The following is a 277,932-nucleotide window of genomic DNA, read 5'->3' as shown; positions in this document are numbered from 1 at the left end:
GGAATAAATATCTAAAAAGGGTTTGTTATTCTGTATTTTGGAATGAACACCAGGTTTTGCAAATCGATCAGTTGTTTAAAATGTATTTTGAAATGCCATCTTCATATGCAACCTTGAATGAAATAAATTGTTTCTTTTGATTAATTACAGTATTTGATTAGATAATTCAGTTCTGCATTGAACAAACAACCTTGAGATTTTTCTATAGTTCTTATTTAAAATGTTTATCAGAAGTTATAATAAGAAATAGCAAATAAAACGTGTAATAAAGCAATAATAACTTCAAGCAGTACATACAACACAATTAAAGAAGCACTTTTTACCTACTGCAAGGTTGAATCATGAAATCCTATGTTATACTGTTTCTATCTTTTAAAAATCCAATACATGGACACAGACTTCTGTGAACTTCTCTGTGTTTGCTTATGTATTAGCAAAAGATTATGGTAAGAGAAAAATAACCTATAGCGCCTCCTAGCATGACAACAGAATATCACTAAATGGAATCAAATGTTAGGAGTTTATGGAAAGGAAAAACACATAAATGTTTAAGCATTTAGTGCATCCAGTATCTAAGGTACTATCAAGTCTACTTGTCAATGCTTATTTGAATCATATGAAATAATCTGAATGTTTGTCTTACAACACCAGAGTGTCTTTTGGCCTGCCAGGGAACTTTTAAACTACCAGTGTTATCAGTGAAAGCACCATCGATCCTCCATTCTCTGCTGGCTTGAGGGTTGTAATGGTGAAGATGAATTGATTATTATTATTCAGCAGTTCCAAAATTTGAGTCCTGAAAAAATATATAACCACTAAGTCTAAATTTGAAGGAAAACAAAAATGCATTGTGCCACTATCAGAAAAGTATAGTGCTTATATTTTCTCCTAAAATTGGTTAATACTTCTTCAATTGCCTTCAGCCCTTTCAGTTTTTTTCTAACCTATATGTTCTTGTTTAAATTACTGTGTTCATTCACACACCTTGAGCAGTGGCAATACCATTGCAAAATTTTCTGTTTTAGTTAGTCTTTGCCCTGATGTAATGTCTTGATATAAAATCTGTTCCCCTCAGACTTGTGAATAGTTGAGTAAACATCACCTTTGTTTCAGTTAGAGGAAATTGCCACACACCATTGGATTAATAGCTCTCCTTATCCCCAGCATATCCCCACCATAACTACCCATTTAACACTAGGCAGACACAGAATTGGAAATAATAACTATTTAAACCACAATGTAGCAGAGTCCTCTATAAAATAAAATGTAAATCACAGGTTCCAAATGATGTAGAAAACAATGTGTTTTACTGGAGAGGCAAAACCTCTCATGTATGTTATTTTTTTCAACAACAAATTTCAAAACATTTAGTCAACCAGTAGTTACTTCATGTAAACATTATTTTGACAATATAGCATATAGAAAATAAAAACGGATCAAACATATTGTCATACTGTAAATGGAAACATTTTAATTACCCAACTGAAGAGTGATGCAGGATTACACAAAGTAGCTGTTGTTACAGTAAGTAAATTCAGTTAAAAATGTTCTTAAATGTTACAGCAATCATTTATTTATGTCTCCAGCTGCATTCATAAACACATGCATTGGAAAAGAAAAACATGGACACATGCAGGGACAACATGCAGGTATTTTAAGCCATATTACTCTTAATATGACAAAAAACATTTTATGTTGCTCCAAATAGTTACCAGCTAGCAGTCATATTCTTTTTTTATCATCACTCTTCCAGAACTTCCCACTTCCTTTTAAAAACTCCTTTAATGTTTGTTACATCATAATTTCTTCAGCAGGCACATGATCACATTTTATGAAGTGTTTGGCCCTAAAACTAAAGACTGAAAAGGAAACCAGATTTTACCCTGGTTTATCTCTTGCAAAGGTTAATGGAAATATTTTAAGTGTACAGTTACTCCACTTTAATCTTATTTGTGAAGCCAGTTGAAACATGAATTTAATTTAAAACATACAGATGCTGCATAATGGTCAAGATCACCTTTTCTTGCCCACATTTTTGTGCACAGAATTGAAGAACTAATTGAAGTTCAGCAGGAGGATAGGACTAGAGAGCACCATTCAGATGCATTAAGCTGGTTTGAGGCTACCGGGGCTCAATTTCCTGTGACAAGCAATTTAAAGCTAAACCTTTAGATCTTTGACATAACAGAATAAGTTTAGCTTATCATTGCTTTTCGCATATTTTTAACTTAAAATAACATTCAAATCATATCCATTTTGCAATCCTTTGTGTGTAGTCTATCAATTTTCTGCTGTCTGCCATAAACACAAATTATACGTTTTAAAAAAATGGGTTCAGAAAAATAAATTTCACTATGTTAAGGAAGTAAAGCAGGCCTCAGCATGCAGTACTTCACCATTGACCTTCAGAGACTGATTCATTACATCCCTGCCTTTCTTCCTCACCTAATCCCTTTGCAAAATCTTCTCTTGGAAACTATGTTGGAACTGTTATCTTGCATGGTAAATAACATCAACCGAAACAGCCAAAGAGCAAAAAGAAAAGAAAGGAAGCACAAAGAAAACAGAACTTGCAACAAGGGAGAAATTACAGAAGAGGAAAATAGAAGGGACTGAGAAACTTGTGAGAAGACATACCTTACGTCTGCAGAAAAAGCGTGAGGAAATTTTATCTCTGCTGGCTCTACATAAACATATTGACAGGCAGAGCCTCTCGTAAATGATGAGATCCTGACAGATTCCATTCAGTACCTCCACATGAGCTCAAGAGTGATTTATCTGTTAAAGAATTCCAAGGGGAGGGGTTAAATTTCTGTTCTCAGCCACCAGCTGGCGCTAAAACGTTATCAGACTCTTTCCCTTCAAACCCTTTTGACATATTCAGTTTAAAGCATTATCCTAAGAGTTTCATATATATATATATGTGCAAGGTTGTGGGTTATATTAAGGAGATTAAAACTTGTTTTATGTATTTCTGTTGTATTTTTACATTACATGTAATGCACATCTATGGAAATATATGACAATCTATTGAAATATATGACAAAATATGAATGCCTGAAATTGTTTATTTCCACACTTTTATGAAACATGTTTTAATATTCAATTGGATAATTGTTAATGTTAACTAATTGTATTTTATCAATTGTGTACATTATCGCTTTATTTTTGTCTGCGTCTGTGTGTAATCATGAATTGCATTTATGTATCACTTTTCATCCCAAATGTTTTCAAAGCTCTTTCCATATAGGAAGGGACCTGCTTCATCTACCAGTGAAGTGCAGCCTCTCCTCATAGCAGATCGTGTAGAGAAGGGGGACTTCAATTTAATGATGCTTGATTGTGGAAACCCTGAGGGGAATTTAGCCAGTCCTGGCTCTTATGAACAGAGACATGGGATCTTTCATGGACCAGTAATCAGGACCTCAGTTTAATGTCTTACGGAGGCATTGGATTGAAAATGATCATTCAGAGGGAAGAGTGACACCCACTGGTCCATCAACACAACTTACAATTGGGTTTTCATGGAGTTTACCATCCTAATCAAACTCCAGTCTTGGTTAGGTCAGAGATGTGAGAAAATCAGGATAGAAGATGGTCATGTTGCTGTTATTCCAATGTGATTCATGACAGGACAGTAATGGCCAAAGTCCCTTTAACACTCTTAATAGCATGTTTTATTATTTATGCTTATTATTTTGTTATATACTTTATATATATAAAATGCTTTGCACACTTTGTTTGCATGTTCTATATTTTATCAGGAATTTTACTTCTTTAAGCAGAAAAACAATTCCCAATAGAAATGAGAACGAGGAACCTGATAGGAGTATCTTTAAAGGCATTGACAAAGTTGAGTCAGTAAGCAACCAGCTACCAAATGGCCCAAATGGGCTGAATGTCTTCATCGCCTTGCAGCCATTTTAACAGTAACATTTCTGATGTTCTATTGTTCTACAGTGATCTTCTACTGACACTATAACCATTTATTTTTAAAGTTACCCTTAATGATGATAGATCTTTATTTGTAGTACAATATACAGTATATATATATATGTAGTACATAAAGCTTTTAGCTTTATGAACCCAACAATGAATCAGTCTACAATTCCAGCACTTCTCATCTTGTTATCTTATATCTTTTACCTTGATTTGTGAGCACTTGATCACAAAGACTGCAATCCATTTGAATTCAGTATAATCAAGAGAGAACATTGGTTTCTTCTCACCCAAACTAAAATGTTGTTAATAGAATTTAGTTTAACAGAACTGAAGTCTAGTATAGGCTTTATATAAAGTCTTGATGCTCAACATGTTTAGGATTGAAAGAAATTAAATAACAGCAAAAGCTGTTATTTGTTTAAATTTTTCAGTTTAATGTTAAAACATGAAAGTATTTGTTTCTCAACAAAAAAAGAAATAATTAAATCATGATTTCATTAAAGCTCAATATTTTTTCTGCTGCACTTAGTGCAAATGTTTTATAAAAAAGTAGAATGTTTAAATATAGGAGAATTTAAGTATTTTTAAGATTTAAAGTGTCAATATTCAAGAAAATATTAAATGACTAACATATAAAAACAAAATGTATTAAAGTTATTAAAGAAATATCATTATGGTGGTTGATTATGCCATTTATAAACGTTATAAATAATGTGTACAGTTTTAATAAAGTGTTAACAGTAGGACATATACATAGAAAACTTCTACTGTAGATTAATTGTATGCGAGTAATAAAACCCTAAATACAACTGTAGCCTGATCCATACCTCTAACCCTATCCTTACGGTGATGAATATGTAATATATTTTTCTAATTGTTTATAACATCATTAGCAACATGTTAAATTAAACTGACCCAAATAGCTATACTGTTGAGTCACTCAAAAGGCTAATGTGAAAATGATTATCGGTTAGAATTGCGATGTTAAAAGTAACCAGCAGATGGTGCACATCTCCATAAGAACTGGTTAAAAGAAACACCTAGCAGAGTTAATATTGTTCCTTACAGCCACCCACTGGAGTGTACAGTACAATGTAAGGTTAGCACAGGAAAATGTTTGGTTGGCAGTCTTAAATCGCAGATATGATTTTTTTTTTCCAGAAAGAAATGAACATACTGTAAGAAACTCTCCAAATGATAAAGTGAGGTCAATTTTTTAATTTACTCAGAATTAAACATTTCAGCAGGTACACCCATGTTAAGCTGGTTATATAAAAATTGCTTGTAGACCTCTGTATGATAACATTTACTTGTAATGAAAAGTAGTTTCATGATTACAGTTTAAACAGTTACTTCACTTTGTGGTACACTTTAACATTCTTTGTGGTACACTTTAAAAGTGCAGCTTGTTTCTAGAAAAAAATGATAGAAAGCTATAGGGAGTATATTTTTTTAAACATATTTTAGAAAAAAAAGATTTAAAAACTCTGGAATGTTTAATTATCAAGCAGCACTTCAGAAAGGCAGCACTGATAATTATGCCATGATAATAGAGTAAGCTGTTACTGTGTGAGAATAATATGATGAGATTTTATCCCAGGATAAGGTTACTGATTTGTGTTCTAACCAATAAGTGAAAAAGTGTCATCTTTATTTATGTGTAGAATGTTTCTTTTTTATTTCCAATTGGGTTTGGTTTGGTTTGGTTACCTGCAATTTTTAATTTGGATTTTATTTTGAATTGGCACATTTTTCAGTAATAATACCTCTTATGTATACTTCAGGGCAGCTTACACTTAAGCTTAGTTTAACTGGGTTCTGGGACAAGCGGCCCTGTTGTGAGTATGTGAATGTTTGTGTGAGTACACTGCGACACGTCCAGGGTGTTCCCCGCCTTATGCCTGTTGCTTGCCCATCACAATCACAAATGAGTCTTACAAGTCATAGACTCAAGTCAGCACCCTGCAACTCACAAGTGGCAACCCACCGAAACTAAGCAGGTGTGAGCCTGGTCAGTACCTGGATGGGAGACCTCCTGGGGAAGAAAAACTGGTTGCTGCTGGAAAATGTGTTAGTAAAGCCAGCAGGGGACACTCACCCTGTGGTCTATGTGGGTTCTAATGTCCCAGTAAAGTGACGGGGACGCTATACTGTAAAAAAGGTGCCATGCTTTGGATGAGATATAAAACCAAGGTCCTGATTCTCTGTGGTCATTAAAAAGTCCAGGGTGTTTCTTGAAAAGAATAGGGGTGAAACTCTGGCATCGTGGCCAAATTTCCTATTGGCCTTTACCAGTCATGGCCTCCTAATAATCCCCATCTATGAATTGGCTTCATTACTATATTCTTCTTCCCACTAATAGCTGATGTGTGGTGAGTGTACTGGCACATTATGGCTACCGTCACATCATCCAGGTGGGGTTACACGTTGGTGGTGGTGGAGGAGACTCCCCATTACCTGTAAAGCGCTTTGAGTGGAGTGTCCAGAAAAGCACGATATAAGTGTAAGGAATTATTAATTATAATAATTAATCATATGATGGAAAGACTCATTTCGGGCATCAAAACCGTGAGCCACTCTGTGGTAGAGCACAGCCACCTTTCTTGCTAGCAGCTCACACCACAGATGAATAAGATGGAAATGTTAACCAGCCCCTCAGTTAACCAATGCAGTTGGGAAATCTAAGAGGGCAAATTAAAAAACAATTTAGGATGCACTGAGGTTAGGTATCCTAACTATTGTGAATATTATGATAGGACTAATGTCTTATCCACAATCCATCGCTTTTAATTCAACAGTGTTCCATCATATGTGAGTTTTGATTTGGAATTTTAAAATAAAACAAAAATAAATATTAGAAAAGTTTAAAAAATGCAAATAAGTAAGGACCTAGCTCATTTGTTGCTAGTTCCTTACTGATCTGGAAATCCCATCTGACCATTTCTTGGAAGGATGATAGAAAGTCTGCCTCAATAGCATATTTGAGTACTGTAGTTTGTTGATTTGTTGCTGGTGCCTATGACACTGTGGAAAAAAGCTTCTTACCTTTACTCTTTAGTGAATATATCCTAATTTTACTTGTTTTCTGAAATCATTGCTATACAGTTGAGCCTTAAGTACTCCAATGGCTTGGGTTTGTCAATACCACAATACCATTGTTTTAAATTTTCTCATAATCTATGGTTATAAGTCTAAAATGGTTAAGCTCCATTTTCCTGTGTGTGACAGGCCTTTGATATGAGAAATTATTCTATCTCTCCACTTCGACCTCTTTTTTTCAAATGCAGTTACCAAAACTGTACACACCAATGAGGTCTTGCTTGCACATTGTGTAATTCTATTATTATTTCCCATGATTTAATGTGACACTTTTTTTTCTTCCTGTCCAACTTTATCTAGAGGAAGAACAAACAAACTAAAACACACACATTGAACCTTTTCATAGATGTTGCTTCTTGATGTCACACACACACACACAACTTAGTGTAGTCTACATACCCGATGCCTGCAAGGAGACTGTGAGTATTGTAGTCTTTTTTTTCTATTTTTCATTTTCCAAAATAAAAAAAGGGTTTTCTTAGTTCAAAGTTACAGATACTGTACTTTGGAAGGGTCTGCTTTTTTGTTAAAAGCTCTCTAAATAACAAAATACATAGATGCTGTTTATTAATGTACAATTACTCTCATTCACCATGACCACATACAGTTCTACAGTGACTCTGAGTGGGGCCCTCATCAGTTTATCCTTGCAAGCAGAGAGCATTTTAAAAACTACAGTGCATATGCCAAATAAGTAATACAGGGAGTAGAAATTGAAGGGAACAGACCATTTAAATTGCACAAGAAGACTGGAGCACCACACAGGCAGCAGCTTTGGAACACAGCTGTTTTAAATCATTTGGGGATTTTTGGAAACAAAAGGAGCAAGTATTGTATTAGCCAAAAGAGTATCGATCCATCTTCAAACCTCTTTATACAATACAGGGTCATGGGGGAGCTGGAGCCTATCCTGGCAAACAAGGCGCAAGGCTGGGATGAACCCTGGGAAGGGACGGCAGTCCATCGCAGGACACACACAGATAAATAGGTGCACACACACACCAAGACCGATTTCTCCAGAAACCAGTGAACCTGGACTGCAGGAGGAAACCAGCACAGATAGAGGAAACCCACATTAACAAGGGAAGAACAAACTTCACGCAGATAGCACCTCAGGACTGGAATTGAGCCCAGGGCCTCCGTGCCACCCCATAAGAGTATCAGGAAAGAGAAAAATTCACGTTACATTAATGAGGCAATATGTTGGTTTTCATCACATTTAATGGGTTTCCAACAAAATATACATCTTCTGAATAATTATACAGCTAAAATGTATGATTTTCCTTCTTGCTTTTTATTTTACAGAATAAAAATAATTGTTCATAGTACAATCTACATTCTTCACTACTTAAAATAATTAGAAGACTTCACTTAAACAGCTTGCTTACTCAGCTGAGTTTTAACTAGGTAATGCAAAGCTTTCTGAGGGACTTATTTATATATTTGTAGATACATAAACATGATGACATTTGCTTTAATCAAGAATAAGAAATTAATATAATAGTTAAAGTAACCTAAAATAATAAATTTGAAAGAAAGTAGGAATTTTTCTCCAAGAAAATCAGTGTTCCTTCCTTTAGATTTTATTTAGTTAACATCTGCCGGTATGAAAAGCATTTGTTTCTACCCCTGTAACACTGGAGTGTATGCTGCTTCTTACTTCACTGAAAGTCTGTAAGATCAACTTAATATTTAAGGCTCTGAACCCCCCTCTAAAATACTCACAAAGCCTAACTATCTTATCAAACTGTCTATAAATGTTTGCATAGATAATTTTTTTTCCAAGAAAAATATAAAAAATAGTTAAGAAATAGTTGTGTCTGAAACATTTCTATTCTTTTTTTGTATCAATTCATCCATTTTCTAACTGTTTCTTCCAATTCAGGGTTGCTGGGGTGCCAGAGCCTATTCGGGACACCAGTCTATTGCAGGGCCAAAATATATTTTTTTTCTAAGAGAACTTATTTTTGGATGGCCTTGGTGATTCATGCCAGCATCTACAGTATATCAGTATATCACACTGGAACTCTCAACTGGCAACGCACTGAACCTGAGCAGGTGTGAGCCTAGCCATTATCTGGATGGAAGAGCTCCTGGAAAAACTAAGGAAGTAGTGTTAGTGGGGCCAGTAGGAGGCACTCACCCTGTGTTTCTGTATGAGTTTCTGTATGCACCCGTATAGTGACGGGAACCTTTTAGATGAGATGTAAAACTGAAACCCTGACTCTCCGTGGTCATTAAAAATCTCAGGGTGTTTCTTGAAAAGAGTAGGGGTATGGCTGTCATCACATCATCCAGGTGGAGGGGAGTCCCCATTACCTGTAAAGTGCTTTGGGTGGAGTCTCCAGCAAAGTGCTACAGTATATAAGTGTCAGGAACTATTCTAACTATCCATTTTCAGGCTTTTGTGAGTGTGGAGTCTACGGGTTTTTTCCACATTGTTATGGGCTTTCTTAGGTCTCGTCCCAGCTCCCCAAGACATGCGGGTTAGGTTTAATTAGCTATTTACGTTGTCACTTTCTACGTGACACTGAGATTAATTTGTATCCCAACCAGAGGGAGAGTTCAATAAACTTAGACTCTCACCTGGATCAGCTTTCTGAAAATGTCACACACATTTTTAATTTGTATGATATTTACAGTAGGTCTCTAGTACTGGTGACAAGTGTAATGAATCTCTCAAAACTTTATTGTTCATTTATTTTCAAGATTGTGAAAAAATGATTTGAAGAATCATATAGAGAAAATGAACCAAAGATTGTGACGAGGAGTCCTTTGTTGATTCTGTCGAGGGTCTATTACCTGTATTTCAGGTAATAAGCCAGAGTAATGGGAGCTTTGAACTGCTTGTGAACAACTCCCTAGTATAAGTACCATTTAATATTTTAAGAGGCTAAAATTAATTTTACAATTCTATAAGACAAAATTGAAACTGATGGATTGGGAACTTAACTGGAACAAACACATGAGATCCGTCAGGACAAAGATGGAGAACCACTGTTGTAAAATCTTTTGATTTGCATTTTTCTTGATAATATTCAGAACAATTGAGAAATCTTAATAAATAAATCCCTATTTAACTTTGATCACTAGCAAAAATTAAGTAGAATTAAACGTAAAACTGCACATGCGTCATTACCAAAAAGCAGAGCTCTTGCAAAAGGAATTTTACATCTTATACCATATTGTCCTATTCTAGTTCTGCATGTGCACTACAATCAATAATAAAATCTTGAAATGTCATTCTCACAGGGAAGTTTTCAAAGGATCCCATTAATGTACATACTGCCTCAGCAAATTCTATAAAACATTGTTGTTTAGCCATGTGTATATTTCATCTCTGTTCTCTTTAATCCATTCAATGTTGTTCCTTACAGTTTCAAGAGCCTGTTTTCTCGGTGTTGCTCCTGCACCAGCATTGGGATACTTTTCAAAGAAGTGCTGCATCTGAATTAGAATTAAAGAGAAGATAAAGGGACAAATGCACTTCAAGGCAAGTATTGTTATCAATCAGTAGGAAAATAAACAGCTGTTCTTGGTTCAACAAGGAAACTTTTTTTATCTAATAACGAATCACAAATGTTGCTGCAATAAAGTCCTTTTATCCATCCATTCATTTTCTAACCATTCAGTGTCATGAGCTGAAGTTCATCCTGGCAAGCAATGGGCACAAGGCAGGGTACACCCGGTACAGGATGGCAGTCCATCACAGGGCAGACATATAGACACAAACACACACATGCTCACACTCACACCTAAAGCTAATTAACCTGCCAGGTTGTTTTGGGACAATTGGGGGAAACATACAAGTATTAGGTAACAACTGTACCCTACATCAGTTCCTCTTCCTATATCACTTTACATTTTATGAATGACTAAAGATATTGATAACATTAAAGTGAAAAACTTTACTTTCCCATGATTTGAATTTTGTGTTATCAGTTTAAGCGCAACTGTGCTTTTGTCCATTGGGATTATGCTGTAATCTGTCGATCACATTTATTTCTTTAACGCCTAGTTTTCATGGGAAACCACAGAAGGAAACATCCCAGTAAATGTGTTGGTATGATAGCACGTTGTAGATTTATCCAATATAAGCAAACATACGTCATCAGTTTCCATTATCTGTTGCTGTCTATCATATTTTTAAAATTTGTACATGAAAATGTGACTGGCACTTATAACATGTTCTTAATTAGGTAAATAAACAGTAATGGAATAAACAGGCTTGATACTTAATGTTTTCAGTACATTACCTGCCACAGCTGAAGCTCAGTGTTAAAGGTATTTGAAATTCTGGTTATTAACCGTCCCAAATTCCTGTCATTAATGGTGAATCTGCAACATTGAGAGAAGTCACATAGTGAGGGTGGAAAAGAACCAAAATAACCCACAACCTGGAGACTTTACTGGATATTGTAAAAAATTATGCTCTCTCAGAAACAGTAAATAGATTGAAATTCTATTTTTGGGGGGAACAATATTGGTCCTATGTGTTGTCATAATAGACACATACAGAAAGAATTGATTAGCTCACATCATCAGTGTTTTGCATCATCTTGTGGATTATCTCCACCAAGGTAACTCAGGGTAGTTTTCCAGTTTTCAGTTCACTAGAGCTCAAAATCACATAACAGAACTACTTATTGGTCGAATGTATCATCTTTATCATGTCCTGAAGTAGGTAGTGCTCTAAACAGGCCTATGCAACCTATTTACAATCTACAGGTATCAAGTTGCTTTCTTACGCCAAAGCTAATGAGGCCTTGAAGAGATTCTCTTGTTGTCCTTCACTCAGGTAAAAAAGTGAGTGAGATTTCCCTATATAGTGAAATACAGTTGTCAGAGCAAGACTATGGCAGGGCTAGGATTAACTAAGTCTGTCTTGGCTACCAGTGAAACTGTTGGTTCCTGAGCACCCTCTGGCTTTTCAGTGATGTCTGTGAGGATTGTACTGCTTCACTGCAGAACATGCAGCTTTCCAAAAGGACGAATAACCTACAGGGTGGGAGGCACACCTGCCCTTTCTCAATTTCCCCATGCAGTACAAGTGAGTATAATGTGAAATACAAAAAATTGCAGTGAGTTAGTTCCTTAGAATAGATTCTGTTAATGCAATTCATGGATCAATGATAGTGAAATCTGCTCTACTGAGAGATGAGGGAACTGATGGATGATATGGAAAGATAAGTTCATTCAATGGAGAATTTTTGTGGTTTTTTTTTCTGAAGGACAGCTAAGTCCTGGCTAAGTATATAAAGAGAAGCACAGACCTTTCTTGATGAGATGTACAATGCAGGTGCAGCTCTGCCATTGTAAAATAAGTTTAATAATTTCCAGTTGAAATTTTCATCTGTGTCAAGTTCTGTCTGATGTGTGCAACCAAATTAAGAAATAAGGGTCAGTATTTGTATTTGCTTCATTTGTACTCTGGGTTTTTATGCATGCATTAGGTCTACAGTAAGCAAGTGTGTGTGTGTGTGTGTGTGTGTGTGTGTGTGTGTGTGTGTGTGAACAAAAGAAAATGAAGACTGGGCTGAATATTGTTCTAACACTCTCATTTGTGAAAGGGCAATATATGTGGCCTCCAGAAAAATAATATTCCCAGATTTGGTCAAGCTCCAAAGCAAAAGTGATGGGTGATAACATTTTCTCTATCGGTTAAATACAGATCTCTTTGATTGTCCTATTGAAATTGAACAATTTGGTGTAAATGCAGTTCCTATTAGGAACATTAAATGAACAATGTCTCAGCAGAAAATACAAAACATTGTAAACCTAGTGTCACATATATGGATAACTACAATGCTGTTAAAACTAGAGGAAATTATATTCAGAAATACTAACAGCTTCACCCACAATGCCATCCCTAAAAACCTTTATTTCTTAAAATATACTTGTTTCACATAATGTAATTCTCATTCATTCTAGCAACATATAATAAAAACTTTGTGTGAATTAAGTAATGAAAGACATTGTGTGTGACCAATTATTTGTGCAACTCTACTTCATTTTGAATTTTTATAGTATTTTAGTATTTTCAAAACACTTTAGACTTTTTTACTTTTGTTTAGCTTGAGATTTGTTTTTCAGAAATGACACCAAATTTAAAGACATTTAGAAACCCAAGAATGCATAATGTGAAACTCTGACATTTTAGGAAACAAAACAAAAGAACATTTAATGTTTGCATCCATGTGTCAACATAATCAAATCTTTGGTCCATCAAATCTTTTGTGGACATACCTGTTCACCAGATATTCCCAGTTCAGTGTTGTCCAGTCCCAGGCCATTGTTTTTCCATATTTGTTATATGAGATGTATCTAATGATGGTAAACACATCTTGGCTCCTGACGACACTTTCATTTCTGATGGCTTTCAAGAATCTAGAAAACACAGCAGAAGTAAAGGGACAATCTGCTTTAGTCTGTAGTGCCTTCAAAAATAGTTATACCTCTTTGAAAGAAATACTGTGTAATAGATTGTAACAAAAATATATAATTACTTTTCCAGCAGACTGATGTTCTCCACTGATGCTAGTCCATATAGCAGCTTGTCCTTCTCCTGAGCAAGTGGTGTTTCTATGTATTTTTGAAACATATAATTCCAGGAGGTCTCATTCCCAGAATTTTTCATTCCATATCGGTACACCAAAAGTCGCAGGTTAACTGGAATACTGAAATCATAAGAAGAGTGTTGCTATTTAATCTATGTATTAGCATACAAAAATACAAGATTGTGATAGTAAAATCTTACACTTATATAAAAGAAAATTGGAACAGTCAAACAATGTGGACTCTTTGTATGCTGATTAAACACTGGGGATTTGAAAGTTGAGCCTTGTGCCAAATATTTTGTTCAAACTAGTTTGAGTTGTTGCTTTGTATATTGTAGTCAAAACTTTTGATTAATAACTCGCTTTGAAGTGAAACCACATCCAAATTTAGGTTTCATTAAATATAAACATATATATATTATATATATGTAATTCATTCTGAGGCTCTATTAGGCTAAGTGATTTTGAAAATAAATGGATATAAAATATGTATGTGTATTTATTAACAAAGGAACAAGTAATAGGTTTATTCCATGCTGTAAAAAAGCCAAAACAAAAACACAACGTTTCGGCTGTGGAGCCTTCTTCAGGTGTGAGACAATGTTGTGTTTTCTTTTTTGTTTTTTTCAGCATGGAATAAACCTATTACTTGTTCCTTTGCAGCCTACGCATGCTGACGCATGCTGACGCAGTTACCCACCTGAACTACTTTAGTAACAAAGTACAGTGTTGTTTTGATAATAATCAAGGTTTTGTGTTATATAATGTTAAGAACTGATGTCACTGTGCTTTTTTGAATGCAACATACTGTTAATGTAAATGATGTACAGATAATAAAACAAATACTTATGCCTCCTAGCAATTATGAACCATTTCCGTGACTAGGAAATGTTCTCATTTTCTTCTGGTGCTTTAAAAAATACTCCTTCAAAACCAACAATGTTTAGTCTATTGTTGTACAAAATTGTGATCTCTTCTCCGTTCTTTCAGCAAACACAACAGAACAAGAAATCCACCTTTTTAGAAAGAATACTATATAAAATGTGATTACCTTAAACAATAATATAAACTTTCAGCACCTGTTAACCATTGATTTCAAAGTGACAAGATGCCCACTGCTTTTTGAGCCAAACTGATTGAAACAGAGTCCAGTGATAGCTAAGAGACCACACTACACATGTAATTCCCAAGGTCCTTTTGCCTTCAAACACATTTATAACACATAATACCAGTAATTACCTTTGACCTTCTAGCCACTTATTAAATAACACAGTGGCCTGATCCAAAGCACCTTCGTCTCCCATCTGACAAGCGATTCCCAAAACAGTTTCACGTCGTAACCTTTAATAGAAAGCAAAATAAAGAAAAATGTACTTAAATAACTTCAGTCAAAAACATTATACTTTTCCCCTATGTATTTTGCAGCCATAACACTAACCTTTTCAATTGGGTTCCTGTGTCTTCCCATCCATCCTGAGAGGAAATGTTCCTAACTTGTTGACGGAAATAAGCCTGGTAATAAAAAAAACACAAATCAATAAAAAGGAAATAGAGGTATTGTAATTGTTTTTCTTAACTGGTACCTATGTTGCTATTATAACAATATAGCTATCCAAGCTGGTCAAAGAATAATTATGTATGCAACCCTGACATTACTCTTGGTCAAACTCTGAATGTCAGAAGAAATGCTTCCAGTCTTTTGTACTTATCACAGGTTTCTTTTGCTGGTTGAATTATGAACTTGTACTTTGAGCCCCGTTTACTTACAAACACAAAATGAAGGTGTGATCATTTAAAATTTCTTCTCTGTGGTTATAACATCCAATACCTGTCCATAATTTTTGGTCTTCCTAGAGAGACTTCCAGTTTGTCACATGCCTTGTAAAATGTATCATTGGATAGGAGGCCTAACCTGTCAAAGTCTGCTCCTTATGCAACACTTGTAGGAAACTGTCAAACTGTACTGTATGTTGTAAGGATAACATATAGTGTGTCACTAAGGTCATATACATTCCAATTGCCACACATTGTTCACAAAAATGTGCAAAAATTCTAAAAAAGGCCCTTACAAGTGACACAACCAATAAACATGCTCGATTAAATATAAATTGAGTTCTATGATTGGTTTGACCCTCTGTCATGTCACTAGTTACAGTAGGTCACTTGTGTCACCAAGGTCACTAGGCCAGTATTATTTTGTCTCCAGCAGCACAGTGACCCATGTGGCCTTTTGGGTGCTTTCAGGCGTGCTATGATGTTGGCGTGGGACATGCCAACTCTCCGGTCAGCTCTTAATCTCTTGTGTGTGTCTATGGTGGCTATGATGTGTTAAACAATGAGTGAATAAAGGTGGGAGTCTTCTTACACTTCTTCATACTCCCCTTGATGCATTCATGAGGTTCATAACAAAGAGGCAACAAGGTTGTTCCAAACCTCGTGGATACAATAAAGATAACTGATGATATGTAGTCAGTTAACAATAGAAACAGCAACCAATCCATCCCAGACAGTGCCACCAAGAAGTCTCAAAGCATTTGGTGGCTGATATACAGTAAGGGCAGATGTGCCATTCTTTTGTTCTAACCAGGCTGTTAAAAAATAAAAATCTTCAAATAAATTAGCCTTTTTCTTAGTTCTTATTTACAACAAATAATTGGAGGGATAAATCACATTGAAATCCAAGACTTGTGAGGTACAGCGAGAAATGGATGAGAAGCTGCTTCCCAGAATGAATATAATAAGGTGGGTTAGAGATCTGAAATTTACTTAATATTTATTTTTCGGTATACATCCAACTGAACAGGTTTCACACTTGTGGACCAATTAATTTAGGATTAAGAAAGGATTGTACCTATGTTAGACAGGAATTTATGGATTAAACATCTAAAGCCAGCAAAACATGTCATGACATATGTCTTAATAAGCATTTCTTTTCTCAAGGAATTGGGCATGTTTGTAGACACTTTAAAATTGTGTGATTTGCACATGCAAATAGTGATAATCCTATTGATTTGAATCACCACTCATTTCTGTGTATGCTACTGAAATCTGGCTGTTTTAGCAAAATTCAGTTTTTGCATCAGAAAACAATTAAATTGAATAAGTATCTCCATATCTAAAGAAAAGAGGGATAATTATTTTCCAGACAAGAAACATTATTTGCATGAAACCCAAAAAATCACACATTCTGATACTTTCTCTGATAATTTAATGCCATAGTTATGCTTGTGTTAATCTTCTTTCTGATATTATCATAGAGAAGGTCTGGAATGGAGGTTTTCTGTTAAATACTAGCTCTGTTATCAGGAAAGAAAACTACATTCCATACATTATCCCAGAAAATCTTATACAGCAATCCTTTTTCTTCTTGTCATTTTGACACTAAAATAGTTAAATAAACAATAATACTGAGTAAAAACAATTTCCCCAAATGTCCTGTCCAGCTATACAGTAATTAGAATACTATAAGGATTCTTTTGCACCAGAGCAGAATTTGTTTTTAATTTGCTAAAAGTTTTTGAAAAAGCAACAAGTCAATCTGCATGGAAACAAATGTGGTCTGCAAAACTAACACAATTAATGTTTTTCACTTAAACATGGTTAGAGGATTTTAAAAAATATATATTTTTAAAGAAATATTTTAAAAATAAAAATTTGTACTGTAGTTTGAAAGACAGTTTGAAAGAGGTCCTAAGCATGCCTTAATTAAATCATTAGTTGACGTGTTACCTGGAATTTATCATAAATGGTCTTGTCATCCTTCAGCATGTCCCGCACATATGATATAGAAGTAGCCACTCTATCCCATACTAGGTAATCCATTTCAGCTGTGAGGTATTTAGTCAAATTAAATGCAATACCATAGTCAAGAAGATCTGCCCTGTTTGAGATGTAAGAAATAATACAGCATTTGGTCAGGTACTCGCAGTGTAGTTCAGCATTATTATCGGTACTTTTAAGAGTGTGTCTAAGATAATGTTTGTGGGTTGCCTTAAGCAGTACTTTATATAAAAATTTCTCATGAGCATTATATTATGTGTTCCTTGAGATAAAGATTATGGAATAAATCAGTTTAACACATTTAAAGAGATGTACTCAGAAACATAAGTAATCATTCACAGTGAAATATAAGCACGTGAAAAGCATGAAACAAAAAGATTATAATTAAGAGGGGGCATTCAGCTATTTGGTTGCTAGCATGTAATTGATTAGCAAGGTAATTGCAAGGAAAACAGTAGTACATTTTAAATAAATACTCAATTTAACATGATATTCATTTGTATTTTAATACAAGGTACGTATAAAAATACACATAATGAATTCAAAATGTAATGTTAATTCTTTCAAAATGTAAATGCTAATATAACATGTAAATACAGGACTGTTATCTGATGTGTTCTTATCAGGCAGCTCGAACAGAAAGTTTGTTTTCTAGGAGATATAATAATACCAACAATTCTGGGTATATTTTCTGGAATGTAACAGACAGAAATGCTGCACTTCAATACAATCAATAATAACAATATTTGAACCCAATTGATCTTGACTCTGGGGTTGTTCTTAGCATTTTTAAGATATACTAAGGTGCATTTGAGTTTATTTTAATGTTGCATCCATGCAATATTTATATCTCATCATTTTATATCCCTATAATTAAATCTCATTATATATGTGAGATTAACTATAACTATATCGAAATACCTCCACCAACAAAATCTCAAGTAAACATCTGAGTTTAATTTGCATGAATAAGGTTGGTAACTTTTTTCAGTCAATTTCTGCTCAAAAGATTTAAGACATGACCAAAGAGGAAGAATCAAAGTACTATGTGTCTTTTTCAGTGCAGTTTACATGGACAAGTCACTGCTTGTTTGCTCTCAAACCGTTTCCCATCTGGGAACACATGTTTTGAACGCAGTTGTCTTACTGCATAGTAAACACCATTCACTGTAGCAATTTAATCCAATAAATGTTGGATTTATAAAATGCAATAGTTAAATACCACTGCCTGACAAAAACAATAACTATTGTAATTGTGAAGAGCACTTCACGTGAGGCTTTGATGAAAATATGTTACGTATGTATCTGCTTATTTTCCCAAATAACAAGAATTTGTTTCTCTTACACAAGGCTCTCCTTGTATTACACACATGCACAGTTATTTAGCAAAGTCAAACAACAACCTCCTTGTTTTTTGTGTTCAAAATTATTAGTCCACTTTTTAGTGTGTTGAGGGACATTTCTCCTTTATGTGCAGTATTTTTCATGTGTCTACACATTTGCATAACAGAATTGCGCTGAGACCCCTGAATAGAATCTAGCTGCACAAGGGCCTTGGGCAGACCTGAACCTGTTAAGCAGGGACTACTAGCAGAATAGTACCTGACAGAAGAATGGTTACAAACGAGAGGAGACCATTTGACCCATCTAGCCTGTTTGGTAGATATGTGGCATTTGCTACAAGGAATTGGTCTATAACTTCCCATAATTCCCACTCCTTGATTATGATGGTATCTATTAAACAAATTGTGATCAGAAAGTTGGTAAATTCAAGTCATTGTGCAGTGGCATTTGTGCAATATGAATAAGTCTATCAGCTTATGGTTCATCATCATTCAGCTGATATATGAATAAGTGATGTTTGCAGGGACAGGAAGCCTGGGGAGAGGTGTTTAATGTACTGTTCCAGATACAATGCAGCTGAGTGTCCAGAAGATGAATGATGCTTTTGTGATGAACTCAGTCCTCTGGTACAGAGTATGGCACGACAAGAACTGGTGTCTCGAATGTTGTGGCCACAACTCACCACGATGATCTATACAGGATATTTGTGGATTTGACCCTTAGAAAACATTAGTTAGAGTTTTGGAAAAATGTGTGATTCAACATGTGCTAAAGTAGTCTTTATTCAGGGTCTGGTCTAGAGTGGAACATGGTTGTTGTTTGGTACTTTTGTCTACAACTTGAACAGGGTTCTTATGTTCTTATCCACTGCTAAAATTGGACTGTGTCAATGTTGTCTTATTTCATTTTTAAGATCTTTTCCAGTGGTGCCATAGCTACACAAAGCAGAATGAATGGGAACTTGATTTAGGGTGAAGGCACAGGCTGATTTGGGGCACAGGCTGGTTTTGGGCAGCTCCAAGGCAAATAAGGCTCTGACACTTCTAGCAATTTCATAAAAAATGAAATTGAGCTCTACTTTTGATTCCTTACATTTGACATGATTAAGAATAGGGAGCCTGAATGAAAAGGACTACTACACAGTCAACAGATGAAACATCCTCTTGTAAGAGAACTTCACTCTCTGCATTAAGACATAGAATGTAGGTGGGCCAATAGTTAGGAGGAATTGCTTTGCAAGTGATATTATTAATAATAGCACAAAAAGGGTTGTATGTATTTTTCATAGATATATTTTGAATGGGCATTGTTACAATTATGTATTCCAGGCTCTCACTGCACTTTAGTCAACAGATGTCATTGCATTTGATTACTGTAATGCTGAGGCCAATATGAATGAGTGATAGCTTATTTTAAAATTTATGATGACCTATGAAATTGTCTAGGACTAAGCAAAGGCTTAACATTGTAGAACTGACCCAGAAAATAGGTCAGAAAAGAGGAAAGTAACTCTGGCCCCATCTGGCTGAGTGAAATGTTCCTTGTTGCCTGGGGACATGTTTCAGGGAGACATCATTTCTGGGGGTGTAGTCTAAAAGTAGTTCACCATCATTATCTGGCCTGTTTATTTGCAGTCAGTGCAGTGGCTTTTGAATACTTCCATTTAAATGGCTGGATATTGCAGAACTGGAAGACTTGCTGCTAATAGCATTGACTTGAAGACATGTAAACATTTTCTATAGTGAAAAAGCCAGCCCATATAATGTCACAGAACATGGCTGATGATACAGGACCTGCATCAGTGATTTTGGACTAGGCATAGGTGGCATGGCCATGATTGTTATAGGGAGTGAAGCAGAATAGGTACTTTGATGTCATAGTGACCTATTTATTTAGTTTCAGAGTGACTCTCTTGCAGGCAAATGGTGTAAATAGAGTGTTGGATGACAAGACCTCTGATGAGCTAACACTTGGCAGCCAACAGTGTTGAGTTGTAAAATATGTTAACAGGCTTACACACTTTTATCAACCACTATATCCAAGAAGCATGGAGCATTGGATGGGACTGACTAATTTTGTAACGAGACATCAGTCCATTGTAGGGCACATGCACATTTACACACAGGTAGGTGTACAGGAGGCATGTAAGAGACATCATGTCTGTGGACTGTGGAAGGGAACTAAAAAAAAAAAACATGGATACAGAGAGAGCATCCAAACTCCACTGAAACACAGACGGAGAGTGACATTCAAACTGTGGACTTTGGAGTTGTGATGCAACGACACTGCTGCCCTTCCTCTTGTGACTCTCTCTTAACAGACTTACAGTATGTGAATAAGATTCATTATCATTTTCTTGTTTGTGGTTTTCACCACATAACTAAATTGCACCATTTTACAACAATTATGCTGTTTTCAGGACATTTTAGTGAGTTGTTTTGCTATTTTGTTTTGACTTGCACACTGGTCACGTTTGTTTTGTTTCCTGTAAACATGTTTGTCATGACAGGACTAAGCACCTCATTGAGCAAGGAATGAATAGGTAGATCCACCAAAGTTCATAGCTGTGGAGGCAACTGTCAGGCATGTGAAAACGCGAGGTGTGATTATCAGATGGATTCTTCTTGCACTTACTGTACTTCACTTGGATGATGTAAGTACCTTTTCCAGACATGTTGGATGTGGGAGTAACAATTATAAAATACATTTTACATTGTCATAAACAACATTTTTTAAAAACATTACACAAAGCATTGCACACGCAAGTGATCCCCAATATCCTCTAAATCCAACCATTAGTGAAACTATTTCCAAAAGAACAAATCTATAACGCACTGTTTAATACAGTAATGAAATAAATAAAATAATAAATAGATTGTATAAGCTATATATCATAAGAAACAAGACAACCTTTCCTTCAAAATGATGCATTTCAAACACAAATCCAGAATCCCAATTTTTATAAAATTGTTTTCCTTTTGATGCAGATTAAAAGATGTGCTCTTTTCAAAGACCACAAACTGCTTATTTGCCATTTTTATAAAAAAATGTATATTACAAATGGAAACCCATGCTAATTAGCAAAACATCAATAACCCAATCTCCTTACTGTCTAATAGCAAAGCTCTTGTCGCTTTTCTTACCAGTATCCCATGTAATAACCACAGAAAAAATAACTGCATTTGTCCTTATAATAGACTTGAAAGGTACACCTCTTTCTTTAGTTGCTCTGACTGGTGAAAACAGCAGTCATTCTGTGAAATCTGACCATTTACAGATTTAGGAGAGGTTTACAGGTGTTTTATTTGTTTCCCTTGCATGTCAATCAAGTACAGATCAAACAAATCCTTTTTTAATTTACTCCTATAAACTTGAAAGGTTATTTGCACAGTATAAACAGTCTATTTATCATGGTCTCTTTAAACATTTGTTTCCTAATTTTATGTTTTATTTTGGAAGGCTAAGAAAACAACTTCGGGACCCAGCTTTATAAAACTCATGTAGAATTTTGGTCTTTGTTCTATCAGTCTCACATTTTTATCCAAAATAGCAGACATTTTAGACAAGCCCTGGAATCATCTTGTTAAAATAATTTTATTTTTAGATGTTTATTTTTTCTGTTTTTGTATTGGATTATTTTTTTATTCTAGTATGTGTCCTAAGTAAAACATATAAAAAATGTAATGGTTTAATCTTGATTCAAGCCCTCAACCAGGCCTGTATTATCTATACTTTGCAAGATAATGCAAGATCTTGGGACACAACCTTATATTTGCAAATAGCTTTTGGAGGGCTGGTAGGTTTTAGGGAAAAGGTTAAAAAGAAAACAAAAAGAAACTAAAGCCTGATTCAAACAATCAAACCAGAAAACATTCAGAATATTAAAGACATAAAAGTTATCACAGGTAGTCTTTAAAGTAACTTTAAAGTAAACAGAGCATAGAAAAAGTTCTGATCACCTGACTAGCAATTCAGGAAAAGCGAGATTTATAGACATCTACATGCAAAATAGTCTAAATCGCCAGACATATCATGCTATAATTGACTTTACATAGTTTATAACACATGAACAAAAATTATGTCTGGTATGTATACAATCTATAATATGCCAAATTTAAAGAGGAAATACAGCTGAACATGTCAGCTTTAACTATTTTTGTTCTTTAACAATATCTTTGTTATTTGTTCATTATTAAATAGAAATGAACAAGTAATAGGTTTATTCCATGCTGAAAAAAAGAAGAAAGAGAACACAACGTTTCGGCCGTGGAGCCTTCTTCAGGTGTGAGAGAGACAGGGCAGTAGGCAAAGGTAAAGTAGCGGGAGAACAAAGGTTGGGAGGGAGGAGGAGTGAGAGGCGGGAGCAGGGGACAGAAAGAGAGGCCAATCAACACCTCTTGATTGGCCTCTCTTTCTGTCCCCTGCTCCCGCCTCTCACTCCTCCTCCCTCCCAACCTTTGTTCTCCCGCTACTTTACCTTTGCCTACTGCCCTGTCTCTCTCACACCTGAAGAAGGCTCCACGGCCGAAACGTTGTGTTCTCTTTCTTCTTTTTTTCAGCATGGAATAAACCTATTACTTGTTCCTTTGCAGCCTACGCATGCTGACGCAGCTACCCACCTGAACATTAAATAGAAATGTTTGAGGTGTAAATAATTTGCATATCTGCATTCCAGAAGTGAAGTCTGTTTTGACTTGTGCCACTGTGCATATGTAAGGCAACATAAAACAACATGGTAAGTCTTTTACCAGTAACTTACTGAGTAAGCACCTGCTTGCTTCACGGGACAAAATCATAAAAGCTCAGAAACCAGAACTGAGTTTTTCCACCGAGTAGTTCCAAACCTGGAATATCTTGTGTCCACATGCCTTTGTTTTTTAAAATATTTTTTAATAAAATACGGAAAACAGAACATCAATATGTCTTTTGAATGACACCATAATCATTGCAAACATATATGTATGTTGCACCTACCGTCCAAGTGAAAACACATCATCAATGTATCCTACTCGGTCAGCTGCCGAAAAAACCTGTTGTAAGAGACAAAAAAATAAAAATATAAAATATTATGACAGATAGAAGCAATCATAACAAAATCATCAAAAAATTGAGTTTTGGAGGGTTAACAGCAGCTAAGGTTAGTTCTCCCCAGCTGTCTTAAATCATAATCATTCCTGATGTAATTTCCTCAAGTTAAAAAACTATAAATATAATACATAAGCAACTTCTATCCTTCCCAACTGTCTTTTGCAGTCCCTCCACACCATCTCCACCTTTGAACAAAAACAATAACAATAATATTCCACCCATCCATTTTCTAACTACTTCATCCTATTCAGGTTCGTGGAAGGAGCTGGAGCCTATCCTGGCAATTAACAGGCATGAGTCAGGATAGACCCTAGATGGGAAGCCAGTCCATTGCATGGCAGACACAACCACAGACACGCACAATTTGGACAATTTTCTAAGGAGACAGCAATGCTAACCTCTACGCCACTGTGCCTCCCATACATGTATTTATATAATTATAATTTATTAGGGACTACAATATCCAAGGATTGAATGCTTTGTGAATGTTTGGAATACTTGGTGAGAAAACGTTTGCTTTAAATAATTATCCTCCTGGCCTTTGGACGAGGAGGCTCGAACCCCACTCAGACTGAGTGAACCAAGGGGTGGCTGCAAGCTGGAGAGGAGGGATGCTTGAGACAAATGTGAAGTGAGATGTCTGAGTTTAATTTATTTGCTAGTTTCGTGATAATGGTGATTAGGTGCAGCTGTATGGGATGGTCTTGTCATTGTTAATGTTCCCAAACTAAAAAAAATAAAAATGATGAAATACCAAATGATCAGTTTGAAGCTGTTGAGTTATATTAATCCACTGCTGAATTTCATAGTTCACTCTATAAAATCCCAAGTGATCTCTGTTTATTTTCAGTAGTCCGTCCGCAGCATGGTCATAGTCTTCCAATACAAATTCTTCAAAAAGAAAGAGAACAAAGTGAGCAAACATGACAAAAGAAATGACATAAATGGAAAGCATCAACGGCACAAGAAATTGCATTTGGCAGTTTCCAATTCTTTTTTTTTTTGTTAAACTTTAAGCTTTATTCCAGGATCAGAGTCTTACATAAAACTTTAACATGCCGTAATGGACATTTCGAAACACATCAATGGATCCTTTCTCTCCATATGTGCATCTTCACCAATAAAATATGATATGGTCCACTGAGAGAAAAAGAATGACCGAGGGCATAATGAGAAGTATATGGAATATGTCTGAGCTGGATTTTGACAAATACAGATGAGCTTTGGCTATACAGCACAAAATCAAATGTGTATTTCTACCTGTTCTTATATTGATGTTACAGAATTCATATTAACTAAGTATGCATTCTGATGAACAGCATCCAATACTTTAAAATAGAATATATATTTTTAAATTGTTCATTATATAATAAATGTTGTATCTTAATCAGAACTTTTATTTCATCACATTTTTAACAAGGTGCCATGTCTTCTGCCTTCAGTCTTGTTCCCTGCTTCTGCAGTCATAATACATAGATGTATGTACTACATTTACTACATTTACTCTGTTATTTACTACTTTACTGAACTGCAGCAGTTTGCTCTGGCTCACTCCTGGCATTAACACTACCAAATGGCTCTTTTCTGTGTCTTTCTTCTATAAATCTTTTATCACAAAAGGAAGGCATATGAAATGTGTGGACATTGTCATACGATTAATTCCTGGAACAATTCGACATATTAAGCCACATTTCCAGATGAAACCCTTATTAAATAATATAGTAAATCATACAGTATGTTAATATTATTTTTTTGTTGAATGTGGGACTTTTTAGTTTTCAAGGAATGAATCCAATGTTATGAATAAAATACTTAAAATACTGTATTAATCTGAATTAGATCTTTTTGAACATAATTTAAAAATTTACAACACATTTTTTCTTTTTCATAAAACAGGAAAATATTGTAATATAGAAGTAGAGACAAGAGTTTTAAATATTATATCTGATGTTGAAATTGTTCTGTTAGCGGTGATCATGTAAGAAATTTCATCCTACCAGTTGTCAGAGTCCTGTTGTACAGTCCAGTTCCATTCTTTTGACCACCCAATGCATACCACTGAATAGGAATTGTCCATGTGTAACTACAATTAAACAGATTGTATGGATTTAATATTTAATAAGATTTAGATTTCACAAGCACAAGCACACAGATGTCTTAGAAAATGTTTGTCATTTACTATTTTTAGTGTTATAAATACTCAATATTTGCCATTGTTTGAACTTGATACACAAAGAAAATATCAAATTTGTAAATGATTATATCTTTACCTAATTATGTAAAATTAGAATATTTCAAAGTTGAAGAAATCCAGCTTTTCTTGGAAGTATGTTGCATTTTTTGTCTTTCTGAAAAATTAAGTTTTATGTAACCTATACTGATATGTTCCAATTCCTTATTACATTGCATGCTTGTTTTATTATAACACCACTATTCTTATTCCATTCTTGATAACTGTAATAAAATGTGCCAAAGACAATGTAGTAGCTGTCAGAACTTCCATTTAACCACTGCTTGTGATGTAATACGTTGGTACCAGTGTTAGTACAATAATGTTGTTAAAACTAAGAATTCGAGGGAGGGAAACTAGAAAGTGAACAAGGTAAGTCATCATAAAACATAAAACTAGCACACCACTGTTTGAAGCTTAAAAGTGAAAAAATTGTGCCTCACTCTAACAGAATCTCACAAGACATGACCAGACACATTTTCATCAGTGGTGGTTTTACAAATATGAACAAAGCTTTCTGTGAAGATAAAGCTGAAGTTGGAAAAAAGTGAAGCTTGCTCACTTTAGGGCTGAAGGTGGTTTTGTGGGGTCTGCTTGAGGATCCAGCAGAAAACGTTTTTGACTCAGACGTGAACTCTGTGCCACATGTAATACAGGATATCCCATTTGCTTAGTCCAGGTGTCCATTACTTCTTCTATTGGTTTCCCACTCACCTAAATAATAACATTATTGACAAGTTAGCCTTTGGGGACGTAGTTCTAACTTATCTCTTGAAACTTTAGCTTCTTGCCAAAAGAGATACTAATTATATACTGGTTTCTGAACAGCTGCGGAAACCTCTAGATTTAATTTTATCTGGCTTTTACTCTACCTAAATAGACAAAATTGTTGTTTTATACTGGTAATATACGACTGATATTCCAAAAGAGGAATACGTTTCTTTAGGAAGCAGACTGACCATATTTACCATAAAGTAGTAATGTTTTACATACAGTATGGGGAAAAATGTCAATGGTTAACTGTTATGTTTGTTTCTCTGAGTCTCTCTGAGAACCTCTTAGTCTGCTGTTATGACTAAGAGATAAAAGGGTTCAGGTAGGAAAAAAGAAATACTTGAATATTTTTATTCTCCCTGTGCAAGTGTATTCTTTTTGCCCCAAAACAAATTCCCTTTTTAAAAATTCATATAAGAGCTATGACTTTAAAAGTTTACAGGTATAAAGAATATATGAAATGTGACAGGTATTCTCTTTTGCAAAATCCTAATTCCTTCAATCAGTTTATGAGAATTCTATCATTAACCATTTCAGCATTGTTCAAAGGACATTATGTTTGTTTCTCAGGACTTGTATCTAAGGATCTAGTGAAAAAAATATTTTCATACAAAGAATGTCTCAGTCTTGTGTCGTATTTGATTTTGCTTTCCTTGTTTAGTTTTGGCATTATATGAAGCAGAATACATGTTTATATGTTATAAGGAAGTTGCAAGGAAAATACAGTGCATGCATTTCGAATTAATGCACATAGACACAAATGAAGAAAAAGATGTAGTATTGTGCACTATACACCTGAAGTTTTGTCAGACAGGAAGGATAAAATGCATGGTATGGGGAGCAGAAAACAAAAATGCTTTTTAGAGAAATATATACATAGACACACCTCAGCTAGGGATCTCCAGAAGTCTGTTGTTTTTGCATTCTGAAAATGGTACGTCTGCAAATATTTCTGAAAATAAAAGGAATATCAAACATTACTAACCTTTAACCAGTTGTATTCAAGTACTGTATTACTCTGATTTTTGTAATATGTCTTCTAAACTGAGAGGCATTTAAAACAGAACACATTATTATGGTTTTAATATTTCTGGAAAGGTATATATTCATTAAAAAAATCATTCATTTAATTTCCAAAGAATCATTATATGAAAGGGTACATTTAATCTTAGTCTCTTTGGCCTTTGTTACACATCATATGCAGTATAGTGTAATGTTCTCCAGATTAGGAAATGTGTGCATGATTATGGTGATGATCACATATTACAGCACCTGTGAGCATGGATACAAAAAACCCCCAGCAAAATATGCAGTAATAATGGCTGTACCAAAATGACAGAACTGTCTCAAAGTAGAAGGTAAAAGTCAACTGTCTATTTAACTATTGTATTTAATTATCGTGGCTCTCCGGGACCAGAGGTAGAAACTGGTGTTTTAGAAAGTACTCCCAGAATTTCCCTCTATATCCGTAGATACTGTATGGCTGATTATAACTCCACATTATTAAAGAGCACACTATCAAGCATCAAGTTGTATAAGCTGAAGACAAGTTGAAAGTTTAAAGATATAGGTGTTGGAGTAATATTTCTCTTGAAACTGCTTCATTTCTGAGCATTTCTGAACCCCAAACCGATTATGCTGCACCCACCTGGCATCCCTCCTGAAACTTATCTGGACCCATCCAGTCCTCCAACATTCTCAGGATTGATGCTCCCTGTGGATGACACGATTGACAATTGTATTAATAATCCTCAAAAACGTAAATGCTCCTTTTTTAATTAAAAACCTGAAAAGCCATCTTTACCTCACCATGTATATACCCGTATTTAATATGTTAATGTATGTGTACGTACAGAGACACATAAAATCCAAAAAACAACATAAAAAACATGTAAGAATAAATGTTAGGATTGAAAAGATTTATCCACTGAAAATTGTCATTGTCTAAAAGGTAAACTAACCTTATTGTCCAGATAAAATATATGCTAAATAGTTCTTTATGTGTTTTCATTTTAATAATAGAAGTAATAATGTTATTAGAAGTAGCACTTGTATTAGTGGTATTGACCTTGGTAGTAGCCAGCACAACATTCAAAGATATAAATGTGTACTGATACACTTAATCCAACAGAGGGCACCATTTTAGCAAAACAGACCAAATTTTGAGACGATCCATTTTTGACAGAGGTCCTCTGGCATTTCTTTGGTTAAGTAACACTTATAAGACAATTAATTCTACAAACAATTACTAGTGAAGGACACTGGTAACAAATATGAAGCATTAAAAGTAACAATAATCTCAAGGATTTTCAATGAACAAAATATGCCTCTATAATGCAAGTGAAAGAGGTAAGTTAAATGAAAAAATCCAGAACATTTTCTGAGGGAAAGTCTGTAAGAACTGTAATTGTCAGTTTACAGGAATAAATAAGATTGTCAAAGCTTTTTTCAGTTCACATTCACATATTTAATACTACTATCGACAGCAACAATGCTAATATACTGTAGTTAGTGGTTGAAACAGTAGACAGAGCACCTTGCTGTAAGATATTCCATCAAAGACAGATGTAATTTCAGCTGGACTTGACACATCCACAATAATTGGGTGAGAGGAAAGCAGGGCATCATCCACCATGACTGGTAAAACATCGTCGATGAGCATTATATCACGCTGGAAAATAAAAACAGGAGATGTACTACAGCACTTCGTGTACATTATATAGTTCTTATTACAAGTACAACACATTACAGATAAAAATCACAGGCATCGTAAGGATTCTCTGATTAACCTCCATTGCATCAAAACAGGACCTTGCATTTTTTTTTAGACCCTGGCACAGTTCTTACATATTGTTGCTTTAAAACTTGCCATCATTACATTTTGAAGTATCAATTAATATTTGATTATGTACACAACCTACTCTACACATTCAAAGCAAAAACAACAAAAAATAAGTAAATAGATAATTAACTGGAAAGAGAAATGGAAAAGTCATTATTGCTATTATTGCCTTTACTATGACAACCCTATAATAATTTAGATGTGTAAAAAGCCTTTAGAAAGTTACATACTTAATTTAGTGACCTGTTTACAGTATGTATATGCAATATTAGTGGTTTACATTACTTCGGAATAAATACATCTGTCTCTGTAAAGCTTTTCAGTAAGGTACTGAATGTCAAGCAAAGATTTAACCATGAGTCTAAGGGGCTTTCAGAACAACTCATGGATAAAGCTGTAGAACTGCACAGACCAAGATAATGATATAAACAAATTCAGACATTGAATAAACTTTGAGCTCAGTGAAGTCGATGATAAAGAAATGGAAGGTATATAGTACTAAACAGACAAAACCTAGTGCAAACTGTCTCTCCAAACTGAGGAGCCTACCAAGGCTTTGAAAAAGCTGCAGACTTCAATGACTGAGATGGGAGAATATGTCTATGAGTCTATGAGTCAAAGCTGGCATATGGCAGAGTGATAAGAAGGAAGCCTTTACTGAACAAGAAAATATCTCAAATGAAAAAAGAAGTGATACAGCAAATGTGGCAAAATGTGAATAACTTGAAAACGTTATATTTAGTACAAAACACTGGATCCCTTTGTCTACACCATCTCTACTGTCAAGTATGGAGGCGGCAAATAAATGTTATGGGACTGCTTCTCTTCAGTAGTGACTGGGAAGCTTGTCAAGACTGAGGGGAAAATGAATGGAGCAAAGTACAGGAAAATCATAGAGGAAAACCTGCTTAATCAGCTGAAGACTTAAAACTGGCATAAAAATTTCACTTTCTCCAGTAAAAGACCTGTTTTGAATCTTGCTGAGAATCAGGGAAAGCCATGAAAATTGCTGCTCATTTACAAACTCCAAGCAACCTGAGAGAGCTTGAGCAAATCTGCCAAGAAGAATGGGCAAAAACAGCACTAAGCCAGTGTGTAAAGCTGGGTAGAGAAAACTCTGTGGCTGTATTTGCTGCCAAAGGTGCTCTGACTAAATAGTGAGTGCACATATCTGAATAATAATGCAATCTGCATATTTCAGTTTTTCCCTTTGGTTTCTGTGGACATTTACTGTAACATTTACTAAAATCGTACAATGTAATATTATGTTATAATATTATGCCCGATGAAGGTTCCACAGCCGAAACGTTGTGTTTTCTTTCTTCTCTTTTCAGCATGGAATAAACCTATTACTTGTTCCTTTGCAGCCTACGCATGCTGACGCAGCTACCCACCTGAACTAATGTAATATTATACTATAACAAGTGGCAAGGATAACTCATCTGTTATTTCAAAGGGTGATGTACATGTATCTTCATGTCCATAGCTTTGTCCCATGGTGAAAATCTCTGTACCTTTTCCCAAATACAGTAAATATATAGTACACTACTCTTCTAGTCAACGTTCCAATAAAGCTATGTCAACTTTTCTGTTGGAGAAATGAGGCATTCAGAGGATGTTTACTCTAAATCAGGAATACAAATAATTAACAAATAATGAGTTGTTAGCATAACAACCAAACTAATTACTTACTATATACATATCAGATAACTGGGATAATAAAAACTGCTAGCCTGTTCAAAAGAACATTAAAGTACTGGTTCTATAATATACAGCATTTGTTTCATGTAAATTTAGGAATTACTAGAATATGCATTTATTCTCATGGAACATGTGTTCAGTCTTTTGAAATCGATTCTTTTTTACGGGTGTGACTCACATGTCTTGGTATAAAGATACTGATATTGGATGAATCATACAGTGTATTACACAAACAAATATACAGAATATTTTTAATGTATGCTTCAAATAAAACTTAAAAACTTACCATTTGCCAATCAGGTTCAGCTTTGTTGACACCAATGTATTCAAAAAAACTGGCAAATCCTTCATTAAGCCACAGATCATCCCACCAATTCATTGTCACTATGTTCCCGAACCACTGCGGTAAAACAGTTGTGAAAAAATTACTGGACCATATAAAGTAATTTCTTTTATCTTCTTTCTAATGTCCATTGTTTTTTAAAACAAATTAAAATATAATCTTTATTCAAGACACATTGAAATTCATTGTATAGACACTAAAATTATTAGTCTTAAATATAAATGTAACATTTTACAATTCAAATGCATTCTTATCTACTTAGGAACAATACTAAATTAGGAGAAATGCATGAGTGATCAATTCAGAATAGCACTGTGGTTTTATGAGTAGATGACAACTACTCATCACACTGGTAGATAACAATTATTGGGTACTAAGGACTGATTGGTTTATTGATGTTTGTATAAAGGGCTAATGCAACAATATGATATCAAGAAAATGGAGGCAAAATATATATTTCATGAGGCTGTGGGTAGCACTGCAAAGATACAGTATGTACAGTAAATGTCAGATTTGGAGATCAAACAAGTGCACAGTGTCCTGTTACTGTTCTAGTAATGAGGATAAGTCTTCTATAGATCAGTGGGTGTCAGTCTTGATCCTGCAGTACCCATATCCAAATCCTGTTGGATTTTGATCCATTAGGGCCCTTCATCACCACTGCTAATTGTTACCTGTAACTGATCTACTTGCTAGTTCATACTTTTTCTTTCTGCTCTCAGCTCTTGGTTTAAAAAACACCCACGTTAAAGTGTGTTATTCCTAATAACTTCAGCACAGAGAATTGTATGCAGTCTCTCCTGAACATGCTAATTAAGAATATGCTCCCTTATGTCAGACTAAACAGCTCTTAATAATCGATCAAGCAATTAATGATGAACAAATACTGATGGGAATGACACTAACAGACTGCTCTCACAATGATGCAGAATTTTTCCTTCTGCTGAATTCTAATTGCTCATATTTTTTGCTAGCACCAGGGCAGTTCTAAAACTCACTAATTGGTAAAGGATTCATACCATTTAAAAATCTAATTTAAAAATAAGACCCCCAATAGAAAACTGAAAGAAATCACTATGTGAGTAATAACAGAGGTAGAGCAGAACTACAACCTCACTGGGGTTACCAAGTACCAGAACTGACAACTGATGTTCTGGGGTATTTTTGAAAACATGGCCTGTGTGCAGAAAAAAGCCTAAACAAGCTAACAGATCAGTTAGTAGAGGCAAATAGCACTGGTACTTAAGCACCCAGTTGAAATATAAACCAGGAGACACATAGGGTACTAAAAGACCAAGACAGAGAACCACTGCTCTGTATCATAAGAGATCTGCAAAGCTTTTAAAGAAAGAATGGGCAAAAAACATATTTTTTGACTTTTCAAAAATATTTTTGTAAAACACTAAGAATTATTTTAATTCTAATACTCATCATTGTTTGCTAACTACAGCAAGTTGAAAATAGCTCACAGGTGAATACCCCGTATGTACAACATGTCACATAACCCTGTGACAGAACTGCTGTCTGGAAAGTCTAAATATTCACATGTGCTCCCATGAATTCATGCCATTTGCTGGGTACATGCTCTCTTCTGTCCTTCAGGTTCCAAACAAATGAAGAACTGGGGGCTCACCACAGTTCCAACAAATTGGCAAACAATCGGTCTGTGTACTCCAACTGCCATTAGGTCTCATCAACTGCAGCTACTAACATCACTTGCCCAAAACTTTCAAATTAAAAGAAATAAAAAAACAGAGGTACTGTAACTAGGGTGTGTTACAGTTTTAAGTCCTATCATATTCAGAGTTATCGGTTTGGGGTAAATCATTAGTTATTCTGTTGATGTTGAATCACTAGTGTGTCTGTAAGTAGGCAGGTTTGTTGTTTATGCATTTCTTGGGTAGGCAGAAATTTGGTCCAGCTCTACTCTATGGTCTATGAATATGTGTGAAACTGCTGTTTTCAATAACAAAAATTTGAGTAACACTTTCAATGAGAGTCTTTTACAAAATGTTACCTATTTATGGAAATGGAATGTGATTTGCTACAGCTTTAAATGTATTTGTTTTACCTGATGAACAAGCTCGTGGGAAATAACACTGGCTACTCTTTGCTTGTTGTATGATGATGACTCATTTTGGTCATACAACAAATTGGTTTCCCTGTAGGTGATCAGTCCCCAATTTTCCATGGCTCCCGTGCCAAAATCAGGGATCGCAATCTTGTCTGAAAAACAATAGCCATAACATGTCAAATAAAATAGAAAAACAACAGAAAAAATGTACCACCCTTCTTTCCATTTTTCTTTACTACAGTGAGCTCCAAATTACTTCTCTTACCCTTAAAGCTTCAGCTATTCTTATTTAATAAGCAAAATAGCTCCATATCTCTAGCAATAAGCAGAGCTCTATGGTAAAGCTAATCAAATATTGAACTTGACAATTAATCTGATTTTTGATAGAACCCATTATTACAAGGACAATTCAATGAACTTCTAAGTTCTAATTTTTCAGTGTCCTGGGTATATGAGGATGTGCAGAGATCAGATGGTGGCAAGTCTACAAAAATAATATGAAGCAAGTTCATAGAGAGGTTATCATAGGAGTTTCAACAGTTGATTTGTTTTTAAAATAATCATAAGCTTTTCACAATGCAGTCAACACAATGTGTTCTAGTGGCATTTATGAGAAATAAAACATTTTAAACATTTTAAATTACTTATTAACCTTTCACAGTTATGACTTAGAAAATATAATTTAGCAAACTTATCATGATATACAATAACAATGAAATGTATGAATTAGAATTTAAAACTTCCCCAGAAACTATTTGACCGTTACAATATCCCCTACATTTTGAAATTGACGCTGGTTTGGTTGTACTGGATAGCACAAGATCATCAATCAGGTATGTTTTATAAAACTGGTAAGAAATAATCAGTTTAATTAAAGTGTTTAGTTCATTGGCAAGAAGCACAGAAACATAATATTCCAACATCATTTTCTAAAATTGCGCAACTCATAGATTAAATATGGCACAATTATAAAAGTGATTTGTATTGATTGACTATAGTTTTGATGGATAAATAGCATACATTGTATTGTTTAAATAGAAAAATACATAGACCAGACCAGATTACTAAAAACATTGTGCAGTGCTGTAGGAATTTAAATTCTCAGGATTTAATGTACTGTTGGCCAGAAGTGGGCTGCATCCATCTTTCAGGCCAGTAGACCAGGTTCAAGGATATTTTGTAGTCTGTGACCTACCCTTTTGTTTGAAACAAACCCATTTACGCAATTTTTCAACACTTTGAAAACACTAAAATACATTGATGCTAATGTTTAGAACTTTGATCCTATCACAAATATTTGAAAACAAATGGACAAGATAACACATTCTGGTTTGTTTGAAACACACTATGGACATATTCCAAAATGGCTGGGCAACACTCCCACTGGGCTATGCACACTAACCAACAAAATCATCACCATGGAGCTATTGAAGGTCATCACATTCCTGCCGTCCCAAAAATTAGTTTTGACATCTAAATTCAAAGACTGAAGTTTAAGTTGTATAATAAAAATAAGTTGCGTGGCTTTCAGCTTTTGTCTTTTATGTATCTATTGTTATTCAGCTTTAGTATAATGTTCAATATGTGTGTTCCATCACATCATCATACACCACAACACCAGCATGTGACTTGTGTTTGGCCTCTGCTCTTTGGAAGAAGAACTCCTGCTTACTCCTGCTTCTGTTACCCAGAAGTATAAACTTAACATTTGGAAAAATAATGTACTGGATTGTACTGGTAAAGGATGTACCAGAAATATTTCTGACTGCTAATGTTAAGTCACCTTAGGAAACACAACATTCCTATATTCAATATTAAGCAGTCTATACTTAAAATTAATGATTGATTGCTGGTAGAATCAATAGCACAAACCACTTGTGGTTCCAGTAATAAACACTGAGAAACCCTGGATTAAGCAGTTTATATTTCATTTGCTTAAGAGATGCTTAGAGGTGAGGTGAAAGCCATTTTCTGTCTTTATTTTGAAGTGATGAAAAACAAAAATGAAATCTCCCGGAAAGGACTTTTGGTATGGGATATTAACTTACATCATCATCAGCATATAATATTTTAAATGGAAAAAAGATGGAGAGATGACAAATTAGAACTACAAAAAATTACCTAGCTTAGGAAGGGAGTAGTTCATGTTGAAATAATTTTCAAAATAGTCGAAGATTTCCTTGGTTACATTGGCAGCATATTCTGCTGTGTGTCTCTGCTCAGGCTGGACATAAATTCGCAGCTGAAAGAAAAGCAGAAAGTTTCAGTGTCTGAAATGAAATGCACAGATTGTAACTACCAACATTAAAGCAACAAGAAACACTTTATGTACTGTAATTCATTCCAACAAGGAACATACAGTATACATTGACAAATCTGTCTGTTTCATAACATAAACGTTCATTAATTGTTTACTGAGGTAATTGTTTTGTACAGCTCCTAAAAAGACAATTGCCAGCCCAGATGCAAGAAAACAGTATCATATTAGGTCATTAATACATTGTATAACACTGAATAAAAGCTTCACTTATGAAACTAGACCTTTAAAGTCGTTGTGTTGTAGAAACAACAGATCAAAATATCTGTGGTAAAGGTTCTAAAACCTCATGAATTAACATGATACATGGAAATAAAACATCATGTTACATTATACCATGTACCATGTACCAAACCAGGTACTCCTTACAGAAATCAGGAATTCTAAAATGGCTTCAATAAATAAAGCAATTTTTCAATTGACGTAGAAACTAATAGTTGTTATATTGGTGGATGGGACCTGGGGTGCTAACTGTGAAGAGTTTGTATGTTCTCCCTATGTTTGCATGAATTTCCTCTGAGTGCTCCAGTTTCCTCCCACAGTCAAACAGCATACTGGTAGGTTAATTGGCTTCTGGTAAGACAGGCCCTGGTGTGAGTGTGTCTGTTTGTGTGTGCCCAGGGATGGACTGGCATTCCATCCAGGGTGTGCCTTGCCTTTCACATATTGCTTGTTGAGATAGGCTCCACCTCCCTGTAAGGAGTTTTTTCTCAGTTCAGCTGGACTGCCTAGATGAATAAATTAAACTATACTTCAGAATGAATATTGTATATGCGTGGTGGAGTGAATATAATTCCATAGAAGTTAAGAAACAATACATTTTGATGATCCAGGAGGTTGAAGTGGTTCAGAATGAAGCACTTCTTTTTCCTTATGTTACCAGTAAATTTTGACATACACCTGTGTTGTGAAAGATGTACAGTAATAAATGACTAAAATCCTTTAAAACCACCTAACACTACGTACTGTCAGAATTGTGTCCCAGATTGACCTGGGCTAGCAGCAAGATGAAAAGATTAGAACCGTGCTTGTCTTGTCTCTGCTGGGGTACAGAGCCTGACACAACCAGGTTCAAACAAGGTTAAGATTTTGTAGAAAGATCTGTAATGTGGCCACCATGAAGCCAAGCATTGTTCTAAAGTGTGAGCTTGAAGCAATCAAGCACAGGCAATCATGCATGACATTCATCTGCTGGGTGGGGAGCATGACCAAAGAGTCAAGGCAAATATCTAGAAACACCATGCATTGAGAGAGCAAGAGGGCACTCTTCACCCAATGGACCATGAGACACAGCAAATAGTGTGTGTAATTCTCTATGATAGTGTTAAAGTCTATGAGTGTAAATTAGTCCTTACTTTTGACTAATTTTTGCACTTTTGACTGGAGTAGCTGGTGTATGTTCAACATACAACTGTAAGAATATATTAAAGAGAGCTGGTGTTTGGACACATGCCTTTTTCACTACATTGCAGGTATGAAAGGCCTCAAATATTGTCCTATTGTAGGGGTAGTGTTGCTCATATTCTCAATTAATGAGAATATCATGTTCAATAGTCTTTGGAGGTATCAAATTAATGGCAGCAATTTAAAGAGTTAACCTCTGAACACAAGATCGAAGGCCTTGACAAGGTAAATTAATGCACTATAAAGTGGTCACATCTGCTCAAAATATTTCTCCTGCAACACATTCAGCAAAAAGGCCATATCAGTTTTAGATCTTCCATCTCTAAAGCCCAAATAAAGGAGGCTCCAAACTTTTTCAGTGTACATTTGACCTCTACTTTTTACTATGCCTCTTGCACACTGACACCAAAGTCATATAGTCTTGCTTTGAAAGAAAAAAAGAAGGAAATATTTCAACTCAATTCCTGTTAGGCTGCACTCAGACGGCTGCCAATCAAAAAGAGGAAAAAATCTGCAACATTTATTGCAGTATTGGTATTACCAAGACTAATAGAAGAACAGTGAAGTAAATAAACGGAAGGAATCTAACAATCCAGGAAAAGGACTTTGGGAGATATGGCTTAGTTTGACTGGATAATTTTGTTATACCTGCTCAGTGGATAGGCAGGGGATGGAGGGGAAAACTATTGTCAAAAACAATCATTGTATTATGTATGGAAATCTTTTATAAGTTCTAATGCATATGCAAAACTCACTCTCCTCAACACAATATGTATGGTAACTGAGAAAAATGTTCTAAAGTATAAAACTGCTTGTAAATAAAGGGCGCAGAGCATTAGAAGAAAATTAGGCATTTTTCCATATTTCTGCTTATTCTCTTGAAATGGCGTTTTTCTTAACAAATTAAAACTTAATTCTAACCTTTCCTAAACTGCAGCGTGAATTCTTGCAGGCCTACAAAGTGATGATATAGACTGCCAAGGTCAGCATGACAAGAGAATGCTACTGCTTTAGCCAAATTACTGCCTGGTGTGGCATAACCCGTTATACAGGAAATGAGTTAAATTTGATTTATTTATCAATACAGGATGTAATGCTATTGATTTAGCCAAACTATTGACGTTCAGCACTCATTCAGATAACGTTTCTCAGTTTAATTCATAAATCTTGAACATTCTTGATGTACATTTTTCTTTGGTACATCTTTTAGTTTAAGTTTAGCAAGGTCAAGCTTTTTAAACTTTTATATTTTTCAATTTTGTTCATTAATTAATTTTTTTGAAAAACATTAATAATTATGAACTTTACTATTGAAAATAGGAATAACCTTGCTTCCCGGGAGTGCCTGTGGCCTGTGTATCCAAACCAGCTGTGGTGTTACATTATCTCAGCTTAACACACACATCATCAACAAATGTGTTACTCTTCTGTTGAATCAATTTGGACAGCAAGTACTGTAAAAATGATTAAATTAATGGCTAAAATGCAAGAAAAAAATCTGAATTTATAGTTTTTTATATTTTTAGTTATGAAAATCTTATGCCAACAAAGAATACACATTTACGGGGGGGGGGGGTGAGAAATACAGTACTATTTGTTGAATATACCCTCAGTGAAAGAGGGTTCCTTATTTCCAATCCATTTATGTTGAATTCTAATTTAGAGCCAAGGAGGAAATAAAGATCAGCAAGTTTAATTCAGCATGGCTGTATGGGGATTTGGGTGAATAATTCTTTGGCTTTCACTAAAGTTATTTCAGTATTCTAGAATCCAATTTATTCACAATTGACTTAAAGAAAAACAGTAGACTTGTGTACAGTGCTTTTCACTAGAAATGACCTTCATATATCTTCAACTATCCTTCATATACATACTGTATATGTTATCCATGCTATTTTAATTTTAAGTTTAGTAGTCATACATGTGCCTTACAGAACTTGTTTGGCTTTTGTTATTCAGTGTCTTAGATTGTAGATGTATTTGAAAAAAAATTTCTACTTTCATTTCAAATTTTTCAAAGTGTTTTTTATTATAACTATCAAAGAACGATCAGACCCAAAGCAATATTAGACTGGTGGTATATTGAAAATACTAACATTATAATTATATTAATATGAGTCACAGTGGACTAGGATGGAAAAGTAAAATGAAATCAGACAGATGGATTGAGAAATATTAAAGAGAGAAATATTATGGTAAAAATGTGTACCTATCAGTATTATCAGTATTTAACAATCCATTATCTTGCATATTTTTAGAGCTTTTTGCTTCCAGGTGAGATCTGCTCCCAGTTTTCTGAAAATAACTGTAATGTCCTATGGATGTAAATCTAGCAACAAATTATGTTATATGTGGGAAAGAGTGTAGAACACAGGACATAAGTTTTATTTTCAGTAAGATATGACTGTATTGCATATGCTATGGTTAAAAATAAGAACAACTTATCCATAAACATAAAACATATTAAACATGCTAAAATGTTATTTTTTCTATAAGTCTTATTGCACACTTACTTGTTGTTTTCCATCTGTCATATCCCTTTGGATAGCAAGTGCCAGAGCACTCTGACAGAGCAGCTGTGAACAGCTGCAGGAAGCTCTTGGGAGATGAAGCTCTGGGGGGTTTTATTGTAGATTGGAGCTGGACAATATTAATTGTAAAAGCCTGGTTGCTAGGTTGCAGAGCAAGACTATACAAAAATATAAGGGCCACAGACTTTAAGTAGTAGTGTTTACACATGTGACATTCAAATTTAAAAAGAACATAAATTCCTAATAATGTTTTAGCTTTCAGTAGTAATTACAACCTACAAGCCCAAAAATGGAAGAGATTTTTATATTGCAAACTAGCTGTTATACAGAGAAAACAAGTCAAAAGAGTGAGAGCTATAGTATGAAATAAGCCTCTCAGAATGAAAGGAAGTGCGTTTTTGGATGTCCACAAGAAATAAGAGCACACAAGCCTTATCAATGTTGGACTATCTTAAGACTTAATCCTAATGTTTGTTAACTCAAATGCATGAGTTGTAATTTCTGATCCTAGATCTCCCAGTTGCTTGGAGGTCATCAGTTAGAATAGTACAGTCTCCATTCTAATAAAAAAGTAAGCTCAACTCTATGAAGCACAATGAAGAATCTCTCTATCTCCCTTTATTTTTCAAAGAGCTCACAGTAGTATCATTTTATACTCTAGCACTTACACCTACAGTATGTGAGGTGTAACTTACCTTGGGCTTACTAAAGAATCGCCACCATGTCTCTCCTTCTCTGGCTAATGTCTGAGAGGCAAAACAAATTTTGCTCAGGTGGAAATGGACTCTAAATCTTGTTATTTTTTTATTTGTGTGCTTGCTTCTGATTAGAAACTTGTCCCTTTGTAGTTAATGTTCTGAATATATAGGATGGGTATGGCATTGTAGACACAGTGCATAAAATGGTCAATGTGTTTGTGAGTGAGATCTGTAAGCTGAATAAAAGGTTAATTTTATGTCTCGAGCACAGGAGCTAACATATGGTTGCCAATGTTCTTTACCTTCTTTTTTGTTTTTGATTTAAAAAAACTGCCCTTTACTTTTAACCTGCTTCTTTCTACCTTTGTACTTCAACCATTTTCATTGAAAATTGGAGATATTTCTAGACGTAGAGGTCATGAGGTTGGCTATGAATCTGATCCATCATTTCCATTACCTATTTCATTTCTTTGATCAGCTGTTTTTTTCTCTCCATTGTTTACATTGCCTATAAAACCACTAGATTTGATTAGTTAGATTGCCATGCCCAAAGATGAATTTCGCCAGGTCATCAAGGTTACACCCCATGCTCTTACAGATAGTTCCACATGCTCTTTATTAACCAATGGTCAGAAATTCCATTTAAAATGTCATCTGTTATGTTCTCGTCCTACAGCAAAATGTCTTATAAAAAACATATGATCAGTTACAAACAAGAGTTGACTCAACCTGTTTGGTGGTTAGTAGTTTAACTTATTCAAGAATTTCATCCATTCATTTCTTGTTTTACCAAACTTCAACAACATGTCTGGGTAACTTGCTCTACACCCCCACAATAAAAAGCTGATCGGGGAGATGAGAGATCTTATTCAGAAACCACTGACACAACTCTTTCCTCTCTCTTATACAGGGGAAATACCAAGGAACTGGTGAATCACTAAAGTATTACCCACCCTTTAATGAGTGAGGAAACTGAAACAAGTAATGATATAACACTGGCTCCTCAAAGGGTGGTGCCTTCACCAAAAAGGAGTGAACATTTTAGACATTTTTGCCATTACCAAGATGGCCAACCGGAGTTGTTAATCACAAAATGGAGACTGCAAGCAGACTGCCGAACAGGCAAAGGAGAGGCAGTCAGTCAGGCAAATATGAGGACACGATACTCTGTGTGAAACTGTGACTAGTAGGGGAAGATTCTGTGTGATTATGACCTGGATAGCGTTAAAGATAACAGAGCCTGTGTGGGACACACAATGGTCTGTTTTCATTTATACTTGTAAGCAGCTTAGCTGTGCAGGTAATAGATAGGGAGTGTACATCAGTTTAGGCAGCAAAAAAGCCAGGTGTTTGTTTAGTTGTTGTTTTGCCTTATTATGATTGGTGTATTTTTTCACTTTGTAAACAAAAGAGCACTATTTGGAGCCTGATGTTCTGCATTCTGGGTGTATCTATTGGTTTGGACCTGCCTATTTTGAAAGCCCTGTTGGTACCTGCCCTTTGCAGCATCACAAGTCAGATAAGGTTTAAGGTTCTCATATAAGTTAATGGAAACGATTAAATTGAAACTAAACTAGAGGCCCATATATTGTAAATAATACACTGGGAAATTCTCACGACCACCAGCCAGCGGAGATCATCTTGCAAAAGAACTAACCAGTACCAGCAGCAGGTTAATAATAACAAGCACCGCCGCACGTGTTAATCCATCAGCACACTCTCTACCGTGTGGCGACCAGCACTTTTTAAACCATCCTAACCCGCTTCCCACTGCTCGGAATTGAGTGTACTCCCTGAGAGCTCTACCTGGTGATTACTAAACCTTGTGTTAGACCAACCATGTACAGACCAGTAGCTTCTAAGAACTGACAAGATCAAGCTAGATGGTGCTTGTTTGTGAGATGAAAGTAGTGCTCTTACTGTCTATAAATAGTGATTGCTCTTTTCTGTTCTGTGCTGCTCACAATATTTGATATTTCTACAACCATGCAAAATATATTAAATTAGCAGAAGAAAATTAATAGGGGGATAAGTACTACCAGTACCTATTTTTTCAGTAAATGAATTATCAACACTGCATTTGAACCACATTTCAGCAAGATAGTGACACAAAGTGCAGGTTTAAAGATACTCTGGAGTGTCTTCTATGAAAGTGTATTTCCTTGGGTGGTCAGTTTCCAAATGTGAATACCATTGAGAATTTGACTTAAACATTTCTGTCTAGAAGTGTTACCCAAGCAACTTGGGAGTGCTTGAGCAAACCTGCCAAGAAGAATACACAAAAATGTGTCAAGCTAGTGTGCATAGCTGGCAAAGACTTATTATTATTATGATTATTTTACAAGGCACTGCATATAATCTGTTAAACACTAGATATAATTGGAGAATTTTCTTCATTAACCATTCACTAATTTATTTATTTTTGTACAGTATATAAGGGCCTGGGGGTGGCACAGTGGTTAGCATGGCTGCTTTGTGTGGTTCGATTCCCGGTGTGCTATCTGTGTGAAGTTTGTATGTTCTCCCTGTGTTCATGTAGGTTCTCTCCCACAGTCCAAAGCCATACTTGTAGATCAGTTGGCTTCTGATAAAATTGCTTGAGTGTTTTTGTTTGTGTGTTTGTCTTTGTGTTCCCTGTGATGGACTAGCATCCCATTGCAAATGTTGCTTGCCAGGATAGGCTCCGTCTCTCCCTTGAACCTGTATGTGACTCTCATAGAAAATGGATGGATATAAGGCCATAGGTTTGCTGTTGAATAATGATAACCAACAATACAAATAACTTTCTTTTTTCATTTATACACTGAGAAAACCTTATTTTGAAAACAGTAAAAAGAATACTCACAGGAACTCCTTGTGCGGATATCTTTTCCACATAATCAAACTGATGGACAGCGAAACATACCAAGTAAGTACTCATTGGAACAGACTCCTGAAAAGTTGTTTTTGTCAAGCCATTCTGAAGGGGTGTGGTACTCTGAAAATTAAAATAACATTCCAAGTTATTGAGGACCTCATTTTCTTATTTTAGGATTTAAGTTAAATAACAACAGGGCAAGATACATTGTGTTTCAAGGCTAGTGGAAAAAGTAATGTCATTAGGCCTTAAAATCAAAACTTTGTTTCTTTAATTAGAAAACGTTTACTTCTTTATAAGACTCACTCCTTTGTGGTATCTTTATATATAACTCCGTGGACAGGGTACTATTAAATCTTCCAATTCTGGCACATAATATGCCTATAATACATTATAATATAAATATATAGAATCTGCCTATAATATGTTGATGAATTATATTTTTCTTCTCTTCTGAAATTTATGACTGGAGTTTTTTTAAATTATTCATTAGTAAAGATGTGCAAAACCTTAATGAAATAAATAGCCATTGTAATATATATTTTGTCCTTTTCTTTATAATGTTAAATTTCAACTGAAGGAATATTAATTTTAAGAACCTGCTGATTCTCATCACATGTTGATTCTCTCACATATTACAGGTATTACCTCTTCTGGCATATTGGACAGAGCTTTGTAGGAGCTATCATGTGTTATGGAAATTTTGTAAGTTGCTTTTTTGTTGGGCTCATCAAAACAAGGAAATGATTTCCGAGCATCTGTGGGTTCATGGTCCGTTGCAGCTATCTTCCTAAAAATGAAAATAAAAATCAAATGAAAAAACGAAAACAAAATTATGTATAAATAAAGAGAATTCCCACACAAAACTAAGCACATTTGATGTAGTTTTTTATGTTATGCAATATATATCATGCAACAGAAAGCAGACATAAACAAAATAGAATATAGGGGCCTGAGTATGCTTATGGTGCAGCATAACAGTGGTGCAGTGGTTAGCATTACAGCCTTGCACTTAGGCCCTGGGTTCAATTCCAGACCTGGAATCTGTGTGGAATTTGAATATCATCCCTGTGTTTGTGTGGGTTTTGTCTAGGAGCTCTAGTTTCCTCCCACAGTCTATAGATCAGTCCATAGAGTTAACTTGCCTTGTATCCATTGCTTTCTAGGTTAGGCTCTGGCTCTCCCACAACTGTGTTTAATAAAGCAGTGACTGTGTTTGACAAAGCAGTTAGAAAATGGATGGATTTTGTTCGTACTATTTGGTTTGAAGCTAACATTCACGGACAAACATAATATTTATGTGGTGGACACAGTTGGGATGTGAATATTGGACAATATCAGTGCAATTTGAGTTCCTAATTTTATTCTGGCAAGACCCTGTTCCAGTAATTTCTTTCAGTAATGACTATATTTTGACATGGAAATAAAGCAGAAAGGCAAAATATTTAATGAGTCTAAAAGGATCTCCTAAAATCATCTTAATAGTACATGTTTGTGAGAATTACATTACCTTTTGAAATTCTTTTCCACAAGGCTTGGTCCAACATACCTCTTCAGAGATATTTAAAAGTGATAGATGGGTTCTTTATTTATATTTTGTATCACAGATAAAGTAACACAAATTTAACATTTGTATTTTTATTAACAAGTCTGTAACTGTGATGATAGTAATTAACCTTTAATTTCATTTTGGATATTTGTGTTGACATAGATCAACCTACATGCTGACAAAAAGGTCAGGCATAACTAGACTTCACAGTGAGGGAAAGTGACTAAACAAAATACATATTTTACTAATAAATATTACATTAGATAGGAAATTGTGATTAGCTAACAGACAGGTTAAAGGAAAACAAATCATGTAAATTGCCTGAAACCATGTGGGGCTACGAAATTGTATTTCTTTAAAAATAATTTTATTGTAATATTAATATCATACTTCCTTGACATGCTTCCAACTTTAAAATAGTTTGATAAATTAAAGAAATATTCAAGCTATTCAGACTGTTGATTTGGCATTATATCACATTTCATTCATGGGTATATTGATTGAGGAATGATGATAAGGGACAGAATCCATCAAACAGCATCTGTTAATGACACATCTTAATCAACATAATTCATTTACCTAGTTAGATCTGACTGCTAGAATACTTGAGTAAGTCTCGAAAAGTTTTTGTAAGCATGCTGATGACATAAATATTAAATATCTAACAAAAATACTTTGTACCAACATACATACTTGTTAATGGACAGCCCTGCTGACTTGCTGTTATAGCCATTTGCTATGGTTCAACAATTGGTTAACTAAGACACTTTTGGGTTAATGAACAGACATATTAGTTTGCCCAAAAACAAGTTTGGTACTTTCGGATGATGTGGAAGATGTGGAAAGGAAAATCGTTAATCTATTAACTTAATATTTTACACATTTATCAAGGAGAAACTGGTGAAGAGCCTCAAGTTGATGAAATAAAACTTTGCTATATTAAATCACGGTGCAAAAGAGAATAAAGTGTTACAGGTACTTATTCTGGCAATTGTATTTAAGTAAACGAGACATGTTAATTATAGACCTTTTTTAACAGCCACACATGTGAATACATAGTTCCCTGAAATTGCAAATGTATCTTGTATCCACAAAAATACTAAACAAACCCAGTCATGTAAATAACTCTTACGTCTATTTCATGTATAGTTAGGCAATTCTAATTAACTGTACTTAGAGGATTATGTGTATAATTATAAGATCCTAGGGATTTAGAAAAGGAAGGTCTTTCCTAACTAATCTATTACAATTCTTTGTGCTCTCAGGAACTATTTTAAGAGAGTATTTTTTTTTTCTGTATAAAACACATTTCATGCTGTATTGAGGTCTTTTTATGGATTGTGATTTTCTATGTAGTCTATAGACAAATAAAGCATTAACATTCATTGTAACAGAGATGTTGGGTTGGATAGTATCTGCCAAGGTTTTTAGTGGCACTGAAGGAGTTCAGTCAGGGGTGAAGATAAACTCATCAGAAGTAAATGACAGCATGAGTCCTTGGCATTAAACAGAGAGACCAACTCTCTGCCCATGGTAGGAAAAGGAAACTTCCCTTGGAAGCAGACAACAGTGGCAGCTGCTGCTCTTAGCCTTATAGCCCCAAGTGTACACTGGGGTCACATAGACCTCCCACCTGCATTTGTAGATAAGGTTGCATGCAGGGAGAACAAGAGTTACTGAAATCAGACAATGGTGAGCACCATAATCTCTGGAAGAGCAGACAGACAGAGAGGCAACACCATAGGCCAGGGCATGTCCCCAGTGGCAATGCAGGTGAATTAAAATCTGTGATTAATCCCAGAGAGTGTTTTTGTGTGGAGGACAGTAACTCCCCTAAAGCAGATGACGTAACATATCATATGGAATTTGTAACCATCTCCTAAGAGACTGTGATGATGTGTGGAGATGGGCTGGGGACATGCTGGATGCCCTAAGATGGTAGATGGCTCTCATTTGGAGAGATTTGCTGGCTCCCCATCTTAGAGTTGGACTTGAAGTCTGACTTCGGTACAGAGAATGCTCAGGCTGAGGACGGGTCAGAGTATTTAGTAAGAAATGCAGAATGTTCTCACCAGCAAGGGATGGTCACTACAAAAATGTCTAAGGAAGTCTGGACTGAGAGCTTCCCGATTTGGGCAAAGTGCCACAAGGTGGAGCTGCTGAGTCTAATCTTTTGTAAAAAAAAGAGCTTGGAGCAATGAGAAGAGACCTGCCTTCCTCAGTCACCTGACCAACTGATGAAAGACAGTTGGTCAGGTAACAGTTAAAACCATGGGGAAGAAGAGTTCAGAAGCACTGCTTTGTACGGCACAGTAGGAAAAGGCTGCTGAAGGAAGTGACTGACAGATGATTCCGGATATTTAGAAGCATGAGTTTTGGAACAGAAAAACACACTATTGTCTGGAAGCCAGAAAGCATCTCTGCTGCCCGGTTTTATCGAGAAGTGATTAAAAACATAGTAGCTCAAAAAAAAGATTAGGGTGTTTTTTTGCAGGGTTTGTGTTTTCTTCAAACAGTAAATAAAGAACACTGTTTTGTACTTCACGGTAGTATTTGTGTCTCTGCTTTCCTGAGACCTTCCTTTTTTTAAACAATTCTGTTATGACACCCCATTCCCACATATGCTACATACTGTATGGTGAACGATGCAGCATTTGCTTTCTTGGGGAACAGCTCACTCATGTGGATGGTCTGTAACAGTGCAAGAAAAATTAGAAAAAACAAAACATAATCGAGGATCTGATTAAACAATTATTCAAGTCAACTCTGAACTAACATACACTAAACAATGACAGAGAAACTGATGTAAAGCAATATCCTGTTGGTAAAGAAATTAAAATAATTTCAGAAGGCAAAAGTCTCAAAAGGAAGATAGAGAGAAGAAATTGGAACAGGAAAATTGCAGTACACGAATGCAGACCTGATAATGGCTATACCAGATGCCTAAGAGTTCAGTTCAAAATGAAAGAAAAGGCAGACCATATTTGAGTCTACTGAGGGAAAGAATATGCCTCCTATTTTAGAGGAAGAGAATGACTTCCATTTTCCAAAAGTGTGGAACAAGCACATATTCAGACCATATGGAGTGGGAAAGGTGAATGAAGGGAAATGAGCTGCTATGCTCTAAGCAAGAACTGAGACAGATTCCCTGGTCACCTAACAGTTGAAAACAGGCAAATGTTGAGATGGAGATGCTTTCATTAAGCAAGCATCAAACTTACCACACAGCTGGGTGGGAAGAATGAGAGTTTGCAGGCTACTGAGCAGCATAGGAAGAGACTGTTCCTACTATACTTCTTACAAAGTACTTCTTACTTTGAGAAACAGATTAGCCAACTGCAGCCTAGCCAGCTTGGACAGCAAACACATCCTGCAGAAGCATCTGGACGATGTGCGTGAAGAGCTGAGGCACTCCCAGTGCAACAGCAACTACAGTACCTTCAGACATAGCTGGCAAAGGCCAAGCAAGAGATGATTTTCTTCACTGAGCTCCAATACAGAGTGTCCAAAGATTTGAAGCCAGATTGTTACAAAATCACTAAACCTGATGGTGAAAGAGACAGGGGAGTCTCATAGTTAGATAAAGGCAGAGAGTGAACAGTACAGAAGTCTTCTGTCTGAGAAAAAGAAGACAGGGTAAGGAACTTAGGAGAAATGTAAAGTATATATGGAATGACAAAATAGCTGAGCCTGGCACAGCTAAAGGGGTGTTTAGATTTTCAGAGTAAATTAGTAATGACCAAGCTAAATGTGCAGAAACAGAGTGAGGAACTAGCTTTGCTCAGTCAGCATCTGAGAAAGAAAGAGTCCTCTCAACAGGGCTGTGTAACAAAAGTTCCCACAGGGGAAAGAGAAGTAGCTTCTATAACCAGAGGTTGGATGATATGCCTTGGCCTGAACATTGAGAAGAGGAAGGAGATGATGAGTTGCCTTTGACACCTTGGACAAAGGGTAAGAATACATCAGGACAGAGAAGGGACCATCAGAGTGCCTGTTGATAGAGTTACCACAAGGATGCCTGATGAGGAACATGATGTCCAGCTGCTGCAGCCTTGGCAAGAACCAGTAGTCAGGCTGACAATGAAGAAAGAAGAAGTGAACCTGCCAGAGATTCCACACTCTGGAAAAGAGGAAGAGACAGAGTTGCTATTGGCCCATGTAGTGTTGAAGGAAGAGAAGGAGCGCCACTTTAGCCAAAGAGAGAAAGATGGCTAATGCTATGAGTATAGGCAGTTAACCAGAAAAAGACATTTTACTGTTGTCAGGGTTCCTAGATGGGACATACCAGGTGGAACGTGTCCTTTTGTCACATCTATCCTTCCCTGTATCTTCTATGAGTTGGGAGGAAAGGTGGCCATGGAGTGGCAGATTTTCAGTCAACTAAAGGCCTTCCTGCTGAGGGAGTTAGTATGTAATGGAACAGTAGTTGAAACAAGATGGAGAGTGTTTGAAACCACTTTCCCAAGAAGGCTATGGGCAGTAACCTGCTTAATTTAAATAAAGAGAACTGTTTTATACCTTACTGAATTTATGTGACTGTTATCCTGAAACCCACCTATTTAAATATCCGTTACAGTACCTCAGCCTGGGCATGCCTCAACACATAAAAAGAATTGTGGGTATGTAAATGGAAGTGAAAAACATCACCGCTAGGTCATTTTGTATTCATTGCTGTGTGCTACCTACAAAATGAGTAGCAAAAAGGTTTGGAATACTTCCAGTGGATACAAGATGTGCATAGGGTAGGCACTAAGTGACAGGCATTGTTTCTTTGTTTCGCATTGCACCTTCCTATTTTGGGCAACTCCAAGCTTTTTTTCTCACTTAATGTACTGTGAGCTAACAAAGCATATTTTGCACCACATGGGATTGTGAACTACTTAAGTTTTGCAAAAGATGTTCAGGTGCAAATCCTACTTAGACTGTACTATTGCAATCTCCTAACATGACTGTATAGTGTGAGTTAATTGCATCATTCCTGATGACACTATATCCCTTGAAAAACCTGATCTATATGTTTTGCAGACATTCTATTTTAATGGTGAACTACTGTGAGTTGTTTGCTTCTGAAAGATAATTGCATTCTCATTTGCAACAACAATTTTCTTGGTGGCATTATATGCCACTCTTCACACTGGTTCTCCTGTGAAGAAGTTTCCTTGAAAGCATCATCAGCCACTTCCCACAGAATGACTCTGCCCATATTCAAGCATGTAATTTTACATGTCATAGTTGTCATTACCAGGTACATGCTTATGTCAGCTGTTTTTAGTGTTGTATCATGTAGTTTGATTCAGCTCCTCCTCAGGATGGAGTAATGAACAATTAAGATAATGTATCACCACCTAACTTCATTCCTTCCAATTGTCATTCACATTCCAATGATTTTATTTGTGTAAAAAACTGAGAAAATAATTTTACACAGAATGTTATTTGAATAGTTAAAAATAACAAAAAACAGTTAATCTTGGTACATTTCAAAAAGAATGGATTCAGCTTTACAACAAAAATCCTACAACATATTTAAACCTATGAAAAAAGACACTGAAAACCACGTTTATTCTTTGACAAACATATTCTGGTATCTTTACACTACTGTTTTGTGTGCCTACTACTTGTTTGTTTTAAATCTTATAACTTTGTTTTATTTTGAAAACAGTTCCTGGAATGATTCTGGAGACTTTTTGGCCCCTTTTCAATACATATAGCCTTCAATTACTGTATTATATCAATTTTGTATCCTCCTTGCAATAGTCATGTTTGATTCTTTCATTTATTTTTCTCTCTCCAAAATGTACTGTTGCTTCATGTCAAAAATATGCTGAAGTCATATTGTTTGGTTAAATTCATTAAGCTTTGGAACAGATCAATTTTTATATATTTTATTTAATAAAGATTTGAACATTTAATTTATCAAGGTGCCATAGAATATTTTGCTTGTGAATTTGCTGTCATTCTATCAAATCATTCTAAGGACATCACATCATACATAAGGGGACTGATACTTTACAGTGGTAACCCCTCATCTTTGCAATACTCTTCCTGACCACATTAAACAGGTAGCTTCTGCCTTTAAACCTTGCATTAAAACGATGGACTTCAAATTTTCACCTTATTCTTTCTTTCAATAGATATAAATATTCCTTCTTTAAATATGACATTCTTTCAATGTCATATTTATGTATCTTTTTAATATTTTATTGCTCTCTTTTTTGCTTAAGGTACATTTTGTTTATGTATAATTTATGTACTGATTTTCTTAATTGAAACGCATATTATAAGAATAGGCGTTGAAATTGAAGAGCTGAAAGGCATTATATAAGAATAAAATTAAATATAAATATTTCAGTAATCAATGGCTGTTGCTGGACTGCTCAAACAGTCTTCATCTTTCATTTGTAGCAGAAATCATACTTGGCTTTCCATATCTAGAGCTAGATGCAGTAGTTATTGTTCTTTTGTGCTTGACACTGACAGCCCACACAGTACTTTTTGGTAAAATAAGTTATTCTGTACTTTTATGGTAATTTTTCCATCTTTTATGTTGTATCACAGCCAGTTTGAAATTGTGCCCATGCTTTTCAGTTTGATATATTTTAACTATAAATTAATTCTGTTACCCTTAATTATTTTGCATATATTTATTTTGCAGTAAACATCAAGTGATGGTGGATTATTTCAGTAACTAGAATTGTTAATAACAGTTCACTTTAATTCTGTTTTTTGTTAGTTTTTAACATAAACTAGCCAAATAGATTTTGTCTGTGGCACTAGATTTGCTACCAAGACTTGAATTGTCTAAATAAAACAAGAGAAATTCCTGAAGTCTTCTTTGACAGCTGTGTAGTAATTTGATTGTTAGGTAGCAACAATGTTTTGTATCTGTGTAATTATTCTGTCTGTGAAACTTGGAAAATTATTATTTTCAATTAGAAATACCATAACAAATTTCCTGTGCTCAGCAGTCTTGTTGCTTCAAATTATGCCACTTACTTCTGTAAGTGTAGAATTACATTTTGACAATCATCTTATGATATGAAAACATAGAGGGACTTTTTCCCTTCATCGGCCAACAAAGTTTTCTAACGCAAAAAGCAAAATTGGTAAACTTTCCAGCACCACAAATGAATATTTCCGATTGTATCATTAAATTTAGTAATGATAATCATTTAACTGTAACCACTTTCAAAGTTTCATATTGACTCTGCAAGTGTATTTTCTTCTTTTATGAGAGGTTCATGTGTGTCTACAATTCTAGATGCACCATCACTTGTATGTCATAACTTATTCCCTTCAATATGCCCTTTTGGGTTCCAAAAAAATGGATATTATATGAACTAGATTGCCTATTTGCAGCTAACCATTTACTGGTTATTTATTTTTCACTGCAAATACTGTTTCTTTACTCCTGTGATAAAATGTTTTGAAATTTCAAAATAAATTAATTGAATATTTTAAATATATTTTCAATGTATAATACTATGGATATAATAAATAGTATTTTAAACATATTTTCATTTGTTCTTTGTTTTTTCTTGTTAAACTCACTTAAATACAATTTTAATAAAATTATTATCTTTATAATATGAAATTAAAATGAAATGCATGCATTTTAGAAGAAAATTATAATATTTGTAGTAAAATACAATTAACAAACAGAGAACCATAGACCAATAATTCTATGGAGTCATAGAACTTAAACTTTTAAACTTAAACCTCTCTTGAGGACTCAACAGCAGACTGTGAGAAGGCATTAACTCAGATGAACATTATTCACTGTGGAAACTTACATCATTGGGAATTGAAAAGGGTCCAATATGTTTTTTTAATTTAATGAATTACCACATATTGTTTTCCATATTTTAAAACGGGAGTCGACTGATAAAAAGCAATAATTGATTACTAACAAATGTGAAGGCCTTGAATCTGAAGAACTGATATTGAGCATAACTACTTTGGACTGTTTTGGTAAAATCAAAAATAGGAATTTCACATTCTTGTTGACAAAATAATAACTAAACTGCACGTACGGTAGTTTTAGTGCTTACACCTCACAGCTCTTGACTCCTGCATTTGTTTTTGAATTGGAAAGCACTTTCCAATGTAGTTTGTTCTCCACATTTCCAAGTGAGTTTTCTCCTGCTGTTCTGGTTTCTTCCAACATTCAAAATACATGCTGGTTATGTTGATTGGCATCATGTGTGTGTCCATCCCTAGCAATAGACTGTCTGGGTATTATGGGTATGTCCAGGATTTAGTTCCTCCTTGTGCTTTATACATCCAAGAATAAGCTCTGAGCTGCTGTGACTTTTACAAAGACTAAGCAGCTTTGTAATCTATACTCTGTCTGATAATCAGCACTCAATATCTCCATCACACCAAAGAGTTAAAATGTTTAATTATAATACCATGGATTCTTCGGTTGATTTCACAGGCTTCCCTTCTTACTTTTGTAATCTAAAGCATGTGTCTGCATGTCAACATTAGCCACATTCAGTCTACTGCAGTTTTTGCATCCCCAAACCTCCTCCAATTGTCTTGGTCTGGTACTTCTCTTTTTCAGGATAATGCTGTGGAGCTTCTGATCCCATCTGACATCTTTTATCTGGTCTTGTTCTAACTTTCTCATTTTTTTCTGGGGTTATATTCCAGTCATTTAGTCTTTCATTGATTTGCATTTTGCAATGATGTCACAAACATTTCTTTGTTCTTAAATGTGTTTACTTCTATTTGTCTATGCTATCATGCAGTTTTCCATGCTTCTTTCCATTTTTTGGTATATAATTTCATTACATTTTATGACATTTAATTTAACCATTTTGGACTGTTTGGTAAAAAAATGTGGTGGGATAATCAAACAATTTTGTCCTAGAACTAGAAGGCAGATTCATTTTTAGTTTTGTACTTCTCCCTCTATATTCACTCTGTCCCACTGTCAATCTTTTTTATTTCTGACATTATCATTTCCATCTGCCCTGATTCACTGGCCAAAACAGACATAAAGGCTGACTTCTTCAAGAGTTTTCTTTCTCAGTATTTTCAGCCTTTGCAAAGCTGTTAATCCTGTTTATATTCTTTAGGAATGCAATCTTTTTACTTGTAACTGAGATGAATCTATTCTAGTTTGATGCGCATACAGATGTGAGAGTCATTAATTATTATGCTTTTAATCCTGTTTCTATTTTTGGTTACACAAAAGCAAAAAAGAACATACATTTTTTTGTTCAGAAACAGAAACAGAAACAACACAAGAATATGTACTGTATTCTTGGCTGATAAAATAAATCTATTCAGAAATGACCAGAACATGGATCATAATTTGTATACATGATTGGGCTAGTATGTATATTATGCTATTTTTAGCATATTCAATATAATAACATTACTTTCTAACATATTTTAATATATTTTTAATTCAGCCTGTTCATAACAGTTCATCAAAAATATAATTGTATAACTTTTTTGTAACTTGTAAAGTTCAGATTTAGTATCATGTGGAACACACCTAAAAATAATATAGTAATTCTAGCTGTTGTTTTTTTAAATGCATCTTTATCATTTATACACTTTACTTATAGTACCCTATCCCCAATGAAATATAATTAATCAGTTTCTAAGCATAACAAATTAAAGAATTGGTGTTTGTCAAGATCTTTCAGACACTGCTGGCACAATGCTTAGTGAGACATAAGCCTTTCATTAGACGAGCTCAGACTTTCATTAAGTCAAGCATCCATCAAGGTTGGAGCAAATCAAAAATGAATGACAGACCTAACAACCTTCCAATAGTCTTCAGCAACTGCTACCGCTCAAGATATTTTGCTGCCCAATTTCATCTTTATTGGTGAGAGAAGCTTGCTATGACCTAGAACAACATGTTACAATGACAATTATGATGTCCTAAAGAAAACGTACTTGCCAAACTGGGAGTAACAGCAAAGATCCGAGCTCATAGATTTCATAGGCCCCTGAAACCTTCTTTTGGGTGTATCCAGGCCTGGAAGTGGTTACAACCAGAAGGTAGGTAGGTCCCTTTTCAGGTCATAAAGGCCCATGCAGAATGGGAGGCAAGGGCCACCATTTTTCTTTAACCATCCAACACTGTAGGTGGTCAGCATCACACTCTGGCCAGCCTATTACACCCGGAAGGACTAACCCCTGGTACTCATTTGGAAAGCAGGCCGAGTGGACCTGGCAGCCATCTGGAAGGAATTAGAGCAAGCTACATCACTTGCCCCTACCTGGGATTGAACCTGGGACGTTCCAATCGGAAGCTAGATGCCCATGCCATCTGAGCTACCACGGCTCCTACAACCAAAAGAACTACCCTCTAATATAGTCATTCAGTGGGTGGTGTTTCTTTTAAAGCCTACCTGTGGATATACAGTTGTTTGTGTGTCAAGAAAATCCAGAAAACATTGACCAGATTGTTGGTCTGGTGGAATGTCACAGAACAAATGCCCTGCTACTCCAAGAAGACAGTGATAAAGAACCATTCAAGAAGCTAAATGGATCTCAGGAGTAAAGCTAACCAGAACTACTGTTAAAGAAACCACCCAGAGGGTGTGAAATGCTGAAGGACATTCTAAACTATGTGGGCGTATAACTGGCTCAAAGAAACAAACTTATTGAAGATTCAGAAGCTCCAAGATGCTATGACATATATAGAACTATTATTATAAAATTGGAATATTGTACCGTCAAAGCATTATTGGATTCCAGAAATAAGGAGACTTCAGTGACCACTTAGGAAAATTCTAAGCCAAATTCCAAAAGGGAGCCACTATTGTTGTTACTTGTGCACATGGTGGCACAAAATCATATCCAACAGTCTTTATTTTAGGACCTCACAGGAAATTATGAATAGTGGTAGGTGTCATACCTTATTTGCCTTATTCTGTCTTGTTGGGGTGAGATTGCCCACATTTCCAAGCTTAATGGGGTTACATTGAGAAATCTAAGACAAATAGCATAACATATTTGGGTCAAGATGAGCATGAACCAGCATGAAGCCCAGAGGGCTCCCACTAAGACTGACACCCCACATTTAGGGATTTAAGGTCTACTATATCTGGGTCCCCTGATGCTTTATATGCCTTTAGAAGAGCAATACTCTCTTCATCTAGGCATGTGTTGTAGATGGGTTGGTAGTCACATGGGATTGCAGAGCAGCCAGCGTTGTAGATAGTACTACAGATCCTGCTGTATATTATATCCACAGTGATATTTTGTTGCAGAAATGTTGGAATACTGCACTAGAGGGTTTAACTGTACTAGCTCAAGCCTGCTCTTCTTAGGTCCCACCTAATCTTTTTTGGGATGTTGACTATTAGGATGTGTAGTCCTGCATGGATAGGTAGAGGGGAGTGTTGGGTGTGTGGGCTGTCTACGACAAGACTCTGTGTAGGCAAGAGCGTTTCATTGAAAGAGCTCACTCAACACAGGTCAGGAGAGTAGTTCGTGTTCCATCTGGCAGAATGGAATGTCTCTCCTTTCTTTAGGGTCCGCAATAAGTGCTAGGCCATTTCTTGAGGCCTACAAGTACCTCATATCACTGCCTGATGCTGCGTATCCCCAATCTTGAAAATGATTGTTAAAGTCTGCCACACAGATGGTGGGTGGGGGAGAAAAGGCAGCACTTGCTGTTCCCAGTAGGTACTGGGAGGTTTATAAACATTAGCTATGTTTATACCGACCACTATGATTTCAGAATATGTGATTGTTGCTAGATGGTTTGCTTGGACAATGTTGGTTCGGACATAAGTGGCACAGCCATGTTTTGCATGTGGGTGATAGCATTTGAAGTTGTGATGGTGCAAGCCAAGACTTTGGCCAGGACCTCTTCTGGGAGTGTTATTGGGGGTTTACAACATAAAGAAGGTTAAAGGAAGACTTGCAAGAATTTGGTTTTTTTTGTATTAGTTTTTAACTTATTTGCAAGCAGTAGATTTTTTTTAAATTCATTTAGAAGCTCCTGGATTTCTACAAGCAAGTTGATGAGGATAGTTGTGTTGGAACCTGGACATACAAAGGGCTAAGCCAGGTAATGCCCACCAGAAGGTCTCCGAGTTTTTGGAGCCTTAATGGGGAATACTCCCATTCCATCCCTCCTGGCATTTTTCCTCAGATTGATGATTGGGATTATAGGCGATGAAGAGGAACTGAAGTGACTATTTAAATGGAATCTCTGAGGAATGAACTTGCCTTGCAACTGTGCAGGCTTTTCTGCAAGGAGACCACTGATGCATCACAGGAGCCTGGAGGGATTCCACAAGGCAATAACAGTACCAGACTACCAAAATGCATACTTCTAAACTGATGATGTGTTGTCTCTGGGTTACATATTGTTGCCAAAGGAACAGAATTACCACAGAAGTCAAAACCTTTGATATAGTATTGGCCTGCATCATCTGTTACAATGTGGGTTTCCTGAAGCCAATTAATATCAATGGTGTGTTGGGCAGGAAGGGCTTTGATGGGGTTGCATTGGTTGTTTACAGGCCCTATTTTAAGTATTTGGAGAGCTGGTCCGGCAGGGATGTGCTTTACCTTTATCTTCTTGGCTTTGGGACATGGACTGGGATTCTTTTATTTTTACTGAAACGGCTAACAGACAGTATTATGGACTCAGCAATACACCTAGATGGATTTTCTGCCTTCCGCGTGGGCAGAACTACAGAGTCCGGTAAAACCAGGGGTGGGGGAGTATGCATTTTTATTAACAACGCGTGGTGCAACAATGTATCTACCATCACGGAACACTGCTCACCTGCTCTGGAATTTTTAATGATCAAGTGCCGCCCCTTCTATCTGCCGAGGGAATTTACAACTGTTATTATCACCGCCATCTACATCCCCCCTGACGCTAATGGCAAAGAAGCGCTAGAGGTACTGCACACTGCAATAAACAAACAGGAATCTGCACATCCCGACGCAACCTTTATCGTCGTTCTCCCAAAATACCATCAGCATGTCTCCTTCCCAACGAGAGGAGAAAACACTCTGAACCATGTTTACACCAAGATTCAGAACGCTTACAAGGCAGTACCCCTCCCCCTCTGCGGAAACTCAGACCACATCACTCTGTTTCTCCTCCCGGCATACAGACAGCTGCACAGGCGAGTGAAACCAGTGGTCAGGACGGTGAAAGTGTGGCCTGAAGGAGCTGAATCAATCCTGCAGGACTGTTTTGAATGCACTGACTGGAATGTGTTTAAAGAGGCAGCCACACAGGGATCATACACCGACATACAGGAATATGCATCATCAGTCACTAGCTACATCAGGAAATGTGCTGACGATGTCACACTCACAAAAGAAATAAGAACTTTTCCTAACCAGAAACCATGGATGAACAGTGAGGTTCACACCCTAATCAAAGCAAGGGATGCAGCATTCAAATCGGGCAATAAATCAGAACTAAGGTTAGCAAGGATCAATGTTAACAATGGTATTAAACATGCAAAAAACACGCTCAAACAGGAATTAGAGGAACACTTCACCACTAATGACCCAAAGCGTATGTGGCAAGGTATACAGGCCCTCACAGACTACAAGAGGAGGAACATCTGTGCACCTGCCCATGATGCCTCCCTGCCTAATGAGCTCAACACCTTCTATGCTCGGTTTGAAGCCAACAACAGAACCAGTCATCAGAACTGCACCCTCCGCAGCTGACCAGCTGCTCTCACTGTCTGCAGATGAGGTGAGGAGATCTCTGCTAAAAGTGAACACACGCAAGGCTGCAGGACCCGATGGCATACCCAGTCGCGTCCTCAGAGCCTGCGCCAATCAACTGGCGGGTGTATTCACAGACATTTTCAACATGTCTCTGGCCCAAGCCGTAGTCCCCACCTGCTTCAAGACAACCACCATCATCCCAATACCAAAGAAAACCACAGTGACATGTCTTAATGACTACCGACCAGTGGTACTAACACCTGTCATCATGAAGTGCTTCGAGAGGCACCATTTTTGGACACCATTCCAAACACAGTGGATCCGTACCAGTTTGCCTACCGGTCCAACAGATCCACAGATGACACAATCTCCATTCCCATACACACTGCCCTATCCCATCTGGACAAAAAGAACACATACACAAGACTACTATTCATCGACTTCAGCTCAGCTTTTAACACTATCATCCCAGAGAAACTAGTCAAGAAACTCAGTGCACTGGGTCTCAACACCACCCTCTGCAACTGGCTTCGGGACTTTCTGACAGGCAGACCTCAGGCTGTCAGGCTTGGAAACCACACCTCCAGCACACTAACTCTGAACACTGGGGTCCCCCAGGGGTGTGTGCTTAGTCCATTGCTCTACTCCCTCTATACCCACGACTGTAAGGCCAAACACAACACCAACTCCATCATCAAGTTTGCCGATGACACCACAGTTGTAGGTCTGATCACTGACAATGGTGAGAGGGCCTATAGGGAGGAGGTCAATCTCCTTACAACGTGGTGTGATGACAAAAACCTCACCCTCAACATCAGCAAAACCAAGGAGCTGATTGTTGATTTCAGGAAATGCCCCTATCCACATCAATGGGACTGAAGTGGAAAGGGTCAGTAACTTTAAATTCCTTGGCGTCCATATCACCAAGGACCTCACATGGTCTCTCAATACCACCTGTCTGATCAAGAAAGCACAACAGCACCTGTACTTCCTAAGATGGTTGAAGAAGGCTAAGATATGTCCCCAGATCCTCACTAACTTTTACAGATGCACTACAGAAAGCACACTGACAGGCTGCATCACAGTGTGGTATGCCAACTGTAGTACTGCTGACCGCAAAGCCCTACAGCGGGTGGTGAAAACTGCCCAGTCCATCACTGGGGTTGCCCTCCCATCTATACAGGACATTTATGACAGACGGTGCTTGAGGAAAGGTCTAAGCATCATCAAAGACCCCACACACCACAGCCACAGACTTTATGATCTGCTACCATCTGGAAAACGGTACCGGAGCATTCGGGCCCGGACTACCTGACTCAGAGACAGTTTTTACCCCCGCCCTATCAAACTATTAAACTCCCAGCCTCTCTCACTCTCACCTCACCTCTCACCTATGATCTGAACCTCACAGTGCCTTCTTTCTTACCAAAAACCCAAACACACATTGAAAATCTACCTCTACCATACATGTCAAAAGCTCACTCCCCATAATTTCTATCTCTTTATTTCATTCTGTTGATGCATGTTTTTGCACATAACCTGTTTCCTTTTTGTTGTTTTGCACATCACCTGTTGTTGTTTTTTTGCACACTGCCTGTTGTCTCTGTCTTTCTTTTGTTATAAAATTATATTGTTGTTGTTTTTTTTTTCTTTGTACTACTTATGTCCGAGAGCTAGCTAAATAGCATTTCGTCATACAATATACCTGTATATGAGTATAATGACAATAAACTTGAACTTGAACTTGAACACCTTAGTGTTCATGAAAACTCATACCCTGAAGGCGCATTCATTACAGTGGGGGACTTCAATGGTGTGAACCTGAAGAAAATCACGCCAAACCTGCATTAGCACATATATTGCCCTATACCCAGAGCAAACATGTTGGACAATGTTTACATTCACTTCTGGGATGGCTACAAAGCCCTCCCCCGACCTCCTTTTGGCAAATCCGATCACACCTCCATCCTGCTACTTCCTGCCTATAGGCAGAAACTCAAGCAGGAGAAGCCTGTGACAAGAACCACCCAGCACTGGTCAGAGAAATTGGACGCTATTCTAAGTCACTGCTTTTCCACCACTCACTGGTGGATTTTTTGTGAAGGTGCCGGGAATGACATTAATCTGTATGCGGCTTTGCTACTACCTATATCAGCAAATGCATAGAAGATGTTGTCTCCAGGATTACTGTTCGCACATACCCAAATCAAAAACCGTGGGTAAATGGAGAAGTATGAGCTAAACTCAGAGCTAGAACATCCTCCTTCAACTCTGGAGACAAGGACACGTAGAGAAAATCCAGATCCGATCTTTGAAAAGCCATCAAAAAAGTCAAATATAACTATAGGGTAAAACTGGAATCACAATATCATGACGACCGGGACACTCGGAATATGTGGAACGGAATCCGCACCATCACAGATTACAAAGTGAAATACAGCAATACGACACATTGCTTTTCCCCCCAATGAATTAAATTCATTTCATGCACAGTTTGAAGTTCATAATACGGAACCAGCTAAGGAAATCCCAGTAACCTAGGGGGATCATCCACTGTTTGTCTCCAGAGCTGACGTGTACAAAGTTTTTAAAAAGACTAATCCACTCAAGGCTCCTGGCCCCAAAGCTATACCTGGTCGTGTTCTGAAGGCCTGCGCAGATCAACTAGCGGACATCTTCACGGACATATTTAATCAGTCCCTCACTCAATGCAGTCCCCTCTTGCTTCAAGAAAACCACCATGGTCCTGATCCCAAAGAAAACTGGAGTCAATTGCCTTAATGACTACCACCCCATTGCACTCACATCCATCATCATGAAATGCTTCAAGCGGCTGATCAAATCACAGATCGCCTCCTTACTGCCTGACACCTTGGACCCACAGCAATTTGCATACCGACAAAACAGATTAACTGAGGACGCCATCGCCACTGCTCTACACACTACCCTCTCACACCTAGACAAGAAAGAAATGTATGTGAGAATGTTGTTTGTTGATTACAGTTTAGCGTTCAAAACCATCGTACCCTCAAGGCTTATCACCAAGCTCCAAGACCTAGGACTAAGCTCTCCTGACTGCAGTTGGATCCTGGACTTTCTAATGGGCCAATTGCAGGTAGCGAGAGTAGGCACAAATACATCCTCCACCCTAACTCTGAACATTGGCGCCAACCAGGGCTGCATACTCAGCCCTCTCCTCTACTACCTATTCACCCACGACCGTGTCGCCAGGTACACAACAAACTCGATCATCAAGTTTGAGGATGAAACAGCAATCATCAGGTTGATCACGAACGGTGATGAGTCCGCGTACAGGGAGGAGGTAGAAACGCTGACAGCATGATGACAGCACCTCTCTCTGAAGACCAGCAAAACTAAGGAGTTGATAGTGGACTACAAGAAGCATCGAGGAGCAGACCACGCACCCATTCACATCAGCGGCTCCGCAGTGGAGAGAGTCAACAGTTTCAAATTCCTAGGTGTCAGCATCACAGACGATCTAACCTGGACTCACCACACCAACCTCGTAGCCAAGACAGCACGGCAGCGCCTATTCTTTCTCCGCCGACTAAAAACATTCGGCATGCCGTCACACATCCTAACAAATTTTTACAGGTGCACCACTGAAAGCATCCTAACAGGCTGCATCACTGCCTGGTATGGTAACTGGTGAGAGCGCAAGGTACTCCAGAGGGTGGTGAAACTGGCACAAAACACTACCGGCTGCACGCTACCAAACATCGAGGATAACTACTCTGTTAGATGCATCAAGAAGGCCAGGTCAATCCTCAGGGACCCCAGTCACCCTAAACACAACTTGTTCTCTCTACTACCAGCCAGAAAACAATACCGAAGTATACAGACCGAGACCACCAGGTTTTGTAACAGCTTCTTCCCCCAGGCAGTAAGACTGCTAAACAGCCAACCACAGCAGATGCCTGCAATTGCCCAGACGGCTGCTTTTGCACTCTCAGAACACATTCAAAGAGCACTAAATACCTCCTATCCTTGTGTTACTTTCGCACAATCTGTAAATTGTATTGTAAATTGCAATTGTTTAATTTATTGTATCCTGATGTTGATATAATCCATATAAATTCCTGTCCTTTTACTTTTCTATCCCTCTTAATGAGCTAGTGGACAAAGCATTTCATTGCTGACAACACCTCTGTATTCTGTACTGTTTGTGCATTGATAAATAAACCTTGATTGATTGATTGATTGATTATGAAGAATGACAAAAGCGACAGTCATATGTCTGGGGAGTCTGAGCCTGCAGTCATACAAATTGTTGGTGGCCCACGACGCAGGTAAACACCAGGCCAATGCTGATGATCTGTCACACATTTTCAGTGCACACTAATACAGTTTCAGGAGATAAGTTCCACCTGAGGGAGGGGAATGTGATGCCATGAGAGGCATTGTCCATGAAGGACAGTAATTCCCCTGAAGCTTCATCTAGTTTACTGACACTTTTGTCAGTGCTAAGATGCCTGCACTCGAGATGGTGTCAGATGGAAATTGCTGAAACTGCCCTTTTCCAATCTATAAAAAGTGACTAGATCCAGTAGTAAAACCATCTGATAATGTGGAAGAAGTGGAGGTGGAGAGGCGACTGCCTCATCAAAGAGGCTGTGCACTATTATAGCATTTCTACCAACCTGAGAATGGAGGAAGAAAATTAATTACAGCAGACTTGAAACTGGAAAAAGAAACTAAACTACAGGAAGATCTGATACAGGAAAAAGAAACTTAAACAAGCAAAGACCTGAAACCGAAGAGAGAAAACAAATTACAAAAAGACAAGAACTATACTGAAGTGTACTACATACTATAACTGTGTTTCAATATACTCAGCTGTGAAATCCAAAATTACACATTTTTTTAAATAAGAATTTTTAAAACATAGCATAATTGAATCAGATGAGTTTGAACACTAAAATTATTAATGGTCTTTTTTTTCCTGTAATTTGAAACTGTGAATGTGACTGAGTTTAATATAAAATGAAACAACCTTTTGAATTGGTCAGACCTTTGAAAAACAGGTAACTGATTTTTCCAGCACTTGACATTTTTTGTCAGCACTTGACATCAATCTTTTATGTCAATTACATACCTACACAAAAGCAATTCACTTTCTGTGGTTAGCAGTAGAATTGCTTTATTCACTCATTCTCTTGTCAATATTTTTTTAACTTAGTACACAAGGTCAAGTTACTTATATCCCAAGTATACATTAAATAATTTGGAAGCAGACTGGTGTGCCCACAAAATTATAGTTTGTACAATTATAGGTTAAAAATATTCCTCTTACCTACAGAAAATAAATGCTGATCACATAATGAGGGATGTTTGTCCAAAATAATAAAAATTTGTTGACAAAATGACAATAAGGGACACGGGACACATAAGGAGTTGATGTAACTGTTCTATCAAGCAATATGTTCTGTATTAGACTCCACCTAAATATTTTTGGGACATGCTAGGAAAAACAAATGTAACACACAGTATTAACAAGAGTTGCAGGATGTGCTGTGTCTGGCTAATGCAAATATGTTGAAATTTAATTATTGTTCCTGACAAATTGATTGGTACTGGTCTTTTATTAATACAGACTAAGAGATAAGTGAAAATATTATTAACAAATTGTTATTATATCTAAGCAAAGACTTCAAAGCTCTGAATGTGTTTTTTGTATAATTTCTACTAAAACAAGCAACATTAACACTATCAGTGATTCAGTTTAAATAGTACACTACGAAATGCATCTTGGTTTAAAATTACTTATCCCACGCAGAATTTGAGCAGTATTAATTAAAATGTTTTCTATTATATTTTAATTTCTTTGTTCTTTTAATCATATGCTGGGTCTTTTTATGGTGGCATGTTCAATTTTCTGTTCACTGCAGTTTCCTAAATATTAACCTGTTTAATTGCCTCATATTTTTGGAAAAATCAGATAATGAATTTATTTTTAGCACAGTATATGGTTATTCACCTAGTTATGCACATATAAGGAAAAACATTAATCTTTATACATAAAGTGACCCTCAATGGGATAGCTAGAAAGGTGAAATAATTTTAAATATACCCTTAAACTTAGTGTTATTGACATGGGAACTCACTTTACAACCTGGATAAATTTTATATAGAGGTCATTGTTCAATTACCATGCACATCATGACTATCATTTTTAGAAATTAGAAATAAAGAAAACTATTTTATTCATTTTATTTTTAGTTATATACATGCACTTATATTTGACCATTTTTTATTTGCATTCTGATAATAAATCAGCAGTACTTTCTTAAAACTCTACATCAAGGAAGCAGAATTCAGATTCCAGTGTGGACAGTCATGGTTTTGAATCTTGAGAGGGTTGCTGCTGTAGTACCGTTCAGAAAGGTTCTTTACTCAGATTTCTTCAGTAAAATGTCCTGCTGTATAAAGTGGTACCCTTCAGGTCATCATTATAGGTGAAGATTTGTTCTTAATTTATAGTCAACTAAAGATTAAAAAAATCATCCCAATTTGCAATGGCCTTTCCATCAGAACAGTTAGGCTGTTCAGTAAGACTGCTAAGTTGCAGTTATTGATTGTACACTGAAAGTAAAAAATATAAATTTAGGGGTGTAATGCTTAATTTTTGTACCATTTTAATGTATATAAACAGAAACATTTAAACATTAAGCAGGCATACATACACACATACACATGCACTCAAAGAAAAAGAAGTAAATATTTACTTTAAATTTCCTTTCTCCATGTAAGTGGTCTTATAAAATCCAACCAGTGACCCATTTAGCCATCCTTGGAAATCCAGTGTCAGCAGGTATTCCTCATTTTTAGCAGTGTGGGAGAGCATCTCCTTTGCTTCAATCACCACATATTCCTGGGGTTTATATTCAAAACACTGGACCAATGCAACATCGTGCACACTGTCTCCTGATTTCTTCTGAAGCTTGGGAGGAGCACTCACAAACGTCTCACGTATGTGAAGCCATAGATATTTAGTATCTGTTTTAAGTTGAAGAGAGATGATGACTCTTCCTGTGTAAATGTCAGTGTCCAGGTTTGGTTCCAGGTGCAGGTCATAATGGCGTGGAGTAATATAGTCAGGCAGTCTGAAATTTTTCCATTCTCCGTTGCTATTGTTAGAGGGCTGGCAAGGTCCTCGCTCCACTGGTGGAGGTTCAGGAGGACTTGTTGTTGTTGGTTTTGGTGTGCTTGGAATTTCCTCTGGAGCTTTGCAGGTTTCAGGTCTGGAGAGTCCTAGACCAAGACCTAGTGCAAGAGCTGCTACCGCTACAACTCCACATATGATGGCCACATGCTTACCCCTCATGCAGTATCTCTTCTTACGCTCACCATCACACTCCATGTTCTGCATGACTGCTTTCCGTCTTGAGAAGTTGTTCACTGCTCTGAAAGCGCTTTGATTTAAAACAAAATCTGCCCAGAACAGAATACCTCAAACGTCCATGAAAAGGTCTCTGTTCTCCAACAAAATCTGGTCCGTGGCAAGTTTATGAAATGTTTCCTTAAAATGATAACTACCAAAAACAAACAATAAAACCTTTCTCTGGTTTTCTTTTCCTAAGGGTATGAGAAGGAGGGGAGGGGGTTGCAGGCAGAGAGGAAAAGGGAACACACTGGCTGAAGTCTAGCTTCTGACAGGAGGCAGAAACAGTGCTGTTTCTCTAGTCATGCTCTCCTTGGGTTAAATATAAAACACTGGTATGTTAATCAGCAATTGTAAGCTATCACATGCCAAGTAACTGTCAGCAGTTCAGAAAAAGGATAAAATACCGTAGTGTGCCCTGTAGTGGGAGTGAAGAGGATGCCTCATTTAAGAAAACCTTAGAGTAAGTGCTGATTACGTGGTAAAGGTTTGTATTTAAAAGCAACATGACCCAATTATACCTTTGCCCACAGTTGCATAAGATATGGACAGATCTGCTACGAGCGTTGAAAATACACTTCTTTTCAATGGACTGGTTCAAGGACATTTATGGATTGTAAAGAACATGACTTTATTTCACTTGATTTGGATGCACTGCTTGTGCTATTGAATACTATACAAAAACTTTCAAAAAATAAATACATACCAGTCTGTGTTGATTTTTTTTTCTAAAAGTTAATCATCCTGCTGTCCAAAGACTAAAATCACTGTTATTATACAGTATATTCATATGCTGCTGACTTAAACCCTAAAGGCTGTGGCTAGACAATACACTTTAGAGTTTTAAATGTTTGCTTAATATGTTTACCTCTGAAATATGAGACATTCTACAGTCTGCATTTTAAATATAATGCTAACATTCTGTGAAATTATACTGTTTCAGAAAAATAAGGGAAAGGTAACCAATCAAAATAAACTAAACTTTTGCTGTTCATTTTCATCCACTGTTTTTATGATTGTGGGCACTTAAAGCCACAGATGATGTGTTTTAACCATCATAGCTGAGTAGCTTACTGACTTTGTGTTGTTACCTCAAAGTATTTCCAGATTTCTTCTAACTTGCTTTTCTAAGAAAACTGTGAATTTCATAGCTCAGTGCAGTTTATACTAAAATTTTCAGTTTGAGGCATAAAAATGAATGAAAAAATTGCTAAGCTTAGTGAATATAAAGCAAAGATCTTTTATCAAATACTGTATATAACTGCAGTTACACATTATTTTCATATATGTATGTAAAAGTCACAGAAAAGAGTGTATTGGCATCATTTGTGTAAACAATTATTTTCACCAGTTTGTTAAATAATCTTAAAATAAATTGATTAAGTTCATGCAGTGAGTTCCAATATTTAACTTTATAACTCATACAATAGAGAACCTATTATTTACACAGAAAACACTTTCATATTGTAGTTAAAAACCTGAAATGTTTCACAAGTGGCCTGAAAAACACACATGTACGTTAAAAAAATGTACCTGAGTTACCTGAATACCTTGTCTAACGCAATAACATTTCTCCGTAAATTATATAATATACATTATTTCAAATTTAATAATGTTATTCAATAAAATAGGTATTCTCAACAATCATGCTGTTATAAACACATGTACTGTCCCAGCCAAACAATGCAGATGTCATAAGTAACAAAGTGTTTTTGTATCCAAAAATAAAAATGTGTTAACTTAATTGGAACAAATTCTGTGTAATGTAATAATTTACTAAAGGATGTAAATGTTATTAGAAATTAGTTGTTGTAATTTGTTGATTTACTCATCTTCACATAATAACTGCATAAAAAAATAATATTTTCATTTATACAGCTAATAAACCAAACATTTACATTATTACAAAACTTTTATCTCAGACCAAACCTTTCCTCACCCAGACAATTCAATTCTGGGTTCAATTCTGTCTAAAAGGCCTATAAACTAACTTTAAAAAACCTGAAGATACTTTTAACAGGCTTATTCCTCCTAAGCAAATTGAAGTAAATGATGATAAACTAGATAAAGTGTTTGGGTTATCAAATATCAGCAGTTCACAAAACAGGTTTTGAAAATACAAGTATGCAAAAATGGGCAGTCAATCTTTACAAAAATAAATTTCATTCCAAGAGAGAAGAAGGTATTTCTGTGTTTGTTATCTGTAGTGACATAGGAAGCTTTATGGAAATCTCAGATGAGGCATGGAATGATGTAGGCTAAAAATAGTTTTTTTCTAAAAAGGAAAAAAAAATCAGAGTAAGAGCACAACAAGTGTCACTTTTTTAATATTAAGAGTGGAGAAGCTAAAATGGCAATGACCGGCATGCAGATCTCTACAAATAATTGACATATAGATGCCAAAACCAAGAAAAAGAGCATGGAAAAGTTACTGTAAATGCACAGTGGCACCTAAAAATAGAAGTTCATGGAAGAAATCTGGGGATCCCAGGTAGAGGACTGATCGAGGATAAATTCTAACAGTCTGGAAAGAATCTCCTCAATTATGCGTTTCAAATTTAATACAAAAGTGGCTCAATGCCAGGGCTGGGCCCAGGGCTGGGCCAGTAATGGCCCAGATCAGGATTCTTGAGGTTGAGCCATCAGGACAGAAGGCAGGATTCTTCAAGGTGGACCGATTTATTATATAGTAGGTCTCAGTATAGTAAAAGCAAGGTCCTTTTTCTTATTGTAAGAACTTGGATCTGTCATTGAAAAGGAACTTGTTATACTGACTTAAAATGTAACATTCCTAGGACCAAATGGAACAAAAGATATGGCAACACACCAAAAGTAGGGTATGTGTTCATAAAAAAGTCCGAACAAAATTTTAAATGTAAAGTAAAAATGTTCTTTTAATATTCTATGATGCTTTTCTTCAGCTGTCTTTTTTGTTTCCTTTCCAAGAAGATTGATTTTGTGGGGAGGTAAAACCAAATAACTTATTGACCTTGAATACTTTACAACCTTATATCTCTGTGGTTTGTAAAAAAGTGACAAAGGTAGGCTCATTCTGCCATTATCAGTATGCTAACAATATAAATGGATAACATTCACACACACTGTCAAACATTCCATTTGACACTGGGGGAGGGGTGTTATATATAACCTATGGGCTACCCCTTTTGACTCTGTAGACAGCAACGTTACCAATTTTTAGCCTGATCCGGTCAGACTTCAGAAGCTGACAAAAGTTGGTACTGGTCAGTAGTAGGATGGGAGACAAAAAAAGGAGAACTGAATTGTTGCTTTCGGTGATATTGATAGATCAGTAGGTGACCCTCTTTCTTCTTTACCAGAATTGGCAACCCAATGCCCCAGTATGGTGAATAGGAACACTGTGCTGGAGGGGGTGCTGTACTTCATAATAGACATTAAACCAAGGTCCTAATTACTTAGCTAATATATATATAGTGTGGCACTGTTCATAAGAAATGGGGTCCTAATGCTGTTTAGGCTAAATTCCACTCTGGGCTTAAAAATAAAATAAAGCCTCATTACAGTTTCCCTTACGACCCCAAGTGTCTAGGGGTAAAGGGGTGTAACATTTAGGATAATTCTTTTGGAAGAAGGTGGGTTTTGGTGAGGGACTAGGAAGCGTGATAAGGGTAAGGAACTAGAGTGGTGCCAAAGAAAAGAAAATAACAAACAAAATAGAGCTGGCTAGGACAGTGAGGGAAAGCTAACCTAACTACAAAAGAAAACCCGAAACACACGGTCTTCGGCGTCTTCAACACCCTAACTAACCTCCACTGAGTACTCAAAACCATACAAGACAAATGGCACTCACCTGTACTAAACTAGTGTACTAATACAAAGTCAACTAAGTGTGTAAAGTGTACCCAACAACCTAAAGTAACCTTATATACAAAAGTTCACAAAAACACAAGTGAACCAGGAATACAAATAAGGGAATCAACAGGAACAGGGTACAAAAGAACACAAAGGTTGAACATGTAGCACGTTAGGGCAAGGTAATGGCAAAACAAGGATAAATACACAAACGAAAGTACAAAGAAACTAACAGAAAACCAACGAAACAACAAAGCCGAAGCTATACGAAAATACACACACAAACCAAACCAAACCAAACCAAACCAACAAAGCCGAAGCAATAACCAGAAGCAAAGCGAAGCAATAACCAGAAACAAACGGGACCGAAGTCAAACAAAAGGCCTCCATGTTATATGCTGAATAAGATGCCCTCTGATTGGCTGAAAGCTAATTGATGATGACGTCATACTGAAAGTGTGGTGTAATGGTGGGCCAATGGGGAAGGGAGAACAATCAAGGGTCAGCAGTGTGGACATAACAGAAAAAAACACACACAGAACACACACTGGGACATAACAGTGAAGCAATGAACCAGGGAGGCAGCTAAAATGCTGAAGCTGAGGTAGAGAGAGTGGTGCCAGAAAAGATGTGCACAGAACTGTGGGCAGACAGTGAGTATCAATATGTACAGTAGGAAAGCAGAAGTGTGAGACTAGAATTTTATCTCCCCCCGAACGTCTGTTAAATAACACCATTTATTTTTTCTACCAAACTTGGTTAAGTTTGGTGAACTACATATTGTTAACAGAGAAACCAGTTCTGAAGTAGTAGTAACTATTAAAACCAGCAGTGTATTTTATAGTTAATTGAAGACTTTAGCACAGCCTGTGACATTTAAAAAATGATATGTATACAGATGATTAATGATCAAAGTAGGACAGAAAACAATGAGACATATTTCAAGAAATAATATGTATTTTAACATTTTGTCTAATGAATCAAACCTCTCTTGCTGTTCTTTTTGTTCCAGGATATTTCTTGATTCAAACCCATAATTTCTTCTCCAGTGATAATACAGGCATGACCATCAGTTGAACCAGGTCACAGAGATTTTGGTACATTCCTCATAGACTTATCAATAAATCACCTTTAATCCCATCTGCATAAGACAATTTGAAAGAGACAGATATAAAGTGTGTGAAAAGCAGAAAGTACTGTAGCTGCAATTTAGGGCACAAAGGACTGTCTTTGGATCGTTTGTTCTAATGCAAGAGCAAGCTATTATGCAACCATTTTTATGGGAGAAATATGATGGCAAATCAATATCTGAAAACAGGATGACTTTTGATCTTTAATCTATCTTTGCCTGTCACTGCTTCTGCCACATGCCAGGTTCTTTAGGGCATTCACCCACAATTAGTCAACGTCTGATGTCATGAAAGTGGTGCACATGAGACGATCTTCCCACTGTGCTCAGTTTTTCACGTCTTCAGTAAAACTCCACATGTGTCCGGTAGTAAAGTTTCACTTTGACATCAAAACAATTGCTTGCAATTAAGTTCACATAAAATATCAATGACACAAGAAATGCTTGTCAATAGTACCCACATAGAAAACAAATATAAAGACATTCTCTTCAACCAGGATCAATGTCACACATCAAATATAGTGGTTTGGTGATTAATTATCACTAATATTCAGTGACTAGTACGTGAATTATTTGAGTAGAGCTTGATACTGTATATTGGAATGATACAGGCACAGACACGAGTTTAGATATGCTATTTACTGTACATTTTAATGACAACAAAATGAAAAAGCCAAAACAATAAACAATGTGAATATATGGTATTGAATATAGTTGGTCTAAGTAAGTAATATGTGATGTTTCTGCTATGGACAGACATAGTCAATTCTGCTCTGACTCAAGAGTAAACAACATTCTCTCTATTCAGTGGTTTGGTTTCTCGGCTCACCAAGTTCAATAAATGTATTCCACAGATAACCTCAAGAGATAGCTCGATAGTTCTGCTAAATGTTATGGGTACTTTTGTACAAAACCCTATTACTGATACAACATTTTACCTATTACATGAATCACAGCATAGCTAGAAGAAATTACATCAGAATAGCCCTTGAGTGCATTAAATGACAATGCTGATTATCCAATAGTGAATCCTCCGAGATTGCCTGGTCACTGAGTCAGGACCTGTTAAATGAATGTTTGTCAAATAGGCTTCCAATCCTTCTGTTTGTTCTTGGGATTTTTCCTCAGATGATAAGGGGGCAATTGTACAAACATCCACAGCAGGCCCATCTGCTAAGGTTTTTTACTAAAACAAGGCTGCAGACTGTTATGTGATCTTTACCCTTCATAACTGACTTTATGTGACTGCAATAAATAAATATTGTGGTAATATTGATCCTAACAGGCGGCCAGTGTAGTGTAGCACCACTGATCACATGAGTGTTGCAGCTGGAGAAGCACATTTAGGAAATTTATTACGGCAATATTCCAAATTTCACATATGCAATATCTCAGTGTATTGTGGGATTTTTAGAAAAGGGTGCCACACAGCTGATTGGGACTTTGGGGCTGGAAGACATACAAATGCCTACAATTGTTTTCACCGGAGCAGGCTCATTTGGATTAATTAATCAGTTCAGGATTGTGGTGCCTATGATTTTTTTGTTGGGTCTGCTCAATGTTCCTGTTCCACAAGACAGTTTTATTTACTGTACCTTATACAGTACACTATTGTTATTACAGGCTGGCACCCAGATGGCTGGCCTAAGTGTGAAACAGCCCATAGTTGTTGGTGCCACTATAGCTTGCTAGTGCACTAAAGGTCTGTGGAGATACTTATATACATCTATGGATGCTCACCTTAGTCAGTGGTTACAGTACATTGATTATTACTGTTGGCCAGGAATTGATATTGTCAGATGGAACCCAGCTTTCATCAGGCCTTTCAACCCTTATCCATAACTTCCTCCTGCATGTCAGCAGTGATGGCCAGTCACTGCCCATCTCCTCTCGGCTTCCAGCTTGTTTCTCTCTCCCGCATACAACTTAATAACTTTAGAGGTATGTTCTAAATCACATGAATAAGGTTTTACTACAGTTTGATTGACTGTAACTCTGTCTATCAGAGATAACACAGATATCCCAATTAAGCCTAATTAATCTGGGACTTAATACAGAACCTATTGCTTGTCTGTTAGATCCCACTCCTGCTTTCTAGGTTCACTCTAGTTTCTCTACCCTCTGCCTTTTGGTGACAAAATCTTCATTAATTCTGGAGGGGTATATCCTACAGGAATAACTGGGGAAATCCAAGTCAAACGCAAATAACAAAAAAGAACCAAAGAGAAAATGAAAAATTTAAGAACCTAAGAAATACTTCAAGCATGTTTACAAACTACAAATACAACAAATACTTCATATAAATAAACCATCCTTTGAACCATCCTACTGAAGTCTTCTCATCAGATGCAAAACATTGAGAAAAACAAAACCAGTATCTTGAAATAGAACAAATTACTTGCCCTTTGACAAAAGCAGCTCCATTGAAACAGACAACAGCAGCTGACACTTGTCACTTGCTACAGGCAGGTCTCACAAATGAAAGTGGGAGATATATTGTAGGGAGATAACATTCCCAGAGTTTCAGCTTCAACATTATAGAGGGCCTAAACTTGTTCCTTACTTTCACAACCATTTGTGTAAAGAAGTGCCACCTGTTCTCACTTTAATGCACTTCCACATGGTGTTTGCACTTGTAACCTCTTGTTTGTGGTTCACTGCAGATACTGACGTAGTTCCTGGGTTGACTTTGATCATTTAATTTCGATCAGGTCCTCTTGTTGTCATGACTTAAAAAAGGTCATATCTTTTAGCGGTCAGTGTAGGACATTCCTTTAAAACCAGAATATAATTGGTTGCATATGGACTGATTCCAGCAATATTTTTTGTAACTTGGTAGACATCAAAGAGGGTGTCATATTTTAGTATTTCAGTATTTTACTCATTTGTGAAAATCAATTAATTAATGTGACCTTTATCCTTTATCCTCCAGTTTTCATTTATGGATTCCTCATATGCATTTTGTGATTTGTTTTGCAGTTTTTGGAGGATTTCTATCCTCATGTTACTGGGCATGTAGGAGTTTAGTGAATTTACTGGGACAGTTTATTAACTGTAACAGTAAATTACGAGGTGGTTCTTTATGGCTATTAGGGAATCAATCAGATCAGCAATACACAGATCAGATCAGCAATACACACATGTGGGTTCAAATACACGAAACATACATTTATTAATACAGAAACTTGTGCATATAAAAACATATATCAGTCTGCCTGGAAACAGATGGCAGATCTTATTGTGAGGGTTACCAAGATACAAAATATATAGTTAGATAGATAGATAAGACTTTATTGATCCCGAAGGGAAATTGATATGTTACAGCAGTCCAGCCCAAGACAAGCAAAAACAGACATCAGAATAGACGAAAAATTATACAAAATAAATAAATAAAATAAATACATAAATACATAGGTGTATGCAAAATACGATGATCATAGTCAATGTAAGAAACAATAAAATATGTGCAAAATGTGCATAGGTTTATACAGTTTAATTGTCCAAAAAGTACAATGGAGCAACATGCTGTCCATAGACGAGCAAATGAAGGGCTAACAGTCCTAGCCTAGGGCAGCGTTATACACCCTGGAGCAGTCTGTTGCTAAAAGTGCTCCGCTGCCCAATAACAGTCCCATGAAGTAGATGAGAAGCGTTGTTCATGATGGCTGTGAGCTTGGTCAGCATTCTCCTCTCAGCCACCACCTCCAGGGGGTCAAGGCTCAACCCCAACACAGAGCCAGCCTTCTTGATGAGTCACTGTATATGAGATACAGTGGTGTGAAAAAGTGTTTGCCCCCTTCCTGATTTCTTATTTTTTTGCATGTTTGTCACACTGAAATGTTTCAGATCATCAAACAAATTGAAATATTAGACAAAGATAACATAAGTAAACACAAAATGCAGTTTTTAAATGGAGGTTTTTATTATTAAGGGAAAAAAAAATCCAAACCTATATGGCCCTGTGTGAAAAAGTGATTGCCCCCCCTGTTAAAACATAAATCAACAGTGGTTTATCACATCTTTGGAAAGCTGAGTTCAATTTCTCTAGCCACACCCAGGCCTGATTACTGCCACACCTGTTCTCAATCAAGAAATCACTTAAATAGGACCTGCCTGACAAAGTGAAGTAGACCAAAAGATCCTCAAAAGCTAGACATCATGCTGCGATCCAAAGAAATTCAGGAACAAATGAGAAACAGAGTAATTGAGATTTATCAGTCTGGAAAAGGTTATAAAGCCATTTCTAAAGCTTTGGGACTCCAGCGAACCACAGTGAGAGCCATTATCCACAAATGGCGAAAACATGGAACAGTGGTGAACCTTCCCAGGAGTGGCCGGCCGACCAAAATTACCCCAAGAGCGCAGCGATGACTCATCCAAGAGGTCACAAAAAACCCCACAACAACATCCAAAGAACTGCAGGCTTCACTTGCCTCAGTTAAGGTCAGTGTTCATGATTCCACCATAAGAAAGAGACTGGGCAAAAATGGCCTGCATGGCAGAGTTCCAAGACGAAAACCACTGCTGAGTAAAGGCTCGTCTCAGTTTTGCCAGAAAACATCTTGATGATCCCCAAGACTTTTGGGAAAATACTCTGTGGACTGATGAGACAAAAGTTGAACTTTTTGGAAGGTGTGTGTTCCATTACATCTGGCGTAAAAGTAACACAGCATTTAAAAAAGGAACATCATACCAACAGTAAAATATGGTGATGGTAGTGTGATGGTCTGGGGCTGTTTTGCTGCTTCAGGACCTGGAAGACTTGCTGTGGTAAATGGAACCATGAATTCTGCTGTCTACCAAAAAATCCTGAAGGAGAATGTCCGGCCATCTGTTCGTGACCTCAAGCTGAAGCGCACTTGGGTTCTGCAGCAGGACAATGATCCAAAACACACCAGCAAGTCCACCTCTGAATGGCTTAAGAAAATTAAAATGAAGACTTTGGAGTGGCCTAGTCAAAGTCCTGACCTGAATCCGATTGAGATGTTGTGGCATGACCTTAAAAAAGCGGTTAAGGCTCGAAAACCCTCCAATGTGGCTGAATTACAACAATTCTGCAAAGATGAGTGGGCCAAAATTCCTCCACAGCGCTGTAAAAGACTCATTGCCAGTTATCACAAACGCTTGATTGCAGTTGTTGCTGCTAAGGGTGGCCCAACCAGTTATTAGGTTTAGGGGGCAATCACTTTTTCACACAGGGCCATGTAGGTTTGGATTTTTTTTTTCCTTAAAAATAAAAACCTTCATTTAAAAACTGCATTTTGTGTTTACTTGTGTTATCTTTGTCTAATATTTCAATTTGTTTGATGATCTGAAACATTTCAGTGTGACAAACATGCAAAAAAATAAGAAATCAGGAAGGGGGCAAACACTTTTTCACACCACTGTATATAATCACGAAGAGATACAAATCAAGGAATATGCATTTAGTATACCATTCAGTATACTATCTCGTTAATCAGTCTCATTAACACCAAATCTACATTAGATACTCATAAGTAAATGCATTACTTATACAACTTAAATTGATATCAACCTGTGTTGATATACAACTGAATTCTCTATTGGCAATGTAAAACATTGGATTTACTTATCCAGTACCGATTTATATCTCCCGACACGAACAATGAAGAACAGCTGGTTGGCTCTGTCAATCCAATTGGTGCTCCGCTGGCTCGGGGCCAACCAGTCCTGGTGCTCGGAGGCATGGGGAGACGGAAGGAGAGAGAGATGTGTGCTGGTAAGGCGCGCCAGACAGTGTTGCTCTCCAAGGACCTCTCTAGTTAGTGCCTGGGCTGAACTAGGGAATCTTTCTGTGCACAAAGGGGTGCACAAACAGATGCACAAACAGTGCATGGTCCAGGGCAAGTCACTTCTTAGGGGGAAGAAACTTGGTTAGCTTCTGGCATAGTGGCTACTTCTGGATAAAAGTATCCAGTTGTCGACAAAGTCCCAACCGTATGCTCTGTTGATCAGGCGGGCATCCACGGGGGTTTGATAGCGTTCATGAGGTCTGTGCTGCAGGCTTGACCCCGTGTTTATGTACGGGCTTCCTCTGGCTCAGAGCTTGGAACAAAGTTGCAATCACACTCTGTCAACACCGCTGGCAGTCACATGATTAAGTCGGAGAGAGAACCAGAGGAGGAGGACAGAGGAGCAAAGCTAAAGTCTGTGCTTTACCTTTTAACCGGAGAACAATAAGGCTAGTGATTGATCAAAAGTTTGCCGGGCAGGTGGAGTTCCAGGCGCTAGGAGTAGGCAATCCAGACATCCAGGCTGTCCTTATCAAACATTCCTAAGCCAGTGAGCACATCGTGTGAATAGTTTCTCTATGACTGCGCCACAGAGATGAGAGAGAGGGGCCTCCCTGTGAAAAATACAGCAACATTTAATTCTATCTTATTAATAAGAATTGCCGCTACAGGTATAATTCATTTCTTAAACAATTTCATCAAACACACACAAACAATATTCTGCAGAACATCATGTCTGCAAGACCCATCTTAGAATTTCTATTTATTTTTTCTATTTATTTTTTTATTTACATATATGTGTCATTTTCTAATCCTGTTTAAGGATCTCACTTCCGCTTCTTTTGGGGGTAATGACAATATCATCTTCATAGTCAGGTTCTCGTGCTCTTCAACTAGGCTTGTTACATCAATAAAGCATTCTAGCATATACAAGTAGCATTCATTTAAATCATGCATCTCTTCCAGCTTCCATTTAGGTCTGTTCAAAACTACTGAGTATGTGGTGAATATTAAAACTGGAGGGGGGAAGGAAGGAGGGGAGCTGAGGACCAACACTGGACCATCTTGGATGCTAGATATGACAGAAGAGGGAGGAGAGGCGAGGTCCCGACATGGTGGGCTGCTCAGAATAACAGGGCCACAGTGTGGGCACAAGAAGCAGTGAGGATTGTGAAAAGAGAAGCACAGACTAAAAGTACACTGTGCTGTGAATTCAGCCTCGCATGGAGGGCTGAGCAAGCATCAGCAGATGGATGGACTCCTGCAGAACACTACCAAAGTTGATAGAGGAAGGAAAGTAGAAACATGAAAGACTGTTTCGTGGTTGTAGGAGTGTGGGTAGGATGCCCAACGCTGTAAGAGAAGAAAAAAATAAAGAAAAACTGAAGAGTAAGGATTAGAGGACAGGATAGAAGCTGACATTGGGGCGTACTTGTGCAGCATCATTTGGTAGGATCAAGGAGGAAAAGAGGTCAGCATGACTGTTCCTCGGATTACATTGATTCTAAGGCAAAAGAATATTGGAATGAAGAAGTTCAGAAGCTGAAATGTTGCGTCTCTTTTCCTTTCAGCGTGGAATAAACCTTTACCTATTCCTTTTGCAGATATTGAAATGGTAAGGCTTGCCTGTAAAAAATACATGCTTGGAGAAGAAATAGAAAATGGATTTGACTGCTGGAAGAGTTGTAAGAAAACTGATGAGGTTAAAAAGGGTGAAGAAGAAGTGGGTGAGAATAGGGATTGACCTTCTTCCAATCTTTCATATAAAATGTCATTGCAGTAATGTAATGAAGGGTTTGTTAGTTAGAAATATATAAAATCATTTTCAAGAATGTATTACATACATAGTTAATTTAAATAAGTTTATTGAAACTCACCACAAAAACAATTTTGCCTCCAAGCTATTTCATAGGGACAAATTGTTTTCTGTTTTTGTCAAAAGACATCAGCACTGTACTACCTTTAAGACATCCCGGGTTTAAATCACACTGTTATTAACAATGACTTTCTGAAAAACAAAGTATAAACAAATGTTAATTATCTGAAGAAAAAGAACAAAAGAAAACAAAAACAACAAACACAGGTCTAACTAGGAGGAACATACTGGCTAATCAGATGTTTTTTCCCTGTCTTTTCTTTCTTCCAGAATTAATTTGTGTTTTGCATCTGTTTGTGGAACCTTGATATACCTGTATTTTGGCATCCACTTAAATAAATCTGGTCTTCCAAAGCATCCAAAGTCTCTGTCACCTCAACTATTCTAACTCATAACTCTCCATGACATCACATGACATCACTTCCTTCACACTATTATTATTATTATTATTATTATTATTATTATTATTATTATTATTATTATTATGCACCCCTCCTCCACAACATCTCTACCGTTGTAGTTATCCCTTGGTTAACTTATCTCTCTTTATGGGGATATTAACTTCCTTGTCCTACGGCAAGATGGCTGCTCTTCAGCCAAGTGATTTTCAGCCAACATTTCTTGAATTTAACTTTTCAATAACCATCTCTAAATGCATTTTCCATTTTCTTAATGTAAGTGTTTTATTTCTAATGAAAAAAAGTTGAAATAATAACAACATCATATCATTATTTTAAAATATCCTTAACTTCTTGATAACATAGACATTTCTTGAGAGCAAGTGAGTAGTGTCAATCTGCACAAAATGGATTCTAAAGGACCAAAAAAGAAAACGTCTTCATTGCCTGCAGTCTCATTAAACTGGACTTTCAAAATATGCACACTATGCAGTAGAAATTTCACTGCACATTTCACAATAAGCCTTGATTGAAACCAGATAGGAATATGAGCAAAATGGATACAAGGTCTTTATATGTGAAATTCCTAAAAGGAAAGGGTGTGATAATCTTATTACTTTTTTAAGACTAGTGAAATTTCTTAGGGTTCTTTCTATGGAGACTAAAACAATTTTTGGATCAAGATGCTTTTGTTTTTGTTTTTCCACCAGATCTAAAGAAATCATTTGTGTTTAGTGACTGTGTTACTGTGCGTTGTGGGGGCCTGTAAAAACCAATGCCGGCAAAGCAGGTGTCTTTCCTTATAATGCCCTTAGATCCATGAAAAAGCTGCGTGTGGTGGATAGGAGGACATTTCCCTTTAAAGCTGATATAGTCATTTCCTACAAATTTACAACAGCTGTGTGATGGTTTATCAGCAGCTGGGTAACCGAGTTTCTTAACTCCATTTCAGATGGACCATGAGTAGTTTCACATGAGCAACTGAAAAACAGAAGCCTATTACTCACCCCATTGTTTCTGATGGCCTTCTTTTAACTATTGCAGTTTATTGCAAAACTGTTGCATTTTTTATTATTTTGCTTTTTAGAATTACTAATGTGATTGATTTTCGTACTCTTTATCTCATATATTTTAAATGTAGGACTACCACATTTTAATTCAGTTTTGCTTATTTCATAATTAACTTTTAAATTTAACTTTTACTTTTTTGAGACCAATCTGTTACAAATTTGTATTCTTTGCAAAATACAGTGTCATTTTGATTATAGCATAAACTGTGCTACTTAGAATTAGAACAAAATTACTATTTTGTTCTAATAAATACAGATTTGTGTTTGATTATTTTTTAATTTGCATTCATATATTAAAGTTAGAATAAGTAAATATGTCTTAAATAAGTATTTATTTAAAGTATATATCTATTTAAAAGTATAAATAAACATACATGAATATTTAGATACTGTATACTTTTATATATACTTTTTATATTTATATAAAAATTATATATATATACTTATATATACAGTGTACTATATAAGTATATATTTATTTACAATATAAAAATATGATATCAATTTATGATGCCTGTTATAGATAAAACCTTAATTTGCAAGATTATTAAAATATTAAAGTTACTGTAAAAAGGTGCCATCCTTCAGATGAGATGTTAGAGTGAGGTCCTGACTCTCTGTGGTCATTAAAAATCTCAGGGTGTTTCTCAAAAAGAGTAGGGGTGTAACCCTGGCGTCCTGGCCAAATTTCCTATTGGCCTTTACCAATCATGGCCTGCTAATAATCCCCCTCTATGAACTGGCTTCATTACTCTGTTTTCCTCTCCACTGATAGCTGATGTGTGGTGAGCGTTCTGGTGCACTATGGCTGCCGTCGCATCATCCAGGTGGATGCTGCATATTGGTGGTGGTGGAGGGGAGTCCCCATTACCTGTAAAGCGCTTTGAGTGAAGTGTCCAGAAAAGTGCTATAGAAGTGTAAGGAATTATTATTATTATTACTTTAAAAAAAACATAGGTAAATATGATTGAACTAGGATTTTAACTGTTTAATTCATATAAGTAACTGGGTAAATAAAAATACACTGTAAACCTAACTTAAATGTAATATTTCCCATCTTAAATGTAAACGTTTTACTGGTAAATGCACAACATATTTACAGTAATCTACAAAAGTAATGCGAGAACTCTCGCATCACTATGAACTCTCATAATAATCATTTCTCATGAAACAAATTGAGTGATAAGTACAACTCTTAAGTATTTTATCTTTGATAAAGTCAATTATTTTCTATCTTAATTTAAAAACACTGATAGAGTTGTACTTCTTTATTTTGAATGAATAAAATTATTGGTAAACTGCCTAAGCAATTAGCTGTTAACATCCTATCAACAGCTTTGATTTTTGTTTCAGTATTTGGAGTGTGTAGTCGGAAGTGAAAATGAAAACCAAAGAATTTTAAGTTAGTGAAAAGCAGGCAATTCTGAATGCCGAAAGAAAAACTCACTCAGAACCAGAGCACAGAAAATGGGAAACTATCAGCAATTTGGATGATATGGAACAAGAAAAAAACTAGAGTTATAAATGCAAACAGCCTGCCAAGATAAAAAACATCAGTAGTTGATGACAGAAAACCCTAAAACAGCCGTCAGTAAAATTCCCAAATACCTCCAGAATGTAGGGATAAGTGTATGAAAATCCATAGTTCAAAGAGGACAAACAGAAGAATTACAAAGGCTACACTCCAACATATAAACCTATCATCAATACCAAGAACAGAAAAGCCAGAACATAATTTGTTTAGACGTACAAAGATGAACCAGAAGATTTTTTGTGTTTAACAAAGTTTTATGATCAGATAAAATCTATTTTAGGAAAGGTTAAATTATTCTGAAAGAAAGGAATTGCAAAGAATTGCTGCACAGATCACCAGCTTTTCTGTGAAGCACAGTGGAGGCAATGCCATGACCAGGGCATGCATGGCCACCACTGGAACTGGTTCACTCATCTTTATTCGTGATGTGACTGATGGACTCTGCAGCAGAATGACATTTCCAGAAACATATGTAGACAAAATGCTTCCAATACTTGAGAGGCATTTCACTATTTTGCATGACAATGATCCAAATGATACAGCCAATGCAACTGAGGAGTTCATCGAGAAAAAAAAAAGTGGAAAATCTTAGATTGGACATCTTAATCTTTAAATTTAAATACAATTGAGCATGGATTTTACAAAGAGCATGACGAGCTTAATAGGTCATAGATGTTAAAAGGTTATTCGATATGTAGCCAAATGCTGACTTTAATGTCAGTTAATGTGTTTCAATCCATTCACTCAGAAGCATTGCATTTAAAAAACAAATGTTTTTGTTCTGATATGATTTGATGTATTCACACAATTACACTAATTAATTCAGAATTCATACTAATCTTATCATCATTAATATAAATTACCTGACTGAAAAGCAAAATAACTGCTGTCCCATACTTTTTGAGGGCAATGCATACAACTCCACATAAAATAAACTTAAAAAAACTGACACAATGTACAAAATGTCTGCACCTAAAGTATAATTAAAAATTAGACCTATGTACAAAGACTTCTCCCTGTTTAAAAATGTTATCACATATGTTAAACAATGGCTTCCCACTGTGCTTGCAAGGTCATGGCCAGGACAAATTAATTGTTCAAGAAACATTTGAATAATCTTTCTCTTTCTTAAATCCAGGAACTGATCTACTCCTCTGTCGACCTGACCACTCCTCTGAACTATCTCTTTTGGAATGTTTCTGGCATAGAACTCTGTTAACCAATTAACAAACTCTGTTAACAAGCCAAGCCATGTAAAATCGGATCCATCCAGACACCCTTCAGGGATATAATGTTCTAAAAAATGTTATACTGACAAGTGGTCCTAAAGGAAAGCACATCTGAACTCACACTCCATTTGGATGTCACCAGACATAAATCCATGGACAGAATTGGAATGAGCAACTAATTATGAGTCAATGAAGAAAGTGCCACAGGGCTTGCTGCTACACTTTCTGACCTATCACCATAAGTAATGATCTGGTTTAAAAATTGTTGCACTGCATTCTGCTCTTCTGCCCTAGCTCCTGCCAACTTTGAAAAAAAAAGATCGTCTCTTGTTTGTGAATACTGTTGTCCGCACCAAAGACAAAAGAACTGAAGAAAAAAATTCCCTTCATCAAGAGAGGCCTATGTTAAACAGACTTATGCCTAAAAATCTCCTCAGAAAAAAAGGAAGTACTGTTTTGTGTTTCTCCCAACCGTGATCTTGTCGGATCACTGAAATGATACAGTGCAAGTTGGACATTTTACAACCTAACTAAATATCAAGGCACATTTAAAATAGTAGCTACAAAGTCTTTGCAAGTGGACTTTCCAAGTTTCTCCACAACCAAGAGACAGCTTGTGGCTAGGTTCCAAAATTTGAGGTTTTATGCATGCATCCTCTGAAGGAATCAAGCCACAACGGTGCAATTCCCTTTCCTTGTGCCTCTTGGCACAGCATCCAGCAGAAAACTACAGAGTCAAATCCAGCTGTTCCCTTTCTGTGGAACTTTCGAATCTTGGTAGGAAACAATAGCCCAACATTCAATGTGCACATTCATACTTCAGAATTATTGGAATTATTCCAAACAGGTACTGTATATGTCCAATAATGTGTGATCGTGACCTTGATAAAAGATTTACTTGTCCTCTTTGAATTCATGAGTGCTTATGTTTGCATTTTGAGACTGCTTTTACGAGATTCACCAGAGTATTATACTCAGCATATTAGAGCTGGAGGGACATATTTAGACTATATTTAGAGGAAAGTACAATTTACACTCATGAGCAGATGATTTTACATTTAGGGCTTATTTTACATGTGGGAGTCATACAGCTTCTGGAACATGACTTTTCATTACTTTCCCTCTTTTTTAGTAGAGGCAGGGTGAAGATTTGGCAGTCAAATTCTTTTTCACTTATTAATGGCTGTCACTACATCCAGACTAATTGAAAATAATCTGAAAATAATAATTTTCCTCCTTATTCTGGAGACAACTACAGTATCAATGTTATGATCAGCAGTCTGTGTCAACACCATTGAATCTTCTACAACATGACTTCCCCTTAACATGCTTGAACTTTTTGTGAAAGTCTTCAGTTGTAACATAGCATGAATATTAAAATTTTATGGAACACTGAGCAAAAACACTTACAGAGCACGTGAGGTTTGTACTGTACTTTAATATAGAAAATATTACACTTGTAAAAACCAGACGCTCCTTCAGCTGTTCAAGTAGATTAATAGCTAAATAATAGGTACTGTATACTGTATATAGGTACTGTATTGTTTCTGACAATACGGTCTTATAGCCTTTTTAAAATGTAAATAAATAAATACATATACTGTATGTTAAATATAAGTTTTTTACTGTTAATTTGCATGTTAAAATAAACAAATGGAACATATATCAATTGATTTATCATTTCAAAAACATCAAAAATAACTTACATAAATGTACAATTTTAATGAAAAAACTAGTTTAACATAAGTAAAGAATATTAATTTTGATAGTGAAGATAATATATCATTTATTCTGGCACATTCTGCTGTTATTAAATAGCAGAAAATTTGAAGGTTCAGTTATTAACACTGTTAGATACAGTATGGCTTTTCAAAAGTGACAGCTTTTGAAAATAGAAGGTAAATTTTAATAAAAGAAGAAGTACAAAACCACTTTACTTTGGTGAATTTTTCGCTTTTTGCATATTGTATAAAATGCCCACACCAATGAATACACATACTAGAATTGTCAAGTTGGATTTTGCTACTTCATCCAGAACCTTCTTCTGTCTATGCTAAACGAGAGTTGTGTCACCACCTTTTTTTTAACTTTTTGAGAAATAAATTCTGAAATGTTTTCAGCTGTGTTCCATTAGACAACATGACGTTGGTCTGTGGAATAACAGTCTTCTGTGGACCATCGATCTGGACTTTTCAGACTCTTGCAGCATCTCCCTCTAAACAACAGATGGCCAGCTGGATTTTGGAGAGCATCCAGTTGTTGGATGAAAGCTCTCATCTAAACCCCCCTGGTAATTTGCATTTTACACAATTCAACCACTTTTTTATCCCTTTATGACCATGCTCACCTGGAGCAGATCAGTCTTGGTGCCAAAAAGGATCCAATGTCATGGATCCAGTGTAGCCCTCCATGGGGTTTAAGGCCTTATGGTCTGCCTCTATGATCCTGCATCACCCTGACTGTTGATAGCTTGCTCTCCTGTGCATGATGTTGTAGGCTTTACTGTTAACCATTAGGTAACAAAGTGAGTATGCTTTTCAAGTCACTCGTAGTTAGCATCTCTGGAACATTAATTGGCCAAAAAAGAGCAATGCCATTAACCATTTGTTCAGTATGTGTGATCTATTTGTACTAGTCTTAAGTGCAGAATTGTTTTTTTTAAGTCAAATTGAAGTATATATGGATAACAATGAAAGCAGGCCTGCAAATACTCTTAATAAATGAGTATACCAGTGTTTCGAAAAATACCTCAATAACAACAGATTGTCTCTTTACTGGCATTATTTTGGCACTAACTTCCTTACGTATTGTGTGATATCACAGCCCTATGTGGAGCCACGTTACCCAGAAACCTCTGGGGGAATGAGCCACTGTTCATTAGCAACAGCTCAATTGCAAGAAGACAAGGCAGAGGACAGAACCTATCTGCCTCTCTCACACCTCTCTGAGTGTGATTCACTGGAAGGAGAGAAGGACTTACTTCCTGAAAGATCAGTGAAATGAATATCTAAGTTTTGAACAGTTTTTGAAAAGAATTGTTGGAGAATTGTTTTTTTTTGGGGTCAGTAAACAGTTTAAGAGCTTGGCTGTGATAGGGTGGGACTACAAGAAGAAGTTAGTCAGTACTTCGAAAAGGAACTTGGTTTTTTGTTTTGGTGTTTGTTTGTTTTTTGTTGTGTTTTTTATATTTCCTGCACTGTAAATAAAGTGTACTTGTGTTTTTATTTCCTTACAGCTATGTTTGGTGTGTTTGTTGGCCTCTCCCCACTTATTTTTATTATGCTGTTGGGTTGTCACAATTGATATTTGATATTGATATTTTTTCTTTTCTGTCCACAACTGTAAAACCTCTATGGTTATCATTTCAACCTGTCTTGCAACACTGACTTAATAGGTCACTTAATCATAAAAACCCTTGCAGGGTTAATCAGTCATCTTCATTTTAGTTGTCCTTGGCTCTGTGTTGTATGTGTAAATCATCAGTCAAAAAATGAAATTTCTATATAAATAGTCCTCAGTATTCAGTGTAAGATTTTTTGGTGCAATGGGCTTCTCACATTCCAGTACTGTTATTCACGTGAAATTTAATTTTTTAGTTATAATCTAGTGTCAGACTTTCCATTATTCACAAAACCGGCATTAAGGTACAAGGTAACATCTATTACAATAAGTGATAGGGAGTGTTTTCCTTTAGCTTCACTGAACTGTAAAGCAGATTCTCCATAGAATGGAATTCATTAGAAAATCTGTGTTTAATGTGTAATCATTTTCAATACTTAACAACCTCTGCTCCATGTACTGCATGTGTTTCTGTTTTCTTTTAAATAGTAATGCTTGTACAGTCAATGAGCCCAAATGTGTTTTTTCAGGGTAAAATTAGCTAAATTAAAATATTTTAACTAGGATAGGGGTGTATGTAGAGTGAAAAATTAATGTTTTTGAGAAGATGATTACAGCAAATGTTTTCATATTCTTAAATATGGAATTCTTTTAACAGCTTTCAACTTCTCATTTTATTTCTTTGCTGAAGAAATCCTGTTATTTTCCAGTCTCCAGACAAATATGCTGATATTCAAAAAATAATTTTATAGGGAAATAAATAAAATGTATATTATTCTCTTCAACCCACATTTAAATTGCACCTTTAAACTTTTATTGCTGAAATTAAGTAAATTTTGTTTTGAATCAAATTGCTTTTCAAAGGATGAAAATTCTCTTCATTAAACCAAATCTCCCTTAAGAACTATCTTTTAATTATAATTATGATTATAATTAAGAATATTTATGTTGTTTCTTTGCTGGTTTCTTTCTTTATCTCTATGGTAAAAAACCATAGCTGAATTTCTTAGGTCAATGCCCCTTTCTACCATTACAACTAAGTATTTCATTCTGAGAAACAGATAAGATAATTAGGTTTTTGTGATGATTTAGAGAAAACCCTGTGATCTAGAGCATTGTTGAGGTGTGTGACATCAAAGGGAATAACAGGACTTTAGTTTTTCAGCTGACTTAAAAGCAACTTTAATGTAATGTCAGTGGTACTGTAAATGTCAACTACTGTATGATATATCACACACAGACACTTAATGTTATATATATCGGACTCATGCCATATGAAAAATAGAAGAATTAAATGTAACAAACATAATGATAAAATGAAGTTGATGCAATGCCTCCTATAGTCTGAGCATGTTCACTTGATTTCCTAGTTTCTGGCACAGTTGTCTTGGCTGTATAATAAACAAAAGCTAAACATTTATTTACATAAAACCAATAACCTTTTATTTACAAATTATTTACAGGCGCTGAGTCCCTGCATTTAGGCCTCCAACAGGCCAAATTCTCACTCATACCCTTGTAGATTGTCCAACTACTGTAATGCTGTCAAGGCATGGGAATGCTGAGGGGCAGAACTGCTGTCTGTGAAGAGTGTGTTTGTAAGCAACCCCAGCTGTAGAAGCTATGTGATCCAATGAGACACAGCTGTGGGCAGTCCTATAAGTGCAAGCTGGATACTTTATAAGGAGACCAAGCCATGCTGTCAGTTCTGAGGAGCCTCAGGACAGAGAGGCAGTAAGATCATGTCTCCCATTAACACGCACAGTAGTGAATAGTAGGCTGTGCACAGATGGGGTGTGGCAGAAGACCTAGCGAAGCCAGAGTTTACAAGGTGCCAGTGTATGTATGTACAGTGCGTGTCCACCTGACATATGCTGCCCAGTAGTGAGAGTGGCCAGGCTGAGTCTAAGAGAGAGAGAAACAGGGTTTAATGGAAACAGGTTGGCTTTCATTTGTGTGTCAGCAGTGAACTTGAGATGCTGCTGACCGTGTGTGAGAGCAAATGGCTCTATATTGTGAGCAAGCTGATCTGCCATTAGTGAGAGTATGCAGGAGCATGCGCAGCTGCTGCAGTTTAGCAGAAGGTTGATGATGGCTGTGTTTGTGAGTTAAAGTTGAAACTAGCAAGTGAAGCGGGTAGCAGTAACCCCAGAATTCAGAACAATAATCCCAGAGAGCATGGGATCCTGCTTATAGGAACGTAAAAGGTATACTCCAGAAGGGGAGTGAATAACAAAAGTCCTGGAGGGGATTTTGTATTTGAAAATAAGTGTATCTTCTGAAGGACTGAGAGAACATGGCTGCTTGTATTGAAGTGTTCATTGTGTGAGAGTTTATTATATGTGAGTAAGTGAAGTCCAGAGAGAAGGGTTTGGCCAGAGATATCCTCACACTAGATGAATAATACAAAGTGATGGATGGGGTCTGACTAGCTGCTGGTCTTTGGCAGTGAGAGAACCAGAGAGTAGGGATGTGGTAGAGAGGCCCTGTCCTACAACTGGAGTACCAGGTAGCTATGGAGATCCGTTTACTTTTTGGCCTCTGCTGACTCCAAGGTGCAGAGTCTGGAGGACGTGAGAAGGGTAAAATTTCCCTTTGGGTGTCATGTTTTATAAGGATGCGGTGGCGATGGAAGTGTGTGAATGTGAAGACAACGAGGTTTTGGCATGATGGGGATGTGCCAGACAACTGACAACTGATTGAGTTAGAGTTGAAACTGAAGGCAAAATGGTAGCTGGACAAGAGTAAGAGGTGCACTGGCAGCTGCATGAGAAAAGCCTAAGGCCTGAAGTTGACAAATCAGAGGTTGAGTTGTGAGTCTAGGGCGTGAGGTTGAGGCAACAGAGACTGCACTGTGTGTGAGAGACAGCTTGGTGCTGCAGGATGGAGGTGTCAACAGCTGTAAGTAGACACTAAGTTCAAATGTTGACTGGCAGAGTGTGAGGGAGTTAGTAGCCATTGACTGAGACAGTGGTAGATGGAGACACACCGAGGAATGAAGGAGGCACCATGAGTGAGAGTGACATTGAGGATCAGAACTGGACTTTGTGTTTGATGTCTAGGAGCAGCTTAAGTATTGTAGCAGCCTCAGTCATTGCCCAGTTGGGTGAGGTAAAGAAGGCGGTAAAGTAGTTCTGGCCAAATGGGAATGTCTGTATCAAAGATCTTCCACTGCTATTCCCCAAAAGGGACTTATGAGTGAGAGAACCTGAAGTATTGGGTTTGCTAGGCCTCTGAGCTGATTGAGAAGAGGGCTCAGTGATGTGTGACAGAACCATGAGTTGACGTTGGAGGTGGTCATGGAAGGTGTGAGAGTATTATAAGAGTTTTGATAGCACCTAGGGCAGTGTGTTTGGAGAGTGAACACCACTCTGTTGGGAGTAAGTGGCCCTATTAGGGTTGTCAGATCCAGCCCAGATCTGGATGCTGCGCTCACAGTGTAGGCCAGAAAAAACCCAGGCTAACTTTACCTAACAAAACCAAAACCTAGCTCCCTCTTTGGAACACAAACTATACATACAAACATTTTATGTTCTTAGTACTTTTCTCACGATTCCAAACATTAAAAGTATAGAAAAATAAGACCAGCAGCCTTGCAGGTCCATCCTAAAAAAAGCCATCAGACTTTTCTGCAATGCCCTTATGTATCCAGAGAGGGACCAGATAACATCTGATAGCTGGAGCTAATTTAACAGGAAATGAGCCATCAATGACCTCTTTGCTGTCATGCCCTCTACAGCTAGAGGGCGCTCCTACTCTGTCCTGTCCCTAGTTTCCTGTCCTTTGCTGTCCTTCCGGTGTCTCTCTGTCCGGGGCTATATGTTTCCGGGTCACGCTTTCCTCATCACTCAGCATTGAGGTTTGGATGTCCTGAGACCTGCCTAGGTCACATCCGTGGTCTGAGGGCATAGTTTTCTATACAGCATTTCCTGAACGGCTGAGCCCAGGCTAACCCCCGTCCCGCCGCTACTCATAGGGTCTTTTTTCGCTCTCCTGCCATTCCACGGTTAATCCCTTCTGACATCCGTGACATTTGCCTCTCTTGAAATGTAGTACTTTTGTCCTTGAGTGATGGGTACCCCAATTGGTGTTACACTACATAACAAGAGTCTCCACAGAACCGTCTGTTCTCTAAAACTAACACTGACCAGGAAGAGTTGTTTCTTTAAACACTATAGTACATGCTAGACAGACAGGTATTGCCTTGTGATTATTGGAAGAAAACAACCATTCCCCCAAACATAAAAATTAAGCCTTCACACTCTAAATTTACTGCTGGTCACTTCAGAGCTTGAATTCAGAGTTGAATTTCAATTTTCTGAAAATTAACAGATATTAGGAGCTAAAAAATATCTCCAAATTGCTAATGATTTACTCTGTAAGTTTGTGCAGCTCATTCACATGGCAGTATTGCTTCTTAAGTTGTAATGCTCGCATCAAGTAGAGCGAGCAGTGAGAATGAAGTTGTTGAATACAGAACACAAATTAAGTTTCTTAACATTGCATTAAGATTGTTTCTTGTGGTCTTGGGGCATAACTGCTGACAGAATGGCAGTGACAGGTGGCATGAATTAGATCATGCAACCCCTTCCATTTAGGGTACTGGGACAGGATTGATATAAACTGCTTGATGTTCTTGTATTCGTGTTCCTCTCCCTTAGGTTCACCTTAGCTCTCACCCCCACATTGATATTTGTAATGCCATCGTAACTGAATGTGCCAGCCCTCCTAGATCACACTTTAGTAGTTTAGTGGTTTATGAGCATTTCTAGTGGTGAGAAACTATGTGAGGACACAGGGGACTGTGGACACTGGACAATGTGGAAACTTTTGCAATATTGTAGCTCTTATTCAAATAAATAGGGTTGTACTCCTTCTTATGGTCATTTTGAATCATAGCCTTTATTACAAGCAACTTTTCTGTTCTTGCTATGATCCCACAGCACTTATTGTTAAGCTGGTCCACAGCTCAGGAAACAAGAAAAGGACCCTATGCGGGTTTCTAGATCACATAAATCCTAAGCAGTAAATTAGGGAAAGCCACAGCCAGGATCAAAAGGCAAGCAAAAGTTCAAAACCAGAAGACAAATTCAGTATTAAGCGCCAGAGACATGATCCAATAACCAAGGTCAGGAAAGAGGCCAAAATCCAGGAGTCAGGCAAGGAGTCCAGCGAGAAAATAGCAAAGTCTAGATCAAGAGCTCAAGGTGTTGAGAACAATACTGAGCACAGCTTTAACAAAGAGCAGGGTTTAAATAGGTTTGGGGAGGGGAGGCATGGTGAGGTAGAGACACTGGGCAAGCAGGGATTGGCTAATGCCGTCTGCTTGATCTACTCCTTTGCTGCACAGATGAAGTAGTTACTAGAGGTGGAGGTGCCCTCTGGTTTCAGGATGCTGGAACTGTAACACTTATGGGGGCACAGTGGTGTCAGAAACCAAAGGATAAGAAGGGAGATAACAACTAGAGAATTACACTTAGAGCAAGGAGAAGACCCCAAGCCAGAGCCAGTATCCATAATGATATGATGCAGTCCAGCACTATACGTACTGGAGGAAGAAAGGTGCACCACTGCAGAGCTGGTGACAGACCCCAACAGAGGTGGTGTGGAAGATACACTTATATGATTGAAGACAGGCAGCTGGAACTGTCTATGCTCAGGGAGTCCAGCCAAATTATCTACCTTCATTAACTATATAGGAAACAACCTCTGACCCTCTGAATTGGAACAGCCTCTATTCTCACTTATGATTTTGAAATTGGGCTCTATTCTTGAATTCTTTCAGCCTTTCTAGACATTGTGTCAACTATCCCCTTGCTGCACCTTGGAGTCATACTAGTTGAAAGCCTGAACTGGCACCCCATCAAGTGTAGGATGGCTGTGGGACAGAACATTCTACTGCTCAGGTTGTGGAAGCTCCCAGTCCTCTTGCGTCCACCATCAATTCTGGCAGGAATACATTGTGCACAAATGTGTTGTTGGCTTTAACATGCACTGACAGGCTTGTGCTGTACCTATTCATTACCTATGTTCTATTGGAGAAAGAGCCAGTCCCTTAACAACAAGGTGGAAACCTGCACCCTACAAGCACCTTGTATCATGGTAATAGCACTACTGGGGAATCCCAAACCTCTCTGAAGGTGATGCGAGGCAAGAGACATATCTTTCTTTAGGTAGTACTGTGACAGGAGATATGGACCCTTTTTTTTTCTTGGCCTCAAGACAACTGCTGGATCAACCACTCGTTCACTTAGTATCTGCTTAGCTTTTGAAGCATGTGGATAAATAATGTGCAAATAATACATAATGTGGGGCCACATTTGCCATTTTCTCAAAGACATGCAATGCCATGCCAAAGAATTCAGCATTTTTTTTATCACTGTCTATCAACAGTACCCAAACACGTTGCCAGAGCTTGAAAGAGTTTGCAAAGAAGAATAGGTGACAATTGTCCCATCCTGGGTGCAGACTTGGTGGAAATTTATCCAAAAAGACTTGCAAGTTAATAAGTAGTGCCAAAAGTCCTTCCTAATTTTGAAGTAAGGGTTGAATACTCGTGCAATCAACATAATGTAGATTAGTTTTCAATTTTTCATTGCCATTTATGGTGACAAATGAGAATACATTTAGCTTCTTTTGCCTATAAAGTTGATAATTATGATTATTTTTTATTTTTAAAGCTATTTACAACATTTTTATGTAAAACTGTAAATCATTGTGAAAACGTTTGCAAGTCACTGTACCATTGGTGTTTTATAATACAAAGAGATTATGAGAGGAATTCAAATATGCTGCAAGCAGTTTTGTCATTTTAAAACCTTTTTGTCATTTACTTTCATCTGGTGTTTGCTGTTTGCAGTCCATTTTGTAAACTGCTGGCTTGCATTTTCCAGCATATATGGAATAAACATTTACTGAGTAAATTGCTGATTTATTCGTTTCATTTCAAATTATACAGTGTCAACCTACTTAAAAATCTACTAACTATATAACGACACAGTTATAAATACATTTGGTACAAAATGGTACAGATGGATTATGATATAAAATGTCAAAATATTAATAAACTTTAAAATTTAAAATATTATGAGAGCCAAAATTAAAAGCTACACGTGTCTGTTTATCATGCATAAACATGAAACAATATTTCTGAAAAATATGCAGTAGACTAAACAAGTGGAAAGGCGGAAAGATGTAATTTTATTGAAATCTCGGGGTGTAATGCATACACATCCGTTCTTCATATATAATGCATGTAAATGTTCATGTGCATATGCATTTAAATGTAGACCATGCAATAAATGGGAAAATATTTTGTATATTGTATGTTTATATTTGGAATATTCCTCTTAATTTGTAAATTATGTGATCGTGTTAGTCTTTTCAGGCAGGATGGCACAAAAGAGATTTGTCTAGACAGAGTCAGCTGTAATTTCAGCAAGGAGAAAAATAATCTGAGATAAAAGAGAACATAGAAGAGAAAGTTTTTTCTACTAGGATCGCCCTGTTCCAGCTTAATGAGCAATAAATAACAAACCAATATAGGCTCAATAGCCACACTATTTAACTTGCTGATAGAGCAAACAAAAATATGTTGCACCAATATAGATAACATTCTTTTCTGGTGATTGTGAAGCTCAGTTGTACATTTTCTAATGTCAGGTTCTTTTCTAGCAGCAGTGACATAAAACAATCAGCATTTTGCTGTACTCTAGGTGCTTAATGCCTCACTATGGCAGAATCATAAATCACACACATTCCTCTAGTTCCTCCATTGCACAATGAACATATGTGTATAAATAGAAAACACACATATTCCATTAATATGCACATTGTCTGTGATACTAAGCAGAAACTATTATAATAAATGTTGTGGCAAATCTGGATCTGTTCACAACAGTTACATTTTTGGAAACAGCTGCGTCTACTGGAAATTATGCAATGAAAGGCTCTCTACTACATCAAGTACAGTTTTACTTAATATTCACGTTACTCATGTATACTTTAGCTATACGATAAAAGCAAAACTAAAGCTAAAACTATACTTTCATCTACATAACGACAGCAATAATAGCACTTGTGTTTAAAAGGCGGCAAAGGTTAACCCCTCTAACCACAGAACCTGACATCCATAATAAACTCAACTTCACCTATTTAGCAACATTATGCCTAGGAATATGTCAGTACCATACTGGAAACCTCTTTCCATTAATTGGACCGCACTGGCGGCAATCTCCAATACAACTGAAGAAGAGACTAAAAGGTCATTGCAGTGCTCTGTATTCTACACAACACAGCAATCAGTAGTGCAAAGCAGAGAGAACACCTGGAGAGGGCAACTGGGATGAAGAAGAGGGAGGAAAATTTAACCCAACACAATGGCCATAGTGAGCCGAAGACAAGAATGTTGATTCTCAAGGGGACTTTAATCTGTTTTAGTTTTGTATTCAATTTTAACTTGTGTTTTACACATTTTCATTCATTGTGCATTAGAATTTACACACAAATTAAACATGACATTTACCACCACAATGCTGACTCAAACAATTAAAGATTTTACAGCTACAAGGAGTATCCTCCTCCTGTGAAGGAATAGCCCACACCCGTGGAGTTTAGTCCTTGAAAGCAATTTATTTTCCATAAAGAAAGCTGTAGAAGCAAAAATTCCCTGTCATTAACAAAGAAAAGTTGAAATATCAGTGATACATTTTTGTACAAGCTTTCAGTTCTCTTCCTTTCCCACCCCCACTGGATTATTGATCAACACCCTTCTTCTTATCATCCATTGCAGTGCTGTCTCGTCTCACTCTCCAATGGCAGTCCACCTCAACATTAGAACAAAATCTTCAGCCTAGTCCACGCAGACAGGAGTGCCAGAGTGTGGAGGAGGAGGTGTTGCGTTTCTTTTTTCCATCAGTATATATGTTATGTTTTCTGTTATATGTTTAGTTGGGTTATGGGCCAATGCAGTGTAAATTATTTTTCACTTATACCAATGTACCTAGTTTTTAACTCATTGATCCCCAATATACAAATTTGAAAATTATTTCTCAATACAATTAAATCCCACTTTGTTTTGCTCTGCTCAGAAAAGGGGACTGACAAACTATTGTTAGTCATTTGTTAGGTGAATTTAACCACGATATAGTCGAGGACAAAATATAGTCATATGGTAATGCATATCAAAAACCAAATACAGTGTCAAAGAGGGATGGATATCTTGAATACATACATAACACAGAGCAGCTGCTAAATGAAAGTGGAGAGACTGAATAACAGATTAAGTCTTCATACTTATTTTCAAGAACCACTATCATTGCAGCAAACTGGGAACTCTGTTATCTCAGTGTTGACATGAGGCACTTGCTTTTCCATTTACTCCTTTAGCAGAGCAGCCAGCTCAGCCAGTTCATGAGAATTAGACTCAGTTTTCTTAGTTAGAGCAGTCCAATTTTCTTCACACCTCTGCCATCTCTGACAGATTAGTTGCTCAAATCAAATCAACATCTGATTACATAAAACAAAAACCAAGAGCAGGAGACAGGATCCATCTCCAAAGAAAAAAATGAATTTGAATTTTAACCCAGTGCTGAACACCTCCAGCACATCTCATCTCACCTTTTGAATTTGAATTATGGAATAAATGTAGTAAGGCAAGGATATTTGGGGATAGTATGGCTACTCTGTTGTTAAATGTTAACTACACTAGACAGAAATACATTTTGATATCACTGCTAATACCTCTGACTTACTGTGGAAAAGATCATGGAACAACTCATTTTCAGAAGAACTATTAATAATAATTAGTCACTTTTTAGATGGTTTTATCTGAAGACGTTTATTGCAACTATAGGGAAATTCATGCTTTGAAAATTGCTGTTGCAGAGTAATTTACAGTAAGACCTTGGTTTTATATCTAATTCAAAGAACACAGGGAAGTTCAGTAACTTGCTCAGACAAGCAATAAATCAATGGCAGATGCAGAGCTTAAACTGGGAAGTTCCATGATGTTGTACAGTACAGTATAACTAGATATCAAAAGTATTTAAAGATGTATTTAAAAAGTACCAGATAACAGTAAAGCACTAAGATAAATTGTAATCAACTTTGGATTTTATACTTCAAGGTCTGCATGAGTTAACATGCACAATACATCCCATAAGACTTAAATTTAAAGCTATGTTGTCACGATTATAGTCCCTCCTATAGTTCCCGTCCCCCTTAAAAGCCAGACACTCAGTCACTTCTGGGCTCTGCATCTGATTTCCATATCGTGCGAGCCCGGGTCCTGATGCGTCTGGCTCCATCATGGTTTTAAGTTTCTGTTCCTGTTCCCCCTGCCGGTTCCGACCCGGTTCCTGGTTTTTATCTCCTGGATTGATCGCCTGGCCATGGACTTATGCTTGTGTTTTTGGATTCCCCTTCTGGATTACTTTTGGATTGTTTGCCTTGGCCACACCTCCCCTGTGCACCAGCGCACTTTGGACATGCCCCCTGTTTTTATCCCCATTTCCTCACTACTTTTACCCGGATTGTGTCGTCCGCATAGGGTCCGGAAAGAACTGTCCGTTACATATGTGTTGTGAACAAGAAAATTAGATTCAGTTTTGACAAGAAACATTTTTTCCTATTTAATATTTAATTTAATATTTCCTATTAAATATTTCATATTTAATCTAATCAGCCTTCTGTCTATGAGTTTTTTTTTGTTTGTTTGCTTGGTCAATCTATCCCGACTATGAAAGATCTTATGAAAAAGTGTTTAAGGTTTTGTACATCTTGCATAATGCAAAATGATATTCCAGACCACAAAAACGTTCTTTGTCTCATCAGAGCAGAGGTGTCATTTGCTGGAGCTTAATGGCAAGAAGGGTGCAAATAATGAACACCATCAAAATTTTTACAAGTGCAAGTCCAGATGTTGCATAATGCCCTAAGGAATTTGGTGGAAAAAAAATGCAAGACAGGAAAATAAATTAAGTCTTAAAAATAAAATAAAAAAGTGACGATTTGTACTTGCATTTGCAGGAACAGAACCTTTCCTTTTGCAGGGTGGAAAAAATGCTCACTAACCTCTTCAAGAACGTGAATGGATGTACCAAAGCATGTTTGGTTCCTATAATATAATCTTTTTGCAGACTTGAAAGTTACATTCTTCAGATCAGTTAATCTTCTGAAGGTGTCTTCTGTTCTTTTTTTTATTTTATTCTATTTTTTATTTAATATGAGTTTTCCATCGGGAAGAATCTTGTTATAAAACATTAAAAACATGCTTTTTTTAATCCATCCATCTCTCCATTTTCTAACCACTTTTTCCAATTCTGGAAAAACTGAGTAACCCTATCCCGGCATGCAATGGGAGCAAGGCAGGGTACACCCTGGATGGGATGCCAGTCCATAGCATTTTATTTATTAATTAAATATTCAGTAAATTTAAAATCCAGAATTATGTTTTAATTATACAGAATATCTATCCAATTTGGAATTGCCGTATATATCTACATCTTTGTTTAAAACAATGACATAGGTGGAACAGCCTAACCTTTTAGAACCACCTGCCCGTGGGTCCATTCGTATTCAGTTTTGATTGGACGAGTAATGTATCACACCATAATAAGCCTGTAGGCACCTGGAAGCCAAATAGGGCATTGTAAGTCATTTATTCACTAGGAGACAAGAGAACCCTGATCAACAAATTCCAACTCTAAACCTCAGGTCAAAATCATCTTGTGAAAAACTGATGTTTTTGAAAACACCTGTGAGTTTGGTTTTGCATCTGTAAGGTATTGGAAGCTTCGGACTCAGTGAGGCAGTTAAGGAAAAATCCTGCTTAGCTCTTATTTTAATATACTATGCATCAAAAGAAATGTAGCATTTATAATCTCAACAAGCTCAGTTATTTTCAGGAAAATGCCATTTGTAGCTGGTGCACTCATATTTTTGAAATGACAGAAACAGAACAGAAATGACAATGGCAAATTCATTATGCTGGTTAACACTGGTCATCAATAGGAGGTCTACTGTGAAAGTTAAAGGCTTGTTTCGTGTTTCACCATGGGTGATAGAAATACAAACTGTACATGTGTGATACAGGCCTTGCCCCATTTTGCAGATTTTTTTTCTTATAAAATATACTTTATTCCGAAAATAAACATCTCAGAAAGAAACATCTCACACATATTGATACTCCACGTAATAAAAACAACAGCGGAACGGCAGTGATTGTCCGTTATCAATCATTGCAAGTGTGGGCGGATTTGCGCTATTATGAGAGTCCCTCCAAACCCTACCACTTGCTGTTGTCCATTAATCCCTGTACAGGGTCCATATTCCTTTCCAGCGCTCCCTCGCCGTGGGGAAACCCCATTTGGCTACATCGCGCTTCATCCTCCTCCTGAGGTCCGCCAGGATCCTCTCTTCCAGCTCCCTCTCTCCCCACTTGATGTTGTGCCGGATGAGATTGTTCCTTGCGTCCCACAGGCCTTTTTTTGTGAGGGACAGCAGCAGCCACATCAAGAACTGCGTCCCCTTGTCTAATCCGGTAGGTGCCAGCCCCAGCAGAATGTACTGGTAACTGAGCACCGCACCCATTCCCAGGAGTTGCATAGTGTTGTCCATTCTGCCCCACACCGCCTTGGCGAAGGGGCAGCTCCAGAACACGTGCTCCTGAGTCTCCTCGACGAAACACGTGTCCCGGGGGCAATGCGGATTCCTGGAGATCGAGTGTCTGTAGAGGACCTCTCTGGTAGCCAGTCTCTTGTGTACGGCCATCCAGTTGAGGTCCTTCAGTTCGTTGTCCAGTTCTTTCGGCTGCGTTCTTTCCCAGACTTGTCTGGGAACTCACAGCCTTTTGTTGGCGACCAGATGCCTCCTCACCTCTTTGTACAGAGCTCTGTGGTTGGTGCAGGGCTCTGGCTGTCTCGTGGCCTCATACCTCCTGCTCCACTTGACAGCATGGGTGTAGAACTCCGGTCGCCTCTCTGCCTTGGGCCCGGTGTTTGACCACTGGACCAAGTGCCTCATCGGGATGGAGAGCCACAGCCTGACAAAGTACTGGTACTTGTGGCCGATGGGCTCCCGCAGCGCCCGACAGAGGTTGCAGAAGAAGATGCAGTCGAGTTTCAGGGGGAAATGTGGGACATCTCGACCCCCTTCCTCGACCGGCTGACACAGCCGGTTCCTCGTGATGCCCTCGTACCTGCTGCCCTAGACGAAGCCAAAGATCATCCCTTGCAGCGCTCATCTGAGTCTGGCCGGCAGCGGGTACACCACCGCCAGGTAAACCAAAGCTGGCAGGATGTCTGCTTTCAACACCATCACTTTCCCTGTGTAGGACAGCGACCGCGTTTTCCACAGACCCAGCTTCGCGTTCACCTTGGCGATCCTCTCGGTCCAGTTGTTGGTCTCGTTGTCCTGGCTCTGGAAGGAAACCCCCAGTTTTTTGAGGGGCTCCGTGCAGAGCTCGAGACCCTCCGGCACCGTCGTCCTGTGCTTCCAGGGCTCGAAGAACTTCAGTTTGCTCTTTCAGTGGTTGAGCTTCGACCCCGAGGCTCTGGAGTATTGCTCCATGACCTGCAGGGCCCTCCTCAACCCCCTGTCCGACCTCAGGAACCGCGTCGTGTCGTCGGCGTACTGGGAGATCTTCAGGGTTTCCCCCGCACCTCCCGGTATCTCCAGGCCGTCGATGACAGGGTCCCGTCTCACCGCCTCTGCTAAGGGCTCTGTGAAGAGAACATAGAGAATAGGTGAAAGGGGGCAGCCCTGTCGTACTCCGGATTCCTAAGGGGAATGAAATCCCCCAAGTTTCCGTTCACGTTCACTCTGCTGCCCACGTCAGAGTACAGAATCTTAATCCAGCGGCTGAAACTCTCTCCGAATCCGAAGCGTTCCAGCACCCTGAACAGATAGCTGTGGTTCACTCTGTCGAAGGCTTTCTCCTGGTCCAGGCTGACCACCATCATGGGCACGTTCCGGTCCTCGGCCCAGGCGATGGCGTCTCTGGTCAGCTGGAGGTTCCAGCTGATGGATCGCCCTTCCACCCCACACGTCTGGTCGCTGTGGATGATGTGGGGGAGGGCGGTTCTCAGTCTGCCGGTCAGGAGCTTGGCCAGGATCTTTACGACCACGCAGAGCATCGTGATCGGCCTCCAGTTTTTGAGGTCGGCGGCGTCTCCTCCCTTGAAGAGCAGGGAGATGACGCCCTCCCTCATGGTGTCTCCGAGTTTCCCCCAGCAGAAGATCTCCTGCGCCACTTCCACCAGATCTGCCGCCAGGGTGTCCCAGAAGCAGGTGTAGAATTCCTTGGGGAGTCCGTCCGGCCCCGGCACCTTGCCATTCTCCATGGACAAGAGAGCCGCATTCAGCTCCTCGGCCATGTTCGGACCCTCCAAGTCCTCCCTCACCTCCTCCGGTACTCGTGCCTTCAGCTCCTCCAGAAAAGCATCGCCTGCCTCCACCTCCGTCTGCTTTTCTGAAAAGAGCTCCGTGTAGAAAGCGGTGGCCGCTTCTACCTTGTCGCTCTCGTCCAGCACTTCCTCTCCATCTCCCTGTCTCAGGCTGTGGATCACCCTCTTTTTCTGGGCTCCTCAGACCTGATTGAAGAAATAAGAGGAACAGGTTTCATTATTTTCATAATGCTCCCTTTGTGCCTTTACCAGGAAAGCCTTGGCTTTCTCGGTGTGCAGTTTGCGGAGCCTCTCCTTCAGGTCCCGGGCCCCGGCTGAATTGAAGGCTCCTCCCCCGTTAGCCGAGCTGTACTCCTCCTCTAGTTGTCTCTGGAGTTGTGCAGCTTCCTTCCTCTCCCTGGCCGCCTTCCGTCTGCAGTACGTCTGCGCCAGGGTTCGGGTCCTGTCCTTCACCGACTCCCACCATTCCACCACGGAGCTGTAGCCGTCTCTCAGATCGACCCAGCTCGCGTAGTCTTTACGGAACAGTGCCCTGAAGTCGTCTTCCTCCAGTATCTCCCGGTTCAGCTTCCAGTACCCACGACCGAATGCCGGCAGGTTGGTGTTAGCCACCACCGTCAAGCGCTCGTGGTGGGAATACCATGCCGGGGACACCGTCGCCGACTCCAGGGAGCAGGTCGTGTGCAGAAAGATGTAGTCCAGGCGGCTGCACACTCCCCGGGAGTTTTTCCACGTCGTTCCGGCGTCGTTAGGGCGGCACCGTCTGAAGCCGTCTACCAGGGAGACCTGCTTGAGTAGCGACTCCAGCTCTGCCGAGCTAGCGTTGCTCCCCTTCTCCCGGTCGACATTGAAGTCCCCGCTGAGTACCACCTGTCTGTTGGTGGTGCAGCAGCTGGCCAGGTCAGCAAACACTTCCTTCCGGATAGAGGGTTCCGTCGGAGCAAAGACGTTAATTGCTCTCAACTTCTGCCCCCTCCAGTCGATGTCTGCGACCAGGATCCGGCCCTGCACCACCGAGAAGGAGGAAACCAGCGTCATCTCTGTGTTTCCGAGGAGGATTCCCACTCCGGAAGAGTGGACCCCTCCTACGCTCCAGCATGATTCTCCCTTCGTCCATTCCCTGGTGAATGTCAGCTTGTCGCTTTCATCCTTCAGGTGGACCTCCTGTAAGAAACAAACTGAGAAAGACTTTGAGGCCAGATCATGAAAGACTCCCCGTCTTTTCACCGGGTCTCTCAGCCCTCTCACATTTGAGAGCCCCATTTTGCAGATGCTGCAAGCAAAAGCAGAAAATCTGTTTACAGCTGAGACACAGCTGAGAGAGAGTTTTAAGAGAAGGCAGAGTACTTCCCTCAGTGGACACTAACCCAGGGCGTCTGTCCTGAACTAACAGCAGGTGAGAGCAGCCGTGTGATCAGCTCTCCTGTAGTGAGGGGGCTATGCACATTTAACAATGGGTGTGAGATGCAGAGATGTGTGAGTTTAAGGCGAGCGTCTGTCTTATGAAAGAGAGAAGACAGACTTTCAGCTGCAGATAAACCCCAATAAGGAGGGAATATGTGAAATTGGAGAATTATAAAGTCAGTTTGTTGAAAGATGGCAGTCTATTTAGTGGATTAAAGAACAGCGCTGCCCATGAGTCTGCTGTGTGAGAAATATAGTGAGTTTTGTGTTAATGTGTGTGCTTGAGTGTGAGGTGCAGCAGAAAGACCATTCCCCAGGCAATCAGGGAAGAGAGTAGGGTCAGTCTGGCTTTTACCTCTGATGGTGAGTATGTGGTGGTGACAAATTGAAGGCACCACTGATGCTGTACGATTTGTTAGAGAAGCGCAGTGGTGGTCCGGAATGGGAGAAATTCTGCCTGCAGCTGCATGTGTGAGGAAGTAGTGGTAACAAGGCACAAGGGAAAGGTGTGCCAACAGCTGTGAGCATAAAACCTAGGGCATGGGAGTGAGGTGTCAGAGGGGCTGTGTGAGTGTTTTTAATAGGAAATTGATGTTGAGTCTTGGCACAGAGTGAGGTGCTACAAGAGGCTCAGTGTTGTGAGTTCACGTCTCAAGAGTGAGGCACTGGAGACTGTTGAGAGGTTGAGACCCAGCCTGGTGGTGTCAGGTGAATGTCAGTGGTTGGAGGCGGATATGGAAGTCCCATTCTTGACTGGTGGGAAGTGTACCAGTAACCATCATTGAATGGGAGCAGTTGGTTCCATCACTGAGAGTGAGACATCTGGGAGCAATAGACTCCAGACTTGTTACACATTCTGCATGCACTCACACTGTCACGCATTCCACACACCCTCACAAATGTCTTCCAATTCCCACACGCACCCACTTAAACAAACGCTCACGCCACAACTAACCTTTCACTCCCGTCACTACTTATACCCTCCTCTTTTTTCTTACTTTCGCTCACTATTATGGATTCTCTTCTGGAGCTCTTCTGGAGCTCCATCTCTTCAAAATTGATCTATTCTTGTTTCCTGACTTTCACTACTTCCTGATTACGTTTCTGTCTTTGTGTTTTGGATTGGTTGATCGGTTGTGTTGTCTCTACCTGGTTTTGAAAATCGCCTGCCCACTGGATTTTGGATTCTAGGACATGTGTTTTTTCATATCCTTTACTCTAAAGACTTCCTGCTACTATTCTGGGTATTTACCTACTTGAGCCCTGCACAGGGTCTATATCTTCAGCATTAACAATTGGTAACAGACTAGAGTGAGGGAGCAGAGGCAGTGTGGGAGCAGGAGGCTCCCTTAGTGGTAACTATGAGCAGAGAAGCTCCTAGCAGGAGAGTCGGCCCACAGGTAAGGTAAAGAAGGCGGTTGACCGAGGTGAAGGGAATTCCACTGCTACTACTTGAAACGGATTAGCCAGAGGGCAAGAGTTAAAGGTGTCAAGGTGAGGAATCAGCAAACAAAGGGCTTGGCGATGCGAGGGATCTGACCGATGATCCCAGAGGGGATCATATAGGACCAAGGCATGGGTGAGTTGAAGACTCTGGGCCCGTGAGGGTTTAGAGTGCTCATTATATTGATGCCACTCAGAGGAGAGTGTGTGGAAAAAGTAAAGAGGATAGCAAAAAAGTTCCCCAGTGGGCTGTGAGGGGTGTGTCTGGATTGTCCAGCGAATGGACATCCCTGCTTGTACCCAAGATGGCAGCCTCAAACCCTGTGGCACCACACCCTCTTTTCTAAACTCTCTACAAAACTAAACAGGAGGTAACTCATACTGAACTATCAGCTTTGGAATTGATTAACTCATGGAGATACCATTAAGGCCTCTATCAGTATCTCAGATAACCTTTTGATAAAGATAATAATTGGCATGAAAACCTTTCCAACAATTCATGGAAAATCTCCTACAGATATATGGCAATATATATGGTGGTCATATATTTAGACAACTTCCTCATTACAGGGCAGACAGAAAAGGAACATCTAGGCAATATGGAGAAGTGTTAAAGACATTTTCAGAGGCTTCAGAGACTGCAAGCTGTTGTGCATTTGAGGAGCGGATCACTCCTATTACTCCTATAGTAATGCAACTACCTGGTAAACTGAGTAGACATTCATCCTGTTGAAGAAACCTAATGGAAAATAAAGAGGCACCATGTTTTTGCAAAATAAAACAATAAAAAATACACAAGATATGCACAATGAGAATACAGAATGAGAGGAGACAGTAGATGAGGTACTGAAGGAGTAAGGTGAATATGGCAGGAGCAAAAGAGTATATATCAGAACCAGTTAAGTAAAGGCCCTTCTAAAGAAGAAGGTTTTAAGTCTAGATTTGAAAGTGTTTAGAGAAGCTGAATCTCTGATATCCTTAGGGATAGAGTTCCAGAGCTTTGGGGTATAACAGGAGAAGGCCCTTCCACCTGTGTAGACAGGCTTGGGGGACAGATAAGAGACCAGAACTAGAAGAGCAAGGTGGGAAGTAGAATGATAGTAGCTCATACAGGCACTGAGGTGCCAAGCCATGCAGAACCTGACAGGAAGCCAGTGCAAGGACTCCAGGATAGGAGTAATGTGATCATTTGCACTAGACCTGGTCAAGATTCTGGCTGCCGAATTTTGAACATTCTGGAGCTTGTCCAATGTGGATTTAGAAAACCCAGCGAGTAGAGCATTACAGTAGTTGATTCAGGAGAAGACAAAACTGTTGATCGGCTTTTCAACCACGGTTAGTGATAACATAGGATGTAATCTAATTATATTTCTGATGTGAAAGAAAGATGTTTTGACAATATGCTGCATGTGTGGGTTGAATGTTGAGCCTGAATCAAATGTCACACCCAAGTGTTTAAATGTAGACTGAAGCTAAATTTAGCAGTAACGTCCACAGATTGTCACGGATGTCGGAAGGGACAAACCTTGGAATGGCAGGAGAGCGGAAAAGGACCCTATGCATAGCGGCTGGGCGGGGGTTAGCCCAGGCTCCGCAGTTTCAAGGAGTCATATAGAAACCAATGCCCTCAGGCAGCGGACATGGGGCGACCTGGTGCTAGGCAGGTCTCGGGACATCTGAACATCAATGCTGAGCCCAGGGGAAAGAGAGACCTGGAAATATATAGCCCCAGAGAGAGAGACACTGGAAGGACAGCAAAACAGAGGAAGCTAGGGACAGGACAAAGTGGGAGCACCTTCTGGCTGCAGAGGGCATGACACAGATAAGCATTACTTCAGTCTTGTCACAGTTTAGATTAAGGAAATTTTGATTGTCCATGTTTTTATGTCAGAGATGCAATTAAATAGAGTAGAGACAGCCACATCAGTGTCAGGTTTGGTATGGATGTAGATTTGAGTATCGTCAGCATAGATAGTTGAGGCCACGTGATCTTAAAAGCTGACCAAGTGGAAACATGTAAATGCTAAAAAGTAAGCGGCCCAGTATCAAGCCCTGAGGAACACCAGACTTAATGTGTCCAATTTCAGACCTAAATCTGGCAAGAGAGTTAAAGTGACAGTGATTAATGGGTAAGTCTTTTTGAGAGTAGTGTCAGAAACTCCAAACAGAGTCTCAAGAAGAGACAGTAAAATATCACGGTTTACAGTGTTGAAAGCAGCAGTGAGATTAAAAAGAATGAGGATAGAAAGAGAACCAGAATCAGAAGCTATTAGAAGATTGTTAGTAACTTTGACCAGCGCAGTTTCTGTGCTTTGAAGTTGGCGGAAGCCAGATTGGAGGGGTTCAAAAAGGTTATTTGCAATGAGGTGGTTATATAACTGAATTGTAACAGCATGTTCTAGAATTTTTGCAATATCATGTGGCTTAGGTCATTTTTGGGAATGTTTAACTTTTACAATTGTTTAATATCTGAAACAAGTCCCTTGTACAGTACCTGTTGTTGTGAAAAACAAAATCAGCATTCGAATCGGGGGTTCCCATAAAGTTGCTCCATTCTTCACATTTTGTGATAACCGGCAGAAAGAACTTACATTCATATGAGATGCATTCCTATATGGTATTGGATCCGTATAATCATTCCAAGTATATAATGACTTGGATAAACCAATTGGTAATATCCCTAGGGCTCTCTGTTCCTCAGAGAAGAATTATTCACAGCGGAATTCATGGTCTTTCTTAAAAGCATCACAAAATATCATTCACAATCTTTTATTTTTTTACGGTATGTCTTTATAGTGTAGGAATGTATTCTACCTTGACCCTGGCAATAAAATGTTTAATTGCCTTTCTCCAAATAACCATAAAACAATAACTTGTCACACCTGTTCATGTGTAACAATATATCAGATAAAACTCAGCAAGTTTAGGATCATCACATGTACCGTGCTAGATCACTTTTAGGTATAAATTCAACACAGTGACATTTTGTTTTGCTTTGTTGGCTAAAGTACAAATCTCTTACAGACTTCCATTACTTATTTGCTGAATAGATTTAATAACATTCTAATCTTTTCTTCACAGGATGCTTCCCTATCCAATAGTGGACCTTTGTTGAATGGTTCAGATCCTGGTTCAATTCCTCTTTAAATTTACTAAGAGAACTGTAAAGCTTGTGTTTCTTTTCTTCTTTTGTCGGATATGGTCATTCAGTTTAAGCGCAGAATATTGATTATTTCAACCTTAACTAGTAGAGTCCAGTTAGTTCTAAAAATATTTTAAACTTGTTCTATTACTGCATTACTTTTTATAAATACATAATATTACATAAGGTCTATGTCTGCTATGCTTACCATAGGTGCCATTTCATGTTGCTCTTGCATTTCTGATTCTGAAGAAAGAAAATTGTTATTTTGTCATAATAAATTGTAAGTTGGTCAGTCCCTTTTTCAGACAATAAAGGCCCATGGGGAATGGGGGGCAAGGGCCACCATTTTTCCTGATTATCCGACACTTGGAAGTGGGGGTGATGTGGTCAGCATCACACTCCGGCTGGCCTATTACCCCCAAAAGGATTAACCCCCGGTACACACTTGGAAAGCAGGCTGAGTATAATAAATTGTACAGTTTTAAAATGTTAAATTAAAATGAAGTTGGAGGGTTAAACCTGATTTAATAAGTATAAAAAGCTATATTTTAACTACAGAAAAGATTTTCTTTCCAACAGTATTTCTTTCCAACAGTCTTTCCAATAGTATTGTTCACAGCTCTTTATCATGTTAATGGTATTATTTATAAATGATCCTGTATTCCAAAATAAATACTGAGAGATCCAGTATTTGGGAAAACAGAAAAACCAAGACTTCATGCACTTACTAAAAGTCACTGAAAACTCACAATGAAAATTGGCAAAACTAGTTCATGTTCAGAGCTTTAAACATGTGCAGTAAACATACCATGTCCATATGATCATATCAATTCAAATCATTCCTTTTAATTCTGTTTAATATACTGTATTTAATACAGCATAAATTATTTTTTTCTGCTTGCAAATCTGTAAATATCTACTGGCAATTCACGCATCATCTATGCTGTTAAATCAGAAGGAATATAACTTAAAACTTTGCATTGAAACCAGTACCAGCATTGAAAAAGGCTTCTCACAAGGCATTCTAAATGTCTTAGAGCACATTCTGATCCCTACATTCCATTTTCTGTCTGTTCATAAGTAAAGTGTCACTGGGATTCTTAAAACATTTAGCTATGATCCACCCAAAATAGTGTCAGTCATAGACACATCGCTCCACCAGTCATCGATAACTCTCCTGAATGGCACAGTGGAGCTCTCAAATAGCATATATACAATACTCTCTCTCTCCCACATTGTGGTAAGGTTCCCACCATTTTCCCGCCAAACGTCTTTTTAAAAGACAGCTTTATTGCCACCTTAATACCACAGGACTGTCTTGAGATTTTTAACACAAACCATTTCTGTAAATTTATTTGTGTTTCTATAAGTAAATGACTCAAAAAATATTATCAAAACCTTAAGAGAGTGATTTAAATTATTTGTTATCTTGATGGTTTTTTTTAATTGATTCAGTTGCTACAAATCAATTGGAATGTACACTCAATATGAATTTGTTTGAATGGTAGTATATAATATGTGGTTCCAGTCTCATTGTTGTGATTAAGTGGAAAATTTTGAAGGACTATGACGTCAGTTAATCTTGTGTGTTTCGTGCTATACTAAACTTATCCTGTAAGTCAAGTCTAGCATGATAGTTTTTATAGAGAACAAACAGCCCACCGCATTTATTTCTTGTTATAAAATTTATTATTTAAGTATTTTATAGTTTTCATTTATTAATTTTAATGAATAGTCCAGAGTATTACAGTACATCATTCAAATTAGTAATGAACATTTATCATCCCTTGCAATCAAGCAGTTTACAACTTTGTTGCTTTTTTGACTTTGACTCTGGAGACAATCTAAGATAAGAACTCTGTACTAGTTAATACTAAAAGCAAACAGGTTACTTAACTGTGATCTTTTGTTAGATAGGCTACCTGTGATTACTGCAGATGTTAATTTTTGAGTGGATTTGATCATGGCAGATATGTCTTGCTGTGCTTGTCAGTAGTATTGCTCCCAATTCAAAGCTATATACACCAGCATTGTTGTGGTAATGTAGTGGTGAGAATAATAAATTTTACCATGCTTTTTAAAAACAGATGCCTGCACAGGTAGAGAGTCCTATTAAGCTGCCTTGACTACACTGAGTTTATAATAAGAGACAGGGACGTCTCTGCTGGCAAGTACAGAAAATACTAGATGAAATACACATGGAAAATGCCAAGTTTACTTCACAGTTTCAAGTATAGCAATTGGTGTCAAAAGTCAGTTTAAGAGGCACCTGATCCATGATCATCAGTAAAGGAGCAGTAGCATACACCTCCAGGGATCTCCAGAGCCCTCTAGTGGAACAATAATCCACATAAAACCACAGTAATTTAACTTGGAAAACAGGTATTTTTATTTTCTTAACAGTTCTAGTTTACATAAAAAACAATCTAGCATTCAGAACAGTTCAGAACAAATAATGAGAAAGTTCCCACTTGCCTATTGTTTAAATCATTAATGTTATACGGTTATGGCAGTGCTGATTCACAGAACTGGCTTTGCAGCAGGGCACCCGTAGTAAAATCACAGACATGTTGGTACATAACATAATAAAAACTAATTGAAGGAATCGTGATTTAAAATGCAATTGGCACTTTGTAAGAAAACTCTAAAAAGTACATATGAATGTAGACCTTAACTAATACTGTACCTGAGTCTTGAATGTTGGTATAAAATATAATAAAAAAAGAAATAGAGGGAATTGTGACTTAAAATGCAGTCGGTACTTTGTAAAAATAATTCTTAAAAGTATATACCCACCTGAACCTATACACAGACCTTAACTAACACTTGAGTCATGTATTTATGGTTTAACAGATGAGATCACTAACAGCCAAAGGATTACAACCAATTACAACATATCTATTGATCATCAATGCTTAGCACATTGCTCCCTCCCAGTCATGACTTTGTAATATACAGGTTTCCTTAGTAATGTAGTACAATGCCTTTAGAAAGCCTACACACCCATTGCTAATTGAAGAAATGTGCAAACATTGCCAAATCTAGGTGTGCTACTGTACATTGTTACAGACTTAAGCAAACAGAATTATGACTGTAGTTCAAGCAAAGGTGTTTCCACCAAGTAGCTTTTCAGAAGGTTGTTTTGTTCTACACATGGAGGTTGTGTGTTACATTCTACAAATAAAGGTAAAATAAATTTGTGAATGGATGGACACTTTTGAAAGCTCAGTTGTAATAAGGCATTTAAATTAGACTGTCTTTGTACTTATGCTGTAAACTTATAGTAAAGTAGTTATGGTAAAACAGTCATTTTACATTAATGATCAACAGGAACAAAGTACAAGATGCAAACATCTTTTGTGGGAATATGGCACATACAGTATGTTAGAATATTAGTTAAAATAGACCAAGTTTATAATATTAATAACAAGTGTACTACTCTTCCTTTATTGAAGTAAATACTAGTAGAGAAAATATCTTTATTCAAGTAAATAATAAGAATAATTGTTTAGCACCCACCTGGAAGATGTGACAAAATGTATATATGCTCTTAATTACTGATTCCATTAATAATACATCATAGAAAATTGCACACAATATTATAAAAGAGTTATAAAAGACACACCTAAGTGCCCAATCTGCACACCCTAAATGCCCTAAAGCCTTAAAACTGGATTTCCAAATAGACTGTTTCCCCTAATACACTAAGGTGAAAGAGTGGCATTACAATAGAAGTCTCATTTTATACTATGAGACCTTGTCTACTCCCTTTCTAACATCTCTGAAACAAATGTTAAAACGTTGACAAATGTTAAAAACAAAGATTGTGCAATGGGAAAACCACCAAAAAAAAATTCATTGATGTAAAATGATATATTTAATGGTGTTATCCAAATACCTAACATTCACTTACATCCAGCCATCCATTTTCTAACTGCTTAATGCAATAAAGTGTACGCCCTTGACAATAAAGACACAAACACACTCACCCCAGGCGATTTTTCCCAGAAGTCAGGTAACCTACCAGTAAGTTTTTTGGACTGTGGGAGGAAACCGAAACACCTAAAGGAAACCCACACAAACACAGGGAGAACATACAAACTCCACACAGATAGTACCTGAAGGAACCTACTGTATGCCTGTTAAGAGTTAATAATTCAGTCCTCAAGAACTGTTTCACTATTTTGTACACTCCAGCTGGCTGAGGTTTCTTCACGGTCTCTTGGGTAGAGGTGTAACTCATGTATCCTACATGTGATTTAGCAACATGAAAGGAATAGGGCTTTAGCTGATTAGGGTCTTAGTTAATTGCTCAAGAGGGACCTAACCGGCAACTGTCTGACCTTGTTTACATTTTATATGGTAAGTAACTACTACTGACCAATCCTAAATGTATGTTTGCGATTGAAAATTTTGCTCATCTTCAACCATAAAAGCCTGTTGCTTTTCTTAGGAAAGCGAGATAAAGAAATCTCTTTACAATAAAGAAATGTCCAGCTTGATTTACCAGGGTCTAGCACACCCGAGGAGCTGAACCCATGGCCCCAGGACTGTAAGGCAGAAATGATAATCATCACCATGCTGCTCCCTATTTGCATACATTTGCAGTGCCAAATCAGCTGCAAAAAATAATTACGAAGTTACTTGGAGACAACACCTGCTGATACAACGAGGTATAAAAACTGTTCTCATCTATCCACCCTTGCAGGTTTATTTGCTTACCCTGGTGAGGGTCATGGGAACCAGAGTCCATCCAGTCAGCAAAGTGCACAAGGTAGGACCCAGAGCATAAGATCAATTCATTGCAGGGCCAATTGATATATAGTTTTCAATCCTTGACAAATCCGATTATTCAGGAACAATAACTTAATTAGATGCCATTCGTTTATTCTGGTCTTTCTTCCTATTCCTTCTGCCTCTGCCTTTAAAGCCGAGTCATCTTTTTTAAAATTAAGTTAAGTATCTACTGCCCTGGAAAAGAAACACACTGCACACAGCATATGCTAAACACATTTTTCACATGGAAACTAGTGACAAGGAAAATCACTTAAGCATGTCACACTGTAGGCCCAATGTATTATTAGTTTCTTCCTGGGGCAACATAATGCTAATCATAAAGTAAATGAGATATTCACTAATTCAAATTGTAGCTTTCAATTATCAATGGCAGCAACAAGGAGACATTTTTCACGCAATTATCTTCTCTTTGTTACGTTCATGACACACATATTTTATTACAGCTGGCTAAGGTCAGACACCCATACTGCATTTGTTGTCAGTTTTTGCAACAGACATCACTTCTTTTGTGGCCATCTTAATTTGCAGCATTTGCATCCAATTGAACAAGTGTGGGATGAGATTAATCTCTATCTTCCCTGCCTACAGATCTACCACAGTCATTTCCAGACCACCCATGAAAGCTAGCCACCATTTGGAATACCAGTCCATGGGTAATCCACACCTTTTGTAGGCTGAATTCAAAATACATCAAAATCTGACTTTGTGATTCTGTGTGATGTTGTGGAGAAAAAGACATATCAATTTAAGACATTGGTTACTGAAATGTGTACATTGTTTTAGGAATGTTTTATCCATTATTTTTTTCTTGTACTTCACAAATACACTAAATAATACCTCCTTTTTGAGGAAATATATGATGATTATATAATTTCATTACCTAATGAAAACTTAGTAATCTTTAAGCCAAAACAGTATGTGACTGTCCATTATTCCACATGCAAATGTTTATTTGATGAATGCATAGCACCAAATGAAATGCACATGTATATGTGCATTTTTGTGTTGTCGGAGCAAAAAAAAGTTCCACATACACATGAACATGGAAATTGAGAAATATATTACCTTGCCTTTGTGATTTGGAAGGCTGCATGGTACCAACTCTTGGGTCCTGGGTCTGATTTAGGCCTGGGTCACCATCTGTGTGCAGTTTGCATGGTCTTCCTGTTGATGAGTTTTCGTTGTTTCCCCCAACAGTCCAAAGACATGTCCCATTTGACAGAAGTCTTTAAAGTACTGTAGTGACTATATTATTTATTACAAATGGATGTTTTTAGCCTGTAAAGACAGTTATTTATTATTATGGCACATGGTGGAAAAGCATCCATGTAAACTAATTTTATTACAAGAATGATTTCTATTTCTATTCAGCTTTTATGAATTTTTCAATGTCAAGTGAATTGAATCACAGATGTACAAATTGTATATATTCTTTCTGAATTTTATTACAGTATATGGTTATATGTATAGAGGGTATAGGTTCCTTGGTCTATTTCATCTTAATCTCCAAGTCTGTTGCATAGTGTACAATGATACAGGTAAGGCACTCATTGATTTACAACAATATTGAAGTACTGTTCTTGTCAGTAACTGTACATGTCATAATATTACTTTGGTTGTGACTTGTGTCACATTACATATGTCACATTTATCAGATCTGTTTTAAACTGTAATGTGGAGTACAAAACCTGCTCTAACTTTGCTTTATTTCAGGGATTCCCATCCTAGTAATGGGGACCCACATACCTACTGTGTGGTTTTTGTTCTATTGAGAGTCATACTCATTGACCCTGGGGAGCTGGAGAACTTGCTAGAATCTCCACGGCAACTGGTGAAGCCTCAGCTAGACCTGTTCATCAGCCAGTTTCTGTGACAGTTTCTGGTAGGAGATCTGTTGCGCATATGCACAGTTAACGATTAATCTCTCTCACTGGGACCTGGCTGTATGATTTCAGATTTGCACAACTCTGATGCTCAGTCTTAGAGCTTTGTCCCTTATGTCTTGGCATTCTTGGTTCACTTTTGAATTTCTGACCTCACTTTCCTTTAACCTCACTTTTTGGATTTCCCTTATGCGTTGTCACACGACTCTCTTGGCTACGGACCTGCTTGTTTGTTTTCGACTATGTTTCTGGATTATGCTCTTCTGCTTGTTTGTTCACCATGTCTACATTTGTGTTCTTTTAACATTTGTTTTCCATTACAGTATGAATAAGCCATTATGAATCCAGTTGGCAAGACCTAAAAGACCTCGGCAGTCATAACTCAGCAATTACTGTAGATTGCAACAGACAAGTATGGACGAGTTAAAACGTGCAGTTAAAATCAACCACACTCAGTGCAGATGCTTCTGCTGAAGTTCCAGCTTCCTCAGTTGTTCCGCTTCTACCGGGAGCTCTTACCGGGAGTATTCCAGAGCCTCATATTCACCTTTCTCAGCTTTTTACTAGTGAATCTTTATGTTGCTGTGGCCTCCTCACCCAGAGTTATATGGTCTTTTCAATGAAAACATAATCTTTTTCTACTGACCAGGCAAAAGTGGCTTACATAATCTCTCTTCTTACTTTGGAAGCCCTAGCCTGGACAACAGCCTTGTGGGAATAAAATGATCCAGTTTGTAAAAAATGTCCATCTGATCAGAGACAAGTTTTGTCCATTCTTCAACTTCCCTGGAAACACAGGTGAATCTTCTCATCTCCTGTTCTGTTTAAAGTAAGGTAACCAGGCTCTCTCTCAGTTAGCTAGTCAGTTTCAGACACTGGCTGCTGAGCCTTTTGGAGGAATTATAAGACAAGGTGGTTTGCAGAGACTTACAGACAAGACCTGGAACCCTGATCGGTCTCACCACTAGACTGGACATTAGAAAAATTGTGAGAAATTGTTTTACAAATTGAATTAAGGGGAAACTTTACAGAGGGCAGATTGTGCAAAGACGGTTTAACACCCCTCTATCCATGAACATTGTTATGGGTAATCAGGATCTTAATTTAGTGTCTCGTTAAAAAGATGGCATCTCATATAGCACATTGGTTTGAAAATTACAATCCAGAGAAAAGAGTCCACAGATTCTAGCAGCATTGGTGATATTAATCCAATGTGTAAGGTCAGCCAGGGGCAGAGCTTCTTAAGAGCCTGCAAATTTAGATAATCATGAATGTGATTTGGTAAGCAATGTGAGCAGCCTTACAGCAGCATTACTTATAAGAGCCACCTCCCTCCCTTCGGACAGGGAGAGCTGGCAGGTCATAGAAAGAAAGTGGGAGAGCATTTCTCCAATGTGTGTTCTTGTTTTTATTTTGTTGTGTTGCGTGTTCACCTAATATATGTGGAGGCCCGACAGCAGGAGCAGCTCAGTGCTAGGGTAGTGCCAGCATGTGTTTGTCTACATTAGCTATTAGCTAATTAGCTATACATTAGCTATTAGTTATGAACTAGAAGACTCTGTATTGTGTGCGAACAGGTGTGCAGAACACCACTAAATTCAGTGCTATTAGCTATGAGTATAAGGAGGCTGAAAATCAGAATCTCACAACAATAGGTTCTAGAAGCAGGCGGGGAATTGCACTACTCGAGTAGCTCAATGTCAGAGCACTGAATTTGAGGATTTGAGGATCTCCTCCATTTTTTTCCTTCCAGACTTGCTCGAGCTCTGTCAAGTTGGATGAGGATGTTGATAAATCACAATCTTCAAGTCCTTCCACAGATTCTCAATGAACTCAAATCTGGGATTTGACTGGGCAACTCAAGGGCATTCGCCTTTGTGTTTTGAATCCACTCTAGTGTCACATTGGCTATATGTTTGGATTGTTGAACTGTTGGAATTTGAATATTCTAAGTCTAAATTTTTGTTTCATCATTGTAGAGCATCTTTTGCCACATGATCTCGGGGTCTTCCTTGTGCCTTCTTGTAAACTCCAGGTGTGTTACTATGTGGCTTTTCTCAGGAGTGGCTTCTGTCTAGACACACTTACAATCTCTGCAACACTAAATCTGTACAGTGTTACAAAGACTGTTGTCATCTGGACAGCTTCTCCTTTATCCTATCTGAGCCATGGGACTTTATTGTTCAATTGAGGTGGTCATTGGATCCTTGCTCACTTCTCTCACCAAGGTCCTTCCTTCTCAGTTCCTCTGTTTGAGGTAAGGGCCTGCTATAGGAAGATTCTATGTGGTTCCCTATTCTTTCCACTTCATACTGATGAATCTAACTGTGTTTCTGGGAACTTTAAACACCCTTTGTATGTTTTATACCACTCACCTCCCAAAATCTATGCCTCTTCTAAAGCCTTTGTCACACTACATGACTCGACATGTCTTCTAGTCAAAGAGCATGTCAAATTTAACGACTGCAGTTGCTGAATCTCGTTGCCTTTTCTGTCCTAGAGGACATCAAACGACTAGGAATCACAGGGGGTGACTAATTATACGATTCCCTCATGACTTTTCATCACGGTTCCAAATCTTGATTTGCGCCGCGAAAGTACCACGAGGTTGCCTCAGTTTGGCAGCCAATCAACGTGGAGCACACTGGAACAGGAAGAGGAGTACCGCATGAAAGTAAACAAACAACAAACATGAAACGACAAACACGAAACATCAAACAGACATCTGTGCTGGCTCCAAAGTTCGACGAGCCTCTCCTCCATTTGCACAGTCCAAAACACTAGCTTTCCTTATTTCCTTGCAGCTGCATTGCATGCATTGTACTTCCGGTTGAGCACTCATTGGCTGTGACTGTCGCAGACACAAAAGCTCACCCCTACAACTTGCGACTTGCTATGAGAAAATCAAACATGTAGCGAGAGGCTATTATGAACGCTATGACTGATTTGCAGGGGGTGTCACACTACACAACTGATGGTAACTGGCGCGCGCTGAGACTCTCTACAACTCACTGTGATTTTCTTACAATTATGTAAATGAAGGCTACACTTCAAAATCCAAGTAAAAGTCATGTAGTGTGGTGTCAGCTTAAGAGGTGGAGTAGTAAAGACTACTCCTAATTTACATGGTAGCGTTTCTGCTCTGACATGCACTGTCATCTGAGGGACCTTATATAGACAAGTGTATTTCTTCTGAAATCATGTCTACCAATTTAGGAGAACAGATGAAATTCAGTAAACTTGGCATAATCCTACAATAAAACTGGATGCATGTGGACTCAATTTACTTATCAAATTAAGACATTTCAGTGATTTCTTTTACATTGCGTGTAAAAATAGTGTAGATTTGAGACATAAAATAAATGTTTCTATTTGAGCTTGTATTTCATGTAAGTTCAACAAGATATATTTAATTTCTAAATTAGACTAACAAAGCTGGAAGTGCAATACATGTGCTGCATTACACAAAAAGAAATAAAAAGCATGAAAACAGTACAGCAACAATAAAGGGTACCAAGCAATTATGAAGGCAGCCTGCAAATAGAAAACAGCAAATAAGAGGAACAAGCCAATCTCATTTCCAGACTGAGAGTTAAGACTATTAGTGCAATAATGGTGCAAGAGGAATTGAAGAATATAATTGAGCGCTGAGTGTGCACAGGCACTGTCTAAAAAGATGAGTCCTAAGATGGCACTAGAAGGTGGTGAGCATTTCAGATTTCTGTGGGTAGTTTTCATTTCAACACTGAGAGAGGGTGAATAATAAATTGCTACTTTAAGTTGAAAAATGGAAAGAACAGAAATTTTGTCAGAAAAGGAGGAGCAGAGCAAATGGGAGGGGGTGTAAGGAGAGATAAGGGACTGACAATAGGCAGAAGCAGAGTGATTAAGATGAGGACCAGGGTTTTGAAGTGGACAGAGTGCAGTGATGAGCCAGCAGAAGCACTGGAGTAATGGATTAGCATAATAAAAGCAAAGAAGAAAGAAGCATTTTCGCATTGATGACACCAGCATTTTGAAGGGCCTTTTTTTTCATTTAAACTGAAAGGTTTTTATCAATAATATCATAATATATGAAGAGATTTCAATGGTTAGCTTAGTGTAGTCAGTCGTCCTTTATGATCTTATCTGTAGTGATCTTATGTTAATTTTGTAAAACATGTTTGAAAAGAAAAAGTGCTTACACAGAAGCCTAGAATCTGAAAACTTTCAATCATATTTCATACTAACTAATCAACCAGTGTATGTCATGTGTCACAGAATGGAAACCCATTGAAGGAGAAACAGGCTGTCATTAATTAAGTTGTACTTATGCAGACAGTGGGGCAGGAAACAGTTAGCAACAATTTAAGAACACACTGATTGTCCAGACATGAAGCAATTACCACACCCTAGGTACTGACGCATGGAGGTGTGAGGGGTTGCTCAACCAGTTTGGACCTGACTTTGGGCAGAAGGAGGGAGCAGGAAAGCAAACAAAGAAGTGATAGGGCCCATGACACCTACGCTCTGCATAATCACAGTTCTCAATTGACCTATGCTCCCTCCTGCTCCCTCCATGAGACAGTAGAAAACCCCCTGAGGGGGATTGGCTAATGGAACGGATCAAAAAAATCTGAACAGAGGGCTATCTTTTGTCTTCTCACAAGCCCCTCAACACAACACAGACAAGGCAAGCTGCAGCCTGTGAGATCACAGAGGAGAGGAACTATTGGTCCAGAACCTGCAAACCAGAGGAGACACTGGCAGTGGAATGAAGGTACAGAGGCCTAATACCTGGAGGCAAGGAGCAAAGAAACAGGCCTGGTGAGCCAATACTGAACTGAGGGGAATGTGCCACCGCCTGAGGGAGGACTTCCAATATAGTTCAAACAGAGACTGGAAAAGAAATTGGATTGAATAGCATCCTTCTCTGTGTGGCTGTTCTTCTCCGTACCATTGATGACTTTTACAGACAAAATAGACATTCTAACTCTCCCTTCTTATTACCTAAAAGGACCGCTGACCCTCTGGAATTCACCTTACCCCTTGAACTTACCTTTTCTTACTGAGGATGCTGTTTTTTCTTTCGTAATAGTAAATCTTGATGTATTTGATGAGCCTGTGGTAAAGTAGAGGAGGCCTAGCACCCTGTTTGTATTTGCTAGGTGGCGTACTTGTACACGAGGCAGACGGGGTCACCTTGCCATGACACATGCTTCATCTGTCTTTGAGATAGAATGTGAAGGAACCTTACTTCTACCATAGCCATTAAGAGTGAATTGCTTTTCTGTCCTGGTCTGTATCAATACGTTTCTGCAGATAATGAAATTTCTGTGCAGTAGGTGTTATGCATCCAGTTTCCGTCAAATGGTCCAGGTAACTACACAGTTAAAAAATAAAAATATATAACATGTGCCAGCATAACTCACAATGCAACAGTATGAGCTCTTAATTATATGAGTCTTTATATTAAAAGCATGCATGTAGGTTAATTTTATTACTTTAAAGCATAGGCCTGGGGAACACCAGTCTGTCACAGGGCACACACAGACATAAACACACGTACACTCACATCAGGGCCAATTTTAGAATCCAGTTAACCTACCAGTATGTCTTTGGACTGTGGGAGGAAACCAGGGCACTAGGAGGAAACCCATATAAACACACCGTAGAAACTCCACAGAGATAGCACCCCAGGAATTGTTCCCTGGGCCCCAGTGCTGCAAGGCATTAAAGCTTACCATTGCGCCACCATGGTGCACTTGAACTTAATTATACTGTACGTGTTTATTGGTAAGATACAAAATGCTTTTAGTTTGCTGATGTTTAAGAAGGAAATAATAATAAGGCCTGTGGTGTATTTGTACTTTTCCTTCTTCTTCACAGCTGCATGACTGTCACGACCACCATCAGAGATCTACCTGCAAACGAGTTAAATGGGTTCAGCAGCTGACTAACTACAGCAAGTGCCACAGCACGTGTTAACTATCGCCTCCTGCTCCACTCATCTTAGTCGCAGCAGACTTAAACCCTCACTCCTCTCTGCTCGACGCTCGGTATAAGTTCCTCATCTCGAAAGCTCCTGCCTCGCCCCTTTTCTGAAAACCTCTTGTTAACGACTTCTTTGGATATGGACCTTGTTTTTCCATTCTTTGACCGCAATCTCGCCTGACAATTCGGATTAGACTCCAGTGTTCTTACTGTTACCTCGACCCTCCCTCTCATCTGCTTAGGGTCCTTCTTCTTTCTGACTTGGATTTGTAACAGTGACCCTTTTTATTGTGTGAGTGTTCTGTCTCAGCCTATCACACCTTTTCTCCCAGTGCCTAGAATATTGCTTAATCCATCTCTTCCTTTGCTTCTTGAAAAGTTTCTCAGAGGTTAAAAATGCAATGCAGTCCTCTGTGGGTTTTCCTTAATTGCTGTACTATATTTGTCACGGCATTTTATATAAGTTTCATGTCCACCTCAGGCCTGTGAGACAGAACCATTGCAAGTGAAACCTGTGAAACCTGTGGGGGTAATGAACAGAAATAGTGTGTTTCATTATATCACACCTGTGTCTGTAAGTATATAGTTTGTATTGTATTTAACGATTTTCTACCACATATCTTATAATGTATTTTAGGCAAAGTTCATTCATCTAAAATAAAAGAGATTTTGCTTTTCCTTTGCTGTGCAACTGTTTCTGTTGCCAACTTGTCTGTATCACTATTTTTTAGGCTAATTAATGGAACAAAGGTCGGATAAGATGACTGGATTTCTCTCTTCTGATTAATACTAGTCAATCAAAGCTCATACTGTCAGTGTAAACCCTGATTTAAGTAATTGTTACATAATCTCCACGTCTATTGATTGTATTAGTCAATCTGAAGCAGTGTTTCCTGATCCTGAAGCTTGATTCCTGTGTGTTTTTCTGGTTTTCATTCCAACAAATTTTGTTAGTTTGCACTTAAATTGAGTACTAAGTAGTTTTATAACTTACCATTTTAGTTATTTAATAATAGAAACTAACATGAAACATCTCTCTGATTCATGTTTAAATGACATGTTTGAATTTAGTAAACATGCAGCACAGTGGATACTATCATTAAGAGCAATACAGGGGAAAAGGTTAAATCAAGATAAAACAGAATGTAACTTTTGGAATTGACATACTGTACACAAAGGAGATTATTTGTAACACTAGATTCCAAGTGTAGAAAACAGCTAAAAATCAACATAGTGATTCAATTTAAGGGTTGAAAAGGTTAATTGATTAAGTGCTCAGTTGGGATGAAAACCAGAAGTGACAGAAGACTGTGCAAGAATGGTGTTACTGTATATCAATCAAAGTTTATTTATCAAATGCACAACAATACAGCGTGCAGCAGCAGCAGTAGTTGCTGGCAATGAAATATATTTTCTGCTAGCTCACTGGGGTGTGGGGGGGGGGGTAAAAACCACAAAATTAAAGTTACAAAATAAGGTTACATAATAATACATAATAGTGCAATAGAAGTTGAATAAAATAAACAGACAGAGCTAAATATAAATAGAGCTGTGATGGGTCCAGGGTGTATGTAATATATTATGTCCAAGTAGTGCAGTATGCCGAATACAATGAAAACTGTATGTCCATGTAGCCATTACGGGTGATTTGCTGAAGAAACTGCAAATATGAAGGAAGTGGAACCTAACATGACCGTTTTGCCCACTGTGTTGTTTTTTAAAGAACCTCAGTGGCCAAATAACCCTTTTATTCATCAGAGTTCATCAGGAATTCTTGTGATTTTGTAAGCAACCAGTTACTGTAAATTAGTTGTGATGCAATAAGTTCTTGAAAACTAACAACAATAATAATAGTAAATGAGACATGAAATGTAGTTGAAAAGTAAATACATTCCCTTTAGATTTTATGGTTTAGCATATTATTTGACTTTTATCAAGTCCTCACAAAGTTCTAATAATAGATAAAACTAACCCCATTTGACAAATTACATATATAAAATCTACTTTAACATTTTTTTTAATCATCCAGCGTTAAATATTTTTGCATGAAAAAGTTTACCCTTCGATTTAGTAACTTGTGGCACCTCATTTAGCAGCAATAAAATTAATTAAATGAACAGAACAAAAAACAAGAATGAAAGATCTCTCACAGTTTGTGGGAGGAATTCTGGTCCACTCTTCCTTACAGAACTGCAACAACTTTGTGATGTTTGAGGACTGTCTTGCAAGCATGGTTCTCTTTAGGTTCTGCCACAGCATTTCCATTGGATTTACTGTAATTTTGAACTTTGATTTGGCCATTAGAAAATCCTGAATTTCTTGTTTTTGAGCTCCTGTTGTAGTTTGCATGTGTTTCGGATAGTTTTTTTGTGTTTTGGATCGTTGTCCTGTAACATCATCCACTTTTCATTCATCTTTAGCTGTCAGACAGATGGTTTAAAATTTTCTTCTAGAATATTCTGTTATATAAGCACTGTGCTTGAGGATTGGTATTGTTCTTCTGGTCAAAGACAGTGTATGGTTTTCACCTAACATGACATTTTACATTATGAAAAAAACACCACTTTTGACTCATCTATCCAGAGCACAGTTTCAGAAGTCTTGTTTTTATTTAAGTGCTGTTTTGCAAGCTTCAGTAGTGTAGCAATCTTCTTCTTGGAAAGCAGGTTAGTAGATCCCTGGATGTAACCTTAGGGTTCTTTGGGATTTCTAGGGGTATCATACAGTCAGATCTTGCGGAGAATTTGGTAGGATAGTCACTCCTGGGTAGATTGGAAAAGTCCTAAATTTTCTCCATTTCTATGATAACTTTCTTGCTATGGAATAATGGGCTTCATATTGTTTGTAAATAGCTTTGAACCCTTCCCAGACTGATATGCAGCAAACGTATGTGTGTTAAATTGTCACAGATTGGTTTTGATCTGGGAATGATGTGTTGGCACAAAGTGCTTACAACTAAACTGAAAAAAAGTTTCTGATTTTAAATGCAGGTGGAATCACTTCCTGGTCATGAACTAATCACTTGCACATGTTTTGGTGAACTTTATTCTACATCCCATCTTAATTGAGATGATAGTACAAAGGGTGCACTTTCTTTTTTACACAAAAATATTGAATGTTTGTTGATTTTATTTTTCATTAAAAAAATGCCAAAGCCTGCATTTTGCATGTTATTTGTCAAATGAGGTTTAGAGTATCTAATATTTGTACAATGAGGACTAAGTGAAGGTCAAAGATGTCTAAATATGTTAAACTCCTTGGGATGGACTGGCGTCCCATCCAGGATGTACTCTGCTTCACACCCGCTGCCTGTCAGGATAGGCTCTGGCCCCCAGCGACCCTGAATTTGAAGAAGCATTTAGAAAATTAATGTACGGTTACTTTTTCAAACTGTAATTCTTCTAAATCTTGAATCAAGCGGTTCCTTTGACTCAGATGTTTTTTTCCTTTTGATTGATTTGACCTTTCGTGAAAGTAGTGAAAATGAATTAAATAATTGGAAATAAAGTAAAGATAAAGCTTTGACAATTGTTATGGATGTTGAATATTGCTTAATGATTTATTCCTTAAACTGATCTTTTAAAATAATAATAATAAAAATATTTTTTTTCTTTACTTTGGCATCTATATCTTTTCTCAGTACTGATTTCATCAGCTTCAACATATGATCCTCCAAGGCCAATGAAGAACCAGGAAAATACATGTTGTTTATTAAAACATAATTTGAAAAATGAGGGCACCGAGCTACTTAAGGGACAAAATGACACAGACAAGGGCACAGATCTGCCCTCAGGACTGAAGGGCACAAGCTTGCTTTCAAGACAAGGTCACAGAGAAGTGGGACACAGACCTCCTCCTTGAGAGCAGATAAAGAGCCAAGCCTCTGACTACTTGTACTGTATGCTATTTTATTCTGCATTTGGAATTAATAAGGACTGACTAAAACCATCCATATCCAACAGAGAGAACCTTTTTATTTTAAAGTCTACATAATATTCTTATTACTGGGTATTGTTATTATCTTGATTTACCTTTAGGTATATATTAAGTCATATTATATCCTATATTTCCTTACTGAACTGTGGATAACCACTAATGTAGGAAAAAAAGTGAAAATATCTACCTCTAAAAATAGTTAGTAGAAATGAATATATCATAAGAAATCTTAACAGGATTAAAACTGTAGGTTTCATACCTCTATGGACATTTCTGATTTATAAAATAAATTTTAAGTACACTGTTTGTGTAATTTTGTTAAAAAGGCTCTAAAATGTAAAAAATCTCAGTGTAACTTTTTAATTTATACACAAACAAAACCTTTGCTTAAACTATGTTTCCTTGAAGTATATATTTTTAGAAAGATTTTTAGAGAATGTACTGTACATTTTATATGACAGCTGCATTATTGGTTTTGCTTCTTTGCATCACTTTCAAATACTGTGAATGTGTGAATTTTGATAACATTAACCCACGAGACCAATCAGCTTGTCTGGAATAATAAATCATGACTGGCCCACACACAGCAGTTTTGTTTTTCTAACTGAACACCTTTCAGTTGAGCAACCTTTAAGCAATGCTACAGTACAGTCATGTACAGTATGTCAATTTTGAAATTGATGAGTTCTGTATTTTCAGAGAACCTATTTTAACAGTAAGGGGGTCTTCAAATATGGCCACCATTTCTCTCTTAGATGTATCACGGTGTTAGAGTAGCTGTTTTTTGGCAGCAGCAGAACATTAATTTGAACAGGCACTCACATTTAGTCATTCACACATGCATACAGGGGTAGTTTAGAGATAACAATTAACCCGGAAAGCATGTATTTGAACTGTGGGAGGAAACCAGAGAACACACGAAATCAAGGAGCACATACTGTACCAGTTATCTGCTATGCCATCCATAGAATAAGCAAATTAGCAAATTAGTTTTATTATTTTCCTGCTCCTGATACAGTACATTGTCATGTTTATTGTTGGTGACAATGTTGTTGCTGATGGTGCTGAAATCAAACCTTTTTTGAGCACCTCTGACCATGTATTGTAATTTGAAGTTTCTTTCTTACTTTACCATAACATTTCTTGAGAGACATCTTTATTTATTCAAGATTAAACTACTGCAAGACACTGGTGTATCTTCTAAGACTTTAAAAAGGCTACAGTTAAATAAATTAAAAAAACTCTCCATGAGCAAATACTGTATGTCTCATTGTCTGTAAAATGCACTGCCTCCCCATGAAATCTAGATTGTAGTTTAAGATTCTCTTTCTCACATATTAAGCACTGAATGGTCTTTGAGATTAATGTAAGGACATATTGCATGAATACAGTTTAGCTTTTAACTTAAGATCTGCTAATCTGCTTACTCTCCAAAAGAAAAAGCTGTACACAATGGATAAATTGAATCTGTGGAACACATTGCACGAATCTGTTGGAAAGTCTTTGACTATTCATACTAACTTAAATGCCAATCGTTTTCATTAGAATTGTATGGTATTATTTAGTTTTACTTTTGGTTTCAAAAAGCCAATCTGCTGTGTATGCTGTGTTCTTTTTCTTATGCTGTGTATTATATGTTATATATATATATTATATGTGTACTGTGCTTTGTGTGTCTTGAAAATAATAAATAAAATGATTATAGTTATTAGTGGTATCATTGACAATTGTTGCTACAATGACATAATATATATATACAGTATACACACCATATGTGTGTGTAGGTAGTCCAACAGTACAAAAGAATATCCAATAAATCATCTCCTTACGGCTTTAAATAAATCCAAGGCATTTGTTCAGCATTGTTACTTCTTACCTTCTCTCAAGCTTGCCCCAAGACTAAGTTTAAACCCATCTTTAACCTCAAGCCTTCTAAATTAATTTATGCCCTAGAGAAGGATTCTAGTGGAAATTCCTTTATACTGCTAAATAGCAGATGCCATCTTAGTTTTGTTAGCTTATCTCCTTAAGAACCCTAATAATCATAGACTGCCAGCTCTTTTAGAGTTTAGTCCTTTAAAAATCTGATTCACCCAGGAATTCTGATCACTGTTACCGTTGTTACTGTTACTATTTCTTTGTATAGTGCTTTTGAAAAAAGACCATCAATACAGGATATTCTGTTGTTGAAATAATTACGGAAATGAAGCAGAAATTAGTTATCTTTATTACACATTAGAAATTAATTGTTTTATATTAAAATGTTTAGTCATTGAATATGATATAAGTATGATACAAATGTCATACTTAAGAGTGATAACAAGCATGAATTGTAGACAAAGTATTTGTACAGGCCAAACAGACACTCAAGCATTAGAAAGGTTGCAAGTTAGTGTCCCAGCAGAAGCTGAAGACATGATAATAGTAGGCAGATGGTAGCACCTACAACCTGATTATGATTACATTGAACTCATCTTTTCAAACAATCCCCAATCGCAACCATTATGGAACCGTGAACATAATATGGTATGCTTTGAAATATATTTAACTGTACATGTTGAGTTCAAATCAAAAGTTAAAATTTCTGGAAAGCAGACTTTGAATGAATGGGAAACAATGAGTTTATGAGAACTATGAGTTTATGAGAAACAACATATGAAAAAGATAAAATGATGACATGGAACAATTCAAAGAGATTCTGCATGAAGCACAGAACTATTTTAACAGTGATCAAATCTACAGCTAAAAAACAGTATCTCAAAATGTTCAGCAATGCCCAACCATCAGTTAAGATAAAATACAGTGTAAGGAAAAAAGAAAGTGATCTATAAAATGAATAGTTCTACATAATAAAAAAGAAATGGCTGATGTACATAATGAGTTGTTCACCAGGGAAGAAATCATCAAGAAGTCTTGGGCAATGGGAAGTTAAAGACCTTCATAAATGAGTATGAGCATAGAAGAGCCACAAGTGTTTTGAGTACTGCTGTATATACATTCAAGATTATTAAATCACAGGTCAAGAGGGTACCCAACCAATTGTATGTAATACTGTGTAAAAGGAACAAAAGATTTTATAAATAAACCACTAACACATCTCTTCCAAAAGCAGCTCAAGACAGGTGTACTCATGGACTATAAGTATTATTAGTATTATTACTAGTACTCAAAATCCTCAAAAAATCAACCAAAACCAATGCTCAAGGAATTGATAGAATCAGTCTAAAGAATTCCTTTAGAATGAACAGTGAGTGACATTAAACTAGAGGAGACACATGGAAGAGTATTTAAAACTCAGAACAGAAAGCACTTTTTTACCCAAAGGGATACGAGAACATTGAACAATGTACTCAGCTGTTGTGGAAGTTGATACCTCTGGCTACCATGAAGAAATGGATGAGATCAATTAGGGAGGTACTAATTCTTGTACTGTACCTAAATTCTGTTCTTACTGTATGTCTATTGGTTATCAGGTAACGCAACAGAATGTTTCACATGCCTCAAGGCTATAATGGTGATACAATTATGGAGTTTTAAATATGTGGTGAACACTATGGCTCCTGGGAAGGAAACCCATGTGACAATGTATTAGAAATTAAAATTACAGCTATTGAAGGCTACGTCTGTCATCAGATTACAGCCCTGCTTCACATTTCAAACAGCACTGTATTTGCTGAGTGAGATACTGTACTTAAAAACTTTTTTCTGTTAGCACTGGAAAAGTTCACGAATAAAGGCTGGACTCTTGAACATTGTAAGGCTCCCTCCTCAGCACACAGTATATTTTCTACGTGATAGAGGATGATCTAGTAGAGATCCTGAAGCTCACTTTGCTTCAGGTACAGGAGTTAATGTTTGTTTCTTTGCGGAAAATGCTCATCTTCAGGGCGGAGTGTATGTGTTGTCCTGTGTCTACATGGGTTTTCTTTCAGTGCTCAGGTTTCTTGTCACCTTCAATAGACATGCTAACCAGGTTAACGGGTGTCTCTAAATAGTCCCCATGTGCTTGTTTGAGGGTTCGGGATGTAGTCCAGCCTTAGTCCCTGTTGTTCCATGATAGGCATTATGTTGCCATGAGGTCAATCTGATATAAGCAGCCTTCTGATAAAACGTGGATGGTTTCAATGGGCTTTTAGATGCGTGGAAACCTTTTCTTCATTAATTTTGTTTTGTTACATCTCCTTAGCAAAGTTTTGTTGAGCCCTTTCATGCAATCACTTTCTCTCCTCGCTGGTTGGATTGTGCATAATCATCAGGACATCTGTAAATATTTTTAGGATATAGGGAATTGTATATGTAGTATCACCTGAAATATACAGCTTAAATATATATTATAAAATGCATTTTGTATTTGACACAAAAATCAACAATGTAATATTGTTAATAGCTACAGAGATATTTATATACCTGTGTCTATTATTGTGTACAGTATAGTGCTTCATTGTTTATCACAGATAATCAACTCCTTTGTTAACCTAGACAAAGCAGAAGTGGCCAAATATTCTGAAAACAGCTGCTGAGAACTTCACAACATAGCATAATCTGAATTTGGATAAAGGGACACTTTAATGATGAAATTCGGTTTGGTTTTATAATCCACAGAGATATTTGTGTTAAGCAATGAAATTACAAAATTACTGAGCAGTACCATACAACTGTGCGGGCTAAAATCAATGATGTCATCCATTGGAATCAGCTGAAGGCCTGACCTAAACCAAATGCTATACATAGAAACAGATTGTTGAAATATGAGGGCAAACTGAGCACACCATATGGTTGGCATCTTGGTAATTGTTTTAGTGGGTGTTAATTCTCTTTTTTAATATTTGTTCTTTGGGCATGTAACATGTTCATTTTATGTAAAAGAAATGGTTCATTTTATCCATTATATGATGTAATTACTGCAAAAGTACAGATTTTTGTAGGTTTTCTTTTTTTCTTGGCAAATATTTCTAAATATTTTCTATTGTGGATTCATGTAAAAACATAATGACAAAAGTAACTCTGAAAAAAAATTCAAGGAAGTAGAAGGTGCTTTATTTTTCATATCTGCAGACTATTTCAAATGTGACTACACATTTTGGATGATTTTGCTTGAGCTTTCTTTGTATGAAACACATTTAGCACAAAAATAAACTAAATTATTTCTACAGTTTCAAGATGGTTTGGGCCCACTTAGGTGACCACCTGTAGATAAACAATAAATATCATTCATGTTAGTCCAAACTGACCACACCCATATTGGGGACACAATGTTCATTATTATTTTGACAATCAGACAAATCCTTAATTATTAATTCTATCAGTATTAAACTGTATCAGCCTCCTTTCAAACCAGAGATGTTAAATAGCATATTGGTTGTGAGTCTGAATATATTTCAGGTAAGAGCTGAAAAATAATTATGTTTCTTTCAAGTTATCTGATGATATTCTCTCTTTATCTTATAAGGTAATCAATTGTGATTATATGATTATGCACATTTTTACGAGGGTATATTCTTAATTGCCTCTGAGTTATTATGGGTACCTACTTTATGGATTAGAGTATTAGATTAGATTAGAGTCACTGAGAATTCTAATTACCCCTCAAGACAAAGACAAATCAAGACAAAGCAGAAATGAAGGTGATGGTATAAGCCTTTTCTTCTGAGTAGGAGATACAACAGACACAGGGCTTTGTGCACATTTTATAGGCAAGACTTCCAGTACTTTGTGCATTCTTGAAGAAATTCTCTAGAAATCTCTAGAAAGAAAAAAATCTCTAGATGCAAATTTAGTAGGTAACTGAGATGTGAAGAGACTGAATTTAATTTTTGAAAAGGGTTCTTAATAGTGGAAATATTTATGTCCTTTTTGTAGTATTTACCAGGCAAGAGTGATCGTATCTGTTGTATTTTCATGCATTTTTTGGTATAGAGAGAAAGGTTTGTTCTGCTTTAACATAAAAAATCTGTCAAGAACTGCTCTGAAACCATTCTGGGCTACAGTACATTGATGAAGTTATGCAATCACACCCAGTATTTCCTGACAAAAAGGGAAAAGCTTTATTATCTAATGTAAACAGATAACCAATATATTGTTGTATACATGTCTATTTTTTCTCTCAGAAACATTGAAAGGTTTAATTTGGACATAACATTCATATTAATGTGTTTATGTATATGCAGTGTTTTCAAACAGTACATTTATACATTGCACATAATAGGCAACGCTAGATTTAAAACAAGAAGGGCAGTTTCATCCTGAAATATTCCAAAAGGCTGAACTAACGACAGACTCTGCTTTAGTAGCAGAGCTGTGTCTATGACTAGTTATATGTTTGTTTAGTATATGACACCAACATAATAATTACAATCAAGATTTTTGTTCCTTTAAATTTGAACAAAGCAAAATGTATTTGCTATAAACAAAGACATTGATTAAGTAGTCTTTAAATATTATGAACTACATATTTTACATTTATTGAACAGCATAGACAAATATTAAAAACTGTATTAGTTCATATATAGACAATAAATTATCCATCCATTTTCTAACCGCTTCTTCCATTCAGGGTCATGGGGGAGCTGGAATCCTACTCTGACAAGCAACGGTGCAAGGCAGGTTACACCCTGGATGGGACACCAGTCCACCGCAGGGTAGACAGACACAAACACAGACACACACATATGGCAGGGTAAATTTTCCCAGAAGCCAATGAACTAATGTCTTTGGACTGTAGAAGGAAACCCCACCACCCACAATGAATTGTATAGTACATATATATTAAAATAATTAAACAACACATTTAAAATAAATGGACAATAGCATTTATATTTGTTATCAGGAATTTTCTTTAGATGATATTTAGTACATGTTTAATGTAACATTTTGTAAATTCAAATTTCATATTATAAATACGGGCCAATTTTGTTGTATTTTGCCTGCATTTTTTATATTGCTGTACTGGAGCTGACAGTCCAGTTGAGCTACATATAGTGAACTTCTTCCCTTTGTGTAGGAAGTATAAAGAAGCAGAAATGAGTTAAATAGACCCAAATATAAAAATGCAAAAAAATAATAATGCAAGCTCAGACGTGAATGACCAGTCTCTGTCATTCACGTCAGCTCAGTTTATCACAGGTTTAACCATGTTAATGCTCTCTTTTTATATCTGGATCTGAAGAAGCAAGTAGTATGTCTTAAGTGAACACCTTCCTATAGGTCTAATCACTCACTTTGCGGGCCTACTCTTTGAGAACTAAAAACTAATAGGAGTTTTTGTGCACTGAACAGATTGACAGAAAGTTTAGGAGAAAGAAGGCTATATTTTTATATAAAAGATAATATTCATTTTATTTTAGTATCAGTACAGATCTTGTATCTGTAGAGTGAACTGTCTGATTTTGTGGCTTGGCTCTCTACTTTAGCGTCAGTTTTAGAGAGCACACAGTCCTTTGGAGAGTGTTTGTTGTACTGAAACAAGCATAATCTCCCTAAGCAACTGTGTCTTGGTTAGTTTGCATTAAGGATTAGTCTGTCTTTGAAGGAAACTCGGAATCATCCTTAAAGCAAGTTTCATAGTATAAAAGGCCTGGACTCAGTGAACTTATGCATCATTTGTAGATAATATTTTGTGCCTTGTATTTTATTCTTAGTTTGCATTAATTGTAGATAAATCCTTATCTTTCAAGTTTTTATCCTGCTTTTTACTCTGCCATTAAACCGCGCCAGAAACCAAGAAACCATGTGATCACACTTAGATTCATTCTAACTTCTAGGTATATTTTATTAAATTTATTTAGTTGTTATTTGTACATTTGTTTTTTGTTACACATTTGTTTCAGGATTTCTACATTTCATGTTAGTGTTGTATAATATAACATTCCTAGCACAAAAAGAAGAATGTCCTTCCCTATACAGTATAGTTCCGGTGAGCATGTTTGTGTGTGAGTAGCACAATCACCCTGCCAGATTATGGCTGTAACATAGCATTTTGGAATGTTTTTAGAACACCTAAATCTAAGACTAGCAGCTACAGTGTACTTTCATTCATACCAGATTAAATCCAGCCTTTTTAATTATTTACTAGAATGTGACACAATAGGCTAAAGGAATAAAAATAACAATACTGTAAAGTCACAGCCCAGTGGTTACATTAGTGATTCATATAATTAGGAATCACCTCATTTTAATGCAGGTGAGGAATTTCAGAGCTATTTCTAATCCATTCATCTTTCCAAGTCTTATTAACTGCCAACATACTGTATACATTCCAGTTAATTGAAAAAAAGTTCTGGACTGTACTCAACACGTGTAGCTGTAAATATTTCAACTGTGTTGACAGAAACATTATTTGAAGAATTGTCTCACACTAATTCCAAACAACTTTGTAATCAGACAGTATTTTAAAACGTTTTGCAACTCAACTGTTTTTATAGAAAGGCCTCACAAACAGAACATATGAGATGGATACTTGTCTCTGACTTGCAATGTCCTTGTAGTGATTTATAGTGATACATTTACTTTAGACATGAAATCATATCACCAGTCAGAGAAAGCTTAATGCAATCATAAGAAAAAAGGATAAGACCAAGATAGATTGCCCTTTGGCATACACATCAAGTACACATCTTTCCTGACAAAATATTACTTTTTTCTAACAGAGTTGTGTTAATGTGTTAATTGGAAAATATCCTCAACTGCACAATAATAAATATATTCAAGTAAATGTTTTCAAGGAATTGGTTAAGACCAATCTAATGGAAAAAGAAAAGCATTTCTCAAAATACATTTTGTTTATGGTGTTTAATTACCCCCAATTTATTTAACCAGTGTTTAATGCAATCCATTAATGCCTGTGTTTTATACCAACATGCCTTTCAATCAAATTAATTATTCATGTCTCTTGGACATAAACGTGGAACAATATTGTGTGGTACCATAATAACATTAAATGTTATTTACTAAAACCTTTTACTAAATTATTAAAATAATTACTGACTTGATAATAATGGACAATATTTTTAACAGTGATTTCCCAGATTGTCAGAAGGCATGGTATAACATTGGGTTCCATAATATTGTTTTATTTTTGCCTGTCAACATGTTGCTCATAATTAAGCTAATTTGATGAATATTACTCATTGTCTTAGTGACTGATGCAAATGTTAGATAATGTCTACTGGTGTAAGCCTATGAATGGTGTAAACCTTGAACTTGCACAATTGTCTGAGCAGCACCAGGGATGGGTGGGTTTGAGTCAGCCATCTTCTATGACCTGAGTATAGAAGGTTGCAGTGCTGTCAATAAGAGATGCATCTCTCCTCCAGTCTCTAGTATCCAGTCTCCTCCACTCTCCTATAGTATATAGTACTTTTGAGCCTGAATGTGTCAGACAGTAAATGATTCTGACAAGTGGGTATGCTAGAGGAGTATTTGCACAGGTCCTTATTCTTCCCCACAGGATTGGGTTTATGATAGCTAGCTGAGCTGAATACCAATGGATGATTTCAAATTGGAGGACAATTCTAAATATCTCAACTTAAAAAGACTCAATTCTCCTGTTGTTTGCATATGCCAGACCCAATACATGTTGATGTATTTCCACTCAACCGAAACTACTCTGGGTTTATTTAAAGAAAATATATTGCTGTATTGAATGCTGCTGGTATTATGACAGTTAGGTTTTAAAATAGAAAAAAGTCTGAAGAAGTTGACAAAATGAGTTTTTTTTTAAACTGAAGATTATTCAAAAGCTGAATAGATAGATAGATACATACTTTATTGATCCCGTGAGGGAAATTGCAGTGCAACAGTAGCTTAACACACACAACACAGCCACAGTGTAACGAATTATATAATAATAGTACAATACATACAATACAAGAGTTACTCACAGTCCGGACGCACAAGAACAAACTAGAACAGAACAGTACACAGAAAATCGTATCACACTCATTTCACACATATGAATATAAATATAGATGTAACTATAGATATAAATATAAATGTATTGCACAGGTCCCTGGCATATATTGCACAAAAAGTGGTTGTAAACGGGAAAAAGAAAAGAAAAAGAAAGAGAACAGATGTAGCAGTAGATGTGTAGATGCGTTTAGTCCAGAAACAGGTCGCTGTCGATGTTGCCTCTGCCAAGACGCAAGGTGGATGCGTTGTACAGTCTTATGGCAGACGGCAAGAATGACCTCCTGTAGCGCTCCCTGTCGCACCGTGGATGAATCAGTCTATTGCTGAACGTGCTCTTCATTCCTGCAAGCCTGTCATAGAGGGGATGGGAGAAGTTGTCCATGATGGCCTCTAGTTTGGACATCATTCTCCTCTCAGCCACTACCTCCAAGGAGTCCAGGTCAAACCCAATGACAGAGCTTGGTCTCCTGATGAGCTTGTTCAGCCTTTTGGAATCTACTGCTCTAATCCCAGAGCCCCAGCACACCACTGCGTAGAAAATGGCACTCGCTACCACCAACTGATAGAACATGTGTAGCATCTTACTACACACATTGAAGGACCTGAGCCTCCTCAAGAAGTAGAGTCGGCTCTGTCCCTTCTTATAGATGGCCTCGATGTTCTTAGACCATTCCAGTCTATCGTCGATGTGCACTCCCAGGTACTTGTACGAGTCCACCATCTCCACGCCACTCCCATGGATGTAGACAGGAGTAGGTTTGACCTTTTTCCTCCTGAAATCTACCACCAGTTCCTTTGTCTTTGTAACATTCAGTTCCAAGTGGTTCACCCCACACCACTCCACAAAGCTGCTGACCAATCCTCTGTACTCCTCCTCCTGCTCACCCTTGATACATCCCACAATTGCAGAGTCATCTGAGAACTTCTGCAGGTGGCATGACTTTGAGTTGTACTTAAAGTCCGAAGTATAGAGGGTGAAGAGGAATGGAGAAAGAACTGTCCCTTGAGGTGCCCCTGTGTTACTCACTACCTGTTCAGACACACAGTTCTGAAGTCTCACAGACTGTGGTCTGCCTGTCAGGTAGTCAGTGATCCACGAGGTCGGATATTCAATCCACGAGGTATGAATATTCAAACTGTGGAGTTCTAAGGGTAAGACGTGATAGTAAATGCTGTTAAAAAAATAAAGAGAAACAAATTAAAGATTGATTGCAAAATTATTCAGACTTGTGAACTCATTATTTTGTTGCATATTGGAATATATGCTGCGAAGTAACAAGTAAAGGTTTATTCCATGCTGAAAAGAAAAGTAGAGGTGCGATACCTGAAGAAGGCTCTACAGCCTAAGTGTTTTGTCTCTTTTCATTATAGAATGAATACTTGTTCCTTTGCAGCCTATGCATTCTGACGCAGCTACCTACAGTACTTATATACTGATATACCTAAAGCCAGCAGCCATATCACTCTGCAACTCACAACTGACAACCCACTGAAGCTAAGCAGGTGTGAGCCGGGAGACCTCCTGGGAAAAACTAAGGTTGCTGCTGGAAGAGGTGTTAGTGGGGCCAGCTCACCTTGTGGTCCATGTGGGTCCTAATGCCCCAGTATAGTGACGGGGACACTATACTGTAAACAGGCACCGTCCTTCGGATGAGACATAAAACCAAGGTCCTGACTCTCTGTGGTCATTAAAAATTCCAGGGTGTTTCTCGAAAAGAGTAGGGGTGTACCCCGGCACCCTGGCCAAATTTCCCATTGGCCCTTACCAATCCTAATAATCCCCATCTATGAATTGGCTTCATTACTCTGCTCTCCTCCCCACTGATAGCTGATGTGGGGTGAGAGTTCTGGCACACTATGGCTGCTGTCGCATTATTGTACATGCCATTAATAACTTCAGCTTTAAAGCAACAACATTTGAAAACTGTGAAAGGATCTAAATACTTTTGCATGGCACTTCTATTCTATCACCCCCAAAAAATCTAAAAAATGTCTCTTGACTGGTGGTCTGGTGTGGTGCTAGTCGGCACAAAGAAATTTCCTGACTATTTTGTCTTTAAAAATCCTATGGGTCTCTTCAAAAGTGCACGAGTACACGTGTTTTATTCCTGGTATCCTTCCTGATTTCCCATTCTGATCTTTTACTATCCTAAATTATTTTGCCTCTAATTAATTCAATTTCTCACTTTCCTGCCTGAAATGCACTGTAGTGGGGCTTTTGACACATAATGGCAGCCGAAAGTCTTGACATCATGGTGGGTGCTGCGCATCAGTGAAGGATAATGCGAGTCCCCTTTTTCAGTTTACTGGATGTAAAGTGCTTTAGAAAGCAACATTCTGGCATGAAAATATAAATACAATAATAAGATCACTTTAGATAGATAGAAACCTTATTAATCCCGTGAGGGAAATTGCAGAATTATTGGCCAGATACAATTTCTTGTATTAGGAATTGGTCTTTTTGCATACCCCAACTTGCTCTCCATGAGACACACAGACAGGGAGAGAAGCTTGGGGTCAGCCATTTATACAGCACCCCTGGAGCAGGTGGGGTTAAGGGCCTTGCTCAGGGGCCCAACAGAGGAGGATTACAAACCAGCAACCTTCCAACCACAGGCGCAGACCCTTAGCCACAAAGCCACCAAATTACATAAGTACAAGGAGTTAATGGCGTGTGATAGAATACCTGAAAGAGGAACAGTTGTGATAGCTAGAATGGGGAAGCATTTTAGTGAGAACTTTTTAATAATAAAAACAAAACATCGTCTACTGCCTTTTCCAAATCAAATGTTATCACATTATTAGTTTAGAGCAATTTTCCATCTGTTTTGAACAGCTCTGTTTTAGTGTGCTGCCCCGTTATTTTTTAAAATGGTTTCCTATACGAATACATGAACTTTATGAGTTTCTGGTTTTTAAACGCTTGAGAAATAACTGGATGTGCAGCTTTAAGAAGCCGAAACGGCTTTGAAAGGCTTTAGGACCTAGAATCCCCCTTCTTGCCAGAGAGGGCGGATGCTCCCTGGAGGTGGATAGCACACAGTCTGACATTCGAGAGGAGTAGGAAGAGTTGCTGGCAGCAGCAAGAGCAATGCGAGATCAAGGGTATAGCTGAGGCAGACAGATAAGTGAACACAGGTTAAATAAAAATACAACACAAACATATTCTATTACGTGCGCTTTAAATCTGTCTGCTGGAAGACGTTGCATGAACATGTCAGTCCTGGCTTTGCAAGAATATGAATTTGAAAGACAGTTCAACGAAAACGAAGCCATCCAGTGGATGCAGGAAAACTGGTAGGCTACGTGATTAAATGATGATTAGCGCAGAAGTGTTTTGGGGTGTTGAATCGAAAGGGGTGTGTTCCTTATTAGAAAGGAAAGACTGGATGTATAACACAGAGTACGGTTTCTGAGAAAGGGCCTTTATGTGCGCACACACAATTATTGTTACCATAAAGTGTGTATATGTGTGTAAATCCTTGCACGATTAATTGCTTTATTTTAAGTTATACTACCGGCAGTGAGATGCGAATTTCAGTGCTTGAATCAGGGGGGGATGTGTATTTTAAGCATTGCCGTTGTAATCAGATTCCAGGTATTCAAGGTGATGCTGTACTAATATCTGTCTCCTTCAATGACATGGAAGAATTTCAACCTCTTAGGTGCACTGCCCGGTCTGTGTGATAAATGATCCTGAAATAAGCAAGCATCAATTTGGTAGGCCGGATAGTTGAAAGGTGTTGTAATGAGGGAATATTTAATCATCACAAAATCTACAGAAATGGAAGAATAATATAAAGGAAATGGAGATCCCTGGTAAAATAAACACGTGTACTGTAATGGGGCACATTAGATGTACGGTAGTTCGTTGTCGAAATGAATTGATATAGACTGCATGCTTTTCACCTGAGCCGATTGATTTGCTTTCCTTTTAGCTAATTTAATAATAACATAACCCCTTTTCAATTTTACAGGATATACTATGGTAGTGCAATGCCACGCGGTTCGATTAGAAAGTACCGGCTACTGCATCCATACCAAGTCATACAAACGTACGACAGGTGAATTTCGTGAATATATCCGCCAATCGATTACGAAAACTGGGAATCTGAAAATGTAGAAGTAATAATTCCGTATCCAGTGATGTAGACATTTGTTTGTGCGCAAACAAAACATATTCTCATTCGTTCTATTCTCCTATTGTGTATGTGTATCAAGCGTTGCTATTTCCTGTTACCTTGGTGCTTGTCTAGCTGGACGCTCGTTATTTTGTTGCTGTATTACCTTAAGTCTGATTATTTTAGATGTTGTATTTAGATGTATGTAGAGACTGAAAGTTAGTGAAAGTTTTCTCCAGATGGGGTTTTCAAATCAGTTAATTTGTAAGTAAAGCGAATAAAAAGAACACTTAATGGGCACATGGCTGTGTGAAAAAAAAACGTTTGGACCTGTACATGACCACGTTTAATAGGCAGTTATAAATAAGTTTGAAAAGGTCCATTCGAAGATAACGTAATAGCACCATACATTTACAGCAAAATGCGTTTTTAATAAAGTTAGAAGAAATGTAATTCGTTAATTATGCCTTTAGGTAATAAAGAAATGTAAATATATTTTCAAGCTTGTTTTAAATCACAGAAATACATTTCTTAATTGCACAGCAGTGTCTTAATTATAAAAAGAAAAATGGAAACCTTTTATTTTTAGTGAAAAGGGTACCTTTATTGTGAGTACAACAATTTAAAGTATATTAATTTTTATTTGTTATAAACTAAATGAGTGATTACACAAAATTCATACAATTTATTGCAGTTCCTAGAATATGTAGTCTAGGGCGCATACCCACGTGAACTCGAGAACGCAAGAGTATGATGTAAAAAACGGAATATCAGTTTGAGTCTTTTTTGAGTTTAGTTTCAGTTTTTATCAATTTCTGAACACCATGCAGCACACAAAAACCATCTACACATCATTATTTTCCTACCATGTAACCGGTTGAAGGCAGGCGCATGAAACAGGACCAAACCTCTTCAGAAGTGGAATGTTGTAGCCAATAGTACCCATCTTGTGATGTCGGCTGACAGCATAATGGCCAATCAGAGGGCAGCTGTTCGATGCGGAGTGCTCGAAGCTACTCTTGCATCACAGAGCCTTTCTGACTCAAGTGTTTTCTGCTGTCAGTGTAATAAATTCAGTATGCGATCTGCAGGGTGGGAGTAATTATTAAAGTTGGCATGTAATTTACTGAATGAACTTATTGTGCGTTGAAATGTTCATGTGTTGACTAAATATGAATAACGTCGTGGGTTTTAAGCTCATGCAATGTCAGATGTGGGATTTTCACAATCGCTCATACTATGTGCAGTAGTACGCTTCTGCATTTACATGTAAAGTACCATCTTCATATGTGATGTTCTACTTTTGTTTAATGCTAAAACAAATTTACATCTGATCTGCAGTCTGACGTTTTTGGGGATCTAAGAAGTGAACGACTCCCATTGGATTCAAGAAATTAAATACATTTTGTACAAACCACTATTAAAATGGGAAGCTTCAGAATTTGTACGCTACGTAAACTCAAACACAATTTTGAACAGATACAAATGCAGTTAAATCTAGTGCACGTGTTCATGTAAATGGATGATATTTCGTGTGCTGTGTCATATTGATATGTCGGAGACTGATCATTTTAATATCATAGGGATTTGTGAATGAAGCAATATCTCAGTAAATGTGCATATTGATGTAATGTCACAGACATAAATATCTGCACCTACCATGTCAGTGTTATTCACTAATTTCCCAGGTATAAGAAACTGAACTATTACTGAACTATTTTTTGGAGATGAGCCTGTCATCCAGTGTGTAGTCCTGCATAGTGTCCTATAATTGTGGGGCAGGTTATGAGTTTCTGATAATGGGCGGATGTATTTGCTTCAAAGTGTTTTCTCTTTTTAACTGTATATACAGTACGTATGTATTACATATATATCCCAATAAGTGGTAGTTAGGATTTCTAATGAAGTAATTCAAGACAAGGGTCCCAAATAGCTACTTAGACTTATAAAGTTGTAGAAGTATCCCTCACTATTCACACCTTGTTTCTTGAATTAGGTAATTCACTAGAAATCTGATTGATTCTGTAGGATGATTGTTCATGAAATAAAAGGTGGAGCATGTTTTTACCTACAAAATAACAAAATCAGTAAGATAAGATCACTTTATTAGCCACATACAATTTCTTGTATTCGAAATTTGTCTTTTCGTATACCCCAACTTGCTCTCCATGAGACGCACAGACTGGGAGAGATTAGCTTGGGGTCGATCGTTTATACAGCACCCCTGGAGCAGCTGGGGTTAAGGGCCTTGCTCATCCCAACGGAGTAGGATTCCTCTGCTAGCCACGGGATACGAACTGGCAACCTTCCAGCTACAGACACAGATCCTTAGCCACCGTGCCACCGCTCTGCCCGTACTAGTGATACCTAGTATCACTAGGTATGTCACAGGACTGGTTCTGACTCCCGTGAAGTGTGTTGTAAAAGACCCTATGCGTGACGGTATAATCCGGAAGTGTCTGGAGAAGCACATCAGGGAAGGCCCGGTCGACAGACAGGGGGCAGTGACAGTGGTGGTCCGGTGCATGGGGTAAGGGAGCAGGCAACTAATCCAAGAGAGGTCCAATGGGGTAATTCAGTCTAAGTCCAATGTCCAATGCTGGGAAGTCCATCCTAGACAAAGACGGTTAAAAACCGGAATGGGGAACTGGGATCTGGAACACAAAAGATAAAAACATAAAGAGACCTGGCGCTCCGAGCCCTGGGCTCAGAGGTCAAGGACATCTGGGGATAAGGCCTATGCCCTCAGGCTGCTCCTGAGCCCAGTGGATAGGCAGGCCTTCAGACGTCCGTCTTCCAAAGCTGAACCCGGAACCGCAGAGACGCCGGCCATAAATAACAAATAGGGGAACAAGACGCAGGTGTAGGTACTTAACCTAAACATAATACAAAAAAGGTAGGAGCGCCCTCTAGAGGAGGGATGACCACCGTGACAGGTAGTATTTGTGTTCACTACAGCTCATAGTAACAATTTTTCTTGTTACTTTTCATGTTCTTATGGTGACTGTGGAAAGTATTTGTAATCATTATAGGTTTGAAAATAATGTATTGTGTCATTGCATCGAGAGAAAATGGATGAGATGGGAATATTTTTTTCATTTGTTATCATACAACTGGGGGGATGGGATGAAATACTAATTACAGTGGCTGGTAAAGGTGGCAGGGTGCAAGCTCTTCCAAGCGGAAAACAAAATTGTTATTCACCACTGCCTCACAAAGGCCTTGTTAAGAAAGTGTGTTAGCTTCAAGGATCCCTGTTTAAGGGCAAACCAAAAATCTCATAGACAGCTTTGCTTTACAAAATGCTCCTGGCAATTGGCCAGTTGAGTGCTGCCTCAGATGAGCCTTGGTTGAAGCCCGTGACACAAATTTGACACAAATTGATGATCTCCATGTTTGTGTACCTCATATTGAGATCTAAGGACAAGCTCTTCAAATGTTTCTAAATGTATCCAGACGTTCCACAGAATGTTATAATAAGTGTTAGTCATATTCGCCTGCAGGAATTACGCAGCCCTTTAGCACTATTTGTTTCATTCAATTATTTTTCTCATTTCTCCTATGTGATCAAGAGTGTCCCTATGTTTTCAAACAAGGATGTGCCCCTGCACTTTCTGAGAGTGATTGACCAGATACTGTTTTTCTTTATTTTGATTATCATTGTTTTTTTTTACATAGCATGTTTACATTTTACCATTAAATTGGACTCATTCCATTATTAAAACATCACACGTGGCATAGAACAATACAGCCAGCACAATACAACCCAACCTCAAATATTTGCCATTCTCACACAAATCTGAAAATTGTATCCGGAAATATATCAAAAGGCTATTACAATATGTCAACATTTCAACATTATGCAAACAAATTGAGCAAATAATTATTTCTGTGCTAAGTCCTCCAGTATTAACACCAAAAACACATTAATTAGGAACATTTCAGGACATTTGTGTTATAAAACTTTTATAATCTATGTGGATTATTTGTAGTTTTTGTTAGTTTACAATATTTGAGATGCATATTCAATTGGAAAATTACAGATTTTATAATGGTGGTTTGTTGATGCCAGGTTGTCTATAAATTGGATTATATATTGTAATTGATAGTTATTAGAATCCTCTCTGCTGTACTATCTGATATTTTGTGTCAGTCCACACCCCTTAGTTAAACAGTTTTCATGGAAAGGCTTCTTCTTTGTGTGTTATTTGAAGATTTGTATTTGGATGCATTTGACAAGTCAACCGTAAGAATAATGAAGGCAGTGCTAAAAGCATTGCAGTGAATGTACAATTCAAATTCAGTGGTGTGTGGTTTTCTAAATAAAATAAGATACAGTATGCAGATCTTTTCCATAAGGAACAAAGTATGTTTAATCATAATTTTTCTCCAAATATTACACATGTTCACTGATTATTTAGAAATTATTACAAATGATTGAACAGGTTATATGTAAGACATATGTTCATGAACAGTGTGATATTAATAATATGACATTTATAAGTTTCCTGATTATTCACTCCACAGTCACAACATTAGATGTTCAGTCTGGCCAGCCGTAGTTTGCCCACCTGGAAATAGAATAAAATGTCTCATGAAATAGTTTTCATTATAAAAAATTGATGTCATGCTGCAGTTATGCGCTCAGCACAGTTACAGGAGTGCTTGGTTAGAGTCCAAGTGCAAGAGACCGGGGAGTTACGGAGATACCCAAAGAGACCCAACTGCCAGGGGATCAAGCACTCAGGAACAGCAGAGGGAAAGTGATGAAGGAATTGGTAGTTAAGTGAATAATTAAATGCTGACTGGCGGTGCTTAAGTAGCCCCAGCTGGACAGTATGGAAAATAGGGAGCTTGGCATTGGATATGATGGACCGGGTGCTCAACATCGAAATGAATGATAAGCCCACAGGCAGTTGGGTCCAATGTGGGACTTTTGGGCATAGGGATGGGAAAAGGGGAGAGCCATTCAGATGCATAGCTCCAGGGTGCGGTGCAAGGTGGAGAGGTCCAGTGAGAAGGCTGGTCAGGACACTTGTGCTGAGGAAGTCTACAGGAAGGTGCCCCAGTGCCAGACTGTAAGGAACGGTGTGCTCTGTGGAGGGTCTCATCCAGCACCTGCTTTGGCTCTGGAGGCACATCAAAAAGACAGAGCTGGGGCTGTCATCTGTTGAGAAGAGGTCTGAAGCGGGGTTCCTAGAGGGAGCCCGGGAAAAGGAAGGGCCCTGCTGAGAAGTTTGCCCTGGAAAGAGAGAAAAGAAAAAAGAGAGGATGCAGTGGTGAAAAGGAAAGCCGGTTAGGTGTTTGGCTGAGGCAGTCCAGATGTCAGGTGGAGTCAGCAGCTGGAGCAGAGGCAGTCCAAGATAAGCTCTGGGGTCCCAGATGAGTGACGCCGCTCGGGAAAAGAGCCCGTCTGAGGTGACGGATGACTTATCAGCTGTTCAGAGGCAGTCCACGTTGAGTGCTGGCATTTCTGGTGAGATGGATTTTCAAGCAGATCAGGACTATTTGGGGAAAAGAGTGACTCAACAGCTGCATGAAGGTAGACCTAGAGGAGCGCTGGATTCCCGATGGAGTGAGACTTCACAAAGTGAAGGCTGCTTCAGCAGTGGAGCGGGGGCAGTCCTAAGTGAGCCCTGGGAATCCGGAAGAATGATGCTGCTCAGGAAAAAGCCAGGTAGCAGTGAGGATCAGACAGCCAGAGAGAGGTCTGGAGCTGTAGGAGTGAATGGACTGCATGGGGTGAAGCCTGATTCAGAAGCTGTTTGGAGGCAGTCAGGACAATTGAAGCTGCTCTGGAATAGATATAATATATATATAAGATCACTTTATTGGCCATTTCTTGTATTAGGATTTTGTCTTTTCGCATACCCAGCACAGGGTCAGCCATTTATACAGCGCCCCTGGAGCAGTTGGGGTTAAGGGCCTTGCTCACGGGCCCAACGGAGTAGGATTCCTCTGCCAGCCACGGGATACAAACCAGCAACCTTCCAGCCACAGGCGCAGATCCTTAGCCACAGTGCCACCGCTCTGCCCGTACTAGTGATACCTAGTATCACTAGGTATGTCACGGGACTGGTTCTGACTACCGTGAAGTGTGTTGTATAAGACCCTATGCGTGACGGTATAATCCGGAAGTGTCTGGAGAAGCACATCAGGGAAGGCCGGGTCGACAGACAGGGGGCGGTGACAGTGGTGGTCCGGGGAAAGGGAGCAGGCGACAAATCCAATACAGCTGAGAAGACGGCAAGGATGAGGCAGCTGGTGAGAAGTCTGGGGTTAACAGGCTGGTTAGACTGCATGGATTGAAGACTGCTTTAGTGGAGTGGAGTCTGTTCGAGATGAGCCCTGGGATCCCGCACAAGTGACACTAAGGAATGAAGTCGGGTTTATAGCGAGAGTGAGACAGCAAGAGTGAGGTCTGGGGTTTCAGATGGGAAGACTGTCCTGTAGTAAGATACTGGATTATATAGGGGGAGGGCTGATTTAATAATTGAAGGCCTGATTAATGATGGAGGTGATGGCCAAAAGGAGAACTGGCCTTGGTAGAGAGCCACAGAAAACCTGGAGCCCTTGTGAGAATACTCATACAGTAGTTTCCAGGGGCAACTGCAGGCAGTGTAACTCCACAGGACGGAGGTTGTAACAATTAATTCTCAAATTATAGGCAGTAGGTATTAAGGGGAATGTGTGTATTTGGATTAATAACTGTTTAATGCATAGAAAATAGAGCACGGGTAATGGTGAACACTATGATTGGGGTGATGTACTGTAATTAGTGGAGTACTGCAGGAATCTGTATTGGAGCCACTGGTCTTTCAATCAATGCTAGATATTATGGTATAGTTACAGTAGTAAACTAGTCAACATTTTTAAATTATACCATGATAGGAGGATTAGCAAACTATTGTAACAGACGTGAAAATCAAAAGATTTAGAGACTAGTAAAACATCTGGAAGATGATATTTAATTTACACAAGGGCTCAGTATTATATGCAGGTAGCAAAAGTCTGAACTAGAAATATTGAAACAGGGTCCCCAATTGTCACCAGGTACTGTATGATGTCGTCTGACTACCCATACTTTATATGACCTCTTCTGTGGATGGATTGTCATAGACCTGTTCAGAAAGGAGACTGTGGGATTTGAACATATTCTCAGATTTTGAACTTTTCACCCTCTATTCAAACATTGTTTGGAAGATTAGTAGAGTACGTCTGTTTTGTTTCCTGTTTCAATGGCACATCTGTTCAAGATAATGATAGAAGGGTCTTTAAAAACTCATACCCAAATCTGTTTTACTATTTAATCCTTTTTTGGAATTATTTCCACTAATGCAATCAATCTACCGTAGCGTTTACTAATTCCCTGCTAATGCTAAAATATTACTGATAAATGTAATTACTGCTACAGCAAATAGTATTTATGAAAATGATATTTATTAACAGTTTTGATTTTTCTGTCTTTTCTGAGCATGCATTTTGGCGTGAAGTCTTTAAAAATAGTCTCTGACTCACAACTAAAGCTAATTCATACTGTAGTTCAGTCAAGGTAAAAGATCCAGCCTTGAAATTAAATAACGTTCGTGTGGATATAATTGTTTAATGTCTTATGATTCTCTTTATAAATTGTACATCATTATTGATTCAAAGCTCTTTTAAACTGCTGTTGTTCTGCTTTAGTTTTGCAGATTTAGTCAATGGTAATTTTAACTTAATGCTGATCTTTACACATTGGTTTAATTACAAAAAAGCAAGATAAAAATATGAATCGCTTGTGTTTATCCATCCATCCATTTTCTAAAAGCTTCTCCCACTACAGTGTCGCAGGGGAGCCAAAGCCTATTCTGGCAAGTAACAGTTACAAGGTGGAATACACTCTGGACAGGACTCCAGTCCATCACAGGGCACTCACAGACAGACACACACTTACACGAGGGCCAATTTTCCCAGAGGCAATTAAGCTCCTAGTATGCCTTTGGACTGACCACCTGACTAAAACTTACATGAACACAATGAGAACATACAAACTCCACGCACCCCAGGTCTCGTGTTAAACTCCAGCACTGCAAGAAAGCAATGCTAATTACTGTACCACTGTGCCATCCTCTTTTATATATTTTAAGCAAAAAATGTGCATGGATGAATGGTGTAATATGATCTAAAAATAAAGTGGAAATAACATATTGCATTTAATCAAGTATTGCTTATCATAAATTTTCTGACCTGAATATGTCTTATAGCTAGCAATCAAGTGCTTATTTTTGCATATGTTTTTCATATGGCTTAAATAAATTCTGTAGATGTGGGCACTCGCATATAATGAATCTCTCTGAATATGTGTATCAGAGCTCGTTAGTTTGCAACATTCATCATATGGTCGAGGGATCAGGGATCACTGATGCTGTCTCTACTGTTTGTAATGAGTGATTGTCGCTATCATCATTTTTATTAAGCATGCAATAAGTACGCATTCTTCAGATTGAACCTCAACTGACTGTGACATTGTCATGTTGTAGAATACCTGACCTATATCATATGAATGACAGGAACCAAGGTTACAACAGAACAGGGACCCACATTTCTCGTCAATGAAATATATTTGACAGTTGTGCCACATAACTGTGAATTATTTTTGACATTTACTGTACTTAGATGGTTCGTGTTCACATCACATCACTTTGTAATTTTAATTTAGTGAGGAAAAATAGTAAATAATAAAATGAAAGAGCTGGGGAAAAATTAAATTGTTTTTCCTATTGTGAGTGTAACTGATCTTAAAAAAATATATGTAATGGTAGTATGTAAAGGCTTGAAGCCTTTATAAACATATAAACTGCATTTCTTCATTAACTTAATCTTTTTTAGTAATTGAAGTAGTACTATATATACAATTTAGAGAGAAACATGCATTAAGCTCAGGCTGTAGAATCAGTTTTCAAATTTGTAAATATAAACCCAAAGAGCACAGGTATGAGCACTGTGAAGTCTTATTTTTGATCTTATCCTACAGAAGATTAACATTCAACAGTATGCAGAAGCTAAACACCACATTTCTAAGTCTATATTGGATGATTCACAGGTAATTATAGCATGTTGTAATAATCGTTGGTGATTAACCAGTTGGTTGCATTATTCCCTGTTAACAAGGAGTTTCAAAGCAGTGCCCAGTCTGGTATCGTGACACTTTTTTTGATCTGTGCTTCAGCTACTACTATAAAGTGAGCATTTTTTCTTCACTATAATGAGAGGATTGTGAAAAAAAATAACCCAAGACTTGAGACAAAATGCATGGAACTAGGTTTTCTGTGAAGGCTACTTTAAACTGGTCCATGATATCACTATTATGTCTCATAGCACATTTTCAATTCCACTTTTTTCTACTTTGTAAGCTTTTCTTATTTACGTTAAGAGGGGAAGCTATTGATGTACACAGTGGCCAGGGGGGCACTGCTCCAGTTGTCATTCAGTTGCAATCCCTGCTATTGTCTTGCTCATTATATTGGTTGTAGACAGAAATCTTCCTGCTCCTCATTTTGGTCTTGTGGATTACAGTACATAATGACACAAGTCTTCCCATATTTGCATGAGTTACTGTATAAAGAGGGAAAATGTTGTATTTGTTTTACTCACATGTTCAGAAGTTGAATACTTACTAAATAGCAGTTACTTTAAAGATGGGTTAGACGAAAATTTCACTGTGCTGTTTTCAACATACAGTGAATAGGCCGTATACTGTACATGTATTATGTTCCCAATAAGAAATTGTGTAGACCTTCCAAGCAGGCTTTGTGATTCCAGTATTTTTCCACAATGAAATACATTTCTGTGACACAAAAGAGGGAGTTAAGTATATGCCATAATTTCCCTGAATTGTGCACACAAAGCTTACAGTCAGTTTACTAATTAGTACATGTATGGTAACTAGTATTTATTCAGTAGGATAAATTGATAGTACTGTATCTCAAAAATAAAAAAAATAGTTACAGTTAGGTTGCAATGTATTCTTCTTTGGTTGGACTTATTTGAGTGCTCAAGTGCTGTCACAATTTGAAGATTTGAAGAAAGACAGCCGATGTATGTCTGATTGTACATTAACTGTGCAGGAATATCAGGTACGCATATCCTTAGTTTAGACAAATTAGAAGTATGTTCTCTTCAAGAATGCAGTAGTTTTGAAAACAAAAAATAGTAGCCTACTGTGGTCTGTAGGTTAAGTGCTCCGATACATAATTTTGCTTTCACAGTATCAGCAGCAGCATTGATTTTAGCATATTTCAAAATCATGTAAAATACATACTGTAATTCATTAAAAAAAAATCCATAACTCCATAAGAGTCATAAAATATGCAGAATTTTCCGAACTAAAAAAACAGAAAGATATATATTGAGATTTAAATGAATCTATGGGTTGGATTATTTTAATATAATCTTCAAATTAGTTTACTGTACTTAGACCTCAGGTTTAACCACCTTTGGTATGTGTGAAACATGAATGACTTGCACAGTTTGAAAACGACTTTACATTTTGGATGAACACTAGCTCACAGCTAGCTCACAGCAATGGCTACATAAAAACCTATTAACCCAATCATCATTCCCATCTTACAAGTTTACGTCCTTATTCTTATACTGCACTGGGATAACCACTGCTTCCACACTGCACTTGTTATCCAACACCAACAATCTTCACTCCTTCCATGGCCAGTTAATTTTCCAGATTTACTTCCAGAAGAATGCATGGGATGAGAAGGACTGTAGTTTTCACTGCCTGGTGAGTCCGCCACAGGTGCATTATGGGCCTGTACAGGAATCTGGTCAGCATTTGCAATTGCATTTGACACTCCATAGGCATTCCATACCACCATCATGCACAAATATTTTTTCTTTGGATATGAACCTAAACGTATTGTTATTCATGTCCTAGACATGCAGTAAAAGAAGTGAGTTTCTTGAAAGGCTTATTTGGTACTTCATAAAAATTATTGTTGTTATTAGGAAATTATTGGGAGCAAATATTGAGTAAGTCTACATATTTGATATTTTTCTGTCAGTGCACCAGATGTTGTTAATTTTAGATTTACCACATAATCTCACAGAGTTAAGAATGAATGGTGGGAAAAAAAGTTGAAAACATCTTCCACAGGGTTCTGAACAATATGTATGGTGAGGTGTTTGGGAGCCTTTTGTCATGGTTTTCCTAATCCACTGCTTGGCCTGAACCTGTCAGTTTTACATTGGTTTGCCTGGGAAATGGATGGCTTTCTTCCTAAGTGTGACATTCACTTGTACCATTCTAGCAGTCCAGAAAACGCAGCTTTGTTTTTCAGTATTAGTCAGCAGCTGGACTCCCATTGTGTAATATATTTCCTCTCTCATCACCGCACTCTTTTTGCCATATTCAATAAAACAAACACTGATAGCTGTGTGATTTTGTTAGCTGAGGTCATTTGTGAGTTGTAGTTTGTGTAGTAAAATCTGCAGTGATTTGCATCATTTATAATAAGAGACATTGCATGCTTTTTTTATTCCTTTATTTTACCAAGTAAATCAAGAAACAAATTGTAATTTACCCAAAAAATCAGTTTCACTTGCTTTTTCTTAGCACAGCCAGAACATGTAGAAGGCCATTAATATTACTATATTACTACTGTGGTTTTAGCAGAAATATCACCACACAATATTAAAATGATGGGGGGGGGGGTGTTATAATGCACAGGAAAAAAGTTTGAATTGATGCCAACTGCTCTAGTTTTCCCATTTTATTCTTCAATACAATGCATACATATTTAATTTAATATCTGAAAATGTTTGGGTACTAGCTACCGTTTCACAAACATAAATCTCATCCTCACTTTGTTATAAAAGGGTTATGTTTTTTACTCCTGTGAAGTCACAGTTGTTTCCAAGATGAAAAATAAATTGTAGCAAAAAACTCCAGATTTGTTTTCAATATTCCATCAAATCATCATCTCCAGAAGGGTGCCCCAGCAGGGCTTAAGTACAGGAAAAATGAAGAATTGCTCAAGATGTCTAGAAGGATACTTGGATTTCAAAATAAGGATTTGTATATATATTTATAGAGGAATAATGCAGGCTTTTTTGTCTCCATTTGGAAAGTATGTAGCATAAGGTTTTTACCCAGAGAAATGATAAAATGAGAGCGATTGTATTAGTTTTATATGAAACCATTTATTTTAATTGAACACCTGTGTGTTTTGCTGTGCATTTTTCAAATTTTAAATATAGTTAAATAAAGTTGCTGTTCTTCACAGCTGTTTGGTCCTGGTATCAGTTTCAGCCTTAGGTGCATTTTATATTGAGTTTGCTTGGTTTCACTGTCTGTGTGAGTTTTCGATAGGTGCCCTTGTTTCTCCTCATATTCCAAAGACATTCTGTTTAGGTTAATTGAGATCTCTAAATCATTTCCCTCTATATGTGTGTGTGACTCTTTGCCCCAGCAATAGGCTGGTGTCCAGTTGTTATTGAAAATTACTTAATGCATGGATGAAAACATTGAATGAGCCAGTGATTTATTGTCAGAGCTTTGGTTATTACTGCCAGCTCACAAATACCTGACACATTGCAGGTCATCAAAAACCAACCGTGGTGTAATTTATAGCAGCTATGATAAAAGTACAAGATGCCTGCTTTTACACAAAACCTTTAGGAGATGTCTGTATTTTAAAGAGAAAGAAATGCAATAGAGGTTCCTGTAAACACTGCAAGGTGGGTGGACAACAGCTTTGTTCAGCACTGCTTTTATTTTCATATTTGTTTTCAACAAGCATGTATTCAGCATGGTTAGATGACCAAGTGTTATGTGATCTTCTGAGAAGAGTGTTCACTAGGAGGTGGAAAGGTGTGAGATAGGGTTTCTTCATCCGAGTCCTGGAGTCTGTGGTATCTGACGTTTTTTGTTCCTGCTGAGCCCTTAATTACGTAATGTGGCTTTAATTTAATTATTAATTAGTCTAATTAGGCTCTTTTATTTTTTAGCTCTTCCAGAGGATATCAATACAATTTCACAGATACGAAAATGATGAAGAGCCTAAAACAATTAAAATGGAGTACAATCATTAAGTTAACAATTTGTTTAATTAGCTGAGAACTCAATTTAGCCAAAATCCAAATCACGAGGAAATGATTTGGAAAGCCCTGTGGAAAGATATGTAGTTTGTTTGCTTCTTTCTTTTTGGTCCATAGTTTATTTTAATATGGAGACATAGAGGATGGATAAGTATACTTATCAGATGCAAATTAAATTCATTTTTTTGTGTGTTTTGAAAACATGGTTAGAATCTAGTACATTTTGATATGTCTCACAATGTCAACTAGACAGAAATAAGGTCCCTCAAGGTCAAAAGCACACGTCTGTGTAGCCCCAAAAAACTAGATGAAACCTTATCTTTGTTTCTCAACAGGATTTATACAAGTACTTTGTCAAAAAAACACTTAAATGGTAGATTCAGTACTTAAAATGTTTTTAAATTAAAGTAATATTTGTCATACTTGGTATGCCATGCCAATTATTAGCTTGCAGTGATGAAGTATCACAGTGAAAATAACAAATGTACCATTTTCTTTTTTTTTGTTGTTTTGTTTCTTGTCAGATATTCATATTAAAGCGAAAAGTATTGTTAGCTGTACAGCTTACTGCACACCAATAGGCCCACTCACTCAGGGACCTGACTGCCTAAATTAAGTCTGTCGAAATGGCCCATATTCTACGATCAGGTTCCTCTTCTAAAATGCAAGAGAAAAATATTGCTTTTTGAAATTTGGAATAACACTTTGGCCATTATTATGGGAATCAAAGTATTGTTATGATTCAAACTTAAATATATAAATATATAATTTCTTAGTGGCAGTTGTGCAGTAATTCTTCATGTAACAGAAGACACGTTCTTCCTCATAAGATTTTGTGTGCACTTGTTCTTATGATAAACTTAAACTTATTTTTTCATATTTCCTACTGATAGTATTTGTTTCAGGTAATAGACATATATGTACTGTATGGTCCTTCATTCTTGTTATTTCTTTCCTGTCTATTCACATTTAAAGTATTTATATAATCAATTATTTACTGTATGTTCACATTTTAAAGTATTTAATAAGTATGTTTTACTCCATATGATGCTTGTACTTCATCAAGTATAGAAAGAGCTTCCTTTGTGTGAAGTTAATAAAATCAATTAAAACTTTCAAAATTTGAAGGGTCTGGGAAGACGTAATTGTAAAATTCTAGACTTCGTCTAGAACATAATACCTAATTAATAACTGAAGTCATTTTTCCATAAATTACCATCATTTAAAAGGTTCACTCAGATTCTGCAAAAAAATAAATTAAATTTGCCAACCCTTAAAAGCTTTCACTAACCCTTTACATTGATAACTGCATCATTTCACTGTGTTTAATTTTTCTGTAGTTAATAGGCTTTGGTTACATTAAAACTTTCTATAAATTAAGGACAATAAATATTAAGTTGTAAAATAAACACAGAGGAATCTAGAATATAGGATGAATGATGTCAGAAAAGGTTAATTTGGGGATTTTTTTCATTTTAATTCATAGCCTTTTATTTTGGAGAGTTTTAGTGTTTGTATTGTGTTGCTGAGGTAAAGTGCACAGAGGTACACCTTATCATCAAATGTGGGGGTTCTATATCGCTGAATCTCCAAAACAAGTGACAACTAAAGGCTGATGAACTGATTTACGTACAAGAATTCTCAGATTGGGCATTTTTTGTTGTGCCATATCCATTGAGATATGCCTGTTGTAACAGGCAAGGATCATTCCAATGGGGTGTGTGGTATGACACCTAAAGTAATTCCCTGTAATATATTATAATTTAAAACTTAATGTATACTGTCATTTTTGAAAACACATATGGCTCTAACTAGTTCAGTTATGTTAAAGGCTACATTTTTATATTGTAATATTTAATATAAATTAATATATATATATATATTTACCATGGTCAAATTAAAGAAGAAAAAGCTTTAAATATTTTAGAATATAGAAAAAGCTATAGAAAAGCTTTATATATTTTAACAGATCTCACTTTGATTTGTCAACTAATTTCAGTGATGTTTTGTATTTCAGAAGCCATATAGTCATAATCCTTTCACCATAATGAATTCAGAGGGTGTTATTTCTTTACACTCATTTTTCTCTGAATTCCCTGTAAGATCTAAGAACTCATGTGGCATGCCTGAGTTTAGTAAGTCTTTAGCTGCTCAGCATACAGTATATCTTTAGCTATACCTTTAGCTAGTTGTGTGTGCCAACTGCATTTTCTGAATTGGCACTAACCATGGATTATTTATTTGAGTGGATTTTTTGAGTTTTGATTGATAAAGTTTATAAATTGTTTGGGTATGACTGGTCAATACCTAAATCAATTCAATGATTTGTGTTTCTGGGTATTTGTCTTTTCAATAAACATAAGAAGGAAGAGCATATGAGGTTGGTCGGTCTTTTCCTGGATTTTGAAAGCACCACTGCTTTTTATCTTAGCCTTCAGCTATTAGAAGACTGTTCTTTCAATAAAGCTTGCTTTCCATTGCATTTCTCCCTTTGTGTTTTTTTCAGCTTAGCTAGCAACAACAAATAAGAATTGTAAATTCAACAATGTAAGACTATTTGGGCCTGCTGTTTGTTTTTTTTCTCAACATATTTACGGTACAAATACTGTACAGTATATGTTAATGGTTATGCTACAGAACCATTATAGGTTGAGTAAGAAATATATGTTTTTCTAGGTTACATTGTTAATCAGTTCAAACAGTTTGTTCTTCATATTAAAATATATGATGAGTGTTTTTACCATCATCATGGATTCACTCCAATTAATTTATTTTAATTCTTTTTATTGTGATGCATCCTAAAAATAATGCTAATTATGCAGGTGCTAACCTTACTAAGGGCTTTATTTTTAGACATCCCCTTACCTCCCTTTTAGTGTTATATAAATAAACCTGACTTTCACCAAGGAGCTGTAAGCTCTTAATAAGCTGAAACTATTATCTCTGTATAAAAAGCATCTGTCAAGCTCTAAGACATCCTATAACAAACCTTCATGTGGAAGACATTAATGTGTTACTTTTTAATATGTAGTGTTACCTGCTTAATTTCATGGAGTATAATCAGATAATAATGATGTGTGTTTATTCATGCAGTCCATGATTATAAATTCTAGTGTGCATTTTATCTCTGAACTACCTAGATATTTTTTTTATTTCTAGCCCTTTTGTAATTAAGAAAAAAGAATGTGTGTTCTTGGTTTAACCATATGTCTATGTACTGAAAGATTGCAGATTTTTTTTTCAGCTTTGCTTTCTGTATGTGTATTGCTGTTCTTAACAGAAGTCTCATTTTTTCCAAAAATACAGCATTGTGTTACTTAGCAGCGTCTATGTATCATACTGTATGTGCATAGTACCTGTAATCAAAATCACTTACAACAGCATTAATTGTGCATTGAGATTCTGTGCAGGACTATGGAAATTGCTGGCAGGCATCATCAAAAATGAGGGTTTGTCTCAGTTATTTTCAAAGTTCTTCGCTAAACACAAATAAACTCCCTGGATATTAGTACTATTACTTTTATAAGGCAATCATGTCAAATCTCTTTTTTCAAGATACATCCAAGCTGAACTTCAAAGGGGTGCTCAGCACATCAACTTAAATCAAATAAATTAGCTAATGTGCTTTTCTCTTATGAAACAACCTTTAAGTGCAGTTAAAAAAGAGGTCATAGTGAGGCCATTGCTACAAAGGGTGAACAAACGAGGTGCTACCAAGAGGTGCTCAAACAGCAATGCTGACGTTAAATGTGAGATGAAATGTGACTGAGTTAGTGACAGTAAATAGCTTATGTGTAGGAACATTATAATATTATAACATTACTATTGAAAAAGCAAACATCCAAATACACCAATGTTGTGTACAGCTTCTCTCACTGTAGAGTAAAACATCAGAATATCAGATAATGTTTTGGGGATTTCTCATTATTTAGCTGAATTTTTACCTTATGAGTCAGAGCAGAGGATGTAATCATAATAAAAGGATTATTTTTGGAATTGGTTATTTGGAATCTATAATTACAAGCCAGCAGAATTAATGAAACTTCGTCAAGATCAAAGCAATATACAGTATGTTTCAGAGTCCCCATAGAACAGGTTTTCCAAGTCAAATCTATAATGCATATGCTGTAGAGTGTTTATTTTCTCTCAACTGAAAATTCAGGCTCGGCATAGAATGAGTTCAAGGAGCTGAAGTGAGGACAATAGCTGGGAATGCAATAATCATCCCACAGTGGACGTACAGTGTATGAGATCCTGAACAATCTGTTCAAACTGTGTTTATACAAGAATGTAAATACACATTCCATGCTGAACTGGTTAGTCTTATGTTTCTCTATCCTGCTGTCCTGGATATTTAGGGTTCCCATCATGTTAGGTAGTTTTCCGTTTCCTAGAGCTAATGTAACTTAAAACTAACTTACTGTATTTATTTTTTTCTCCATGTGAAGTCTACTGATCCTGTTATGTAGTACACTGTAGCCAATGCTGCAGTCTTCACAGGCAGTTTTTTTTTTCACTTTCACTTTTTACCTGTCTGCACATATTACATGGAGCTTAAAAAACACATAAATCAGTGGTATAATGCAAAATAAATGTTATTTTTTTCTTCATATCTTCCCAACTTCTCGCATCAACACACTAGTCCCCCAGAAATTAAAGCAATGTACCTTTTGACCAAGACTAACTAAATGAGATGTCTTTGATTTTCACATAATTTTTTTTTCTTTGAAAATTGTTATTCTTTACTTCTGATCAAGGCTGAGTGAAAGAAAAACATGTGGTGGCCTTTGATAAGGACAGAGTTTATGGTGAAAGAAAACAACAAAGAATAATTAGTTCTCTTCTCAGAGCAAAATAAAGCATTTATTATGTTTTCTCTTCAATAATATCCTTCTCCATATAAATTAAGATATAGTAGGGCAGAACCATTTCTTGTTTGTATCTCTTTGTAATTACTATTTCGTGTGATTTTTTCTCATTTAAAACATTTTTAAGACATTTTTTTGTTTAAATGTTGTGCTTTTTGCATTAATTATAACCATGTAAAGTTCACACGATGAACAAATAATAATAATATAGTTCCTTACATTGCCCAAATTAAAATGAATTTTCACCAAAAGCAGTAGCTGATGATGTCAGCAATGTGAACTTGTCTCATTTTTGTTTATTTGTCCCCAGAGTTTGGCAATAAAACTGCCTCCCTACTGTATATATCAGAGCAAACTTCCAGGAAGGGGGTAGTTTCTTTTCCTGTTCAAAATGACTAAGTAGCTGTGCTGATTCTAGTAGTTTCAGGATTTCACTACCTCATGATCTTTTTTTGTGCTGCATCTGGTAAATTAGTGCAAGTACAGTTGGAAAAAAAACTGCAGTGATGTTCAAACGTAATTAATCACAAGAAGAAATCTTTGTCCACTGAATTTGCTGTTTTAACCTGAAGCTCAAAACCTTCTTAAACGCACAGGGACATATTCACTAAACACTTCCTGCTTAGAGGTAGGTTTTCTCTCTTGGACTGATCTACAGTACATCATCAGTGGAGTTTCGATGTGTTTTTTCATTTTAGTCTGGACAGGTTGCCTGACCCAAAAGTAAAATGGTCCTGTACCATGTGAGGTGTCCATTGTATTGTTTGATTATATTGGAGTAGACTTCTTATTTTATTGAAGAAGATCCTTTGCACCTATCATGAGAAACATTATGGGCTGGAATGCTGATTAGACATGTGTAGTGTTCCAGCACTAGTTTCACTGAAAAAGTCAGGTAAAATGTGGTTTCTAAAAAATCTAGAATCTATCTATGTCTAGAAATCTAGAAATCTATGTGGTGACATTATGTGTCATGGAAACCAGTTTAACGCTGTGTAAAGAAACAGTTTACCTTAGTAAAGGAACAAATAAAGTTTGATTCCATGCTGTATAAACAAGAAAAGAAACACAACATTTAAGAGTGAGACACAGTTGACACCCGAAGAAGGCTCAACAGCTGGAACGTTGTGTTTCTTTTCTTCTCTTTTCAGTATGGAATAAATCTTGACTTGTTCCTTTGCAACCTACTGTACACATGCCGACACAGCTACCTACGTGAACTACTTTAGTTTACTACAGTGTTAGGCTGGTGTAAGGAAGCTGTAAATTTCAAATATTTTACCTGGACAATTTCTCCCACTGTACCTCTCCAGTGATTAAAATGTTTTTGGAGACATAAGCTCACCTGGTTATGATTTATGTATAATGTACTGTATCTCTTATCAAACTTTATTTTATGCGCTTTCAACTTGTATTTCTGTTTCTAATAAATAGTTTATATTCCAAGAAGAAACATGGCTGCAAGCGGTGAATATCAGGGGTGGGCCCGCATATCATTTTGCATTTGACAAGGATGTTTTGATAGAACGTACATGGTTTTCTACGGTATATTTGTGCTATAACCATGACCCTGTCTGTGCTCTCTAAGGAGCTACAGGTTTGCATGTCACATAAGAAGAACTCAAAGGCCACACACAACTTTTTTATAGTATAGTATTAAAGTTATTAATAGCACAAATAGTATGGTTTCCTGTCTAGTCTGTAAGTTGAGAATATTTTGCATTTAACCTTTATAAAAATGTATATATTCAAAGCAAGCTTCTGCCTTACAGCCATAAGACTCTTACCACCATTTACAGTATTCCCCTTTGTTTTTACACTGAACTCAAAATACTGCCACTGCTTGAATTTTGCACACTACTGCTATCTGAATGCTGCTTAAAATTATAGCTGCTACCATGTTCCTGTCTTGTGATGTCATTTTCTATTTCATTTTCCATGTAAATGTTATTGTACGTCATCTTTTATAGCATCTGTTATGTCATTTGTCATATGAGGAAAACATGCAAGTAAGCATTTCATTGTAGTCAGATACATATGACAATAAACTTGAATGAAAACGAACAAAGAATGTACAGTAAGAATCCATATCTTTGTTGCACAATAACCATGATTTTATTTGTACCTTCTGATCTGTAATGCATATGGATTGCAATTGGCTTAGCACATTCTGAGAAAAATAATTGTTTGAATGTTTTTAGATAACTATTGAAAACGTCTAGGTCTTTGTCATGAAATAACTTGTGGACCAAGTTTCAAATGAGTAGTTGCATTGGTTTTGCATATGATGATTTTTGAAAAGTTTGAAATACTATTGAATGCTTGTACAGGTGAGACACACTATGTGACTAAACTCATATGACCAATCAGCCTCATTTCCACTATCACTGAACATTCATGTGAGCTTTGGAATAACGTGATGTTTCGTTAGCGTGGCACATTGTACAACAAAAATATAATGTATGAATATAATATAGTACAGTATGTGCATGTTTCATCAAATCCAAGATGTTGACCAAACCATGTGACTAATCATCTTGTCATGATCAAAAATTTAATGTGGGCTTTTGGTATCACAAGGCCCACTATGTTTCAACATTTTTCAGAATTCCTCAAGGTTTGCAGACTGTAACTCTAACTGGGACACAACTTTACATTAATGCCAAAGTTCATGTTTTCTGTGTTTGCATAGACATTTGAAATAATGGCAGTGAAAAAATATTACCCTGAATAGTGACAGTAAAGTTTCAGCAATCATAGATGACCAAGGTGACAAATTGGTTTTCATGAGATGTTCCTCAGATGTAGACATAACATATATGCCTTTCAACATCTTCCAGAATAAGCATGACTTAATGTGTACTCTGTAAGATAAGAAGAATTTTGCAGTGTCCGTGTCTTCCAAATAACTCATGCTTACTAATGGACTTGGTTATGTGTTTAAGTCATAATTTTACAATTCTGTTTCTACTTTAATGTATTTAATCACAGCTGGATCAGCATTTTCTTTATGCAAACAATGGAACTATGATATTCATTCATACAGACATTGCTAATTTATCACTGTTGCTGGATGCTTTCCAATTTCCAGGAAAATAATGGTAGATTAATGATATTAATACAAATTTACAGAATACAGATAATAGCAATGCTAGGGGTTCTGTGTGACCTTTTGTGATTTTGATGAACAGGGTGCAAAGTTTTTATTTTATTTTCCTATGAAAATAGTCCATTTTTTGTGGTTGCTATTTGGCTACATTATTGCCAGGCTCCAAGTATAGTGTCTTCCTGGAAAATAGCCATATTTTCAGTGAGATTCCATTCTACCAGAGAAGACAGTCCCCTGTTCTTCTCTTGTCATCACTAGTATTTAGAGTCACAGTGACTGGTAACTATTTATCACTATTCATTACTAGCACCTTATAGTGTAGACGTATGAATTTATAGTGCTTAAAATGGACACAGTAGTCCAATTTATTTACGTAGTGCTGTAAATACTGAATAAAAACAACTTTTTATATACAGTAGATAGGGTTCTTTCATGGGCTGAGAATGTACATACACACAATGAGAAAACATGTGCAAAAAGATGTTAAATAGTTCAAGGATGAAAAACAATAAAATGAAGGTTAAATAAAAACTAAACAATCAACTTTCACTCTTTGAGGCAGATCACAGTTTTTACATATTTTCTTACATCCATTTTTTCACTGCTTCATCCAATTCAGGGATGAAATGGACAAACAACAACAATTAAATCAGGATTAGAAAAGCATTTAAATAATTTGTCTCCCTTGTAAGTTAAACCATCCCATCCCTTTCAAAAACTGCTTATCCAGTTGAGTCTATCTGGGGAAACACTGGGCATGAGGCATGGTACATCCTGGTGAGGTTGCCAGTCCATTGCACGGTGTGCACAGATGCAAACACACACTGTCATAGCAAGGCCAGTTTTACAGAAACCAGTTAACCTGACTGGGAGGAACCCAAAGGGCCTTGAGGAAACTCATGCAAACATGGGGAGACATACAAGCCTTTAACAGACAGCATCCCAGGAATTGGGCCCAGGGCCCCAGCATGGCAAGTTAGCAGTGCCCAATTCTGTGCCAACGTGCTGCCCTCTTGATAAACCATGCACAATTTAATACTTAAAAACACAAATTAGTGAACATTTTTGCAAGCTTTTTATGTCTTTATATACTTCGACAAGTATAATTTAAAGTACTGTAGCATTTGGTGTAATTGTATGTAAATTGAGTGTAACATTCAGTACATCTTTGTTTGATATTCTTAAACCCATTTAAATTCAATCTCTTCAAAATTTTTTTCACTGTTTTTTTTCAATCTATGTATCTGTTTATATCAGTAGGAAGTGATGATGATTTATTGATGATGTACAGCATGGTTTATAGTTTTGTGTTAAGACTGGAAACCTCCTTTGTAACTCTATCACATTGTGATAGAGTACTCTGTGTATCCTGGCCAAACCCATGAAACACTAGAATCTCGGTGTTGTCATGTAAAGAGAGCTGGTGCAATTCTCTGGCAAGTAGTAATCTTGATTATTTCAAATGGAGTAGGTTCATAATAGATTAAGCATTATCTTTAATTACAAATATTTTTAAACTGAATATGAGAAATGGCAAAAGTATTACTGGAAATGTACTTTTTTAATTTTTTGACAGGTAGGTTTTGTTCTTATTTACTATCATGATGAGATATTTCAGCAGATGCCTGTTGCAGAGTTACAGAGTGTTTTTTGTTCTGTAAGGTGAAAAAAAATTCTACCCATGAGCACTCACCTCACAAATCTGCACATAAGCAATTACAAAATCAATTTTTGAGAGGTTCTATTCTCATATTTTTCAATCTCCACCGTCTTCTCCTACCAACATATGAAGTTTTAAATTAAAGTTCAGGAGTAGGTCAAAGCAAAATCCTGCTCACTTCAACATCACATTTCTAGTTTAGTCACTTGCATAGTTCATCTGGCAATGGTACCATTTGGTGCTCACCCTCACTGGAGACAGACCTTACTCCGGGGCTCCCTTTTTCTTCAGCTTCATTCAAATCCTTCTTCATTCTTCATCTCTTGTCAAAGTGTGTTTCTTCTTCAAGCAAGCTCAACTAGTCCAACCTTTCCAGATAACTACGGACACCTACCCGCTCACCATCTTGGCCTCCCTTCTTCCTTGACTCATCCTAGTGACGTTGTGCCTCCACCTCGACCATACTCTCTGTCCCGCCCTGCACACCCATCCTTTCTCTTGCCCTTTTATTCTCTTTCTTCTTTCGTCACTTTCCCTTTTTTTGTCATTGGGTTTCCTACCCACCATACTTTAAGCCTTGGCAATATATTATTTTTCGTCTCTATCCATTTTCCCATCCACCTCTCTATTTTGTCTTACAGGAGCCCTCCCAGGCACTGATGGTTGCTCTACATGGCAAATGTGCAGCTCATTCCGCATTGGAACTGGGCTTCTTTTTCACCACTCTCGCCGTTCTGGTGCTTGCATGGCATTCCTGCTCCTTCTAGCATATTAGCAACAGATTCCTCTCCCTTCCCTGCTGGCGCCCTGTCATATTCATCTCTGAATTCCTTCCCCAACGTTTTCTAACTGTGGGCCCAGCTTACCTGCCCAAATTCCTGCCTACAAAGATTTACAGCCCCTTGGCTTTGCGGAATGTCACCTTCATTCAAATTTGGTAAACTGGAATAGACAAATATAACACTTACTCAGCCACAAATATTTATATTTATTCTGATAACACATAGAAATACATTTTCTTAAACTTGTCTTATATTTCCTTAAATAAACTATTAGCATTACACTCAAAATGTCATTTAATTTCCAAATATCATATGATGGATATGTTACATCAAAAGTGATGTGCTGATGGTCACTGAAGGATTTATGGCATGAGCTAATAATAGCTGGAATGTCTGCAAAACACCTCACAGTTGTGATGTTTCACAATGATTAAATGGCCAATAAATGAGTTATTTCATATAATTAATAATAATAATAATAATAATAATAATAATAATAATTAACACTTTACTAAGTTTACTTTACTGCACAACATTCAGTCACATATTGCTATTTGTACTTAAAAATTGTCAGGGTCTGACTGAAAAAATTGTCAAATTGTCTGCTTGAAAAACAACTTGGTTCCTGTCTCCCAGAAACCTTTGCATAAAGAAATTATTAAGATTCGTCTTAAAGGGGATCTGTAGTCCCAATTTCACAGACCAGTTATTTAATCTCGGTAACAAAAATAAATTGATAGTATTGCAACATTTCACAAAATCCAATTTAATACAAAATCATGAACTTTGTGAAAGTACTGTATAGTCGCCATGTTGATGAGAGCCCATGCAAATTGCAACCTGAAGTGTCCCTTCCTGCTCAGTAGTCAATGTAATAACTAATATAATACGATGTATATAAGAAAAAGTATAGGTTGTATAGGTTGTGCAAGCAGACATTTCGCTGCAGAAATGTTCCAATGTGATCTACATGCAGAGTTAACAAGTAAGAAGTATTTGTCAGCAAAACTGCCTCGATGTGGAGAGCAATATTTCCTTTGGATTAGAAGAGATGTACAGTATTCTCAAGCCTACTTGTTTACAATGTAATGAGGCTGCTTCAAGACAACGGATGTTTTATTGCCTCATTCTGAATCGCAGACAATGACAAAAATAAGGTGCTGTGCATTTCTGGCAATTTTGTCTATTTTGTGGTGTAAACTGGAGGTTTTACACATTACTGTCCACATTTTATTTTCTTTTTGGTTTTTGATGCGCTTATCAATGCTTATTCTTTCTAAGCCCAAAATCTAAAAAGCATTGAAGTTTCCCTTCAAATGCACTTCCATGTTGTGTCCACTTGTGTCATCTATTTTCTGCTTCACTGTTGATTCTGAAAAGTCCATTCTTTAGACTTCAGTGTTAAAAGCAGCAGTATCAGTTCTGGAATATAAACAAAATGATACATAGTATTCTAAATAAGGTGTTCCCAGTATAAAATGTACTAGTGTATTGGCCCTGGTGTGTGTAACTCTGTGTGTACCCTGTGTGTTCAAAGGTGTATCCCACATTCAGCCCTTTGCTTGTACTAGTATTGGACACTAGTACATTTTAAAATAATTTCCTCTGATTTTAATTTTGCACTTTATATACTGCACTTTATGTTTGCTTTTTGATTACCTCCCCACCGTGTCTAGAAAATGAAAATGATGTGTCAGCATGAACTATTATTCTCAAGAAGCTTCTTCCGGCTCATAGTCCTGGGGCCCATTCTGCCCCAGTCTGCCCTCTGTTTAGACCCAATCTTAACAAAAAAATCTCTGGACACTGGCCAAAGAATAAATTTAGGTATAGATTTTATTTTATCACTTGACACACAAAAAAATCAAGACTGAATAATGCCACCACTGAGCTCTGAGAACTAACTGTCTGGCTTAGGAGTCTGGTTTCTATCATAGAAGTTTTGCCACCTTCTTACCACACAAGATGATTTTTAAAGAGAAGCTTCCTTGTATGATATACATGTACTGGCATTGTACATTGTAGTGTTATCCTACATGAACTTGACATTACCAATCAACAGTCATCTTTGTCTATAAAAATACCTATCCATCCACCCATTTTCAAACAACTTTATGCAATAGAGGGTAGCTGGGGAGCCAGAGCCTATCTTGGCAAGCAAAGGGCCGAATGAGGGATACACCTTTGAACACACAGGGTACACACAGAGTTACACATAGCAGGGCCAGTTTTTCCAGAAGCTAGTTGATTATGTCTTTGGGTTATGGGAGGAAACCAGAGCACCTGGAGGAAACACAGTTAGAACATGCAAACTCCGTGCAGATAGCACCCCAGGTCCTGAATTGAAGAATTAAACCCACAAACCCACCACTGTGAGGCAGCAATGCAAACCACTGCACATATACAGTACTATAGTTTCTGAGATCCAATTCATGCTGCCTAAAAATATACACATTTTATTATATATGAATATATCTTTCATTTGTTTAAATACAACAGCCTGCAGAGAAAGATTGTGCACAGACCTTATTAGGCCCATCTGATCATCATAATGTATGTTTTTACTACCTATATGCAATACTCTGCACTTACACTGTCTACATACCTTTGTAAGGTATTGTCTTGAATTTTCTTTTGGAACTTCCTTTGCTGCTTCAGTTTTGTTAATCCTCCTATTTTTATTTAAATAGTGAATTTTACATTTACTGGTTATACAGTACCACAATCTAGATGTTTGATATATAAATTAAGAAGAAAAATGGTCCTAATAGAGGTATGTGCTGTACTGCACTCATTACATCAACACAATTTAAGCATTGTCCCCTTATCTGTGACTTCTTTGTTTCCTTTCCATTAACCTGATCTCAATCCAAGTACATGTATTACATTGAATGCCTACTAATGGCAATTTAATCTCTTATTTGGAACTTTTTCAGAAGCCTGCTGAACATTCAGATGTACCATATTGTATGCTCGGTGTTTATCCATTACTGTTGTTTATCTAGCACCCATATCACCCTGCAACTCACAACTGGCAACCCACTGAAGCTAAGCGGGTGTGAGCCTGGTCAATACCTGGATGGGAGACCTCTTGGGGAAAAACTAAGGTTGCTGCTTGAAGAGGTATTAGTGGGGCCAGCAGGGGGCGCTCACCCTGTGGTCTATGTGGGCCCTAATGCCCCAGTACAGTGACAGGAACACTATACTGTAAAAAAAGGTGTTGTCCTTAGGGTGTGACGTAAAACCAAGGTCCGGACTCTCTGTGGTCATTAAAAATCCCAGGGTGTCTCTCAAAAAGAGTAGGGGTGTAACCCTGGTGTCCTGGCCAAATTTCCCATTGGCCCTTACTAATCATGGCCTCCTAATAATCCCCATCTATGAATTGGCTTCATTACTCTCTTCTCCTCCCTACTCATACCTGATATGAGGTGAGCGTTCTGGTGCATTATGGGTGCCAACGCTTCATCCATTGGTGGTGGTGGAAGGGAGTTCCCATTACCTGTGGAGTGTTCAGAAAAGTGCTATATAAGTGTAAGCAATTATTATTTGTTAATCCATTTAGACTATCCCCTAGATTTCTCTTTCCATATGCGATATCCTCCAGTTTAGTTCTAAACAGTGTCTACACAACCTTAAATTTTGCAGAAGTTCAACTTAGTGTCTGTAATTACTTGATTTGGTTTTTCTGTGGTTGGACACAACAATAGCAATTTTTCAGTCTATGTGTGTTACCTCTTTCTTGAGAAAATGCTGGAGTTTTGTTAACAGCATCACTTGTTTCCTTAAGTATAATTGATATAATTTGAGATCTAAGGAGATTTGATTGATCTTACAGTACAATACACGCTTCTGGCAAATTTGATATATTTCTGTCTCTTCTGTTCTAAAGCTGGTTAATATGGATATTTGACTTTCATCAGCCAGGTGAATATTGTCTTTTTCTTCCTTAGTAAAGGACCTGTTCTTATAAGGGGATATTAATTTAACACATCTAATACTTAATAAAAGTGTCCCATTAGTATCCCATAGACAACTGTTCTTTTACTGTTGTAATAATTTACTGTATGCTAGCCTTCATTGCTATACCATTTTCTATCTCTATTTTTTTATCTTTGCAGTTCTTTATATTTCTTTTCATTACTTACTTTTCTGTATTCTCCCCCAGCTTTCTATTATGGAAAGGCCCTTGTTGATATATATATTTATATTTGTTTTTATAATTAACACACTCCATTAAAAAAGAATCAGTCACAATAAATATACTGTACTATAGTCCTGAGATTGAATAACTTTTGATAATAATATATCGTGAATATTGCATTATTAAACCATTTAACATGCCAAAAGATGTTAGCACAAATGCAGCTAACAATTTTGGATTGTTACCTACCAGAGTTTAAAGATTTGTCGCATTCATGCCGTCTCTGCTGTTTCTCAAATAGTTGATCCTAGATAGATCTGTAACTTAAGTCCACATGCTTAGACACAGTCTTGATTGCCTTATTCTGAAATATGAGAGGAGATGTTGAAAGACTAAGATCTCAACTGTTCAGATTCCTGGAAGTTCTTCGGTAGTAGAAATACAATCTCCTGCATTGCTGTCTGGCTTTGTAAAAAGAACATTGTAATATTGATAATTGTTTTGTATGAAGTTTTATTTACAGAAAATAATGTTCATACTTTCACTATATGTCACAATATGTGATATGTGATAGATGTTAAACTTGTTTCACTTGGATAATTACATAGTAAAATGTGTAACTTTGGGGTCCTGTCATGCATACAGTGCAGACAAACACTGGGAACACATCATTAATCAAAATTAGTTGAAAAGGGTAGCATACATTATATTAGATGAAAAAGAATATTGGTTAGATACTAAAAATCCAAGCCAGTAGAGCCTTGAACTTAACTGCAAAGATTTTTTATTTGGCTTGAAACCTGACAGCAGGCCAATGCAAGGATTAAAAAAATCAGGAATAATATGATCGCCTGTGCACCAAGTCAGGATTCTAACTCCAAATTAACAAACTTGTTAGGGGAAGGTTTAGAGACTGCTGCAAGTAAGTTGTTACAATAATCCATACATACATACATTTTCTAACCACTTTATCCAATACAGGATCGCGCCTATGCCTGCAAGCAAGGCAGGATATGCCCTGAACGGAATTCCAGTCCATCGCAGGGCACACAGACACTGACACACACGCTCATATTAGGGCCAGTTTCCACAGAAGGCAACTAACCTACCAGTATGTAGTATATTTTCTCTTGCAAACACGAGAGAGAAAATACAAACTCCACACGGACTGCAGGCGGAAAACTATTCAGATTTTCCTAAGCCAAATTATGTTTTTTTTGTCACTGGCATCACCGTTGTTGTTTAAAAGTTGCCAACACCAGAAGAGAGCTTAAGAAGTCATTTATTATGTTATGTGCCCAGAGACAAAGAACAGAGAAAGAAGAAAAAATGGGGGGCATACAGGAGTAAGCGGGAAAGAGGACAACGAGCAAAGTCTGGCATGTAAAAAGAATGAGAATGTTTTCCCAGATGTTTTTAAGCTTATTTCTGAAAATTCAAGAAAGGTTTTGTAAATGTGAGATGAGGCTGGACTTATTACTATGTCCAGTAAAGAAAGCACCATAAATTCTGACAACTCATTACAAATGCATTTTCAAGGAATACATGCAAGGATAACCTATTAATGTATTTTGCTGATGAAAGCTAAAATATAAACATACTGGATACTATACATGGAAAATGTATAATGTACTGTAACAGTATTCCTCATACTACTTGCAGATAAATCCATTTATTGATCTTTGCAAAATCTTCTAATAACTGCATATTAAAATGTCAGTATTTTCAGTATGTGAAGTAGCTTTTACAATTGACGAAGTATCTTTCAAAAGTATTTAGACCATTGCACAGTTTTCACATTGTGTTACTTTAAAGCCTGCTAAAAGCTTTGGAGTAAAAATTAATATTTGTTATATATGCAACCTACTTCACACATTTAAAACATACATTCTCTCTGGAAGGTCCCTCAATCAGGTAGTGAATTTCAGACCAGGAAAAGCAAGGAGCATTCAAAATAAAATAAATAATAAAGGCACCCAGCGACTGCTTAGATCAAGTTATCCCTCAAGGCAAGGTGGAAACTGGTTAGGAGTGGTTACCTGAGGCGAGTGGTGACTTTGAAAATGTCCATGGGTCAACAATATCACAGTCACTCAAAAAGGGGCTTATATGGAATTTAAGAAACATTCAAATCTTGCATGTGTTTTGTAACAAAGTGCCTAAGTGATACTGCAAACATATGGAAAAGTTTTTTATAGCCATACAATTCCAATCAGTGGAACCTTTTGGCCTAAATACAAACTGTTACTTCTGGTGCAAAACCAACATACCTGTAGTGGATCAGTCAGTCTATACTGTCCCAACTTTCAAGCATGATATAATGGTGGCAGGATCCTATTAATATTCTGCTTCTCATCAGCAGGGACTGGGAAAGCTGTCAAAAATGATGGGATCATAAATGAAACAGGTTCCTTTTCTCAGAGAAAAAAAAAAGATTTTTTTTCGTAAGAAGGATCCTAAAATAAAGCCAAACTTTCCATGTAGTTCTTTAAGAATAATAAAGTGAATGTCGTTGAGTGGACCACTCAAAGTCCTAAGTCAAATCGCGTTGCTTATTCCCAGAAAGACTTCTGTCCATAAGAAATCCCTGAGTAATATGAGCGAGCTTCTATCTGTCAAGTAGAATAGGCAAAAATTTCACCAAGCTGGTGTGTAAAGTTGTTGGAGACTTAGAACATGAAGCCGCATAAAAACACGTGGCTGTAATTGTTGCCAAAGGTGCTTCCACTTAATATTGAATTTATATGTCTGAATTCAATACTGAATACTTATGCAATCAGCATATTTTACTTTCTTTTGTTTTTGCTTTCATTTACTGTGTATTACCCTTAGGAGTCTCCAGTTTGACCATTGAGGTTTCAATAAAATATTAAGTGTAGAAAATGGGTCCACATCTTTGGCAGACTGTAAGCTCATGGCATCTAACTTTAAGTAGTTACTTCCATGATAGCCAACAGCTGCTGTTGATATAAACAAGTGCTACCTTTGTTAAAGTTAAGAGGTAGCTGTAGAAGACACCAGGGACACCATGCACTGGGGAGGGAAAAAGAGAAAGACACTGGACAAACGAGCCAAAGATGGCAGCTTCGAGAAACTGCCAGAAGGACTGACTGGGAGCGGACAGAGTGAACAAGCTGAAAGAGATCGGCCATACTGAAGCATCCTGATGTGCAGATGGCTAGAGACCTGAGTCTAAGATATTTCTTTTCTTTATATTTTGGTAGAAGAGTAAAGATTGCTGCTGGAGATTAATGGAATAGCACTGTTGCAGTTGATGGTGGGGGTGGGTTTTCATGCTCAACACTAAGCTTTGTGGAAAAACATTTGGAGATTGCATTGCCCTCAAAAAGATTGCTCTTTGAGGGGTTGGGGAACCTGGATGGAAGGGCCTGAAAATGGGGAATAGAAGATGGCCCTGAGGCAGATCTAAACAGCTCTGCTGCACTCATGGAATTTTCCCCTGTAGCCAAGCACTGAAACTGCTACTCTAGACAGATGCGATTAGCAATTCATGGATATTGAGCTGTTCTATGCTTATGCTGTTATGCTATCATCATTCTGCATGGCTTCAGCTGTTTTACTAGTGTTGCTGATGTCACAGTACATAAACAGTACAGTACTGGAAGTGACATGGAATGCAGAGCTCATGGATGTGTACTGTGATGAAAGAACTAACCCAATCTATATAACTAAATGTGATGATGGACTTAAGGAAAAATAATATTTCTAAAGTCTGTAGGAGTAAATATTATGCTGCAGCTAACTATCACATTGTAGATCTGGTTAGTCATGCACTGTATGACGTGTAAGTCTTAACTACACACCCTTTATATGGAAATTGAGCAATACATCATAATAGAGTGCAAATCTCTTAATATAAGATGAGACAGTTCTAGTGTTGTCACTCCCCAGGACTCGCAAAACAATTCAAATCCCCACAATCACTGGCCTTTTGACATACAGTAACATTACTGTTTATTTTCCATTGCTTGTGCCAGGGATGCAGTTTGTACAGTAGTTTTGACTGACAGAAATTTTACTTTTTTACTGTGCATATATTTTTGATATCTTGAAGTTTCATATTCTGATTATATGAAGGATATAAGAGTATTTTATAAATAAAATACAGAAATAAATATGAAAAAATAATGGAAATATATGGGATTTTTATCTGTCCTGTTTTATCTGTCCTCCTCAACGCATTTTTGGAAATCAAGACTTCATTAAAAAATACACCTAACCAAGAAATAAAAATATAATTTTTAAAAGTGGCCCAAGTCATTTTTGAACATATCTAGTAATATTAACATTGAAAAAAAATTATGTGATGTAATGGAGTACCACAAGGATTTGTACAAGGTCCACTGCTGTTCTTAATTTATATAAATAATATTGATTTTAGAATAATTAGTAAACTAGTCCAATTTGCAAACAAAAGCAAATTAGGAGGATTAGTAAACACTTCTAGAAACAGCAAAAAAATCAAAAGATTTAGATAAAATGATGATATTTAGTGTGTAGACAAATAGTGGGTATTGCATTCTGGCAGTAACAACACACTATTAATACAAAATAGGAAATGCTGAGCTAGAATAGGCTACTTATGCAAAAGAAAGGAAACACAATGGCCAAAACGTTGTGTTTCCTTTCTTCTCTTTTCACCAAAGAATAAAACTTTATTTGTTCCTTTGCAGCCTATGCATGCTGACGCAGCTACCTACTTGAACTACTTATGCAAAAGACAGGTGTTTATGTTCATGCATCTTTTACATTTTCTCTAGACAATGGGGGAAACAAAAAGGCAAGCACAATGCTGGGATTTATAGTTAAAAGAAAATTAAAATCAAGGGGTGCTATGTTAAAAAATTGTATTCTATTGCAAATTGTATATTGTATGTTTTGTTTACCAAGTTATAGAAAAGGTATTTCTGCTGTGGAATCCATCCAGAGAAGAGCAATCAGATGCATTTAGTAGTTTAAGGTAATGTGCTGCACTGAGAGATCTACCTAGCATATTCCTTCAGAATGAACAGTGCAACACAAAACAGAAGGCACAAGAAGACAGTACTTCTCTAAATGAAGACAGTAAAGTTCATTTAAAATGGAGAACAGGAGTCGCTTATTTACTCCAGTCATGTAAATACTTTTTTACCGTTTTATGATCTTAAAACATATTATTGAAAACATCACACCAGTAGGAAGAGTTGGAAGCTGCTATTTATTTTTTTTCATATTCCAGAGAATCAATTCTGTAGAAAATCCCCAGAGAAATAGTTACAGCGTCCTCCAAATTTATTCAAACCCCAAATGAAATGAAAGAGGAACAATAAACATCAAATGACAGACTTACAGATTAGAAAGTTTCTTGCTTAAAATTCCAAACATATTATACAGTAATTGTAATGCAGTGAAACAGAGCAAAGTCATATTCGTCATAAATAATTTAAATCCACATTTGCTCACACCCCTGTAGTCAGTATTTTTTTAAATCCCCCTCTGAGTGACTAGACACCTCCTGTAGTGTGCTATGAGGTTCTGGAATTGTTAGAGGAATTTTTGAACATTCCTCTATCCAAAATAGCTCTAAGTCTTTCAGCCCCTTAGGTTTCTGTTAGTGAACTGCTATCTTGAATTAGGATCACAAATGCTCCATTTAATTGTGCTCTGAAAACTGTGATAGCCAGTTGAGAACATTTATTTTGTTGTGCTGTAATGTCCATTTTCAGCCAAGCTTGAATCATTGGCAAAGAAAACATAAGTGTCTGGTCAAAATGTTGTTGTTCATATTGGACTTCACGATTTCCTTTGTCTTGACAGAGGCTCCAGGACCCTGATCAATTTTCATTTAATCCAACCTTAAGACATTGTTTCAGTTGTCATTCATGTGAAGTTTGGCAAGTTTGAGTCATCTCTTTTTGTGGTTCACCCACAGAAGAGGCTTCTTGGCTTCTTTCATGCAAACCAGTTATGCATGCCACATTAATGTGGGGGACTATAGACATTAATTTTTAACGCTTTGTATCCTGACAGTGCCACTGTACAGTATATTGGATATCTCCAGCTGTTGCCTTTGAATTTCCACTTGACTCCCAATCTCACTTGTTTCACTGTCTGTTGTGACAAGATGCACTTGTGTCCTCTACCTAACAGAGTACAACTATACCAGAAGTTTTACATTTCTTAAAAAGAACACGGCAGTAGAAAGTGGTAGATTCAGCTTTTTGTAGATTCTTTTAAAGCCATCCCTCAATTTGTGGAGGTCAATGGCCATCTGCCTGCAGTCTTCAGAGAGCTCTCTGACCTTAACCATGATGACGCACGAGACTGAAATCCAAATGTTTTCCATGTATTACCTCCTTTTTTACCCCAGGAGGGAAACGGGAAACCTTCAAAGGCCTCTCTACAGATCCAGAAGCTTTCATTGCACTTCCAAAGAGCAAAGTGTTATTTTAGATTTGTTTTTATTGAATTTGTTTTAAACGAATGCTAATAATTCCATATTAATAGAATCCTAATTATTTTCACTATTAATAATAAATATTACCCCTTTGTTTTATGGAATTCAATTATTATGAAATTCTTACAATTTTTTAAGGAAGACTTCATATCATTTGCTCGCAGATTTCAGGCAATGCTAAAGTTCTATGTTAATATCACATTGCAAAGTGCTACAGTCTTCAGTCACTGTGAATCTGAACAATGTTTACATTTGTAGTTTGCTGACGAAGAATTTTGGACTTTTATGTGTCTTAGATCCCATTGTTGTATTTGCCTCAATGTTGACATGTCTAGAGATTCATTACTGTGAAGGTCCATGCAAGTCACTTTACCTGTGAAACCCTCCTTTACATCACAGCCATTTCAAAATAGCCATTGCAGTCACTAAGTTGAAATAGTTACACAAAAGGAAAAAAATAATGTAGGAGTTATTTTGCTTATTTGATATCATGTCCTCTGTTGTTGTTTTTTTTTTAATATTGTATTGTGATGCACTATTTAGACTGATTTAAAAATAAGCAAAAACTTTCCTTAAACACAATTATCAGACAGACTGGACAGACTATAAAACTGTTTTGTATGGTATTGAACTGGCTTGGTGTCTAAATTAATTTTTATTGTATTTTGTAAATCAATTAATTCACATTCACATTAGTTATTTTTAAGTGCTTCAAGTGTCATCAAAATAAAAACATTTTAAATTATATCTGTGAGATAATTTTAATGTGCACTTTGTCTTAAAATTATACAGGTCTTTACAGGGGAAATCTCTTTTGTTCTAGATGATTTATAATGGCTCAAAGGCTGCTGAATAAGTAAAACCATGTTTAAAAAATGCAGAAACACTCAATCTTGCATAATCCCCAGTGAGTCAGACATGTTTTTTTTGGCTTTTGAATGGCTGGCCACTCCAAGAAGTCATCCGTCAAACAGATTATTGAAATCACCAAAAATAATAAGGAGGCTGTGCTAGTGTATGACGTTTTAATGTTTTACCTTCAGAGAGATCCGTACCAGAAGCTTTGAACTGTTCTGAGACAGTTTCATGAACATGAATCACTGTGACATAGTGAAGCCTTTGATGACAGTTCTGTAACAATGTGAAATTGCATGCTGTATCTACTGGCCAGGACGGCACAGTGACTCAGTGGTTAGCATTAGTGCTTGGGCCTGGGGTTCAATTCCAGACCTGTTTGTGTAGTTGTGTAGTTTTGTACTGTATGTTCTCCCCATGGTTTCCTTTGAGTGCTCTAGTTTAGTCCCACAGTCCAAAGACATACTGGTAGGTTAGTTGACGTCTAAGAAATTTTAGCCCTGGTGTAAGTGTGTCTGTGTCTGTGTCTGTCTGCTCTGTGATTCAGTCCCGTTCAGTGTGTAGCTTACCTTGGGCGTGTTGCTTGCCGGGATAGACTCTGGCTCCCCCGTGACCCTTAATTGGAAGGAGCAGTTAGAAAATGGATGGATCAATCTTCTGGTCAACCTCCTCTTTCATTAAGACAAGGCGCTGCCATCACTGTAATTAACACGTGCTACCAAAAAAACAAAAACTCTTAAGAAATTAAAATGATGAACAATTACATTCACACCATTTTCATAAGGCTTCTGTGTTATTCTTAAATGTATTGTCTTATTTGGTTTAAATGGAATGCCAATGTTCAGTAGAAATGCACAACTTTAGATTGTCAATAAGATTTATAGACTAGAGTTATTGTGAAAAACTGAAGTAGCTTAACATTTGTCTTTTCCATAGAGTATCGCCATTTTAACAGTCACTATGTTGTATCTGTAAAGCATGATATCAGAATGTATGTATTAGCGACAGAAAAATAGTTTGCATGAAGTCAGTTTGTGACATTCCAGGATTCTAAAGTTAAAATCAAGACACTAGTAACTGAGCGGATAATATACCCTTCACATTTCAAGCAAGGAAGTGAATGGGATGATAAAAAGTCTGAGGGTGGAAAAGAAATAAATACATTTTCTGCAGGTACTGTAGCAATGGATGAGAAATGCAGACTGAGGCAAAAGAAACAATTACTGTATGTTTCAGTGCTAGGTGCTGTGAAGATTTTCAAGTTGTGGATTATGAAATACAGCTTTAAACTTTGCTTCTCATTAGTAATGCAGCCAGATTCATGGTTAAAGCTTAATGGTATGGTATATTTCAATGTTTGGTGTTGTATAAGGTAAACAATCATAATATTATAGAATATCTACATAGAGTGTCATTAATAGTATGGAGTTGTGTGTGATATTCTGGTTCAGTAGTAGTCTGAATGCTAAGATCAAAATTGTTCTCTGAACACTAGATAATTGCTAGCATAATTAAAAATGCATTAACATCTCTATGGTAATAGCCATAACTATGCATTAATTCATCAACACCAATCAACCACTCCATTTTAAAGCATTATGGGAGTTTGTTATATTATTTGAAGTGGAATAGTCTATATACTCCTTGTGTTTTTCTCTGTTGAGACAAGCATAAATATAAAATATAAATAAAGAAATATATATATTTTTTTAATCAAGCGTTGTGGACTGTTTCATGTATGACATTGTGTCTTAGGAGTTAGCACTTCTGCCTCACAAGTCTTGGGTTCTGTTATGATACCAGACTGTAGTAGTTTTGGAGACTGCTTGGGAATGTGGGTTTTCTGCAGATGCTTCAGTTTTCTTTCATCTGCCAAAGATGTGCTCATCTATAAATTGTCCTTGTGTGTATGCATGTGTGTGTGTGCTCTTTTTTAGGTTGTAGCCTCACCTTGCTGGATAGGTTTTGGATTGCTGCAAGTTCTTGCCAAGAATAAGTGGATTTTTGATCATGCGTCAATGATCTGCTTTTATTTATAAAATAAACAGAACATCTTGACATCACTACAGCAACAGAGCAAGGTTATTCCACTGTTCTAATAACAATAACTTTCTCTCTACTAATAATAATACTGCAGAGTTCTAACACTTACTAGAATTGCTAATAACATTAGTGCTTACTTAATATGCAAAAATTCTTCAACTGCAAAATGAAAAAAAAAACATTAAACTACCAGAATGGAAGCATAATAGACAGATGTAATAGAAAGTGTACGTCTTTTTTTTTATTTACCACTGCCAGTTTTTTGTAATTGCAGTTATAGGAGGCTGATTTTCATTCTAATTTGTGAGTCTAAGCTGGGAATATACACAGATAGGGTACTTATAGAGATTAGCATTATTACTTAGAGCCAAAGTTCATGGCACCTCTACTTCTGCCAGTCCTATTTCTCTTGCGGTATTATCTGCACCTGGAGGTTCTTTCACTCTTTCACATTTTTGGGGTTTTATATGAAATTTCAACTGTAGATGAGCGAACAGACAAACATCCTCTGTTTTAAATCTAGATTTAAAAGTATTTGAAAACATTTGGATGTGTAGAAATCCAATATTGTTAATTGTCTTACAGCACTTTTGTATTGTTATCTAAATTAACATGAAGGCTGATTTGAGATATCCTTACATTTTTTAAATCTGGACGGTCCTGTATATTTTTATTTTTTTTTCCTAAGAGGGACTTGCACAACTGGTCAAATGCTGAGCTGTCTGTGGTCATAAATGCACACATAAAGAGGATAAAAGTTGTTTAGTGTGTTCTGCATTTTCTTCCATGAGAGTGTTGAACAATCCCATATGCAGGTACTGTAGTTGTCACCCAGCTTGCAATTAGAGGATGCAATTTTTTTTCTGTTTTCTTTTGAGCACAGAACACTTAGATGTCAGTTAAAAGACCAATACCAAATTCAGATGATGGCTGGTCTACTTCTGAAAAGAAAGCAGTAAAGCAAGTATTACTGTACACATTTTTAAAGACATAAAATGTCTGTCACTGCTAATGTAGTTTACAAAGCTATTTTATGAGGGTCCTGAGCTACTATAGATGTACACATTGGATCTGGTACCTCATAAAAGATTCATAACGGAAGCATCCAACTTGGTTCATGGTACTGTATGTACTTTCAACTTATTATCTTAGTACGCAGAACAATAAAGTACACAATACCTTCAAGCTCATTTCAGAATATACTGCACATTCAGCTCACCGCTTGTTAAGTTGTGTTTTAAAAAGTGGCGTTAGTGAACAGGAAACAGCTGTAAAGGAGTAGGTCACATTACCCCAGTGGCTCAATGACTCACTTGTTTGAATTCAGCATCGATCTTCAATTTGAATCAGTGTCTTCAGTGATCATCTGCTACACTATATCCGTGCACTGCCTGTGATCATTTGTTTTGAATAGACTGAAGCACCCAATCAACATCTGCTGCCATGGACTACAACAGCAGAAATTCAGACATATCCCTTCAGTGGGCACAATACACAGGCTTTGAATAGGACTGTGTCTGAATGCAGTTATCTTTTTTTAGATGATAATCCTGATTATCAGTTTATTATTTTAGGCCATTTACTTTAAAATGAATGAACTTAATGTAGATGTTGTAGACAGCTTATTTTGATATGATAGTTTAAGGCCTAGCTTCAAAGTCTTGTACACTGCTTTTGTTCAAGCATGGAAACACAGTCCTTCATGCCATCATTAAATCAGCACAGCAGAGTTATTTCACTATTCTGTTAATAATGACTTTTTCTCACGTGCTGAACAACTGTAATAACATTACAAGTTCTATATCTGTATGGTGTAAAAAATCAAAGTTGTGAAAATGTGAAACATGAAAAAGAAATTGTGAAAATCTAATTTTCATTGCCATAGATTCCGTAGGTAATTGCAGGTTTAAAAAAGCAACATTTTGCATATCCTCAGGTTTAAGTAGCTTGATTTCACTCCTTTGATAAAACACCCTTTTAAATATTTTTAATTGAATACTGTGTTAGGAATTATTTATTTTTTTATTTAAAAGAACTCATATAAATTTTAGCCAAACGCATGAAATCAACTGAAGCCGTTGTATAATATTAAAATGTATATTTTTGTTGCAACAATTGCAAACACCTGAAACACAAGTTGAATTCTATAATCCAGACACTGAATGGTCAAATCTGGACAGTGTCATTAATCAACTGACCAGAACTGAGGAATTAAACGTGCACAGCTAGCCAAGAGCCATGAGGGTTTGGCTTGATTTGGGCAGAATATTCCTGGCTTGCTGTGACCCACTGAGTATCAATGAGGTATAGCCAGTGAGAACCTCATAAATCTTCCATTCCATGCTAACTCATTCCAGACACAGAGAGTGGAAATATTAAAAATGGTGTTCAGCTCTCAGAGTACATTTCCATAGGCAAATATATAGTGATTGTAACAGTGTTGACAATCAATACATAGTTTCTAATTGGGAGTATACAATTTGTAGTCTCAAAGTGAAAAATACAAATGTAAAACATTATTAGTCTGTCAGGAGTTAATTTTGTCTTGCTGTTATCCAAACTGCATACGTTGTTAGAAATTCATGGGTGTGTATGACGTTCATGGGTGTGTATGTTGTTAGTATCTATTTGCTCCTGTTTTCACTCCAATGTCAAACACCAGATAAAACTCCGAGGGGATCCAGGTTTTAAGTGACATAAGAAATAACAAAAGCACCACAAACCTGAACAATTATAAAAATGAAATCTGAATTGCCCTAATATCTTGAAATTCTCTTTTGTAGGAAGAAATCCTTTTTATTCTCAGCTCTGTATGCTGCATTTATATTTGGTGGCCGCCACCTGATGAAACAGAGGGAAAAGTTTGAACTGCGAAAACCTCTAGTACTTTGGTCACTGAGCCTTGCTGTCTTTAGGTAAGTGAAATTTGGTTGAATTTTTTTTCCAACAGAACAAATCAGTTTTACATTTTTTGGTAGAACTGTCTTTAACAAGTCATATCAAAAATTGTTTGGAAGAGATTTCTTTATAAAAAGATAGTTTTAATCGGACTCTACAGAGTGTTTACCAGTGTAAACAACTTCCAAATAATGAAGAAAGGTAAAGAGATCAAGCTGTAGGTTCTGGGTGAGAAGAGTGGGTGTCCTCAATTGGTAGAGCTCTATTAGGAGTAGGGTTGCGATTAGTTATCAAAGACTTCTCTTACACTTCTGTTCAATGGCAGCTCCTATGGCTTGCTAGGCAGTTAGACTAAGTGGCTAATCAAAGTGATGATTGAGGTGTTGTTGGCATCATCCATGGGGGTTCTGTGACTTCTCCAAGCAGTCTCCGGAGCTCTTCACATTATTTATACCTGTCACAGAGCCTTGGATCTGCGCCTGCCTGACTCAGGCTGCAAGCTGTTTGAGGCTTCCTATCATTTTCTCACTCCATCTTCATGACTCTACCCTGAATCAAGGTCAAGCTCAGTAAAGGGTTTTGGTGCAAAAAGGGAAGTTACATACCATATAGCCGAGCAGAACATACCATGTCTTTACATCTACTGTATATCTGTCCATGTCACAGGAAGTACTGTATCTTCAGTTTTGTTGCTAGGTCAATGTCTGTGGATGTTGATCTGCCCTTTATTCCACACATTTTTCACACATATGCATGGCTGGATCTCTCCCCCCTCCTCCAGTTGCGGGACATCAGGGTTTTAAACTTTTCGAACAATTAACTGATTTACAAGCTAAGAGGGAGCTCTGTCTCTGTATATTGGAGGTCCACAGGCATTGTATCACAACTGTATTATGTGTTGGTTTAAACAAAGGATAGTTCTAAATTTCTAAAATAAACTCCACAAATGTGAAAAGTGCAGTAAAGTAATTATTTTGGGGGAGTAGCCTTTATGTTCCCTCTTAAATTATGTGAGTCAATTGTGCTTTAGCATGTGCTATAGATCCTTTACACTAAGAGACAGCAATTAGTTCATTAAAATGAAGGTGGAGTTGGCAAACATTACATATTGATACAGTGAATATTAAGCTTAGACCAATTATCTCTAATTATAGTCATGTATCCCAAGTTCAGACACTGGGTAATAAATCTGAATATTTTGTTTTATAACTTCATTAAATATTTAAGCCAGGGATGGAGGTAATGCACATTGTACCCTATTTTGTTTTTTCTCTTTTTTTCTGGCTTCTAATTTTGATATAATGGACTTGTGTGCTGCAACACAGCAGAGCTCTGTGGATCAGAGCAGCATGTTAAAATCCTCTCTGGCAGACAGACGCCTGAGCTCTTGACCTGAACTTGAGTGACATCCAGCTCCAGGTTTTCTGTCACCAGTTCCTGCAGTAGCTTTAAGCTGTTTTTATCCTGAAATACTGCTTTAACAATACCGTGTCTTATGCTACCTCTTGATTCAACATGACATTCTCTCCTTCTAGCACTACTTTTCATTTTTACATAAGCTATTCAATAACAATAAATCTTCCTCCTCCATTGTTCACACCACAGTTTCCAATTATTAATAATATACAGCCAAATTCACTTTTTATTAGAGCATAAAAGGTATGAAAAGCAATTACTTGCCTAGGAGTTTGACATTTATGTCTGGTTGGTGCTTTTATGACAGGTTGGTGTGGCATTGTCCACTGTGCATGGAAAACAATGCAATATGACACGTATGACACTTAACCTTGTTCACTTATCTAGAAAAGTCAGGCTTACTGACAGTGATATTCCTGATATTCTTGATTCTGGAGGGTTCGCCAGGTTCACCAGGTGTTATAGGTACAGTACCTTAAAATTCTTAATACGTCAAGAGCCGGAAGCAGTGGTATTATAGACCAATAAAGTGACTGACTGATTCAAATGAAGTCATTAAGAATCCAGCATGTAATGAAAACCAGCTGACAGAGCAGCACTCTAGGACCAGAAGTACTTAATTAGATAAGTACAGAGGCTAAAGTAAGGGTTCCTTAGCACTATTGTCTCGGTCAAAACTAAGACACTTGTAGATCTCTGATTTCATCAGGTTTTTTTAATGATAGCAGTCGGGGCTTCAACAACAGATGGAGAGACATTCAATAATGGAATCTAAGGTGAGGACCCCAAAGTATGGCTTTGCCTAAGCCTATTTTATATTAGGCAATGCATGCAAAATAAGGATTATAAAGATAGCATTTATATAGGAATATTCACTTCTTCTTAATGTACATATTACAGCAGTGAATACCAGATATCAATATTAATCATATAAAAAGTACCTTTCAGTAATGTCCCAAAAGACATTATGAGTAGTAAAATATTACAGAGCTACAGGCTGTCCTCTTTATACGTTGTCTCTCCTATGTTATTTGCATATACGTTTTGTCATTCCTTTATTAAGGAACAGTTTTCTGTTAGCTCATATTTTGTCTATTTGGCACACATTTCTGGAATGCCTATACAGCAAATTGCAAGGACCAGCTGCTGTTGTTATTGGAACATATCTAAAAAATGTCAATATAAGAATATTTAAAGGAGCTCTCTTACATTTTGCGTCACGTTATGCTCAGAAACTAAATTAGTTTTCCTTAGATTTCTCATTTAACATACTATAACTTACATCACTTAGGAAATGGATTTGCTTCTCTTAACACAGTTTTAAATCTGTAAAAGCTATTTCAAGATAGTACTTAAATGGAAGTGTTCTGGTATTCCACCTGATCTCTTACTTATGTAACTGAACTAAGTAATTGATTGCATTTAAGTCATTTGATAGAGTTAATCCTATAAGGAGCACATAAAATTCTGCTGGACTGTATTCATTATGAACCGCATCTGAGGAACAACTTAAAAATGAGCTGCTGTGCTTAAACATTTAAACTGTTTGAAGTATTCATTGGTAATTTCTTGTATAGCTATGTTTGTGTTATTGTGTTCTCAGTTCTAGAGATAATTCTTTTAGGTAGAATGGTGCCCCATTATGAACTTCTTTTTACACCTGGGACACACATAAGAATAATTAGTGCCAAGAAAAAAATATTGCAACTGTAGGAGAAGGCCACAGTACTTAATCACTGCAACATCATCTTATTACAGCTACATCATTATTTCTGTAGTGTTTATGTAGAGTTTGGTATTTCTCATCAAATCATATCTAGCAGTTTTGTGGTCAAGTCACGATTTACCTTGAGAACTGCTCCTTTGCACATAGTGTACTGTAAGTCTCTCCATCAATTCTGTGTTGAAATTGTAAAGCTCCCCTCTAAAAGTGCCATGTAGCTCCGTGATAAATTCTACATTTTAATCTGTATTTAGTCTTTTGTTGATACCTTTGTATAAATACATTATGTAGCTGTAGTTTGTGTTGTGATGCCATTTTCACAGTGTACCGTTAAACCACCAAACACACTGTGGTCTGCTATATTTCTTAATTACAAAATTCTGAACCCCATTCAACACGTAGGATTTAGCAACAAAGTCCAAAGTAGTAAAGTCATCTTCTGGGTTAAGGGCATTTGTAAATGGTAGTTTTTTTTTATTAGAGAACTGTATGTAATAATTTCAAATAAAGATATTATTACTAATTGTGGGTGGGGGGAGTACAAAAACACAAGTTACTATATTTAAAAGTTTACAGACAAGGTGTTTCAGAGATCTGCATCTAAACCTCCCAGAAAACCCCATGCTTCTACCGAGTACTTGACCTTATATAATGCCTACAGAGGCCAAAGAAGAGATAAACTGCCTTCTAAAATGAATAGGTTACAACCCATGATTAAATCTCTCTAATACAGAAGTCAGAAAATAAATGGGAGCTTATCTCCCTATTCCAAAATCAGTGGCAGTATTAAGGGATTCTTCACACAGGAACTCCAGGTTCTCTAAAAAACTACAGTGTAGCAAGCTCTCTTAGCAAGATTCAAATAAAGTACTTAGATCCCTTTGTTTTTGACTTAAGCCTGGCACAAGCTTCAAGTTCCAACTTCTGACTCCTCTCTCTCGTGGTATACCCTTCTTTTCTTCCTCTCCCTTTTCTCTCTTGATCTGATTTAATACAGTATGGCGTTTTTCTGGACTGTTGATTGACACTTAATTATTTACCCAGAACTTAATTAACTAAGGTAAAGCAAGTTAAACTTTATGATTGCTTTGATCAGCCCCCACATCATAGCAAGCATCCCCTCTGCTTTGAAACTGGATATGTTTACAATGCCAGGTGTTACACACTTTATTTAGATTCTGAAAAAACCTCCATTGTCACCTGCCTCAGCCTGTGACAATATGATTTACTTTATAATGAAAGAATTATAATTAATATTTTTATCATTTTTAATGCTGTCTGTTGAATAACTGTGGCACAGTGCTGGTCTGGGTAAAACTATTATTAACTATTATTATTAAAAATATTAAACATATGTTGCCACAGGCCGTCAGCTAATGCTAGTCTGAGAGGACAAAGCTTACGGTCTGTACCACTGTGTTAGATGGCAGCTGCAGTCCTCCATATATAAACTGGTTCTCTCTTTAGTAGGTGTATGAAGGAGGAAGGAGCTTTGGAGGAAGAAGCTGTACACCGGTAGTCTGAGGGAGAGCCAAATACAGTCTTTCATGCAAAAGAATTTCTTAAAACTAAGACATGAGTTTCTTATTAAACAGCAGGGATGCTGACAGTTGTAGGAAACTAAAAGAAAACAAAGGGGTGACCTGAAGGACTTGTTTTTCCCCTTTTTATCATTTTTCTTTTGAGAACCACTTGTTTTTTATTTAGGAAAAAAAGAAAAAGCTACAGAGATTTGGCTTTCAGTCTAAAGACTGATGGTATTGTTTTTAATCCAGCCTGCAAGATTTTCTAATGATTAGTTATAAAATGCTGGTGCATGTGTGAAGTGGATTTGGTTAATTGGATGAAATTATATTTCTTGAGTTAAACCAGTCTAATTAGCTCAGAAAACCCTTGTACCTTAATCTGTCCTTACTGTATGTGCACCATGGGATGAGGCTATACCTTTTCAATCTCTGCCTTACAACATTCAATTAAAGGTTCAGATTCCTGATGTTCCACTTCTTGTGGTTAATACTGATAAACCTAATTTCTAGTTGTGGAAAATGAATGACTCTGTAGTCATATAACAATGTATCAATGAATGTGTCCCCATTACATAAAACTGCAGGAAGTATAGTATACATTAATAAACATCTAGAATGTAAATAATAAAGTACATTTTACTGAGCACTAAAACATATATATCCCTTATTTATCAAATTCACAATGTTATTAAAATAAAATGACAGTTGTTTTTATAGCAGGTGCACTGGAATTTTATTGAACAGAAATTATGTACAGTAGGTAAAATATTGTTTCAAATTATAGGGTGAAATAGTGTGCAAGAAAGAAAATAAATCTAATTTGATGCATGTGAGTTCTCGCACACGAGTTCTGTATTCTTGGCCCAGCTTTGATTAAAGAGTAATAAATCAGAGGCTAACTATTACAATTAAATATTTCTTAATAAAAATATGCAACTAAGTGACACAAATATAGAACATTAAACAAAAAAAATATATACCAATTACACTATATACAAACCAGGGTATCTTAGAGGCCCATGATCTACAGACTCAGAGAACCAAGAATACTAGGCCTTTAACATGGAATATGATGCAATATCTTTACACGTTAACAACAGTTATACTGTACCTTGTATCCTAAATAAAACACTGCAACCCAGTACTAAATCTTCCTTCATATAGCATAGATGTCCAAAATCTAATGGGATTCTGTTCTAAAGATGCAACAACAAATTAGGAGAGAACATTTAGGATTTCACATCAGTGGAAATGAGACTTTCCTTAAATGAAAGGACAATAAACTCTATAAACAAGGTTTTAATTATTTACTTAGAATCTGTGAATTTGGTCTCCAATAAGGCCCTCTCATCTGGCATGAACTTAGAACAAGAGACAGGTGATGGTGTTTCTTCCGTCTGTCTCTCTGTCTCTGTCTTCCTTCCTTGCCTTCCCTGTCTCTTTTTCAATTACTCTCTGTGTGTTTCTTATGCTTTGTTTTGGGACTGATGAAGAATGATTTACTGAATTGCTTCTAATGATTTAACAAGAAGTTAATTAACTTGAGTAAACCAGAAAAAATCCCTTTGATCCCCTGTGCTTACCTGTCTGTAAACTCAACTTATCCCACAAGTATTGAGTGGGACCTACAGTACATCAGATGACCAAGACATCTGCAGCATAACTGTCATGTTCCCGTCTCCTGAGAAAGCCGTTGTTTCACAATTAGCATGATTGTCCTGGTAGAAAATTGTCATGTGTGTATGAGCACAAATAAAAATTACAGGAGTTGATCAATGTAGTACTGTGCAGTCTAGTTGCCGTCAGCCACTGTAAGTGGCAGCTTGTAGTGACTAGACAATCTAGGCAATTCTCCCCAGACAGTTCTTACAACTAGCCATTTTTTCCAGAAAATCTTACTTGGGCTTACTATAAATGTGTCTATTGTACACCTAATAGTTAACAGCATGTCTTTGTCTAGGTTTGATATAATGTATAATGGGTTAAATCTCACCTGTATAATTTCAACTTTCAATAATGTCACTCAGGTGAATCACAGCCAGTGTTACAGTACTGTAAATGTCAATCACTTTAATCACTTTATTTTTCTAGAACCATCCATGGATAAAGCTCGTTGTACAGTATATTTGTTTTTGCCATTTGTTTCAGACATTGTAAATACGTATATTTAATATACTTGAACAAAAATAGATGTAAATTTAAATTTAAAATGTGTTTCATTGCATTTTCACAAGTATATCAGTACACGTTTATGTGTATTTCACTTTTCCAATAAAATGTAAATGTTCCAGTAAAATGTGCTTCCTCACCACATGATACTTTATATTGCTGCACCACATGGGATAACCTTTCAATGTATGGATTATATGCATTGTGCAATATGACTTGTATTACATAAAAAGGTTGTTCTCTTTCTTTTTTTTCACAAAGTAAATATCGTATGGTTGTCAACAAAGCTTTGTTATTCAAAGTCTCTTTAATTGACTGTTAAGGGTTTTGACAGATATACAGTATTGTATTCCCCGTCAAATGAAATATCAATCAGTATGTCAGTTGTCTTTGTTATGCTTACTAATCCTTTATTTTCAGTCCAGGCAGTTTTATTCCCTCAGTTACTTCCAGATCGAGTATTGAAATCTTCTGTGATGCACGTGCAAGGAAGATTATAAAATGTTTCACCACTAATATTCCTACTAGATACAATATATCTGGGCTTTATTTATATGTTTTTAACATCCTCTTCAGTTCATGTAAATCCACTTTTAATATGTTTTCTTTTCTTTTTTTTTAAGTATTTTTGGTGCTGTCCGAACTGGAGGATACATGGTATATATTCTGATGGCCAAAGGGCTGAAACAGTCTGTGTGTGATCAGAGTTTCTACAATGGACCAGTCAGCAAATTTTGGGCTTATGCTTTTGTCCTCAGTAAAGCACCTGAACTTGGTAAGTAAACATTCATTTGTTTGAGTTGTCATGTAATCATAATGCTGTCAGACTTTAAGTTTGAATTTCATAGGTCACAATAGGCATGAAGTGAACATCCTGTGAGACTTTTTACATATGAGCTTTGATGCACATATTAAGTTACATAAACATTTTACTATTTCCTTTTTTGTTTTAATGTTACTGCATAAATTTCTCTGAAGGTACAGTGCTCTTGCAGTACAATTTAATCTTTTTGACATACATAAAATAGGGCACCTTTTAGGGATGTTAGAACAAGTGCAATATGGTTTTCTCATTCAATATCTTACTTTAAAACAGGAAGTGATTTTGTTCCAGAGCATATCTAGATATTTAGTGATCAATGGGCTCACTATGGGTTAAATTGGGCAGTAGTGATGTGCTCCTATCCATTCAGGTAGGAAGGACTCTAAAAGAATGCTAAATAAAACAAGTGATTTTAGCCAATTAGATCTAGAGATCAATCTAGAAGATGGAAAGTCAAGAGCAATTGTATTAATCATATATTGTATTTAATTGTATTTATTTGTACATAATATGCATTATTAAATAATTTATTAATAATATAATATTTTATCATTAATATACTACCTATACTCAGTCTGGAGCAAACTCAGCTTAGCTGAATTGAAAGTGTTAAAAGGGTTAGAAACACTTAACCATATCAATCAGGTCAGATGTTATCTTTTTAGATGTACTTAAGGGATGGAAGGACATTATGCTCTTGCTCATATCAAAACAGGTTTGTGCCAGCCAACTGGAAAATTGAAAATACTGTTCATGCTCAAGAAGAAGGACCTGAATAAAGAATCAAATAGCAGCAGCCTAAATCTTAGTAAAAGAAACTTAATTTTTTTACTGATATTTACTGTACATGTAAAATTCTAAAGGAAATATGTACACTCCAATTGAAAATTATGTAAACCAGACTGTTTTTTTTCATATATGGTATGTTTGAGAGAAAAGCTTAAGAGATACTTTTCTGAAGCAAAAGACTAAGTACATCTGGGTAAATTTAATTTATGTGTGTAAGTTTGAAAGGTAAGAAGGAAATCCATTCCTAATGTGATACAGAAATACCACTATCACATGGAGGTGTTCATTATATCATGCTGGTTGTTTATACAATGGCATAATGTTAGTTAAAATGAAATCAGTCAGTAAAAGTACCTTTGTCTATGACAGCGGTTCCCAAATGACACTGTGGCCAGAGCCAGTTCTTAATGACTTACAAATTGTGTTCCTGCACCATAGTACCTTTATTTCCAAGTAGTGCAGGAATTGAATGTTTTTGTTATCAAATTCAAAAAGTCTTAATCATGTCTGTTAGTAGTCTGAAAACAAGAACGTTACAAACGAGAGAAGGCCATTCTGCCCATCTAGCGTGTTTGGTACAGTAGATAGAGATTAATTGATTGAAGGGTCTCTTTCAGACATTTGAAAAAAACAATTGTATCATCCTTAATAACATGGCTGAGTAGTTTGTTCCATACTCCCACAATCTATTGGTAAAAAAGAGCCTCCTTTTCTGAGTTTTAAATGCACTTTCACATTTCCACGTGTACCAATTGATTTGTTTCTATTTTCATTCTGAAGAAATCTGCTGTGACTTTATCTAAGCCTTTGGGGACTGAATACTTGTATCAGGCCCCCTCACTTTCTTCTCCATTCCAGATTAAAAAAAGTTCAGTTCCTTTATCCTATCACTGTAATACTTTCCCCTAAGGCCCAGAATAGATCTGTTTGCTATTTTCTGGATGGATTCCAGAGCAGCAATAACTTTCCTATAATATAGTGACCAAAATTGTACACAAAATTCTAAATGAAGCCTTACTACTGCATTATACAATTTTAACATGACTTTAAATTATATGCTTTTAACTCTATATCTTAGCCTGTTTGTCTTTGTACTAACGGCACTACAATGTTTAGAAAATGTAAATGACGTATCAACTTAAACACCTAAACACCATAAATACATTTTTCACTAGTGGCCATTTCTAGCTCAGTATTTTCCATTTAGTATTTATAATTTATGTTTTTACTATCTACATGCAACACCCTGCACTTGTCTACATTCAACGTTATGTTCCAGTTGTTTGCCCTGTGATGAATTTTATCTAAATCATTTTGAATTTTATTATTTCTCCAGTGTTTGCTCATCCTAATTTGGTAACATCTGGAAACTTGACCAGATTAATAACTATTCCAGAGCCTAGATCTTTGATATAAATTAAGAATAGCAAAGGCCCTACTACAGATCCCTGCAGCACTACATTTTGAGTATTCACCCCTTATATGTATCCCGAATTTTAATAACCAAATCTAGATCTAAAAACTTGTGTTTCCTTGAATTTCTACCACCTGCAATTTGAGAATTATTTTTATTGGGAACTTTATTAAAAAGCCTTCTTAAACTCTAAATACAGTACAGTATATCATATGCCATACTGTATGTATTACTGTTGTTGCTTCTTCAAGGAACTGTAACATGTTGGTTAGGCAAGACCGACTTTTTAAGTTTTTTAGCAAAATAGCAGACATTTGTAAAATAACCATGCTGAATGAAAAAAGTCTACAATTACAATCCGTATTCTTTAATAAAAACTAATCTAAAGTGAATTAAACCTTTTGTAATCTAAAGAAATGTATATTATATACAATATATGTATACTATATATGGTATATGAATTATTTTTTTTCTTGGTTGCATTTAACTCTGGAAGTGAAAAATATTTACTATTGGCAATTGTTTTGACATTAAAACGCAGAATAACAGGATGGGGTGACAGCTGTGGAAAACAAGTTAGTGCAGTGAGAGTGGAAGTGGTAGTATGTATGGACTGGTAGAAGACAAAGACAGAGAGAAAGCTAGAGGATTAAGAAACAGCGTGTGGTGAAACAAGACTCTGGATTGATGAAGTCAGAAGAAAGCTCTGGAATCAGTGTCATCACTCTGACAAATGGTTGTGTATTTACAGTAATCCTTACTGGGAATCAGGGAAATCAGCAACACTTGTAGAGAGTTGATTTCCCAACTACATAACCAAGTAAGATCAGACAAAGGGGTCTGCAGCATTAGGCTGGAGACCGTACAGTAGATGCTGCGTGATTGCTACTGGGTGAAATGAACTTTAGAAGAATAGTGATATTGTAGGGTAGCTGGAGTTGAAGGTTACTGTGTCATATTGTCAGAGAAAAACTGCCTACTTTTTATATTCTCAACCTCTGGCCAAAGATTATCCACTAAGATACCCTTCACCTACTGTAGATACAGGGTTATAAAAACTAAAGGGAGAAATGGGTGAAAGATTTACATGATCACAAGGAAGGGTAGGGAAGCACCAGATTGATCTTGCCTGAGTTAGTTGCATAGGTACTATGTATACAGTTTTATTTGCAGGTCCATCAAGTCACGCTACCCCAGAGAAGGATGTGTTACAAGTGATCTGAAACTTTTGAAACGTGCTGAACTGGAAGCCAAAAGAGCAGAGTTTTTACAAAGGGACAGCAGCTGAAGAGCAATGCTAATGTAGATCAGCTGCACCTTATATATTAATTATACTTTTTTTTGGAAAGCAAAAGGTTTATTAATGATTCTGGCAACTATAAAATAAGACAGCATTAAGTGTATTATAATCAATATTACAGTTTTATTTTGCTGCAATTCATTTTAGAAATACATTTTTTTTTCTTTTTTAGAGCTCATATTGTAGGGAGTAGTTTGTAAAAGCTGCAAAAATAGCTGGTTCTCTTTTTGATGAAAATTGGGAACTGCTGGTTTGTGCCTAATATGGGATTTCAAACTGATCCACCACGACGTATTGTCACAGAAAATGTAGAGATTCAGTCTTCCAGATGAAAGATATGATATCTGATGTTCCTTACACTGTACACTATGCCTTGTTAGCACATCCACTGGATTTTAGCTCAGGCGAGCTAAAATGAGTTTAAGTGTGAAATAAAATAGCCAAAAAAATGAACATGTAGAAATTGTACATATCTCCTTTTAAAACATTTGAAGGACAGTATGGACACCAGCATCAAATCTAGTTAAACAGTTTGGCATCTTAAATCTCACAGCATTATTGTATCTGCTTAATACCTGCTTTAATACGGGGCTGTCCAATCCTGAGAATGTACTGTATGTACAGGTTTTCATTCCATCTCAGCACTTAATGAGCTAAAATACCTGGTTACTAGCTTAACTGAACCACTTTAACAGCTTTTGTCCAGCACTTTATGTGCTGTGGCTTAAAAAATTCTAAGAAAACCTGCAGACATACTGTATCTGCCCTGGCAGACAAGGACTCAACATCCTTGCATTAAATAATGTAAGTCAAACATCTTTACACCTGTAAAACATGGATTTCCTGGTAAAAGTTTCTTGCCAAGACCTTTTTATAAGACCTTCTGTAAAATCAGTATAAGAGCTTATATTCATTATAAAAGTATCTTCTCCTTTCTAATGTATTCAAACTATCTGCTGATAATTGTAGTTAGAAAACATACAACACACCAAGCTAGGTATGGCAGGGAAGACTTGAGCATTAGCTTAAGACATTCAAGATCTGTAAATTTGTCATTGGGTAAACAATTGCATGGTATTACGTGTATTAAATGCAGATACCCAAGATTTGTACTACATTTAGTTTAAAAGGGGCAGTACAGTGGCACAGTGGTTAGCATTACTGCCTTGCAGCATCTGGTGCTCTGGGTTCAGTCCCTGTTCCTGGGGTGCTATCTATGTGGAGTTTGTATGTTCTCTGAATTTGCAAGTGGGTTCTCTGTGAGTGCTCTGGTTTCTTCCCACAGACTTACTGGTAAGTTAATTGGCTTCTGGGAAAATTAATCCTGTTGTGAGTGTGTGCATGTTTGTGTCTGTGTGTGTGCTGCAATGCACTGAAATCCCACCTAGGCAGTGTCCTCCCATGTGCCCATTGCTTGCTAGGATAGGCTCTAGCTTACCCTCGATTTTATATTGGATGAAGCAGTTTAAAAAATGGATTGATGGATAATTTAATAGATTAGGAAAAACAGTACTTTCCTAATGGAAACTGATGGAAATGATTTAGGAGTTTGTGTACAATTATCAATTTGTAAAGCAGTGCAGTGATGTGATTAAGGTAATACCTGCAAATAAAACTACTCATAATCACGTAAAGTTTTTTGCAGATATACTGATACTTTTGATACTCCACCTACAGTTTGTAAAAAATGTGAAAGTTACAATGACACACAGGATATAACTCTTTCACAAAAAGCATATTATAATGTCCTATTGTTTTCATTACATGAAATACATTTTACATGATCAAATGTGACCTAAAGATAGCAGAAGATCAAATTAAAGATAATTGCAAAAATGTAACTCACTGCATAGTCCTTCTCTTTAAGTGTACACTGAGCTACAGTACATTGTTTTACATTCCATTTTCTGATAAAGAAAATATTCTGACATTCTGAAAAAAAAACTTATGTCTATGTTAAGAGCACTAGTTGCTAATCAGGGCAACAGTTCTCTTATTGGATAGGCTGATTTGGATACAGCTGTGTGCTCATAATGAGGGAGATGTTAATCATAACTATTTCTAAGCATATGATGTGATGCCAGTTGTTTATTATTGGACATGTGCTGTTCCATATGCAACTGTTTTGCTTACACATGCAAATACGTACAGTACAAAACCACTTGCATATTTTTGCCATGATCTCTCATCACCAATTAACCCTTACATGGTTCCCTAGATGCTTCAGTCAAACCAAACTCCTGTCACGACAACTGCCCTGTTATAGGCCCTTAAACCAGCTTTCAATAATTTGACTTTTCTCCCTATGTCTACATAGGCACCTCTCCTATATTCAGACTTGTCTTCAGCATCACATTTAGAAGGTACTGATTTTATAGAGTTACATTGTATCTTCAGATGAATGTTTAATTTTTAGAGCTGTTTTATAAGGTACAGTAGAGATAAAGCTATTAACACATAGAATGCTCTTTCAGAATATAGTGTTGCAACATTTACGATCTGTAAGTATGTACAATCAAGCAGGTTATTGTATCTGCAAAAACAGTACAGCTGCACTGCCTTGCAAAAGTATTTAGTATTCAAATTCTTCCACCTTTGCTTACTTTAAAGTCATGACACGTTGAAGTTCAATTCATACTTGTTATATATACAACCTACTCCATACTGTACATTGAAAGCCAAAAAAGCAAAAAGTAAATACCGTAGCTACTATGAAAGAAAAATGGAAAAGCCATGATTGCAGAATTCAAATCCTTTGCTGTGGCATACCAAATTACTGGAGAGACACACAATTACTTTAAGGAGCCACACAAGTACAAGAATGGCTTTTGTCTGTATTAGAAGTTTCACATTATTTCAGGATAAATAACCTAGTGTATCTGTTTAAGGTCCTAGTCTAGGCCTTAAACTACTCACTACTATTCACTACTAAGTCTGGTAGTGAATTTCCAGCAAAGTTTCAACTATGAAGACTAAGGATCTCTCAAAACAGCTCAGGGGTAAAGTTTTGTAAAGGTACTGAGTAGTAGAGGAGCTTAAAAGCATTTCAAGATCCATGAATATATCTTTGAGCCAATGGTGACTTTGAAAGAGTTACAATGTTAGGTGGCAAGATGGGAGAAAATGTTCATGTGTCAATAATGTCGCTGTTAGTCCACTAAGCTGGCTTGTATGGCAAAGTGGAAAATCCATCTAAAATTTCACATGAAGCTTCCAAGAATAGATTTAAACAATACTGGGGCAAAATGGGTTTTGTCATCAGGTAAGATTTGATCTAAATACAAAGTGTTGCATGTGGTGAAAACCTTACATATTGTATCTTTCAGTCAACACCATCCCTCCTGTCAAGTGTAGTGGTGGCAGCATTATAATGTGTTCTTCTCATCAGATAGGATTGTGAAGCTTGTTAAAAGAGAGGAGAACAGAGATGAATGTTACAGGAAATCTTACAAGGAAACTTTCCTCAGACCTTAAACCCAGAACAAATTGCACCAGGTCAGTGTGCAAAGCTGGTAAAGCATTTAGCATTTGAATAAAATAGTAAATTAAAAAAATGTGCAAGATTCAAAACACCTCAAAACTATTTACACCTACAGTATATAGGTGGAGATACAGTACCAAAATAACTCTGACTGATACATAGATGGAGTTAAATCAATGTGATACCATTTTAATAAAAAATAAGTCTTTTGGTATAAAACCTACTGTAAATACTAAGATATATTGCTTCTAAATCAAAATCCATCCACAAATAAAAATTATATAACTACAGGTATATAAACAATCATTGCAGCTAAATAACACATACTGGACAAATTGGCATATGATGAAAATATCATGTACACTAGAATTTTTTGCCAGATTCACAACTTCTAACACATGCTGCAAAATCATTCAACAAAAATCAAAATAAAAATCATATGCACAGTACACAGAAATGTGTGTAGTTTAGCACTAAAAGTTAAAAGGTAACTTGTTGCTATAATATAAAGATATCATTATTTTGTACACAGAAGGCTTATATACAGATTTACAATGGTTACAAGTTTACGCATGTGAAAATAGTTATAATTGTATAGAACAGCCTAGATAGCTCTTTAGACTCAGCAAGTCAGGCAGCACTGTGGTGGGTTGGTTAGACCTTTGGTCTGTTCTTTTAAATCCCAGATAGCAACATGGCTTCTTTATCCTTGACAAAGATACCTCATCCAAATTGTTTTAAGAAAACTCATCTGTATGCATAGTTACAAATTACTGTATATTGTCAAAAAACAAGCAATTAATTGAATCCTCTGTAAATTACTTTCGATGAAAGATCAATTGAGCAAATGAACTTGAACTTGAACTTTATTGCCATATGTAACCGGTACATGTACTGGTACAATGGAATTCTTACTTACAGAAAGTCTCTCGATTGTAAAACAAGTGTAAAAACACAAAGTGCAAACAGTGCATCAAGACAATATACAAACAAACAGTAAACAATGTACAAGTAAACATGTAGACAGTTTGAATGTAAACAATACAGACGTGTAAACAATGACTGGAGATGTGCAATAAATAAGAAATCATAATGAGGTAGATGGTGATGGTGTAGGTGTGGTCCGAGGGGGGTGGCTAAATGTGTTCGCCAATCGCACTGCTTGTGGATAGAAGCTATTGAAGAATCTGGTGGTCAGAGTCCGTCTCTGACCACCAGATTCTTCAATAGCTTCTATCCACAAGCAGTGCAATGCTCTTATATCTCTTGCCTGAGGGCAGTGGGGTGAAGAGCTCATGCCCGGGGTGATGACTGTCCTCTGTGATGGCCAGAATTCTACCACGGCAGCGGTCCTCATAGAGCTGTTTAATCTCGGCGAGACCACAGCCGATGATCTTCTGGGTCATATTGACCATTCTCTGCAGTGCCTCTCTCTCTCGAGAAGAGGTGCTGCAGTACCACACGGTGATCCCGTTGGTGAGGATGCTCTCGATGGTGCAGCGGTAGAAGTTCACCAACACAGGTACTGGCATCCCCCATCGCTTGAGGCACCTCAGGAAATAAAGGCGCTGCTGAGCCTTCTTCATGATAGAGTCAGTGTTCACAGTCCAGGTTAGATCTTTAGAGATGTGAATTCCCAAAAACCTAAAGTTGGTGAAATGTTGTATAATAAAACATTGTGTGTAGTTATACAAAGTACTTAAACCAAACAGTACACAACTAGCCAGGAATACGCAAAATAGGTATTTTCCTAAACCTTTGTATTCCTGGTGTCAATATGTCTAATGAGTGATGCGGCCTGGGTGGTCTATGATTTTAATTTAAGGGATTACTGACATCTAACAAAATTAAATTTTAAACTACAAATTCCATATATTTTCCTTACCTTTTCTCTCCTTAATTTTATTTTTATTCAATCCTTATGCCTTTGTTTTCTTCCCATTGCCAAACAGCACTGAAGCCTGCTCTTTTTAGACCGCAGACATTTTCAGTTTTTGGTATGAAAAACTGCACACACTGTATATTCACTATATCTTCATAAACAGTAACGAAAAAAAAGAAAAAAACCGCACCTGCACCCAAATTAAAATAGACATTTTAAGAATAATGAAGTAACGCCAGCCAATTGATCCATACTTCATAACTCAAGGTTCACTGAATGTATTGTATTTTCATTTTACACTTGCTTTGCTTCATTGTATTTGCTCATACCCTAGCCATCACAGTTTCTTATTCTGGCAGCTGAGCCTCTAAGAAAGTAATTGCAATTCCAAATCACAGTACTTTATTTGAAGTGCTATGGCCAATAATGATTTTGTAAGTGTCCTGTAAGAATAACAATTCCGTGCCTGTGACATTTGAGCTGTCCCACAGGACACTGATCATTGTTTTCTGAAACTACAATGCTTTTATCTCTTGGCAGATAGTATCCCATTTTAGTCTTAACATTCCAGTCAGGTCACCATTATGTTGAGAGAGAATACTTGAAGTGGGCACACAGACTCATTTTTGAAAAGCAAGACATTGCTGACATTTAAGCAGAATTAGGGAATCTGAAATTAAATGCACATGGGGTATGTTGTAAATGGGTATTGCCATGCTCTTTACCTCTTTACCAGAAGAGTATTAATGAATTATGAAACATTGGCTATTGTGCTATTTATATGATGTTTGCCCACAAGAATCAGCACATTGTGTTATCTTTTCAGCACTGTTCAGACATTCTCTTAGAAAATTGTGTTGGACTCAAGATCATGTAAAACTGGCATTAAAAAGGGCTGCCCTGCATGTGATTTACAGCTGCTTTTGTTAGGTTCTTTTCATCCTAATTTTGTTTCATCCTTACTTCCTTACTATCTTGAGGTTCTGTCAGATGTACATTAACTTTTTACTTAGTTCGGTAAGAGGATGTATTCGAGGATGTTTGGCGTAACCAGCCTAGCTCCTGATGGAACGGCAACCCAACTGTAAGGATGAGGGTGACCAACCCTCCCCACACACACACACATACTTGAGGAATGAGCTTGGGAGCTGCTGAAAGAGTGAAGATGAGATAGCAGGAAAGGTGCAAGAAATATATGCAAAGGGAAGCTCAGCAGGCAAGATTTTATACTTAGGAATGTGGATGTAGATGAGATTAGGATCTGACCTTCCTCCGAAATTTCTCTTGAAACACCCCTTTGATCAAAAAGTTCCAATTTGCCTTCTCTGACCATAAAAACTTTTGACACATGTGTGCAGTGTCATTTAAATATTGTTGCAAACTCAGTGTAGGATTTGGCTTTCAAGCTAACTTTGTGAAGTTACTGAGATATTGTTGACTCATGCATATTTTTCCCATCTTAGCCATTGAACTCTCTAACTCTATTAATCTCACCAGTTTCTTTCTTGGTTGGCTGCTCAGTTAAAGAGGGCTTGACAGGCAGTGTTTGGGTGCAATGATATCAATTTAAATTGTTAATGAAGACTTTCAGTTTTGCATAATTTTTTTCTGGTCTGTGCTTTTCTACAACTTTATCCCCAAGTTAGTTTGAAAGCTCCTTTGTCTTCATTGTTGAATCTTTGCTTGAAATCCACTACCTGAATAAGGAAATGCACAGAGACATGTAGGTATTTTTTCTCTAAAATATTGTGGATCACTATTTTTGGATACCGACAGAAACCAATTAACTAACTGTTGTCAAGGTAATTTTGTTCGCCTTAATTAATTAAGGTTTACCACAGCAAAGGGTACGAATACTTATGCAATCATGTTTTTTGCATTTTTCTTCCGTATTAGTTACTTGTTTTTTTTGGGGGGGGTCTTATTTAAATGTGTGGAGTATAATTCCTACTTCAAAGAGTTATGACTTTAAAGATTTAAAGCAAGAACATTTGCAAGGGTCTGAATACTTTTGCAAGTCACTGTAAGTGCTGAATGACAGTGAATATTTTTGTTATCTTTGGGTCGGGTTTTTCATTAGTATATCGTCAGTTTTTATTTATAAGCTGATAGGATCCAACTTTATGTCCACACAAAACCTAATTATAATCAAGCGCTATCTACTCTGTCACAATGCTTAGATATTAAGAATGGATGCGAGAGTTCTTTTTATGTCTGAAATCTGAAAATCTGAATTTGTTCTGATTTATTCTCTTGTGTTATATTGTGATCAAATATGTCAACACTGACTTTTAATGATCATGTATTAAGTTTAAGTACTCAGAATAGTAATCTACATATCATTTTTAATTCAAATGTTACAGTAGATGCTCTTTTTGAGTATTTTCTCTTGAAAATTTTCCTTTGAGCATATTTGTATACTATAAGTTAGAACCTAGTGAAAATGCATTTCTACAGTAGATGTCTCAGAGCAATAATCATATGATGTCACACTCTTAAAATTTCAAGTAATGATGGTTAGTGCTACAGGAAAAAATTACTTGATAGTATCAATAAATTACATTTATGGCTATAAAATGCACAGAGTGATGAAATGTCACATATACCATATGAGAGAGTAACTGAGTTGTACCAGCAAAAACAGTTGTGATAATGGAAACTAATAATCAAGCAGTAAATACCAGATTTAGGCAACAGTACAGAATATCGCAAATCAGCAATAATTTTCATAGCAAAGTATGTTAAAAGAAAACATTAGTGCATTTTCCTCATGTACTGTATGAGCACCGAGTTTTGTTAATAGCAAAAATTGTTTGAATATGTACTGTATAACACTTTTTGCCACAAAGTTCTTCACATATAGGAGGGGACCTACTGTAATCATTAAAGATGACCAAGCTCCTAGGTAACATAAGGCAGCCAATATGTACCAGCAAGACAAAGTAGATCAGTTGGGGAAGGGAGAATTTGCTTCAGCAGTTGAATTTAGTGTTGTGTCTAGTGATAAAACGAAGTCTACAAGTAAAACTTCTGTTTTGTGTCAATTATGCTGCAGTTACACAGTCAAGGGATAAAGCTCACAGGTTCAAACACTTTTATTAAGCGTATATTTATTATCAATGTATCTATAGTAAGGAAAATCCTTTGGAATACCTACTTTTCAGATTATAGAACACTAAGTATTTTTTCAGGATGAATGTATTTTTTAATGAGGGATTTTTATGAAAAAATATTTGTGTTAATGTCATTACTTCAAAAGCTTTGTTTTGCATATTTACTGATTTATTTTAAGATCTGCATTATGTGATAGAGGTTTTCATGTCTCCCGGTTGCTTGTTTTTGTTGTTATATCTTCAACAATGCTGAGATTGTCTTTCTTGCAGGGGACACAATCTTCATCATCCTGAGGAAACAGAAGCTCATCTTCCTCCACTGGTACCACCACATCACTGTACTCCTCTACTCCTGGTACTCTTACAAGGACATGGTGGCTGGAGGAGGCTGGTTCATGACCATGAACTACTTGGTGCATGCTGTCATGTACTCTTACTACGCCCTGCGAGCGGCCGGTTTTCGGGTCTCTCGCAAGTTCGCCATGTTCATCACCCTGACGCAGATCACACAGATGGTGGTGGGCTGCGTGGTAAACTACCTGGTCTTTTCTTGGATGCAACAAGGCCAGTGCCCGTCCCATGTGCAGAACATTGTCTGGTCCTCACTCATGTACCTCAGCTACTTTGTGCTGTTCTGCCAATTCTTCTTTGAAGCCTACATCCACAAGAGTAAGAAAGACATGAGCAAGTCTGCATGAGGAGGGAGCAAGAACACCTCCAGCAGTAGCTCAGGGTACGGTACCAATGATGGCAACAAGAGAAGAAGGCTTTTTTTGTTAGCAGTGGCTCTTGTAGCAATTGGTCCAGCGAGCTGTATCTGGCGCAGTTTATGTTTCCTCATGTGCCAACAGCAAGTTTGTCTTCACCCAGTGTGTGAGCCTTTTCCCAAAGGAGGTCAGAGACTCGCTGTGTCAGTATAAAAACAGAACAAAAAAAGAAGATTAACTGCCACACCCAATCTTCAGGCTCTGCATTAAATTATTTTATGCCAACAACAGAAAATGACAGGTGATATAGTTACTAGCACTTGATGGAGGCTGATGTTTTGTTTTTTTATTTAATGGTTCCATTAAGATTACACACTTTATTTCAAGTTGCGATTTTGGTGTTAAGATATCTAATATTGCACCAAAAACAAAAGTAAAAATTAAATTATTATACAGTACCAAGATAGTTTTTTTAAGATTATACTCTCTCCAAAATGGGACATTTGAGTTCTAAACTTTAAATGAATAACAATTGTATTCAAAGCACATTATGGGGTTATTTCAGTTTCAACATACCAACAATGAATTAAATTAATGTTCAATAGTATATTTTAGAAGCTTAAGCTGAAGTTTTAGTTCCATCATTCTAACTTGATAGTATGTTATAATGCCTGCTTCTGAAATTTGTTTGGTAAATTTTAACATCATCATTTTGTTGCCCACCCAGGTATGAAGTGCACTGAACCAGATAGAAATGAATATGAATTGAGGAGTGTAAAACAATTAAAGTGTATTTGTCTTCATGTATTGCAGATTCAGCGCTACAGTATGTGGGAAGCATGAAAGAAACTGATAAACCAGCCAAGAGAAGAAAGGAAATTTTAGATTACACTCATGATTTTACTGTTAATTATTAGAACACCCTAACAACACACAGATAAATCAATGTATCATCTTTGCCAGTCAAGTCCTTTTAGCTTCTATAAAAATATGAAAATAAATAGCTATCATGTCACATGAATCTAGTCTACAGTATGTATTCATCCTAGAGCAAATTTTTCTATCTAGTACACATCATGAGATAGTTGAGGTGATTTTAACTTGTTCATTGCATTTTTCTAGTCTCATTCTTAATATTGTTGTACAGTTTGTAAAAGACGCCTTTTAATATAAGGTTGATTGTATAAGCAACCTTGATAAATGCTGACTCTGCTCAGCATTTTCAAATACTTTTTATCTCTCTCCTGATTTTCTATACAGCAGTGCCCCAGTACAATTATAAAATATGCCTTCTGACTTCTAATATGACTTCTATTTTTGCAAAGTATTCAAATAGCATTAAATGTATGCTTACCAGTGCTCAGCTGTTTGTAAAACTCCAGTATTGTATGATAATTCATATATTTACTTCTCAAGAATTGAGAATTCATTGAGAATCTGGTCACTGCTACTGAATAGCTCTTCGCTTATCTCGTAGCCCTGGTCTCACATAGGGAGTCTGACAGTTCATAAAGTGGTTCCAAAATTGAAACCAGACATTTTACCAAGAGAGCAGCTCAGAGACGAATTCTTTGACCTTTCTTCATTGCTTCAATTGTGTGCGGTTGACTTTGGATGTTTAGTGTTCTTTGTTTTCAACCAATGTAAAAACTTTAAAATCAACTGAGACAAACATAAAATATTGCAGGCATCTTAATATTATTGTAAGTGACTGCAAACCTTTGATTTAGGTGTGCAATTGGTACATTATAAAATGTAAATCTATAATATAGAATTATAAAAATACATTAAAATCAATAGCAGACTAGCATTCGAATTTGTCCTGAAAATGTTTGCATTGTTGAAAGGTTTATGGCACCTTATTCCTAAGCATAGGTTGTTACTTGTACTATTGTAATGTTTCATGCCACAATAGTTACAGTTTACTGTATACTGTACATCCAAAGCAGGCCCAATACAGAGAGTTTTTTATTAATAAATCAATCAGTTTGCATGAGTACTTATTTCTTTTTAAATAGCTCTTCTCTTCAACACTTTGGCATCTCTGGTATGTTGAAATTGAACATTAGAATAAAACTCCAATGTTTTTTTTTCATATACTTTGTACTTCTGAAACATAGGCTGGTTTTCAGCACAAGTTGCACCAGAAGAAGATACACATGCATTTGCATAAAACGAATTGGACAGTCCTAAAGATGACAAAATGAAAATGAAAAAAGATACATATAGACAAAACTAAGACACATAGACAGACATCTCTCCTGTCATCTTTAGATTAACTGCTGAAGAACCTGATTAATTTGAACCTGGAGCCAAAAACAAAACAAATCCAAGGGATATCCAGTGAACATTTATAGATACAAATAGCAGTCCAAAAATGTTTGTGTTAAAAATATATTTCTAGCAGTTACTCGTACTCTGAGGATGAAAGATACTAAAAAATGTCGGATTAAAACATTTCTGAGAGCTGATATACTGTACTGTATATATGTTTTTTCTTCAAATAGTAGCTAGAACTGGAAAAGCAGTTAATCTTCACTATTTTCAGTACTGTACTGTGCACTGAACAGATATCCAGTCTCAATATGTCAAACTAGAGAACAGACACTAGTTGTGGTAGCACAAAGAAGTCTTTATCAAAGAACCACAATATTTTAGCACAGTTTGCAACTCTTCAAGTGGGATTTATAAATGTTTGACCTCTCACTCAGACATTCATTTGCCAGACTTGTTTCTTCTATAAATATTCCGCTGGAGTTTATCAAAATATTTTGCTTTAAAAAAAGAGACTACTTATGGAAGGATGATAAATGACTGCTTACTGCCCTCAAAGGTTAAATGCTAATTTAAATGAACATCAATGCTTCTGAAGATATTGTTTGAAGAGCTGCTATTATGCTCCCCTTGTTACTTTACAAGCTCATTGGAGAACAGCTTTAAATTTCTTGTGTAAAAAAAAATCAGGTCCTTTATAGAAGCAGCACTTTATAGTGTTCAGAGTTCAAAGCCATTACCCTTTGTTGGTTTCTTAATAGATTTACATTCCTCTATAAAGCGAAATAAAATAGCTGGCATAGTAGAACACTGGGAATTATTTAAAATAAGTCATAGTTTTACAGTTTCTTGTTTTTTTCATATTTATAAATGTATCAGTGTTTCACACATATTCACTGCTACTGCACTGAAAGTTACAGTACTTGATAAATGTGACTACAGACAAAAAAATCGTATTTATTATTGCGGTAGTCAAAAATAAAAGGCTTTCTTATATTTTTATGTTTTATCTATTTTTTTAAACTCAAAGTAGCCAATAGTCTAAATAGAGACTACAGTATTTTAAACAGCGGTACTTAGCTTTAAGACTAGCTGCCAAGGATAATGGAGAAAGACTTTGCCCTGGCATTAAATGCATAACTGTGAAGAGAGGGATGTTATTAACATATCATCTACTGATTCCAGGTTAATATTAATTTACTGTAATCATTATCGATCTGTCATTTATTAATTCAACATTGAATTAGCATATGTTTATATATAGGTATTGTGCAACATTTTTAATCCACTGCTTTACTGCATTATACTGGAACAGAAGGCAGTGGTTGCAGTTTTGTTGTGCTTTGATATTTTTGTTAATGATGTTGTGTGTTTAAATGTTTCTTTTATTGCTAATAGTTCTCTGTGATATACAACAGCTCTTCAATCTGGCAGAGCCTTTCTTATCAATACCCAGGTTCGATCTTACTGTTTGATTTGGGGTTTGTATTCTACAATACGCCTCATTGTCTTTATCTAATTGATTCTTTTGTTAAGTAAAAAGTCCTTCAGACTCCGGTTATAATGCTGTGGAGTACAACAGGGTCCAGATTTAATATTCCTGGATCCTTCTTACAAATGCTCCCATACAAATTTGACCACAAATGGAAGAAGATTATAAAGATTACATTTATTTTACAATGATTTAAAAAAATAATCACTTAAACTACATTAGGTAAACTGGCATGGACAGTTAGAAGCTTTTATATGCTGAGGCAAAATGCAGATAACCTTATATGCTAATACATTTCAGTATTGATAGAATTCCAGAGATTAGACCCAAGATAAAACACAAAGAAATAGAGTAGTTATTTGAAGATACTATCATCTACAAATGTAATGACTTAATATAAATGTTGATTTAAAAATTCCATATCGTTGTCTATTGTTCTTTGGGATTCTTTCCAGATAATGTCTACTACTAGGCTTATTCATACAAATGCTTACTGTGCTTTAAACTTTAGTGCATAAGGTAATGGCTCATGGAAATACATAATAATAAACTTTTAAGAAGTGTCTTACTGTATTTGAACATATCTATTAAGAACAGAGGGGGTTATGTTCCTGAAAGATATTGTTTACATGTGTGTTGGGTTGTTTGTTCTTTGTCAGTCGCCGTATAGACATATGACTAAATAAGAATTTGTTTGTTGTGTGTATAGAAGTAGAAAAACATTACAAGCGTTATATCAGATCATTATTAGGGATCTAAATAAAGCTAACACACAGTAGCAAAGAAATATAACTCTGACTATGAAGTCCTGCTCTTTGTTAACCATTTAGCCTGTTTTTATTTATTGTACTTTGTTCTGCATCAATACCTAAACTCCTGTTGTTAATTAAAATGGATTGACTACCCTGAAGTGATATTTGATGGAACAAGTAAGTCTTCCACTTCCTTTGCAGATGTGTCCAGTGATTCATGCTCTTGCATAAAATAAATTAATATTTTCTCTGAGTTCCAGCTTTGATTGCTATGACACTTTGTTAGACATCTCTGTTGAAAACACAATGCAACCATGTAGCAGCATTAGAGTAACATCATCTTAGCAAAGATACCATCATTTATAGATGGATGAGCTGAGTTCTAGACATTTGAATCCAGATTACTGGACTGTGAAAAAATCCTTGAAGCTGAAACGTCTCAGTGGCTGACAGTAAAATAGTCCATCATCCCATGTCCAAAGACATGAATCATCATGGAATTGTATGTTCATAATACATAAACATCATTCACATGATAAATTAAATAAAATAAATTAAATATTGTTTTTATCTGTGGACTGTACATTTTGTAACCATGTAAAATCTGTCTAAAATCTGTCTACTGTACTGTATATACACTATAACAATTCTGGAAAAATGAACATAATGCAAATTCCACGTTATGAATTTACTAATTTGGATAATGAAATGTGTTTTATTATTTTATATTGACATATAATATTGACATACAGTAATATCATTGATTTTCAGGCATCCCAGTAGATAATAATAAAAAACTTTATATCGCGCCTTTAAATGCAGCTTCTCAAGGCTCTTTACAGAATGACAACAACAACAACAAAAAAAAAAAATACACAAGATATTCAATGAAAATACACAATGAGAGGACAGTAGATGGGGGTACTGAATACGGTAGAAGCAAAGCGGTAAATAACAGAACCAGTTAAGTAAAGGCCCTTCTAGAGAAGAAGGTTCTGAGTCTGGATTTGAAAGGGTTTAGGGAAGCTGAATCTCCTTAGGGAGAGAGTTCCATAGCTTTGGGGCATATCAGGAGAAGGCCCTGTCACCTGTGTAGACGGGCCTGGGGCACAGATAAGAGACCAGAACTAGAAGAGTGAAGGTTGCGAGGTGGGGAGTAGGATGATAGTAGCTCATACAGGCACTGAGGTGCCAAGCCATGCAGAGCCTTATAGGTGAGCATGAGGAATTTGATGTTGAAACGAAACCTGACAGGAAGCCAGTTCAGGGACTCCAGGATAGGAGTAATGTGATCACTTGCATTAGACCTGGTCAGGACTCTGGCTACCAAATTTTGGACATTCTGTAGTTTGTTCAATATGGATTTAGAAACCCCAGCGAGTCGAGTACTACAGTAGTCAATTTGGGAGAAGACAAATGTGTGGATCAGGATTTTTCAGCAACAGTAAGTGATAACATTTGACATAGTCTGGTGATATTTCTGAGGTAAAGGAATGATGTTTTGACAATATGTTGCACATCTGGGTCGAATCTCAAGCCTGAATCAAATATTCCCTCCAAGATTTTTAATTTTGACTGAAGCTCAAGTATAGTACCATCTACAGATAGGGTCACAGCATTAGATGTTGATAGAATGTGTAAACATCACTGTCATTGAATGAGGCAAAACGTCTATAGAATATGGTATACCAAAGTATTGATCCAACTCATGTATTCAAGTTTGATGCATGGTTTTTTAGTACTCCTGTGTGTTTACTGTACTTAATGGTTCCAAAACTAGAAATGTCCTCAATAGTTCTTTACAAAGAAACATACTGTGGTTCTGGTACACGCTGACCCTCAAGCAATATATAAGACTCTGAGCTAGCATATCACCATATTATAAGTGAGTGTTCAGGCAGTCTGTCACTATTGGCATTCAGAACCCCGCCACACTCCAAGAATGTACTGATGGTCCCTTTATGGAGAAGCCTGCACAGTCCCAAAACCACAGTCCACCACAGAGGTAATAGATATATTATCTTCACATCCTCTTCAACTCCTGCAGATCAACTCTTCAGGTCTTTTTTAATCCACAGGGGAAAATGGGACTGCTGAAATCACGACATGTCTTTAAAAAAAACTAATTTCCGACACACCCATGAACACCCTGACACACTAAACTGGGCTCATCCCTTCAATAAATGGTCAGGCTTCCTTAACAGGAAGATATATGTCCCTTGTCATTTGAAGATCTACCAGCACACCATATTTGTCTCAGTCCTTTTGGCAGCCAGTTACCAAAGAACTGGGTGGAGTGGTGGCTCTGTGGCTAAGGATCTGCACCTGTGGCTGGAAGGTTGCCAGTTCGTATCCTGCGGCAAGAAGAGGAATCCTACTCCGTTGGGCCCCTGAGCAAGGCCCTTAACCCAAACTGCTCCAGGGGTGCTGTATAAATGGCTGACCCTGCGCTCTGACCCCAAGCTTATCCTTGTCTGTGTGTCTCATGGAGAGCAGCTCCAGGGCAGGGTATGTGAAAAGACAAATTCCTAATGCAATATATATATATGGCTTTATAATTGTATATGGCCATACTTTATATGGCTAGTAAAGTGATCTTATCTTCAATCAATTGGATCAATCAAATTAGTCATTCTTCCTCTTAGACACATTCCAGTCACACAAGACACTAATCAGGCAATAAAGCCAGGTGTGGACAGTTTTCACTCACAGGAGAGGCCCTGGCTAAAGCCTTGGCTTGCACCATCACATTACCACACCACAAGCATCATCCTTAAGGGAAATGAGTGAAAATTGGACATGCTGGCTAGACATCCCATTCATGTACACACCTTCACACTCTGACACCATGTAAAGATGCTGTCCCCAACCAAGGGGGGAGGGGGACAATCCCATGACGAAAAAAAAATGGCCCCAGTATCCTTCTGGAGGCAGGGGACCACCCAAAACATTGAGTAGAAAAATTGAAAACATGGAAAGAATATAGTAATTTTGGTGAGTAAATAATTCTCCACGAACAAGAAAGAAATGTTTTGGGTATAACCTCTTCCAGAAAAAAAGTATTCACAAAAAGGGAAAAGAAGATGGCAGAAAGCTTGCCACAGTGGCAAACCACATTCATAAAAATGTAATCTTCTCTGAGTTATTTCACTCCATCTACAGGGGACTAGCGGTGAGTATAAACTCATTTACCACCTCCCCTCTCCTTCTCCCAGCTGACTCTCAGTTAACGGTAAAGGGTTTAAATTCCCTGTTCTCCTTGGGTGGAAAATTCTACTATGTTCTTACAAAAGGGGCTGAAGACCTTCAGAGTCTAACAGTCACGTATGTCTCCTTACGGCTATGACAAAACTACACAGCACCTACTGTATATTCTATAGTTTGATGTGTTTTATTACTGGTAAATTGCAAGATGCCCTTAATGTGTGAAAAAGGTATCTTCACCACTAACATGACCACAAATTGGGTTCTTGTTCAGAACGCTGAGCCTTGTAAGACATGATGAGAAGGGAAGCTTATTTATATGTTGCTTTTGAATTTTAAAAAAAAGATATTCTCTCTTTAAGTCCACCATTATTATAAGCTAGTACTAAAGCTTTGTCCTGTATATAGAAGTTTGGGATCTGTTGGAATATAACACTTAACTTAAGTATTATTCATTATTCATTCATTATTATATTTGAAGTTTAATACAGAATAGCCACATTAAAAGGGTAAAATGAATAAAACAAAATGATGCCTATTGTTTCCTAGCTCAGATAAGCTACAGTGTGTTTTCATTTGAAAATGAGAAATCTGTTATACAGCCTTGATTATATTTATTCAAGATGCATAACGTATTGACATAGTCTGAAGAATAATTCCCATTTTTCAAATAGGAGAAACAAGGTCCTGATATTACAATATCAGCAAAAATACATGTTTGGCAGCTTTTAAATTAGCATCCAAGAAGACTTATGTGACACTATCCAATTTCTTTGGGTTGTTTTCTTACTGAAGAAAAATATAACAGGTAACATAGAATAATAAACAGTCTATTAATATGTTCCTTGGACTGAAATTAAAGTGGAATGTTTTCAAGAACAGGGGTGACATGGTGCTGCTGTGGTTAGCATTGCTGCGTTGCAGTGCTGGGACCTTGGGTTTAATTCTGGACCTGTATGTTCGTGTAAGTTTCCTCCCACAGTCCAAAGACATACTGTACCTATTGGTTAATTGGCTTCTACAAAAACTAGTCCTGGTGTGAGTGTGTGTCTGTGTGTGCTCTGTGATGGACTAGCATCATTTTCTGCCTTGTGCCTGTTGTTTGCTGGGATAGGCATTTGCACCCCATAATCCTCTATTAGATAAAGCAGTTAGAAAATAAATTAATATTTTGAAACAGATAACAGGGGGGACTTCATAATTTCATCTTATATACTTGCACAGGTCTTTGAGCTCACGTGTTGTGTAATCATGTGATAAATTTAACTGCTGTCTCTTTGAGTTCCTGTTTTTTTATGAGTTCAGTTTTTCTCTCAGCAAGTAAAATTAAATTTAATTTACATCTGAAGATCGGGATGGCCAATATATATATTTTTTTCTCCTTCAGAATTCCTTGGTTGTGTTGGCCTTATGTTCTGGGTCATTGACATAGTGCTTGGTGAAGTGCCACCCAATTATCATGGAAGTACATTCCACTGCATAAGCAGACATATCTTTCCAAAAATATTAGAATTTGTGCTTATTGCCATCACTAGGTAAATCATTAATAAAGATAAGTGAGGTAGTTCCACAGGCGGTTTGTTCTTTGCACCATCTGCAGATGCTTGCTTTACCCATTCAATCTCAATGGTAAAGGTTTGTCTTAGTCCAGTCCTTCCATAAAACTCTGTCCAAAACACTTCTGATTAATCTTTGTACTTGCAAACCCATACGTCCTTCTAGCTTTCCTGTTCATGGTGCTGATGAGATATCCTGTAGCATAGGTTGTGTAATTCTGCAGAGTCTGGACTTTAAAAACTTCAGTTTGAAGTATGGGGATTATATTGACAGTTACTTCAGGGTTTCCCTTGACAGCTCTGATGGGTTTTCTGTCATAAACTGCAGTTGTTTTCTCATTTAACTGGTTTAGCTGTGGTTTCTTCCAAATTAATTATATTCCAGTTTATTGCTGATTTTGCCAAGCCATATTTCTCTGATAGGTCATATATTTTTTTTTCTTTTCTTTCTCAGCATTCAAAATGCCTGTTGTCTGATTCCACTGCTGCACTGACGCAGACAGAGGTTTGTTCCCATAAGGTGAACCCTTGTGCTGGTACAAGACAGGTAAGAGAACCAGCACACACACAGGGAGGCTGAACAGGCCGCAGCATGGAGCTGTAGCAGGATGGGGGAAAAGTCCAGTCCAGCAGGGGTCAAAGCCGGGAAAAAATCGTAGCCAAGCACCAAAGGAATCTCAGGGAGACCAGGTGAAGAATAAGGCAAGGGTCAAACATCAAAGACACAGCACAAGACTAGATATCTCAGGAACTTGAAAGTAGGAATACCTGTACAGGGAGGCTCCCAGTGTATACCAGAGATCTATACCAGAGTCCTGGGACATGTCAGAGCTGTCATTAATTCTTCTGCACCACCTGATACATACTGTACATGGGTGGAAACTGTTCACAGGTGATGCAGATTTTCTGTCAGAAAACATTTCCATGGTAACCAGTACCAAGTAACAGGTAGTGGCTGGCTACCATGGCAAACACTAGCTCGCTACACTGCTCTGGTGCGTGGGTGGGCCTGAGACCTGTTTTTCTTTCACAGAAAGTAATTTAGTTGTTATTTCGGCTTGCAATTTTGAAAAATTAGATTTATGGAGCTCCGATGTACAAATGCATCACATATGAAATTGAACAATACAGAAAAAAAATTTCCACAAAACTTGCAGTCTAATTATAGAGATAAAAAAATATTCAAAACCAATTAAGAATTTCCCCCCCAAATTCCAACTATACGAAATATAGAAAATAGCATCACACTAAAAAACAGGCCTGCCTCACTGATGTTAGACATTGGAGGCTTCAAGGGCATCAAGAGGTCTATGTGAAGTCTTCCTGCATCTGTCTGCAAATATTTTCCTGGAGCAGTTAAAGCTATGAATAACACTGCTGAATCCCCCAGGGCTTGGCCTCCCACAACAGTCTTGTCTGTGCCTGACATTACAGTAAGCCATTTTGTAGACTATCCAGAGCTGGAGCCTTTAAGCCATTGTTCTTCTGGTGCTGATATGTGACGTAAGTTACACAACAAGAGGTCAGGTGTTACGTACAATGTTGGTCACCATGTTACAAAAAGAATATTGCTGCTCTGCAATCAGTCCAGAAAAGAGCAATCAGACTAGTTCTCACACTTAAAAAAATGTCCTATACTGACAAGCTGAAGGAACTGAACCTTTTTTGTTAAACAGAGAAGACTATGAGGGGAGTTTAATAAAAGTATTCAAAATCCTCAGAGGAGATCCAACTATTTTTTTTTCAAAATGAAAAGTAAAACACAAAAGAGGCAAACCAAGTGGAAACTGTGTGGAGAGTGCTGTGGGAATATGGAACAAGATATCTGGCTGTGTGGTTCAAGCTGATGTTTTGCCTTCTTTGAAGAAATGAATGGTCTAGATGAGCCGGATGACTTCCTCTCGTTTGTAATCTTTCATATGTTCTTATGTAACTTCACCCTGTCTGGCAAATCCCTTACTTCAAACACTCCCATCCATCTTCTGTCCGCTTCTTTCAATTCAGGGTTGTGGGGGACCAGGAGCCTGTCACAGCAAGCAGTCGAACAAGGCAGGGTACACCCGGGATGAGACACCAGTCAATTGTTTGGAGGCAGACACTGACAATAACACGCACACGCATGCACTCACACCTAGGGTTAGTTTTCCTGGAAGCCAATTAACCTACTAGTGTGTTTTTGGACTATGGGAAGAAACTGGAACACGCTGAGAAAACCCATATGAACACGAGGAGAACATACATCCTCCAAACAGATAGCACCCCAGGTCCAGAGTTGAACCCAGAGCCCCAGCACTGCAAGGCAGGAATGCTAACCACTGCGTCACCGCACTGCCCTCACCCACTTCCACTTCTCACAATTAGGTTATGGGGGTGGATTTCCAACTAAAAAATAAAATACGAATAATTTAGAAAAGCCATTTGATCAATACATGATAATGCTCAAAAACAAGCTGCAGCAATTAAATATGTTTTAACATTTTATTTTAAATAATATTTTTTCCTAATGTAAACAGGAGTTCCAGAGGCAAGATTTAAACTAGGGGCCTTGATCCACAAACCTTCATACGTTTTTCCTAAGTACAAAATTCACTCACTCCCTCAATGGCTTTATGAAAAGCAAAATTTTAAATAAACTTTCAATGTCACTGAAGGTTAATATGATAGATGAAGGTGCCTTGTACAGTACCTGCCATGTTTTAGTGAAGACTCAGGCTACTGCACTTGGAACCAACTGGTTTTGATGCAATTTTGAGTCAAGGTCAGGGAACAGCAAATTCTAACCAGGTAATAAAAGTGTGACCAATCATTTGAGCTGCTTCAGCAGATAAAATGGTTCTAAATTTGGTAATATCTGTCAGATGGTAGACATTTGCAATCGAACTAATACTAATATCCAGGCACAGTTCTGTATATATACTCATTCACTATTTTTTTTTCACAATACATTATTTGAGGGAGTCAAATGATAACCATTTTGATATTTGATCATCTAAATTGCATCTGGAGGCAAGCAAAAGCAACTTTTTCTTAAGATTAGCAGTCATGCTGATGTAAGTTTACTCAGGCATTTAGACAGCACAGGCCGTTATGTAGGGATTTGTTTTTCACTAATTCAATCCAGTTAAAGTGATCTTGAACCCTGGTTGATAACAAAGAGATATGAGTGTCTAAAATGTCAAAGTTTCTCTTTCTCTCACTCTGTATCACACTCCATCTAACTTTCCATGGATATAAGTTGTTTTTATAGTTATATTCACTGTTTAAATTATTTTAAAAATATTTTAATAGTGCAGATAGATTACAGTAGATAGATTTATTTGGCTTTTAAAATGTAATTTGCCTTGCCTTTATTTCAGTTTGACATAGCTTTTAAGATGTAAATAGAGGTTAAATAGAGGTGAATAACAATATAATTCCATATTCCATTGCTGCAATTTTAAATTCATGTTGTCTGCACTTGGATTAAAAGGTGCTTTAACCAACAGTATGGGAAAGAAAGAGTGTTGAATCTCTGATCAAATTGTTTGCTTATATCTAGCAAGGCATCAATATAATGTTGTGCTGTGCATGTGGGAGTACTATTCCTTTACTGCATGCTTAGCATACATTTGTCCACAATTAGAGTGCCAAGACTCTTTTAGTGAAAAGAAATATACTTAAATTCAAGCCAACACTGCACATGCTAGTTGTGTGCAGAATCTGAAAGCATAAAACTAATACATAATTTTTTTACTCACAGAACACTGCTTAGAATGACACCATATAATGCAAATTAAACGGAATCGGAGTCTGTAAAAAGGAGTATATGCTAGAATATAGTAAACATTGAAATATTCATGATTTCTTGGCAGCAGGGTAGTATGGCAGTTAGCACCACTTCCTCGCAGTTAGCTCTTGGGTCCAGGGCATATGATTATCGTACCTTCTGTGAGGAGTATGCATGGTCTTCAAGTAAGTTTTCATCAGGTGCTCCTTTTCCTTCCAAAGACAAACAGTATAGAACTGGCTAATAAACTGGTGTCACTGTGTGCTTGTGCCATGCTGCTGACTGACATCCTGCCCAGAATAGGGCAGAACAGGGGCGGAGCAGTGGCTCTGTGGCTAAGGATCTGCCCCTATACCTGGAAGGTTGCCAGTTTGTATCCTATGGCCGGCAGAGGAATCCTACTCCATTGGGCCCCTGAGCAAGGCCCTTAACCCAAACTGCTCCAGGGGTGCTGTATAAATGGCTGACCCTGCGCTCTGACCCCAAGCTTCTCTCTCCTCGTCTGTGGGTCTCATGGAGAACAAACTGGGGTATGAGAAAAGACAAATTCCTAATGCAAGAAATTGTATATGGGTAATAAAGTGATCTTAAACTTGAATACTGCCCTGTCTTGTGCCCGATGCTTCTGGAACAGGCTACAGACTCCAGCAGTCCTCGCCAGGAATAAGTGGGTTGTTGAATATGGACGATTTCTAAGATATTTACAAAAATGCTTTCTTTGTTTTGTTTTTAATTATTTTGGGGAGGATGTTTAGCACATTTTGATGGTCATGTTTGAGATGTTTTCACATTTTCTTGTTGTGAATTGTAATGTAGCACCACCTGCTGGATTTGAAATATAATTTTAACACTGGGAGACCAGTTAAAAGATTACTTTTGTTATAAAATCCTCAGTCCAAACACAGGAGTAAAAAAACTGTTAGTGTAAATAACCTTTTTATAAAAATGTTTATTAACAGTTCAATTTAGAATGCATTATATAGTTATCTACATAATCTGAGACATTTTATTATACATTTTATATTTTTGTGTACAGTATATAAAGTTCATAGTAGACTAGAATTTTTTTTAATTCTATTCTATTTTTTTCATTCTTATTTTTCTCATATATTTTTATGTCAGATCAAGCATCTTACCTGTTTACATGTAAACTATTTTAGCATAAATAAATATAAGCTTCTATAGATAAAGGATATTCAACTAATACATTATTTTCCTAGCATTTGATTGTTGAAACTCCACAGTTTATGAACTCTTTGTTTGAATACTGAACCAATGAAAAAACTTGACTAAATTCAGTATTGTCAATAACTTGAGTAGAAGTAATTTCATTCTTTTACAAGCACTTTATTTCTTTCTTTGTGAAAGCATCGTAATGTCCACCCCCCACATTCTGCCCACATAATGTCCTACTGCAGATTGCTTAATTGACGTACATCACAGCAGGCAATAGAATTGATAGGTGTAAGTACTTGCCATATGTGTTAATTCTTAAATACATGTATTATCTTCCACTAAATCTAGTAAGCTTTGCCAAACAGAATGTTCTCCCAGGTCAGTAGCTAGAAAGACAATGCTGTGACCTTAAGGATCAGAGCAAAGCCTTTGAGTGGGCAGTTAATACCTTATTTAGTCCCTCATCTGTGAGGTTTGAGAGAGAAAACTGTTACTTAAGGCCAACTGCTCCTGTCTGACAGAGAAATTAGAAAAAGATACTGTAATCTTTGGCCACCCTGGCTCGGCCTTCTCTCCTCAGGTGGATTACCCCTTATCTCTTGATCCCCTTTTTAATTCCAAACAGCTGACCTGAAAATGTGACTGGACTGCAACCACAGCTAAAAACCTTAATGATCTACATTTGGTCCGCAGAAAAAAAAGGTTTTACCGTCTGTTTTCTGTACCTATCTATAATGCAGAGGTCCAGATGGCAAACCACTATCACCATCATCACCATCAGTTACAGTTTTTTTTTTAGTAAATGCAGACATTCTGCCCTCTGTTTAATGAATTTAATCTTTCTGTTTAGACATTCAAAATAGTGTTGGTTAGGACCTTCCATTATCAAGCTTTTGCTACAATTCTAATTCTAATATTCTGATAACACCACAAATAGTTTAAGACAGCCTTCTGGTGAAATAGCAATTACAGAGTCTATGGCTCATCATGTAAGAGCCAGAGGCAATTGTTAGAATTGAGAAGAGGAAAAAAACTTTCTACATTGTTTTCACAAGTCAGCAAACTATTTTTTTCTTCTGTTCTTTTTCTAGTCTTTTCAAATGGCACAAGCTCACAACCCAGCTTCTCATGTTGATAATTTATTTATCTTAGAAGACTCACAAGCAGAAAGGAAATAGCAGTATGAAATAGAAAGAATTCTTCAAGCAACAGCTTTTTGATTGTGTTAGAATACAATATATATATATACTAATTCACTTATTAAACAACATTGCCCTCTTTCTGTGCAAAATGCCTTTGCAATTATTGCAGTTATGATTTGAGATGCAAAGAAAGACATATTTGTTCAATGAACAATTGACTAATAAAATTCATATTCTTAACAGAATAAAAAATACTGCTATATTTGTTGAAATAGTAAGGAAAAAAATATATTTTCTATGCCTAATAAAATTGCTTTCTACTGGTTAAGACCACTCCTGTCTACATAATAAAGTGGAAAATGGAAAGACGCCAGCTGGGAGGATGGGGTTTCTGTGAGTTGCATGCTAGAACATGACAAACTGAGAGAAATCCTATGAAAATCCCTCTCATGTAAACCCATAATGTAGACTAATGATTGATCCTTTTCAGCATGCACTTAGAAGACAGGCATTAGAGACCTGTCGGTCATAAGTGGTAAATTGTTGAAATGTTATCTAATTCTTCAAAATGAGTCATTATATTGTTACCCTAAGAGGCCAATGTCTATAATATTACACTAGGAATTATTAGGAACTGTATATTATCTTCCAAATTAAAAATCACACTCTAGTCTGCAATTTCTCCCATGTCCCAATTGTTTTAAAAGATTAAATCAATGTTTGGTTTTCAGTTACAGTTCAGTACTCTTGTTGAGAAAGCTTCATCATTCCAGGGAGTCTTTGACACAAAACAATATTTTAAAGTTGCCCAATACCTTGTAAATTGATACAATCATGCTAAATAGTGTTTATCCTTTCTTTAAACAATATTGGACTTTCAGTCTGTATTACAATGCAATATGTTTTGTTTCCTTGTTTATTGATTCTAGTGTTGCTGAAATTTAGTCTTCAAGGACTGTACTCCAATTGATCATAGAGGTCACCAGTTCTAACTACACACAGACATGGGGAAAGATAAGAAATGACTGAGTTAAGCGAGCCTTTGTTAATTTTTCTGCTAACAGTTTCAGGCAAAAACTGTATTCTTTGTGTCCCTTCAGGCCTGGAGTTCGGGAGCACTGGATTATAAGCAGGTTTAACACCACAGGTGGGTCTGGTTGTTTCTGGAGTGGGAGAACCTGAAGGAAAACCAAGATGTACCTGTTTGAGCATCAATAGGTGGCACTCTTCCCCCAGAGCCAGAATTTCCAAACTAATGCCAATGCCACCAATGAGTTCCCTAAATTTCCAAACTAATTATCTTGGTGATGTGAATTCCTACATCGTCGTCTTTGTTCTTGTTCTCTTTCTTGTTCTAAGTGTACGTACTGTAGCTTGTACAGCTAGCAACTTCCTCATATCCTAGTGCATTCACTTCTGATTTTTCTCTTTCGTACTTTCATGAAAAGAAAAAAAAAGTATTACAGTTTTACTTAAAATGATTTTAAATAGAGTCTCATTTGAGAGAGAAATTTAGTGCTTAATTTTTCTTGAATTGATATGTGGTTCTTTAGTCACTACTTCAATATTTACAATATTTATTTTGCCACTACCATTAAGTTTAATTTTACATCTTCTTTTAAACCTCTTTTAATAAAATAATTTGCAGTAAATAGTGTTCATGAGTACCAGAAAAGCCTGACAGAAGTGTTACCTACAGTAGTTTGAATAGGGAATGTTGAGGTAGGGCTGCCATAATTGGATGAAATGGTTAGAAAATTGCTGTAAATAGATGACATAAAGAGACAAAAAGGTAATTATAGATGAAAAAATAAGGTAAATCAAAAACTTAGGAAAATTAATGTTCATTAAACACCAGCATTAATTTTCGAATGGTTTAGTACTCAATTTACACTTCAATTGCTTTAAGGTTTGTGGCAAATGTGAAAACGTGCTCTGTCTCAAAGGTGACTTGGGGATTATGAGGCCATCTGGCATCTGGTCACTTTATCTTGCAGTTCATTACACTTGTTAGAGATAGATACAATTTTACATACATTAAGATACATATTCTAAAAGAATATATTCATAATATATAATATATTCATATAAGAGCTTCAATAACTGAAATCAGGACAATTATTTGTTAGATAAGTAATATAAGAAAATATTTGTATGTTGTTGTATGACGCCACCTCAATTTAGATGGATTTTGAGGCAATAGTAGCAATGAAGCCAGGAAGGCTTGTTTGGAACTTAACTCAATCTTCAAATCAAAGCACAACCCACTCAGTTTTTTTTTTCAAAGTATAAGCACACCCATACTCATTTTTCACTGTTGGCTTTAGTGAAGGGTAATTTGGTAGAAATTGACATTGGGTCTCATTTCACCTTTGTCGTGAGACCAATCTAACCCCTTGCAAGTATTACACCAACCAGTCCTGTCTCTTCTAATGGAGAGCAATATACAGATAAGTGTGCTGCTTCATGAAATCAATATCGATTTCGCTGGTTTCTTCTCTGGTGGTTTTGAAAGAAAGTGCTTTATTTTCTCTATAAGGCCAAGCACCAAGATTCTTAAAATAAGATACAGTACTCTTGTTAAATGATAACTGCCTTCAGACGTGCCTGACAAGGCCGACAATTCTATGAATTCTCTGAAAAAGGAACTTGTTTCTAGAACATGAAGAGTCATAGAAGTATAACTGTTATGGTGCTTAAAAGAACAAATTTTTCTCCTTTAATGAAAATAATATCGTCATGCATTCACAGGTAATCAGAAATGATTTGAGACTTAAAATCTTATGCAATTTAAGATGCAGAAGCTGACATTGTACACCCACACATACAATCTAAAACCAAATACAGGATATGAAGTGGGTTTCTATGTATTTCAACTCCTAAATGTTGTTCATAGATAGTTCCTGCTAGTGAAAGTCAGAAGGTAAATGAATGCTGCTATCAATCAAAATTTAAATTGCAACAGATATTTTGAGAAAAACAATTGAATTACTTTTTGCTAATTCCTTTTTAACACACAGAGCTGTGTATGTCTAGCAGAACACAATACAGTTTGAGTGTACTGAGTAATCTTACCCTTAGGGTTAATATCTACCATTCTTTTAGGGGTGTGGCTAGAGTCAGTCGTGTCAGAATAGAAAAGACTGAAGGGTTTTGTGGAGCATTTTCAAACTTTGGAACTGAAATGTGTTCTTTCTCAAATGCATGGGATTAAGTGAGGCTCTTAAATTAATCCATGTTTCAGAACAATAGGCTACTTTGTGAAATCAAGTGAAGCAACAGTTCAGGTAGGAAACTAAGATTGTCCTGTGATGTGCATCACAGAGGAATAAGCGCCTGCTTGCCGTTTCACTACTACTTACTATATGTCATTAGAAGAATAGCTAGAACTTATTTAATGATTAGTCAAGAAAAAGATGCAAAAGATGACAAAGAAGAGGCACTTAAGATTGCCTCTAGCAATTGGTCATGCTGTGCATTTGAATTTGTTCCTGCTTCAGGCACCCCTAGCTTTCTTGGCTCTGTGTCCAAATAAAATGTGGCAACACACTACTCTCTCTGCCCGGGAACTGCCTCCTGTCAGGCATGCTAAGAGTCAAACAGTTGTGCACAGTCAAACACAGCAGTGCCTTGAAGGACCGTAATTCAGAAATAATGAAGTAAAATTGTACTGTAACATTTCAAAAACACCCAGTTGTGTGAGATCTCCATATTGAATGAAGACATTGTATCCTAATTTTGCTTCAAATGCATGGATAGTATTCAGGAGAAATAAAACTGAAGTTAATTTGAAAGATGATTTGCTAATCTCTTGTAAACTACTTTTAAAACACAGTATATATGGTGCTGAAGCAAGAAGAATCACAAAACGTCAGAAAATGTAAATCCTATTTTAAAACTATACTGTATACTATATATAATACAGTGGTTAGCATTGCTGTCTCGCAGAGCTGGGGCTCTGGGTTCAGCTCCTGGGTGCTATCTGTGTTTGTATGTTCTCCCTGTTTACATGTGTTTCCTCCTGGTACCTCTGGCTTAACTCTTACAGTCTAAAGGCATACTGTACTGGAAGGCAAATTGGCCCAGGTGTGAGTATTGATATATTTGTGTCTGTGTGTGCCCTGCAATGGCCTGGCATCCCATCCAGAGTGTACCCCACTTGCTTGGATAGGCTCCAGCTCCCGTGTAACCCTGTATCGAATAAAATGGTTAGAAAATGGATGGATGGATAGGTACTGTACATAGTTTTTGGGATGTCTTTTTACATTATGTCAGAGTTCATTTTGAAGGGTCTTTTAAAAATCAGTTTTTTCAAAGAGCACTGCTGCATTGTTCTCCAAATGTATAAGGATAACCAAAATGCTTTTTAAATACTACACAAAAACTAGACCATATGCATAGAGTATATACAGCTGTGACAAGAAGGTGCTTAGTATTCTTAAATCGATCCAGGTACCTTCGATATCTTTGACTTCATAATACAGTTAAGTGGTAAATTTCTAGTAAGACAATTTATTCTGTCCAAACTTTCTGCCAGCAGTTCTCCAAAGACAGGTGCTGCTCATTCACTATGTCACTCTGATGATGCTCCTGAGTCTCGTATTTGGGTTTTGATCTGTCTTCTCATTCCTTTGAGTGGGGTTGTGCATGGCCTGAAGCTTTTAATGTACTTGTTAGTTACATGTGTGAACAGGAAGAGCAATGTGGCTTTGTTGGGTGATGACAGCACCTTTATCTAAACATCTATTTAATAAGTACAGTTGAATGTTGCATCTTGAGAATTAATCTTTTGTGGAGGAGTCAGATCAGTGAGTTATTACAGGGAGAGTAACCCTGTCCTTTTAAGTCCTCAAGAGCGCATACAAGAAATGGTAAAAGTTTACTAGTTGAAACCTTTACTATATTTTCATTTGCATTTATTTTATTCTACAGTACTTAGTTTGAAACATATTTACACCATGGCTCTGTCTCCTGAAAACCTGTGAAGTAAAACGGCTTCAGATTAACTGTGGCATTAACTCTTGTTCTACAGTATGTAGAAAACAGGAACATGATGAATTGATTAACAGTCTAAAACAGTGTATAGGATGAAACAATGACATTAAAAGAATTTCAAATGAAAAATGAAAAGAAAAACTTAAGAATATTAAAAATAAGCTTTCAATACTGTATAAAGAGAAGAAAAAGCATTAGATGTACACCAAATATGTTCCTATATCCATGCACACTAATTACTCATGCAATGCAGAGCCATAGACATTGTCCATAGCACATTACTAAGTAGTAAATGAAATTAATTTTCATCTACATACATCCATGTTCCAATTGCTTTATCCAATACAGGGTCACGGGGAGTCAGAGCTTGTCCTAGCAAGCAATGGCCACAAGGCAGGATACATCTTGGATGGGACATCAGTACATCACAGGGCAGACACAGACACAGACAAGCACACACTCACACTGGGGCCAATTGTTCCAGAAGCCAATTAACCTGCCAGTATGTCTTTGGACTGTGGGAAGAAACCAGAGCATCTGGAGGATGCGAACACAGGGAGATCATGCAAACTCCACACAGAAAACACCCGAAGGATTGAACCCAAGGCTCCAGCACTACGAGGCAGCAATGGTAACCTCTGAGCCTCCATGCCTCCCCTGAAAAGAGCATCTACAACAAAATCATAACAGTAAAAGATTAATGGATACTAACACAAATAAACCAAAATATTTGTTTTACATGATGGTTTAATTGATGGCAGAAAAAACAAGCTCTGGTTCAGAATTACTGAAGCACTAATGAGCCCATGAAATTCACAAACATTTTAGACCACTGTATAAACAAAAGATACAACAGATAGAAAAGCAGCAGAATAGACTGCTATTTTATTTTGAAAGGAAAAAGGAAAGGAAACTTATACATGACGGGTAACCGAATTAAAACTCAACAAAGCTTTATGTAGGAGCAAAAGTAAAAAGATGGTATTGCAAAGTTGCTCAGATCCAGTTTTCACACAATGGACAGGACGTGAAGGGCATGTCAAATCACAGTGTAAGCACTGCAAGAAATCACACCACTACCACAGGAGGGTTAATCCCCTGATGATGCCTGTATTCCTGGATTTGTATTTTTGTGCTGTTACAGAAGTGCTGTGCTTGTCTGCAGTGCTGATGCCCTGAGTTCAGTTTCTTATTCCTGGGACATTATCAGAAAATGATACCTCAAAAAGAAGATGGTCTTATTTATATTACCTCATCAGAAATATAAGAAGTTTTCACTTTTTTTATTTTCAAGGAAAAAAAAACAGTTACTACTTATAGACACTTGTCCAGTTGTGTATTGCTTGTATGTGGTCATATTTATTTTTTCTAAAGCATGGCTTGCTACATAAAAATTATGCTTCTAATGTTAATAGCCTAGCAAACAACCCTGCAAAAAACTAAACATCGAGTTACACTGAGTATAATAGTCCAACGTGTTGTCTAGTACTTTAAAAATACTAAGTAGCTGTTGTTACCATATTCTACACAGACATTATGGTTTTTAATTAAGGATATGCCCAGTGCACATCACCATGAACTACTGATAGGAATGTTGAACTAAATGAAACAAAAAGGCCCCTGTATAGGTCCAGAGATCTAGAATAAACCAGAGATAACATACAGTATCTGACAAGGGATTGTGATTCCCCGAAGCTGAGCACAGAATTGGACAAATGCTGCATGGTAGTGGAGATTTTCATTCAAGCTGGCATCCATATTACTAAATGCAGCCCCTAAGAGAACTAGCAATTGCATAGATTTACTTACAAGATCGAATATGTTTTCAGCTTTTAAATGGGTTGAGATACTGTAGCTCCAGTAAGTTAAATAACATATATTGAAATAAAACCAACATTAGCATTTAAGGTCATGGTTGGGAATAATTGTTGGCAGAGGTTCAGTAGACTAGAGGTTGGCTGGAAACCACCTGACCTGCTGATTAACACCAAACACAATGCTACCTGTGACTTTGAGTGCTGTGAGTGTACAATCGTATCAATGAGCCCTGTTTATTAACAGTGATTCTAAAATTAAAAAAAACATTATTTCTTAAATACCTCTCTACACAAAAGCAAAATACAAGAATGTAAGAAATATAATGAAACACCGTATAAATAAAAACATATTTCTCAAAACCAGGGAAATGTATAAGAGCTTGCAGTGTTAAATTATTAAAATTTTCTTTGTTAATTGATTTAAGCTCTGGAAAGTGTAAAGCTCTGAAATAAAACTTGCTCAGAACATAACCATAACTAGAACGATATGTTTGTACACTTACACCCCTCTTGGAGCTAAAAAACATTAAATTGGTTCTACTAAAACACCTCCATTTTTATACAGCTAATTCACAGTTAGCTGTTTTAACTCTTTGTGTTAAGACTTCAGCTTAGTAAATTAATGCTAATATATTTTTGGCAAATCATAACAATACTCCTAATATTCACATAGCTGCTAGTTCCAGCCACCAGTGTAGCACACTATCGATACATGTATATAAAAAATACTATGTCAGTTCTCACATGAAAGGAAGCAAAATGTACTTTTCTTTACAATTAAAAACCATACTGTACTTACTTCCTATCTCCAGTGTTAGCACACAGCTTTAATAGCTTAGCATTAAATCCTTTCTGAAACCTTCACCCTGCTGAATGTAGCTATTTGTAATTTGCCTAACCTAAACAGTAGGGAATGATGTAGTTTAAAATTGAATTTCATTTAGCCAGTATGGAAGTTCTCACTCCCCTCCTGGGTTAAAGAGCTAAATTCTTTGAACCTAATAATAATTTAAGACATTTATTAATTAATTAATTCAAAAATTAATATTCTTGGTCCCTTATCTGGCAAAAGGCAAACACCAGTTGTTAACAATACTTTAATTTCTGTGTATCATCAAAGAAGATTCAGCAGCAGTAAACAGACAGCATACAAATAAATAACTCTTCTTTTCAATCTCTATTGCTACTTCTACATCGAAACAAATTTGACTCCGTTCCCTTTCAGAAGTACTTCATTCAGATGCAAAAAGATACGTGAATAGCTTAATCAGATATGGAGTACTGCCCTCAGATAGCTTACATGTATTAGCTTGAGAGTATTTTTTAATCCCCTGCAGTGTGTAATGCAGAACACTGGCAGAACTAGTCTCCGACAGGTTGGGGTACTACTGTACTTGGCCCAGTCCCAGCCAGTTGATTGTCCTCCAGAAAAGAGAGAATATCTCTTTTGTCCAGGAGGAGGCCAGTCCTGTTGGCCTCCATCCCCAGTTGATGGGGGCCATTAGTCAACTCGGGTGAGAATCCTGAGCTTTTCTTCTCTTTTGGGGATGTCTCGGGTTCCTCAGACACAAAGCTCTCCCCTGTTCAAACATAGGATGAAAAACTTGAATAAAATTGTAGATACACAAGGATGTGTAGCACAAAAGGAAATTCTTAACCTTCATTTCCTAAAGCATTTTTTAAATGTACTGTCTGTATTGATATAACAGCATTTCGGTGAGGTTTAAAATAAACATTTTACCAATAGAAAGGAATGCAAACATACTGCAGTGTGTTTAAAATGGCTTTCCTATAGGAATTCTAAAAAGGATTATGAAACAGAGAGAAATGAATAGCCAATCAAGATATCAAGGAGGAAACACACAGATCGTCGTTACATATCAGTTCATGTAACCTTTAAATATAAGATGAAAAGCAAGTTATTTATATAAAAAAAGACTTGGTGCACATGTTGATACATTTTCATCTTCTTGACAATGTGGGGAAGAAATTACAAAGGAAAATAATGTTTGGACATATACAGTAGTATAATTAAAAATGTAGACTTTAAATCATGGGATGTTATGTTAAAATTGTGCAATACACAGTTCAAACAGTTGTGCTATCATTCAATATCACTAGAAAAGAACTCTTTTATGTAAAAGGCATGTATTGTTTCTTATACAAAAAAAATATTAGAACTATTATGGCAGCAGACTGAGCCATCTTCTAATTTTAAGTCTCTGCAAGAAAGCTTTGTAAACATTCTATTTTAAGACCTTGAGAGGTGGTCTTCATTTTGATTCTTATCACTTTCGAATTCTGCTCCTTTTATTCAAAAGCATGCAGCTCCAATAATCCACTAGATAGTGGTAAATGTAAAAGTTTCTTAAACTGCCTTCAGCAGTGGTAAATCAAATACTGGGGGTAGCGTGTTCTTTCTGACTGTGTCCCCAAGCAAAGGAAATCCCTGGGTCCAATAGCATCCCCACAAATATATTTTTTTCACACCTTTTACCTTTTAGCACACAAACTATAGAAAAGGGTATCTGTACAAACATGCATACCACTAAGTCATTATTAACAATGAAACAGAATGTGCTAAGCTATTTCCCAATATCCCTAATAAATATGAATACTAAAATATATACCAGTGCTAATTTGAAACTTACATGACTAAATTAATCTTCATAATCAAATGGGAATTATCAGAATCCGGTTGGTGACAGTCTGATACATTTTTCCTATTGATTCCAGCATCACATTTCACTTTATACTGATGATATCTTATTTTTGAAAATGTTGTCCATTCACTCTCATTTTTCTTCTACTATTTAACTTTTAGTATATAAAACTAATTGATCCCTGCTGCCTCTGAATACATAACTGACAAATTTTGAATTTTGGTAAACAACTGATGGTTAAGCACTTTAAATTGTCTTAAAATGTTTTCAGAAATCTACCCACCATTGCACAAAATTGAATAAATTGAAAAATTAAACAATAATGTAGGTGTAAATGGATGGATTCCACTGCCAAATACACTCAATAAAAATGACTGTTTTGCTTGACACTTCCATTCCCTATGTATAGATTACATTGCACTCAGTAACCTATAAATATGAACATGTCACATAAAACAACTATCTTTCTACATTCCATGATCTCCACTCACCCTATAATTTACCTTTTGTTATCTACTGTAATTTGTCTTTTTTGATCTTTTGATGTTTTCATTCAATTATGATATTCCTTAGGCTCTTCCATTTCTTGCCTTACTTAAAATACTGAACGTAAGAGGCCATTGCTGTCTGAAATAGGGGCACACCTCTTGTAGATGAAGCTGTTCTTGTGACACTGTAATAAAACACTGACCATTACTTGATCACTTTGACTTTTATTCACAGAACTTACTTTAATAGTTAGTAGTGAACAATTCTAATGGGATTCATTGACTCCCCAAAGATTACTGCCCACCAGGATCACCTGTGGGTAGTTGATCTCCTTAGCCATGTAGTACTAATCTGGGGAAACTCTTCCTTGTTCTCTGGTCTTTCTTTTATTGAATGGTGACTCGTCATTTGATCTTTTTCTCTAATGCAGAGGCAGAGGTAGATCCGGTGACACTGGCGGGCTTTTTCTTGTCTTAATTTGCACACATGGGCTGTCCATTCTGTGGGTTTATGGGATTAGTTGGGGAGTAGAGGTGGACACCATAAAATTCCTAATGCAAGAAATTGTATATGGCTAATAAAGCGATCTTATAAAAGTAAAAGTGTTGTTGAGCTCACCCATAAAAACCTCCATCCAATGGGGATTGTTTTGGTTCCCTTTGGATTGGGGAGGGAAGGGCTTACCATTTGGATATAGGAAGGAGGGGGAAGGAAGAAGATGGGTTTGCAATCTATGGAGTGTCTCAAGGATGGATGCAGAGGGAATGGGATAAAAGAGGAATGTTTTTCTTCATATTATTTCTTTCCAAATGACCACAGCAAATGAAGAATAGCTACCTGTTTCAGATGAGCAAGAAGGACAAATGGGTCTTCGTTTACAACCAATGACATGTATGATGTTGCCTTCCCCATCTGAACCATGCTCTAGCATAACATAGAACTGCAAAGGAAAAATGTAATTATACATTTTTATTAAGAAGAGATGTTTCAGAAAGCATACCAGCTAAGAGTTGCAGGAGGTCAATAGTATATGCATTCAACAAAAAATTCCATAACCAATTCAAGAATTTTACAAGTTCGTTAGTAAACAGTTTTTTACAAAAAACGTTTAAGCGTTTTTATTATTAAAGCTACTGTCTACCATGTACCCTAGGGACAATTTTTGTGCCTGGTCTTTTTACCAGTAGTGATCTGCTTTATCTTACCATTTACAACATTTAAAGGGATTCACTTTGGGAAAGGTTAACAAGTAAAATGTATTTCATATGATGATGAGGGCATCACAGTTGCACAGTAGTTATTATTCTTTTGCGGGGTTCTGCATTCACATTCACATAGATTTCCTCTGGGTGCTCCAGTTTCCCCCAACAGTCCAAAGATACTGTAAACTTGAAGGTTAATTGGCTCTGGTGTGAGTAGGTGTGTTCATGTCTGTATGTGCTGTGTGATGGACTGCCACCCTGTCCAGGGTGTATCCTGTCTTGAGACCTGTATTCTTTAATACGGTTAGAAAATGAATGGGCAATAATAATAATTCCTTGCATTTTTGTTGTGCTTTTCATTACAAGGGTTCTCAAAGTGTATCACCTACAGGAGGGAACAAACGTAATCCATCACTGAAATACCTCCCTCCTGCTGGATGCACAGCAGCCATTAAGTGTCAGTAAGTTTCCAGCCCCTGCGTGTGATTAATAAACCATAAAACTGATCGTGAACAATAGCTGAAAAAAAAATCCAGGACCAAGATTAAGGATACAGTTGGTATGTACTGTACTGTACATTGGACTATTAGTGTAAAGTTAATTCCTTGCTCTTCTTTCAGATCCCTATAAAATGTTCCATGGTATAAGCTATGAGTTTAAATACTGGCCAGACAGAATCTGACTTGATTCTTTATGTTTTATGAAAAATGGGGAAATGTTTACTGTATAGTGTACTACTTGTTTTACTAGAGCAATATACTGTACAAATAAAAAAATCCCTTTGTAATGTTGTAAAGCTATTTGTAGTGGCATGACAGCAGCAATGTATTAATTATTCTAATAAAGCTATTCTGTTGATATTTGTTTTGTTGGAGATTGGATTTAAATAATAGGAGACAATGTCTATCACATATACAGTAGCAGACAGTGTATCCTTCAGGTTCCAGTTGTCCTGTTCTTCCACAGTGCAGTAGGAAGGATAATGTATTTGGTTATTTAATGTTCAATAAAGCAGAATATTGAGTGACTAAAAAAATATATTAATTATATCTGATCCATAACCAAATTCCTTTATGCACATGATAAAAAACCTCGATCTGGAATAGAAATATGTGTTAGATTTTTTTCACAAATCATTACAGAACAACCACAATAAATCGATCTGAGCCTTTCATTGCAATTTTACCAATGTTAATATTTAGGGAAGCAAAATAGTTTTAATGGACACAGTGGACACCTGCTGAAGGCCTACCATCTGTTCAGTCATAATGACTCTTGACATTTTGGCCTGGAAATTTTATGAACATCTACTTTTTCAGCTCAGTTTCTTTGGTTCCTTGTATGCTTGGTTTTTTTTGTTGTTGAGGACGTTACTTCAGCATAATGGTTATCAAGGCTGTCTCACAATTCTTGGGCCCTGGGTTTAATTGTGGACTTGAGATGCTTCTGTGTGGAGTTTGCATGCTCAGTCTTCCATGTGTGGGTGAGTTTTCTCCAAATACTTTGGTTACCTCCAACTTTCCAAATTCATGCTGTTTGTGTTAATTGCTGTCTCTAAATTGTGCTTATGGGTGTGTGTCTTGTGATGGACAGGTGTCCCATTCAGGGTGTAGTCCAACCTTATGCCCTATGCATCTGGGATTGACATTGGGTTGCTCTGACCTTTTATTTTGATCTGTATCCAGAAATAAGCAGCTTTGTGATAATGGATGGAATATGTCATTAACAATGACCTGCGATGAACGTAGGTCACAAAGCAATCCTTAGAACAAATTCCCAGATGAAGGTCTGATTAAATATTAAATGACTGAAAATGTGTTGCTTATTTTTTTTTCTATCCAGATTGTATGGTTTTTCAGAGCTCAGAAGTCATATCCTCAATGAAGTCTTGAATGTTTAGAAATATTTGATTAAGACCGGACCCAGTCACAATTACTAACCAGCAACAGTGGAGTGGAGCAAGATAAGGAAGAATTAACAGTGAATTAAATAGGATATGGTCACAATGGAATGAAACTCTTTGTGATTGTGATATATTTAGGGAATCGTTCATGGAACACTTTTACGGTGAATGCACTCCAGAATAAAGAAAGGGGGAAGTACCTGTTTTGCAACAAAAGATATCGCGTAATCCAAACATTTATCTGGTACTGTACATGACATTTAAGAAGGGCCACTACCTGTACTACTTCAGCAATAGCATTTACAGCAGGCATTCTACACCGATCACAGGCAACAAACAAGAAGGGGAGGACAGCTGCTTTTTTCAAGAGCAACAGGTAGTGTATGAACCCCGGGGGGTAAAAACCTAATCTGAACCTAATCTCTACCTTTGGTGTGAAAGTAGAGTAAAAAAACTCTCCACAGACTAACAACCAAGCTAGGAATAACCCCAGGACCTCTGATCAGCAGCAGAGCTAATCATTGCGGTATCGTGCCACTCTATAAACTTGAGAATTTTCCCATAATCCTAGTAAAACAAACAGATAAACAATAAAACCAGAAGCTGTTTAACAAAGTTGATGTTCTACCTTGCCCTTTGCTGCCATTTGTTTTTCCTTTGGAAATGCTGATGGAAGACAATTGTTATTAGTAACTGTGACTCATACAATATGCACTAATAGTCCATCCAGGTAGTACAGTAATTCTCAAGCCCATGTCATTGTGTATTTACAGTACCTGTTGTGTGCTGTTGGTCATAGTTTCAGTGACACTGTCGACACTGCTGCATGTGTCACTCAGTTCATCAACATCATGACTCTTTGTGGAGTGTCTTTTTGCCCTGTGGATTAAAAAAACACAGAACAAAAGCCAAAAGAAACAATCAAAAATAGTACAGTATATTGTTTTTATATTATCAGCCTTTCAAGACCATGGCATTAAATCCTAGATTAACTAAAAAGAACCCAAAGAGTAGCTTGACAGAGCTTCAGGCGTGGAAAAGTAAATCAGAAGCCAACCATCATGTTATGAATATAACCATATTCTATACAGTATATACTGATGGATAAAAGAAACCCAACACCTCCTGCTCTACATTCCTTGCTAGCCATCCATTTGCTTTGCTCTAAGGCCAGCAGCATGGAGCCTCACTGTCCTGTCACAGATGTGAGCATTGTATCTGTTTCAGCAGCAGTACGGGCAGTAGATTTGAAACGATCTCTCAGATGGACCAGTCTGATGTGTCGGTCCTGCTCTGGTGTGGTCACTCAAGGGCAACCGGATCTTGGACGGTCATCTGTCCTGCCGGTCTGCTGAAACCTTTTCTGCAATAAGGACATAGTGGAGCGGCTTACTCCATAGTGTCTGGCAATGCTGGCACATGACATGCCTGCCTTGCTTCTGGTGACATTCGAGGCATTATGAAATGCACAGAAAACTAAGTGTGGCCTTTTTGTGACCTAAGCTGTGAATTAAGGCCTTTTTAAAGGTGACCTGATCAGGCATTGTTCCACCTGGACCTTGTTGGAAAAAAGTGCACCTAACGAGCTTTCATGTGATTGGCAAGTTACAATGCTTATGTGCACAAGTTGTATTGCCGGTCAGAGGGCTTAAAACAAATTGACAACTTTTTGTGAAAGAACATAAATTATAACTAAAGTATTCTCATTCCAGAAAATATTGTGTTCTTTTTCCATCAGTATATCAATTGTGTATATTTTGTATATATATATTTTCCATCACACTTATAACTCATCTTAAGAAGAAGTCATTTAGTAGTGACCTACAGAGACAAGGATGTGGACTGTACATCAACAAGAATATGCCAAGCCACTTACACAAAGTCAATGGACAGAGACCATTGACTACAGGACACTACCTACAGGACAGTAGGATACAGTACCTCACAGTGAGAAAATTGCATCGTTTGAATATAAACCAGTAACTTCCAGGTAAAAAGGCCATAGATCTTTGTAGCAGCCTTTCTTAATGTTTTCAGTGATATGAGTTCCCCACGCCCTGATTTTTCATTTCATGGATCACATACAGTAACAATAGTAACAATAGAAGCATAACAGATGACAACATGTCTGGATTTTACCCTTGATTCCAAAAGGAGTATGTCATTCGGAACTGACAAAAAAAAACCTTCTTACTGATTCTCCAAATCTGTTACAGATAATATTTATAGTAAAGGAAAGATTGACTTCATACAACTGAGAGGTAAAAAGGAAGTTTAAATTCTGTACACTTTTACTCAGAAGTAAGTGGCTTTATGATAATTTGTAGATATTTGATTTTGGTGACCTGCAATGCATTCTATTTGAAGTGAGAAGGAAACACAGATTTATATGGAAAGCAGGAAGCAATTTTCAGGGCAAAAAAACGAAACACTATAAAAACAACACTACCAGTCAAGTGAGAAAGGCAATTTGAGGCAGAAATATTGGCAACCACACAGCTTTCAAATAAGGTTATAGATCAGTGGGTCCATTTTTGGACGCAGAAATGACCTATTTTTATCCATAATTGCTGTAGAACAAGCCAAACCAAGCATGTAATTGAAAGCGTGCACTTCCACAAGGAAGCAGGGGGCTGAATTGATCAGGGCTGCTTTGTAAGTCAAAAGAGCAAATTCAATGCAGTGTGACAGAATCAGAGAAACATTTGTAAAAGGAATCATGTACTTAAGGACCAAAAGTGAATAGAGTTTGAAGACAGTCGCACCACTAATCTGCAATTTTTTTCTATTGTTTTGGTGAACTGACAGTAAAGCTGTTCCACACCTGATCTTAGTTTTCTCACTTAACCACCAACATTACATGGACCACGCAACCTACCCTTTGATAGACACCTACAAATGTTCAGCTGAGAGTTTAATACCTATGATCTCATTCATGGTGGAGGTGCAGCTACTTTAATCTATTGTCGCTGCACTGTTTTCCCCATTGAAGATTAAGGGGCTGAATTTTACACAAACACACATTTTACACAAAGACTCAAATGTTTTTATTTCTTTGAATGAGAATAATGAACCCTACCCAATAATGATGTTCAGGTTTTTAGCAATGTTTTTTTTTAACATGTAAGGAAATACATGCATACTTCTTTGTATCTAATACAAAACATTAAAAGCTCCAGGGTAAATCTGAATAGTGAACTACATTGTACAGTATATACACTACAAGTTAAGTTTCTAAACAATAATGTATTGATAATAATGTAAGAGAGGAGGACGAATTATTTTAAGAATATTTTGACAGATTTCTTTATTGGTCTAGTTTTCTTGCACATACTTTAAAACACAAAAAATAACAAAATATTTTTCTGACTGAAAAAATCAGCTTTAATGCTGATTCTCAAGATTTAGCTTCATTATGTATGGTATGGTATAGGGAAACTAAATCCACAGCTATGGAATTTACAGAATGGTTATTAATAGAAAAAGATATATACAGTAGATAAAATGAAATGAGATACCTGAAGAAGCAGCTACATTTGTATGAAGAGTTACTCTCTTAATAATATTGGCTCCTTGGTACAGTAAGTTGAATAAATTCAGAAATTCTGTAATAATGATCAAATGTGGAAAAATTATGTCATGTAAAGGCATGAGGTACAGTAACAGAGGTCACATTATGTATTGTGTTGCAAAAGTGACACACATATCTCAGTATCAAAGAGTTTCTATTACTCTGGAAGGAGATATACTGGCTCCTTAATGCATCACATTCACTTGCATATATTCAAGAATATACCACTCATAACCTAATATTTAACAATGGAGTCAATATTTATCAATGATAATTGAGGTAGGAGACTTCTTGAAGAAAAAAAAAATTCCCCACAACATTTTATTATTATGATTAGAGGTGTTTCTAGCATTTAATAAACAAGTTCATTTATTAAATACTACAAGAGCTAAATCATATTATTTAAAAGTTTGTCCTTGACAGATTTATGTTAATTTTACAGTCATTTATTAACCCAACCTATTCAGAATACACACTACTTTTTCTACTCTTATTTTTCTACAATATTATTGCCATGAAGAAGGCTCTCACACCTGAAGAAGGCTCCACAGCCGAAACATTGTGTTTTTTCTCTTTTCAGCATTGAATAAATCTATTACTTGTTCCTTTGCAGCTTACGCATGCTGACACAGCTACCCACCTGAACTATGGCAATATTATGTCCTATCAAAGGTTTAAGGGCTGCAGGCTAGTAACTATGTTGGACTAGCTCCCTCTCTATATATATTGCATCCTTGATCACTTTTTTTGCACTGGAATTTATAATGCACTGAATCACCAAAAGTAAGACACATCAACTAATACCTCAGATGAATACATTAAAATAAAATCTGTACACATTAAAACTGCTTTTAACTGTTAATGGGAATCTAACTGGTCTTTCTCTTGTATGTTGCATTATCAGTTCTGTGCCCATTTTATTAACAGAAACTGCACAAGTATAACACTCCATCAATCAATTGTTTAACATCTATAATGATTACTTGACATATTTTTCATGTTTAATGCACAGAAAAATAAGAAATGCAATGAAATCCACCAAAAAATGGCTTATTATTAATTTGTTGGCCTGATGCATTTATCCAAAACAACTTACACTTGTATACCCTTGAAACAATCTGAGTGAAACATATTGCTCTATAGTACAACAGCATTGCGACTGCTATAACCATCTACTTCCAGAGCCCTTACCAAAGCTCTCATAAAACCTTTAATTACTCCCTCCCCAAAGCTAGATAAATTAATAATTTCATTTACCTGCTCTATCACTGAACGGACAGAAGGAATTGTGAACAATTGTGCCCATCATTTAACAACAATATTCAGCAAAAGTGTCATATTTTTAGACAATTTTCTACAATCAGATTCTTCAGTTTAAGGGATTTCTTAATCCTGTCCTGTCTCAAAATATCCTGTTTAACACAGATTAATACAGCTACCCTAACTTAATGTTATTCAGAAATTACTGTTTCTATGTGTATTTTAAACCCAGATTTATATTTTTTCGTTCAGTGTATTATTAATTGTATATTAATATCTAGATCATGTAATTTTATTCAGCATTATAATGCATCCATGTTTATAAGTTCCTGCACTCTATTGACAATACAGGTTTTAAAAGGTTGGACAAACACAATTGATCTGATATTGCAATACAGATATCCTGATAATACTGCATGTGTCTGTTTTATTCCTGTTTGAGGAAAATCCAAATTGTATTTCAAAGACCCCATATTACTGGGTGTATGAGGAAAGTGGTGTACCATAATGATTCATTTTAGGCCTGTTGTTCTTCCTGATCTATAACAAGGATTTACAGTATAGATATATGATATAATCAGCAAACTAATTAATTCTGCAGGCGATACAAGGGGTGAGGAGTGGCAAGTGTGTAGAGAACAAAGTGTGCAAATTAAATCAAGAAAAACTATGTTCAAATTTTGCAATACGCTAGCAAGATCTCATAAATGTTTTCATTTTTGATCACCACACCATCAAAATCTATCATACCCATACAAAGATCAGCCCCAATATGAACAAGAATGTCTCCTGGTCTCAAATGAGTGTCTTTTACAGACCTGCTAAAGGAATTAAATCTTTTTTAGTCTAGAATAAAGGAGTTGGAGAGGAGATTTGATGCTAGTGTATATAATTCTAAAACGTACAAAAAGGTTCACACTCTTGCAGTGCTGGACCCCCGAGTTGTATGTATGTTTGTGTGTTTTCCCTGTGTTTACGTGGGTTTTTTCATGTGAAGAGTTTCCTTCCACAGTCCAAACACATACTGATAGGTTATTTAGCTTCTGGAAAAACTGGCCCTAGTGTGAATGCATGTGTGTTTGTGTTGGTGTGTTCCCTGTGAAGGACTTGCTTGGTGGGAGAGGCTATAGCTTCATTGCAATACTGCATTAGATAAAATGGATTCAAAAATGGATGGCTAGTGAAAATGGAAAGTGGGTTACAATTAGAACCTTAAAACTTAGTATTGATAATAGTAAAGACTTCTTAAAAAACAAAGTTGTGTAACTGGCAACTGAGCTTGGTTTTTGGGGACCAAACATCAGGCTCTTTCAAGAAGTAGATGAGTGAAATTTATGATTTACTGATCTGCTCAATGACCAAGTGAACAAAAGGGGCAAAATAGCCTCCTCTCTTTTGTAAGCCTATTTATACAGGATTTCCTCATAATTAAAACTATATTTACTTAGCTGTTGAATTAAAAAAGACAAAGTAGATATGCAGCTATCACATTTCCCTCAAGGTGTGGATAATCTCAATATATTTTATCTTTTGGAGACCTGAGTATGTGAACCGTACTGAACCTCACCCATAGCAGTAGGTTATACAGGCTGCCGCAGAGAGCAGAGAGATAAGTATCACCATGCAGACAGCGATAGTAAGGCTGCGTCTCTTCTCCTCCTCCTTCTGCTGCAATTCCCACCACTCCAGGTCACTGAACTGGCAGCGTTCGCCCATGTAGCCCTTTACACAGCTGAAAACAGATTTTTCAAGTGAGCTTGCAATAAATCTACAATCTTTACAGTGTAACACTACTGCCATCTAGTGTCCAATTCTTAGAATGCTAAACACTAGATATTGAGTGGCATAACCTGTAGAACAGCAATCAAGCCAGATGTATTGTTCACTCTTAGATAATCATCTCCTGAAGATTTGCAGATATTTAATTTACAGCAATTAAAAAATTAGCACTTTGAAAGATCTGAAGAGATGCTATATTGGTACATTTCTTGCTTAACAGATTCAGAAATCAAAAACTAAAAATTGCCCAGCCTCCTACAAACAGAAGGTTTAATTTAAACACCTCATTGATTGTGCATTGGCTGGGTGCCTAGAGGAGAAGACAAAACAAAACAGATTAAAGTCCAGACTTATCAATAAGAATGGATCTGAGATACTTGCTTGCAGGCATAGGATCCAATCTCAGGAATGTAAAAGCAGACTCCTCCATAGAGACAGTAGGTCTCATGTGAAGAGGGGCAGCTCTCAATGAGATTATTGTTTGGCCACTGTGTGGTTGTTTCATGAGGGCTGATGGTCTTTACCAATGAGGTAGCGGTAATCGATTCTGTAATATGCACAGGCAGGGATAGTGTGACAGGAAACAATTGGTTCTGACATTTACACAGAATATCAAAACAATCCACAAATACAGTACAATTGAGTCATCTCCCGGGAACTGTAAAGCTCTCTCTTATTTCTGTCAATACAGGAGTTCAAATTAAGAAGTGCTGTCATAATGGAAATACAATTCAACAATCAATTCAACCTTCTTGAATGTTTTATTAGCTTGTCATGGTGAAATCACTTTACAAGGACTTCTTGTGTTAAAGTTACACTTTGGTAATGATAATTTACCTGTACCTGACATTTAAAGGAGAAAGTTCAAAAGTACCCTGTACATATAAAGCCTGTCCCAGTGTATCCAGTTTTACATAAGCACAAGTATTTCCCCTCTGTGTTAACACACTCAGCATGCTTGTCACAGTTGTGGGTTTCCAATTTACATTCATCAATATTTGGAAAAAAGGCATTATATGCTTCTAACATCCAAAATAAATATCTTTTGATTAAACCAGGAAACCAATATGTCAATTATCTGGTGCGGTGAACCTGTCTACTTCAAACAATGACATTACACTGTAAATAAGCATCTAAGAAATCTTTCATCAACAGAATTGTTTATCTTGTTACATATAGGCTATTGTATCTACTACAATAACTGTTATGATTAGAAATTATTGTCTTGAAAGATAGGGGGTAGTTCAGGCTTTCTTTTGATTTAAAGAACATGCACAGCAGTAGACCCATATATTGTAAAAGAACAGAAATGAAACTTTAGTTTCTGTGTAGTGTTAGTAACCACTAACAAAAACTTATCTTGACATCAGATTAAGGATTACCTTGAAACTCCTGATAAAACTTCAGCATTTGTGCATGTAAAAAGTCACCAAAACATCAGTTATGCAGTCCAGAAGTTAACACATTTTTCTGTCTTAAACCTATCTTAAAATGATCTGTTTTTGAGTGCTGAACCAGATTTTGATCACATTTTTATTGTTTTTAACAAAAGCTAGGCTAATAAAACTTTAAAAAGCTTATACAGCAACCTCTGTGCTGTAGCTATTACTTAATATTTTGAAACTGTACAAAATGATGGTGAAGATGTGTTTTTACCAGAGCAGTGTAGGCCATCTCCAATATAACCAGCATGGCATTCGCAGAGATAGCTCCCTTCTGTGTTGATGCAGTCTGACACTTGTCTGTCGCACGGAGCAATGCCAATAGCACACTCATCAATATCTGAAAATAAAGTGCACAGCTGTTAAATCCCTCATCTAAACAATATTTAAACAGCAATGCAGGTGATGAGCTCTAAAGCAAAATATTGTTTTAAGCAGTTATGAAGAAAGAAACAGGACAACCATTTTTCCACCTACTGTACCTAGATCATCTTCTATGTGCTCAAAAACTAGCCACAATATGCTGCAGGTACTGTAAATATACTGTAAACATAAATATACATACTATAAATAGCTTTGTTCCTTACTTAGGCCATCATGTGATCACTGTCCCTGGTACAGTACGTGTAGGTTCAGCATGTCAAAAGGGCTCAAGTTCTGTACAGCACTTTTTATATACTGTACATGTGCTGCACTTCAGGTAGTCACACTATGACACGATTTTGAAGACTGTTACACTCATTACAGTACTAATCAAATGGGGCTACCACTCCAGAAACCGCACTCCAAAATGGCCATGTGCAGGTTTTCATCATTTCCAAAAGCCCTATTGAAATGGTTGATTGGTGACACTTCTCAGTCATCTGAAAGACCAACTAAGCCTGACAGACATTTGTCTCTGAGGGACAGAGAGATTGGTCGATAGGGTATCAAATCATTGTGTTGAGATGGCACGTACAGTATGAGCCACTGTACTTGGAGAGGTGGCTCTGATTTATGATGACATTATGGCTTTTTTACATGTCACATTTTTGAGTGGGTTTTTCAGAACAGTTTCTGTTTTACTCATCCAGATACACATTGGAGAATATAACCAGTATGGGCATTTGTTTCCTCATTTGTTTTCCTCATTCCTTTGAATGAGTGGAAAAATGTGAATTGCAACTAAAATTGTGTTTCATATGCTATGATCAACAGCTGCTGGATGCAGCATATACTGTATAAGCAGGGTTGTACCTTATTTTAAGAACTGAAGCAATCAGACCTCTTCAGTTTTGCTCTTGAAGTAATAAAACCAATAAGATTCCTTGTTTACCAAGTTCAAGTTCAAGTTTATTTGTCATTCCAGCCAAATACAAGTATACAGAGGAGCAAGATATCGTTTTCCAGGACTACGGTGCGAATACAGACAAGGCACTGACAATGTGGACATAGACATTTCTGACAGGGTACAGGGTACATAAAGTGCAATGTGCATAGTGCAATTACCATTAGACTTTGAGACAGGGTGATCTCTCTTGTTCTTTACTGAAATTACATTAACTTTTTAATTAAAAAAAATACATCCTCACAATTGAGTACTTTTTCCAAATCCCACCCTTGAAATTAATTAATTACATTCCCTGGAAAGAAACAATAATAAAGCCATTCATTTGGTCTGAGTGATTGCAGGGATAGTGAACAGACAATTAATTAACTGCATTTATAAAACTATTTTCCTCCCAGTGGAACCCAAGCCACTTTAGATTTAAGAGAGGCACTCCTCTCTCTTTATCCACCACTGAAGTGCAGCAATCTCCTGAGTGACTCACGGTATCCATTATGTACCAGCTGACATACTACACAGCAGTTCAGGTGGAGAATTAAGAAAGTGCTGCTCCAATAAAATTAGTAGTGGAAATTTAGGTTGGCCTGAATATGAAAACCCTGAGAATATTGTATCTTTAAGATTAAGTTTAACAACCCTAATTTTAGGAACTGTGTCATGGGGTCTTTGCTGGCCAAGTAGTCAAGACCTTAGTTTGATCCAAACAAAAACACCTCTATACCACAGGATTCCTTGCCATCAAAATTGTGAAATTCATATGCAAAGTAAAGAGCTTCACTTTGTCTACCAACACCACATACAACCGAAATCTGGTTTTCCATTTTATTACTGACACAGATTACGCCTTAAGCATCTGAGATGTAGTGAGGTGGTAACCACTAATTAGTTCTTTAGGGTTACAAAACACTTTCAGTAAGCACCAATATCAATTATTGCAAAGATGTGTAACTTTCATCCATCCAATCATTTTCTATCTGCTTTATCCAATACTGGGCCACAGGGAAGCCAGAACCTATCCCAGCAAGCAACAGGCACAAGGCAGGATACACCCTAGTTGGGACACCAGTCCACCAAAAGGCGCAATTTACATATTTACAACGTAATTTACATATTTTAGTTTAAATATACTGTATGTTAAAATTCTTTGCAGTCTCAAAGTCGTAAAATTTTTTTGTTTCAATTCCTACGATAGAACACAGTCAAGTTCTGGATAGTTCTGCAACACAGCCTGGTGCATTTTCACATCTGTCCATCTCACATCTATTATTCCAAATATCTGTCGTCTCATTCCAGTACTTTCTGTATGACTGACAGACCTGTACTGTACTTTTTTAACTCGCCCATCAATCATTTATTAATGTACAGCTAAACGTATCTAAAAAAAAGTCATCAAAATAAAAAAATATATAAACAGACCATTAATCTCAAAATAAACATATTTTTATCTGAAATTGACTGTAAACATTTAACTTTTCATAAGTGTGGAAAAGTTGCATTTTTTCTCCACTTAAGATGGTTTTATGCTTTTCAATAGCATGTTAGAAAAACTAATTTCAAACTGAGGAAGAACTTATTTCAAACTGGAAAAACAGGAGATATCTTGAAAGAAATACAAATACACCATAAATCTTGGTTTTAATAATCTCAAATTGAAAACGAACCAATACCTCCCTGTTCTTGGAAGTATTCCGTCATAGGACATTCTCTGACCTTTTGCTATAAAAATATGCCCACAGTACAAATGTCTTCCTGGAAAGCCCATTGTTTACCTCTGCAATTTTCACCATCTCCTGTAAAGCCATCAACACACTGACAGGCTGCACTGCCTTCATGTGGAAGACATCTTGCATTGACGTCACACCGCAGGGAAGAGCAGTCATCTTGGTCTGTAACCAAAAGAACATTCGTATCTAGCAGTATTTTCTATTCCTTATATAAAGGGGTATAAAATATAATATTAATTTATTATAGAATAATATACAGTATAGGAGATATAATTCATTAATAAAGAGATACTGTACATTTACAGTATGTGAGTGGTGCAGTGATTAGCATTGGGGCCTCACAGCGCTGTAGCCCTGGGGTGCTATGCGTGTGGAGTTTGCATGTTCACCTTGTGTTTTTTCTGTGCATCCTCTGTTTTCCTCCAACAGCCCGAAGACATACTAAAATAAGCAATTATCCAAACTGATGTAATACAGTATGTTTCAGGTCACCATCAAGGGAATTAAACTAAATATACCATGGATCAGAGTTCATATTAGTTTTTGTAAATCCACATTTTATTCAGTTGTTGTATGCATTAATACCTTCATTGTTTAAATAGATTTCAGCAAGATGTAATGAATCATTTCCTTTAACAAAGAAAATGTGCTGATGCTTTACAAGCATTTTACATTGATTGCAGAAAATGTCCTTTCCTTTGGATCACATGCAATTCTATTGTATTTTCCTTTGCAGAGAAATGTTTTTTTCAAAAAACAAATATGACAAGAGAAGCAATTGAAATGGTCCCTTTCTGGAGCTTTCTGAAATATTAGCAAACATTTCCTACCTGGGAAACCTGTATTTGAACCAGTTAATAGGAAAATTAGGAAAGACCTGTCATTGTATTGAGAATGTGACCAAGTGTAAAATGTGAGTTAATGGTGTGTCGTATTTTCCTTTTTCCTTTTATCATGTGTCTGCACAACAAATTAACTCGAATAATGCCACACACACTTGCAGCAATCAGTACCTTCAGTTGTAGGGTCTATACCTACAGTGATCAGGCTGTATCTGCCTCTGTGTGTCAATGGATTTAAAAGCTCACCAGGTCTTACCTAACAATTATTTGTTCCAGCCTAAGGCAGAAACACATCGAAGTTTTTAAAAAAAGCTAAAACAAAGATGATTCAACCACAGAAACAATTCCCCAGTAAAAAATCTGTTCTACCACAGAACACATTGATTAGCTATCATCCTAACCAGCATGTAGCACTGTGAGAAATAGTGGTTCTCAAACTCGGTCTTGGAGGGACACTATTCTTAATCACAGGGTAATTGATTCAGTTTTCTACTGAAAAAGTCAAATGGGATTTGTCATTTTTATCACCCCTGTTGATTTTTTTAAATTTCAGATTACCTTCGTTCAGGTGTACTGCTTGAATTGTAATCAATTGTCTAACAAAAAAAAAACACTAATTGTAGGAGTGACTAGTGCAGTGTCATACCCACCTCTATCAACCAGTAAGAGCTGTCTAGTCACAAGTAACGGCAAGTAAGTTGAGCAGAGTATATGTCAGGTTTTTTTGGAAACAGTAGACTTTAAGTAGATAAATAAGCAAAAAAATCAATGAAGTCATCCATTTGCACCAGAGGCTTGGAGCTCATTTGGAATGCAAGCCAGTGGACACAGTGTTCATCCATGGCCAGGGTTGGAAAGCACTACAGTTCATGTATATTGTGTATTAGCAGTTTCCCGTATGACTGAAAACTCCCTTTTTCATCAACACAACTGACTTCTTCTGAACCAACAGTGAAACATAAACCGGAAGACAATGGAAAATTACATGGAAATGCATTTAAGACAGAGAACAGGTGCCATTTTTTAAACCAGAGTTGTGAGAGATTTTTTTTTATTGAGAAGTTGTTGAAGCCAATACTGTGGACTCGTTCAAGAAACAGCAGGATGAGATCCTTGGAGCAATTAGCTACTAACAAAAAGGGCTAGATGGACCAGATTGCCTCCTCTCATTTGTAACTGTTCTTATGAGCATCCATTCCTTATGAATAATGCTCTTGTACTTGAATGTGGGTCCACTCTGTAGAATCAAACACTTTTTCCTTTAGACCACCAGAAGTTCAAGCTTATGATTTAAGTTTTAGCATATACTGTATAAATATGAAACATTGAATATGTTTAACATTTGCAGATTCCTGATAATTTTTTGTATTGTTCAAATTAACTTAAACTGTTTCTTAGTTGCACGTTAGATACAGACTGATTTCTCACAACACTCAGCACCTCACAGTACATCGTACTGTGTTGGATGGATGTATTGGGACAATACTCTGCAGTATACAGTGATCATCTGCTTCTATGAATTTTCCTTAAATTGACACTTTATTGGCAAGAAATATTAATTTAAAAGAATGATTTTCTTTCTTTCAAAAATAAATGTAATACTGTACCTGACACCATTTTCTCTGTGACCAGTGTGTCTTCTGTCTGTTCTTCTTCTACATCTGCCTCTACAGCTGAAGAAGATGGACTAGAGATGGACAGGGGAAAGCTGTCATCTCTTAATGTTTTATTGTTTAAGGAAAACAGGCTACGAGAAGGTGTATCTCCAGATGCTGCAGAGAAACCATCAGAAAAATGCCATAAATGCTGGATCATTTATCACTCAGAAATAGCAATGCATCACGCCTTTTTCAAAACCCTTCGAGAAAAGACAAAAAAATATTTTTCTGTTATTTAGCATCTATTCACAGATATGTAAAAAACTCACTGTCAAAGTGACTGGACATATGTGCCTGGACATACCTCATATTTACCATGTAATAAATGGTACATGACTTCAAATTGGGCCAGAACCTTCCAAAAAATTTTAGGAATTATTAAGGCTCCATGGTGTTGCCATTTTAAAATTTGCAGTTGATTCACCTTACTAGACAGCTTGTCTCATGCCTCTTCCAAGTTTTTCCAATAACTGCAAACTCAATCTTGCCAATTCACTCTGACACCCTTGCTTTATTTAAGTAACCAGCTGTCAGAGAAATAAGTTACTGCATGCATCACTACAGCTTATGTTCTCAAGAGGTTACAGCTCAGAATCGACAATAGTTTCCATTGTTTGAACCAACACATTTTAAGCTTAGTTTTATGTGGTTTCATCCTTGTTCAAGCCAAGCAATGAGCTGTGTGTCTAAGTCCAAAAATGTGCCTGTGTACTGGTTCCACAGATGCATGAACACATTCACCTTGTAGTATTTAACAATTTTTGGAATAGTAAACATTGTGTGTTTATAGATTATCCATGATTATTATTCTTAACGTTTTGTTAATTCAGAAAATTATACGTTGTTTATAACAGATCATCTAGACAATTTGATTTTTTTAACGTGTGCAATATTGAATAAAGCACTTCAGTTAGTGCACATAGATCTCACTGATAAACCCATTGATAAATAACTAGCAAACCACAGGGAATGTGGACAGACCCAAGCACCAGAGGAGCAAAGCCAATTACTAATGTGCCATTTATTATAGAGCAAATAATAAATATTTCCTGGGCCTCACTCAATCATCATTAATTACATTTAATAACTATGGCTTTTTTACATCCTAAGGGATCCAAAATCCCTTTACATTAAGGAGGAGACGTGTCAATCATCACTGAAGTGCAGGACCCACCTGTGTGATGCATGACAGCCATTGTGTCCCACTACACAGTAAATGGGATGGATAAGTGAACAATAGCTTCACTGGTTGAATTAAGGGAAAATGTTCAATATGACAGTTTAATTCCTTGCAAGCCCAAAGTGTAATCAAGACAGGACATTGAGACCATACACGTTTGGACAGTAATGTAAATTGTTTAATGACCAAGGCATCACAACCACATTTTAATATCTTTTTAATATCTCTACCAAATTGAAGGCCAGAACTGAATTTAGCCAATACTGTATGTCCAGATTAACACCACCTCCAACAGTATAGTGTCCCTGGTCAAAATACAGGGATGTTGGTTTTGGAAATTCTGTTCCAGGCAGAAGAGTGGAGGACCACCTACTGGTCCACAAAACTCAATTTACAGCAGCTTCCTTAGAAGTCACCCATCTGAGCCTTGATCAGAGACAGTCCCACCCAGCATCTGAGATCTGGCAATATACAGTATGCCTAGAAGCTAGCTGACTCTGTTGTCATAACGGTGTAGCATAGATTACCACAAGAATGTTGTATCTAATGGAGAGACATATCTGTTTGTTACATTATTCAGTATAATATTCCACGCTGACAGCATTTTTGAAGTTATCTCAAGGACTGTTTCCTAGCACTGGGACACAAAGTTGTTAATAAGGAATGTTATAGACTATGTGTGGATTTTGACAGTTCATAAGGTTATAGAAACATTTAGTTAATGAAGCATATTTAGATGGACATTATAGTCAATATGTTTTGGTGACTCAGTAGCACATTGGTTAGCATCATTGCCTTCTTGAGCTGGGGGTTGGGTTCAGTTCCTCTTCCTGGGGTGCTTAAGTATCTGTGTCATAGTCATACATACAGTACTAGTAGGTTAATTGGCCCTGGTATGAATGTGAGTGTGTATACAGTATGTCTGTCTTTGTAAGCCTTGTGATGGAATGGCATCCTGTCCAGGGTGTACCCTGCCTTGTGCCAGGATAGCCTTTGGCTACACCTGCGACTCTGTACCGTATAAACCATCGTTTTCCCTGAGGCTTTCTGTGTTTTCTGACAATATTATAATCACTACAGATTTCTTGTAAAGTATAATGTTTCTCTCAGGAGAAAAGTAAAATAAGTTATTAAACACTATAGGCCTATGTTACTTACCTGGTGTTGTCATGGTTGCATCAACAGGTCTGCAAGCTCTTCCACTAGCAGTTTCAATAAAGTGTTTATCACATGAGCAGTGAGCCACTCCAAACTTGTTCTCACACAACTGACTGCACCCACCATTTTTATAAAGGCAGGGATTGGCCCCTGGAATAAGAACAAATTTGCTTTAATGGGCACATTTTAGGAGAAATGGGAAAAAATGCTCATTTATCAGTCTTAATAATACTATTTTCATGATCAACAGAAAGATCCTTTTGGTTAGAAAAGGAATACACGCGTCATGACTCTCAGATACATAAAGTAGGTCCAGTGGCCTCTGTCTCTAAGGACATTTCTCTCATCCTGCATTAGGTTAAACCTAAACCATGGCACAATTGTAAGTGACTGCAACAGGAATTATTGATGTTACATATCTTAGGATAAAAGCTTTTGCTAAATGACAGTACATTTTGATATGGCTACTGTTAATGTCAATAAGTAATTTATTGCCTTTTACTTTTCTTCATTAACTATGGATGTAATTTATTTCTGTTTCAAAGCAGTGAATGCTCTAGGCACAAAGAAGAGTTTATCATACCAGGTTTGGCTAATGGATGAACAACGATCACGGCAGAGGGCCTCTCCATGTTGCCGTGGAGACGCACTCGATTTTGCCCACTCCTCTTATCTACTCTCACGACAGAAGATGTGGCCCAATCAGTGAACCATATGTAATCTTCAAATACAGCAACATCAAAGGGATGGCCTAAAAAAGGCAGAATATTACAGATATTTGTCTTCTTTAAGTAAAAATGATATACAATAAGTTGGAAACATGAAAAGAATAACAATTCAGTGAATTACAGTATGTGGCCACAATAATATCAGCAAAGGCAGTGGCATACAGTATACAGTATATGTTATTCTGGGCAGCCTACACAAAACCATAACTGAGTATCTTGAAGCAAGCCAAGGTACTGGCTTCTACCACATGGCTGAGTAGCTTGTTCCATACTCTTACAAACCCTTGGTTAAAGATATGCCTTCTGTTCTCAGATTTAAACATGTTTCCCCATAGTTTTAACTGTGTCCTCTGGTTTGTGTTTCATAGTTTATTCTGAAGAAGTCCACTGCTTAGACTCAGACAAAACCTTTAGCGACATTGAAAACTTGTATCCAGGCTCATTGCGGTATTCTTTATTCAAGACTAAAAAGGTTCAGTTTGTTCATCTTGTCTGTGTATAATGTTTGTCCTGCAATGCATGTTGTTGCTCTTTTCTGGGCTGATTCCAAAGAAGAATCAGTACTGTCTCTTTTGTACAATTTGGTAACCAAAATTGTACACATTATTCTAAATGAGGCCTAACCAGAGTACCCCTCAATTTTAACAAAACATCCCTTGATTTTAATTATACACGATTGACTATACTGTATAGCCTAGCCTTGTTTGTATTTTTATTGCTTTCCCACTTTTAGAAATGTTATTGCTTTTATTGTCAGAAAAATGTAAGTATGCTTTTATAGCTTAGTGTATTTTGTATATACAGTATACAGTAGTTCATATTTTCCTGCATCCATGCAAAATCATGCCTGAGTCTACATTAAACATCCACTAGGTCTTTGTCCAGACTTGAATTTTATCAAAATGTTTTGAATTTCATTTGCTGAATTCTACTATATTCAGTAATCCTCCCAATTTGGTATTATCTGCAAACTTAAGTAGTTTGATATTTATACCACAATTTATATCTGATATACTAAAAATAGAAACAGAAGTGGTTGTAGTACAGTACCCTTATCTGTACTATGTGTTTTTTATCTATTAAATGATTCTCAATACAAATGATTTCTTTCCCTGGGTAAATCCCTGTAATGTGACAATTAACCATTCATTTTATCACAGACCGTTGGAAAATCTAGATAAAGCATGTCATATTTTCTGTGTGTCCTTTACTGTTCTTTATTCATAGAACTATTAAGTTGGTTAAGCAAGACCTAAATCCATCTTGACTTCTTTCTAGGATGTTATTTCTATATACTGTAGGTGGTGCTTCATTTTAGTTCTAATAATTGTTCCTTCTAGCCATAGATATACTGTAACTGAAGTCAGACCTAAAAAAACTTGCTGACTCTTGGGATGAACTTTTCTGTGCGTCAAGCTAACTGAGCCTCAGGAAGCGCACTAATACCTTTGGCTACCTGGAAATGTAGTTTCCTCTGCCCTGTTTCAATGAAGAAACTACACACAGACAAGCGACTCTTTGCCCAAAATAAACAGTACTCTTTTTGTATACAAATATACAAATTCACCCCCAAAACTGTTAAGTTTGAGTCTCGTAAAATCCGTGCTAAATGTTTTAATGGAGAACAATAAAGAAATCTATTTTAAAAAGCCAGATCAACTACACTGTATTTCTTTTTGGCGGTACCCAAAATAAAAGCACTTCACTGCCATGTGTTACTTTCACTATGGTATAGCCAGTATTTTTTACAGCTTTGACAGCAAAAGTTACAGTGTTTTCAATTTGTGATTTGTTGTTTTAAATTTACTCTGAGGACATGAAAGCTTCAGCAGAACTCTTGATTGTTAACTGAAGAGATTTCATTTTATATAATATTATGAGTCAGTTACTGTACTTCCCCAGGTGCTTCCAATATTGCCACATTCATTGTGTTGGGAAAAGCTGGGTGATTTTGTAAATTTAGTTCTAGGTATGGCAGCATCTTTACTCTATTATTATTATTATTATTATTTTTATTATTATTATCATTATTATTATTCCTTGTTCTCCTCATCTACCACATCTGTTGGGTAACACAGATGTTGCTGGGTAACACAAGGCATTACTGCTTGCCTTTTCAGAATGAACTTAACATATTAAGACAGTTGGGGATTAGCCAACAGAATGCTCATTTTACAGACTCAAAGTTATGCAACTCCCACAGTGATGGTTTACTGTGATTTTCAGTTAGAATAACTTTCTTATACAGTATATAAATTAGTATCACTGCCAGAAGCCTCACCTACTTCATTGTCTGTCAAAATCCAGCGGTTGGAGCCATCCAGATCTGCTACTTCAATAACTGATCGCTTGCTGTCACACCAGTACAGCTTATCCTCCACATAATCTACGGTCAGCCCACTGGGGTAGACTAGCCTTGTGTTGGCAATAATGACTCGGTCACCACCTTCCAAAGAAGCACTCTCCAGAGATGGCCTCTCACCCACATCTGTCCAAAACAACTTCCTCAAAAGCAAACAAACAAAACACATCAATGAACACCAAAAATCCTAGCCTGGACAGCAGAGACATATAAAACCGATTATTATTAAAAATTAAATAAAATCACCTACAATTAAATCAAATGAAGATTTCAGACTATTAGTATTTCACCATATCACAAAAGTGCTATAATGCTAGCTGATGTGGTATACTGAAATGTGCCTGATTACAGTAAACGGTTTCTCTATGTTTTGGTGTCTGAAAAAAGAAAATGCTCTGCTTCCCCTCTGAAACAAATAGTTCCCTATAACTGCACTATTAGTCCACACCATCTGCCTGATACATCATCACTCTCCATTTTGGCAGGGCTACTTGTTCTACTGAACAATTCAGGGTAGCAGGGGAGTTGGAGCCTATCCCAGCAAGCAATGAGTGCAAGGCATGGTACACCCTTGATGAGATGTCAATCCTTCGAAGAGCAGACACAAACACAGACTCACAAGCACTCCAACCAAGTGAAAATTTTTCCCAGAAGCTAATTAACCTTCCCGTGTGTTTTTGGAGTGTGGAAGGAAACCGGATCACCCAGAGAACATACAAACTCCACACAGAGAGCACCACAGGTCAGATTTGCCCCAGTAATGCAAGGTGGCAATGCTAACCACTGTTACAGTACCAGCATCCTGCCACCAGAGGGCACCCAAACAGATAGCATGTACCTCATCCACTCTGGGGAGATTAGACCTCGTTAACCCATCACCATGCCTCCCATTCAACCTACTTAAACCCTGCTCCCTGTTTCAACCTTGCTCAGTATTAGGTTTATTCCTTGAGAGCTACACTTTCTGTTTGTCTAAGATATTCTCTGCTTCCCTTTTGGCCCTTGGACTTTTTGCCTTGCTTTTTGACCACGAATTCTGGATTCTCCTTTGGATAGTTATTGCTTCAAGATCTTTTGGCATTTTGGACTACTAGTTTGTTTGGACTACGCCCTTGGATTTCCCTGATTTCCCTGTATCTGCATAGGGTTCATCCCTTACCATCAGCAACTTTTAGTTTAATAACCACTGCCCCACTCTGCCACCCATGATAACGATAACCTTTATAGTGACTATGTTACTGAATGTCAGCAAAATAAACTGGATTCACAGCATATGGATGCCATTTGTAGGACCTGCAGAGGTCACTGCAGTTCTGTTCTGCTTTCCCACATTGCATCAAACACTTTTCCTACCACGTGAGCATCTGAAAATCCTGACTACAGAACCCTTCTCATTACTGAATATGTCAGATTGGACTCACAGATGCTCTGATGAGAAAGTGTGTAGGCTGCAGCAATGTTATTTTCATCCACAAGGTGGAACTGGTGTAAGTAGGATGGGAGCAGAGCAGATTGCTTGACTTCAATAATCTTTCTTAAGCCCAACATGAGCTGAGAAGAGCATTACCGTTAAACAGGGCTGACAGGAAAATCTGAGATAAAAGGCTGTTTTATACTGTAAGCTTCAGCCTTTTGCTTTCTGCTCTTCTTATGATTTTTTTTTCTATTTGTTTTCTATTTGGAAACCATTCTGTGGGATTTTCAAACATTTGTTGAAAATTGGATGTATTGTTTTTTTGTTTGTGTGAGTGACAACTCACTCAAGAGTGGACAGTGTTCTGTCAGGGAGATGCCAGAGAGCGCTGTATAACACCTTACTTTGCCACCGAATGCAGAGTTATTCCCCCTGGCTTGTGAATATCCTCTCTGATGACCATTTCCCTGTTTAATCCACTCAAATCACTTCGCTCAATACTCGACAACCTAAGGATACAAAGAGGCGGTGTTAACAACTCTGTGAATGAAGCATAACCAAAAAATTAACTCATTCATTATATTTTGATTTTTCTAGACTTGCCAAGAAAGCAGCTTAATCAGGATTCTCAATGGTCAGCACCAATTTGTTAAGTTGCATTTCATTTTGGGGCAGTATAGTAAGCAGGAGCACAGACAAAGTCAGGTGACCAGACAAATAAATGCATTATGTGGATCTAGGCATGTTTTATATTGAATGTTTTTTAATGGAACACAAAACAATAGCAGGTGAAACCATATACTGTACTAAATTTCTCCTCCCAAAGCAGTGTCACAGGTCAGTTCATGAAGCAGGTTCTCCCCCAGTTGAAAAAGGGATTTAGCACTCAGTCTAGTACCTTGCAGTTAAAGGATGGCTTCAACTATGTGCTGTTTTAATAGGAACACCTCATTATGCAGTCTCTGAAAATAGTGGTGTCTTCTCCAAAATCAAGTGAAATAAAGCTAAAACAACACCAGACAACATTATTCCTGTCATAATAAATGGGGGAAACTAAAATTGCAAACTCTCAGCTCAGCTAGGCTATATACTGTATAGATCTTTGTTTTTTAATGTTTGACATTGTAGAATGTAGTTGTACTTAGTTGTTCAAGCATTTGGGAGTTCACTGTTTTATTATTGTGAGGTGATTTAAGATATTTTACTCCTGTCTTTCTTTATATTGAGATGTAAACTATACAATATACAGTGTAGTGAAAAAGGACATCCCCTTAAGATCGTACAATTGAACAAATGTGACCTTCACATAGTCCAGATATAATTCCAGATGTAATATGATGCATAGCTTCAATACAATATTCCCTATTCTTTATTTAGAATGTAGCGATTTATGAGTACAGAAATATCAATACAGTAAATAATATAATAAGCTCCTAGCAAGCTTTTTTGGATACACTTGGACATAAGAGATGCATAATTAAAATGACATTCCCTCTTCAGCATTGATACCAATTACAAACCTGTGCTACAAATACAACTGACATAATTTAATGCTTTACTCTATAACTGATTTCCAACAAAAATGATAAGATGAAGTTAAAAAGATTTTTAAAAATTCCATTTGCTAGATAGTTTTAAGCAGTGTCTGGTGATGTTAATTAAATTCCCAGTTTAGTAAGAAACACAAATGATCTAGGACTAATTTGTGTTGATCAAAATGTGTAACAAAATACCAAAATACAAAACCAGGTACACATTAGGCAAGTATCTTTAAGTGTCAGAATTTTTTTTTTTTATTTCCTGCATCAAAATAATTCTAGTAGTACAGTTAAGGCTTACTGAAATCCATATGAAGAATTGGGGATCTTATTGTAGATTATTTATAAATTATATACAAGCAAGTATTTTATATTGTTTATAGAATTGATAAGATTATCTGCATAATTACCATGCAGTGTTGCAATAATGCAGTAATAATAAGCACCTATAATAAAAATAGCCTTTTTTCTATAGTGGCTTCTCAAAGCTCTTTCACTTCCTTAAATAGTTCAGAAAGCATGGTCACAACAATACTAGCTAATGTCTCTCATTCGGAGTTTCTCACTCTAAGCAAACTACCAAATGGAAACTGAATTTGGAAAGATAGTTTATCCATAATGGAAAGTTATGTATTAGAAAATTCTATATATACAGAATGTGGACCGATTATATTTTGTTTATCATTTTTCAGCAATTTCAATTTAAAATCATTTAGACTTTTGTCGAGAAGAAGAGTTGTGCTCAGATGGATATCACTTTAGAGATCTATGGAAAGTAGCTGGTAATCCTGTGGAAAAAGTTAACCAAATAACATTCCAGGGAAGATTTGCAATGACATTTGTCTCCTGGCCTTCTCTTCTGACCTGCAAAGCAACTGTGTTCCAAAAAATGTAAGCAGTTTGGATACTAGCTCTCAAATTTAATTAAACTTCACTCACTTCAAATCTTTTCAACATAAACCTGTGGTCGTTTTTCAAAACTGTTTCAAAGACAAAAGGCAGTAATGTTTTATTTTCCTTTTCTGATTTGTATAGTGCTAAATTTGCAACTATTAACCTTTTGCAATTTTTTAAAAGAAAATATTTTGCAGGTTAAATATTTTGCTTTGGATCAGACACTTTGCAAATTTCTCTGCTCACAGAGCCGACTGCTCCAAACAAAATCTGAAGAAGATAGAAATGTTTCTTTGAGGCTGTGAGGTCATTTTTAAAAAGACCTGGAGAGATGAAGACTTGTAAAATATGATGCAATATATTATACAAGGCTGAGTAACCTGTTCCTTTGTGTAATTATTTTTTAATATATTTATATACAGTATATACATTATATATCTTATAGATATATTTAGATATTTTAACTATGTAGACAGACACTTTTAAATATTTTTTCATGACATGCTTATATGAAAAGCTCACATCTAAAAAAACTGAATTCCTGTTTCCAGCATTGTTTGACTTTTTATATGCTGCTCTAAAACGCAAATTATGGTGCTGGTGTTGCAGAGCCACATCAATGTTGGTCATTGTTAATATTCAGGCCAATTTTAATTTTTCCATAGCCAGTTCTCACAAGGTAAGTGACACTAGAAGAAGCAAAATGTGTCAGTGACTATCATGTGTAAGTAAAACAAAAAATGCTTCAGTTAATCAACTTTGCACCTCTAATTAAAGCTTGTATGTCTCTGCCAATGAAGACTTACCTGCGGTCAGTCCAGTACAGCTTGCGGTTAATCCAGTCCACTGCAAGCCCTTCGGGTAAATCTACATCCTTGTGAACCAGAACCTCTCTTTCTCTGCCATCCAGGTTTGCTCTCTCTATCCTCTTTAGGGCTGTGTTGGTGAAATAGACCTGGAACACAACCAGACAGAAATAAGTACAGGTTTGGTAAAATGTGTTGCCTGCTTCACTTTGCGAACAGCGTACAACAAAAACATCTATCAATAATAAGTAGAGAAATCCTAATCCCAATCTCTATCCACTAAACCCCCAACCATTATGGCAATCTACCCCCATTTTCAAATGTCTGTACTCAAAAGGACATACACATTTAAAACTCAGTATAAAAGTATAAAAGAAAACTGAAGAAAAAGAATGAATACCAAATGAACTAGAGAAACATAAGTGCTCAACAGCAGAAACTTTGTGATTAATTCTGCAGGAGCAAACAACCCTGTTTCCAACCTTTTGCATCAAGATCATGGACAGCGTCAATCTTTGTTTTAAGAAAGCTGAATTTTTTTATTGAATGTTTTTGTTATAATGATACATCCCTGGTTAAACAAGATCAGCTGGGAGAAGCGTGGGTGACGAAGGAAGGAGTGTTTATGTTTTAAGAGTGAATACTCCAAAGTCCAGTAATTAGTGGAATCAGAAAGAGCTGGGCAAAGGGGTAAGACTGAAACCTTTATGCCTGGTAATTAGATAAGAATAAGAACATGAATTTTAGACTAAGACTGAGAGAGCAAAGATTAGTAATAAGTTAGAGAGAATCTGGGTGCCATACAGTATAATATATACTGTATGGATTCTCCAATGCCTGGTAGTTAATGCAGATGGAGAGATAACCCAGCGCCATGGTGTTATTTGGGAATGAAATTGAATACTGCGGGGCCTCATGTAAAGATAATGTGATCTGAGTGTAATGAGTCATGAACTGTGTTTGAGGCTAGACTTGGGAAGACCAGCCAAGAATCTCTGCATTCTTTCCCAGGAGGTGACCAACACGAATGAGTTAGGATTCCTAAAGGGGTCTGAAACAGTATATAAGAGCAGAGACAGGCCAAGTAATAAGGTTACTCACTGGCAGTGTCAGGATGGTTGAGGAGCTAATTGGAGTTCACACCCTTAAATTAAATGTTACCTAATTTGTAAGCTAGTTTAAAGTGACTTTACCTTCTCATCGTTCATGCTGTGAATCTGTTTGTATCTCTCCAGTTAGTACCGATTGAAAACACTGTATCTGTGCAAAAGATATTACACTGTGTTGCTGCTGACTCATTAACATTATATGGATAATATATTCACCTATTAGTTCAAATTGTGAAAATGTAAAAAAAATATATATTTTCTGTATCATTCTGGTAAGGAAGAAAAACAATGTAACTTGTTCAAATTCTCTTGTTCATTTTGAGATTTATGAAGGAAGAATATCAGTTGTGACTGTGAGTTCAAATCTGTTCATTCACATTCCTGTATCATCAAATGTAACCTTGTTTTGCCTTTTTTTAATAGGCCAATTGAAATTAAGATAATTAATGAAATACAGTAAATACCATTATTCTCAAAGCATTGTTAACTAAAGGCCTAATGAAATTACAGTACCTTATTTTCAACTGGGTCATAGTCCAAAGCTAAGATACTTTCCATATGCTCCTCCACCAGACTATTGTAACTTGTTCCATCGATGCTGATCCGTTGAATACCAGTGGTGTTTGCTAACAGCAAATAAGACCTAGGTCCTGGATGCACACAAAAAAATTTGATTCCTTCATAAACACATTAAAAGTGAGACTCTAAATAAAAAGAGAAATGATTTTCAGAACTATAACAACCATATGTATTTCATTCCACAAGACCATTCTTTATGTAACTCAAATCTAAAATATGTGCAATACATTCGCAAAATTTTCAGATACATGTTCCCCAAATAAAACTGAAACTAAATAAATAAAAAGGTTAATAGAGACTATGTGATTTTGCAAGAATGTTCCAATGAAATTATTAAATCTACACACCCATCAGTGTTCAATGGTAATCATAAACTTTGGGAACTCGTTGCTTTATATGATCTGATATACAATTTCTTCTACACTATGTCTGGTATATGATCCATGGCAGTGAACTGTGCATAGCCACAATTAAAATTCCCAAGAAGTTCTGAGCGCAAAATATTCAATTTTGTGTTTGAGTTGGTCTTGGCAACTGAGATCTCAAAACTGGACTGAAATAAGGAAGTGGGTTGAGCTTTTAGTAGTTCACATTTCTGGCAAGTGTGAGTAGAAAGAAAAAGGAAATGGAGGCTACCTCCAAAACTCAAGATTAAAAAGGTAACACTGTTTTGTAAAATAATGAATTTTCATTGTTGATATAATAAAGATCAAATATAGCATGTATAAACATTTTGTCTTTTTACTGTTCAGAATCAGGATAACTTTCAAAGTTTACAATCCAGAGCAAAACATGCTTCTCCATTTACAGAAAGAAAGTGCAAACATTTCTAGTAGAAGCAGATGGCAAAGGTCTTGTGACTTTGTGACTGGAGGACAAGCAAAGTCTGTACTCTCCACTAAGAAATTCATGCTAAAGACAACCACTCCAAAATGAATTTGACCTATTCATAAGTCTCATGAAGTAAAAAAAAACTAATTCAATTTGACACTGACTAATCAAAATCATGATTTATCTCTGCAGCTGACACTTGTTGAAGAAAAAATTGTTTTGATTGGTAAAAAGGAGAAACAACAATGAATTTTGTTGCCTCTTTACATCATGTCTGAAGTTTTGCATACTGTTTGGAAACTCAAAAAGACAAATAAACTTTGCAAAAGTGAAAGCTTTTTAGTCATTCTCTCTTATATTCATTCGTGGCATACTTTTTGAAAACATGCCCACATAAATTTGTAATGTGGTTACAGATTCTCAAACTTGTAAAAGATTATAAATGCTTCCTGTAGACCAGCATTTCCTGTTTTTGTTGCCTTCGTTTCTGAAAGTGCATACACATTGCAAGCAAAGACAAAAAAAACTAAAGAGAAAAAATGAAACATGATGATTGCATACAATAATTATTCAGACCATTGAACAATTTTTGGTGGAAACACTACTGGCAACAATTACAGCCAAAAGTCTCTACCACTTTGCATACTAGCTTGGTGCAGTTTATGCCCATTCTTCTTGTCAGATTTGCCCAAGCTCTGTCAAGTTGCTTGGGGATTTGTTACAGACAGTGGGTTACATGTCTTTCAACAGAATCTAAATAGGACTCAGAACATTGACTGGGCCACTCAAGACGATTCATTTTCTTATTCACTTAGCCACTCCAGTATACCTTTGGCCATCAACTTTGGGCCCTTCTACTACTGATAGGCAATTTCTTTGATGATTTTAGGTTTTAATCAGGTTTTACTCTACGATTTGCCAGTACTTTGCTGCACCATGTTCCCATCAGTCTTGTCAAGTCTTCCTGGTCTCTGCTTATGAGGGGAACTAATGCTGCTACAACCACACATGAGAGTAGAGGGGTGACTTAGTGAATGATGTATTATGCTGAGTTTGCTTTTAAACCAAAAAAAGTTCAAGTTTGTCTTCTCTGACCAGAAAACCTTCAACCACATTTTTCCAGTATCAATTAAAAAAAAAACTTTGTTGCTAACTTCATGCAGGATTTGAGATGGATTTTTTATTCTGCTATACAATCCAGCTTTGTGGAGTAACTGGGATTTTGTTGTCTCATGGACATTTTCTACTATATCAGCTACTGAAATCTCGTTCTTTCAAATACACAGTTGACCTCACAGGTGACCTCACCAGGTTTCACCTTGTCCAGCTGCTTACAGTAGTTCGGAGGAACAGCTAGATATAGGCAGTATCTGGGTGGCATGATGCACATTCCCTTTCTTAATGATCGACTTCACATGCTCAAAGAGATAATCAATGTTTTCATGTTTCTTTATTTTTTTACCCTCCTACAAATCTGTGCTTTTCTACACATTTTATCCAAGTTGTTTTAATAGCTCTTTTATCTTCATAGTTGGATACTTAAAAAATTATTTTTACAGAGAGTGATGCCTTTAATGAGAAATGATGTGCTGTCTGCTGACTAATTATGTGACTTGTTAAGGTAATGTAGAGCACCTAAATTGGTTTTGATCTGCCACACCAAAGAGTATATAATCCAGTTTGTTACTGTATTATCTATTAATTTCTTTCTTTTTGTTTTTTACTTTGAATATGTGAAGTAGATGGTCTATGTTAATGAACAGTAATTGCTACTTCAATGCGCCATGACTACAAACTTAAAAGTAGTTTTTAATTGTGAAAACTGTTCAAGGGTCTGAATACTTTTGTAAGGTCCTGCAACTCATGGTTTTGGCTATGGATCTCCTGAGACACTGGTGCTGAACACAATCAGAAAGACTTGCCTAAAGCGGCACAGTGTTTTCCATCTGGTTCCAGTTGATAGCCGGGCAAACATTCACACTCCCACGTCACAGGACTCAGAAGCACACAGATCTGACTGCAGCCTCCATTGTCTGATGAAGAGCACCCTGAACACAAGATGTAATATTCAATAACTTCTGGAGGTTCTTGTTTATTTTCTTAGCATATACAACAAAAACTAAAATTAACCCAGCAAAATCTTTACAATACATATTTTCTGTATCTCTTAAAGAGATGAATGGATGTTTGCCCGTTATGCCTTCTGGCATACAGGGGCAGCAACATCCTGTTGCTGTTACCGTAACATTCGTTTTTTTACGTTACAGGGTTGTTAGCCTTGTGCCCAACCTCCAACATGGACAACATGTGACTTGGACATAAACCCACTATCCTGAGATTATGAGTCTTATGCTCTACCAACAGTGTTAAAGAGAAGGTACAGATTATTTTTTAGCAAACACTGATAACTTTCAGCCTTCAATTAGACCATAAAGCGCCACAAAAATGACATCAATGCAAAAAAAAGATTTTAGTGATAATTATGTGAACTTTACATATTATATGGGTCACTGTAGAAGTACACATATAATTTCATTTCTATGAAATGATGATAGATATAATCCCACCTGTACATTTTTTTCCATCTGGTCTCAGTATGGATCCTTCTGGACAGAAACAGATGTTTCCTTTATCTGTCTGAATACATCCATGGCTACATTCTGTAAAGTTGTTTGCACAAGGGATTACCTCTGAAAAAATAAATACATGCAGATTTCAAAGAAAACATAAAGAAAACATATTTCAGAAATGCTTACTGTCTTTCAATTAGACTACATCAACTTATTTCTGCAAGTAGAAAATATACATATAGTAACATAAATCTCGAGCAGATGCATAATGTACTAAGAATCAAAAGAAACGTATTACTTTCAATAAGTTTATGTGGGTATGTATTATAGTAATATAGTATGGCTGACAAGCAGACACATAATATAATGATGACAGCACCATGATAAACAGGAAGGATGTCGCTGACTTGGTGATGCTCTGTGTTGGGTTTGTCCAAACTGTAATGCTTCTCCTTTTGCCAAATGTTTGCATTATCACTTAAAAAGCTTTGTCCCAATCTTCATGTGAGATTTAACTTTTTTATCTTGAATACTTAAAGACCTAGAGAAAAACTTATTTCTGAAACGTTTACTGTCTTTACTGATTTGTCTTAATCAACGGATTTTTCTTCTACCACTAGGAAATATATATAACATTATTCTCAGACAGATGCATAATATACTAAGCATCAAAAGAAACATATTACTCTTTGCGTGTATGTTTAAGAGAAATAAAGTATGACTGACAAATGAAACACTTGAATCAGGTTTTCCTCTTAACTTTGCTTATATTTTGCTCTATTTCTATTTTAGTCTCGACAAACTCCCAAGTCTCTGCTGATGACAATCAGTCACATAACATCATGCTGCCAGCACCATGCTGAACAGTAGGAATGTTGCTGGTGATGGTCTGAGTTGGGTTTGCCCAAACTGTAATGCTTTGCATTTAGACTATAAAGTTCCAGTTTTAACTAGACTTTTTTCCACATGTTTACATTATCACTAAAAAGTTTTGCCACAATCTCCATGTGGGATCTGAGATGGGTTTACCACTCTGCTGTACAGACTAGCTCTGTTGAGTGACTCAAATATTGTTGACTCATAGACATTTTCTCTCATCTCATCCACCGAATTCTGCAGTGCTTAGATTCAATGCTGGTGACATCCCTAACCAGTTTAATCTTATTCAGCTGTTCAGTTTGAAGAAACAGCCTGATCTAGACAGTATTTGGAAAGTGTGATAAACCTTCCCTTTCTTAATAATTGATTTCAGCTTGCTTAAAGGAATATTCATCCAATCTTCAACTCTACTCAGAAAGCCCCACCCAGATCTGGTTTGAAACCAGGGCCCCAATGCTGCACAAGAGCAATGCTAACCACTGTGCCCCCAAGAAATACTCTGTATCTTTGACACATATACAGTATATAATGTACAGTACTTCCGAGTCACTATCAGACTAAGGGAATGTATGGAAATAGGATTGTTTGTTCTACAATCAAATGGAGCAATATTATTATATACAAAAAGAAAAGAGGCCATTCAACTAATTGTATAACTTTTAAAGTAATTGTGAGCACCTGAATTTGGTTTTCTCATAGCAGAGAGAGTGTTCTCTTTCAGACTGTTCTGCCCATTATAGTGTGCTGTTTGAGCATTCAAGTTTTGATTTGAAAAATCACTTTAAAAATGTGTATATGTCTTTTGTAATTCAACAAAGTGGTACATAAATGGAAGGATGGTGAATACTTTTTCAAGCACACTGTATATTTTGTATCCTTTTTTCTTATTGAATTTGCACATAATAGTAGTCCATTTCCAGTAAAAAAGTTTTTGATGAAGTATAAATTCTTTATTTTTGTTTACATTAAGTTTAAAATATCACATTCCTGTATTTCTGTTAGCTTGAATTATCTGTGTATTAAGATTAAATCATCTTCATCATCATAATGTGTAAAGAGAAAATCTAAAAATCACCAAAATGGACTGACTGTCAATTGAATGACTGAAAACATGCTAAGGTTTGTTAGTCTTCCATTGTTAATATGATGGACTGTGTCTAAGGTTGCAATGATCATCACAGACTTTGACATCCCTCTAAACCTGCTTAAGTATTGTAAAAGTGCTTCTTACGAGTTTTACACAGTTCTAATCGCATTGCACTGTTAGATATTGAAACATTGAAACATTAGGGGAATTGCGTTTATGACATAAAACAGACAGTACTTCTTTACAAAAAGAGATGTGCATGTAAACTATCCAGCTACATTGTTTAAGCTAAATCATTATGATCCTTCAGAAAGTATCTGAATGAGACACTTTGAACCTTAAGCTATTTGCTGTGTAGTCTCTAATACCTTCCTTAAAAGCAAACAAATTAAGAATGGATGAAGTTGTCATCTGTACTGTAAATGCTATTGACTGATTACACAAACCACACTTCTGTTGTTTGAACTGAAACCTGCTGAAGCAATATGGGGAGAAAAGAAGATTATCAAGTCAGTCCTGTGGCACAAAAGGAAAAAGGGCAGATTTTTTTAACCTGTCAAATTTGATAAAATGTTTGGTAAGTTAAAAGAAGTACTATCTGTAGTTTCCTCATACTTCTTTTCTAGATTTTAATGTTTACTAGCCCATATTCTCAAATGATTTAGCACTAATACTGTTTTAGCATTATATTCTTTCTTGCAAGCTGTAGATGTTTGTTTAACCCTCAAACTTAATTAAGAATGACAAAAACAAACCATTCATGATTTTCATTTTAACTGTCATATTGTTACAAAATAGGATGGTGTGAGTAAAGAATACTGAGAAATAGGTCTGAGCTGTACAGTAGGTCTGGTCTTAGGCACATGAGTACAGCTCTGGCAAAAGAGAAATCAGAGAAATGTGAACAAAAAAATATGTATTAACAAGAACTGTATTGTATTATACACTTCCTATCTACATTACAGTAGCACTGTTATGTTAATGCATTTCACTCTTACTGGATTCACTGCAAAGGAAGAAATGTAATTAAGGGGAAGAGAATAAAAAAGACTGGTGATGCCACATTAACATCCAGCAATCCAGGTTCAGAACCACACAAAGCCACTGCTCAGAGACCTGGAGAATGTGTATAAGGTTTTTTTAAAGCTGTAGTTACTTATTATGGTGAACAATGTGGATATAATAATGGATAAACTGCAAAAACATTACACAGGATGCATCAAATGAGCTAACCTATACAAATATTCCTTGGTTTATTTTGTCTGTTTCACAGGTGCTGTGAGAAAGGGTCCAAAAGTAGTTTTTTGGGAAATGTTACAAAAATTGTACAATTCCTTTCTTGTAAAGCTAACAGGGAATATTAATAGTTTCTTGAGTGAGAATAAGTCATCTCATCTTTAAAAGCCTTGAGACTAGCAAGAATAAAAATAACAGGCTCTAAAAATAAGTTCTCAAATTAAAGGCGAGAGTGAGAGCCGAGGTGCTTCACACTCCTATGAGTTTAAGGGACAATACTTCATTTTTCTAAAGACTTATTGCTGGTGTTTTACCAGGAACCTCTCTTCTTCAGCAAAACACCACTGCAAATGACATTTATTATTTTTAATTAATGTACAGTGAGATTATCTTACCATGACAGGTTTTCATGTCAGGAAGCAACACAAAATTGTCAGGACAGGTACAGAAATAGGATCCAGGAATGTTAACACATCCTAAAGTGCAGCCATGGTTCCAAAAAGCACACTCATTGACATCTAGTTGAAAAAAAAAACAATACAGAAGGTTTTTAAGCCAAAAAGGTAGAGTGCAGTATTCTTCTTTGAGAAGCACTGTCAATGTAAAAAGTAATATCTTCGCACTAGTCTATTTGTTTCTGGTGTGTTATTTTCTGTATGTAAAGTGCACTATTTCTTCAGAATAAATTAGTATAGGTGATTATGGGATCTATATACATATACACGCACAATTAAGTTTATATTGTTTATGAAAGCAGAAAAATACAATTTATGTAATAAATACAGCCAGTATCAATAGTTTCTACTGTTCATACTTGATATGATCTGAAGGCTGAAGTTGGTTTTCAGTGTCAAAAATGCACAGTGCTCAACAGGTAACACAGGGTGAATTCTATGATCTAGGCATGGATTATGCCATTTTTCAGTTGTGACTGGGATTCCCCAATCAATGATACTCAAGGTCAATGGCCAGCCAGGACTCTCTCATCAAACACATCAACCCCTGTGGCTTTCTGGGTGGCAGGAAGAGTGCGATGCTCCCTGTGAGGGATATGTCTCTTCTCCAATATGCTCTAAACCTTCATTACAGGGCTATGCTGTGTGTAAAAGACAACTGGCTCAAAAGTGGGCAGCATCAGAGGATTCTGCCACCATTTCCTTTCCCCTGTGTGACACATCATTTAAATATGACTGATCCTAACACCTGTAGTTGTAATAGTTCATAAGTTCTGTCACGGACATCCAAAGGGACTAACCGTGGGGAGCAGGAGAGCGGAAAAGGACCCATATGCGTAGCGGCAAGACGGGAAAAAGGCCCGGGCTCATAGTGCAAAGAGTTCAGGAATGCCGTATAGAAACCTATGCCCTCAGGGAGCGGACGTGGGGCGCCCTGGTGCTAGGCGGGTCTCAGGACATCCGAACGTCAATGCTGAGCGAGGACAGAGTGCAAGACCCGGAAATATATAGCCCAAGGGAAAGAGAGGGACAGGAAGGACAGCAGACCAGAAACTAGGGATAGGACAGAGAAGGAGCGCCCTCTGGCTGCAGAGGGCGTGACAGTACCCCCACCTTCATGGGCGGCTCCCGACGCCCATACAAATACATGAGCTGCCCAGCACTGGGGGGAGGAAAAACCTCATTTAACTGAAAGGAAACCTCCGGGAGTCCACGGCTGAGAGCTACCCCCTCCTCCGGGGTATAAACCTTTATTGGGTGGAGGAAGGGGGGGGTCGAGTAGAGCTCCGGAGACTTAAAACAAAAAAGTACACAAGCACAAACACAACAGACAAAAACCTGGGAAAGACCAGGGAGACAAACCACACAAAACAGATAGGAACCAAAAACATGTAGGAACCAAAGTTCCGAGACTAGGGGAGCAGGGGGGAACAAAAAGGAGGGGAAACCAGGAAGAAAAAAAAATCAAAACAAAAGGCAAAAAACAAGAAAAAACAGCAAAAAACCCCGGGGAAAAATACCGCAGACTGGGCAAAGGGCACGTTCACATTCTAATGCTGATATCGGAGTGGACAACCTGAGGAAAGCCAGACCGAAGTCCGCTCACAGACACAGATGCCCGGAGTGATATCCAGCGAAAAGAATGGAGGAACGGCAGAAAGCTTACCATTCTATCACTGATATCGGAGAGAGCAAGACCAGGAAGAGCCAGGCACGAAAACCCGCTCCAGACACAGAAGCTCGGAGTGATATCCAGTAATAAGAATAGGAAAGCCAGCTCAACATTCAATCACTGATATCGGAGTGATCTACCCGAGGAAAGCCAGGTGCAGGACCCGCTCACAGGCACGGAAGATCGGAGTGATATCCAGCGATTAGAATAGAGGAACTGAGAAAAAAAAAACAGCCCAGAGAAAAAGAAAAAACTGCGGCAAGACAAAAAGCGCCGCTCGCGGGGTCAGTAAGAGGCTCAGCATTCTGTCACGGACGTCCAAAGGGACTAACCGTGGGGAGCAGGAGAGCGGAAAAAGACCCATATGCATAGCGGCGAGACGGGAAAAAGGCCCGGGCTCATAGTGCAAAGAGTTCAGGAATGCCGTATAGAAACCTATGCCCTCAGGGAGCGGACGTGGGGCACCCTGGTGCTAGGCGGGTCTCAGGACATCCGAACGTCAATGCTGAGCGAGGACAGAGTGCAAGACCCGGAAATATATAGCCCAAGGGAAAGAGAGGGACAGGAAGGACAGCAGACCAGAAACTAGGGACAGGACAGAGAAGGAGCGCCCTCTGGCTGCAGAGGGCGTGACAGTTCACCACCATTAGGTCACATGAATGATTGTACAGCCATTGACCAGTTGTACCAAAATCTGTGGAGGAAGTATAGACATCTCCAAAACTGTGTTCATAGACACCTCAGATGAAATATTACCTTCACAGTAATTTCCATATTTGCTGAGGACATATCCTTCACTGCATTTGCACTGTCCTGTCTGTGTGTGCCTGGAGCACACCCTTGTGCAATTCTCCTTCAGCTCATCACACCTTCCACCTGTGAAACACAATATCATATAACTATGCTGATGCACAATACTAATGCAACACTCAGGTCTATTTTTTATGTTTTTATTTATAATGTGCAATTTAACTTTTTGTGTACTGTTCTGTTTTTTGTATATTCTATACTGTGAGCAACTTTTTTTTTAGTGGACTTCTCACTGACTGTACTGACGGTATTGTATGTATTGTATTGTTGTATTATTTCGATACACTGTGCTGTGTTGACTGTGCTAAGCTGCTGTTGCATTGCAATTTCCCTCATGGGATCAATAAAGTATCTTGGATTTCATTGAATACTCAAGCTATAGAGTATATACTCAAGCTATAGAGCACAGTGGTGCACTGGTTAGCATTGCTGCTATGCAATGCTGGGACCCTGAGTTCAGCTTCTGGGGTGCTCTCTGTGTATAGTTTGGTCTCCCTGTGTTCATGTGGTTTTCTTCTAGGTCCTCTGGTTTCCATCCCCTGTCATGTTTGTGTCTGTGTGTACCCTGGGATGGTCTGGCTTCCCTGCAGCCGTGTACTGGATAAAGTGCTTAAGAAAATGAATACTGTAGATGATAGGAGATGGATTCTAAGCATTGGCAGAAAAAGCGCGGATAAAATAATTTTGGCATGTTTTAGTGTAAAACACAACACACTGCCATCTTTGCTACCACTCAATAAAGGTAGGATATAGAAATTGATTATATTAGCAAGCTAATCTCACATTTGCTGTATTGGACTCAGATCAGGTGATAAAGCTAACTACAACAAGACCTCAACATTACTTCCTTGAAGTCTTGTTATTGTAATACTAGCATTGTGTGGTCATTCAAAGAACTGCTGGAATGGAGAAACTGTTCACTCAAGAACTGTTAATAAATCACTGAATGGTAAAGTTGTCCATAAATGCACTGGATTGCATTGTAGGAAAATCCTACATACATGATCAGATTTCCACTATCCCAATAGTTGGCTTGAATAAGACAGAAGTCACCACATTTCTCAACACAATGTTTACACACATTTCTCTATCAGGACTTTCAAGGGCAAAACAACATTCATCAGTGAATACAATTTTAAATCACTCTCTGCCACCACCTAAGAATTTATCTGGACCAAAGATATGGTGATTTCATTTCTTATCTGTCACCACAGAATGAACTAGAAGCACACAAATCCTTTTCATGCAGACAAGTACTGTAGCTCAAGTTACTCTGCTGATGCTCTGCTTGCATATTCTTCAAAGTTGTGCTGTAGCTACTTACTGACTGCAAACAATTACACAGATTAATCAGATGGATGTTATGATCCTGAACCCCTGTGATCATCTTCACTCACAGAAGTTTATTTCCTGATTCCTCTAGATTTGTCTGCTGTTCTGCAATATTTCTCATAGACAGGCTGCCTTCAAACACGCTGATTTAAATCAAATACTATTGTACTGTATGTTTTACTATTTTACTGTTCTTGAATTAATGACAATCGTGCCTTTTGATATGGCTATTTTCTCAAATCTTTTACCTCATTTCAGAAATTTTAACTCAACTAACTCCAGAGCACCAGGTGCTTTGATGAAAGCATACAACAGAAGTTCAATAGTTGTTAACCAAAGGTACAATTATATTCAAACTATCAACAAATCTCACTTTAAAATGTATTTCAACAGGGATAACAACATCCAAGAATTAAATGGAGGGGTGGAGGAGGGATGCTTCAGACGAATGTGAAGGGCGGTGTTTGAGTTCAGTTTATGTAGCTAGTGTGGTGATGATGGTGATTTGTGCAGCTGTGTGAAATTCACTTGTCGTTAGTATTCCACCCAAACTTCAGTTAATAACTTCCATAAAACATCTGGTGCCAAATGAGCTTTGATGTGCTGTATATCTAATACTGTTGTCTTTTCAAAGTACAGTATATGCATGATTACAGAATGGACTGGGTCACTGTCAGACTTTTTTTTATTTAAATATACTGGATCTTTATATCTTCCTATCACCAAGGGGACCGATTATGTCCTAAAAGAGATCAAAAATACAACACAACCCCTCTGTTAAAAAAAAAATTCTGCTGTCAGTAAATTAATTTAAACTTTTCCAGATTATTTTACTTTAACAATCTTATATGAGTAATTTGTTATTTTTGTAGTAAAATAATTTGATATAAGAATAGTTGTAGAACACATCTGCATAGTTGTTAAGCATACTGTATTTTTCAAAATCTAAATTAAAACGTCCTTTATTGCTTGGCATATCAAACATACTGTATCAGTTATATCTTACTTAGAAAACATAAAAAATAGGAAAAAAAGTGTTTCACATACTCCTGATTCCATTAAATGTCTTATAAGCTGGTTTAGTGAAATGAGCTTAAAAACCTGTTGATCAGTAATTCAGTTCTTACTACATTGTCAAAGACCCGCCTGTCTTTTGCAAGCTGAGACTTATTTTGTTTTTCTGTGTGGCAAAGCATGAAGACACTATTTTTTAAAAAGAATAAAGCAGCAACCTGCTAAGCTGAGAAAAAAAGGTTCTCCTGCCATTGGTTGCTTGAAAGGATGCACCACCTTCACTTCAACAGGAGGATGAAGTGAATATTTAGGACTGATATTCACAACATCTTCACCAGTGTATTTATTCACTCGTCTTATGGTTCCATTCATCACATCAGAGTAGTATAGGCTGTCCATAAACAGAGTTATTGCCAGAGGATGGGACCTACAGAGAAAAAAACAACATATGTTTAACTGGACACAGGAAGTACAATCCCATTTCTTTTGTTTTTGTTGTGATTTCTATTGTTTAGGAATATTCCCATAGTACAGCAGTCTACATTGCCTATGAATTTTAAGTATTAGTAAAAAAGTCATTTTTTAATTCTTCAGGCTTTTAAAGGAGAACATATTTATTCAACTCATTATATTGTCTTTATGTTGTTTAATTAAATATAATCCTTTATTCAGATCTAAAATTAATGACTACTGTTTCCTCACAGTTTTTAGTACTGTGATGAAACTTGTAGTCTCAATGAATTTGAGTTTTTTAAGGCAAACTTTGGCTAGCTCTGCAGATGCTGAATTTCAGAAAAATAAAAACAAATGGCACAAATGTGTGAACAGTGACAAGATCCATTCTTAAAAGTCTCTGACTCTGACAAGCAAGCCTGCACCCGATTTTATAGACCCCCCTGCTGGGTCACAGAGATTATATGAATAGTGTTTTCCAGCAGGAGCTGCCTTCAATAAACATACACCACAAGAGGCAGATGATCTATTTCCATAAGTAGCATGCCCACCATCTTGATATTCAAAGAAATCTGAAGTTTCAGAAACAAACCCTGTAAACCCTGCAAACCTTGCAATTGGTTACATTGTGCACTGCATGCATCCTTTGAGGTATATTTTTTCACACAAAGTGTTGGTAAGAGAAATATAAAATATTTTTAAAAGATTAATTAAATTGTATTGAGTTGAGTGTTTCCTGGTTTTGTTTTATTCTCCCATTTACACAGTACAACGATTTTTGTTTTAGAGATGTCTTATTTAGCTAATGTAGTTCAGGTGGGTAGCTGCGTCAGCATGCGTAGGCTGCAAAGGAACAAGTAATAGGTTTATTCCATGCTGAAATGAAAAGAAAGAAAACACAACGTTTCGACTGTGGAGTGTCAGAATTTTTTTTAATGTCCCGTGTGTTAAAGCTGGGATCAGATAGAGAGATATTAGATGGGTTTTAATCATTCTTGCTAAAGTCTGTCAATATTCACATATAGGGAGAATAAGAAAAATGAGAGATGTGAGAAGGCTTACCCCATTGTTTGCTTTAGGATATGAATGAAATTTCCATTGTAGTCACACGATCCAACAACACTCCCATCTTCTGAACTGAATTGAACCCAAAACAGTCTTTTGTCAACAATATCCAGAGAAATTGTTATAAGCCGGTGAGTTGTCTTCAAAACTGTTGTTGTCATTTCACCTTCAAGATTTGCCCGATGGATGCTTGGCATTGATCCATCCGAAATCCAGAAAATCATCCTGGAAGCAAGAAGATTGGACTAATAATCGATAAAAATAATAATTAATTAAAGTGAGAAATATTGACAAGAAAAGGGAGAATATGAACGACAAAAGGTATATACAGTATGTCTGTCTGCAATGTAATCTGTCTTCATGAGTGGCAATATTAGTTCAGCTACGATGTTAAATGTTGTTTTGTATTATTGTGTTGTTCTGTTGTTGTACTGTATTGTTGTTGTATATGTTATGCAGTATGTTCATGAGCTCTTGATGTGTAAAACAAATTCCCTTAGGGGCAATAAAGGTTCATTTATAATTCATTCACTTAGAGTTAAGCGTTCTTAAGATTTCTAATAATCTTGTTTCTTGACCAAACAGCTTGGGCCCCCAAATAAATAAAGAGGAATATGGCTAAGAGGCCTATCTGCTAAAAGACTTCACAAAGATGTTTCCAATGCTGAACCATCCAATAATACAGTATATAGCCTAGATGAATGGAGCCTAGATGGGTTTCATTAAGTCTGTAGTCTGTTTCTCCCCAAGACAGTGGGTCAGAGTTTACTCCTCATTTACCAAACAAAAATCTACTGTACCAACGAGGGATCTGCATGATGTGTGCCAGGAGCATACTTGATAACATTCTAAACCAATCATCAGCTGTAATGTTGCACCATAAAAGCTAGCACCCAACTATTTTTTGTTGGTGTACTCACAGACTCCTCTTCTCTCTCTACACAAACTGGCAATCTGCCTTTTCCAAGCATGTGACTGAAAGCAATCCAAGGAAAGACTAAAAACGTTTCTCTAAGACGCCAGGTCGAGACAGTGAGTCAGTAAAATTCAGAATTCAGAAGAAATTCTTTCTAGAACTGAAGAAATCTTGTGTTCATGAATCCACTGGTATTTTCTCAAAATCAATTAAATAAGTCAGTTGGACTCTTTTTTTTTGCCAACATCCTAAGTATCCATGCATATGCAATAAAAAGCTACAGCCAGGACATACCTTGTCCCATGCCTTCTCACTTGCACCAGGCCCCAAGCAGATGACTGTGCACAGCTCAGTTAAAGAAAGTTGAACACCATCCTAACTTCTTTGCCAAGCTGTCCTCAGAAAAGGGTTCTCAATCTCTCTGCCTGGGACACTCCCAGCACAAAACAGGCCCACCGGCCTGCCCAGCCTAGCTCTGTCTTCTCAGCAGAAAGTCACCAGGAATGTTTGGCCAGCAGGTCTTTGAGTAGAAAATGTCTTTATTTACATGATAATTTTCTAGAACTGAACTAGTATTCCAAACACACATTTAATAGTTACTGTAGTTCACAGTAATAAATACATATTTTATGTGTACCTTAGAATATAAATATATATATATAAAAAAAAATTATAAGGGACTGATAAAGCCTGTGAGGAAGACCATAACACATGTTACAGTCTATATATTTTGACTCTGAAATGATTAACTTTGATGTTTGTGATCCCTGAGTGAATGATTAGCCTTTAGTATCACAGCAGACCATTTCACAAATATATTCTTTTAAGTGTGTTGTTATGCACGTGTTGGTGTTATATCAATATTTAGTATATTTAGAATCCAGGTGTGAGGCCGTAAATTATTACATTTCATTTATTCTGAACAGTTATCAAAATATTCTTGCAATTTACTGTCCCAATTTCAAATTGATACAGTAAATTAAAATCCTCAAATCACTGTACAAATATTTAGTTATGCTGTTGACATCTCATGACTGCCTTATTGCTAGAAAATGTTGTGCCTGAAAATAGCCAACCTCCACTCTATCAGAACAGTGCATGAGGGTGCCTGACCTTGAGGTTTAACCCCCAGCTCCAGTTTGTATGCCTGTGTTATTACTCAGGTGTAAGAGTGTAATAGGTGCCTCCTGGGTGAAGGTTGTGTATGCAGAGATGTTGTGGTCATGAGGGGTCAGAGCAACATGCAAAACCTTATGAAGTGTGCTGCTGTGTTGTTTGTGTCTGAATGCTGACCACCCCATGAGAAAGTGACATCTCTTGGTTACCTGTCTGAATTACAGCTGGCAGAAAGGTGCGATTTTTCCACCGTGTCAGAGAGCCCAGGCTTTTTATCAATGCAGCTATAAGCTTGCCTTCATAACTTTTGACTGAGAATTGACCCCAAATCTGTCTACTCCTATATACTGTATATATACTGTGCATGTATACTGTATACTGTACAGTATACACAAAAGTTTTGTTTGCAATTTGCACTTTATGAAGAATTATATCAATTAGCGGTCCTAATAAGGTCTGTTTTTCACTGGCATGAATTAAAACATTTGGATGCCTAATTCTAATTTTAAACTTAAAAACCGAGGGCACACTGCTTAATTTAACTATTTGTAATTGTTTGTTCATTATTACCATCTTTTGCAGGTATTCAACAGGTGATTGGAGAACATTATAAATGTTGCAGGTACCATTCATGTGAGTGAACACGGAATAACAAGACCTAATTAAGAAGGAAATCATGTTTACAAATACAGAAAAATGTGCAAAATTAATATGAGAAATTGGTAACTGAGGAGAAGTATTGTAATCTTCAACAAATCCAAAATGTCAGGATTAGATTTTAGTAATACATTTTATTTGATGTATAAAATGATTATACTTTCTCACAATTATTCCTTAAAAAGTAAATGAAAGATTTATAAAAATCTTTATTGCTCTTTATTTCACCCCAGTGAATCTATAGCCTTGGCCCTTGTCCATTGCTGTGCAAAACACCAAAGCATGGAACTGCATGTCCAAGGCAGTCAGATCACACCTAAGTGCCAGTCATGTTTGAAAGAATGTGGCTGTCTGGGGTTCTGAGTTTATAGGAACAGGCAAACAAAATTCAAAGAACTATAGAGACTGGAAGAGAATTATATGGGCTTAATTGCCTATATTATGTAACTTATGTAACCGGAATCCCTATCTTGAGTACTAAATCTAGACAAAAACAAAAATGGAAAGGTAGAACCAAGAACAATTCAGCAACTTTGAACTTTGTTCAGAGTTATTTATCTAAAGGACTTCTATCTTTTATGTTACACTGCTGTAATTGCTGGGTTTATACTGATAAAGCTGATGATTAGTTGAAACTGTTGGCAGAGATGGAGTCTGAAGTGATTATTAAATTAATGAAAATATTACCTGTTGTTTGGATCAACAATTATACCTCGCGGCTGAGAGAGGTTCTGCAGAAGGACCTTTACATTCTTTCCACTTGTCTCAGCTGTTTCAATGTTTCTCCTTCGGTGGTTCGTCCAAAAGGCTCTGTTCCGTTGCCAGTCCACAGCAAAGCCTGAAATACCTTTTCCTGAGGAAAGCACTTTCTGAAAGAATGTAAAACACCAGATATTCAATAAAAACAAAACAGAATTACTGTAACACTTAAGTACTATCTTTAATCCTGATGTAATTGCACAGAAACCAACACATCATTTCTATGAGATCACCTTAATCAACATGAAGAAAGAGTATTTATAAAACTGTATTTATAATGTGTTCCAAGCATACTCGCATATAGTAGGTTCCTTTACTCAACATTAAACTTGAACAGGCAGTTATTTTAAAGTGCGTCCAAAAGTATAATTCAATGCACTCAAAAAGTGTGGGATAGAACAGCAGTGAGGTTACAGAAATGTTGCTTGTACAGTAAGTCTAGTTTTGAAAGAGAATTATTATCATACTCTATTTACACATTTGAGCATAAAGAGACTATAAGAAAACTAAAGCACAAACTTGAAAATTGTTCAGAATTATTGCAGATGCTTACAGCACTCAAAAATCCCATTGTAGGATTAAATGGGAAGTGTGCATAGCTTAATTTATTTTCAAAAATATGTTAATAAATCTGTTTAAAATAGATAAAACACAAATATTCTTTTAAAGATTTCCAAATGAATTAAATGTTGCAACTTGTCAAACAGTTTTAATTATGTTATTCATCACAACGTGAACTAGATATAACCAGGTGTCAGTGAAGCCATTAAGGTACACGATTTTACAATTTATAAACTTCCCACGTTACGGTAAGCTTAATATTCTCATCCGTCCTCTATGGATTTAAAATTGCCCTTTAATCAAAGAAGGTAAATCAGAAATTAATCTCAGCACCAGTCACAACATTGATGGAATTACTGTACCTCCTTTTTTGTTCCATTTATGAAAGCCCTCTCAAGGAGACCTGCAGCAGAGTTCACCCAGTATATTCTACCCTCACTGTAATGGTAATCAAGAAAGACTGATGTCCCAGCATTGGCTACTATCCTCCTGAGATTCCTTCCATCTGCATCGATCCTGAAGATTGCATTGCCAGGGCTGAAGATAAGATAAGGGTCTGGAGCTTAAAATAATGACAAAAATATTAATTTCACAATTGGTTTCATTAACCCTTTATAAAGTTTTACTCAGACGAAAAAATTGTTTTAATAAAAGCTAGTAAGACCTCATTGCTTGATTCCAGTAACTACTGTCATTTTCGAAGCTACAGTCTTAAGGCATGATGCCAATATTTAAATATACTGTACATTATGTCTAATTCTACACCCTTGAGAAAATAGCCAAGCAAAAACTCAGAGATGCACAATCTCTGGGCTGTCAAAACAAGCAACACTCTTACTTTAAAATTGCTTACAGAATTAAAGGAATGTGGGATACAATACCATTTGTGTTTAACTATCTCTAAACTGTTAAATTGATCTTTCAAGGTTTTTTTAAAGATTGTAGGAGATTTTAATGACTCTGATTGTCAAAAATGAAAACAATAAAGTAATGCAAACAACTTCTTCTTACAGGGCTAATAAATGCACAGTTAAAATAAGGTAATGGGCCCTTGACTCAATAGATTTGGTCCATTTCTGAGCTCCTTCCTGACTCACCTTTTCTCTGCATCTTCACTAGATAGCAGCTCCCAGAAATCTCTTAGTAAGAACACAACAAATCAAAACTTGAATCAAGACCAAATTTTCTCTGAAATTAATTTTTAAACTGTTTTTTTTTCAGCATCAATGGCATCTCCACCTTAATTTTGAAAAGTTAGCTTTTAAATAAGTTACTGTTTTCATATCCTACTGTGGTACTTTAGAAAGTTATTTCTGCCATGGCCAAGACTACAAAATAGTATAAAGATCAAGATAATCAATTCAAAAAGCAATGAAAGAAGCCAGATGAAATATAATAATGTAGCACCACGCAGGGCACTTTAGCATGTGCACGCAAGGCAGGCTGAGAACAGCGCCTGGGGGCAGGAATACGGGACTGTATATAGAGGCTGGGAGACAGCCCCTTCTGTTCATTTCTGTGTCTTAGTGAAGGTGCATTGCTGTAACCCCTGTCCTTGTGTGTGTACCTTTCCCAGTTCAAGTTCAAGTTAATAAATGTGTTCAACCCTATTCCCTGAGTTCCATGCCTGCTCCATTCCATATCGAAACCCGAATTCGTTACAATAATATAAAATGGTACCAGCAACATCTGGAATGTTTGAAAGTAAAACAAAGATACAATATATGAATTTAACAAAGCTACTAACAAGAGAATGCCATTTGAGGCCATTCTGGTTGTGTGTAGCTTAATGATCCAAGAATCTCATCCGTATTCTTCTTTAGGATCCCAAGGAATGAGTTTCAACAACAGGGCTGGGTGGTTTGTTCCAGACACCCACTATTCTTTGTGCTATTTGTGTTTCTAAATACTGTACATTGATATTACCCTTTTAATCTCAATGGATCCCAAAGCACTTTATATATAGGTGGGGACCCCCTTCTTCCATCATTGAAGTGCAGCCCCCACCTGGGAGATTGATAACCAAAGTTGCAACCTTGCAGTAACTGTGTTCAATGACAATGCAGATGTTCTGGGTGCACATGTCATTGGCTGCAAGGCCTAAAAAATGTATTAATAATAGGTGTTAAAAATCAGTCCACTACCCTATTTTGTATCAAGTACTGTAATATGAAAAAGTTCCTAGGTAGCAGAAAAATAAAGGATTTTAATTGAAATACAGGTTAGGCCCTATAGTCCAAGGACAATTGGTTTAAATCTGCGTGCAAAGCCACCAGTTTTCACCATAGTCTCCCTCTGAGCGAATGGGTTTGAAAGTTTTCTTGACTTGTTACGAGTGATATTAATAAGTAACAATTAATACCATCCTCAGTGACTGGGTGCCAGTGAGCTTGTTGTATAACTTGAGGGGTATTGTTACACGCCAATTGATTCTTTTTTACAAACGCAATTGAGAACTACATAAAAATGCATCATACATAGTATTTCAGTAAAAGTTTTTAGAAGATGGGATCAAAATCTGCTTTCATTGTTGATTTGTATTTTAGGTAATCTTTGTGTGATTTTGCAGAATTAGTTTCCAATTTTTTTTACCTCTCCTTCTCCAGTTTGCAAGGAGTAAAAAGATTTTCCAATGACTCTGTTTTATGTACATTGTCTTTTATGATTATCCCATAAGTGTATGAAGACAAATAAAAGACAATAATGTTTGTATGTAAAACAAAAAATGTTAGATTTCTTTTTATGAAGTCGTTTCTGAGACATTAATTCAGGATAGTACTCTTTAAGGTTTTATATAACACTTTTGCATTTCATGAACTTCACTTCAAGATTTTTAATGTAGTAGAATCATTATTGAGTCTAGTCACATTTTTTGTGCTGTGAGATTCAAATAAGTCATACTGCTCTGGTACAAAGCTTGAGTATCCTAGCAACACCTCTGTTAATGAAAACTCTCCTGCATGAACAAAGACTGTCTGAAAGACACAACAATGTCTTTGGAATGTTATAGAAATTAAGCCTAAGATGGAGCCCCCCAAAACATGGAGACAGTGCACCACTTTGTGTGCATAAAAATGGGAATAATAAAACCATTCAGAATTCAGAAAAAACACAATTAAATTACATATAAACTTAAAAGCCTGTGATAAAGTCTGTACATTTAGAGGGTACTATTTTTAAAATTGTTTCTGAGAAAATCTACCACAGTGTAAGTTGCATAAAGTCATTTTGAAGTTTCCACAAATTCTGTTTCAAAAGAAAGCTGCATTTTCCTGTATCAAAAGCAGGACTTTCAACCATAGCACTTGACTATTCCATTATGCTGACAAACTACTCTGCATAATAAGACTGCATATGTGAACCCAGAACCAACTGTAGCACAAAGTAAAGTACAACATATGTACTGTATATTATGGGCATCAACCATTAATTTAAAGCCTCTGGTGGTGTTTTCTACTGTTACACCAACTGCTACAACTTATAGGAATACAAAAAAAAAACTTGTAATGTAGTGATCTAAATCATTTCAAGGTAAACTATACATTAGTAGACAACAGAAAGAACTGTAGTAGCTAATCCGTCACATTAACCAAATTCATCAGTGAAAGCAATACATGCCCTGTACTGTATCTGCAGTGTTTGCTTTGTACAAAGTTATATGTGCTATCTTATTAAATCAATTCCATTTTTCTTGTACGGCTTAAATTAACATGTGGCCATGGGCTCAGATCTCTGCATCCTACAGGTCACTCATTGTCCCAGTTCATCCTATAGATGTTCACTGTGGCTTAAGTCTGGGAAGCAGAGTATCCATAGCATAACTGTTACATTCACATCATGCAAGAAAGCCATTGTTACACAAGCAGCACAATAATGTGCAATGTTGTGCTGTAATGCTGTCACATCAGATGCAACATGAGGTCCAAGGAGTTCATCAAAGTAGCACTGACAGATTGCTACCAATCATGTGGAGCAGTGTTTCAACTAGACATTACTGCTCAAACTGCAACACACACCTCCTCATCTACTACTCTGCAGTACAGAGCAATAAATGTATTGTTCTGCACTTCTCTGCCATACTTGCTGACATCCATTTGCAAAACAGTGCTATATTGAGGATGTAGCTAAAACTGCTAGCAAGCCTTCCAGAAGTGTTGCTCTGACATACTAAGGACACAAAGGCATTGGCATTACTTTTTGAGATTTTCCATCATGGCTTTTTTACTATAAACAGGTTAAATCACTTCATGACCTGTGGCCATGAGCTGATTCATTCAAGTGTATCACAATCAATCAGGAATCATCAATTAATCAAAATGAACCCATTATGCTAATATCCTTTATTTTTCTAAAAATATGCATGCATAAATTGAATGACAAGGTTTCTTTGGTGCTCTGTATGCAGAATATCAATTCAATTCAATTCAATTTTATATGTCATTATACTGACACAGGTGCATAGTATAATGAAAAGTGTTTCTCATTAGTCTCTCAGGTGCAGTATATATACAGTATATAGAACAGTAGACAAGACAATAGACAGAAAATACAATAATATTAGCAGTGTAAACAACAGTATGGTACCTGTGCGACAGTACCCATATCTGTTAAAAACTGTGCAAAAGTAAACAAACAGAGCAAAGAACACAAACAGAGCAAAACAGTGCAAAATAATACAGTGAACAGTGCAAAATAATACGGCGATTACAGTATGCACTGGTACATACTGTATCTTATACTGTAATACATTAGGGCAAAATACATTATCATAAAATTGTAGAAAGTCCTGTGAAAGATAAAACACTTTTTGTGTCAATACAACTGGCTGCTAAAAGAAAGGTTTTAACTAGGAATCTCAATTTTCTATTATATACCCACCTACTTTGAAAAAAAAATCTCTTGTTTTTAAAGTTTTGTAGATGCATTTTCTGTACTCCACAAGGACAATTAGGAACATGCTCATCTAGCACACCCACCTGTCAGAGCATTTTGTCTTTTTACATATTACAACCACTAGTACGGTCTTGTAGGAAATGTAACTGTAGCACAGATAAGAAAGATATTACTGCTGTCACTTATCTCATTACACTGTTAGGAGACTTGGTACCCTTTGTTGCTGTTTTTGCAAGAAACAGAGAGCCAAGTGAGCTCTGGCTGACCAATGAACACCATAAACTGGTGCCAGTTTGAGAAGATTTTTTGGCTCCACTTGAAGAAGCTTGGGCATACAGTAGTCAGCAAATGATATGACCCAAGTTCAAACCAGCATGTCTGGGGAATAGAGTACAACTTGGTGGTTACTAATTACGCAGCTTGGTAGCTCACAGACACATGTTTGTGTGTGGTGTGCTGGAGGATACTGTAATCAGAACAATGGTGTTGTTTCAAGGATTTACTTTTATAATGGACTAATACTTAGGAGGGACCAAGTAAGGTTGTGTCTTAACCAAGCCATGATACTGTACTGTATGTCACACTTTCAGAAAAAAGCTAGAGTGACCCCTTTGGCTGGTAAAATCACTTCTCTAAATCTTGTTTTTTGTTTGTTTTTTTTTAATCTGGTTGCATTTTGCCTTTTCTACAAACTTTCTATAAACACCAATTATTTTTCTTTCTTCATGCCTCACTTGGTATTACCAAATGCGGATCAAATCGGCTTTACTACTATAATGCTCATACTGTCATGGGAGAAAGAAAGGGTATTTTCCAATTCCAAAATTTACAAATTTTTAACAGGGCTACTTCAAATTAGCAGACTTGCTGACAACTCTGCAGGCATACAGGCAGCCAACAAATTGGGGGTTAATACTTTTTTAACTTTATTTTTTTTCTTAGCAATATTTACAGTCAATATAACACTACAGAAAGATAACACTTGTAACCTGTGATTGCATTTGAAGATAAAGAAGAAATGGCCTTAATTTTGATGTGCTGATAAACACATCCAAGAGATTGCCTCAATTTTGTGCTGGTAATAAGTCAGAATTTGTCCTGCTTTTTTTTCCTTGTTAAACTAAACCAATGTGCTGTATTTAGCAAGTACGCACGCTACACTAGTTTAGTAATATCATACATACAGGAAACCTACTACTTTTAAGAAACAAAATAGCTGTACAGTATTTCAGAGTATAGGTAATGAAGGTTACAATTACAGTATATGCCTTTATAATATAAGCTTATTTTTGTTGTTGATTTTTAAACAAGATGATATTTCGCCACCTCTCAGGTTTGAATTTCTCTATAAAGTGTTGTATTGTGATGAATTATACAATTTCATTAGTCTAATCTTAACTTTTGGAGCTCTCTACTAGATTGAGCTCTCATACTTGTATTTGCTGGAGTGGAATTCCCCCCTTATCAGTTTACTACAGATAAGTCTGACAATCCAGAAAAATATTGTAATTGCAATTGATTGAATATGAAAAATTACTGTACCCTGAAAAAAGTACCGTGAGAAAAAGACAGATGAAAGATGACATCCTGTATTAACTCATCAGCTTCATAGAATGCAGTGTATTCTTATTTATTCAGTGTATTTTTATTTATAAAAAATCATCTGCACAATTCAAAAACGAATCAAAGTGTAAAAAAGCATTAGATGTTTTTTTCTAACAGCTATATAAAATAGTTAACAACTCTTAAAACTCAAACATAAAGAGCTCAAATGTATCAGTATAGAAGAAAGTTTAAAAAATAAGCAAAATCTTGCCTGTAGTGGACAGGACAGAATCTCTACTTTCATACACATCGTCAGGGAACACTTCTCAATACAAGACACAAAATGGCCATGAAAGTTCCATTATTTGAAAAATTAATCATCGTATTCTCCCCCTTCCATCAGTATGGAAATTGCTGTAGGCTGTAAGGGCATCCTTGAGTTGTATTCAGGTCAATCTCTAATGACTTGTCTTGTGTACAACCCTTAGTAGAAAAAATAGCAATTGGAAACAACAAAAATGCTTTTAAAACTACAATTAAAAAACTTTTCTTGAAATCTTTTAGGAGGTACACCTAACAATGGAACACTATGTCTCTCTAACTCATCGGGATATCTTTATTATAATTATTTATAATGTTCATGATAATACCTTCATTATGATAGCGGCTTTCATTATATTCAGCAATTACAAAAAGGCTCAGACATAGTTAAAATGTAATTATATTTGAATAGTAGAAGACTTCTTCAGCCTTAACCTATTAGCTATAGTAGCTTAAAGACATTGTACACACACACACACCCCATATGCACACACACATACTTCTTTGTAGAGTCTGTGCCCTTTTATTTAACATTTTGCAGTTTGAAATGCTAAGATAAACATATAAAATATGAAAATCACCTATCAGGAATTCCTTAATCCCTACATATGTTTTCTTTTCAGGCAAAACTGAAAATAAACACCAGCATGGAAAATTGTAATTTTGTATACCTATTATGCAATATTAGGTATGAAAATGTGATTTCACACCACTTATTATGTTGATAAGTACATACAGTACATATATCTGTATATACATATTCAGATGCATAAATCACAGTTTTGCTGAAAGAACAAATACCACTGATTTAATCATTTAATTTAAGAAAACTTTAGAACTCAGTATCCCTGGTAAAAGGTGAACTATCTGCTGACGTGTAAATCTTTACAAAGGAAAAAATAAAATATATTAATCTACTGTACACTGATATCATCAGCTTTTAACAATCATGTCTGTGTGTGCTACTGTGTGCTACTGTATATCTGAAATCTGTAAAAGCCCCTGTAGTTTCCAGTTTTTTTAAGAAAGTTATGAAATAGATTAATATAAGTAATATTATGTTGTAAAAAAGTATTTTTATACAACTATTACAAAAGTTACAATTCTTTAATCTCCTTTCATCTATTAAATAGTTGTAATGTATACTCTCTTTTTTTAGTTGGAAACAACAAATCCATGAAAAACACTGTGCTTATGGAATACAAAACAACAAGTGTTCTCTAACACTTTATCTCCTGAAGTGAAAAGCCATTATGAGCAAGATACTTAATGGAGGGGAAAATGCATTGCTTTATAGCCATTGCTCTTCTCTTCTACAGATGGAATGAAGGTTTGGAAATCGATTATGCATCATCAAAAAGAAAGAGATTTGGCTTTACCTGTAAAATCCCACTTACAGTATAAACGCACAAAAGGAAAAGAGCAACATATCTTTTTTTCATTTCTGACCTCAATAAAACCAAGAATAATAGAACCATGCCAAGATTCTTGTTAACATTAATACCTCTTGTTCAACAATAGTCTGTAGAAACCAATGACGTGACTGACTTAAGCACAGGCAAAACCCAAACACTCTAATTAAGGACTTACCAACACAGGTCGAAGTATCCGCAGCCAGATGGTATCCATTCAAGCATGTCTTTTCAGGAACCAGTATATTGTTTGCCACAGCAAAACTGACCACCACTGTCAAAAACACAGCAAGTAACATAATCCTGAGCTCTATGTTGACCAGGAAGCAGCACTTCACTGGTACTCAAGCATTTCCAGAGCCACAAAAGCATGAGAAATTCCCGTAAAATCCAGCTGAACCCTCCTTAGATACTAGCATCTTCTCGGGGGGCCTCTGAGCTCAGGGAGAAGAAGGAGGTTCACGTCACTGTCCCCTCATGCACCCCACAGCAGTGACTTAGTGAGGAAAATACTGAAATCTCCAACCCAGGTTACTTAGCTGTTTTGGAAGCAAAGTATGAAATGCCTGACACTCTCATGGCAAATTTTACACATTTCAGACCACGGCTCCAGAGGGGTTTCCTTACATGAAATTCACTAAAGGAATTAGAGTGTTAGAATATAGAGCCAGGAGAAAAGTTCCAGTAATTCCACAGTCCCCTCATCTGCTTCAAACACTTCTTTGCATTGTTGTTTGAAAGAACATGTGCCTGCCTCCGTAGATTCTTCTCAGGCTAATAAGACACCCCTCTGTCACTAAGCTGCCACAGTCACACCCCCCTTCGCTGTTGTTAATGACAAAAACTGAAGCTTTGCTCTACAACTGAAAGCAGTGGAGTAGTGCATTGCAGAGTTCTGAATAATGTGGGCCAGT

General features: G+C 36.8%; 3 protein-coding genes across 3 annotated transcripts; 1 reads left to right on the top strand and 2 right to left on the bottom strand.

Moving 5' to 3' along the window:
- Positions 1-8,244: 8,244 nt before the first annotated feature.
- enpep (glutamyl aminopeptidase) lies at positions 8,245-66,485 on the bottom strand. The gene is made up of 20 exons (XM_088923594.1): positions 65,557-66,485; positions 44,230-44,371; positions 43,570-43,701; positions 35,896-36,016; positions 33,772-33,926; positions 31,644-31,757; positions 29,351-29,485; positions 28,463-28,528; positions 27,701-27,766; positions 26,603-26,754; positions 25,808-25,893; positions 24,565-24,701; positions 23,697-23,752; positions 17,328-17,478; positions 15,037-15,110; positions 14,838-14,939; positions 13,548-13,718; positions 13,288-13,428; positions 11,298-11,379; positions 8,245-10,488 (listed from the first exon to the last, which is right to left on the bottom strand). The coding sequence occupies exons 1-20, from the start codon at positions 66,198-66,200 to the stop codon at positions 10,342-10,344; spliced, it is 2,874 nt and encodes a 957-aa protein (XP_088779720.1). The 5' UTR covers positions 66,201-66,485; the 3' UTR covers positions 8,245-10,341.
- Positions 66,486-136,315: 69,830 nt separating this feature from the next.
- On the top strand, positions 136,316-202,712 carry elovl6 (ELOVL fatty acid elongase 6). The gene is made up of 5 exons (XM_088923193.1): positions 136,316-136,563; positions 177,175-177,306; positions 184,747-184,898; positions 197,196-197,658; positions 198,446-202,712. Exons 1-4 carry the CDS (start codon positions 136,475-136,477, stop codon positions 197,621-197,623), a joined length of 801 nt encoding a protein of 266 aa, XP_088779319.1. The 5' UTR covers positions 136,316-136,474; the 3' UTR covers positions 197,624-197,658; positions 198,446-202,712.
- An 18,177-nt stretch (positions 202,713-220,889) lies between these two features.
- Positions 220,890-277,324, bottom strand: egf (epidermal growth factor). The gene is made up of 23 exons (XM_088922458.1): positions 277,197-277,324; positions 269,210-269,409; positions 268,215-268,396; positions 264,836-265,063; positions 263,539-263,747; positions 260,921-261,040; positions 258,433-258,555; positions 254,833-254,955; positions 254,188-254,313; positions 251,369-251,505; positions 249,747-249,895; positions 246,913-247,017; positions 245,014-245,237; positions 242,588-242,755; positions 242,005-242,154; positions 239,616-239,780; positions 237,212-237,328; positions 234,330-234,455; positions 233,055-233,220; positions 232,462-232,626; positions 226,840-226,942; positions 223,796-223,898; positions 220,890-221,386 (listed from the first exon to the last, which is right to left on the bottom strand). Exons 1-23 carry the CDS (start codon positions 277,315-277,317, stop codon positions 221,169-221,171), a joined length of 3,528 nt encoding a protein of 1,175 aa, XP_088778584.1. The 5' UTR covers positions 277,318-277,324; the 3' UTR covers positions 220,890-221,168.
- Between the last annotated feature and the right edge of the window lie 608 nt (positions 277,325-277,932).

Source organism: Atractosteus spatula, chromosome 1, assembly GCF_055471065.1.
Source record: "Atractosteus spatula isolate fAtrSpa1 chromosome 1, fAtrSpa1.hap1, whole genome shotgun sequence".
NCBI classification, from domain to species: Eukaryota; Metazoa; Chordata; class Actinopteri; order Semionotiformes; family Lepisosteidae; genus Atractosteus; species Atractosteus spatula.
This window is presented reverse-complemented; position numbering and strand designations above follow the sequence as displayed.

What these genes read in the sequence shown, in the direction of transcription:
- elovl6 (XM_088923193.1), top strand. Translation starts at nt 136,475, where the DNA reads ATGAACATGTCAGTCCTGGCTTTGCAAGAATATGAATTTGAAAGACAG. An exon ending in CTGAGCCTTGCTGTCTTTAG is followed by an intron (nt 177,307 to 184,746) that starts GTAAGTGAAATT and finishes TTTTTTTTTAAG; the next exon opens with TATTTTTGGTGCTGTCCGAA. An exon ending in CAGTAAAGCACCTGAACTTG is followed by an intron (nt 184,899 to 197,195) that starts GTAAGTAAACAT and finishes TCTTTCTTGCAG; the next exon opens with GGGACACAATCTTCATCATC.
- enpep (XM_088923594.1), bottom strand. Translation starts at nt 66,200, where the DNA reads ATGCAGAACATGGAGTGTGATGGTGAGCGTAAGAAGAGATACTGCATG. An exon ending in ATGGAGAAAGGAAATTTAAA is followed by an intron (nt 44,372 to 65,556) that starts GTAAATATTTAC and finishes TTTCATTTTTAG; the next exon opens with GAAGATAGCTGCAACGGACC. An exon ending in TATCCGCACAAGGAGTTCCT is followed by an intron (nt 36,017 to 43,569) that starts GTGAGTATTCTT and finishes CTTTTCTTTCAG; the next exon opens with CTGCGAATTTATGTCCAGCC.
- egf (XM_088922458.1), bottom strand. Translation starts at nt 277,317, where the DNA reads ATGTTACTTGCTGTGTTTTTGACAGTGGTGGTCAGTTTTGCTGTGGCA. An exon ending in ATTGTTGATCCAAACAACAG is followed by an intron (nt 265,064 to 268,214) that starts GTAATATTTTCA and finishes TCTTGCTTCCAG; the next exon opens with GATGATTTTCTGGATTTCGG. An exon ending in ATCCTAAAGCAAACAATGGG is followed by an intron (nt 263,748 to 264,835) that starts GTAAGCCTTCTC and finishes TTTTCTCTGTAG; the next exon opens with GTCCCATCCTCTGGCAATAA.